Source organism: Bactrocera dorsalis, chromosome 3 (genome assembly GCF_023373825.1).
Source record: "Bactrocera dorsalis isolate Fly_Bdor chromosome 3, ASM2337382v1, whole genome shotgun sequence".
Classification (NCBI taxonomy): Eukaryota; Metazoa; Arthropoda; class Insecta; order Diptera; family Tephritidae; genus Bactrocera; species Bactrocera dorsalis.
This window is the reverse complement of record NC_064305.1, coordinates 1,236,361-1,515,940: the sequence shown is the minus strand read 5'-3', so window position 1 is coordinate 1,515,940 and position 279,580 is coordinate 1,236,361. Positions and strand designations below refer to the sequence as shown.

The window sequence follows — 279,580 nt, the reverse complement described above, 5'->3', positions numbered from 1 at the left end:
CCGAAAATACAGCCCTTGGTCGGATAAAATCCGGGTCAATTGGGGTAATGAAGAACTGGCTGTTGTGGCACAGTGGAGCCATTAACTCTATCATCGACTGTCTCTCAGTGAATGGCGTACTTGGAGTCAAACCACCACCCATTGCAGAAGAAAATCTCGAGTGCTGCGAGAAATGAGAGTGACCCTTGCACAGCTTCGGTTTGGACACTATAGCAAGTTAAACTCCTACTTATCCAGAATCGACCCTGACATACTATACATAAGCCCAACGTGCAATGAGTCCCCGTATGACACTAAACACCTCTTTGCATGCCCTGCTAAGCCTACACACTCTTCTCCCAATGGTCCTACCCCGACAAAACAGCATATTTTCTGAGCTTACCGTTGGCTGACCTCGATGACAACTTATCTAATCCTTACCATCCTAACGAGGATTAGGTACCCGTTACAACAACAAATTCTTTGTTTACATTGAGCTAAATCAACCCCATACCAAAAGGTCCTGACCCTTTTCTTTACATTTGGCGAAGTCAACAACCCTTTTAAAGGCCAATGAGCTTGTGTCAGGTAAAATAACTATTTTCCCCTTCTTCTTCTGTTTTATTGGCGTAGACACCGCTCAGACGGTTATAGTCGAGTTTAGAACCCTTAGAGTGGATAAAAGCATTAGCATCACTATAGGTGATTGACGATTGCGGCAAATATGCACTTCACCCTCTTTGACTCAAATCAGTCAAATACTGAGAAGATATCATAGCAAAATTTACAAGGTTACCGATTGTTCGAAAAGAGGTCCAATAACCATTAACAGGGTGGAGTTATGAGAAGTGATGTCATATGCGAGCTGCGGCAATAATTTACCCATTTTTTACATTTTCGACAATAGGACACATTATGCTTAAATTGTGCCAACTGCACTTCTTAATGATGACAAAGTATCTGACAGATTGACTTCAGAGATTTTTAGACATGATCCACCATACATCGGAGACACAAATATTCGTTCCGATATCTTCATAAGTATGAGATTATCAATATGTTTTTCTGCTTTTGACCATCAAATCCCCGCTACGCACACACGGTGCAGGCAGTCGTGGTGTCTTTGTACAGCCGTGAACACTTGCACTTTCCAAAGAAACATATCGCAAATGATATAATCAGCAGCAACAACAAATACAAATACAAAGTGGCAACACTAGTTTATTGTCAGTCGCATCGTAAAATCATAATTGAAAAATGTTGCAGCCACAATAAAGTTGCGAATGTGTCAACAGCTTCATAGAGTGCGGCCTGGTCAAGCGGCCAGCAACAGCAGCAGGCAGTGAAAAAACAATAACGGCGACAACTATCACGCGTCGTTACAATTCGACCGAGTTATTCAATGTTTTTATAGGTCTTTGTTATTGCTGTGGACTTTTTATTTTATTTCATTTTTTCTGCTTTAAGCAGCATGTTGCACGCACGCACCGCACGACTTACAGACTCGCCACTCGCGCGCGCATTTTGATAAACATTTATTCGCCGCAGCTCCGGCTGCAGCGCTGAAGCTTCGCGCTGGCCATTCTTCAATTCTTGTCATTCAGATGCAACGACATTTCATGACAGCGCTCAGCGCGCTTGCCACCGCTTGCTATGATTTTGAAATGTCGCACACTTCGTGCTTTTTATCGCCCGAGTTTCCGTTGGCTCAGCGCGCTCTTTGGCGGCTGACGGTTGTGGCACCTGTTGCCAAGCGGCCATCCATTAAATTCGCATACATGTTCGCCTTCGGTTGCCGCTGCTGCTGCTGCTGCCACCGTTTTGCTGCGGCTTTCTGGAACTAGTGCACACTAAATAAGGTGGAAGCTGCACGCACGCCATTTTATGTGGCTGCTCATTGAATTCATGAAATCACTTACTTGTGGCCGGAGTCACGAACGTCAAAAGCCCGGAGGCAAAACGTAGTACCAGCATATTTTATAGCCAAGCACAAATATTGCACAATAATCAGCGCGATGATATGTTGCAGGCCGGCGGCGGCCACATTACACCGCCCGGTGGGGTGGTTAGCAATTTGACAGCAATCGGAGTGAGCTCAACAGGGGAGCCGCTGTAATGGCTTCACCAGCCGTCGGCTATTTTTGGTTCTGCATTTTTTGGGGCGATAGTTGCTCCACAACACCTAAGTCAGCCGCATAATCGTCATTATTTCCTTTCGCGTTTTGCTGATTAAAATAATTGGCCACACTGAATTGAGAAGCGAGTTATGTAAAGTTCTCGAAAATGGCCTGCGGCGAAATCTACATGGAAATTAGTTAATTGCATAGACGCTTTGACACCCGAGTGTGCTTGAGACACTTGTTGGTGCCACAGCAGTGCTTAAATAAATGTAAATTTCGAAATTTGGTGTAATTTAATTATACTTGATCTTGCTGCGATTTGCGGTGGTATTCAGGTCTAGACGCCTAAATTTTGGAAATTTTTCAAACTAAAATAAAAACAAACGAGAAAGCTTCTTACAAAAAGATCGTCGAATTACGGTTAATTAGAACTTGAGATAAAAAAGTTTCGAGAAAAGTTCAGAAATTATCTCAAAAAAGTTAGTTTTGAGAAAAACGTGTTTAAAGTTTACTGGTCCAATTGCCACGACACTACAACGGCCAAAAATTCGGAAATTTTTGGAATCTTGTAAAATCCTTTTAGGGAGATATTTTTGAATTTTATGAAAAAAAAGTATATTTTTTTTTAATTTTTGGAATTGAATACGCCCTTGGTAATACCAAATTCGAAGCTGTAGGACGGAGAGTAATAAAGAGATATAAGAACAAGACCGCTTCTAACCCAACATTTTAGTCCTTTTTTGACACAATTGAAGTGGAGATGGAAATATATGATATTTTGGACGATTTCCGAAGAAATTGCTTCAAAAAAGTTTCATATTCAAATTCTCAGCTGTCATACGACATGAAAAAGCTAGAGATCTATTGAAGATATTCTGCATGTTCCATGGATATTTTCGAATTAAATCTCTTATTGTCAACTAATAGCATTTTGAAATCACTTAGACCTTTTCTTCATCAGCTTCTGGCATATGCTTGTTCTATGTGCTTTACGATTCCTTCTCTACCTAACGTCGCCGTTTTGAAAATTGCTATCATCACTTACGATAACTAATTAAGTTGTCAACGTAGAATTGTCAATTAAAAATAAAATAAAAGTCTATTGCAAATTACATTAACAAAATTTGATGATAATTACTGTTTTACGCTCGTTTTCGGAAAATGTTTGCAATTCGCCATTTCAATGAGCATACTTGTTTATATTAGAGAGGGTCGAAAAACGAATATTTTTTCACTTGGTACTCTGATAAATAGGTTCTTAGATACCTCCAAGAAAGTATTTCCAAGTATAGGCCTCTAGATATAACGGGAAGATACTCCGTATTACATTTTTCTTATTATCAAGAAATTTAAGCCTCTACAAAAAGGTCTCTTAGGATTGAAAAAAAACTCTTTATAAATCGAAAGTTCATAGTTTTGTAAGAAATTTACTGCTCTACAATACTCTACGCATTGATAATTGGCGATGAATATCTCGTAAACCCTTGAGTTTAATTTAAAAAAATATTGAAACCATTTTTGTAGAGCGTGCATCTCCTCCTAAATCTATGAAACGAGACATGAATTGTTCTATCTGATGTAAAAACAAAATATAAAACCGTTAGGTGGAGATCTTTCCTGTTACATTTAAGAGCTTATGCTTGGAGAGACCCTATTTGAGTTGTCTGAAAACCTATTTACAGAGTACCAAGACCCAGCCTAACATTTATGTATGTACTCATGTATATCTATACACTCACAACAACAATATAAAATTATATATATGTAAGTGTATGTCAACGTTCATTTACTTTTTTACTCACATAATTATGCTCTGAAATTAGCCGTCGCCAAGGTGGCAGGCTTAATCATCTCGTCCAAATCGCCATTTCACAGCATCTGGTTTTGAAATTTTCACAATGTTGCAAACATTTTTCAAACGCTTTTGGAAATTTGTAATTGCATTAAGCGCTCGAAATGTTGGATAAAATGCGATGTACAAATTTATGCTTGTGAATTGAATGTGGGAACTGCCAAAACACGATAATTTAGCAGTTTACGTGGGACCACGATTGGCCTGGAAAAAGAGAAAAATTAAAACTATTTTATTTTTTTCTTGTTATTTGTTTTAACAATAGTATTTATCGCTTTTTGGAACACCCTGTAGTATATTATGTGTAATAAAATTTTAGAAAATTTTCGAAGTCACAAAACCCAACCGAAAATCGTAAAATTTCAATAAAGTATCATTTCAGATCAAATGTTGGCTAGTGAAGGAGCAGGTCCCACTTTCAGATCTCCTCACTGAACTTGCTAAGGGAAACAGTTGCATTTCTAAAATAGTCCCTAAATGGATATCAACTTTTCTATTGATACACTCTAAAACGCAGCGTTCCACTTGTTCATATTAACCAAGAGAAAACTTCGTGTGTAGAAGTGCGGGGTTCTGGTTCATTTTAGGCAATCTTTTGTTGGATTCGGTTCTTTGGGAACACTCCTGCAGTCGACTGCTGTCGACTCTCGGGCTCTTACGCGTAAATCCACCATTCGACATACTGACCTGTAAGCATTTCAATGACGTTTTTCGAAGCATCTATCCTATCGCATTTTTGTTAACATTTCTCTCGATCAATTTACATGAACACTTTTTGAGCGATATACATATTGTTTGGAATCGAACGTGCAAAAAATATTTTCTTCAATTAAATGTTCATGAAATATTGAATGTATGCTGGTCCCAAGAATGCCTATCGTCCCAATCTCCTAGTTGTCTCAAACTAACCATAGATCACAATTAATTTTGAACGATCTTCACAAAATTGTTCTTTGAGTGGTCTCTGACCTTCATTGGATTCACCATACCATCGTTAAACAGAGGTCATTGCTGGAGCTTCTTCGCCATAAATTGAATCAAGTTCATAAATGCACTGTTGCTGAGTTAATCCACGTCGAAAGTTGTAAAAAAATAATCGCACGAAAATGTTCGCGATTCGATACCAATTTTTGGCCTAAATGAATATTTAAAGTTACTGTAGACAACACACAGTTTTTATAACTTCAAAAATGTCAAGCTTTACGATAAAATTGTGAGTTGCTAGATTGCAATGCTAGGGTTGCTGAATCACGAAATATAAAAGCAGCTCGCGTATTACCGTTATAATTTGATTTAAATCTAACCAAACGGCCTTGTGTATATCAGAAGCTAATTTGCTCTAAAATTCCGCAACCAATTTGTAAATAAACTAGCGAATCTCAAAATTACAAATTTTCATTTATTATTCACAGGTCTATAAAATTTGTTAAACTAGTTATTTTAGCGATAAGTCCTTAAAAGGCAAAGACATGCTGTAAAAACGAACCATAAATATTTAATAGCTTCTGTGGCCTAGAAAGTGAAAATCTGTGGGCACATACATACATACATACTTATAGATATATGTAGTAGTGTTTATGCGCAAATTATTGTCGGCAAATGAGCGAAGCGAGTTTTTCGCTATTAAAATTTACACTAAAATCGGCTTTGATACAGATTTTATTGTAATGAGTGGATGTGAGAAGTTGTGTGTGGGGACATCGCCGGTGCTTTAGACATATTTTTATCTCAAGTGCTGACGCTTTACATTAGCACTCAATGCACTTATAGCACTAGTTTTAAATTTTATTTATATCTCTATGTACATATACTAGTCACCTAAAATGCAAAATAGCGTAACATTACTTTTCATAAGTTTACAGGCGAAGGAAAAATTATATAATAGAAACCACTGATATTGAAACAAAATTTAAGTTGCGGTTATAAAATGGTTATATACTGGTTAGATATTGATTATATAAAGGTTAAATATTGGTTACATAAAGGTTATATATTGGTTATATCTGCCAGCGAAAGCTAAAAAATTTGTGCACATACATATATGTCATACATATTATTTATTGAATCGTAATCAATGAAAAAATCAATTTCGATCTTTTTGATGATACGTTGTTTTGCATTTTAGGTGAGGATATATACATATACTTCTGTATGTTATCTAAACCGCCATTTATCATTATATCACACGCACAGCATGCGCATGGAAACAAGATACACAATTAACGGTAAATCAACGCATAAATACTTCATTAATTTATTACTTATCTAAGCGGGAGCGATTACCAGCAATTACCATCAACAAAAGTTGCACGCAAAAAAGCCGCGCAACCGCAGTCACACGCAATTGACGATTTTCTGTTTCAAGACATTTTTGGTTTTTGATTTTTTTGTTTGGTCAGATCATGAGTTATGGCTGTAGCAGTGGCTAGGCATGCTGTCATAAACGCACATATATATTTTTAAATACATTAAATTACTTTGGCAACAGTGGCAGTTGAGTTGTCAGACAATTTCATTGAAACTCCTTCAGCCACACCAAAACACAACAACAAAAGGCACGCAAGCAACGGCAATCCACTGGACGTGACGTCGACACGGCTGCCGGGCCACATTATGATAGAAAAAAGGCCTGCGGCATAACTCAGCAGCTACTTGGACATGTATGCCACGCACGGAGTCGAGTCTGGGTGCGCTCAATGAGGCACTTGCTGCTCCCACGGGAGACCATTCTACATATTTTGGTAAATTTTTAAAAATTCATATCTTTTATATATTTTCAAATACCACTAATTCATTGTTGAGCCGAAAATTCTTTTACAAACTAATTCTCATCATGTTGCCGTATTCGTATCTCCATTTCTGTATTAGACATGACATAGGAATTTTTCAAATTTTCGGCGCTGCGCCTTTCGTAACGACTGTTGCGTCTCAATTCAGCTCAATTAAATTCAAGTTAACTAAATTCCACGCAATACGTTTCGAATGCAACTAATTTTGTATTAAATTAATTGTGTAGTTTTTATGCAAACTCCAAAAAGCGTCCACACGCCCATATGCGTTTGCACCCGTCACTGAAATTCTTTCGGTTTTCAGTGCGTGTTGCAATTTTTAACTACTTCGTAAAGCCGAAAATTGTTTGTCCAAACATTCGGTGTATTTTGTTAATTGTGCACTCATAGGCAACTGACTCATTCTATGGCGTTACGCATTTTTTGTACACTGAGAGAAATTGAATTTTGCATGAACAGTATTAATCCAGTAAAGGTAAGAGAGGTAAGAGGTAAGCATTTAATCCTCTGACCACTAATTGAAGAAACGCTTTAAAGTACCTACAAAAGTGCAGTGAAAGACAGAGTTCCCATGTTTACATGGAATCAGAAGTCACTAAGCCCAGCGAAGCAATGACGAAAGTAAGGTAATCTCCTCTTCTTTACTGCGTTGACAGCGATTACGCGATTATAGCCGAATTAACAACAGCGCACTAGACGTTTCTTCTTTTCACAACGTCGCGCCAATTGGAAATTCCATACGAAGCGAGATTCTTCTCTATCTGGTCTTTCCAACGGAGTGGAGGTCTTCCTCTTTCTCTGTTTCCCCCGGCGGGTATTGCGTCGAATACTTTCAGCGCTGGAGTGTTTTCGTCCTTACGAACGACAGGTACGAAAATTAGAAAACTTTCGAAAGTATTTTAAGAAAGCTACAGTTTGGTCATATTAAAAATTGCAACGAATGCAATGCCCAATATTAATGGCGTAAAGTTTTGCTAGTTGTTACCTCGCAGCAGACGATTTGAAGTTATTAGGTTGCCCAGACCGTATTTCTCTGTCAACTCTTACGTTACCTTTAACATCAAGGAAGCGGGAAGCTTCCAGATGATTGAATCAGGTGTAGATGGCAAGACCGTTGGGACATTAGTACTAACGGTCGAGTGATTTATGAGTACATTCGGGTTTCTGCTTACAGGGCATGGGCCTCTGAATGCATTTTTGTATCACAGGCACCTATCTGATAGGTCGAGTAATTTTTGTGGATCGGGGGCAGAGGACTGCGTGCATGTAATTGCAGAATATCCGATATATGCGGACATTAGGAATTTGGATGGTATGTGGATTAGCTGGGCTGATGTACACTTACTTAGACTTAGACAATTGCTTAGACGGCAAAGACCTTTAATTGAGAACCTCTAGCTTCTTGTGTGAATGGTATGTGCGTGTAATGTGCGTATGGGTCCAACTCCTGGTCGCCAGTCCAGAGTAGTGTGGAAGATTAACTGGCACTAATTTCGACTACGAAACATATTTATGATACCAAAGGCTCCAGAATCCCTTGGAGTTTGCTCCAACCTGCTCATGCAGACTGGCCTCTCGAAGAGTATCGTGGTTGGTATCGTGGTTGGTTGTGGTTAAAACCCGAAGTCGGAAAGAAGTGACACTTTATTAGTTGAATGTGGAGTTGAATTACAACCGGGTTCCGACCTAAAACTCTACGTTTCTGAAATACCCCTTGTTTTTCTTGCTACGACTACCTTGATCTCAGAGGCTGAAGAAGGTTTCGTCATTTCATACGATTGAGGTTGTGGGTTTTACGCCGCGTTATATCTTCTCCATAGTAGCGGTTATGCGAGACGTAATACTGTCTAATCTAATACTGTCTGAGATCTTTTCTTTTCTTTCAATATTCTTCCCTCATGTCGAGAATATTCATGGCTTGGAACCTCTACAGATTTGCAATCGGCTCATATACCGAACCTTATAGCTCCTGCCTTTTTTTGTTAACTTTATGAGATATCACAGATGGTCGGTATGAAAGACACCTTAGTTCATCATATCCACAAATTGTAAGATTATGTAAGTATAATGTTCGGCTCTACCCGTATGTAAAACTCCCTTACGTGTAACTTTTTATTTGTTTTTCCCATGAGCAATTTTTAGTTCATTTTTGCGGACATAACTTTTTTACAAATAAGGAAGCGCACTGAATTATTAATTTTCAAGTAAATTATCTTAACAACCGAGAGCTGGCGTGGCTTTAAAAGGAATCTCTAAGAAGCCGTGCATTATTCGCATGCTATTTTGGAAAAAACTGGGTCAGTGCAATTATTTGGAATCTAAAATGAAGAAAACTACGCCCGTTAAGTGCCAGTGACAGGTATTTCAGTTGCCGCAAACATTTTCAGGCTATGGGAGTATTGTTGTGGGAGTAAGGAGAAACAGGGAGAGTTAGGTTAAAAGGTCTAACGTAACAGGAATCTCACTTGGACAGATCAGAAGGGCGGAAGTATTAAAACGCATTAACTATCAACTTTAGGCTTTCACATTTATTGCTGCAGCCGCGCTAGCTCTAGCGCCACCCCAACTTACCCCACAAACTAGTCAAAATAAATTAATTTCGCTTTTGCAAATCAAAAACACGAAAAGTCTCCAAAAACTCATATGTCATTGTAACGAAAATCTTGACTCCATTGATTCGCTCATTTGCCACAAACTTGCCGCTAATGCTTTCTGCGCATTCATAGCCAGCCGAGCTGACGACAGACGGCGAATCATAGGCGATAGCGTGCTGCTACAATTGGCGGTTGCACGCATTGCTAAGTGGTCACAATAGGAACAACAACCACTGGACAATGCAAACATCTCAAGCGGCAGCAATAACGCTGCTTCGTGCAGCATAAGAATCGTCTCCGCCGCCACAGCTTGCCAAAACAAGCCGCTAACCGCTAGCCACCAGCCGGCGCAAGTTCGGGCTTCACGTCTTTCGTGTGTCGCACAAAAGCTTCGAACGCCGCAAAAATCGATTGCAATCTCTTTGCTTTTGGGTGATTGTGCGTTTTTGCTCTCTTATTTTTGTGTTTTTTTGTTTTTGTTTTATTTTCGTATATTCAATTCGTTTCGTACAAGAATGCACATTTTGCTATGTTTTTGCGCTCTTCGATATAATTTTTCTAATTTACGATCGAACACGTTGAACTATAAAAGTAACTGCTTGTCAGCTTAGCAATCACAGTTGACTTCTCCACCAACCGAGCGACTAGCAAGCAAATCGTGTGCGTGCGTTCAATAGACGTGTGAAAGAGTTCGCAAATAAATCACTTTAATCCTCCGCAACACCATCATATCCAGACATGAAATACCTGGTGAGGATAACGCGTGTGTTCTAGTGGAAATTTGTGATCATAAGTGATTGTGTTTATACCGTTACTATGTTCCTAATCACATTTTTTAACGTGTCCTTTCTGTTGCGTCGCACTAGATCGTACTTAGCTTGATCGCAGCCGCCACCGCTGCCCCTGGATTATTGGGTTTGGGCCATGGATCATATGCAGCGCCAGCGCTGAGCTTAGGTCATGGACCAGCTATAAGCTACGCCGCTCCAGCTGTTAGTTACGCAGCGCCATCCATCAGTCTTGCCCCAGCGCCCATTGTCAAGGCTTACTCCGCACCTGCTGTAGTCGCCGCACCGACCATAGTGAAGGCAGCCCCAGCCGCCACCAGCTACTCCACCTTCAGTCAGGTAAGTTGAGGGGGAGAGAGAGTTGGTTCCGAAATCCTTAAACTAAGGCAAAAAAGTATTACAATTTTCAATTCAACGAAAGTAAAAGGTAACCCTGAGCTATACCCTAAGGTTAGGTAACGGTAATTGTGAAGTAAAAATTATTTCATTTCGATTTCAATCATTTTTCTAATAGAATTGATTTAGAATCGCACAAAAAAACTTTTGAGGTTATGTTAGGTTGGGTGAAACTGGTAGGCAATAAGCCACACACAGACCAGTTTTGGTCCTTTGCGATACCAGACGGAATACAGTTCTTAGGTCAAAGAGATGTAGTCATCCTTTAGGATAAACATTTCCTGCAGTCTTCTTGATCGGTCAGCACCATTCTGCGGGCGTCTGCCGCCACTAGACAGTGACCAGTTAGAATTCCGATCATTTTCCTACAGTCTCTTGTATCGAGTGCCAATAGGAATTTTGTGTAATTCCGATCTACCGCAAATAATTATTATATCGAATAAAGAAATTGAGATTAGCTACTATAAATATTTTAAGAACGGACCAGTTTTCTAACAAATTCGATTAAAATTTAGCTTAATTATAATTAAACATTACAATAAAATCTGATTTGACATATAAATTTTGTGCCTCAGGTCATTCAACATGCTGCCCCAGCTGTCGTTAAGGTCGCCGCCCCCGCTCCAGTTGCCGTAGCGGCTCCAGCCATTTCTTACGCTGCACCCGCCCCGGCCATCTCATATGCCGCAGCCGCGCCCGCCATCTCGTACGCCGCACCCGCTCCAGCCATCTCGTACGCTGCACCCGCCATTAAATTAGCCGCACCCGCGATCTCCTATGCTGCAGCTGCCCCAGCCATATCATACGCTGCACCTGCCATTAAATTAGCCGCCCCTTCGATTTCCTATGCTGCCGCTGCCCCATCCATCGTGAAGTACGCTGCTCCAGCCATCAGCTACGGAGGCGGTCTCAGTTTAGGCCACGGCTACCATTAAATGAATGACAACTGCAGCAAAAACGAAAAGGATATACGATTATAGCAAGAACCCGAAGGCGAGACCACACCAGGATCACGTGGTGTGGTGGAAAAGAAGGATTAATGCAAAAAGGATATATGGAATTACGGATTACATGCTTTACGTTATAGCGTCAGACGGCCATTGGGTGGTCAGCGCTTTTAAGTATTTGCTCTTTTGTTTTGATTTTTGGTAGTCACTAAATGGTTTAATAAGATTTTCTCAGATCTAAAGATCTAAATAATATATTTCCCTGCTCTCAATATGGGAATTCACCTTACTTTACAATGCATTTTTTTTGCTATTGTTGTGATGAATTACAAATGTGTCGACAATAAGAACCAATAACAACAAAAGCGATTCATCAGTACAACAATGTTTAATAACAACAACAGCAAGAATAACAAACAACAAGAACGACAGCAAGCAGCCGCACGATATATGTAGATAAGAGGAGAGTGGAGTGTAAGAGCGTATGGCGAGTGGCATAAAAATCGCCGTTGTACGCTCTCAGCAATAATTGTTCTCTTCATCATTTTCATTAATCTCTCTACTTCAAATGTATTCAACTAAATAAATAATTGTTTGAATAAAATATTCATTATGGCAAGCCGAAATTAAGTTCACGATGGCATGGCACACAAAATATACACATGTACAACAGTAACAACAACAACAAATTGCGTCATTGCGTGCTCAAAATGGCGTAACTGAGGAATGTGGTGCAAAATAATACGGAATTTGTCTATCAAAGGGTTTAATGAGGATATTATACATACATACATGTACATACTTATATACATACATGCATAAATATATATTGTATTTATTTCAATGCTTTGTATATACTATTAAGTAAAAAAAAAAGAAATAAAAAATGCTAAGTGAACTTTTTCGTTAAAAAACATAATTTGTGTGATTTTTATTGGAAAATTTGTTCAAATAATGGGTAGTCGAAAAAGTCTTTTCGTATTTTGTCAATAGATGTCGTTGCGAGTCGGATAATTTTCTCGTTTCTTTTTCACATCATATTTTCAGATTCTCATATGCATCATTTGGCCTCTACACAAAAATATTTTGCATTAGCTAATTCTTGCCCGTATTCACACTTTTCTAAAAAATTTATTGTACAGGGTTTGTCCGGAAAGTCATAGGACCGATTTTCTTCCGCCTTCGGAGTGTGCGCGCACCGACGGGATTCGGTAGAGGACAGAGTCAGTTATCACCGAGCACCAGGAGAGTCAGGGCAAACATTTTCGCGCAACGTGTTTCTGTGAGTGTTCTTTTTATTGTCTTTTTTGACATCAAAGGCATCGTTCACCATGAATTTGTTCCTTCTGGACAAACCGTCAACGGCAAGTTTTACGTGGAAGTCCTCAAGGGACTCAAACGAAGGGTTAATCGGGTACGATAAGACATCGGGTCCGATTAGAAGTTGCACCACGAAAACGCCCCGGGTCACAACGTCTTTCTTGTGAACAGCTACCCAACGCTTTAGCAGCCGCCCTACAGCCAAGATGTGGCGCCCCGGATATTTTTTTGTTTTCTTGCCAGAAAAGGCGTATGAAAGGGGATCCAACCAGCATGCCCATCGGCTCTCAAGGCTATTCCGGATAATACCTTCCGTGACGCCTTCAATGCTTGGAAATCGCGCTGGCAGCGCTACATCGACGCAGAAGGAGCCTATTTTGAAAGTTTTTAAAGAATTGTAACGATTGGTTCAATAAATTTTTTTAAATCGACTCAGTCTTATTACTTTCCGGACAAATCCTGTGTTCCTATGCATATTTGAAACCAGGTTCCTTTCTTTCCTCGTTGCCCCTAGTCAACAAACGAGGTCGGACAACAAAAGTTTTTGTCTGTGAACGCACTCTAAGTAAGATACAATACATAATTTTAGAACTGCGGTAAAAAACGAATGTCGCTTGTCACTCATCTTGGCTAACTCGAGCCACGGATGTGTCTGAATAGCCACTTATTGATCGCACAAAATTGACCCAGAAAAGTAAATTATTTTTAGCTTATAAAAATTATAAAATAATATATGAAAGATATTATTAAAAGAATTTAGAAATCTGTATCGGCTAAGCGCATACAAAGGAACAACATCAAAGCCGACACATTTAGCAAAGGCATCAACCAATCCAACGGGTGGATAGAGCTGGAGGCTGTTTAGGGGCTTTATATCTTGTCTGTTTTAAGGGTCCGCATTGCTTGCTTTCTTAACAATCTAGACTAAACTTATTTGTTTGAAATACCTGACTTAGCGCGGTCTCACAGGTTCAATAGTGACATTGTCTTATTCCAGCGTTGGTTCTCAAGTGCGTGGCGAAAATTACTCTACCATAAATCCAATATAAGGCTGCAAATAAGGCGTTCATGTGGTCAGTTCCCTTTCATATTAACGACCAGCTCGCGAAGTCTGCGTTAGGATTGGCCATTTTAAACTATTTTGTCGATATTTTAATAAAGTGTTGTTACAACAACTTAAATTCTTAAAATTTTGCTCCCATGACTGTTTTTCAAATAAGGAAGCCCAATGAATTATTAATTTTCGAGTGAATTATCTAAATAACAGTGAACAAGGCGTGCCTATAAAAGGAATCTGTTAGAAGCCATGCATTGTTCGGATGCTATTTACGAAAAATCTGGGTCAGAGCAATTTAACAGAATATAACAACATCCGTTATGTGCTAGTGACAGCCATTTAAGTTGCCTCAAACAATTTTGAACAGTGGGAACATTGTTGAAAAAGCTATTAATAAGAGTCGAGTCTTCCTGCTTTCAAATTTCCATTTTTTCGCATCAAACTTATCAGCTTAGTGTATAACCCAGTTCACCTCAGAAGCAAATAAACACTGTTTAAAAACGAATTTGCAAATCAAATACAAAAAGTCTCCAAAAACTCATCTGTCATAGCAACGAAAATCTCAAGTCCATTCATTCACTCATTTCCCACATACTTTCCGCCAAACATAGGGTGCATGACGCCAACCGAGCTGGCGGCAGACGGCGAACCATAGGAGATCGCGAGTTGCTACAATTCCGGCTGCAATTGGCGTTTGCACACATTGCTAAGTGCTCAGAATAGAAACAGCAAGCGCTGAGCAATGCAAACATCTCATGCAACAGCAATAGTGCCGTACTGCGCAGCATAAGAATCGATTCCGCCGCCACAGCTTACCAAAACGAGGCTCTAGCCGTTTTTCGTTTGTTGTAAAAAGCTTCGAGCGCCTCAAAATCCGATTGCAGTCGTTCTGCTTTGGGTGGTTGTGCATTTTTGCGCCCTTATTTGTTTGTTATTTATTATACCGTCGCAACATGTTGCTTGGGGTATACTATTTTTGTTGGGCTAACTGTTGTTTGGAACTTGAATTATTGATTTGTAAATGTTGTATGATCAAAATAAATATATGTGTTGAATTCCTTATGTCTGTCTCTCCATTGAACCATATGTAAAAGGAAAAACTTGAGAACTTGCCAACCTGAAGCGGTTAGTATTTCATCTGGCCGAAATCGAATAATTTCCACGCCCACCGGCCCATAATTCCGACACATAACACTCAAATAGTATTCCTTGTTGACAGTTTGGAAAGAATTTGGAGTACACCAATTCTCGATTATCGAAGAAAACTACCAACATAACCTTCAATTTAGATTTGCTGTGACGTGGTTTTTTAGCTCCTGCTCACCTTTTGAACGATATTTAACTGATCCCTCTAAAAGTCCAACGATGCCGGTAAGGCCTCTGACTGTTAATCGTCGATTCTCAAGCACCAATTTCCCGACGTGTTGTCCATCAGTTGAGGTTGATGGTCGTCCTGGACGTGGTTCGTCCAATCAAAACCACTTTGGATACACCTGAACTTGGCTCTTCCTTACTTGCTTTTGTTTCACTTTTACGCTATGCGTTTGCGCTCTTTAATGTAATCTTTCTAATTTACGATCGAACGCGTTGAACTATAAAAGTAACTGCTTGTCAGCTTAGCAATCACAGTTGACTTCTCCACCAACCGAGCGACTAGCAAGCAAATCGTGTGCGTGCGTTCAATAGACGTGTGAAAGAGTTCGAAAATAAATCACTTTAATCCTCCGCAACGCAATCATATCCAGACATGAAATATCTGGTGAGGATAACATTTGTATTCTAGTGGAAATTTGTGATCATAAGTGATTGTGTTTATACCGTTACTATATTCCTAATCACATTTTTTAACGTGTCCTTTCTGTTGTATCGCATTAGATCGTACTTAGTTTGATCGCAGCCGCCACCGCTGCCCCGGGTTTGTTGGGTTTGGGTCATGGATCATATGCAGCGCCAGCGCTGAGCTTAGGGAGCTTAGGTCATGGACCAGCTATAAGTTACGCCGCTCCCGCTGTTAGTATTGCTCAGTCCGCCCCATCCATCAGTTACGCAGCGCCATCCATCAGCCTTGCTGCAGCACCCGTAGTATCTGCACCTGCTGTAGTATCCGCACCTACTGTAGTATCCGCACCTACTGTAGTATCCGCACCTGCTGTAGTCGCCGCACCGACCATCGTGAAAGCAGCCCCAGCCGCCACCAGCTACTCCACCTTCAGTCAGGTGAGTTCCGGAGTGAGAGAGAGAGAGAATCCTGTTATAATCCTGTAAATTCCATACTCCCCTCAGGTTATTCAGCATTCCGCTCCAGCTGTCGTTAAGGTCGCCGCTGCTGCACCAGTTGCCGTAGCGGCTCCAGCACCAATTGCCGTAGCAGCTCCAGCACCAGTTGCCGTAGCGGCTCCAGCACCAGTTGCAGTAGCAGCTCCCGCCATTTCTTATGCTGCACCCGCTCCCACTATTTCATTGGCCGCTGCCGCACCAGCCATCTCGTATGCCGCACCGGCTCCAGCTATTTCGTACGCCGCAGCTGCTCCATCCATTTCATTGGCCGCAGCTGCCCCAGCCATCTCATATGCCGCACCCGCTCCATCCATTTCATTGGCCGCAGCCGCTCCATCCATTTCATATGCTGCAACCGCCCCAGCCATTTCGTACACCGCAGCCGCTCCTTCAATTTCTTATGCTGCAGCCGCTCCTGCCATCTCATACTCTGCACCCGCCATTAAATTAGCCGCCCCTTCGATCTCCTACGCTGCAGCTGCCCCATCCATCGTGAAGTATGCTGCTCCAGCCATCAGCTACGGAGGCGGTCTCAGTTTAGGCCATGGCTACCATTAAATGAATTACAACCGAAGTGCAGCCAAAAAGAAAAGGATATATGATTATAGCAAGAACCCGAAGGCGAGACCAAACCATGATCAGGTGGGATAGTGGAACAGGAGAAAAAATGCAAAACGCATTGATATTTAATAAAAAATTAATCTAACAGCCACATAAGTTGCATGATCGCATGCTCAAAATGGCATAACTGAGGAATGTGGCGCAAATTAACACGGAATTTGTCTATCAAAGGGTTAATGGATATTATATATATATGTACATACAAATACAAATACAAGCATAAATGTTATGTATTTATTACAAGGCTTTGCATACACTTTTAATAAAAAGAAAATGAAATTAAATTTTTCGTTAAAAAATATAATTTTTGTGATTTTTATAAACAAGTACAATCAAACAATTATAATACAGCAAAAAAATTAGTAAAACTCATAGCATCCGTTTGTAAGTGAAACCCAAAGGATTCTAGAACTGCGGTAGAAGCAGAATGTCGACAATTATGAACAAAGTGCTGACGACGATGAAGCAGCAGTTGTTGATCATCTTAGCCAACTCGCGCCACGGATGTGTCTGAATGCTCACATATTGATCGCACTAAATTGACGGAGGAAAATAAATGATTTTAGGTTATAAAAATGTTAGATAAATATAACGTTCGTTAGTACAAGCGAAGACTTGAGTAAAACTAAGTTAAAAACCTACATCGGCCAAGCGCATACAAAGCAACAACCGCAAAGCCGACACATTTAGCAAAGACATCAACCAATCGAACGGTTTCGGCTTGGGTGGATACAGCTCCAGCCAGATCAGAGCCACGTGCAATAGATAGCAGAAGGCAGCGGTGCGCATAACATGCCGATAAGCATATACTGAAATAAACGTAGAAAAGTTAGTACCAAAATTTTTCGCGTGCGAGCCAACTACTCACATATGTTCGGTATATAGGCGGTGGGTGCATGCTTCGTGACGAACATCAAACCCATGGAGATGACGAAGAACACCACCAATATTAGACCACCGCGACGATAGCCGCGCAGCAAGAATGACAAAACCAGCAACGTCTCACAGGCTGCAAAGAAAAATCATAGCGACATTGTGAAACACTTGATTTGCGCCATATCCGACGGCATAGCTACCCAAAATTGGCATCGTGTAAACGTTCCGGTAAAACGCGCCATTCCTTTCGATCATGAAATCCAACGATATGTCGCCGTTCATGGATTGGGCAATAGCTTGTGTATTGTAACGGCTCATATTGCTCGCTGCACTGACAATCTGCGATATACTTATTTGTCTAAAATGCCACTCGCTTAGCATGCTGAACGGTTCCACAGGCAATGGCATGCTGTTGTCGTATTGCAGGGTGATCGGCTCACGTGTGCGCGGTGAAAATGACTCTATGCCCAATATTAGACCACAATTGAGGCGTTCATGCGGCCAGTTTTGTTTCGTATCCACGCACCAAGTGACGAATTCAGCGTTCGTGTTGATCATGGTCACGTTGCCGTTGGCATAAATCATAAAACCGATATCGGGTTCACGTTGGGTGTTGCTGCCGTGGGCGGCGCTGCGGAATCAAAAAGCATATCAAAACTGTTATATTTATAGCGAACCCTGCCAACTTACTTGAGCACTATTAAATCTGGTAGCCAAAGAATTTTAGGTACTTCTTTGTAGCCGAAACTTACGGCGGCAATACCAAACGCATCCGCATCCCAAGCGAGTCTGGGATCTTGCCAATACTAATCAGGAGCGCAAGGTAAAAAAAACAATGGATGAGACGGAGGAAGAGAAAGCATGAGTAAGATCTCATTAGTACACATATTAAGTTACAATTAAACTTTCAGCGCCGGTAAGGCTTCAACTAAACTCTTAGCTCAGAGCTAGAGCTTTAATCGCTAATTTCATAATTTTCTTTATACAGCTATACTTCCCGTTATGGTTTCAATGTCAACGTTACTCACCAGCGATAAATGCAAGCGTGTGTGTAGAATGGACTTTTCATGATTATAAACGACCGATTTCAATTGGAATGCGAAGTTGACCGACTGCAGGTCCATGGGCACCGACTCGTTCGCGAAATTCTTAGTCAAATTCGCCAGCAGGGAGTGAAAAAGGTCGGTCTCATGCGCTTCCTCCTCCATTTCTTCAGCTGCGAAATATAACATTTTTTCGAGATAAAGAAGTCCACTTACACACACACACACAAACACATTGTATAAAAATGCATACGCTTACCGAAGCCATCGAATTGACAGTCGTAGTACCATTTCGCCGGCGTCGAGCCAAAACTACTGAAGCTCAGATAATTGATTTCGAGCGGCGCGGGGTCCGTGTAATTCAAAAGCGGTTCCTGCTTCAAACCCGGAATGTAAACGGAAAGCGTGCCATCTGCGGTAGAAAGAAAACACACACTCGCACATAAGTGAATTTGCGGAAATCTGTTTGTAGGCTGCGCGACATGTGCACACGAGATATTTTAAGCATCGCTTAATACGCTCGGCTTATCAGCTGCTTACTCACACTTTTTTATATACATACATACCGACACTTTTTCATTTTCGTTTTACACATATATATTTATAAAAAATGTTGGCACAGTACCACTCCCACACGTCTAAATATACATACATATTTATACATATTTATATATATATACTTATATATATATATATGACACAATAAAGTCTACATACCCCCCCGAAAATTGCAATTCTGAGTCATCTATGCACAATGGAAAAACAAAATACATACCAAACGAACTCTTATTAAGAGCAATAAGATATTTTGACAAATTTCTTTTAATTTTTATATATTTATTAAAAATATTTCATAGAAATTGTTTTCCAAACACAGAAAAGTCTACATACTCCTAACCAAAACGTATTTTCTACAAAAAAGAGTAATAATAATATTTAATTCAATATTTAGTGGGACCACCTCGACTGTGCAGAATAGCGTTTAATCGGTTTTTCATTGAAGAAACAATTTTTTTTGTATAGTCTGTTGAAATAAGATCCCATTCCTCTAGTAGTTCGTTTTTTAGGCCCTGTTTGTTTTTTATCATTTTTTTTCTAATACGACGATCTAATTCATCCCATAAATGCTCTATGGGGTTCAAATCAGGCGACTGGGGAGGAGAATGAAGTTGATGAGGTACATTATATAGCAGCCATTCTTTAACAATACGTGCAGTATGCTTTGGGTCATTATCTTGCTGGAAGTACCAACCCTCTGCAAGACCAATTTTATCTGCGGATTGCCTCAGATTATCTTTTAATAAGTTCAGATACACCATACGATCCATTGTTGTTTCGATAAACACTAAATTACCCACCCCAGCCGCTGACATGCAACCCCACACCATTACGGAACCGCCTCCGTGTTTGACTGTAGGAAGCAAATTTTTGGATAATAACGCTTCTTTGTTTTTGCGCCAAATTTTTTGTTTCCCATCACAACCAAACAAGTTGAACTTGCTTTCATCGCTAAATAAGACATTGACCCAAAAACATTCATCTGCTTCAATATATTTTGTTGCAAAATCAACACGTTTTTGTTTATTAATTGCACTAATAAACGGCTTTTTCCTGGGTACACGACTATGAAATCCGCTATCTCTTAAGCAATATCCGAGTTTTCCAAGGTTTTCGCAATTTCTATTGCCGAAATTCTGGGATTTTCTTGAACTTCTGCCACAATTTTACGCTTTGCTCGTGATGAAAGCTTAATCGGACGACCACTCCTCGGCTTGCTTTGTACACTTTTCGTTATATTATAATTCCGAATTATTGTTTGAACGGTTGACTTTGGACGTCCTACTAGTTTTCCTATCTGACGTAAAGGTTTTTTGTCTTTATGACAATTTATAACTAGTTGTCGTACTTCAACACTAATTTTTTTACTCATTTTGAAATAATACCACATTGAAAATATTAAAAGTATGGAAATTAGCTTATTTACAAATAACGGTACACTATAAAGACGCTTGAGATAGTTGGTAGCACTGCCGGTATACAGGGTTGCATTTTATCCACATTTTCGTGTTGCCGTATGTAGACTTTTCTGTGTTTGGAAAACAATTTTTATGAAATATTTTTAATAAATATAGAAAAATTAAAAAAAAATTGTCAAAATATCTTATTGCTCTTAATAAGAGTTCGTTTGGTATGTATTTTGTTTTTCCATTGTGCATAGATAACTCAGAATTGCAATTTTCGGGGGGGTATGTAGACTTTATTGTGTGACTGTATATATATATATACTCGTAAATGCATGAACGTACCCTTCGTTTGTATGATTTCGATGGGCGTCGGATCGTACATCGTCAAAATGTTTGGCATCGTACTTGTGGAGATGCGCATCGAGGCCATGCGACTACGTATGGAGGAGAAGGAGTTCTGCCCGGCGCCAATCACTGATAAAATGAAATAAAATGCACAAAGAAATTCCATTCAGCTCTTTTCATTATACATTGCAACCACATGCACACACACACACATACAATGTACGCATGTGCAAGTATTTTGTTCTTCATTACGCACCCACTTCATAGACTCGGTCCCTGGAGAGCGGCCTGTCGTTGGTCGACAACAGGATGTGTGCATCCATCGGTGCGAGCACGTAGAATTTCAAATGCAACCGTTCATTGGCGTTCACTTTGTTGTTGGTCAATTTGTGTATGTGAAAGAATTGTGTGTAGGCATATCCGGTGTTGGCTATGCGGAATTCCTTGCACGTATCCATTTGCGCCAAGGACACGTTGTATTTGTTGGCGGCGCTGAGTTGCAGGAAAAGCAACGTTATAATGCATATTGCCACACTAAAGTTATTACATAAACGATACAAATACATTGCAGCGATTGCAAATGATATGCCGTTAAAAGAAATTTTTTTACTTTTCAAATTATTTCAACGTTTCACAGCGAATGCTCCAGCGCAACTACTTCGGGATATAAAGCTAAGCAGTTAAAGAGCTGCAGCATCGCCACTGAGTTAAGATAAACCTTAAGGTTGAGAGCGAGTATGTAGGAAGTTATCAGCACAGCATTCTTGAGTATGCTGAGGAGCTGAAAAAACACACAGTGTATACTGAATATGTGAAACTTTACCGTGATTTGTATGCCAATTAGAGCCGTTTTACTCATGGCTGCTTAGCAGTCACCAATTAGTTAAGTTCGGATTAAGTTCTGGTTAACTTAACCAAGACTACTTCTTTCGATAAAAAAATCTTTTTTTTAACCAGAACTTAACTAACGTTTTTTCTTTCGGTAAAAAACCATTTTTTTAACCAGAAGTTATGTTAGTTTAACACTTTTTTTAACCAGAAGTTAACAGACATGCCATTTATTGTCGTTTTCTCCATTTCTGGTTGACATTCACCTATCAGTTAAGTTCTGGTTAAGTTGCGGTTAAGTTCTCTCCTTTCGGTAAATAACTTTATTTTTAACCAGAATTTAACTGAACTTAACTAAGAATTATTCTTTCGGTAAAAAACATTTTTTAACCAGAAGTTAAGTTAAATCAGTTAAGTTAGTTTAACCAGATGTTAACTGACAGCTTGGCTGTTAACCAGACATGGAAGACACGGTTTTTAGAACTGCTAATTTGCCAATAATGTTGAAAGAAAGATGAGTGAAATTGTGATTTTAACACTCCAGTGGTCGCGCCCCTTTTTGTGCCGTTAGTAGTCGCGCGTACTACATGTGTAGAACATTTTAGACATAAGGGTTTGAAACGAAATATTTGTAAATAAAAAAATTTGTTTTAATAATAATAAGTAACAGTTTATTATAAAACCAAATCAACCAAAAAATATTCATTTTAAACATGTTAGGAACTTAAAATCAGACTTCTTGCGAATAGTTATTCGTAAAACGTAAAAGTATATACACAAGTGGTCTACTATTGTAGTACGCGCGACTACTGGAGTGTTAAGAAAACAAATCAATAATTTTGAAGAATTGTCTGAACAGAAATCACTAATTTGCTAAGACGTTTAGCTTCTTAAATAATAATAATAGGAAATTTAAAGAATTAACAATAATACACTAATTGTACCATACAATAATAATCAGAGCAACCAAGGAAAGCTATGACCACAGTACCATAGTCTTTCAAACATAACAGTTTCCAATAACATTAATATCTACTCGCAAATGTCTCAATAAAATCCACCAAATAAATACCACGTCCAAATTAAAAAAATACGTTCAGCTAGTGGCAACGCTGTTAGCTGTCAGCTGTCTAAACAGCTGTGTTCACGTTGTGTTTACAGTGGCAAGTCGCGAATTAGTTGAAAATGGAGAAGAGAAAATTGAGTTCAATTTTAGTATTAATGGAGAATTGTTGTATTAATAAATTTACACAAATAAACTAGTGAAATAAAGCGCACATGTTTAACGCAACTAAAGTGAATGCGCCAACAAAAAGTTAATTTTGTTTCTATAATTCGCTGTCGGCGCTCAGTTGTGCTAATCTTGTTTGCTGCTTCAGTTCCTCTGCTTATGAAATCGACAAGCTAACAGAGAGCTGCGCTCAATATTATGTTATTATTGGGAAGATAGCTCCACACAACATGCTTGCTTGCATTTGAAGCGATAGCTATGTGGTTTTTGAAGACGTGCCGGCAGTGTTTGGCGCTTAGTCACATTTAGATTTTCTCCGCGAGCGGTTCTGACGGGAACGCGCTGTTTGTAGTGTTGCTACTATATTAAATGTAGGTATATAACAGGTGCAATTGGAACGAAACGAGCATTGCGCCAAACGTGATAAGTGATTTAGCGTTGGAGGGAAATTAATTGACACAACAATTAAATGAACTGTTATGACTTGACATAAACGTGGTCGTTATGAGCAATTATCATTGAACAATTAATTACAAATACGTACTAGAAGCGTAAAAAGAGTTAAGGGAGAGCTACAAAGCGCTCAACATAAATTCAGCAACAATTAACTTCAAATACTAAAGTATTTTCTATTATACAAGGTAAGCGTTACATTACTACATTTTGTATAAAAAATTAATAACAATTAATCAGTTTTTAACTAAATGACATTTTTTAATTGTACAAATGTACGTCTTCAAAACTATTGGCGTGCACACTTTCACACCTCAGACTAATATATTTAAGTTCATTTTCAAAAGTTTATTAAATAGCTATCCAAAAGAAGTCACCAAAAGCCATATTTGTTGTATAAACATACACACATATGTATGTAAGTGTACGTAAAGGTATATCTTCAAGGTATATAAACGTTGGTGGCTGCTTATACGAACACGCATTTAGGTAGTTGGAAAAAGAAAGTTTTTGGGGCGGCTTCTGCTTTGTTTCTACACAGCCACGCGCATGAATATGTATACTTTTATATATGTATGTACATATGTCTACCGAAATTTTTGTCTGTCTTACGGCATTACTAACCCACTAGTTCGGCTTATCAGCTTAAATGCACGCTCGCACACGCTGCTATTTCGTGACGTGCTGCGCTTTTTAGCGGTTGGCATCTTGCCTTTGGCAGCTGTTTCATAGGTTTATAAGATTATATTCCATATTTTCAGTAAAATTTGTGCTTTGGCACAAAACTTAAAGTAGCACGTTATGTGTGTTTGAAATATAATTGAAATTCAAACAAATTTTTAAAAATTTATGAATAAAACTAACGACTTCCTGCACACAACTAGTAGTAGATATGCTGGTTTGTCATATACAATTTGCATTTTTCACTTGGGCAACATGCTATCAGTTTCTTATTAAATTTCTAAACCTCATGCTGTGTTCTGTGCCCGACCGCTGCCAATGAACTCTAAGCATTTTCTGCGCTACACCTTTTCAAGCTATACTCTGGCTGCAAACTCTTTCTCCTACCTTCAATTTCCATGGCACTTTGCCAATGATAGTCAGCATTAATTTGTTTATTAGCCATATTCGTTTGGCGATTGTTGTCTCATTGTTAGCATATTCACACACACACACCGCCACGTTCACATACGTGTGTTCGACCATATGTCATCGCGAGTCAAATTTGCATTTTCTTTTGAACAACGCTTTTGTACTCAGCAAATTGTACATCTTGTACACACATACATACGTATTTATACTCAGAAATAGTTACTTTGTTTTCCAACAGTTTTGAATTCCTCGTTTTTTGAGTGATATGCTTTGGTTTTAACTTTCTTCTTCGCCTTATTAGTGTTTCTGTATATACTTTCTATGTAAACTTTGTTTTTATTTTAAAGTCTCTCTTCAGTTAATATGTTTGGCTGCATTTCAATCCAAAACACTTATTTACAAAACATCTGGTTTTACAAACGCGTTTGTTTTTAAGGTCATCTAGTATTTTTATGCCCTGAACAGCCTAAATTAGGTTACCAAGAAGGAAGTGTCAGATACCCTATAGAAGACATACATTTATACTTTCTGTAGCATGACGAGCTGCGTCGATTTAGTCACATCCGCCAGTCTGTAAATACGCGAACTAGCCACTCAGTTTGGCGATATCGATCTCTTGGACACTCTTCTAATTCTCTCCTTCGTGCGAAACAACTGCTTCAGAGTGTGGGACCTCACTGCGATGCATGGTTCTGACCCCGTCTTCCTGCACGCTGCCGCAGAGCGGGCTAATTCGTCGGAAAGCTCATTGCCGGCTACCGCTTTATACCCCGGCACACAGATTAGGACATGGACGCCAATGGGTCAATGGCCACAACTAGGAAGAGACCAGCCTTACTGAGTGCAAAGAGCTCACTAGACCCTCCAGAGCAGTTACGACTGTTTCCGACAGGACGTTATTGAAAGCTCAACACTCAACATCAAAGATGGCCTCAACAGCGAATTCTTTAACTATAATGGCTTCCTCAAGCCATGACACGATAGTAGGCACGGCAGTCCCTACCTTTACAATAAGCATATTGCGCTTTGTTAACTGGTCCGTAGGAATGCGCCACCTTATGTACCAGTCCATCAGTCTCTCCAGAATCTGAACTGAAATGACACCCAGAACGCTCCTGAATACAGTCTTAGCTCCAAGCTTAGTTTTACAAAAAAAAACGATGAAAATCGTGTACTTTTTATTTGTGGAGGGTATTATAGTTTGGGTGCATCTAAAGTAAAATTTGTTTTTCAAATTGAGCACGGCAAGCATCTTTTAAGCAGCCAGTTGTATAAAGAGCTTCCTGCGTGTTGAGATTCATTGTCAAGTCGTCACTGACCGTCAGGTCATCGCAGGGAAACTAGTTTCGGTTTAATTGTGCTTGGCATCTGGCACAATAACCTTTCATTATGACCTTCGTGTGGACCAATACATACGTATATACAAATATACATACATACACATATAGTTACAAAAGTTTCAACATTTTATGTTTCGATCTTTCTGTTTGATTGGCCTTATACATATATGTACCATATGTAAAGCGTCAACTTTGTAAGATTTCGTAACACAGCCCTTCCGTACAAGGTGCAATGGAGGGCACGCGTGTGGTCCAAAAATAAAAAACCAGTTTGTAAAGAAAATTATTTAAATTTTTGATATTTCAAATAAATCAAGTTTGATTAACATTTTCCCAGCAAATGAAAGAGTCTATTTTACTGCCCACAAACGAAGACCAAGACTAAAGGGTTCAAACAAAACTCACATTTTACAAGTGTTAGTTTTATGTGCATTCTTATGATATATTTATGAAGTTACTAACATTATTGATGCAAAGAGTCCCCAAGTTCGAAAGTACAAAAGCCAATCTCAGGTGTCACTTTGTTATTTGTTGACTTTTTGGCGGTAGTGAATTACACCTGTTAGTCAGTTAGAGTGCAATTTAAGCAACCGTGAAGTCAACACTTAAAGAAAAACATAAACATAATAAAACAGGAGAAGATTCTATTTGTCAAAGACAACAAAAGGTGTGACAACTGAACAACTTTGTACAACTATTTCTACAACTATCGACATTCCTACAGTTTTATGGCGTTACATTTTATTCGAGTGCTTTGAAATGAATTTATGAAAAAGAGCTCCCTTGTGGAAATTTAAGGCTTGACTTTCAACGCATTTTGTTATGACTGGCATTTAACTGACAATAATAATTTATGCATATTTCCCATCTTCAGAATAGTTGTCATTTCTGTGGAAACACAGTTAAGGCAGGCATGTGCTTGGCGGCGCGAACAGCACCGTTACGGCGTCGTTGACACGCTTACGCGCCTCAATTTCGCTGGCGATGGTGCGAACACTCGCCACAAATGGATGTGTAAACAAATTTAGCCAAGTATCGAGATAAGAAAGCGCTGTAGTTACAGTCTTTGTGAAGAGTACACGCATGCGCTGTTGAATTTTGCGAACAAAAGTGCGAAAATATTTGAAATGCTCTACAGAATGCCACTCGAAGCGAAATATAAGCTTATTAAGGCAATATTAACTTTGAGATCATAATAACACGTGCCACAAAGAATCCAGAAACGCGAAATTTACAAAACAACAACAAGAAAAACAAGTAAGAAAGAGCTGAGCTTGGGTGTAAGTTTTTAACATTTGAAGAGCGGACGGTGTTCTTCTCCCTCTTTTTTGCCAAGGAACACGTGTAGCATGTTTCATTAAAATACCTCAATTTTTACTCAAGTCTTCCGGATTTCAACTGATTTCTTTATCCTGATCGATTATAACGGGGTTTTCAATAAGAGCGCTCCAAAAGCTTTCTTTTAATTTTATTTTCAAGTAAAAGTATATTCGATGCCATTATGTATGGAACTCGATTTCTTTTGCATGGCCACCACGAACACGCTTACAGAAGTCCCGACCCTGAACCCAATTTTCGATGGGTTTCAAGCATTAATCGGCCTATACTGCTGCATTTTCACGTTCGATATTCGTACAAAGTCCATCAATCGGCGCTAGCTTGTTGACATAGACCACAGACTTAACGTAGCCCACAGGAAATAGTCTAACAGCGTCAAATCGTACGACCGAAGCAGCCAATTGACTAGGCCAATTCATGGGATAACACGTTCACCAAACATAGTTTCTTAGTATTCGCTATGTCGTCTAAGGCTATCCCTGTTGAAACCACATATTGTCCAAGTTCATATCACCCAATTCGTCCCAAAAATATTCGGTCGGATCATTGAGCGGTAGTGATTCCCATTCACAAGAACGTGCCGGTTTTGATCACGGAAGAAGTGGCCCAATAACGCCGCCGTCTCACAAACAGCTCCTAACCGTAATTTTTTTGGGATGCAATAGTGACTCATGGAGAACGTGTGGATTACTGCCTGACCAATAACGCATATTTTGTTTATTGACGAAGCCATTCAGCCAGAAATGAGCCTCATCGCAGAAGATGAGTTTTCGATTAAAATCCGGATCATTTTCAAGTTGTTTCTCGGTCCAATTGACGAACATACGAAGATTCTGAAATGAGCGACCCTTGAGAACAACGTGTGAGAGATACTGCTGCAATTTGGGTTTTCCTCAACTGATGCGCTAGCGGCCGCAATATGCAACACTATGGACACTTCTTCGTCTCACTGGCACGGGGACATTTTATATTGTATCTGTGGATTCAAATTTTTCCACCAGACGAGCAATTGTTGATCTGACAGCACGATTATGATGAGCATAAATTGGACATAGCGCTTTTAAAGCCATTGACTCCGAATTTCGGTAGTAAATTTTAATAATTTCGACTAGTTGTTGGATTGTATATCTTTCCATGATGAAATGGCAAATCTTACTTAAGAGAAATGTCAAAAAAGCGGGGAAAATATGGCGTATTATAGAATGCTTCTAAAATGACAATCTTTAATTATTCGAGTGCGTTCCAGATACATATGTATGTATATTCAAAGCTATTTTTCCTTTTCTTTCCAAGAAGATGATCCTTTATCGGGAGCACTATAGCATATACTAACTCAAATCAGATTCGTGTATGCAAACCTCCTCATTTGATAAGATTTCTTTACGAAAAGAATTTGGCATGAATCATTGTCCAAAGCAACGCTACAATTGCAGAACAAATTATTCAGATTGGATCACTAAAGTATGAAGGGTATTATGGCTTCGGCGTAGGCGATGTTAATCTTTTTTTTCTTGTTTTTCAACTCACGTTTAAATGTGACATGTGTATTCGACAGTAGGCTCGTTTTTACGGATAATTAAACTTGCAAAGCTCCCGTTCCTTAAACAGGTCTTTCTATTTTCAGAATATTTTTGTTTTGTTTTTCGTTATGCTAATTTGTTGTTTTCAATTTTTTTGTTAAAACCAGTTTGCACAGAACCAGGAAGTATTCGGCGCTAAAGATGTGCTGTAATCGATTATATACCCGCTTTGAAGAAGGTTGATCTAAATATTAAACTAATTGCCTTTAGTCATTTATAAAGTTAAGAATCCGCGAAAGTACTTCTAATAACTAATATTTGTGAGCAAATACATCGAAGTATGTTTGAAACAAGTTGCGTCATCCGAGCCTCTTTCAAAGTCTGACATATATGTCAATACGAAGGCAGCCGGCCGGCGAGCGGTTTATCATAATTGAACTTTGATCTTCTGTCGTCATGCGGCAGTTATCAATAAAGGCAGTTTGTGTTGCTTATCGCTATTGCGCTATGTTGTACTGGAGCATTAAAATGTCGCAAAAACTGACTTTGTTTTCTATTTTATTTTCCTGCAGCTCCTTCTCCCTTGAAACGAACTGAACAGAACCAACCAAAATGCTGACCTGCTTTATTATTATTTTCGTGATATTATTCTGCGGCTTTTATTTTGCCAAAACCTCCAAGGAGATGCCAAAGAACTGGTATGAGCTGAAAACGGAGCTGCGCTACCAATACATTGGCCTTGTGGGCCTGATACACGATTTCACATATCGATCACGCGATCGCGTTGGTGAGTTCTAATGCTTAACTGCATTTTATGTATTGTACTTAAAGTAATTAAAACCTCGTAAGCGGGGTCTACGTCAGTAAAGAAGAGCAATTAAAGTAATTGTTCGATATAGCATTCCTAAGTGAACTTAAAGCAAGCTTACGCAATATTAAAGTTTGCTTTTATTGTCTAAATATTTATTGAGTGCAAATATTTTGCTTCTACTTTAGCGCTGTATAAACAACCTGGACGTGTAGCGGTAATTACGGGTGGCAACCGCGGGATTGGACTTCGCATTGTGGAGAAACTACTAGCCTGTGATATAACGGTTATAATGGGTAAGTTGGTTTGCTACCGAATAATCAAATATATTCAGTTCATATGGCAAATATATGCTATAGTGACTCCATATGAACAATTTCTTCGAAGATTGCACCATTGCTTTATAAAGGGTTTTTCAATAAGACGCTACAAAAGTAGACTCACAGGGACAGCAAACGACGCCATATTTTTCCGCTCTTTTGACATTTCTCTTCAATAAAGTTTGTCATTTCATCTTGGAAATATATACGATCCAATAACGAATCGAAATTATTAAAATTTACTACCGAAATTCGAAGTCAGTGGCCTCAACTTTGCACTATGTCCAAGTTATGGTCGTCATAATCGTTCTGACACATCAATTGAGGAAGACCCAAATCAGTCTCTCACACGCCGTTCTCAAGCGTTGGGCATCTCTGTGATGTCGTTGTGGCGAATTTTGCGAAAAGATCTTAGCCTACATCCTTACAAAACCAAATTCACGTAAGAACTGAATCCATCTGACCACCAAAATCGTCTTATTTTCGTGACTTAAACTGAGCAACAATTTGAAAATGATCCGGATTTTCATCAAAAAATCATCTTCAGTGATGAGGTTCGAACAGGACGGCCGAAAGAAATCACAGACTTTTGCAGCGCTCTTTTTGAAAAAACCTATACAATAACTGATGCTTAATTTCGTGAAAATATCTCCTCAAATGAAAAAGTTGTCCATACAAGCACTTGATTCCGAGCGTTAATTTTTTTTTTTTGGCAGCTATGTGCTATTATAGTCCCATATCGCTGCCTCATAAAATTGTAAATTTTAGTTTTATTCTTAAATTGAAATTAAAAATTCGAATCCTCGATCTGCGCGCTTTGAGTCCGAAATCAAAATAAGAAATTAAAATATTTTGCTTCGATAAAGAAATCTCTCCAGTATACCTAAAAAGACTACACACCTATATTATATGGGCATTGTAAGTGTACTAAGATTTCATTCGTTCGTGAGTTGAATGTTAAACGTTTGCATGCTTCGCTCGCAGACCCCAAATACACAGCGCATGCGCATTGTAAGCGTCCTTGCCGGCAAAGCTTCTTCGCTGACTTGCAGAACGACAATTCGTTGGCAACAAATACTCATCACTCAATACCAACAGACAGTGTAGAATTTATGGCAGACGTGAACATATTTTCAATTAGCTGAGTCAGGCGAACCAAGCAAATATTGTTAAATTTTAAAGCTTCAATTTGTTGTTCAAGTCTGGGATTTACACAAACGTTGCATTTAATATGTCTATGTAGTCTTAAAAGCTTCAACGAAAGTTAGTCACATTTTTTCTTGATCGGCGAACATTCACTATGCCTAAAAGTATGCTTCAAACTTTCGTGCAATTTGTTTTCAACTCTTCGCATATCATATATTTAGGCGCAATTTTTAGCTTGAAAGCTCGTTTCTTATGCTAACCGTTTGTTTGTGTTTCAGGTGTGCGTGAACCCGCCAGCGCCGAAGCTGCAGTCACTTCCGTTGTCGACCTCACCTCAAGCGGCGGCGAACTGATATGTGAGCCACTTGACATCGGTGATCTCACATCCGTTAAGAAATTCGCTGAAAAGGTGAAGGCGCGCTACAACAAAGTGGACTTGCTAATCAACAATGGTGAGTTTAAAATGCGCTTATTTTCAAAATTATATAAACTAACAATGCTTCATCCATAGCTGGCATTATGTTTGCGCCCTTCAAGCTGACCGCCGATGGATTCGAATCTCACATCGCTACCAATTACTTGGGTCACTTCTTGCTTACACATCTACTGCTGCCCGAGCTAAAAGCAGCCGGTGAAGCAGGCAAAAACGCGCGCATTGTAAACATTTCCTCCTGCGTGAATTTGATTGGACGCATCAATTATAACGACATCAATGGACTGTGAGTATAAACAACTGTAACTTATTTGTTTTTTTTTCGAAATTATTTGACACACTTTTTGTCCGCAGCAAACATTATTACCCCGGCACTGCTTATAGTCAATCGAAATTGGCTCAAATCCTCGCTACACGTCACCTGCAGACTCGCTTGGACGCACAGTCGGCGCATGTGCAGGTGAATGCCGTACATCCGGGCATTGTGGACACCGATCTGTTCGAGCACAGCGCCACCACTTATGTGCCGTTCGTAAAGAAGCTTTTATTCAAAAATCCCGAGCAGGGTTCACGCACCGTCGTCCTTGCCGCCATCGACCCCAAGCTGGAAGGCAAGGGTGGCACCTACTTGAGCAATGGTGGACTCGGCCAAATGCATAGCGATGCCAAGGATCCAGCTAAATGTGAGAAATTATTCAAGTTCTCGTGCGAATTGTTGAAAATCGAAGATTTTGGCAATGGAAAGATTTGATACAAAACATCTGAACAACGTTACACCCTATACGCCATTTTCCTTTTCATAAAACACACATACTATACATTCTTTTCTAATAATTTTAAGCCACTACCAACATACCAGTTAAATCAATTTTGGATTTCGAAAGTTTCGTATTTTATATAGAATTATATAAAGCACACTTTATTTCCATCTGAAAGGCAAAAGCCATACCAATTTCTCTTATTCTTATTTTTATAAAGTAGTACTGATCCAAACCCAAATAACATTTGTATTAATCTGTATTAGCCGTAGTAAAGAGCATTTATATGTGAGTGTATTTATGCTAATAGTTAAACTAAACCACAATTGTGTTTATTTACAACTGTAAATAAATTTATATTTTTATATGAAATATAACCGTATATATTTTTCTATGTAGTTGTCATGGTAATCTAATCCGCTGTCATTGATTTGACAGCGCTTGACTGCTTTCTATGAACTAATAATAAAACTTTCAGGCGAAAATCAACAAGTTCGTGTTTTACCGTTGTGAATTCATTTGATTTTCTTCCTTTGCTGAATATCAAGGTAAAATACCCTTCGCAAATACAATAGATTCCTTACAAAAACTTTGATAGGAGTTTGGACAACAACCCATGCAATTCCCTCGACAGTCGATTCTACGTTATCGGATTTTATCCGGCCAAAGGCTGTTTTTTCGGAGAATTAACGTCGTTTGGATTGGTAAGTTTTAGTTTAAGTTTATCATCACTGGAGCAACACCTCAATTCCGCAAGGTTGTTGTTGTAGCGGCTGAATTCTTCCGAGTTGACTGTCATTGGCCGGATAAAAATTCGGGTCTATTCCGGTAACGTAGACCCGACTGTCGTGGGAATGAAATTCCGCAAGGTGATTACAGCTGCTACCGCTCGCTTCATTCCGACTGGAAAAATCGCAGAACTTCGCCTTAATTTCCCAGCCGGAGGTTTAGCTAATGAGCGCGACACCTTATGCCATGTCAATCCCTGTGATCACAGAATAAGGGATCTAAATTTGGAGATTGAACAAATATTAAATCAACACAAGCGGACGAAATGGATAGAGCACCTGAAGTTTTGCAACTTCTCCATCGGCGTGAGTAAGCTTTAGACTACTGTCCCGTCTTTTTCAAACCCGAAGAACCATGATGACCGAGTTAAAATTCAATTCAATGGCCATGCATCTTCGGACCTGTAGAAGTGCGTGAGATACAATATTTAGCCGGCAACTAAGTATGTTTCCTCACCAAGTTCCTCAACTTGTCGCTGACCTTTCTTCAAATACCCGATGTGTGGAAAAACGGAAAAGTGGTCCCACTACTGAAACCATCGGAACCCGCCAACAAAGAGGAGTCTTATCGTCCGATAACTCTTCTCTCTCCAGTAGTAAAGACACTTGTTATTGGTCCTTGCTATTCCCGACCCTGAGTCTAGAAAAACACCAGCATGTCTTCCTAGACGCCTAAATAGTTCATGGCCTCAACCAAACGCCATCCTGGGGGGGGACGATCCTTGTAGCATTAGACTTGTCAAAAGCTTTTGACACAGTCAAGCGCACAACGCTACTTGAGGACATCGAAAAATCTACGCTGCCTCCAAGGTTGAAGAGGTGGACTATGAAATACCTGAGCGGTCACAATCATCCGTACTGCTTTGAGGTAAAAGCTCTAAATTGAAAAGAAATAAACAGGGGCTTCCCCAGGGTCTTGATCTCTCACCGTTGCTATTTAACCTCTACATCTCGAGACTCCCTCAACCACCAGTGGGAATTTCTATCACGTCGTATGCTAATGATTGCACGATAATGACGTCGGGCAGTGGAATCGATGGTTCAAAAGTATACGGCTATCTCTCCGACCATTCTCGCTCCCTCGCTGGACGGTACCTAACACTCTCTCCCACTAAATCCACAGCGACCATATTCACAAACTGGTCGAAGGATTACAGATTTGACCTTAATATTTCAGTCGATGGCGTTATAATTCCGGCTATCAATAACCTTAAGATTTTAGGTGTGGCACTCAACAGCCTGTACTCCTTTAATCCTCACACGAGCGCGATTATTTTTTTGATGTCTCCTAACTGCACAGTGAGGCCCATATACTCCCAGTTAAAGAGCATAATGAATTGCTCTCAAAGAAATCATCATAATTTTTTAAATTACTTCCAACACTTCATTTCATACTTTCCTCCACCTTCCTCCTCTTACGAACAAGTGCGGCGCAAGTTCATAGAAAGGCATTTAACAGAAAGTAGAGTAAGGTACATGCCATACATGTTATTACAGCTGTGAATACTGCAACATACCTACATATTTTCGAACGCACTCAAAGCACTCGACGGACACATTAAAATGTCATAAATCAACGAAAAACAATAGATCTCAACTATAACGCCACACTATTTTGGCAACGAAGCGGACGGCAAAGAAAATATTTTGTGTATTAATAATGGGGATATTAGGCGAAAATAAACCAGAGCTGTCGTGGTGCGATTTCATCAATCAACAACGCTTTTGTTCAACATATTAACAGTTAAAATGCCCGCGAGCAGCGCGTCACACCATTTGATCATTTTGACAGCGAATGAATCAGCATTGGTCGGCAAAGAGGAGCGGTACTAAAATGTTGTTAATATTAATGATGCTCTTTACTTTATATTAATTAAAATATGCTTATAACACCAGGAAGTGCCATTAGTTGTGCACTAGTAACCTAACCTAACTAATCAACAAAGTAACAACTAATGCCATATTCCATATATACCTCATATAGTATGCATATTACATACAAATAGAGTAAATCTGAGGTAGGTCTTCTGTTTTAAAATACCAACTGTAGCGTCAACAAAGACACAATACGCCACTTGCAGACAGAGCTTCATCAAGCTTATTGAAAAAAACTGCCAAGAAAAAGCTAAAAATAACCCAAAATGAGCGTGAATTGGTAAAATACCGAGAAGTCTTGCGGTAATGAAATAATCATTATAATTTTACTTTTACTTTAATGACGTTCAAAAAGTTGAACGGCATTCATAGGACAAGATTCCTAAAAATTAACAAGTGTCTGCTTTCTTACTAAATGCAAAATTATGGTCTTATATAAATGATGGTCTTGATACTTGTACAAAGTATAATAAATGACATACATATTTGTATGTGATACTATACAGGGTGCCTAATCGTTGTGTGAACTATGTAGCTACAAACTCTAGTTGAAGTTCGAACCAGTTTATATTTATGTTAAGTTAGGTTAATCTGGTAGACTAATCAGCCACGCTTAGACCAGTTTGGTCCTTTTCGATACCAAATGGAGTTTAGTTGCTAGGTCCTTTAGGACCTTGATGCGAATTTTAAAGGACTCTGCGGCCTCACTATCGATACCTCCTCCAGTGTATCATACAGAGATCTCCAGTACGTCATATGGGAACCCCTGCCCTGCTCTAGACATTTCCTGCAGTCTTCTGGTTATTAGGTTTCCATTTGGTTATTCAAAAAGTATTTGGAGTAAAAATAGGTTAGGAATAGGCCACGTCTCATAGTCCCGATTTCTACCCTTAAGATCATCTTAAAACTCCAACAAAATTGATAAAATTTATTCATAAAATGACAGCTACTAAACAAAAGATCGCTTTATTCGTCTGGTGGAGAGCGGTAATTTTGCTAAAAAGAAGATAAATCTTATTAAAAAAGATGAAAGAAGGAGGAAAGGTTGGAGGGGAGTTTACTATAAGGCGCTCTCCATCAATATGAGTAGAGCTTCCAAGCAAAAGTGGCTGCTATCAAAATGGCAATAGATGTACTACTACGAAGTGCAGCCTTTTTCAGAATGGTGGGAAATTACTCCGAATACAGAGCAGAAATCCTAGTGCCGGACTCATTTACTGGGCGCTCAAAGAATCTAGTCAAGAAGAGTCTGTCCTGGTCACAGCGGAGTTGCTAGCCACTGCAAAGCCGTTGGCCTAGCCAGGGGAATATGTTTTGTTCTGTTCATATCGGAATGAGCCCGAGTTGGATCTGGTGTTCTAACACTGGACCAATGGATCTCGTGTGCGCTTAGCAGACGCTATTAGGTGACCAGATCCTGTGTGACAGCGATATACTTTTGGCCTAGAGTAGGGCGCAGAAGATCTACGAAACTACTTCCCTAAGCAAAGTTCATATTAGGGGTCCTTATTGGACATTGTTCAATAGTCATTCATGAGGCAAGACTAAACATCTTGTCGGACGTTAGTTGTCAAAGTTGTAAGGAGGAGATTGAAGTGAAAACATCCAGCCACTTTCTCTTCCATTGTCCTACATTGACAAGTCTTAAGCTGAAACATCTTGGTAGTCTTACTTTCGGCGAACCAGAAGGCATAGCCAAACCATTAACCATCTCTGCAAATTTGTGACATGCTCAAAGCGCTTCGTCGATTTATAAAGGTCTTATGGTAGCAATATATAGGAGTTTTTAGGCACCACGACAGACTAGCATTCTAAGCTGTCTCAGTGAGATCCCTCTCAGTATCGATCTCTTAACCTAACCTAACATAGGTAGAGGATGTCTAAGAGGCTATTTTTCACTGCCAAGTGATCAAAAATATTCCTATTTCGATTGTACGCAACCAATTGTCACGCATGAGCGTGCATCAAGTCATATTCCCGTTGCCAGAAGTGGCACCATTAACCCCAACCACGCAATGTTGCTCTGCTATAGCGATTACGTAACGCACAACAACAACTAAAACAACTGTGTAATCCTTTTTGAATTATGTTGCCACCACAACGCAACACTCAACTACAGTAACTTACTAACTTGTGAAGCCAATTGGATTGTGTGTGCGCAGGCGCATATCATCACCCCCGACACACCGCGCCGAGAGTCAACTCAGGCGATTTCATCATTGCGCGCGCACGACTTTCAGCTCAGCCGCACTGTCGTTAATATTTCCATTATTGCAGCAGTGTTGCACGTTGCGTTTATGGTAGTTGTTGCGTGTTAACAACAAGTGGCGGCCAGCAAAAGTGGTGGACGCAAACAACAACAAAAAATAGAATGCGTGCGACCACCAAACAACCACAAACAGTTGGGCAGATGAACAGATTGTTGCACGTGTACCGGTGCCACAACACTGACACTTGCGCCACTGCCACTCCTGCCAAGGCAGCTGCTAAGAATAAACTCAGCTGCTTATGCTGCCAGCATTTGCCACTTTTGTGTGTTATTTTACTAAGCTATGAGTTGCAATTTAATTTGCGGTAAGCAAGATAGGTCACTTGCCACTTGCGATTGCTGTTGGAAACGTGCAACCATTTATTAAGTTGCCACAACAAGCCGCTATCGCATGCAAATATGCCGCTTAATTCGCAATTTGTAGTCAACAGCATATTGCCACAACGAGCACACGAGTGCCACCAGTCCGTGCAGCAGCTCAGATGCTACTTGCAGGGCTGTGAAAAGTGGGTGGAGTTCTCGCTGGGTCCGGCACTTTATCGCCAGCGTCGCATCTGCTCGAGTAAGCGCAAAGCGGCGTGATGATAGCAATCGCCTGGCTACTGTACCGTACGCTTAACGGCAATCTGCAACATGCCAAGTGCAACATGAAAGCACAATTTGTCTGCTGCTCAACGGGGCGCAATGCTTCCAAATGCAAATTCGCCGCTGTTGCGCTGGCCTGCGGCGCAATAAATCTTTAAGCCACTTCAGCTTATGCTAATAGCAATCTCGCTCAGTGGCTGCCGCACAACCGCCCATACATATGTGCATGTGTTTATACAAGCCAGCCGCACACTTAAGCTGTCCATCCAGTAGGAGACGAACAAATCGTTTACAGAATTGGAGCAGAAATTGTGTGTATGTTGTTGCAGTTTGCTGTTGTCGCTCATCAGATTACTCCAGAGTTGTTGAAAAGCGTGAGGATTGCTGGACAAATTGCAAAATGCAAGATGTAGATAGGCGCGAGGCGCCACAATTGCAAGTCGCATAAACAAGATGCTTAAAAAAGTCCAATAGTTACGTAAACTTGCAACAGATTAATTAAATCTACAGTGACTTGTGGAGTATGATCAACTTTTATGTTAGCATATTTATTCCGTATTATTCTGGACCAGAGTTAAACAAGAAAAAAATCGAAGTCCACATAAGTGAAGAAAGTTCTCTGAGCGCCATTCACTTGGGAGAGGAAACGATTCTTGTACACGCATCTCACGACTTCCGGTCTAAGGCCAAAAATCCTCTGAGAAGTGAGAAAGCGAAACATCCTCTTCCCAGGGCTGTGCGAAGGATTTGAGGGAAATGAATGAAAAGAAGAAAACAGCCTCGGTTAAGAGACCCCCCTGCAAACGTATTTAGAATCACAAATTAAGGTCATGAACCGGTCTGTTAATTGGAAAAGTGCCTCTACCCAGCTTATTGGAATAAAGGCTGACATCACTGCCGTCAAAGAAATGGGATAATATGTACTATATACCTACAAGAGAATTTCCACATTATTTCTGGAAATATATGGTTCGGAGAGGTCACAAAACTTTGAATCTGTCTTTTTCAAAACGATATCCACGATTTATCCACTGGACTGATTTACACTGGAAACATGAACCAAACTCCGCTGTTCCAAGTTATAGTCTCGACAATACCATGCATTTTAGGTTAGGTTATAGGTCGATCCCAAAAGGGTTCTCCCTTGCGAAGCTTAGAACGCTGGTCCGTTGTATTATCTGAAGTTTCTATATAATGTATCATACGACCCTAACAAAATAATTCCTTTTGTATGTCCAGTAAGAACCCCTACTATTGACAAGATGAAATTTGCTAAGGACAAGTAATTCAAAGATCCAATTCGGTCCCATTTCGATGTGAGCAGAACAAGAATACCCTCTCTGGTTATCCTATCGGTTTTGCAGTTCCATTGGTACAGTGCTAGAACACAAGAGGCCAATGGAGATCCAACTCGGTCCTTTTCCGATGTGAGCGAGACAAAGGTGTCCTCTCTGGCTAGCTCACAGGCTTTGCAGTTGCCAGCGATTCTGTTGTAATCACCCACCCTAACGAGTCTGACGACGAAGTAGCTTTATACCATTTCTAGAGAGGACAGGCACTCCTTGATAAGTTTTGAGCGCACAGTTAGTGAGCTCAGCGCTAGTATTGCCGCTCTGCTGTTGGAGTGAATGGACACCTTCCTGAAAGAGAATGCACTTTGTAGCAGTATGTCTTCCACCAACTTGATAGCAGCCACTTTTGCTTGAAAACACTCCTAGAATTGAGTAAGTCTCCTTACAGAGAAGTCTCGCTCCAACCAACCTTTAATCATGAAAACTCATACCATGGTCCGGTAGCCTAAAGTTAAGACTGACGTAGAGCTTTTCTGTAATAACCTTCTCTTCTCCAGCGATTTCTACCCATCCACATAACCCTCGTCGGTATGTGAGCAGAGAAAAAATTTAATTACCAGAGTTTATTTATGGCTTGATCTCTATAAACACCAGCTATGCTGAAATATTTTGATTATGATGTCATGTAGATGCTTTTGACCTTTTCCTATCAAATTTATACTCAATTTAAAAAAAAAAAATTTAAAAAGTTTTTGTAAAAAGGTTAAAAAAAAATGTTATATTTCGGGTACTCCACAATACTACAATCCGATTATATATGAAAATTTCATTAAACATGAAAAGAAAGCTTCATTGGGGCGTGTACTGCATAAAATGTATCACAAGTGCATTTGTAAGTTGCATAATATGGCAGCACCACTGGCCACAATCTCACTCATTACTTATGCATAGAAAATAAAAGTCAATTGTTGGCAAATCGGATCAACAGATAAAAGAAAAATAAGCACTTACCTCAAGCATTTTGTCAATTCATCGTTGGCGATTGACAAGCACTGCCTGGAAATAAACAAAAAAGCGAAAAAATTCATGAAAAAACAAACGCAATTATTGCAAGAAAAGAAGAGTGAGGGTAAACAAAAGACCATCACTTTGCCATTACGCATGTACTTGGGAACCGATCAGATGTGACGAAAGGCGATCGATTGGGATACAAAGAGATTTGATGCGGAGATTGCATTGTGCCACACAAGCCACAGGCACACATACAGTCAAACAAACAAGTAAGCGCATAAATTTTCAATGTCTGATGCAATGGCGGGCTTCTGCTTCTTTAGTAGTATTTTTTTGTTTTTTTTCGAAATTTGTATGTATGTATATATTTTCACATATAGTTGATTCAGCAAAAAACCAAATTTATCGTATTTCGCATTGCTACTGTCATTAACTGAGTAACAACGCTCTAAATATATATATAACATATAGATTTATATATATATGTATGTATAAAAATCGGTAAAAAATCTCAGACGCATCAGCTGACTCTGCCCTCTTTAAGCCGAGCACTTTGAGTGGGAATATGGTTCAAGCAGCCGAATTCAATTGACAACTTCCTTAAACTCAAATCCACAAGTGGCAATAAAGTTCAAAATGGCAAAAAAAGTCAGAAATTAATTACAAATAAAATGTTCAGTTAATTGTGCATAAAAAACGGTCATAAAAGCACGTAACAGTAGTAGCAAAGCCGCAGAAAAAAAGCGAAGACAACGCACTTCATTCACAACCGTGAACGCGCTGTACAAACTCACACACAGAAATGCATATGCATGTGTGTGTGTTGTGGCAAAATAAATTGCTTTTGCTGTGTTTTAGTGAAGCATTTTTTCATTTATTTTAAGTTAACAAACGCTTATCTCAAGCGACTGGCGGGTGTTTGCCTACATGCCACCGGCTGCCTATTGATTTGCGCTGAAGCAGCTCAAAAAATTCCATTCACTTCGACAGTGTGCGGTAATTGCATTGACAACACACACCATAATATATATAACTGTTTTTTGGTTGCGATGCTGTTTGCTCGACTTAAGCCGAGGAATGTATTTGCGCCTGCGTAAAGGTCAAACGGCCACATCGACACATTCATGGCGTACGAGTATATCCGCGTAGAGCATCATCCCCGGTGTGGTGTCAGCTGTGTTGGTGAACGCAATTACCGTGGCTGCTGTCAGCAATTGCAATTATTGCGGCTTAAATTGTTGACATAAAAATTCTTTGCACTCATTTAATGGACTATATGGAGATTTAATGAAAACACTTGAGCGGCAATTGAGGCCTGAGGGCAGATCGACTATGACAGAGCGTTTGCGGATATACAATTACCATATACTCGTACTAATGTTTATAGAACGCAATTATGCCGATTTATATCGCCTATAAAATGGCACGTTTTGTGACATTGGAAATTTGTGGTCATAAAAGTTCCGAAAAAAATGTTACTTCAAGACATTAAAAAACATGGATATATGCATATGTTGGTTTATATATACCAACGACTCTATTTATGCCCTGAACAGGGTATCGAAAGCAAATGCTTGTCCATAGCTTGTCCTAAGGTTCACACCAACCATGGCAGTTAACGCTATCTTGCACGTAGACACCGTCGGAGAGTGTGTGGCCGACTACAGAGAATCTGAGTTCCTAAAAGAACACGGTTATGAACACTCGGAAATCCTCCTTTACCTGGACTTCATACCAAATTACTTGGGTCATGGAGTCGGCTAGCCGAACTATAATGGCTCCTTCTCTACCCATATACCGGCGAGTGAGTTGTGGGTGTGCAGAAACCGTTGGAAGAGAGGAGCACTGAACTTCTTTACGGATGGGTCAAATTTTGTGGGAAGGTTGGTGGAGGGGTTTACTATCCGGAGCTCTCTATCAACTCCAGCTTCAGACTTCCTGACTATTGCAGTGTCCTCCAGGCCGAGTGTGCAACCATTAAGCTAGCAGTAAATTCACTGCTGCGGAGTGCAGCTGTCGCAAATCCTCTATGTGTTCTACTACCAGATAGTTTGGCTTAGCGGAAGTTTGGCCAGCGCTGGGTCACCATCAGTAAATGCGCTGTCACTGAAGCAATTTGGGATTTCGATAGGAAGGGGTCTAGTGATCTTTGCCTTCAATAATACTAGCCTTGATTCGGAGTCATTTCCCTATTGGTATCCATAAGCATGTCAGTTGTTGTAGTGCGCAACACCAAATGTTGAGTCACTCGCAACACCAAAGTGGCTTCAGGCACTTGATCAAAGTACCTCAAGCTTGCAAATGACATTCGTTTTATAATTAAAAGGCATAGATATTGGAATAGTTGATTTTATTATTAATTAATAGAATATTTTAAAGCTTTTCAGACAGCACTAGAATACCGTTAGTAGTTGCCATGAAGTTTTAATTGAGTGCATAAGTTGCTCATTAAATTAATATCTGAACTTAACTGAGATTACTGCAGAACAATGCCATATCAGTAGAGCAATTTGAGGTTATGTAAGCAATTCAAGAGGTTAGCCATAAAGGAAATATACCCAAGAAGTTAATATAAGTGAGGTTATAAACATTTGTTTTATTACTAACAAATAATAATAAATCAATACGTTTAACTGAATCACCCAAAGTGATCATAACTTTAAACAACCCAACATACGTATCCTGCATGAAGCATTACACTAGTTAGGAATTGAAACTGTTTCAATCAAAAATTTTCATGAGTAGTACCAATAGAGTTGACAGAAATACTACATTAAGCTTATCTTTCGAACTATTTTCTAATAAAATTTTTCTTCAAAAACGAACTACAATTTTTTAGTTTTTGAACCATGTACAGCGCCCACCAATAGGCATGACGTGATTTTGACAGCTACTGACGGCCATGTTTGCTTACGGACTTGTGTCAAGTTTTGTCAGTGTGTCCTGTAAGTTTCGCCATTGCATGTTCACATATTTTCCTTTGGTACAATGCTTGGAAATTTTCCAAGATTACACAAATCAAGTTCTCGAAAAAAACGTTTTTCGAAAAATCATCTTCTCAAATGAGACACATTGCCGGCTTAATGGCTTCGTCAACAAACAAAATTGTCGCTACTGAGGTGAGCCAAATCCTCGTGTGTTTCAAAAAATGCAACCCGCAACATCAGGTCTTATTTATTTCGAACTGAGGCAGGAAATGCCATTCCCATCAATAGTGCCCGTTATAACATGATTTTTACCGACTTTTTCCCCGAAATTTGGTAATAACCACCGCGTACGATCTCTATTTCCAACAACATGGTGCGTCAACTCAGGTTTCACATCTAAATATCAGGGCCGGCCCGTCTATATAGGCTGGTTAGGCGATTTCTTAGGGAGCATGAATGTTAGGACGAAATTTTTGGCTAATTTTCTCTACATATTTATACCCTGAACCACACCTTCTATGCCTTTGTCCAGTACTATCTAGAACTCAACACTATGTTGCCAAATTTCCCATATTCTTGTTGGTAGACCCTTTATATTTGTAACCGAAATTTTGCCATTGTAATTTCGTAGAAAATATTAGTTCCTTGTAAAGAAAAAATATTCGTTTGATTAGTGGAGAGAGCCACAAACAATACTTGCTCTAATGTAAGTAGTTTATAACTAGTTGATTTGACTGACGGCTGAACCTAAATACATATATATCATAATTATATATTTATGCATAAAATTAATGTTGCACTATTAAATATTATTACGCTTTTAAATGCATCTAAATAATGTCGTGAGCCATTGAAAAATCATAAAAATTCCAGAAATGATATTCAATTCTTTAATTTAGATATACATATATTATTGTGCCATAAAAATTGCAGAGGACATTGTAGTAGACACAAACTAAGCCATAAAGAAATGAATAAATTGAAATATGCAATCATTACTTTAAGCTAGTCAATAATTGTGGTTCTTTCAGCAACTAAAGCGTGGATACGCTGGAGCATGACTTCAAAGTGACGTCATAGCCGCTACAAAAGATTGCAAATCATATTAGCCACAAATGAAAGAAAGAGCCATTAGAAAGCATACCGACTCTCACATTATTTTTTAAGCGATTGTGTGTACGCAGCACAAAAATTCACAGAAATCGCTTCACCCCATAAACTATTGAACAAAGCCAGACCAAAACGAACCTTGAATTCGTTGCCAATCGGTTTTCGAGCACGCTATCAAATGTATACAAAAACAAAAAAAACAACAAAAGTTTTGACAGCTTTTATGCAATTGTTGTGCCGCATCCAAAAAGGTGTGCACTCCAACGGCGCAGCTGACAAGTACTTGACTTATAAATATCAAATTACAACAACATTGTAGCAATGTGGTGAAAAAATGTCTATTGAAAAAAATAACAGCAAAAAACTTGGCAATAAATACGAACAATAAAAATCAGAAATGAAAAAAATGCTTTTAAGTACTGATGATTACAAAATCGACAAACCGTTACAAATGGCATTTATGTATTAACGAAGTATGCGCCCAGCACTTATTCGCGCCGCTGCTAAGCTGATTTAATTTTTCGCCACTTTCTGTCTTCTTTTTCCGTGGCACAATGGCACAGTTCAGCTGCCAAAAGCTAGCTCTGAAACAGTATTGGTAAAAATGATGGGCCAAAAGCTGCAAAAACTGAAGAAATCTACAAAAAAAGCATTAAACGGCAGGCAAAAAGTGATTATCTGACCACAAAGTTATTTATTTGACCAGCCGACATTCGTTTGAAAAATACGAAAATATCCAATTACTTGCAATTGAAATTCGACTTCGAAACTTACCTAACGGTGTTTTCAATGTCAATTCGTGATTAATTTGACGCGCGCATCGAGGTCTTTTGCCAGCGGCGGCATTTAATTAGTCGACAAAGCGTTAGGTCCTTAAATTAATAGGCCTACCGTTGGCAGGTGGCTGACCGATTGGTAACTAATTACAAGCCTTGTGATCTTGGATAATTATTATATAAAAGATTTGCATTTACTTATTCGAAGTAATATGTCAATAACAAAGTCTCAACATTTGTTTTGTATTGAGTATTGAGTGTCATTAATTTTTGGCACCTGACTTTGTTCGTGGAGAAAACGGACCTTTGATGCCCTTTTCCTGCATTTTTCTAAAAAAATATATTGTCAGGTGTTTACATGGATTATTATTCCAAAAAAAAAAAAAAACAAAAAATAAAAATCAGCGGTACTAAGGGCGGTAGCGGGCTAAATTTGGGATCAATTATTTTTGAAATTCTAGTATAAATAATAATTTCGATATTTGTTGCCGCTATGCAATATTATTCTTGATGACAATCAATTCCATTCATACTATATACATTAATTCAGATTAATTTCCTATGTTGCCAAATTTCCCATATATGTACATATATTTATGTGTACATTTAACTCCAAACATATACATTTTCGGATCAAAATTTCGTTTAAGAATATATATTTATTATAATTGCTCCATTTTTCCAATAGTAAGTTCTTTAAGATCTTAATTTCTTTCACTATATTCGCCGCCCGATTCACTATGTTGCCAAATTTCACATGTTTGTTTGCCTACTATTTTCCAAAGTCCCACTTATATAACAATTTGATTTCGTTGATACACTTAACAGTTATGCTGAAGCAGGATTTGCTGCCAACTTCATTACGACATCTGCGGCGAAAAATCGACTTTCAATTTCATGAGTGATTAATTATATACAGTTATACGTATTATATTATATAATTTTTTCTCTTAGTTGCATTGACTAGCCTCGCGCGGAAATATGAAATATGCATAAATTATGGCAATTGAGTGGGGAAAATTATCGGAAAGAAATGAAGCAGACGTGTTGCCCTTTCTCCTATGCGTTATTGGTTCGGTATTTCTCACACACATATGTATATGAGTATGTGGCAGCTTGAGCGGTGTAAAAGACTACTGAGTAGCGTCGAATTATGAAAATTTCGCCATAAATCACAGCACCGCAAGCGCTTCCTCATCAGCGTAAATTTGAGCAGTTTGTCAGAGGAAGATTTTTTGTTAATTTTCGAAAACTATTTTTTAAAATTTCATTGCGTTTTAAGCTTTTCATTTTGTAGCAGTTTGCGTGCAGCAAGGCGATTAAGCACCTGAGGGGTACGTGGCGCGGCGCGGGCGTCGGTTGTGAAATTGCTACATTTTATTATTTGTTAATGTTTTTTTCTCGGCATTTGGCCCACATGTAGAGGAGTTTGTGTGTGGGAACGCGTTTGCAAGCGTGGCCTCATATTGAGCCACACACACAGCAACCTTAAATGCGTATTGCAACCAAATGTGGCAACGCCAACAAAAAGTTGTTAGTTTTCTGCAAACTGTTGATGGTTAACTCAGCGCTGATCATCTGCTCATCTGCTGCCCGCGCGCCAGCCTAAAATCCTCTAGCCAGCGCTGCATCTGCATGCCACACAGCAATTTGTAGTTGTCGCACCGCCACAGTGCTGCTGCTGCATTGCTATGGAGCCAGCAGAAAAAAAACTTCTCGGTCACGATTTTTGACACATTTTAATAACATAAAAAGAACAACGACAACAATGGCATATGCATGTGCGGCAATGAAGAGGCGCACTTCTGTGGCATACTGACATCAAACTTATGCGGTGCGCGTCGGCAAGCAAAGCAATAAAAAGCGAAGGCATTTGAAAATATACGAAATAACGAAAACTCGGTGAAAAATGGAAAATTGTAGCAGTTTAGTGGCTCCGCATGCAGACCGTCAGTGGTTCAAAGCCACACACATACATAGGTGCATCAGCGCATATGTGTGTGCACTATATAATCGCGCTTGCTACGTGTACATTTGGCACTTTAACCCCGAAGGCGTTTGTTATTTGCCCACTCGCCTGTTGCACCAACGCTTTCGCGCATGCGCAATCGCACCACCGCTCTGATACGTCGCTCTTAGCCATTCGCCTCATTCAATTAATATGAGAGCGCCATAAACGATACATATCGGAGACTTGCTATATCATTGGCAATTTAAGCTGATTTTAACGCTTCTTAAATGTTGCGTCTGCGTGCCTAACTCTCGGCAAATTACCGCACACCAGCTGGCATAAACGTAATAGCAATAGAAACAATAAGCGCAGTGAAAACAATAGCAACAACAGTAGCTGGCAACAAGATTTGGAGGCGCATGTGACCAATTGCCAATTATGTTGGGTATTTCATTAACCGAATACCGTAATATTAGTGGCAATTATAGTTATTTATAGTTTAGTGTTGTTGTTGATATTTTCGGTATGGATCGGTATGCAGTTAGAGATGTACGAATACCTTTGGTATGTAATAGCGGTTTGTCTACTCAGTGGAATAAAAACTCTTTTAATAATAAAAAAAAGTTTTTTGAGGAAATATTAATATTTTAAGGGGTAAAACTTCAAAAGACACAAAATTATGATCGATTCACTCAGAGTTTTCTATCATTTTCATATTAAACTGATTTCAAGTTCAATAAAACAAAAATATTTTCGATTCGAATTACAATTACCTTTCACCCAACCCATTTTATGGAGGCATCAAGGCCATTTACTTTTACTGCCCTCACAACCGCAAAATAAATCAATGTTTCGGTGAATGTATTGTCTACGAAATACGCCCACAGCATTTGTTATTTGACTTCTCATATCTCTATTACCCGCAGCGCTGGCTCCACAAATATTAAGCCATCAAATGTGCAATTGATCTGCATTTTACCGCTATTGTGTTAATCAATCAAGCAGATCATGGGCGGAGACCTTCATTGTATAAGAAATGAGTGAGTGGCTACCAGTTGATGAGTCCTGATATTGAATTTCGGTTTTAGTCATGACAGTATTTTTCAAAAAGGTTAATTTCATTAACACATGAAGACATTGCAATATGTTTCTTAATAGATACAGTCTTTTTGATGACGTCACATTAGCACTTATGCCATGTAAAGACATTTAGTGCTCCAGGAAAGTAACCTATTTAAGCCTTATCCAAAAACTCAGTGCATTTTGCAAAATTATTTTCTATGTGAGCTGCCCATGTCTCTTAGGATAAAGTAATGGAAGCCGCAAACTATCCCCCTTCTTATGAAGGCTGAAGGCTGAGCATTCACATATATAATGTTCCAACGTCTCATCGTCATCTGCGCATGTCCTACATTATTTTTAATTTATTATGTGTAAGTTAAATTTTTTCTTTATTTAATGGCTTTTTAATAGTTATTATCCCCATGTGTAAATGCTTATGCTTTAAACGTTTTCGTGTGCTAATCATTTCCAACACTAAATCGTCAGTAACCGCCTACATTGCAAAAGCAACTGCGCTTCTAAGTACTTCGTAGATCTGTCGGTAAATCGAAGTATTAATAACCGGAGAAGCACACAGCGCCACAAACATATCATCGGGTATTTAGTTTCAAAGTGAATGCCACTAAATGTTGCATTAGCAACTAGCATATGACTAAATACCAAATTCCTTTAGTAGCTGGGAAGCAATCACTTCATTCTCGGCGGTGAATGACAAGCAACTGTTCGATTCGTATTGCTATTAGCAAAATCATATTTGATGGTTTTGTGTTCACTTATTTGAAAGAGAAATCATAAAAGCTAATAAAAATAGTTTGATCAGATTTGACCCGGACTGTTCCATTTACAACATGTTGCTGCAGAGAATAAGAATTTTGTTCACTAACGGTTATTTGTATCACCTCAAAATAATCAAGTTAGATAACATAAATGATCAGGGTGAAGAGACGAGTTGATATCCGACTAACTGTCTATATGTCCGTCTGTCTGTGCAAGCGATAACTTGAGTAAAAATTAAGATATCTTGATGAAACTTGGTACAAGTTTTTTTTTTGCCAAAAAAATTAGGACAAATTCGTATATGGGCGTAATCGGACTACTGGCACGCCTACAAAGCGTCATTAAACGAAAACCTATAAGGTGCCATAACTAAGCACTAAATTGAGATACGGAGCTGTTATTTGGCCCAAAGGATCGCAGTAATACAGGGCAACTGTGCACTTCTTCTGATAGGATCTGAGATCTAAATTTGACAGTGGGCGTGACACCGCCCATTTTGGGTAACATCACTCATTTCGGGACCTGCTCGACCGATTAACCAAATTCGGAAAATGACATCCTTTTAACATTCATACGTCACAGGGTGAAAATGGGCGAAATCGGGCTACAACCACGCCTTCTTTCCGGTTGAATCGGCTCAATATTTCCTTAGTCCTCATATACCTAATATAAGGTTTTTCGGATTTCCTGAATTCCGCCGAATATTCAAAGCATATAACTAGCGCCAACTTTACTATTTCAACACATTACATTGGCATATTGCATGCAACAACTTGCAACAATGCGGCATATACGCTAATCCAAGTCGGCGAAACACATACAAACAATTGACTAAAGCTGAAAAGGAAATTGTTAATTTGCTAAGCAACTACGCTTGCCAAGGAGAGGGCATTGCTTACGTGTTGCTGGTGTTGCCGCGGTGCAAGTGTAACAGAAATCGCCAAATGCTTAGTTAACAATCGAATATCGATTATATAAGTTGTAAAATGTTTTTAATTTTCGTCGTTGTTGTTTTTGTTGACATGCTATTAGTAGTTTCTGCAGCTAAGCTTCTTTGCCTGAAGGAAAAAGATTAATTTAATTTTCTATGTTGCTTGTTTGTTGACGCACGCATTGGTTACTTGTTGCACGCGCGTAATAAGACATCAACCACATAATCATCGCTGCATTGCAATGCAGTTGGAGGCGGTGGGCATACATACATATATAGTATAGCTGCGAGCAACAAATAAATCACTTTTGAAAAACTTATACTTTTGTATAGATGTATGGGTGCTTATTCCACTTTTTGAGGCTGTATTAAGCAACCCTATCGGAAATTTTGGTTAATTAATTAAAAATGATTGTAGTTTCAATGCTGATTCTGATCACAAAAAAACTTCCGAATCCTGCTGAATGGCAGTGAAAGCGTAAGACCAGGAGATAGTGAACACAATTCTCTATTCGATAGCGACGGAGCGGACGTTCCATTGCCCGACCAAGAGAATAAATACCCGTCTGAAGAACAACAAAGCGGCGGGTGTCAATGGATGGCCAGTCGAGCTATTCAAATAAGGCCGCGAAGAACTGATAAGGAGCATGCATCAGTTTCTTTGCAGAATGTGTTCGGACGATGGCATGCCAGAGGATTGGAATTTCAATGTGCTTTGCCAATTCGCAAAATAGGAGACCCCACAACCTGCGCCAACTGTCGTGTGATAAGTTTTCTCAACATCGGGTATAAGGTTCTATCGAGCGTATTATGTGAAAGACTGAGGTCAACCGTCAACAAATTGATTGATTAGGCAAAACTAATAGGGCTGCGTAAGCTGACGTTCAGCAATTCCAAAAGCTCCGTCAGATTTGGAAAGGACCTCTCCGAGCCGTTCGATACCCAACGGGGTTCAGACAAGGCGATTCCCCATGACACGACTTCTTCAATCTATTACTGCGGAAAATACTTCGAGCTGCGGAGATGAATATAGCATGTACAATCTTCTAAAAGAGTGTACAGGTGCTGGCGTACGTCGATGATATTGATATTTTTGGCCTCAAGAACTGCGCTGTTGGGTCCGCTTTCTCCAGACTGGATAAGGAAGCGAAGCAAATGGCTCTGGTAGTGAACGAGGGCAAGACGAAATATCTACTCTCATCAAACAAGCAGTCATCGCTCTCGATTTGGCTCCCACGTCACTGTTGACAGCCCTAACTTCGTAGTCGTAGACAATTTCGGCTATCTTGGAACCGATATTAACACCAACAACAATGTCAGCATCGAAATCCAAATTCTAGGCAACAGAAGAAGTAAAGCCCTCTCTCGACGAACAAAGACCAAACTCAATAAGTCACTCATGATTGACGATGACAACATCTGATGAGACGACGCTACGATTTTTTGAGAGGAAAGTTCTGTGGAAGATCGATGTATTCCTGCTGGGCTGCTTTTCGTTGCAAATGTATGCATTTGTTGGAGGCACATAACTGATAATTTCAGCCCGAATTTAGTACGAAATCAATGCTACGCCGATAATCACTGTCGACTCCTCAGCAAAGCATACTTAATGTAATATATGACGCTATGCGCGCATGTGGCAACATCTTTGTATATGGCACAAATTCGAAAGTAACGCATGTAGCCTGACTGCCTGCCGTGCCATCTTATGTTGCAGGTGCATTTTTGGCAACTAAAAAATGCATTTATTGGAGATTGAAAAACGCGACGAATGCATATTTGAGGGTGTTTCAAAACGTGCTGCCGCCAGCTGCACGTCATATTCAACTGCGTCGCCAATCGCATGCATAAGTGCATGCGGTCCCACATATGAGGCAGCGCACTTACAAGCATTCGTACTGAACTGTGACACTTGCGGCAGGCGCAACAGATTAATTTTGACATCCGCTGATTTGCAAAGCCTGACATGTTGTCTCTATTATCGGCTGCCGCAGCAACAGTCAGCGAAATGAGGTGCAAACGAACTCGCATGTGCATCGAAATGTGTCATACAACAGTCGACTTAAAACAAAGCTATGCACATATACACCACAAATTCTATTAAGTGTGTGTTCTCTGTACGGTTGTACATAGTCCAAAAAATGCCTGTTGGCGTGCTCGTCTTCTTCACGCTCACTCATTGCTCCCCCACTTGACGCCGCCATTGCTGCCAATCACTGCCACGCGTTTGTAATCGATCGGATTTGCACATTCCATAAGCGCTTACAAATGTTCAAAAGTGAATTAACCGCAATTTCAAACATTTTTTGCCATTAACATAGTTTTCTCCGTGATTTCGGTTTCTACTTAACACATATACACACACATACGTATGGGTATGTGTATAGTAATGGTTGAACTGTTGCGCTTCTTCAACTGCTGCGGCTGCTGCCTCGGTTTTTCACGGTTTTTTCGGCTAATTTCCAACTGTTTCTCATTAGTGTATTGCTGATTTTCTTGTGGTTGCAACTGCTAATTATGGCATCCCAAATTTTCGGTTACTTTACTAAAAGAGTATGCGCAATTAAGGCGCTGTATATGTGCCATTATGCACATTTCAGTTCGTATATATGTAGGTCTGTGTTTCATTGAGTCCATTTACTGCTAAATTTCGGCGCTGCTTTTTGTATTTCTTCAATTATCGTTTTCTTTACTTTTTTATTTGCGTCTTCGTTTAATTATTGGCGTTGAAAGCATTGAAAGTGTTGAAAGATGCGATTCAACCCACAAGCCTCTTGCGGCGGTAAACTCATTTTCTGCCCAAAATCGCATACCTTTGATGATTTATGGATCAGCAGCGCGATATTTAAGTTTTCTTCTGAGAACAGGAAATAGTCGTTGTGGGCCAGATCTGGAGAATACAGTGGATGCGGAAGAAATTCGCAGCCCAATTCATAATTGTTTGCCATCGTTTTTACCGACCGAAACAGCATTTTCTTTTTCTTCTTCAAATGCGGCCGTTTTTCGGGGATTTCGTCCTTCAAATGGTAATAGTCGCTGTGTATGATTCTTTCTTTCTCAAGATAGCCAATAAAAATTATTCCAAGCGCGTCCCAAAATACAGACGACACAACCTTGCCATCTGACTGTTGAGTTTTTCAATGCTTTGAAGCGGGTTCATCTTGTGTAGTCTACTCGGATGACTGTTGTTAGACTTCGGAGTGCAATGATGGAGCCATGTTTCATCCATTCTTACATATCGACACAAAATCTCCAAACACTACTCCAAATCATCAACTCGTCGCTGTTTTTGATCAAAAGCAAGCTTTTGCGGCATCCACTTTGAACAAAGCTTTCTCATACCCAAATATTCGTGAATTATATATTGTACTCCTTCAGTTGATATCTTTAGAGTGCTTACTCTCTCTTCACTTTATGGTCATCCAAAATTATGTTGGAGACTTGTTTACGTCAGTAACAACCTCTTTCGGGCGACCACTGCATTCAGCGTCTTCGGTGCTCTTTTCACCACGTCTAAACTTAGCTCACCAATCCTTGTTGATTGATTTTTCCAAGGCTGGGGCTGGAAACTCGTCATCAAGACAAGTTTTTGCTTCAACTCAAGGATAGCTGTCAATTGAAAGATGACCGTAATGGCTTACAGTTTGGGAGTATGGCGTCTTGTGTAAAAGTTTACGCAAGTGAGGAAAGTTCTCTACTTGCCAGTCACTTGCGAGTGGTCAGAAACGATTCTTTTACGTATGGCTCAAGCAGCTCACGACTGCCGACTTGTGTCTGGGTAGCCAAAGAACATCCGATTGAAGGCGAACTAAAGTGAGAAGGCAAAACGTCCCCTCCACAGGGTTGTGCGCTGGGTTTGGGATCCGTCAGGTAAAAAATACCCTCAAAGAAAACGAAACAAGATCGTCAGAAGAGATTGGGAAGTAAAGTCCTCTCTCGACGAATAAAACCAAACTCTATCAGGCACCCATTATGCCTGGCTTACTATATGGTGCAGAGGGAGGGAAGATGACAACATCCGATGTGGACCTGATTATTCGTCATAGTTGTTAAGGGGTTTTTAAAAGATGGCGCACAGTAATATGCTTTAAGAAGGCAAGATCGCTATCTTCGAAGACAAATGGAAATAAATTGAGGCAAGCTCGTGCGAAATTACGAGCTAAAATCACTCTAATACCACAAAAAGAAAATATCCTACTCTATAACCTGTTTCATTGCAAAAATTCACGTAAAGCTTGAGGTTGATCGCAAGAGCGACGAGTGTGGCATAGGAGTTGCCGCCTAAAGTGGAAACGCTGCTTATTGAGTAATAAACGAAATAAAAATTAATCAACTGTAACGACGGCAAATAAGTTGGATACTTAACTGTAATCAAATTATGCAGTCATGCACATTCATTCTCTTCCACTTCCACATTGCCAGCCGTGAAACAGCATGTTGCCATACTCATCATCGCATGCAAACATTTTATCGCATCATTTAAATCAAGCAGTAGTCATATTCAATTACCAATCAAAAGTAACTGGCGAACTTGGCGAGCAAACGAGTTAATAAAATATCCTCATTACAAACACAAACACACACACACTGAAATATTCGCAACGCAACATGCAGCGCGTAGACTGCTTGGGGCGCCACGGCAAATGGCTAAGGTGTACAAATCATGCCAATTAACCTTTTAACATTACAAGCAGCTAAACGGATTGGCTTGTGGGCCAAAAAGCGAAGCGCGGAGGCGTAAAAGGTAATGACCAAGCGGCAAAAGTCCACATAAATCAAAACAAATAGCCCCGACGTCGGACAGACGGGCCGGCCAGGGAAACAAACAAGCTGACAGGCTGCTAAAGAGACAAATGGACAAGCGTGGCTAAAATTTGGCGCGTTAGTTGTGGACAGGCAGACAAATAGAGTCGACACTGGAGCCACCGCGCCACCTCAGCATCGCCGCTGCAGCTGGGCGGCTGAGTAATGCAACGGATATACGCACAATGCAGTTAAAAGCGTGCGCCGTGACTTTCGCACGCACGCGCATCGATGCTATCACACACGAATGCTCAAATCGGCAGCGCGGTGCTGAACTCGGCTAACTGGATGGTTAAATGAAAGGCTTACGCGCCATAATAATGGACTGCGTCACTGAGTGGTCACGCATGCGCAAATTCAGGCTTCATTTATTTTTTATATCCAACTAAATTTTGTGTCAGCTGCGACAACTCTAACTGTTTTGCTACGATTATGATGTAAAAAAAACGTGCGAAGCACATTTGGAGCCGGATGCGTCGCTTCATTCATACTTCTTCACGAAGTTGCGACTACTTTGCTCGCAGCTTGGCAAACGACAACGCCATTAAAACTAATTTTGGCACTCACAAGTTCAGCCGAAGTGACCAAAACTTGGTAGCGTCTCTGCGTCTGCGCAGGCGAATGGTTGCAAGCGCTTGTTGCAATTAATTAATGACAGTTGCAGTGGCATATATGACACTAACAGCTGTTTGTACCGTTGTACGAACAAGTGTATTTCGAGTATAATATTGTCAGCATGTGGTGAGTTTATTTCGAGTTGGCCACTGTGAGTAAATATAAAAAATGTTTCTTTCACAAATTACAAGAAAAAGGAAAAAGCACAAAGACAACCTTGAGGCATTAGAATATGCCTTATTTCAATGCTGGGCTTTAAACTCATACGGCAAGTCTATTTCGTATACAGCCTAACCTCGAAGCAAGTATATTTGGGTTAGGTTAGATTAGGTTAGGTTCAGTGGCTGATCTCACAGCATTATGGAAGGATTGGCAAAAACAGCCAAAATTTGCTTTGGTACTTTATTTCTACTTCCGCTGTGTTACCTGGATGACTAAAAATATGAGATCCGAGGTGTTCCTGCCTTGATCGGGCGAATGGAGAACAATCAAGAAGGAAGTTTTGTCTTCCAAATAGCTGTTGTAGAAGGCATTCGATAAGATATTCAAGCGTACTGCCAGAATCGTGATCAGACAGTATTCAGTCAGAACTCCTACAACCGGTGAAAGATGGAGCTTGCTGAGAACTAAGAGTTCCCTGGGCTTCCTATGATTTATCCTGGGCCAGAACGACCTTATGACTTCGCAGCTACTGGTAGTCCACTAGCGCTTGCTGATTTGTTCTGAGATCCAACAGTGCAGTAATGAACCTCAAGAGAAGCCAACGAAGTTGCTACACATTCCCACTCCGCAGTTATTGAGACTGTAGTACCAGTCCCAGCAAGCTCGTTAAAGTTATAGCAGTACCTGCAGCACCGCTGTTGCCAGGCACCCAAACCTAGCCAATCAAAAAATAACTAGGAGCTAGAGATAAGCAGTATAGAGATGCTTTTACAATTTTTGAGTGGACAGTCAGCGAACTTAAGGCTGATATCGCTGTCCTATTATCGGAGTAAATAGTCACCGCTCTGAAGGAGCCCGCGTTCCAGAGCAGTAGATCTACTGTTACCTTTATGGCAGCCACCTCCGCTTGGAAAACGTTGTAGTGATCGGAAAACCAAAAACTCCACGCAAGCTTTTCTCAATCTGAGGGAAAAGCTCACCGCCCCTCTCCTCCAGCGAGTCCTTCTATCTCATGCCTCCCTCGAAGCTATGTGAGCAAACAAACGACAGCTAGAGCTAAGTTCGGCGACCTGGTAATCCTGGGAATGAAATTAAAAGTGTTAGAGGATTTCAGAGTGTCCAGGTGCGCAGTCATCTAAGTACCCAGATTCTTTGAGTCGGAGGACAGTTCTACCGGCCGTACACTTCGCGGTTATGTCTAGCAAGACACTCACTGCCATAGTTGATGTGGCTCGTGGTGCACCACAAGTACTGATTAGAGCAGCCCGTTGAACAATCGCCAATTTCTTCGCGACTGTGGTCTTTTCCAGCGCTTTCCACGAAGCAAACATTTCGTAGAACAGTATAAACTTGACTATTGCTTCATAGAAACGTGATATATTTACAAAATATTCTTATTTAATATGTCTTAGCTCAAAGTTATGAGTCTTACGAATATGTTTAACTCACATTTTTCACTTTCAGGAAATGCGAACTTAGGTATTACTTCCAAGGTCAACCATTTGCACCCACTAACTTCAGCTACAGCACTTAACATCACTCCGATTCATCATGCTTATGCCCAAGAGACGGAACAAAAAGTTCTTTGTCAGCTGCTTCAAACTAAGTCGAGAAGATGTATGACACAGAGTTCAAAGTTGTAAGCAATTGACTTTGAAAAATAAGCTTAAGCTGAGAATGGTGAAGAAAATATTAACACATAGAGTTCTCGAATTACCACACCCACACAAGCAGAAAAAACATGGGCAGGCGTTGAAATCAAATTAATTTCACTTTCAGCACACTTTGAGCTGCTTATTAGAGGTGTGTTGAAGCAGCAGCTTACATTTTCGCCAAGAAAAAATAAAATCTTAATATATTAAAATAGCAAAGTGAGTCCAATTGTATTTTTCCTTAGGCTGGCATTCAATAGAAGTTTCTGCGCGCAGCCTGTCAAAATACTGTAAACAAGCAAATAGTTGGAAGCAGAAGCTGACGCTGTTAAGTTGACAGCGCGAGCATGATTTGAAAAAATGCCCGCAGGTAATGATTATTTCAAGCCCATGGCCAAGGGGCACAGCATTCATGTACGTAGTATGTATTTATGTACTTGTCGAGATATATTGAAACAACTCAAGAATTTGTGTTTCACGCGCACAAACAACAAGCAATTTTTAAGCAGCAAGAAACTTCCGATTTGCTGACTAGATATTTTTTGTTATTATGATTGAAATGGATTTGATTTGAATTTGGATTTTTGAGCAAAAAAATATTTTTTTTTAATTTTCAAATAACCAAAAACAAAATATTAAAAAAAAAAAATCAAAAAAAATTAAAAAAAAAAACAAATTTTTTCAGAATTAAAATTATTTACGGTGTTTTTTCTTCAATGTCAAGGTTGTTAATCTCGTCTGCAAATTACTTCCTGTGAGTTTTCTTCAAGCCAAGCGAAATATGCAGAGAAAATCATGTTTTAAATCAAACTTTTCTTTAATCTACTGAGCTCCCTAAGTGAATTCTGGACTCTAACGAACTTTTTAACCCCTGTTTGAAAGTAACATAGCAACAACAGCAACAAATATCATTAGCCAATAAATATGGCATTTGTAACCTTACAGGTCTTAAATGCTATTTGATCAGGGCTGATATTATTTCTTACCAGTAAATGAGTAAAGCAATAAAAAGCCAATTTAAGGTATCAGTGATCACTGTATTCCGCAATGCAAACACTTTGAAGATCACTCTTCGGTTACGAGCCGCGTCTCATTGTTCGCTTTCAATGTCAACTAGCTGCCATTGATCGATCGATTGCGTTTTGATATGCGACTGGCTGATGCGGCAATACATTCTCTCGATAATGAAGCATGTAAGGGCAAGCAGAGATTTGTTGCAGTGAGCTTCTTTGTTATCGGCGCTAAGGTGTTTTCAAAAACACAACTGGGCGCAGCAGCGCTAAGCGTAAACATCAATAAGTCACGAATTTCGAAATACGAGCACAGAAACTATTTGGTAAACAGTAAGTTACAGATAACCGTACAGAAGCGCACAGAAGAGGTTAATTTGGAAATACTTCACAATATGTTGCAACAACAAAAATACAAACAGCGCAAATATAATTTTTTAAACAAATGTGCGCTCAAACTAAATGAAAAAAGAAAAAAGTTCAATTATTCAACTTTTGAAATCTTAATTAGTTCTCAAGCCCTTGTAATGCAACATGCAACATACTTTTATAAATACATATGTATATACTATATATCTACATGCTTAGAAGTTGCAAGTTGTCATAAAGACTAAGGTGTTTGCGCGCTTGTTGCTGCCTCATTTCCGTTTAAAATCCTTCAAGCTTATTAGCAATTGCAAATCAGCAAATTATGAAACCGCTAATGGCGAATCCAACGAAAATCCATAAATCAAGTTCGACAATATTTTTTCTCAAGCGGCTGGTGTGCAATTAATTGATTTATTGTACTTGTGTTTTTGTAACCAAAAGTCAATTGAAGCATCTGCTGAAGTTGGCTTCAGCTAAATTAGCAGAAATCTTTGCGATTTTAGCAGTTTATAGACATCCGTTAATAAGTGGAACTAAAGCAAAGTATTTGCGCGGTGGCACACAATTAATGTACAAGCAGAAGCTTCGCGCTGAAGTCTGTACAAATTGATATGATTGACAAGCAAGAAATATTTTTTAAAGTTTTTTTTGCAAAACAAAAAAAAATATTCTTGAGAACAGCTCAATTTAAGGAATATAGTAAGCAAATGCTATACAAATATAAATAAAATAAATATATAAATATATAAAAAAGAAGTGAACGAAATACATTGAATTGTATGAACTTTGTGCGATCCATTTCGAGGTTCCCTACTTTTTTAAAGAAAAAAGCACAGAAACTGCAAATTTAACGGGAAATGCTTATTATTTTATTCTAAAGAACATTCTTTGGCATTTATTTTGAACATTATCGCCTTTAAATGTTGGCCGCGACTAAGTCTCAGAAGGTTTATCCGTTGAGTCCAATTTTCGATGACTCGTTCGACCATTTCGACTGGTAACTGACGAATGACACGGGTAATACTTTGTTTCAAGGCCTGAAATGAAGCGGGATTTTCCGCATAGGCTTTAAGCTTTACATATCCCTACAGAAAAAAGTCTGACGGTGTGATATCACATGATTTTTGTGAGCAAACAAGCGGTCCAAAACTTGAAATTATCTGCTCAACGAGTGTTCTCTCAATAAATCCATGGATTGATGCGGAGTGTGGCAAGCGGCGCCATCTTGTTAAAACCAATTGTCGCCGATATCGCGAGCTTCAGTTTCAGGCATCAAGTTGTCATTTATCATGGCGCGATGACGCTCGTCATTGACGGTTACGTTCTCACTGGCATCCTCTTTGAAGAAACATGAGCCGATTATTCTACCGCCGCACAAATCACACCAAACCGTTGTTTTTTCTTCATGAATTGGCAGCTCTTGAATTTTTTTAGATTGCTCTTCGTCCCAAATGTTCCAATTTAAGTCGTTGCATACGTCTGTCCGAGTTTGCTGCAAATGGCGTCAAATCGACTCTCCACGGTCTTCGTGTACACTCTCGGCTGTTACATTTTCTTCAGTGCATGCTGGATGTGGTCTCTTCGGTCGAATATTATCCAATAATGAATGCTGGATCTCAAGATGAGAGATGGTGTTGCGAAAAGTATGCTCAGTGGGCCGATTATGTTCACCATAAGTTGGGTGAAGCTCGCGAAACACATTCTTTCCATGATGAAATGCCAAGCAATAGCGAGCAAAAATAACATGACAGCTTGACACGACTCACAAGTGATCGGTTAAAAAAGGCGTTTGAAAAAAGTACCTCTACTTGAATCAACAGTATTAGCATCAGGGAGATAGCATAGTCCAACGCCCATCATCATCCAAATTTGATATAAGTATTATTATAGAGGCTTCTCGTACTATCTCGGGTGTAAAATTTTATGTCTTTTTATGACTCAGACCGTTATCAGTAGAACGGGATGGGATCGGTACTCCCTCCTCTTTTTGCGATCTACTGTTAAATAGCTGGGCTTCGCGGAAGTTTGGTCAGCGATGGGACACAATCGGTAAATGCGAAAGTCGCAAACGCGTTTTGGCCCAAGATCGATGTCAAAAGATCAGGTGATCTCTTTGCGCTCTGTAAGGTTAGCCTTTCCCTTGTAGTGGGGCTTTTAACGGACGATTGACCTATTGGCGTTCACGCAGTAAGGGATCCCAACCGGACGCTGCCTGCCGAAGCTATATGGAAGACGATGACGTGGAAACAACTCAACACTTCTTTTCGTTACTGTCCCGCATTTGGGTGGTCAAGACTTAGACACTTAGGAGCGAATTCAGACATCCCACCGCATAGCCTTCTAAGCGTTTTTTAAATTTATAGTTCGCACACAAAAGTTTTCCTTTCTATCTACTTCTACCACCTAACGAGATCAAATTTTTTAGATTTGTGATATTTAAATAATTAAATAAACATGGTTATTCTAAATTACCGTGGCAAATCACTTATTTCTCTTCTAAATGGCTGTGTAATTAAAGCAAACATAAATCAACATTCATTAAATTATTTTCAAGACATTTGGGGCATGCAAAGATGGCGTCATTAGTTACACGAATTCGTGCCAGTTGTAACCGAAGTCCTTCCATGTTGCGCACACATACATACTCATACGAAGCAGGGAGTGTATGCTGTAATGTGAGCATGTGTGTGTGGGGCCTTGCCTTCGCCACTCGAAGATAAATTCAAATTATCTCATTTCAGCTTTGACTTGCTCGTCGTCGCTGCAGACAACAATTAAGTGCATATTATGTAAACAGATTTAGGTGACAAGGTTGCGAATGCCAAATCATTCAAGCGTACAATTTAATTAAAAATTTTCAGCGGCAACAACTGCAACAACAACAACAGCAATGACACTTTAAGCACGTAAATAAAACATAAGCTAATTTTGATTAGATAAAAAGAGACACAAATTGAAAAGTGGTTGGAAAATAAAACGGAATATCACAAAAAACCAAAAACAAAAACGACAGTCACAACAAAATTGATTTTCTTCAAGGTATGCAACAACAACAGCGTAATATTTAAAATGCTTTTGGGATCATTAGGCGCAAATGACGATTCATGGAGTACAAATTTACACACACACAAATGTACATCGCTATGTACGCAAGCATGCATGTATGTATGTATGTATGTGCATATGTGTAGACCATTTAAAAAACAACGTTTCCTGCATGAACATGCCGTCGTTTATGCGCGCATTATCAAAAATACTGTAATTATAACTGAAACAACAACAACAACATTAACAGCAATGGATGTAAGCCCCCAAATAAGAGCAGCCATGCCACGGGCAATATGCCAAAGACAACAACAACAACAGCAGCAAATTATTGCACCGCTGCTGTAGCCGTGGCATTATTCGCCCGCAAAGCCAATAACTGCGGCAACAACAACAAACATGTATGCATGACACAAACAAACACACATATGTTGCACATGCGCGCAGTATTGACAACTAAGCGCTGTTATAATTGCACACAACGCCGTCAACAGCACCAGCATTATTAACGCTGTTGTCATCAGCAGCATCGGTGCTGACTGTCGAAGCAATCACAGCACAGCATCTGCGCGACAACGGATCCGTCATCGCACAGCTCATCACCACATCAGCGCTGTCGACAACATCACCTCATTGCTGCGCCACTCAAAGGCATTCGAAGACATTGAGCTATGGCATTCAGGCGTTCCGGCGCGCAGGCGTTCAGACATTCTGGCGCAGCGAATTAATGTCGTCGCTGCACAAATAAACGGAGTAGCCGAACGAAATTGTCGCGCTGTTGCAACCTGCGCAAGGCAACCGCATGCATGTGTGTATGTGTGTGTGCATGTGCGCTGTCTTTGGGGGGTGACCCAATTCCGAAGGTCAAACTCGATGTGCATATGCTACGAAAATCGTCGATAAGTGCCGAACCAAATTGCCAATTGCAAAAGGTAATTTGTTCATCATCGTCAATCATTCGCACAGTTGCACTTCGCGGCATTTCGCTTCGTTCGTTGCCGCGCCGCCATTAAAAACCAGAGTAAAATCGTTTGCTGTCGCGCGAAATAACAGTTAGCAAGCGTTAAAAACATCACGAGCAACAACAACAACAGCAGTGCTGCTCTAAAAACATCAAAACATCGTTTTGTATAATATTTCAGAATAATTCTGTGTGTTATGAGCGTGGCAGGGTAATTAAATGAAGCGTTTAGTCAGCGCACTGTGTGTGTGTGTGGCAAGTTGCAAATATGACTTACCTTCATTCTTAAATTGCGCAGCCACGCGCACAGCTTTGAGCCTCTGACGGCATATGCGACTAAGCTGGCAAGAGGCCTTAGCGGCAGCCCAAATGCGCTTGAGAATTTTTGAAAAATCGAAAGTAATTTTCCATTCACATAATAAAACCGAGTGACCGTTGGAGCGCGTTGCGTTTGCATTTGCCACATTCTCGACTTGATTTGACGGATGGGCGACTGTTTGAGCGCATAAATTGACTAATAGGCAGACGTGCTTGCCGCGCGGCGTAGAATACTGCGGTGTTTGCGTGGTTGTGTTGGCAATGCGCGTGCTTGTGTGTGTGTGTGTGTGGCGATTCTTCTGCCCATTTTGGTCGACTTGCCGCACTTGAGACACATTTTTGTGGAGGCATTGGTGCAAAAATAAACCAACAACATGAAAATTTGCAGCGCATGCGCAGCTGACTTGATATATGAGGCCAAGAGAGCTGCTGCTAACGCAATCACTTCTGAAATGCGCACTTATTTTTAATTTTATTACGAAAGTACAGATGCTGTTAAACTTAAACAGAGGTTTGGTTTAATGGCTGATCAATAAAGATCGCATTTGGACTAATATGTCAAATCAGTCTCGCACATGTCGTTCTCAAGCGTTGGGCATCTCTGTGACGTTGTTGTGGCGAATTTTGCGAAAAGATCTTGGCCTTCATGCATAAAAGAACAAATTGATGCAAGAACTAAAGCCGCTGACTACCAGAATCGTCCTATGTTCGTCAATTGGGCTGTGCAACAACTTGAAAATGAGCCCGATTTGCAGCGAAAAATCATCTTCAGCGATGAGGTTCATTTTCGTCAATAAGGAAAATGTGCGTTATTGCTCAGGCAGCAATCCACATGTACTCCATGAGTCACCATTACCGAATCCCGAATTGGATGATATGGACTTGGACAGTATGTGGTTCCAACAGGATGGCGCCACAACCAACATAGCGAATGCCACAATCGATGTATTGAAAACCAAGTTTGGTGAACGTATTATCTCACGAAATGGCCCAGTCAGTTGGAGGGTCGCTATAATCAGTATATATACCTTGAGAGAAACTATATTGCATAAAAAAAAAAACAATTTTGAGAAAAAAATATATTTTACTATTGTGGAGCGGGTACTTTTCAGTTGATCTCTTTTATAATATATTTTTCGACAACAACTAGAAAACACATTCGAATTTCCCAGAACAAACCCATAAGAAATATTTAAAATTAAATGCCATGCCAAAATGGATGTAAGATGAATAATATGTATGATTTCAAACCAGCACTGACATGAGAGGTGGTCATCAGCGGGGTGAATGCGTGTTCACGCTGTTTCATTAATGATCGGATAAGAATAGTGAATGATCATACATATATATATATGTATATATATATGTGTGTAAGTATATTAGACACTTCGTAGGTGTGAATCATAACAACGCTTCCGTATTCAACTTCAAACTAGATCATGCAACAATTGTTTGTTTACCCAAATGATGTTATGCTCATCATTAGAAGAACTTAAGCAAATTATTCATGCTTACACTACATAAACGTATGTATGTATGTGTAAACAACATTCCAAAATGCTTTGCATAAAATCCGCTTTAGCGCATGCTCAACTTATCCAAATAAGTAATCAACTATTTGCCTAAGACCCGTCAAGTGCCCTTCTGCCAACGCAGTCAGAACCAACCACGCGCTACAATGAAAAACGAGAACAAAAATGCCACTTTGTATGAGAAAAAAAAAACAAAAATGATGAACGAAACAGCTATTCCGCCATCGACACTTGACGCATCACCGACGCTTGTCGGCATTTGACGGCAAAGCGCGCAGTTCGCAGCGTTTTTCTTGGCTGTGACCACATAAGCGGACACATGTGCATGTCTCTTGTATTATAAATGACTACGTCGACGTAAAGATAAATGCGGCAGAGGCGCACAGGAATGTTGTTCTTGCTCATAACTAGATGTTTGGAGGGTTACGGAACAATTGTTCAAAAAAAAAGAAACATTTAAATATATTTAAATAATATTACAAAACTTAAGTTAAAAAGATATTAATATGAAGCTCTAGGCAAAATAGCAATTGCTTTTCAGTATTCAGTCGACATCTATTGACAAAATGCGAAAATACTTTTTCGATTACCCAATATATTGAATTTTATCAAAAAATATTACAAATTTAATTTTATTATGTTAAAAAAATAACAAAAACCATTAATAACTGCTTATAAAACCCATAAAGAAGAAGAAAGCAATTCATTACCCATAGCTAATAGACAGTCGCGGCGCATGCGCAGCTCCTATCACACTTTTGCTCTGCTTAAAACCTATCTAATGGACCATTGCGCATAAAAGCTGTCAAAAAACATATTGCCCAAAAAAATATTAAATAATATAATAAAAATGTGGTGTCAGGTGCCGGCCAATCGAAGCCAAAATAGCCATATCGTGCATCTGTGTTAAAGCGTGAACTTATTACACGCCATTGTATTAATGCCCTAGTTAAAAATAAAGTGAAAATATGTAATACAATTTCTAAAGACGAAAAATAGGAGCATAATTCAAGGTTTGGTGCCGCTGCGCTTGCGCCACACCAAACAATGCGTCCACTGTAGCTGCTTTCATCACACACATACGAAGCGATTATTCATTATTTTGCCGGCCGATACAGTTGTTGCTTTCATTACTACACACACACACAGTTGCATGTGTGTTTTCGCACTCCCCGTCTCACCTGAAGCAACGTGATTTGGCATTAAATAAGAGCAAACTGATTTGCGAATTGCTCAAAGCGTTGTTGATTCAAATGTTGCAGCTTCCACTTGGACAGCATTAACATATTTGGAAACACCTTTTCGAAAACACCTCTTAAACGCCCATTCACCTGCTTGCACATTTGATTAATTATAGAAGCGTTGCAGTGGCGATTGTTTTAGTAATGGCAGCCTAAATGAATTTCCAGTTAGTAGGACTAGCATAAAGCAGCGGCAGTTAAAGAAAACAATTATGAAAAAGTGGAAACTGCAAATATTTTAGTAAAAAGTTAAATATACTTTAAAACTCTTAAAAGTATAACATCCATCGAAATTTCTAGTGCCTAACCAGTACATAGGTTACTCTTGCATCTCAATGTGATGAGATTTACCAGTCATTAGGTGACTTCACGGAGAGCTGATTGCCTATATAAGTAAAACAGGGACCGTGCCTGAACTTTACTTTTACGACTCTCGCGCTTTGGTTTGGAAGTCACAAGGTTAATTCAGGCGAAGATGACTGTCTGCTGACTCGGTGTGTCCTCAAGAATGAGGATTTTTCAAAATTCAAATTATTTCCGGTGATTTAAGTAAGTTGCTGATCTGGCATCCAAACTGGATCGGTACCCACGATTTCTCAGCTTCTACTGGATCGATTTACCTCATTTACCTATTTTTAGAGAGTTTTCTTTATGAACTCGACAAATATTTTCCCGCTAAAATAAATATTTTCTGCAACAGAACTTCGCAAAATAGAATTTTCTGATTTTATTGCACAATATGTCATTTTTGCCAGGCTCTGGAGCAAAAAAACATCTGCCAGAATTACTTGCAAACTATTAGGCAATTCAATTAAATGAGGATTTCAACAATTGCCAGCACAAATTAAACTTTAATTCTACGCCAAATTTAAAATGCAATCGATTGACACGCCGTTCCATGTAAAGCTTTCGAATTTGTTGAATTTAATTTGTTTTTTGCCACATGAGGCAACAAAATTATTGTTGTTTTGCTTTTGAGTTACTATGTAGATGTGAAAAAATATGTGTTTCTGCTTACAGTTACATAGTTGTTATATTTCGCAGCTCTTGGCAGTTTCTAACTATTTTATAAACCAGTTGAGAATTAAAAATTGACACGCGTGGTGAATGAAATATTGACAGCATATGAAATATATCAAGAGAAACTAACGTTTTCATTACTAAATGCGCAAATTACGGTGATAGCTGCAATATTTAGTCTGTAATATTGAACACAACTCGCATTTCTACAACAAAAGCAACAAGAGCTTTAATTTTTTTGCAAGAAAAACGTATCTCTAATAGTTCCTAAAACTTAAAAATTGCAAACCATTCCACTCAGTAAAATGTATGTATGCATAAAATGTACATACATACATAGCTAGACTTACACATGTGCATTAATTATCCACCAGAGTTTCGAGCAGGCCCTAACCCCACTCCACTGGCAGGCAATTCAATATCCGCTTCGTGTCGCTTGGCCCGTGTTGCACGTAAACCAATTTGTCGCAGCCAAAATTGCTGATTTTTTGTGAAAAATTCTAAACAATTTGTCATTAAAAGCACTTGCCTTTGTTTGTGTGCAGATTTATTCTCGATGCCGCGCAGAGTGAGCCGAGGTAAGCTGAGCTGAGCACATGAGGCAAATGAAGAGCATCCGTTTGCAAATTACTTGGTGACAAAACACACACGTACCAATGACAAAATGCGCCGAAATGGAGAAGGGTCGTGACGAATGCGGTTCAATCGCGGCGCATTGCAGCTTTTGAAGGCAAACGAAACAACAACAAGCGCTGAAAAATTACAGCAACACTGAATAAACACAGCAGTGCAACAACTACAGCAAACACAGCAGTTTCAGCGCCGAAGCAGCCATGAGTAATACATAGAATGGCAAAAGTTGTGTAGTTATTTTTTATAGTTTTCCATTTTCGTTTCTTTTTTCTTTAATTTTTACAAATTATTTAACATTTTTCTAAGCAAAGCGACTGTGGGCGCATCACCTGTGGCACCGACTGTCATTACAGTATATCGAGTGCTAAAACCTACAGTAAGAAGTTATGATGTAAGCATGCTCGCCATATGGACGTTATGTGATGCAAGCAAATACAAAAAAGGCAAAGGCAAAGGCAACAACAAAAACAAAGGAAAAACAATCAGCTGGCATCGGTTATTAGGTAACTCATAGGTTGAGTTGCCTAAATGTGTATATGCGTGTGTTTTTCTTTGGGACTGCTTTAATTATTTGCTTAATTAAATTGGCAAAAATGTATAGTTGTTGTTTTTGGAGTCACAAATCGTAAGTTATCTTGTTATCTTTAGTATTTTTATAATAAGTATTCTGTTGTTGTAAGGTGAAGTTCAAGATTAAATTAGTTTCTTAAGCCTAAAACAATCTGATTACAAATGTAATTACAAAGTAATTTAAGATTATCACAAATGAAATACAGTAATTTTAATGTTATTACAGCCATAAAATATAGAGGAAACTTCAATTACTGTGATTTTTTAGTGCCAGTCAGTGTTAGTGATAATTAATATTTTTCTTTTAACAAAATCATTTTTTTTTTCTATAAAAAAAAAAACGAAATAACATAAAATAGCCACTAAACAAAAGCTGAATTTTTAAGAGTTAGGAACGGTATATCTCAAACCGGCGAAACGGCTACATACTTTTTATAAAAATGTGATATTTTGACTTAAGATATTTTGATTAGGGTTTTTTCCGATATTTGAAAAAATATACATTATGTCTGGGACATAAGAAGGTAAGTTTCGACTAATTTTCTTCAAATAATTTTTTTCTAGAAGATAAAAATAAAAAAAAACCCAAACATTTGGTTATGTGAATTTTTCACACAAAATTTGAGGTTATCTGAAAAAAGTGTGTACTCTAAAGTTATAGACCTATTTATTACCTACAACATTGCCGTATAACTTTTTGCTATAAGACTGGTAGTTTTGCCAGAAATCGAGATAAATCATTCCTAACCCTTAAAAATTCAGCCACGCTCCTCACATTTCTTTTCTCAACCTTAGACCGCGTAGATTATTATTCCCTTAAATTATTTATTTTTCCCTTAATGTTTGCTATTTTATATTTCGCTTCCGATGGTTTTCAATCTACCATGATTTTTTTTTATATAATTTTTAATACTTATTGTAGTATAAAGAGAATTTATGCGCTGATATAACAATCATCTTTTTTAGTTTAAAATGAATTCAAAATCTTAGCAATGAAAACCCAACGATTTTTCTGCACGTGTGACCTTGACGCTGCCAAATTTGCATTGCCATAAAACTTGTTCGACTAAAAAGGCCTTAAAATGGCACTAAATTTTTCATTTAAGGGCTCATAATGTGCGAATAGTAATTGAAGTAAGTGCCAAATTACGCAGAGAAAACACATATTACAAATATTTGCACATATACCGACAGTAAATGAGTCTTCGCATTTGCTCGCTGCTCCGGCATTTGTGGTATAGCTTATAAACTAAAGACTTAAGCGACAAGCCTGCACACCATAAGGCATATAACGTTTGCTGCGCCTTGCTTTAAACGCTTAATTAGCGCAATAAAAAATTAGAAAAACTGAATTAAGCTAAGGTAAACTAGCGCGGCAAGCGCTCAGTTTCAAGTTTAATTGCAAGAAGTTAGACGCATGCGCGCAAAATTATGATGCTATAGCTATAGCACCTTTGGTAATTAAAAAAAACGTTTCAGAATGCCATAACTGTATTTTTACTAGTTGGTAAAATATTCTGTAAAGCATGGGAAAGCTTAATTTCTCTTTGAATTTGAATTTTGAAGAAATCCAAGAGACGATGCTGTATCAGTTCGTGTATAGAAATTTCGATGTAAAGATGCACCTCGTTCTAGTCGATCTATCGTTGAAAAAGTCGATGAAGTTATGGAAAAGATTGACCAGGACCATCACATAAGCAGCCATGACATCGCTAAGGAGCTTAACATTCATCATCCAATGGATTTTAATCATTTAAAGAAGGCTGTCTACAAAAAAAAGCTCGATGTTTGGGTACCACATGAATTGTCTGTGAAAAATGTTATGGATCGAATTAACATCAACGATTCTTTGCTGAAACGAAATGAAATCGACCGTAAAAGGAGACAAAAAGTGGATCAAATACAACAATAATGTGCGAACAAGATCATGGTCCAAGCGTGGTGAAGCTCAACAAATGGTCGCAATGTCAGGATTAATGCCTCGAAAGGTTATGCTGAGTGTTTGGTGGGATTGGAAAGGAAACATCTACTTTGAGCTACTGCAGCCTGGTCCAACGATTAATTCTACATTTTACTATAAAAAATTTATCAGATTGATCCAAGCAATCAAAAATAAGTTTCAAGTTGATTTGTAGCGAAGAAATTTTCAAATGTTTCCCCTTAAAATAAAATAAATTAGTTACTTAAAATAAGACTTTATTTATTAAACAATTTTTATTAACATATTAAACTCCATTTTTAGTACAATAACTATTAAAATCTTGCATTACTATCATTCCCACACATAGCTGTTGTAAGAACCCTCCTACCAACGCCTGTTATTCACTCATAATTAAGCAATTTCGGCAATAATGCAGCATTAGAGATCGTGTGAAGATACCCACATTTACCCAACCTGAAAACAAGACTTAATTTGTTTATATTTAAAATATTACCACACCGCAATACAACTAATGTTAATGTGAATGTGTTTATAGCCATGGATAATTAGGAATTCTTACAGTTATTAAGTAATTTTTTATAGCTATTACTTTAACGCAGCTGGGTCAAACAACCGCTCACGATATACATATGTGAACCTGTGCACACTTGCAACTTGGCCTAGGTGCGATGCCAGCGAAATTTCGCAAAGCGGTGGAGGCAATAAAATGTGTTCATAAATTTTTTGTCTAGAACAATAAAACGGTGCAACAGCAAGCAACAGCCTACACACATACAAGACATACAAACGGTGGCGTTGCTCATAAAATCATAACAGAACAGAAACGTAGACACAGAAATAAAAACAAATGCTAAATTCGAGCAAAAGTACGCTGCGCTAAGCGGCCTTTGGCTGTGACTGCCGAGCAACAAAGCGTCCAAAGCGTCTAGCGCATGTTACAGTAACCCGGCGAGCAGCGCATGAACTCATCAGCATGCAAACACTCTTGCGATGCATAAACAATTCCACGCCGCATTGCACAATGCCGCCGCTTTTCGCTTTTTTACATTTATAATTTCAATTTCAAAAACTCGCAAAATGTAGCAAAAAACAAGGCAGCTCAGTTGGCGGCTAAAATCTCATTTGGTTCGCGCGCCTTAAAACAGCCAAACCTTCAGTCGACGTAGCGAAGCGTACCAAGAATGACCGGCAGCGGGTGAGCCACGCGCTAACTGCCAGCAGCCGTCGAGCAGCCGCCGAGCAGTAAGTGCACCGCTGCCGCCGCGCGCCCATCACCAGCAACAGAGTGAAGTGCACAACAACAGCTGCAACAGCCTCCATGATGAGCTGACCGTAGTGTGCATCCAAAAAGGCCGCCAACTCAACGGCACGGCCCGCTCGTCTTCAATCGATGCACTGACAGCGTGTGTCGCCGATCGGTGATTGTGCAGCCCATTGTTGTTCTTGCCAGCCATTCATTAATAGTCTCCGAAAAAAGACGCGCGTACGTGCATTTATTTCTTTCGAATGCCCCAATCTTTTTGCGAATTCATTTTAGGCAGTTGCAAAATTTTCAATTTCGATTCTCAATGCGAGACGCACCGCGCGCAGCCGCCAAAATAATGAATGCTGCCACCATAACTGCCAGCGCCTTCAGCTGCCGTGAGCGCAGTGTGCCGCGTTCGTGTGCGAATTGCGTCAAATTAACGTCTGTTCGTTTTCCACCAATATGTTGCTGTTTGCTTGTTGCTACTATGGCGCACCATAATTGCGTTCTTTGAATGTGCAGTTATTGTTGCTTATTAGTATTGTTTACCAGCAATCATTTTTTCTTGCAAGATTTTGCAATTTCATAAATACGCGCTTCTTATTCGTCGATTTTTGCGGCATATTCTGTTATATTTTTCGTCAATATTTGCCAAGCCGCGCTCAGAAGCGCGTCGAACAGAGTCAAGTTCGTTGCTTGAGTCTTTTGTGCGCCAACTCGCATTACACTTCGCACGCATAACCGCACACCGCACAATGTGCAGCCGGCGCCGATAGTTGGAAGCACAATAAACCGTTATTGTTCGGTCGCGGCTGGCGGCCTCAACACCCTCTACGCTTATTTGCTCAGCACAAATATTTGTACGTTTTTATGACATCCATTGTTATGTTGCAGGCGCGGGCATTGCGTGTCGTTGGCGGCACAAATGAGCATCTTGCGGTTAATAAAAAAATTAAATGTATTTTTAAATGATCTATTTGCACTTATGCATATTTGTGTGGCGCACGCATGCGCTCTGCGCAATTCGTGGCAATAAGTGTGCGGATTTGTGCTTCAATGCACGCGAGTGACATTAAGAAGCGTGTGAATGCGCGGCTGTGGAAATTTAGAATGGTAACATTTCATAATAGCAAATATTTAATTTTTTTTTGAAAAACTACAAGAATGGCGTTCAAGCTTCGTGAAATTTTAATGAGTGGAAATATGAAAATTTGAATATTTTATGAGAAAAAATTATTACTAAAAAATTAATTAATAATAAAGTAGAAATTTAAAAATTTAATTATTTTATAAAAAAAAAATATTACAAAAAAATATAAAAAAAATAGTCTAAAAAAATTTTGCTAAAAAAAATCAAAATTATCCCGAAAATATTTTAAAAATGATTTTTTTCCAAAAAAAAACGAAAATTACGAACAATATAATTATTTTTGAAAGTGAATCTTACAAAAAAATTAAGCAGAAAATATTTTAGAATATAAAAAAATACCAATCCTGATGCTTTAAAAATGTATAGAATTATTGCGTAACAACATTTTCAGAAATTTACAGTGGCATGAATGAAACACGAAATAAAATCGAACATGAGTGAAACAAAATATTAATATTTGTTAAGACTGGTTTATATATGACCGCAGCACCAGAAAATATTGAATATATGTAATATTATGTATATAATTTGAATTAGTGAAGCGTAATCAATAAGACACTCAATTTCGATTTTTTTGATGATACGTTATTTTGCATTTCAGGTGACGATATAAATGTTAAGTTTTTTAACTATGCATTTTTATAAAAAAAAGATTTTTTTAAATAAAAAAAAAATTAATTTTTCTAGGGTTGCTGTTTTTACAATTTTTTTAATAAATACTGACAATCCTATTGCTTTAAAAATTTTTTAAATAAAAATATTGGGAAAATTAATTTATAAATTTTAACCGTATTTATGTATTTTATTAAAGAAATATTTTTTTTAAATTTTTTAAAGTCCAGAAATTGTGGAAAAAAAAATTTATTTTTTTTATATGCGATATCAACCCCCCACCTAAACTACGTTAATTAAACCTGCTGCGAAAGAGCTTACTTGTCATTTTTTGTCACCAAAGGTTGTGAATTTTTTAGTTACAATTTTTTTATAAAAAATGATAATACAGTTGCTTTAAAAAATTTGCTTAAAAAAACATTGGCAAATTATTATATAAATTTTAACAGTTTAAGTATGTATTTCATTAAAAAAATATTGTTTTAACGATTTTTCAAAAAAATATTTTTTTTTCCAAAATTTTTCAAATAAATATTTTTTTTTTGTGAAATCAACCCCCAATCTATATTACGTTTATTTATCCTGCAGGGAAACAGCTTACTTGTCAAAAAAAAAAATTAAAAATTTATTTTCAAAAAAAATTTAAAAAAAATAATAATCCCAAAAACTGGAAAAATTTTTTAATTAAAAAAAAACGTTTAAAAAATTAAAAATTAATTTTTAATTGATTTTTGGGATTATTTTTTATTGTTTTTGAATCCGGTATGCGTGATTAAATTTGTTTATATTTTTATTTTTATTTTTATGTGGTATTAACATTTACTTATTTTATTTTTCGATCCGGTATGCAGGATTAAAAGTTAAATAATTATTTTTTAATACATTATTCGGACCCCTGGTTGCCACTAAACTAGTGAAGTTATAGCACTAACTGAACTAAAAATGCCTTGACAACGTTTACTTCTTGCTCAAAAGACTATTTTCTCAATAACTTGTTGCAATCATCTGACAAATAAGTTCTGCTTAAAAAAAATGTTCTTTAACGAACGAAGAAATCTTGGTTAAATTAACCAAGACTCAACTGACGGAAGACTGCAAACCCCACATTGAGAAAATGGTTCCAAATGTTGAAACATTTTTCTTTTTTTTTTAAATATATAAAAAGGCTAATTTTTCACTATTACTCTACTTTAACCACCGGTTAACTCTAAGAATCTTTTCTTCCAACCAAAACTCCTCAATTTCATAGTTTTCCCAAGCGCCGAAAAACTATCCAAATTCAAAAACTAAATCAAGATGTCTGTAATAGCAGCTCCAAACTGTGTCAGCAACTCGGCAAGACTGATAGCACTGACAGCAGTTAACAACGTTAGTGGCGCACACGGCGTATGAGTGAAATACCGCAGCAATTGTTCGAGCTGCTCAGCGCACACAGCATGCCGAGTATGAAAGAGCGACTGTGCACACAAGCCGAGCGCTAAACAATATTTTCTAACAAACTGAGAGAGAGTACACATGAAATCGCAAACAGTCAGCTGTGCACTAGTTTCGCTCGCGACGAAGTTATGAGAGCGAAAACGCTGCGGCAACACAAGCGAGTCAGCAGCATCAGCAATATGAAGCTAAAACAACAACAACAACATGCAAATGAATATACGAGCACATTAATTACAAATGAATGAAACTTTTAATTTGTTAGCAGGCAAAACAGCTGAAGCAACAACAGGCGCAGCGCATGCTTTACTGTTGGCAACAACAATAGCACAAATGCCGCTAAGTGGAGTTGGACTGATGAATGAGCGTTCTGCTGAGCCACCACCACACACACACACGCACCGTTGTTTGCGTTCGCGAGCGCAGTCCGCAAATTAAAAACGGTGTAAAGCTTATTAACAAATGTGAAGCGCTGCACGTAGTCACATAAACAAGTGCACACATTGTTGCTCTCATATTGCGAATATGATTACTTTTTATTATTTTTCATACGTCGTATCGGCATTTGGCATTTGTGCTTGGCTTTTGTCTCAGCGGACGCGTAAACTAATGCTTTTGCTGCATGCTGACGATGTTATGATTCCTGCGTGCTTATGCTGCCTGTGTGGCAACTAAAGATTATTAGAAAAAGAATCTTTGTTGGCTGTTTTGAGCATTTATTTAGTCCATTCTTTGCTGAAAAGAATTGAAGCACTGAAATATGTTCCATGAAAACCATGTTGAATCACTGAGTTGATAAAAAAAATTAGAAAATTTAACAAATAAACAAAATTTTGAAATTTTTGGGCGCTAACTGCATCCTTTGTTCTTTCTTTGTGTCCTATGGCATCTAGGTAGTGCAATTCATAGTGTTTTCTGAGGAAAAATTGATCTAAGCTTATTAAGATGGAGGTCAATATATAGGGTTTCGTGACGTCAATCCTGGCTTTGCGACCATTTGTTGAGCTTCACCACGCTTGAACAATGATCTTTTTCGCTCATTATTGTCGTATTTGATCCACTTTTAGTTTCCTGTTACCATTTGCTACAGAAATGATTTGATTTCATTTCGTTTCAGCAAAGAATCGTAAATGTTAATTCGGTCCATTAAATTTTTCACAGGCAATTCATGGAGTACCCAAACATCGAGCTTTTTTTTGTAGCCAGGCTTTTTTGAGTCGATCAAAACCGTCTGTTGATGAATGCTAAGTTCCTTAGCGACGTCATGGCTGCTTATGTGACGGTCCTGGTCAATGTTTTCCATAATTTCATCGACTTTTTCAACGATAGGTCGACTAGAGCGAGGTCTACCTTTCACATTGAAATTTCCGGAACGGAAGCGAGCGAACCATTGTTGTGCTACACGAACTGATACAGCATCGTCTCCGTAAACTTCACAAATTTCATTGGTGGCTTGCATGGCATTCTTCCTTTTTTGTACAAAAATTTCAAAAGATAGCGAATTTCTTCATTATTTTCGCTCATTTTCGAACAGCTGTAACTTTCTTTCAATTTCCCCGATTTATTTTTTTTTTTGGTTTATATGAAGCCTAAAGTCTCACCTTTCCAACACTATAAACATGGTATGACACAATTCAATTGGTAGCACTGGAGCTATACAACTGCAACGATATCTATTGACAAAATACGAAGAGACTTTTTCGACTAACCAATTTTTTCCACAAAAAATAATAAAATTTTATTAATTTTTAAAGAAACGCAATAGTTTTAATGAGATCACCGATCACCCTCAACAAAACCACTCCAACTCTAAACAAAAGCATATTTAATTTTATTGCCGTGCGAAGACTTTGAAGGAGTTTTCGTGTTCGCACGCATTCGAAACGCCTTTCGCCGCATCCTCCGTCGCAGGGCGACAAAAACAAAAAGCCACTAAACGCAACGCACGAAAGCAACAATGTTTCCTGCCAAAAACTCAGAAGCAGAAACTCACAAAAATTTGCACCCATTCATGGTGGAAGCACTGTACGCCAAGTGGCGGCCGCGCGTGTGTGTGTGTGTGGTTCACATAAACCTAAAAATGAAACTGAAGCGCAAATGCAAACAACGACAATGGCCAGCAGCGCTCGACTATAATGGTAACTGTTTATTGCTCTGCATCAGCAACATCATTACCAAGCGGCAGCGTGCTTTATATGCCCTTGTTGTTGTTTGTGTTTGCGCCTTCAAGCAGCGCACATTGTGTTGTTGCGCACATTTGCGAATGAGTTTTGGTGTTGTTGCCGCCAACTATTATTCAAGTGTTTATTGTTTTGTACCTTTGACTGTTGTTTTGGCGATGCTAACAACAACAACAACAGCACAAGCAGTGGCAGTGGCAAAAGCAGCAACAACCAACATTAGCTGTGAGCTCAGCAGTTACCATGGTTGCTTCTTCGTACGTCAAAAGTTGTTTTTGTTATTATTTGTTGTTGTTGTTGTTGCTAATGTTCCGCGCGAGCTCGCTGCAGCCGCCAGCGCTCTTCCAACCGCTCAAATCACATTGCTGCCGCTTGCCACTTCGATCTGCACAACCTCAGCGCCGCTGTGCTCTCGCATTTTTGCCGCTTACTTTTCATTTCAAGCTCGTTGTTGTTGCACATTTGTACTTCTACACATCTTGCTCATTTGCTCTCCGGATACAATTAATTTTTGCTTGCTGGCATGTAGCTAAGCACAAGTTTAGTTTCTAAGCTGTCTCGCCGTTGTTGTGTTGCCTGCCTTTTTGTTGTAGTTTTTGAAAAAATTTGGCGCGCAATTTTGCCTTCTTAATGTTATCTGTTGCTCTTCCCTAAGCACGGCCACCGCAGCACCCTTGCACCCCGCCATGTGGCGCACTTGTTCATGCCGCTGCCGCCTCTGCCTTCTGCCACTTTGGGCTAACGCTTTCGGCAGCCTCTTCGCCTGCCGCAGCCAGCTGGCTGCTGCTAGCTGCTAACTGCTAACTGCACTACTATTTGTTTCAAACAATATAAATAGTGGCCTACGAAACTGTTTCAGTATCAAATTCAATTCAACCATCTTCGCAAGAAGAACAAACAGCTAAGTAGCTAAACAACTTTTGTGTGTGATAATTCAAAACCCAAACAAGTGAATATACAAAATGAAGGTACGCCAACACAATAATACAAAAGAACAGTTTTCAAAATAATTTATAAAACAAAAATATTTAAAAAATATATTTTATTTGCGACAAAGCGCAAGTGTCTCACAGTGCTGTCAGCAATTTGTGTGCTGGGAAATTTTTAGAGTTTTCGAAGGACATCATTGACATAAATGTGTAAAAAGGGTTTGCTGGCTTTAGGGAGACATCGCAAAAGTCAATTTGTTTTGAAGTATTGCGTGTAATAAAGCAAAAGGTGTTTTAAAAGAAATAATGACTCGTTACAGCAGGCGAACTCAAAGAGCAAATTGGAAATCGTATTTATATCATTCAGTTTTCATAAAAATTTTAAATTTTTTTATAAAATTTATATTTTATAAAATTTCTAAACAATTTTTTTAATTGCAAATATTTATTAAAAAATTATAGTGTTCTTTCAACTAAAAATAATTTTTTTTTTTTAATTTTTTCAACATTAAAATTTGATTTTTTCTTACATAATTTAGTTTTTATAAAATTTATTAAAAACTTTATAGCGTTCTTACACTCAAAAATTATTATTTTTTTAGCATTACAATTTAAAATTTTTTTATAAAATTTATTTTTTTCTAATTTCTAAAAAATTATTTTTTTCAACATTACAATTTAAAATTTTTTCATAAAATTTATTTTTTCTGAAATTTTATTTTTTTTAATTTCAAAAATTTATTAAAAAATTTACAGTGTTCTAGGACATAAAAATTATTATTTTTTTAATTTTTTTAACATTATAATTTTGCAAATAAATTTAAAGTTTAAAATAAAAAAATATTAAAAAAAAATATTTAAAAAAACTATTTTCAACATAATTTTGTATTCCTATTTAATACTTTCTATCGTAAAGCTCTAAATAAATTTTCAAAAAAAATGACAATACAAAAGACTTAAGCAACAAACCTGTTGAAAACAACAAGTGTAAGACAAGTTACATAATTACAAATTTTTTTAAAATCGTGAAACATAAAGAAAAATAATTTTATTTTTCAAGAATTAGTTTTTGGTAGGAATTTATTAAATATCACGAATTTTTTGAAAAAAAAAAATTATTTTTATAAAGTGTTAAAATATTTTTGCTAATTTTTGTACATCTTTATCCAAATTTTGAAAAAAAAAAATAATTTCAGTTTTTGACAATAACTTGCAACCAATACTTTTTTAAATATTATTTTTTTAAATTAAATATTTTTGTATATTTTTATACAAACTTTGAATAAAAAAATAATTATTTCAGTTTTTGTAAATAATTGGTTAAATACCAAGACATTTTTTTTTGAAAAATATTAGTTTTTTAAATTAAATTATTTTGTTATTTTTTGTAAATTTGTATCCAAATTTTGAAAAAAAAAATTAATTTTTCATGAATAAGGTTTTGTAAATAATTTGTTAAATTTATTTTAATCGAATTTTTTTAAGTTCTAAAATATTATTAATATTTTTTGTAAAATACAATTTTCCATAATTAAATAAAAACATGATTTTTTAATATTTTTTTTCTAAATAATAAACCAAGAAAATATTTTTAAATTATTAAAAAAAAAAAATTAAAAAAAATTAAAAAAAAAAATATTTTTAGTCGATTAAATATTTTATTCTTACAGAAATTTAATTTGAAACTTATAATTATTGCAGCTTTTAGTTTTATTGAAATAAAAATTAGAAAATCTAAAGTTAATTAAGCAAAATCATGCAGCAAACCAAAGTTCAAACATCTCAAAACATATTGATTAGCATTCATATGTTTATTCTAATCTGAACTCTTTTTTAAGAAAAAGCAACAACTTAACTTAAAATTACCCGCTTCCTGCATACACAGCAACTTACAGTTATTGCTTGAAGTAAACTCGGCAGCAGAAGTCATTAAAAGATCTTTAAGTTGCTGCAAGAGCCAATGGCCAAGCAACGCTTATATTCCCCTCCACTCTAACAAACAGTTTTATAGAAACAATTACTTCTTTTAATACTTTTATACACACTTTCGTCTGCACTCAGCTGATATACGAAACATGCATGGCGCTTAATTTGACAAGCCATTCGTCTTGAGGCGTTAAAATGCTTAAACTTTTTTCGCTGCTGATTTTCGCCGACCGCCTTGCAATAAATAGCATGTCACAGTTACTTTTTCCAACGGTTTTTGTTTGTATAATATTTATGTTTGAATTTTTCACGCCGAAATTCAATCAGTTATACACGGCTGGCGTGTGTGGCAGGGCAAACGAAAGACTTAAGCAGCGACTTCGGCGGAGTTGAGTTTCGGTAGCTGCGCATAAGTGGAACACAGCTCCCCTAACAAATGATTTATTGATTTATGAGCACTTTTTACAAAATTTTAAGCGAAATATATGCTGATTGTACTATTTAAGTGCATTTTTCAAAAATCAAAGCTGTTTGCAAAATGTTTCGAAAACACTTTCACATAATGTGATTTGGCGCCATTTTCGATATTTGTTATGGAAGTGTTATAATTTAGGATTTTTATTTCAAATTTGTTTATTATCTATAAAAATCCAATCTTGCTAAACACGAGCCATATAATTATAAATATCGATGATTGTTATAATAAAAGTTGTCAAACTGAGGCGCCACGATTTTTATCTGCTGAAATCAGCCGCCTTATGCAATGAAGACGTTTTTCTCGCACTAACTATACATATTACCGCCGTTAGTGTTAAAATCATTCACTTAAGCAGCAATAAAAATATTTTGCCAACACAATTAACGCTTGCTCGAAACAATTTATCAGTTAATCAACATAAAATAGCGCAGAAATAAAAAGCAAAACTGAAAAAAAAACATGTAAAGAGAACACAAAAAGCGTCATAAAAACAAAAACTATAACTGCCGCTTGTCAGCCAGTGGCAGTCATAAGCAATCACAAATCAACACATCGCTGATGGTCATCAAAATGATTTATATGGCCGCAGGCAAAAAACTACGGCAGCACGTACGCAGCCGAACGCATGGTCAACTTTCAATTAAGAATGACAACTAACGGCGCAGAAGATGTTAGCGCGGTTGCTTGCAACTTCAGACCTTGCCGCACTTATTAGAATGCTACACGTTCACCATTCGCACGAACGTTGCAATAAAAACGCTGCAAATACGCAAAGACTCAGGCTTATGCTGCCGAAAATTGTTTTTGGTAAGCTCCTCATTAAAGCGCATTGCCAGTTGCGGCAACTAATGAAGCACCGCTTTCAAATTTGTAATATTTCGCGTTTGAGTTGCAACCACAAACTGTGGCAGCAGAGCAGCGCTCAATTACAGCTATTGCCACATAACGTTTTTCGCTTTAATTGTATTTCCCAGAACGTGTAGCAGCAGATAACGGCAGTGCAATAAATTAAGATGAACGAAGCAGTTACGGCATATGTTCTCGACTTAGCCGCAGCAAAGTTGTCATATGCGGCGGCGGCTTTAATTAGCCCGCCAGCAGTCACAAGCTGCAACAAATGCAATAACGCAAATATAAAATAATTAGCATTTTTTCTAATATTATTTTCCACTACGATGCGCGTAAGCACAAAATCTGCATACAAACTTCAGCTGGCTTCAGCAACTGCCTGGCGCTTTGCAACATTGCACTTATACAATGGCACCGCCGCCGCCTCAACGCGCTGCATTTCTTGCTTCATACACATTGCTTGGCGACCCAATTGCCAGCATTTACAATTTGTCGCGCCGTTGCTGTGAAATCCAACTTATTTCCTACCCAAATTCTCGGCGACAAGGCAAAAAAAGTTTGAAAATAGTCAAAATTTTGCAATCGCTCATTCAAATGCGCGATGCCGCTGGGACGCTGTCGCAAGCCTACGAAATGCAACAGCGCATTAGCATGCGCAGCAACAGCAACCAATTGCTACGTTTCGATTTAGCGGCGCTTGCAGAGCATCAACAGGTGATTGTCGCTTTTGGCTTGACTGCGGCTGCGCGCTTAGTCCTTTGTGCAGCTTCTCCATTTCGCGCGCACACACCGCGCCGCTGCAGCGCATGGACTGACAACTGTCATCGTCATGCATAAAATGTTAATTTCCTCTAATTACAAGTTGCACAGCGCATGCGAATTGCCGCGAGCGTTCCGGCTCACTCACTGCGCGGCGCAGTTCTAGTTTGCCAGCCGAACGCCGCACTGCCGTCATAGCAGTTGAATGCGGAGACGCTGTGGCGGCGGCGCTGTAGTCGGCCTGGGTGTCTTTGCGGCGTCTTAGGCACGTTATCGCTGCGCATCTGACAGATTTATTAGATTAGATCTGACAACTTAATTGCCATTGTTTGCACTTGTTTGACAGCGTTCACGTGTAGTATTTTGAGTAGTTTGCCTTTTTTTTCGTCTTCTCGTGCAGATTTGCCTCATATTCGCCCAAAGGCAAATGTTAATTAAGTTTATGAATTTTCATGTAATACAATTAGGCAGACAATAACGTCGAGTTTAAGCCACAATGGGTTATAAATGTTAATTGAAAATGCGCCGTGCAAGATTTGTGCAGCAGATAAGCGAGTGGGCGGCGCTTAATTGGCTATTTCGACAATAATGTAGTAACTTTTAAGCACATTAAATGCTTGAGAACACACATTTGCATGCGTAAAGGGTTACTAAATTTTAATTAAGCTATCAAAGCACAAGCTTAACTGCTTAACTGTGCCAGTTGTAACTATTGGAATTTGCTAATTCTTTATTTTTTTACTTGTTTTCATTCACACAGTGCTTCGCAACGATAGCTCTCCTTGCCTGCGTCTCGCTCGCCCGTGCCGAACCACCAGTGCCCCAAAACCAATACTTGCCCCCCAACCAAGGTGGTCAACAACCCTCATCCCAATACTTGCCGCCCACCCAGTCATTCCAGTCGCCCTCCAGCAACTACCTGCCACCACAACGTAGCGGCGGCGCTGCTGGCGCTCCACCCAGCACCAGCTATGGCGCGCCCGCTGCCGGTGCACCTAGCTCACAATACGGTGCTCCAGCTGCGCCCAGCTCGCAATATGGTACCCCTGCTCTGACCGGTGCCATCTTCTCCAAGCAGCAAGGCGGTAATGGCGGCTATGGCAGCGGCAGCGGCAACGGCGGTTATGGTGGCGAGGAACAATACGGTCCAGCTAAATACGAATTCAAATACGACGTGCAAGACTACGAATCCGGCAACGATTTCGGACACATGGAACAACGCGATGGTGATTTGGCTGTTGGCCGTTACTACGTGCTCTTGCCCGATGGCCGCAAACAGATCGTCGACTACGAGGCTGATGGACATGGCTACCGTCCCACCATCCGTTACGAGCAGGTCAACAACGGTTTCAATGGCAATGCTGGCGCCAGTGGACGTGGCGCACAGGGTGGCCAATTCGCTGGCTACCAATAAGGTGCCTAGGCCCGAGGACGCGTGTCGTTAAACAAGTGCAGACGATTTTTGCCAGAAGCTCAAGTGCGGTTTGGCGTTGTGTAGGGAAATAGAAAGGAAGAGCGTGAGAGAGGATGTGCGAGATGAAAATATTATATAGCATTTACCGTGACTTGCGCGGCCTATCGCCAAGTGTTTAAGTTTTTTAATAATTTTTTGGTTATTTTTACATCTTTTACGTTTTCATGGTTTTCTTTGTTAGTTTAAGCCAAACAGTTGAGATTATAAGCTTCATTTAATACGTAGGTGTGTGCGTGCTTTGCAAACGCTTCGAAAGCGCCGCACAAAAGCTTTCACTTTCATCTCATTACACCACCCGCCGTTACAATATCGGCTCGCCTCTTTCGTGTCTCTCTTTCTAACTGCCACAACAACAACACACACACTTGATTCTTCAACGCAGCTCCACAAAGCATACGACAACTAATCAATCAAACGATGCCGTCACTTGCCATTTGCTTCCGCCGTCGTCAAAATAACAACTACAAATCAAAGCAACAGAACTCGAGACACCAGCAGCAGCAATGCCAGCAGTGCTTTGCGGCGGAACACACTTGTTGTAAAATTTGTTATTCGTTAAACGTAGCAGCTATCTCCATCTATCTTAGCCAATAAGCACTCTCATTTTAGTATATTTCAACTGCAGCTTTTGAAAACTCACAACACAAAAGCATACAATTTGTATAAAATACCAGCATACACACACACATACTTTCATCTATCCACACACACATGCATCCCATAAACTTAGGAGGAAGCACACAGTGTGCCCACGAGATTCATTATACTCTTTTTACATAATAATCATCGATTTTTTATATTATAAATGCAAAAACAAAACAAAAATACTTATGTAAAAACGGTCATTGTCGTTGTGAAGCAACAACAATAGATAATAATGTAATAACGTGTAAGCCAGAACAATTGTGCATGTCATAAAAATATCAATAAAGAGCATTTTTGTATAAAACAAAGTTTAAAAAATAATCCTGGATTTCATTTTTCGAAGATAAAACAAAAATATTTTATAATTATGTGGTAATAATTGGTAATTATAAATTTAAAACAAAAAAAAATATTTTCAAATAATTTAAATTCATAATATGTAACGAAAAAATAGTATTTTTTAAAAAACTAAAATAATAGAATTTTTATAAAAATATTTTTTAAAAATCTCTTAAATATTATATGTTCAAAAGAAATCGAAAAAATTGCGTCATCTACTTAAATATTTCGAGATTGGGCAACCCTGGTGTTGCAATGTGGCAACTCCCAACTTTATCGTAAGGTTTGGCATTTTTGATGCTCTTTGTGTTGTTTACAGTGACTTAAAATATTCATCTCAGTCAAAAACATGGAATTAAATCGTGAACATTTTCTTGCAATTATTGTTTACAACTTCCGACGTGGACTAACCGAGCAACAGAACATAGATGAATTAAATCAATTTTTGACGATGAAGTTCCATTAAGAACCCGTGCTCGTATCGACGGTATGATAAATACAATCGAGGTCGTAGATTACGTCAGGACGAATCTTGTGAAGGTTGTCCAAACTCAGTTGTTTATCTTGAAACTAATGCTGATGCGCGCAAACTAATAAAGCAAGGTCGTCATGTGACCTATCGTGAGATATAGACAACTATAGATATTTGTTCACGTTGGATCACACACAATTTGTCCATTCTTCAAAATAAAGGCTTGAAACGATTTGACAAGATAAATGTTAAAAAAATACTGTATCGGTGTAAAACAACCGCATTTTTGAGCACTTAAGACAACAGTTTGATGAGTTATCTACCATAAAGTCCTAACTGGGTGCTGAACGACGTCTTTTTATACTCTTACATAAAAGATCAACTAAGAGGAAAACGTTTTTCGACAACTGAAGAGGCGGTTGATGTGTTCAGAAAGCATAGTTTGGAGACACCTCAATCAGAGTGGCAAATGTGCTTGGAGAATTTGTTGAAACATATGCAAAAGTGTATAGCCCTTAATTGAGAATATTTTTAAAAACAATAAACCGATTTTCGATTAATAATATTTGTTTTTATTTTCAAATCTCATAATATAGAAAGCAACTTATGTAATTGAAGCCAATTTTTGCGTCAATTGTCAAAGTTCGGAATTTTTTGGTATTGAAACACTAAACTTCTGTCAATTAGTTAAATAATATAGGCATAGACGGCAACCTCTCTTTCTCCAGAGCTTTCATAAAAAGAGAGTAAGCGGCTAGAGCTTTTAGAGTGAAAGCTCTTAGAAATACGTAGATAATTTGTTGGCGGACCGGAAACTTATGTTCAAAACCACTAAGCAAAATTTACAATAACAGACATATCACACAATAAAAGGCAAAAAAAATTGTCAAACATAAAATTCTGAAAAAGAAGAAATAAGGGCTAGAGCTTTTAAGGTGAAAAACTCATAAAAGTACGTCGTTTGTAGGCGGACAAGAGGAAAAGAAGTCAAAACAGGTCTGGCCACACTCCAAGCGTCATTAAATGAGAGGCAATAAATTCAAATTTGACAGTTGAATAAAATTTATGAGCAGTTAAATACAAAATAAAAAAGTTGAGCTCTCAAAAACGATGTCAAGAGGCATTTAACTGTATCAGCTTATGTGTCGATATATCAAATATGTATAAATATCTACAAGACAAGGCATGAGCGGAGCCAAGCGGTGGCGTATGCGCAGTCTCAAACTCATTACACAATCGGACAAGTTGAAGTGGCAAACAGTTATAAGCGCTTAATACGTATTTTCCCGCCACACTATCGATGAGTAATTACAAAAGATAAAAAAAAATCACTCATATAAACAGACGTACATATATGTATATATAAACGCTTACATCTGTAGCTGCCTCCTCATACACACAAGAGGATGCGCTTCATAAGCGGCAGTAACAGTTCCTCCAACAATTGATCGAAAACAAAACCAAAATCAAATAGAAAAACTTTTTATTAACGCAAAGGGTAACCCCCTTATTTTCAAAAACCTAAACGTATTTCAGTCCAAAAGTAAAGCTTGCTTACAGAACTGGTAGGTTGCTTTTATTCTGGTAGGCATGCTGTTTATTAGTTTCTGGCAGCCTTCTGTTGTCATTTTGTTCCCGTGTACCGTCAATTGTTGCCAAAGATCGCCAAAATTTCGGTGAAATGAATCAATACCTATAGAGTACCTTTTAAGTCTTCCCCAAGGAAGTTCTATTGGGTTGAGGGTCGGTGACTGCGGTGGCAAGTCGAAAACTTGATTTTTTTTTATCTTGGAACAATATTTTGTAACTCTTGTGGTGTGTTTGTGATCATTGTCCTGTTGAAAAGTTCAGTTTTTAATAGTGAGGCCCCACTGATTCAAGCTTCATTTGTCCGAAGCTGCTACTTATTGATTTCTACAGCTTTATTTTATGAACCTGTCCTGGTTTACCTAATTATTTTGCGCTTCAGAGACAGAGACGGAGACAGAAGAAATTTTGATCTGGCGTGGTTTTTTGTGTATTTTCCATTTTTTACGTATTATGGTGTTCATACTCAGAACGTTTTGGCATAAGAGCGCTATTTGTGTTGTTTACAGTAACTTAAAATATTCATCTCAGCCAAAAAATGGAATTTAATCGTGAACATTTTCACGCGATTAGTTTTTGTCACTAATGAGCTCAGAGAGGCAAGTGCCTTCGATGGCATGCTAGTTACAAAGCATGAAAAAAGTAACGGTACTATGAACAGCACTCTTAGCACAGTACATTTTATTTGTCAACAGCAAAGAAATATTTAAAAAGTAGTGCACACTCGATCAATGAAGTGAGAGACTGTATGTTTGTGGCTTCATGTTGCCACAGGCGTTGTGCTACAATTACTTTGTTGTTGCTGTACAAAATGTCTATTATTTTACTTTCTGTTTCATTGTTGGTGTAGGTTGTGACGTCTGCCGTGTTGAAATTGCCACGATTTTACAAAAAAAAAATTGTTTTCAAGCAAAAATGAATAAAAGCTGATTTCATCTTTCCTCAGACAAGTGTTCAATAAGTGCGGGTTTATCTCGAGAGCAAATAAAACATTCGAATGTGTGTATGTATGAGTGCACTTGCCGTTTAATAGCAGCACTTAAGTAGGAATATTTGTTCGTAAAAAACAAAAACAAAAGCAGTTTGTGTTTGTGGCAAGTAGGCGTAATAATCACATCAGATCTCAAAATCATAGGCAATAAAGCAAACGCGAGCGAATTTCGAAGCGATTTCAATAAAATCAATTTGTGCGCACACAATGATTATTGTACGTATGTATGTACATACATATGTATATATAATGTAACAATACTAAATTAGCGGTTGCAATGTCTTTAGTTAAATAGGCTGTAGGGGCACTCAAAGAGCACGCGGATATTCCAGCCTTGTCTTTTTCGCAAAAGCTTGGATTTGTATGTGAAAAAAATGTCTGGCATTTCAGACATTAAAAGTGTTAAGTTGTTGTATAATTATTATTAAATTTTCAAAATTAAACTAAAATTAATTGCATTAGTCAAAGGTGAAATATAAGTGCTTAAATGTTGTTGCAAATTATTGCAGAAACTTTAAGTGCTTTGAAAAGCAATAAAATTAATTATTATTAATCAAAAGGTGCAATAACACTTTTAAATTGGACAAAAACAATTAAGGGGCAAACAAAATTGTTATAAAAATAATTAATTATTTTATGCATTTATTGGTGGTAAATATTTTGGCAAGAGAAGCAATTAACAATATAACACTACACATTTTCGCACAGCTACTCTTGTCGTGCCGTTTACCGCTTTTACAAAACTATACATTTTCATATGTACATACGTATGTAAGCAGCTGCAACAATAAACCACTACAAAACACCCCAGAACAAGTGTAAATAAGAAACAACTTGCGCACTCATCTTTAATTGACACACTCGACATTGACGGTCAAGTTGAAGTTGAATTTGGAAAAAGACAAGCAAAGGTCAAAGACTGGTGGCGCTACAAGCCAATCGCATTGGATAGACAACTTACGAAACAATCAGCTGGGACAATGTATAGTATAAAGACACATGTTTTCTCACGCATACATACATTTAATATATGCTTACTTATTTACATAAATATTTATATGTACTTGTATATAACTTGTGCCTCCAAAATGCTGTAGCATGACCAGTAGTCGCGCTAACCATATTAATTTAATTGTCCGTCCACTTTACGCAGCTCTAATTGTTGTTGTGTATACTGGTATGTGTGATTGTACAAAAAATATTTATGAATTTTTAAATTTTTGGTTATGTACCGCTAGGTAGAGCAGCTAAGTTGCAGTTGCCACACAAGTAAACACATAGTTAGGTTAGCTTAGGTTAAGGGGTCGATCCTAATCTCACTTGGACAGGATAGTTAGTACGAGAGAGATCCTTACAAATGGACAAAACTCTTTAAGCCTATCACAAATTTGTTGTGATGACTAATGTCAGTTTCGGCATTGTCTTCTAGTTCGCTGAGGGTAAGACTACCAAAATGTTTCAGCCTCAGTCTTAAAAATGCTTGTAGTGGCCTCCTCCTCCATATAAATTTCGGAATTAGTGTCCTACAAGATTTTTAACCTTTCCGCATGAATGCCAGTAAGAACTCCTAGGATTATGGCAAAATGAGCTTTGCTCAAGGCAAGTAGTTCAGTGGATATCCTACATTTTATTCTAGATCAAAAGGACCACACAGTCTCAGAGAAACCGGTTGCCTGTTAAGCACACGCGAAGCTATTGATCCAGAGCACTTCTATGTAAGCAGGACAAGGGTACCCCCTCTGGCTAGCTCATCGGTTTTGCAGTTACCAGCGATTCCGCAATGACCAGACACCCAAACGAGTTTTATGATGAAGCTTGGTTTCTAGTGAGAATAGACATAGCTTGATTAGTTTTGAGCGCACAGTTAGCGAGCTTAGCGCTAGTATTACCAATCTGCTATCCTCCGTGAAAGAGGCGATACTCCGAAGCAGTACATGTATCGCCACCTTGATAGCAGTCACGTCTGCTTAAAAATTACTACAGTAGTACCGGTATCCTAAAACTAATATTGACGGAGAGCTCCTTTTATAAAATCCCCTCTCCCACTTTTGCTCATGAAAAACACTACAGTGGTCAAGTGGCCGAAAGTTAATATTGTCGGAGATCTCCTTACAGAAAAGTCTCCGTCTATCCTTTCTTTATGAAAGACACTACAGCGGTCCCGTAGTCCAAAGCTAATATTGACGGAAAGCTCCCAACGTAAAAGTCCCTTTCCGACTTTTCCTCTTGAGAAATACTACAGTGGTCTGGTAGCCAAAACTAAGATTAACGGAGAGCCCCTTTCATAAATTTCCCCCTCAAAACTTTCCTCTTAGCTTCGATCCGTCCATTAAAAAGTTCAGTGCGCCTCTTCTCCAGTGACTTCACTCCGTCCATATAACCCTCATCGTTATGTGAGCAGAGAAGAAGCCGCCACGCTTAAACAAATTAATGTCTGAGTAATCACATAACAAATTAATCTAAAAAAAATAATTCAAAACAAATAAATAAGTAAAACATAAACGTGACAACCCCGCAAGTACCACAAAAGCATAAGCACACTCAAGTACACGGTGTTAATACGGTAACGAGGAATACACACATGCATACATACGCGAATTTACGATGAAAACTAAAAATTAATATTCATCAGCGTTCACACTGAGGATGTAGCCATTTTCGGTTAAAGTTTTTTTCTTTTAAGTTGTTGTTGTAACAATTATCGCTGCATATTGCATTTGTTTTATTCGCAGGCTTGCATGTTTCTACAATATTTTATTATAATTTGCACATGCGTAAATCCCACCCTTTTATTGTCGGCCGCGTTGACATCAGCAACTCAGCACCGCAGCAACATTGCAGAGAACATTATGCATAGCACCTTAGCACAGTTTAGTGCATTCGATTATGACGTGCCTGAAATTTCAATTATTACAATTTACCACTTGGAAGCTTAATAAATTTTATATTTTGCATTGCACTTTTAATGCATATTCATTAAACTTAGTGAATTTTTGAGTATAAAAATGTGTTTTGTTGCATTGCACGAAACCAGTTGTCGGTAATATTCGTTGTGTTGTGGAGCGAAAAACAGTCGGAAAATGTTGTGCTTTAAGGTTGGTGAAAACAAAACAAATATGTGCAAAATACAGAACTTATATAACATAAATAAAATGTTGAAATATTTTTAAATAGTATTTTTCAAAACAAATTTATTAAAAAGTGAAAAATAAGTAGAATTCCGCTAAACAGTGATGAAATCGATTAACGGTTAGGATTTAATGAACCGAGTTGCAATTATTAATGTGTTAGAACCTTTTTTCACAAAATTTAGCACTTCATAATTGTGATTATTCTTAAGAAAAAGCTAAAACTCTAACCAAACGTTGCTCTCTTCCACAGACCGGTGTTATTTGTTTACTATTTGTTGCCTGTGTTCTAGCTGAAGCGCCATATGCCGCCACAGGTTGGCGTCCACTGCGCCCTTTTAACTTGCCTACCGACTACTTGCCTCCAACACGTGATATTGAAAAACAAAGACAACCACAACAACCCATATTTGATGTAGAACTCAAAAAACAGCGTATTGAATATGTGGGACAAATACAAGAAAATATTTTGAGTGCTCCTAATAGGCGACCGGCCAATGCATACTTGCCACCAAGAAGGCAGAGCACTGATCTTGACTTAAAAGTACAACGTCCACCGTATCAGAAGCCAGGACCCCGATTCGTTTTGCAAACAGCGGGCTACCGGCCACAAGGACAACAGAACACACGCATATTTCAAATATCAAACACCAAACAACAACCAACAGGAGAACAACGTCCTCTGCGTCCACAAAAACCCAAAAACTTCGCTTTCGGAGTGCAGCAACAAACTGCTTTATCTCGACCAGCACAAACTTATGGGCCACCAAGTAACGGAGAAGAGCAAGTGTTTACCATTAACTACCCGGAAGATATAGAACCACGGCAAGCGGATCCTGAATTGGAGGAAGCAACGCGTATTGCCATCGAAGCACTTAATGCAGCCAAAGACGCTTACAATCGTCAACTCGAATCTGAAGCAGCGAGTAGTGATGACGGTGCATCAGAGGCAGATGTTCAGGAAGTTAATGTTGACGGTACAAAGAAAACAAGTGCCGGCTACCCCGCCGTGCGTGCGACTCGTGGTCAATATTATGTTTTGGGAGCTGATAATCGCCTGCAGTTGGTGCGTTTCACAACTACACAAAGTGAGGAGGAAGCCCGTAGGAATGGTGGTTTCACCGCACAATTGCAGTATACGCCTGTAGGTGAAATTAACGATCCGATTTTTAAATCTAACAGCAATGGGCAATTGGTGAGAATTGTTAAAAAATAATAGCGTGGCTTACGTTAGATGCGCCGGATATTACTTTGTATAAATATAACTATCGCTATAACTCAAAGTGAGGTTAAGGTGTATGTATAGATGTAAATATGTATCCAAATGAATAAAAATACATGCGTACCTTTTAGATATATTGATTGGCGTTGGTTTTCTTATTGGACGACATAAATTCTACTAATTTCATAACGAGACTTCAGCATTTCACCTTGCAACACTTAAATTAAAACCACACAACACGCAAATTAGCATAAAAGCTTTTGAAAGCACTGGCGAATGACTTCCGCAAACACCATTTTTTTAAAGAGGGCCACATCACTCACTGAATTGGAAGAACTCACACTTTACACACGTTTTCCTACGCACTAACTTCATATTTACTACCACTTTCATTTCTATTATCTTAATTTTTAGAATAAATAAAATTAAAATCAGTTACCGACGCCACCGGAAAGCGGTAAATTTTCTGCTGAGCTAACTGCCAAAGACAGTAAAAGAGGAAAGAAGGAAAATAAAACGAAATACCCAAGAACTTCGAGGTTACCAATCTATAATAAAAGAATTTATTTGGTTAAATTATTTATATTCAATAATGTGAAAAATTCCAACTGGAACTAATAAAGTTATAAGAGTTTTGGATATTAATTACATTATTATCGTAAATATTTCGATATTAATATCGCTGCTGTAAGAACTTCTCAATATTCAGCAATCGCCCTAAATCCAAAATCCACCACTTTCTGCTGTGCCTGTGCTTATCACAATTATCAGTTTCTGCTTTGTATGACATTCGCAGTATAGCACTGTTTTTCATCGCTTGGTTGCGCATAGCACGATAGTAACATTTATATTTTCTAGTTTTTATTGAAAAAAAGTAGCTTTTATTTTCTGTAAAAATATTAGAAATTGTTTTAAAACAATATCAGACAATTGTGTGTTAAATGGAATTTGAAATAAATAAGTCCAAAGTGATCAGAAGCCAATGAAGTGAAGGCATGGTCAATACATTTTTCAGTGTTTTTTTTTCGTTTTGGTGTATGTTAGTTTGTGTGAATGTACTGCTCGGAGCGGCAAACTATAAAGGAAATAGATAAATAAACAAAAAAGCCAGCCCAAGAAAAAATATAAAAGGTAACAAAACAAGTCAGTGATTGAAGTCTGCCGCTTATATGTTCTACATGTTGTTGTTGTTGCTATATATATAACTTGTATGGTGTGCGAAAACGAAATAAGCATAAATATTTACATTTAATTTCGCGATTTGTGCTTATTTACGAACGCAATAACTTTTGTGCATAGCGTTATGTACATATGTGTGTACATACGTATGCATATAGTTGCTTGCAAACTATATAAGCGAAATTTTTCTACATTCCCAATAATAACATGAACTCAAGCTTCACTTTTTTATACCAATAAGAATTTGGAGCTATTTTATTAACAATATTTTGGCCACATTTTCATTTCATTTTCACAAACAAACAACTAGCATGTACCAGCGGTAAAGAAAACTTACTTGACGAACCAGTTTTGCTTAACAAATCTTTTAATTGGTTTAAAAAATATATACTTCTTCTTTTACAGCGTATCAACCAAATCAAGAATGATAATGGAATTTATTTACAGAACATTTCAGTAGCTGGTTATGTGTGTATTATTACAAACTAAACGCATATAATGCTTAGCAATATGGAGTGGATATTTGTATTGCTTCTACTCTTCAGCTGTGATGCAGTGGTGCTGGATGATTTCGATGGCAGTGACACAGTTACAGCTTCCAATGCAAATACTACTAATCACATTAACAGTAATGTTCCTCTATTTTTAAGTAATACTAGCTTTAATGCATATCATAAAGTAACCACGGAGTTGCCGAAAGTGGCGAAGGACTTTGTCACTGTGAATATCAATGCGTTACCGGTGCCGAAGCCGTCTTCCACCAGTCTGCCGCCACAAAAAGTGTCTTTGAGACCCAATGCAAGCGAGGAATCTAATACTAACGTTGTAAGTGGCAGTATTACCGCACCATCGGCTTCTTCGCCATTCAGCCAAACTTCAGCGAGCGTGTTTTTCACAAACTATATTAATCAGCAAAATGTGCTGGAGCTGGTGCGCAACATTGACGCGCGTTTGCGGATTATACGCAATGTTGAAATGCGTATTGCGACCATACAGGTGAATTTTTAGTTACATTTTATATTAAATAACGTAAACTAAAACGCTTGATTTTGCAGGAGTTGTTTGATTCGATGCATTTTAGTGGCAATAGCGCCGCACTCAACCTGGGCGCACAGAAGAATAGTAGCGACGCACAGTACAGTTCTTTGTCGGCCACTCTAGAACAAGATTTGCAGATCTTCGGCAAGCGACTCGCCAAAAAGCTACAAAAGGCGACGCATGTAGTGCTGGAACTGCGAGATTTCTTTCGCACAAACATTACAAAAGTGCTGCTGCAACAACATCTACAGACAACCGAATACGGTGATGAGAACGACGATGTCGATACTGAAGCAGATGATGTGGATACAGATGAAGATGATGAAGAAAGCGAAGTTGAAAGTGAAGAGGACGAATTTGATGTTGAAATCGATGAATTAGATGGTTTAGTGGACACAGGACATGACGTGCGTAATTTGCGCTTGTATTTGCACACATGCATACAGGCTTTTCAAAGCAATGCCAACAATAGGCAAATAATTGCGGAATCGAATTACAACAAGCAACAAATACAAATCCTGAACTATCTTAAGACTGATTTACCAAGCCATAAATCACAGTACTTACAGCATTTCGAACAGACCAACACTTTTATGGATGAAGGTTCCTTTGAGGCGCGCGCCAATGCGTACATACTCGAAAAACTACAAACTTTGAAGAATGCATTATTGAAAAGTGATTTTTCCATTGAGCTTACTAAATTACCGACAAATGTGCGCAGCACTGCCTCAACAACAACTACAACTAACGCGAAACTGAAATTCCTAGGAAACCACTTTAAACATATATACTTCCTATCGCGCAGCGATCACGCCGACGATCTGCGCACACACTATTACGAAGACAACTACTTCCAGCAATTGTATGTATCGTCCATAAAAAATAAATATGTTTTTCTATTACTAGACGTCGGTTCGGCCATGAATATGGAATTGCTAGAACTAACGAAGGCTTTAGGTAAACTCGTCTAATTCGTTAACTAAAAATAACAATACACATGATTTTTTCATTCAATTTCAGCTGCAAATATCTTGCAACTGCTATCTCCAAGCGACCTAATTTCCATAGTGACCGTGTCCGATGAAGCACATATTATGCAGTTCGATACCTACCCCAACGACGCAGCAAACGGAGTCTTCTATGCGAATCGAGCGCGTAAAGAAGAAATTCTGAACTATATACATTCACTCGCTGTGACAAAAGGCCAAACAAACCATTCGCTCGGCTTCGAATATGCCTTCCAAACACTATATCAGCTTCAGAACATCAGTGTGATAACGGAACAAAATCCAATACAATTTATTTACGTCACGCGTGGTCTACTCACCAATCTCTCCGACACGATGCATGTGCTCCAAGTGATTGCAAACGGCCAGCGTCAATTAATAGATCCAATAGTTATACACGCATGCGCGGTGGTCACCGATGAAAAACGCATAATGTATGAGAAGCAATTTCTTACTGATATCGCCACACAAAACTACACTAAGTACAAAATACCGGTAAACGAATGGTTAGAAAGTGAGGCTGATCTCCAAGAATTGGTCGGGAAATTTTTCGTTCTGACTAAAACGCAAACAGACGAGATGATGCGCCTGTGCGTTGCCTTATTTCAGCATACATTTAGCGAGCGATATTTGAGCCAGAGTCTGGAGGTGCAGCTGCCTGTGGTGGAGCCAAATAGTGGTGGTAAGTAAACCTTATTAAAATAAAAATCAGCAATTATCAGTAATTATATATGTACGCATTACAGACGCTATAGTATCGGTCACGCATGTGGTGCCTCCATTCGGTTTAGTGGGCGTTAATCTTTATCTGACCGATTTGATAGAGGACGTAATCAGCTATGGACAACCAACACAAAACGCCAATAAAAATGAGTTCAGCTACGCATTCCTTATCGATCGTAACGGTATAACCATTGCGCATCCGGCATTTCCCCGCCCCATGACACAGCAACAGACACCATTTCCCGTGGATATAGCCTTCTTGGAGAACTCAACGGATTTTGCATATACGAGGAAACAAATCCTACACGAAGAGCGCGGAAATCTGACGACGAACGTTTACCTCACCAGGGATCGTAAAATCGAGGTTTGGCCATGATAACATAACACAATTTTTACTATATGAAAGCACCTTTTAATATAATATTCTAACCCGCCGAATATTTTTGTTGTAATTTTAGTCTTTTGAGCGAATTTATAAATGGCAGTCCATATTGGGTATCTACATTCTGTGCCTCGTGTCTACATTTAAAGCAGAAACAAGTCCCAGCAACTCTTCCACGCCAACAAATACGGATAACAACATGCGAGCAGCAACTCTACAAGTGCCATCCGGCTTGCCAATAAACTTACAGCATTTCAGCATAAGCAAGGATAACACGGCGCGCTTCCACAACAATAATTATGACTATTTCTCTAGCATGGAATTGCTTTATCACCGCCTGGACCTGGTGCCGCCCCCAAATGGTCAGGCATGCCGTTACTTTCGTCAAGTGGCCACTATGGGTGTGTTAATTGTCTTTACTGAAGTATGTATATTTTATACTGGCATATTGGCATTTTTCAGATACCCCCACGCTTTTCTTGAGCGCCTCCGCTTTCATGTCGCCCTTCACGTTTCTACACAACAATCGTGTGAACTCACCACGCGCCCAGATACGTACGGTGGAGAGTATAATGGCTTACTTGAAAGACACCACAGGTCTCTTAGCAAATCCGGGTCTGCGCCCACAAATACGTCAAGAAGTGAGTGCGCTCTATAACGCTATGCGACATTTGAAGAAACGACATCAGGATGCACGCGGCACACTCAAGAACTACATCATACGCCGCTACATAGCCAGTGTAAATGGCGTGCTTCAAGTCTATCCAGGTTGTTTGCTTAGCACCAATTATGATCCGACACGTCGGCCATGGTTCCGTAAGGCTCTACAACAGCCTGGTAAAATTATCACAACTGAACCGTATTTGGATGCCGGCGGCGCGGGGTACATCGTCACCATTGCGCATACAATTTTCGAGGGCAAATCAAATGCTTTGCACTCTATTGAACGCGATGAACCGGTAGCCATAGTTGCACTCGATCTGCCCTACGCATACTATTACAAAATGATACTTGACTCAACGCCCCTGTGTCAGATGAAGCATATCAAATGTCTGCTCTTCGAAAACGAAGGCTACCTTATAGCGCATCCGAGCATGCTAGAAGCAAGCACACAAACACGCAACCAGCGCCGGCCACACGAGCACCTCACACACAAGGAATCCTACCTAGCCAACGATATACTCAATCATAAATCGCTGGTGCGCAAATTGGCCTGCGCGAACTACCAAAATCGCACGCTGCAACGCTACTACGTGTTCAACACCTCGCTGAGCGATATACTCACGAATGTAGTGCATGGCGAACGCACTAAATACGCCATCGCACTGGTCTATGGCAGCAACATATTTGCTGCCGTGCTCAATTCGACCTGCGATGGCGGTGCTTTTTGTCCTTGCAGCACGATTGATCGCATTTGTTTGAATTGCAATCGTATGGATCAGATGGACTGCGAGTGCCCGTGTGAATGTCCCATGGAAATGGAGGTTTTCAATGGCGCTGTGGGCGCAAAACATGCGGACCCCGCGGAGTCGTCCATAGCACGTTTTCTAAATTACACGCAGCAATTTTCGTATTGCGAACCGCCTAGCGAGCATTTCATTGCCTTGCCGCCGGTCAGCGCAGAATATCAGCTGTTGCATTCGTGCGTCAGCATCAACTGTGATGTGTATGGCACACAGAGTGAGTGTCTTGGTGTGATGGGTTGTGAATGGTGCCAGCAAGACCTAGACGGCAATAGCTTTACGGCAGCCTTTTGTGCCGCGCAGGCATCTTGCTTTAATGGTGAGTGCGCGAATCACAAATATTTTCATTTTTTTGTTTTAATAATCATTCTTACTTTCGCAAATAGGTGTGCTCTCCTCACTTACACCGTATGGTGATTTGGACGATGTGGACATAATCGCCGCACACAGCTACAATCCCGGGCAAAAGCCCAGCTCATACTCGGCCTTTGGTCCAGTGGGTGGCGCTATTATTGTGTTGGCCTTCGTAATGGGTTTCGCCATATACTGCTATCGCCACAATATGGACGCACAATCGCAAGAGCAATTCTATGTGGACTCAATGCAAGAAGAGAATTATGGTCTGCCATTATCGCGCTTCAATTTCGACGATTGCCAAACGCACGACGAACCACCCGGTGGCAATGGCGGTTACGATCATCCGTCCGCGCAGCGCAATCTTATACACCCCGCCGACATTTCGCCCTACCACATGTCCACGGGCAGCAGCTATAGACGACCGCCCAACGGTGAATCGGACCACGGTTACTCCACAATGACGCCGCACGAAGACTCCTCCGATCACCAGTGCTTTGCGCTGGCCGAACCACTGCTGCTGCATGACAAACGCCACAGCAAGTCCGACACCATGTCCATATCAACCTCCATATCAAGTCCAACAAACCGCCACCATCAACCACACTATCAAAACCCATACCTCAACCATCCAGCACCGGCGCCGACGCAAGCGAAAGATATACTGCCGGCGCGCTACCAAATAAACTCACCGAAGAAGTACCAACAGGCGGTGACACCCACACGCCACATAGGCGACGCTGCACCGGTCTATGGCCAGACGACACTGCCGCTAAACGACTCGACCGAGGACTGCATGACGGCGCCGCGCTACATACTGGCGCCGGTAACGGTACATAGACATATGGAACCAACCGAAACGTAGTTCCTACGTTGGCGAAACCGTTTTATGGCAATTTATCGCATATGCTCTTTATAGATTAGCCAATAAGTTGAAAGTATTAACCCAGCAAGTGTTTGCTTAACTTAAATGTGGGCATAAGTTAAATTTAAGCCATGTGTAATGCTTTACCGCAATCCGTACTTCCAAGCGCCTACGTTTTAAGCAAATATTTACATATTTTTATTGTCTAACAGTTTTAGGCCTACACGCTTGTTTGTCAATTTTTGGAAGCATGCATGCATGTAGTTGTGTCCAGCTATCGCTTCCTGTTGCAGCTTTTTACAAAAATTTTATTAGCGTTAAGTTTGCATTTTAAGCTATTGATTAGTGTATATATTTAAGCTATCACACACACATACACACATAAATGTTGCATTTAAAGCTGTGCTGTTACAAGTTACCTACGAACACATCACACACCGTCTCTACCTGCAAAACGTTGCAAATCACTTTATATCGTAATCGCCAATGCGATTTCATGTGAAAGTGAAATTGTCGCGAAATCGCTCTCTTTATAACTGTAATTATTAATATTACCACAATTGCACGTTCACAGCAACAACACGTCAACTGTTTTCCATGCGCGTAACGCTAACTAACGGCATTGTCATGTCATGTCTGTGCTTAAGTTGTTAAGGCAAAGGCTTAATATTTTCTATTAAATAAGTATTACATGCCACCATCCATTAGATATACGATTTTCGCCCATTAAAGTGTTTAAAGAGATTTGTTGTAATGAAATTGAGTGACTTAAACTGTTTCTTGCCGCATATAGTCGTCTATTAACTAGTATATAAATTGCATTTAGTCTGTCGTTAAGGCGCCACCTCGGCAATTGTATGCTTTCTATGTTTTTGATTTCGATTTTATGTTTAAAAAATATAGTAAATATATTTAAAGTGAAGTACTATGTACTTATACAATAACAAAAAAAAAAAGTGCAGTAGTAAATGCATATAAAAAGTACCGTTGTTTACCCAAGTAATTACTTTAAGCTAATAACTAATTGTTTACTCAAATAAAATATTGCTAAATATGAACACTTCATTATTTACACAAACTTATGCTGCCGCTGAGGGCAGAACTACGGTGAAGTTTTTTAAGAATAAAATAATTGTAAGATATTGAAAAGAATATGAAAAACTGTGTTTTTTTTTCGTCGAAATATGGAGATAAAGTAGTAGTAAAGCGGTTTCCGCGCCACAGTTCATTTGCGCAACAAAAGACTTAAGCGCCAAAACAAAAGATTCAAAAAACGAACTTTTCACTTATTTTTCCTCAAAATGCCGCTATTTCTCCAACGAAGACTAGTTGAAATACGAAATAAGCGTTAAACTTCGATAAAATACGATTGTTACTAGTTAAATAACGATGAAAGGATGTTACCCTGCTAGATTCGAAAATTCGCCTGACCAAGACGAAAGACTTAAGCAACGAACTTTTCACTTATTTTCGATTTTTGTTCAAAATGCGGCTATTTCTCGATCAAAACAAGCTAAAATACGAAATAAACGTAAAAAATTTATTTTTTTAAGTAAAAATTCGAAATAAATTAGTTTATTTAAAATTTTTTTGAAAAGAAAAAAATCGAAATTATTTTTTTTTTAATTTTTTTTTAAAGAAAATTCGAAAAAAGTGTCATTATTTTTACTAAAAAAAAAAAATTGTTTAAATCTTGTCAAAAGCGCTTGTAATAATCGATGTTATTGATTTCTATGCGTGTCGTTATAAAAATCTCAAATATATTCCAAAAAAATGTATAATAGTTCGAAAATTTTTTTTTTTAATTATTTATTTTATTTAAATTTAATTTAGAGTTTTCCAAAAAAAACCAAAATTTTTCGAAAAAAAATTCAAAACTATTTCGAAAAAAAATCAAAATTAAAAGAATAAAAAATTTAAAAAAAATTTCCAAACGAAATATTTCAAAATTTTGTTAAAACAAAAATCTTTCCAAAAACGCTTTCAATATTCGGTATTAATAATGTCTACATCTGAATTTAAACAAATTCCGAACATTTTTCAAAAAAAATTTAAAGATTTTTCAAAAAAATTAAAAGTTTTCCAAAAAAATTTCAAATATGTTCGGAAAAAATCTTTATATTAACAATGGTAATATTCGACATTAATAATTTCTACACGTTTCGTTAGAAAAATTTCAAAATTTTTTTCAAGCAAAAGAAAACAATTTTATAATTTTTGGAACAAAAGTCTGAAAGATTTGTTTAAAATAATTCGATATTCGGAAAAAACCTTGAAATTTTAGCGAAAAAAATTCGAAATTTTTAGAAAACAAAATTATTCAAAAATTAAAAAAAAAGTTTTAAAACTTTTTCGAAAAAGAATTACAAAATTTCGTTCGAAAAATAAATATTGCAAAAGTGCAGGTTATATTCGATATTAATAATTTCTATATGTGATGTTAAACAAATTTCAAACGTTTTTCGAAAAAAATATAAAGATCTTTCAAAAAAAAAATAAAGTTTTTCAAAAGAAAAATTTCAAAATATTTTCGATGAAAAAATATTCAAAATTTTGTTCGGAAAAAAATCGTTATAAAAGCAATGGTACTATTCGAAATTAATAATTTCTAATCGTCTCGCTGGAAAAATTTTAAAACTTTGTCAAGCTAAAAGAAAACAATTTTTAAAATTTTTCGAACAATCTATATGTATCGTTAGAAAGGTTTCAAAGAACTTTCGAACAAAAAAGGAAATGATTTAGAAACAAGTGCGAAACTTTTCGAATATAAATTAAAAAAAAAACAAAACTTCAAAATTTGTTCAAGCAAAAAGGAAACGATTTCAAAATTTTTCGAACAATCTATATACATACATGCATACATATGTACATACATATATCGTTAGAAAAGTTTACAAGATTTTTCAAAAAAAGATTCGAAATTTTTCGAACCAAGCTAAACTACAAATAAAAACAAACGTTAAACTTCGAGTGACACCACAGCAACAACCACAAACAACTCGCAAAATGTCAATAAGCTGACGATAACAAATCAACGTGCTGCAAAGTGAGATGTCAATCGAGGACAAACCGCTTGAGCGTGCGCCGCAACGCCCGAACGATGAGCAAATAAATGCGGTAATGTGGAGTGCGACCAAGATTTATACGTAGCTGGTAACGTGTTCGTTAGATGTGCAATTAGACGCACTCAAACACACGCACCAAGGAGCCTGGTCGGAGTGCTGTGGCCGACACTAGCGCAGCCAGTGGTGTGTGTGTCCATCGGCTAGAGCAAGCATGTTCAAAGAACACGTTTCAAACGGTGGCGGCGTTAAAAACGAGAAACACTCTCACCGCCACTTTGATTTCACCGCACGATTAACTGCGAGACGCTCTGTGGCAGTGTGTCAATATTGTACAGATTGTTGTTGTTAGTTGCATGCTCGCATGTAGTCTAACGTCAAGCTAATACCGCTCTAACCACCATATCCGATAATAGCTGCTGTAGGCTGCGCCAGCCTCCGTTGATGACAATATTTAGCCGCGGCCGCAGCCAATCGGCCAAGTGGCTCACTGGCTCAGTAGCTGAGCGCAATCATAACAATGCAAGCTGTGTGCATTTTGTTTTGAGCGTTACCGAGGTGCAGACGCGCGAATTTTCAATTGTCCAGCCAGGCAAACAGACACACAAAAATACATTCGATTTGAAGTCATTTGCATTTTAATCGCAGCCGCCAGAATGGAAAGTGAAAACGCGCAAGCGCGACCTGTATTAAGCGCAAATGCAAGGAATGCACGCTGCGTAAGTAGAACTGTGTCAAATAAACACACCATAAACTGGACTTTGTTTACAAAACGTTGCTTGCTGGCGCTACAGACTTTGTTGCGCTTGGCATGCACTTTATTGGCGCTAAATAGCTGTTGTACGCACACACCAGCTTTGCTGGTGCAAGCTGCGCCCAGTCTCGCTTGGCATAATTCGGATTTACGCATAAATGGCACGCATAGCATTGACCGCGCATGGCCACCGAACCTGCAGCACATCGATATTTGGAGCGCCATCGACCTGTCGAGCTCCGCAGCTGAACTGGGGGCTGAGCAGGAGCCGGAAGTGCAGTCGTGGCATGCTATTGAGGACTTTCAGTATGCTGGTGCTAATTTTTTAGCGCCCCACGAACGAACATCCGGCGGCCTTAACGGTACACAAGTGCAGCAGAAAGTCGGCAATAAGCCAAAGCGTGGTAAGCATGAGTAGAGATGTGTTTTCTGAGCCGAAACTATTCCAATTGTAATCTATTTGCAGTCAGAGATACGATTGAAAAACATTTGGAAAGTAAAGACACACTGGACCCGCCAAACAGTCGGCAAAATCGCGGTAAGTGACCTTGTGTGCATGCAAATTCTGCGTGAAAACTTTCTCCGTGAGCAAAAAGTTCATTTACACCGTTAGCCACAACTGTGCAAACAAAAATATTAAGTTTTAAAAGCAAAACGTTACTCTAACTGCACGAAACGCGATACAGGGTTTGTCCGGAAAGTAATAGGACTGATTTCCTTCGACTGTATTTCGGATCGTGTGGATTCGGTAGAGGGCGTTCCTAGCTAATGAACGAGCGGCTGGTCAGTTGTCTCCGAGCACTTGGAGAGTCAGGACAAACATTTTCGGGTGACGTGTTTCTGTGAGTGGTGCAAGCTGAAAATGCAGCGTTCGTTAGAGCAGAGGTACACGATTAAACTCTGTGTGAAACTCGGTAAAACAGGCTAACCCAGATGTTGCTTTCGCAAGAAGTGTTGTGTTTCGAAGGCACTACGCCTTTTAGGAGGGCCGGGAAGAGACCGGAAAATTTAGCTCATTGTCTTTTTTGAAATCAAAGGCATCATCCACCATGAATTTGTTCCTCCTGGACAAACCGTCAACGCCAAGTCCTCAAGAGTCTCAAACGAAGGATCAAAGGCATCATCCACCATGAATTTGTTCCTCCTGGACAAACCGTCAACGCCAAGTCCTCAAGAGTCTCAAACGAAGGATCAATCGGGTTCGACAAGACATCGCAGCAGATTGGGAGTTGCACCACGACAACGCCCCGGCTCACACCGCCTTTCTTGTGAACAGCTTCCTAACCAAGGCTGGCATCCCAACGCTTCCGCAACTATCGTACCACTCAGATGTGGCTCCTCCGGACTTTTTTTGTTTGCTTGCCTGAAAAGGCCGAAAGTCAAGAGTTTTGAGACGTCAGAGGGAATCCAAACAGCATGCACTTCCGCAGATGCCTTCCGTGACGCCTTCAATGCTTGGAAATCGCGCTGGCAGCGCTGCATCGACACAGAAGAAGCTTATTTTGAAAGTTTTTAAAGTATTGTAATGATTGGTTCATTCAATTTGTTTAAATCGACTGAATCCTATTACTTTCCGGAAGAATCCCGTATTCTTTTAGTACCGTTAGCTTAATTTTCGCGCGAAAGAAAACAATATTATACAAAATTGTTTACAGTTATTTACTGAGTTAACATTTACCTAGTGATACACCTGCTGCCTGTGCCCGTGGACGGCGAGTGTCTCTCGGATGATGGCCGACGCATCGGCAACTGCTTCAACATTTACGAATGCCGGGCCAAAGGCGGGATTGCGAAGGGCGATTGTGCAATGGGCTTTGGCGTCTGTTGCATATGTAAGTATAGACTTTATCGTTATCTTCGTTTGCCTATATAACAACAAATAAAAAAAATGGTTTCATTCATCAATGCAGTCATTGCCAGTTGCAACACCACCATCAGCAACAATATCACATATTTGGTGTCGCCGCAATTCCCCAGCTTTATGCCGAGCAATTATAGCGCGCCCTGTAGCTACAAAATCAAGCTAATGAGCAATGAGGTCAGTCAGCTGCGCATAGACTTCTACCACTTTTCAATGGGGCAGCCGAATCGACGAACTGGCGTCTGCGACGGTGACGTGTTTGCGGTCAATGGCGGTCCAAGTGGCGCGCTGACCTTGTGCGGACAAAACAGCGGGCAGCATAGTGAGTAGTTGAGCCGAGAGAGTGCGATAGTGTTTAATCTTGTTCTGCTTTCAGTTTATTATGAAGTGGGTGGCGCTGCTGCTCCCCGTCAGACACTCTTTGGTAATCTGCGACCACTCACCTTTAGTCAGCTGTATCCGAATAGCAGCGACGGTGCGATGCCGATTATTGAGATCGTCATGAATTTTACGCAACGTTTCCAACCGATACGCCTCTGGGAGATACGCATTGCGCAAATTCCCTTCAGTCAACGTGCGCCGGTCGGTTGTTTGCAGTACCACACGGGCACCGAAGGCATCATACAGGTCTGCATCAATCCGACTGACTTTATTTTAAGAAACTAACTGGTGTTATGCTCTTTTTACTCTCTCTCCCTCTATATTTTAGACTTTCAATTTCGCTGAGAACGGTCGTCATTTGGCTAACCAGAACTATCGCATTTGCATGCGTCAGGAGCAGTACATGTGTTCGATTATGTACCAACCGTGTGATGAACAATCATTTCGCATTGGTCCAGGCAGCGCTGCGGAACCAGGCATGCTTAATATGGGCGCGCCAGCATTAATGATGGATCCTACGTTGGCTGGGGCGATGAGCACCATGATGGGTGGCGGTGGCGGTGGCGGGGCAACAGGCGCTGTATCTAACGACGACTCAACGTTGGATGCCATGCCTACAATGCAGTCTACAGTGCTTGCAGACGACCCCAATATGTTGCAAACGATGGATGCAACAACAATAGCCGCTATGATGTCCAGCGCCGCGTCCTCGGATGCCGCCACAACTACTACCGCCGCGGTAATGGATGCCAGCACAGCAGCAACGGACAGTAGCGCCGCCACTACGCCAACAGGAGCAGCAAGTAGTAGCGCAGCACCTGCCAGCAGCACAGAGGTTACATGTGAGTATTTTCATAACATTTTTATATATATTTGTATGTATATATGGACGGGTTATTACTTTCAAACAGCCGCCGCTCCAGCTGCCTCCGATATGCCTGCTTCTTCAACGGAAGCACCGGCCAGCAGCAGTAGCGCCACCACGTTGGACACGCGTAGCAGCACCACTCCGGCTACGACCTCTTCTACAACAGTCAGTGACGAGATTGCAGATGAAGGTTCCGGCGGCGGTGATACCGATCCAATTGCTGGCGCCCCAACGCGTCGACCTCGACCCGTGCGTGGCGGCTTCGATTTGCTCGGTTTCCTGCGCAGCGCATTCGATTTCCATACCTTTCGACGCAGTAGCCGACAGTTGGTCGAAAAGAGCGCAAACGACAGACGTAGTGAGAGACCGGCGAAGAGCGCGCGTCAGTTGTATTCGCGTTGCACAGATCGTCTGACGATGCCTTGCATTATCGAAGACTTCATAGGCATGAGTCCGCTGGGCTCACCGACATTGCCCGGCTGCGAACCGGTACATTGCGGCACACAATTCTGCTCCAGCGGCACGTGGCCATGTCGCATTGAATCAACCGTGACGCCCTTCTATATAGGCGTGCATTTCGGCAGCGGATCGGGCAAGGGGAGCGCCGAGGATAATATTGGCGCTTGTCTGCGCTATCAGCAGGTGGAATGCATGTGACGAGACCGTTGGAAAAGCGTGCTTTTGTAGATAAATTGTTAGTGTTTAAGACTGTGTGCTTGAGTGTGTTTTATATTGAAATGTATTCTAATATAATAATTTATAAAAAAGAAATTAAATAAAATTAAGGATAAATGTGAGAAAATGTGCGTTTATCCTGTTTATTGTAATTTTTAAGTGCTTAATGGGTCTATGAGTGTAACCGGGCCATCCTCGTAGTAAGAAATAAATTTCGAACTATTTTCCAAAATTAAATCTCAAAACAATTTTTGTTTTCTACAGCTTTTTAAACAAAGCTTTTTCGAGTGCATATTCATTTATTTTTATAAATGTTCTATATTTTTTAATATTCGGCAATTTCACTATTCGGGCGTCAATAGTGGTGATATCTCACTTTCCATACGCTTGCAACACGTTGAACTAGCGTAAAATATGTAGTTTTCTTAAATTTATATCTGTAGATGCTACCAACAACAATTAAGCTCTACATAACTTAAGTAAAACATTAAAAAATATTTGTATGTACATATATCTAAATTCGAAAATTTTCGAAATTTCTTCAAAAATAATTTTTAAAAATTTTTTTCGAAAAAAATTGGAAAAATTTCAGAAATTTTACAACAAAAAATTAAAAAAAAAAGACTTGCAATTTTCGATATTGTCAATTTCTATACATATCGTTAAAAATTTTCAAACATATTACAAAAAAATATAATAGTTCAAAAATAAAAACTTCAATATTTTTCGAAAAAGAATTCAAAACTATTTCGAAAAGAAATAAATTGAAAAAATTTTGAAAAAAAAAATATTCGAAAAAAAATCTTGTGATTTTCGATATTATTAATTTCTATACGCATCCTTAAAAAATCTCAAATATATTTCAAAAATATATAATTCGAAAATAAAAATTTAATTTAATATAATCTTTGCAAAAGCGATTTTAATACTCGATATTAATAATTTCTATATGTGATGTTAAACAAATTCCGAACATTTTTCAAAAAAAAAATATGAAGATTTATCAAAAAAAAATTCAAAAGTTTTTCAAAAAACAATATTTTCGATAAAAAAATTTTTTGTCGGAAAAAATATAAAGATTTATCCAAAAAGTTCAAAAGTTTTGCGAAAAAAATCTTTATAAAAGCAATGGTATTATTCGACATTAATAACTTCTACACGTTTCGTTGAAAAAATTTCAAAATTTTTTTAAACAAAGAGAAAGCAATTTCAAATTTTTTTAAACAATCTATAAATATCGTTAGAAAAGTTTCAAAGATTTTTCGAAATAAATATTCGAAAGATGAATATAAAAAGGAAATATTTGCAAAAGCGCTAGTTATATTCAATAATAATAATTTATATTCGTATATATCTTGAGAAAAATAAAGGAAATTTTTCGGGAAGAAGTTCGAAAAAAAATTAAAACTTTTTTCTGGTTTTAAAATTTTTTTCGAAAAATTTCGAACTTTTTTCCTAAAAATTTTCTTTTTTATTCGTAAATTTCGAATAGTTTTTTCGGAAAATCTTTGAAATATTTTTTCGTTTTTTTTAATTTTTTCAAAAATTTCGATTTTTTTTTCGAAAAATCTTTGAAATTTTTCTAACGATACATATAGAAAATTTCAAAATCTTGTCCGAACAGGAAATTTTGGCAAAAAAGCGTTTGTAATATTCGGCATTTTTCTTAAACTTATTTATGGCTAGCTTTAATTTTAACAGTTGTTGAACACATTTTGCGCGTATTAGTTTGCATACAAGCATTTTTCGTCTATGTATACAAATAATTAGTTATATATAATAATATATAATATGTATAAACATACATATGTGTACTTCTAATAATTTGAGTGATATTTTTGGAATTTCTGTGATAATTTGCAGTTTGTTTGCAGCTTGAATGATATGTTTAAGTTTAACAAAAATAGTAAGCCAAAAAGCAGTTACTTGAGCATTATTTACGACATGGTTTACATATTTTTTAGTATTTTATCGCCAAATGTAAGCAAAATACGCTTACATACATACTTTTAACACACAGCAATAGCCTAACTTAAATAACATTTTTAGTACCACTGTATTGAGTATTTTTCTCACAAGTAATTCGGTTTTTATGAATTTATTTATTTTAGTAAATTGAATACTGATATTTATAGTTATATAGTTTTTTTGTATAAAGTAATATGCTAGCAAAGCGTTGCGTTTGCTCCCTTAAGTTTCGGGCAGTTTCGGATATTTTTTGGGATATGCTTTTAATAACATTTGTGCGTCTTTTTATATATGTATCTATGCTTCGCTTGGCTATATTTTAAATTTTAGATTTTGTAGGAATATTGTTATGTCTATATATATATACTATAAATAAGTTATTATTTTAATGAGGCTGCGTTCAAATTTTTGCTTTGCAGCTGATATTTTCACTAAAAACATGCTGGCAGCACAATTTACTGTCAATTATATTACTCTTTAGACTGTTTCGTTATTAAAATATTTTGAGCTAACACCACTCGAATTTATTTAAATTTTATTTTTCTAATATTATTTACTTAGTTGTTACAAATGTATAAACTATGTTTAGAACGTTTAAATCGGCGGTTATTTAGTATTTGTACGCTTCTTTTTAGTTTGAGTATCTAATTTATTTAATATGTGATTATAATATTCGCGATCGCAGCATTCATATATATTTTTTATAATTATTTTGGACTTTTCCTTATTGAACACACATACATATATGATTGAGCAAGATAATTCGCTACACTAAAAACAAACAGGCATAAAAAACTCCGGCGAAAAAATCGACTGAAAGAGTTCAATAAAAAATAATGGCAAATGATAGCATTAAATTCAAAATATTTGCATAAAAATGGCTTAATTATATAAAGATAAACAATTTTAAGTTATATATTATAAATAGAAATAATTAGAAATTATAAAGAAAAAAATAAATATTAAAAAAAAAAATTATAAAAAATATCAAAAAAAAATTATAAAAAATATTGAAAAAAAAATTATAATAATACAAAATAAAATAAAAAATATAAATTAAATACCAATATTTAAAAATTCATGTTGAGCATATAATTTTTTGTAGATTGTACAATATTGTTTTTATACAGTAACACAGTAACTACACATATTTTAAAATACAAATTATATAAAGAAAACGAAAAATATATATATTTACAAAAAAATTAAGCACAAATTGTGAAAAATGAATGAAAAAATTAGAGTTATATAGTTTCAATATGATAATTCACGGAAAGTCACACTTTTGAGTCGAATTTCGACGTTTTTGTACTCTAAATGTCGGCCAATAAAAGCAAACAACAATTGATATGGTGAGATTAGCGTTTAACATACAGTATTCCAAATGCATACATACTTACATACATAGAACAGCCAAAGCTTTTTTGAAATGAGAAAGCTTACGTAAAAACTTACTTCTAGAGGTTAAAAACAAGCGCAAGAGCTTTAAGCTGCGTAAAAACGGTAAATAGCATAGAAAACTCAACAAGTGTAAAATAATTTAGAGCTTACATAAGCACACTTTTAAAGCGATTACAGCTAAACTAGTAACGATCCGCGAGTTTAAACTGAATTACACTAGATTACACACCCTTTGCGAGAGAGATCTTAGGTGGAGCCGTGATTGCAATTAAAAATCCTGCTGCTGGCCGCGTTGCAGCACATTGTTGATTCGCAAGCGCAGTGGCGAGAAGTCGATTTTCTTGAAACGTGGCAGCGAAGCAAATTTCTTCACACCACTTAAACCGCCTACAGCTGCGTCTGCGCTGCAGCTGTCAACCGCCTCAGCCATGCCACCGTCGCCCATGTTGGCCTCATCGCCTACACCCGCCATGCAGCTCTGATGCATTTCCAATTTGGAGTTTGTCACGCTGGTGCTAGATACCGGTGTGGTGGACACTTTGCTGCCAATGCCAGCAGATAAACGGTTTTCAGCTTGCCGCAACTGTAGATGGTGCTGCAGCAGATTCTCGTAGATGCGCTCCTTATCGGTGGCGTTGGTTGGTTGTCGCCTTCCGGTAGGCGATGGCGTTTTAAGTCCCTCCAACGGATTCGGCTGATCAGCAGCTGTTTTTGCGTCATCAAATTTAAAGTCAATCTTTTGCAACAGTGCGAACTGCAGCAACTCCGTTTGCAGGCGTTCACGCACATCTTCGGCAAAATTCGTCACATCTGCTTCATTGTTGTTGTTGTTGAGATGCTTGTCGGCTGCGCTACTTTTCTGCTTAGCATGCTTAACGGTATAGACATGTTCGGCAATTTTTAAAGCACCCGCCCGTAGAGTTTTATGCACTTTGCTGCTTTTCGGTGCAGTTTTGTTGTCTGCCTCCGTCGCATAATTGCCACATTGTCGCTGCTCTATGATGCTTTGTGGCGATGATATGTAAAGATTCTCTTTGCGCTCACGCTTTATTTTCAAAGTAACTAAGTGACGTAAGCCAACCGATGATGCGGGGTTGTTGGATTTCTGAAATATTACGAAAATGTAAAAAAAACAACGAGGGGTCTCATAAATTAACATGCGAGAGAAATCATGAAACAATTATCGGGAATGTTTTTGACTTAACAAAAAAAATGTCAACAACAACAACAAAATGTCAACAACAACAACAACAAAATGTCAACAACAACAACAACCAATAACGCCAATTAAAACGAGAAACGCCAACAACAAAAACATTTGAAAAAAAAAAACAACAGCAAGAGCAACGAAATAAAAGCAGCAACAATAATAATAATAACAAGAAATGACAACGCTATCACAACAGACAACCTCAAAAGTCCAGCAGCAAACTGACAAAAGCAACAAAACAAAAATACAGAAACAGCAAAAGGACGACTACAACAAAAACTGCTAATAACCAAAAAAATCGAAAAAAAATTAAAAAAAATATCAAAAGAAAAATAGAAAACAATCGAAATAAAATTAAAAAAAAATTGAAAAAATATAAAAATCGAGGAAAAAATAAAGGAATCGAAAAAATAAAACAAAAAAAACGAACAAAAAATGCTAACCAACAACAGAAACGCTAACAACAACGACAACAAAAAACCACTTATCAGTTAATATCGGAGGCGTAACGTACTATTTGCCAATCCATATCGACTCGTATCATGTTTCTGAGAGGAAACAACTATAATACTTATGGAGATACCTAAATATTACCGAATTTGCCAAAAAAAAATTGTTTACTCAACATTGCAAATTATGAATTTCTTCAAATAACGCTCGAACTAAGTTTCCAACAACAAAGACAATCTACAATAAACTCAAACATGCGGAAGAGTTTAACGAACTCCCAAAAACAACTACAACAACAAAACAAAGTAAAATAAACTCAACAAAACGTATTTTAACAAAAATATTTTGTATTTTTTCTTCTTTTTACAGTGTGTGCCTACCTCGGTTGTGCCCGAACCAGATATTGTTGGTGAAGAATTAGCCACTGTCTGTTGAGGACTCGCTGTAGCCAATATGTGGTGGCGGCGAGTTTTGGCTGTATCACAGCTGTTCGGATAGTAAGAAGGAATTTTGTCATCGACACTGATAATTGACTTTCGCGGCGTTTGATAGTAGTTTTCCTCTTCTTCTGCCGACTTTTCAGTTTCCACAGCTGGTTGTGTGTGCGGCGACTCTGTTGGGGTACTTGTGCTTAGGGAGGCAGGTGGTAGTTTATGTTCCAATTCTTGTGATGCTTTAACAGCCAATAAATTCTCGTACAAATTACCGGTAAAATCATCAACGTTGGAGGTGGATGTCAAAGCAGTCGCTGAGCTGAGAGTAGCCGAATCATCGATTTGCTTCATATTACATTTATTTGATGTGGTATCCACTTCGATGCTAGATTTGTGCAAATCCAACATTTGCTCATAAATCGCACTCTCTTCTGCAGTGTCTTTATGAGTTATTTTTGGAGCTGATACTTTCGGTTCTTCTGCAGAGGAAGAACTTGTCGATGGATATGAGTTAGTAGAATAACCGGATGTGGTTGGGTCTGTAGGTACCTTGTCGGTAGCCGTGTCTTCCGTCTTCTTGGGTTGGATAGGTGCCATCACACAATACCCTGTTAAATCGTCTACCAATATTTTATTTCTTTTTTGATTACTTGCAGGTATGGTGGCACCATTATAGCCTATTAAATTTATACTAGACGAATTGATAGCTGAAAAATTAAAATTGTTTGGAATTTTTTCAGACACATTTAGACTATCCGTTGATATCCTTCCATTCGTTATTAAACATGCTTCTTTGGACGGCACGAAACAAGCGTTATGGAGGCTTTCGCCGGTAAAATTTAGATCATCACAGGCTGCAATGGAATCATGCAATGCACCGCCAACGATTTCATTTTCATCAAACGTGTCCAAGTAGTTGATTTTTGATAGGTCTGGCGAGGAAAAACTATTTCGCTTTGATATAGCTGCCACACTTGTTGTCCATGACTTTTTCTGCGCTATCGCAGCTGCATCGTTAGCATATATAGGTGTAGTTCCTTCATCATTTTTAATCGGTTTAGTAGGCGTAATACTATTAATTATATCTTCTGCAGTGCAAGCCTGTGTTTCGCTTACACTTTCAGCACGTTTGGCTCGTCCACTACCAAATATATTGTCCAAAACATTTTTATATTTCTTTTTCTTGGCTAATTCAGACTCGGGATTTGTATTTGAACGCGGTATTTCACCCAAGATTCCTTGACCATCGAAAGTGTTTATACGTTTGCGAGGTGGTGGAAGCGGTGGCAGTGGCGGCGGTGTAGTTCCAGTTGTTGACCCCAGCTGTGATTCAGCGGACTCTTCATGGATGGCGTTAAATGCTTGTGTAGTAGGCTTCATCTCCTCATAAATACCGGAAGCAATTGATGCTCGTGACACACGTCGTGAAAGACGTGGCTGCCCGTCAACGTATTCAAGTATTTCTTCATAAATATCCGAATTTTGCCTAGACCAACCATGATCGTTATGATCATGGCAAATAGGAATTTTTGGCAAAGGTCCAAGTGATGAATAAATAGCCTCAGTCGAACTGCAATTTTATTTTATTAAAAATAATACTGTTTACTCTAAATGATTTGGTTTGAATTTTACTCACTCTTCATTCACATTTTTCGGCATGGGAATCTGGGAATTTTCCTTTTCGAACTGCCTTGTGTTGATGCCAGCCACGCCCATACTTGGACCACGGCTCATTCTATTCTGCTCCAGCATTAATTGCCGATGTAATTCTAAATTTTTTATAGTCTTTTTTATCCATTTCATATGACGCCTGCAACTTATCTCTGTTTCCAAAGCAAAATAGATAAAACACTGCTTTCGATTTTGTGTCCAGAATAGCCCATAGCTGAACTCTTTCGTTCGCGAAGATGCTAAACTTATGCTAACGCCCGGTACTATAATGGAAACACTAATATATCTTTTGGGTTGGAAACGTTGTTCCTCCGTCAGGCATCCATCAGCATCATCATTACATCCCGTGATTGCGATACGTAAGTAGCTAGGTAGGCATTTGATGCCTTCAATTTTTACTTCACATCTGGACCATTGCTTAAATTTCAGTGAATCTGGGCGTTTATTATGTATATCCAGTTTAACATCCATATACATTGTAATCTCATTGTTTTCCATTTTAAACACTATTTTTTTGATAACAAAATTAATATTTTTCGGTATAAAATACAAAACACATAACTCAAAACAAAATTTTCAGAAAAGCTACTGGAGAAAATTCTATTGAATTTGTGTGTACAATAACAAATAAATGAGTGCCCATCAAGACTTTCAAGAAGGATACCGTTCCTTTTCAGTGTTGCCGAAGTTTTGAAAAATCTAAAATCCAACACTAGTATAACATCAGTACTATTTTAGTAAAATTTTAAAGTTGATTTGAAACCATATTGACATTCGAACATATTAGGTGATAAATTTAAATAATCTCTCTTTTACATTTTTAGCGCTAAATCATATTAATCATCATTTTAGCTTCAAAAAGTGAATACAATCTAAAATGCATTACAGTTCTTTCGAAACTGTATGGGATCCAAAAATGATTCATTGGAACATGGCGTTTACTCGTATTGTAAACAAACACAGCTGTTTTCATGTTGGCGCAAAATTCGTAAAATTGGTATTTTATAAAACGTTTGCTAAAAGTTTCTACTGAAAACATGAGTGAGTTGGAAATGGAAGTAGATTTAGAAGAAAATGAAGAAAAACCGTAAGTAATCTTGTCTTAAACCAAACATTTTAATGATTAAATATTTGTTTGTGGCCAAGATCCAAATAATTAAACGAAAGCCATTTGCTGTATCCTTAAAATGTTTTAGATATGTGCGAACGTTGGAAGATGTCCAAAGTATCATTAAACATGCCAAATTGGATGCTAAGAATCTCACACAAGTAACCCAAGCACTTTACTACCCATCTTCTACAATGGACGATGATAATTTAAAACTGCTAGAGTTGGATACACATATGCATCAACAAATACGTCTTGGTCAAAAGCTCTACTTTAAAGGGGGTCATAATGAAAAAATTGTGCTATGTACTGAGGAGAAAACGTATGACGTGAAAGGTGCAGAGATCTCTAATAGTCTGTTATTGGTGCCGGATTTGAAATTCGCCGCTGCCACCAGCACATCACCGTTGAAGAGTCCTCGTGCCGGCACTTCATCGCTTGAGACAAGTTTGAACGATGATGATGATGACGTTTCGGTTGATCGAGCATTGGAGCAGCGTAAAGTGCTTAAAATATTCCACGAGTACTTTGAATGTCGCGAAATAAGACCACGTTACCGAAAGATATACGAACTGTTGCAGTTAACTCGTTATTCCGGACCCGAAAACGAGGAGTATATTGATCGCAAATTGTTATTCACTTATGATCAACTGTTGGACACAGTGCAATGTAGTCGTAAGCAATTCGACGAAGGTTTAATACAATTTCGTGCTATGGAATTCGAAGGACGCATGCGCGTACTCGAATGTGAATATGAAATGCGCATTGTGAATTTTATGCTGGGATTGTTGAGTGAAAATTCATGGGCTTTAGATGAGGTAGAATATGAAGAGACTTTGTCGGCTTTGGAAGGAATCGCGCCAACTGAAATTGTAAAAGGACTTTTCCGCATTTACACAACGCCGACTGATGGCAAAGAAGGGAAATATACCTATAAAGAGAGCCTTGTTTCACGTATCATTGCACAGAATATATTGCAACCAGAGTTAAAGTTTCGTAAAGACGAATTTATGAGTACTTGGCAAGAAGCATTGCCAGAGGGCATGCGCTGTGATGTAAGCAGAATAAATAGTTGCATTTTCATATTTTAATTTTTTTTTATTTTAAATTTAGGAAAAATTTTTACGTGGCCTGGGCATTATTGATAGGGAGGGTATTACTCCTTGCATTCGATCGCTCGTCGAAGAGCTCCTGCCAACAAATATTCACGAAAGAATGCGAATTTTGTTCAAAAACAAAGCGCGTTGGACGAAAGAAGAAATGGAGCCTTATATTGAGTAAGTAAACATTACTGCCACAATCCAGTACACAAACACCCATTACATAAATCTTATTCTTGTAGATGTTTTAGTACACCTACCCTCTCTGTGTCTACTTTATTGGCCAAACACGCACGCTCTCTTACGGAGAATGGTGTGCGCTATTTCGTATCAAAACACTGACTTATATTTATTTAATAATTATTTTTAAAACATCATTTATTAAATAATTGTGTATTTTTATGCTAGTTTTCGTTTCTTATTCCGATTCTTCTTTGCTTCCTTTAAGTCCTCTATCGCCGCCTTCATTACGTTTACAGCGCTCCCTTTATCAGTATCTGTAGCGGAGTTGCCAATGGCCGGCATTTGCAATTGTCCGGTACTAGTTGGATATCTGCGAATTTAAAAATGTTCATTAAATTAGGAAATATGAGTAAAAAAAATAAAATATTTACTTAAAACTGAACCCGCTTGGAAACATTGGTTTTGACAGCAAAGACCTGAGCTGACCACGTATATTTTCTAAATGCATCCGATCGCGTCGTCGTTCGATCACGAAAGCGTCCTCGTCTTGGTCACTGCCACTAAAATGTAGAAAACTTAAATATCATATCCTCAATTATTGGCAATATTTTTACTTACGACTCGTCATTAAATCCATCTATTATCATATCCATCTCCTCCGCGTGCTTCTTCATCCAACCAATTTCACTTTGCGTGCGTCGTTGCTTAAGTTCTAGCTTATCAACCTCCCTGGCCAAATTCACACGTTCCTTCACAGCACGTAGGTACTTCTCGGAAACGGGAAACAATGGCAAGTCTTCCGCTGTAGATATTCAATTTTAATATGAATACACATTAAAAAAAAGAAAAAGATCGACTGTGTACTCACATCTGTCCAGAGTTTTATAAAGCTTTACGTAGTTCTTCACTTCCCCGGGCTCCATAAGCATTACGGTTATGCCATTTTTGTTTGCACGAGCAGTTCGCCCTGAACGGTGAACATAGTTTTCGCTGGTGCGTGGCACTTGGTAGTGTATCACATGTTCCACATTTGGTATGTCTAACCCACGCGCCGCAACATCGGTGGCGATTAAGAATCCATTCGGATTGTCGCGGAATCGCTCCAGGTTTTTGAGACGCTGTTTTTGTACCATATTTGCGTGCAACGGCAAAGGCGCACATTCCAACAAACCGAAGAGTGTTGTCAAGCGTTTTACACAGTCAATGGAGTTGCAGAACACAATAGTGCGACCCGGATGACGCTGTACGAAATAGTATAGATAATAGTCCTTTTGATCGATTGAACATATGAGACGACATTCGGTGAGGTTATGTGCCGTTTCTGCAATGAAATGGGTAACTTATTATATGGAAGTTGTTGTTGTTGTTGTGGTTATCTAATCCCATTAGGGTGGTAAATTTTCGTCGAAGTCATCTAATAGGGGACCCAGGAAACATGGTCTTTCGACGGTGTCGGCTCATAGAAAGAGGTGTGATAAATGAGTGGGATTCAAAGAGGTGGTTAGAGTCATGCAGGGATACTTGGGCTCAGGACATATATAGTGTATGTCCTGGTTATCTCTGGATAGATACGGGTTAACCTGCTACAATATCCAGAACGAAATTTCGCAAGGGTTACTCTAAATTCTCTGTGCAACTCAAGCTCTTAGCCTGTTATGGGTGCTGGTTTGACTCCCAGAACGCCATTCACTTGGAGAGAGTCGGTGAAGGTGTAGGGCACTGAATGTTTATGACGCTAATTGCTGTGGTGGTGTTCAGCTGTTTAAGGAAGCTGATGGTCTCTTAAACTCAAGTGGTGTGGGAATATACGGAAGTAACAAGGTTTCAAGGGTTGGGAAAAAGTTATCGGACGATAAGACTCCCCTATGTTGGGGTCTCCTTGGTTTCAGTAGTGGGACCACTCTTTCAACTTTCCACAAATCGGGTATATGAAGAGCGATCAACGACGGACTTTGGTTAGGTATTTTAATCCATTTGCACCAATCATACGGACACTCATTGCTGGTGGTTTGCTTAAACTTACGTTGACTTCTGGTGATGTCCACTATTTTGGGCTGTGAAATTCCCAGCTCTTCTATAAGACCTTGAATTTTCATGCCGGGTGTTTGTTTTATAAACTTAGGCCGCTTTCCCACATTTCGCCCTGCAAATTAAATATGTTCAAAATATGTATATTAAATAAATTTAGTTTTAAGCAACTTACGTTGCATATGGTCGGGCAGGTCATGCACCAGTGTTAAAGTAGCCGAAAATATGAAATTCTGCCGTGTTTGCTTCTTCTCTTCGTTTGCATTCAGCACTTTCAAAAGGCTCCGGAGTTCTTCGAAGTGGCCTTTTTCTACCATACGATCAGTTTCATCGATTACCAAGAAACTTATATCTTCAATTTTGTTTAAATGTGGATTTTCTTGTTGATAGAGCTCCCATAAGCGTCCCGGAGTCGCAACAACAATTTCGGGGCAACGCTTCAGCAAACGTTCCTGTTTTGCGACAGCTAATCCACCAAAAATCGCTGCAACTTTTATACCTAAGGTACAATGCATTTATTACTATAAGTTGATCAATATAATTGAATTTTCTTACCAGTGTACTTCGCAGCTGCTACTAAATGATCTCGGACCTGTACTGCTAACTCACGGGTCGGTGTGAGCACCACAGCATACAGGGGTCCGTTGTGCTCTTGATCGTCCTCCGAATCACTTGCTTCGTCCTCTGTTGGTAAGGACGGATAGAAATCAAGTTCTTCCGGTGGTGGAGTTAGCTCTCTATCTTCTTCAATTGCTTTGGATTTCACATCCTGAGTTTGTCCCTTAACCTTAGGCGCTTTACGTATCCCACTACGTAGATTTTTTGATTTCAACTCCATGATTCCGGCTAATAACGGTATACCGAACGCTAATGTTTTACCACTGCCAGTTTCCGCCGCCCCAAGTATGTCTTTTTTGCCCAAAATAGCGGCAGGCAGTGTCATGGCCTGTATTTCCGTCGGCGATTTGAAGCCCTTTTCAGCAATAGCTTGAAGAATGACTTGTGGCACACCCAATCCATTCCAGCCCTGTATTTAAATTGTAATGTATTTATGTATCATTTCCCAATATAAGTTATTCTTACCTCAAGGTCATCGACGCTTATCGCTGATGCATTCAGCAACTGAGGAGCCTCGGTTTCATCATCACTAGTTTCAATATTTACATCATTATCTTCAACTGGTGGTCTCAGCAAAGCAAAGCGGTCTGGAGGATATTCCTCTTCATTACTTTGGTCGAGCTGAACATCAGCGTCTGGTTTATTTTCATTCTTCTTCTGTTTACGCTTTTCACGTTTTGCTTTACGTTTTTCAATTAAATTTAATTTCCGCTCTGCCAAACGTTCCTTTCTGTTTTTAGGCGTCGTAGTTTCTGCATCATCATCACTCTCTATGTCCGACTTATCTTCTGTATCCGTTTCCGAATTTGATTGCTTCTCCAATTTACGTTTTTTAGCTTCCAACTTGCTTTCCTTTCTCTTTTCTTTCCTTGAGCGTTTTCCCTGTAATATAAGGTGATGGTTGTAAGCACATAAATATATTGTTTAATATTTTATTTACCTTAGCAGTTTCCACTAATTTAGGGTCATATTCTTCCAACACCTCTAGGCCAATGAGACCTTCAAAACCGCCACCGTCATCAGAGATTATATTGCCTTTGATTTTCACTTTCTCCCAAGCTTTATTTTCCAACGCATCTCCAATAGTTTTTATTTTAATAGATTTCTGTTGGACTTTTATCTTTTTTGTTTTAACTGCAGGCATTTTCCTAGTGCGTGTTTTAATTGAAAACAAAATTTATTTTGACATTTATGCCCGGCACGTGCATTTGTTTATACATGCATTAAGTTTGGGAGGCAATGTACTATCAGTTGTTATGACAGGGTAACCGTCAGTTATTTCATTTTGGCTTCAAAATCAGTGGATCAGTTGGTTTGATTTCGCGTTCCAGACTTTCGAAACCTATGAGACGTTTTTTGAGCGTTTCCTGAGTCTTTACTATAAGTCGATGTGCAAAGATAAATCTCTAACGCAATGCAAATATTGCGATAATCAAGTGTCACTTAAAGCGGTCCGGAAACCGGAAACTGCTGAGCCCTCATTCTAAACTGCACAGTAGTCTATAGACCCAAGGGCAAGGTCCTTCAATGTACATATTTGAATAGGACTGACTGGACTATGTCATATTGTGACAGGGGAGAACGACAAATACACCTTAGGTTGCGGTTTCTATTCAACCATCTAAGGGGAGGGAGGACTGTAGTTTACTACTAGAGTTAGTAATTAAGGGCAGCAATGTTCGTAAGCCCTCTCGAAATTAACTCTTCAATGGGTATTAACAAATAAAGCATTGGTTAATTTAATTCTAATACATTTTATTCCAGCATAATCTTTCGTTTCTTATGATATCGCGAATTTTATAAATTTTTGCCTTTTTATTGGATAGGTAAATTTACATTTAACAATGCCGCTAGTCAATTATCACTAAATATTTAATTATTTCATACGCCACACTAAGCTACACCCAGTTTAGCCTTCAAAGACTCGGGCATTTCTGGTGGAGGTGGTCTGGGCATATGCAGGTACACCTTAACGGCATCATAGATGAACCATTGAGCGGCAGTTAGAGTACCAATCATCACAATCCTAGGCACAAGGCCACCCCAAAGACCTATTAGGGAGAAAGAGAAAGCCATAAAAATATGAAGCGTAATAAATATAAGAAATGCTATAGAAAAGTGTCTACGTACCAGCCCAACCCAGTTGCTTGGCCACATCGAAGGCTGAGGCGCCCTTGGCTTGGTTCAGTTTAGATACAACTGTATCAGCTGGATGGGATACGATGGCGCAGAAGACGCCCGCAATATAACCAGCGGCGAAAGTTACGACCAGTTGTTCACCCTTCGTACAGTCCTGACGGGGCTTGGGTACGACATATCTGTAACGGTACAATTTAATTGATCAGTCTTTGTGAAAAACTGTGCTCTAAATATGGTAAAAGAAACATATTTTATTTTTTGTTGAAAATACTTCACTTACTTATATAGAAGTTCCAGCGTTCTCTCGAAGCAGGCGAATTTCATCATCGTGTATGGAATTTGTCGCATCCACAATGGTACCAAACCCTTATAGAATGCGGCAATGCCTTCCTGTGCCGACATCTTGGGCAAAGCTTCACGTAAAGTGTTTGCAAATCCAGGTGTTGTTTGAATTTTCACTTTGGCCGCCTCCATAGGAGATAAAGCAATATCGGCAAAGAATTCAGCCGATGCGGAAGCCGCGAGGTACAACCAAGTACGATACAGGTAGGAGTTCTCCTCACCAATCGCATCAGAGTAGATCACTTTAAATACTTCATAGAGACCAAATTTACAGAGACCCTGCATAGAATAGCCGAAGAAAGTTGGCGCCCATCCCTTAGAAAGACCTTTCACGCCATCTTCTTTAAGTGTAACGGCGAAGCCATTGAACACACTCTTATATTTAACGGGGTCGACTTGTAGACGACATTTAACCAAATCCAATGGCACCACCATGGTGTGAGTTAGACCGCACGAGATGATACCGCCAAGCCCACAGAGCGCAAAGTAGGTGTTCGAGCCGAACTCGCAGGAATCTTTGTAAAACAAAACAAATTTAGATTTGTGTAAATTCCTTAAAAAAAAATTCATGTCACTTTAAACTTACCACCCTCGGCGGCTGCGGCAGCCATTATCTGGTGGTTTGGCGTCAGTTTTGAGCCATCGCTGCGGCTGCTCGTCTGACAACTGGCTGCCGAAAAAGGGGTTTTAAAGGGAGAATTTTGGGCGGCTTCAAGTAGGGATGTGAAGAGCATTTCGTCAATGTTTACAGTTCAGGCTGCAAGTTATAGAGAACCCAAAAAAATAAAAATAAAACCAAAATTAGCGAAAATAAATGCGATAAAAATGAAAATATATTTTTATAAAAAAATTCAATAAAAATTAATTGTTTAAAAATAAATATTTCAAATTAAATTTAAATTAATGTTTGCGGTCAGTTAATTGACTTTTAGGTTAGCACTGTCGGTTGCCAAAAATGATGTAATACGCTGATTACAGTAAGAGGCCAACTGTCTCTATTCTATCTATGCTTCAACAGAGAAGGTCATTAACACATTCAAGGTCTATGCATTTTTTGGTATAGAAAATTTTACTTGAAATTTTGTATTTTTTAATATAATATTATTCTAATTTCAAAGCCCAGTTTAAGAAAATAATTCAAAAATTAATTTTGCTCCGTACTGTATATTTCTTTTAACGTTTTTTAGCTGTAATGTATATTGTTAATGAAATTGCCTACTCCTCCTTCTGTATCAATATATTTCTTTTTTACCGTTTTTTAGCGTTTGTTTTTAAATTTTTACATAACGCTTTCATATTTAGCATCCACAATATGCAATTTGCTGATTATTGCGTAATAAAAATATTTTTCAAACACTTGTATCCTCAATTATTAAACCCCTGCGCCTTCCACATGCACTTAGAACTTTTTTTTTAATATTTGTACTTGTATTTTTCAACTCACTTGGATTTGAAATAGCGAAAACTAAAATCCACAGCTGAGTGGAAAATTAATTAAATTCAAAAAGGAATATTGCCACGGAGAAACGTTCGTTGCACGCCAAACCACTAACCGAAATGCAGTGTGTGGATTATTTATTTTGTCTTGCAGGCGAAATTCTTTTCCAATATAAAGAACTCTTCGCATTTGCAATATATTTTTGCATTTTCTACACATGCAAAGTGCAACTGCGCCGAGAGCATAATTTCTAGATGTATTGAATGAAAAGCAATTCGAGAAAATTGAAAACGTTTCGGGTTTTCAAAAATTTGCTCGTGCGGCAATCGCTCGGAAATGCAGCTCACAAATACTCATTCGTTTGTATGTATGGTAAAAATTGCTAGATTTGAACTTATGCGGTTTTCACGCACATCAGCATGAACTGATTAGGGAGAATGGCGCTGACCTTGTAACACATTTTTTTAAGAAGCAAAAAAAAAGGTCAGCGCGAGTGCACAAAATGTTATAACCTCAAAAAGAGAAATTCAATGAAAACTTCGTTTCAATTGGTCATTACAACAAAAGGTGTATTTAATTTAAACAGCGCCAGTGAACTTCAATATTTTTAATATTTATTTTAATCGTACAAGTTGCTCAATTACTTGTTTCTAAGTATATGCCAAGATTCATATATGTTTGTATGTGCAATTCATAAAATACATAAAATTAACATTAATAATAATAATAAATATTATTCTTAAAAGACTCGCAGTTGCTTAGAAGTCTTGTACGCAATGTATCATGGTAAAAGAGAATTTCGAATATCTAGTGCTTGCATTTTCTGTACAAAGCTTTATTGATCTTGGCTTAGTTATTGGCTGCTGCGACTGTTCATTATAGGTCTAGACGATTTGTAACATAGTTGGCTTTTCACCGCCGGTCAATCTTCCATTTGTTCGTTCAATTGTGCTAATAATGCGGCGCGTTTCGACTCCAGTTCGGTTTCGCTTAGCGCTTGTTCCTCAGCATTACGCGAACTAGTACCCGAATTTTCAACATCGGACTGATTGCTACCATTTGCACTTATCGGTGTAATGGAACGGTGATGTTTCTTTTCTTTCTTGCTCTTTTTATCGCGTTTTTTCTTTCTGCTAACTGTAATATCATCCAATTGTGAAGTGGTTGGCGAAGCAATTGGCGAGGATATGACGCGTTCAGATTCGCAGGAAGACTGTAAGGAAATATTAACATTATTCAAACATTTTTCATGGTATATTGTAGACTACCTACAGCTCGTGAGGTTTTTTTGCTCTTTCGCTTCTTCTTTTTCTTTGATATGCGTTCACTTTCCATGCTGAGGCTAGAACTAATCGAATGCTGCAAAAAAATAAATGTAAATTGAATGTTAAAAATCCTAGATTTTGATTATGCATATTTACCGAACGTGAATGGGACTTTCGTTTTTTTGATTTTGCCGGCTCAAATTCATCTTGATCATTTTCAATATCCTGTAATTCATATATTTAACATGTGTTAGTGTTTTGAAACTTTTCGATACACTTGTGTTACTTACCGATTTAGAACTGGAGCGCACTCTCTTCTTGTGTTTTTTGTTCTTCTTCGATTTTCGCGAACGGGAATGATGATGACTGCAGGCGTCCTCGCTTTCTTTAATATAGTCCTCCCAGATCTTTTTCACACCGACTTCCTTTTCATAAACAGTGAATGCTTCTAAATGTTCCACCAACTTCTTTGCAGCTTCGTAAGGTTCCTGTACAGAAATATTTGCCTCTTGCCATTCCGCTTTGATTTCGTTTTCCAATTTTCGCAAACGGCGAGTTTCTTCTTTCAGACGCTCCTTTTCGACGGCTTCGGCCTATTTTTTTATTCAAGAATATAAAATGATTACCTTTAGATAGGAGTTTTGTTTATTATGGCAAGTTTATTTACCTTTTCAAGCAGAGCATTATATGTCAATTTGACATTGCCCGCGTCTAAATTTGCAGAGCGTTTGTCTTCACACACAACAGTAGCAAATTCCTCGAAGGAAGTATTTGCTTGCACCAAGTATTGTTTTTCTTTGAGTATCTCGCGTATGATTTTCTTTTCATCGTGGTAGCGCGCCTTTAGGTCTTCCACATAGAATTTGAATAAATCTAAGGGCGTAGAACCCGGCTGACCGAGCATAGCTGAAAAACGCAAATCTGCCGATATTATTGGATACAGCTCTACCCAAAGCGACATTGATGTAAGCTTTCCAGCTTCATGTTGTGCATCTAATAAGGATAAAAATGAATCTCGGTTTTTGCGCTGTTGACGTTTGAGCCGCTTCTTCTCGCGTTCACGTTCCTCCTCTTCTTCTTTTTCTAATGATCGAATATGATCCTCGAAAACTATGAGCGCATCCTCTTTGTCCATCCCAAGTAAATTAACGTCATTCTTAAAGGCGGCATTTTGAAGCAGCATGAGTTGCGCCTGCGCCCATGTAGTTTCGTAAGTGATTGTGGTCATCGACTCGAGTAACTCGCCCAATACTTTCATATTTCGTTTTTTTAGTAAACGCGTTTCCTCCCTTTCCCTCTTAGCCAAGTTGAAAATACAGTCATCGTAAATGTCACGACGATCCTGTTCCGGCACACTGGTCCATATTTTATTGGACGCAAATAACTCTTCGCATTTATAATATTTCATTTGCGAGTTCATTTTATCAGTTGACATAAGGAAACGTTCAAGGTCCTCCTTGGCTTTTTTTGCGCGTAAACGCGATTCTTCTCGTTCATCTTTCAGTTTTTGTGTTTTATATGCGTTAAATGTTTGTTTCTTTTCGTTCAAATTTTTAAAGGAACTATAACGCGGATCTTTGGAAATTATTTTGACGCACTGGTCCCAATTTGCATTTGATGGTACATTTTTCTCCCGCAGTAAATCTTTGAAAGCTTCAATTGCTTCTTTTTTATCTTTAAATACTATTTTGGGTTCTTCCGTAGGTGATTCTTTTTTATCTGTAAAAATCATTCAATAATTATTATCGTGAACAAGTTTGAATGTTATTATTCGATTACTGTTTTCCTTCTCTTCCTTCCCAGTTTGTGGCATTTCAATTGAAGCTAGTGTAGCAGCCATGGCTTGATCAAGGGCGGATGAAGAATTTTCATTACTGCCTGGGGTCATAGGTGAACGTATATCAGGTGTAGCTATATTTACCACGGTGGGTAGAGTTGCCGGAAGTATACTGGCTAAAGCAGCCGGTGGCACCATTCCCGCCAAACTGGAAGATGTCATCGCAGCAACGGCTTTGGCAGCAGCAGCAGCTCTAAAACATTATAAAATTGTGCACTTAGTTTTTTGTTGCAAAAGTTAGAAAATAAAAAAATCTTACTCTTCTGCTTTGACTTTAGCTTGCATTTCTACGAATTCTGGTGGAGGCTCCCAACGTGATTCTTTTGTGTTGACATTGTGATAATACACTTTACCAGCATCAGAACGATACTCCTTCCAAGGACATTGGTGAGTCAACCGTTCAGCTGGTGTCATCAGGGCCTCGGGCTTCTCCCATGAGCTTTGCTTAGTATTGTTATTGTAGTAATATGGTCGCCCATCGGGGGCCTTGTGCTCAGTCCATTCAGTATTAGGCGGTATACCACCGAATGCTGCCGCCAGTTCTGGTGGAGGTGGCCCTCCGAAACCTGGTGGCGGTATGTTAAACATCGGCGGCATGCCCATTGGTGGCGGAACTGCACCACCCGCCGCTCCCGGAGGTACATTCATATCTCTGCTTTGTGCAAGACTAAATTTTTAAATACACTTTACAAGTAAAATGACAAATTTCCGGTCGCAAACTTGTCAACGTATGCCAAACAAAAAACTGCTCTCAACACCAAAGCTGTTCTAACCTCAAACAGCGCCGTTGTACTGAACCCAGTCTGACTGATAAAATTATACTTTTTATTTTAACACTCAGATTATATAGTCACTTAATATTGTTCAATTTGCAAGTACTTGCTTTTAATTTCGTAAATGTTTACATTATCTAAAATATCATGCAAAACTTGCTTAATATTACAATCCCCGGCTCGAGAAAATGCTCTTTTGACATTTGAAAGCGTCGAGCAGAGTTGCACTTTGCGCAGTTACCTGCACAGTGATTACGATTTGTAAAAACTTATCTCGAGTGCAGTTTGAGCTAGGGCAGGCATGTTATCACTGCATAAAATTAGTCGTTCGTGCCATAAATAAATTTTGTATACGATTTTATATGCAAGATAAATTATTTCGAAATTAAGTGAAATAAATATGGTTTTTACAATGACTTGGTACTTTTATTATAAATTCTGTATACATATTCCGGACAATTTTCAAATGATAAGAATCAAAAAAGAAAAAAAAAACGTTTGTAAAATTTATAATCCGTTTTAAGTATAAGAAACTGACACCCTGGTAATTTCAAGGTTGTCAAAAGTACAATAAAATAAATATTAAAGCGATAAGAAAACTTGGGTATTTTTTGCTAAGTGATTGTGTTTAAACTTGTGCGAGGCCGTGATATTTATTATCCATATTAAACGAAGATGTGGACATCCTGAAAGAGCCTGGTTCCTAATTTGGTTTGGTGGACATTGAGCGACTAAATATCGCTTAAATAAAATATGACATAGGAATTACACATTCTCTATTATCTTTGAATCTCAAAACTTAAATGTATTTCTGAAGTAAAAAAATGAAACAAATTATAGCCAAACCCAGATTGAAATGGATACTTCTCTTCCTACTATCGCTTTTTGTAATAAGCTGGTGTCTACTTTATGGTTCAAACATAAATCAAACAGACATACGCTACTGTTTCATGAATAGTTTCAGCGCTTCTCCAACAGTTTCATATGCACAACAAAAATATGCACAAAATAAGTTTAGTGTTGGTCCGCATCTCCTGGACGATATAATGCTTTCGGAACCGAAACCAAATGCGAGTGGGCGTAGCATTATCTTTCACGAAACCAGTTGTCCGAATGAAAAACTACGTAGTCGAATGCAATACTTAGGCAGCGCACCAATTAATATGATGGATCTTACCGCACGGGAAGCATGTGCCATTGAATCGGCTGCATTACACAATCCTGGTTTCAGTGTTTTTGTACTTTTTGCCAGTCCCGCTTACCGTGATTACAATAATACTCCGCCAGTGATAGAAGCGATACTCAGCTACCCAAATGTACATTTACGCAACCTTAATATTTGGACTTATGCCGCTGGAACACCCATGTACCAGTGGTTAAAAGACGGCAAACTTTTTCGTTCCAGGTAACAACAAAATAACTAAGTGATATCTAGTGGATCTAACATTTCAAAATTTCAGTTATGTGCTATCACACCTTTCCGACTTTTTACGCTATTTAACATTATGGCGTTGGGGTGGCACTTATCTCGATATGGATGTCGTAGTGTTGCGTAGTTTAGAAAAATTGCCACCAAATTATACAGGAGCGGAATCAACAACATACCTCGCAGCAGGGGTAATGAACTTCGCTCCCGATGGATTTGGTCATGAAATTGCTGAAAAATGCTTACGAGATTTCTTGTTAAATTTCGATGGCAGTGATTGGGGTAACAACGGACCAGGTGTCATAACGCGTGTCATGAATGATGTCTGCAAGACAGCCAACATTGAGTTAATGATGAATGCTAAACGGTGTATGGGATTTCACATAATGCCAAGAGAAGCATTTTATGCGGTACCCTGGAAAAAGTGGGAATATTTCTTTGAAGCACAGTACCTGACTGAAACCCTCAATTTGCTACGTGATTCGTACATAGCGCATGTATGGAACAAACACTCCAAGCAAAGGCATGTGAAAGTGGGTGCAAACGTAGCTTATGGTATTCTCGCCGAGAAACATTGCCCGAAAGTTTATGCAGCAGCAGGCGAGTATTTTTAAAACACGAACAACAAACAAGAAGAACATTTAATGTTAAAAAAGGGTTAAGGTAAAAAGGAAAAGTATTTTTAGCATTTCGTTTAAACGAAAGTAAGTAATAGTTTTTAGTTTGCTGTGTATGTATGCATCTGTGAAAGTTTAATTCGGAGACAACCCTTAAACTTTAGTTGGATACCCATGGCATAGCGGATTTACTTTATTCGAACCGAAATTTATAATTGTGCCCGAAAATTGTTTTGTTAATTATTTTATATTGTTTTATGTTGTATTTTATGCATATGTATGTATGTCCGACTAAGGCAAAGCATATGTAGAATCTTTTGTGTATTTTTTTTATTAGATTTCTAGCACTAATGAATAATTTTTTTTATATTTTTTACAAATCTTACTCAAATAACATACTTTTTCTCCTTAAATAAACGTGTGAGTCATCCCTACTAATGGCATGCATGCAATTCAGTTGAACAATAATAATTTTCTGTATGTATGTATATTCTCATTAGCTTAAATATATTCCACACATCAAGCACATTCACATTTTGTAAATAAATATACGCGATATGTATTATTTAACGAATCTCAATAACAAAACGCAATACTGTCCCTAAATAGCAAGTAGTAGAAACCAAAGTTTGTACATAAATATTAAAGTTCAAATACGGATCAATTTATAGTAGAAATCTTGTATGTATGTATTTTAGAGCATTGTAGATGATATTATTGAAGTCGAAATGATCATTGAGTTCTTATATACGCGCAGTTAGTTTTTTTTTAACAATATGATAAATTTTTTTATATTTTTTTAGCAAAAAGCTTAATATAAGCTAACCTCGAACACAGTAAATTAATGCTCATACTTGTATGGTGAATAAAGATAAATAATATCCTACCTATTCCTGCCACAAGAAAAATTCTACATTATTTTTATACACACGTTGTTTTCAAAAGCGATCGAAATATCGTTGCAGAAATCCGAATTGCAATAGTTGATAATAAGACAAATATAATATTGGCATACACGTTGAAAATGCTTATGTATACATCTATATAGCGTGCACTACATTGTGCACTTACGACATCACATCGATTACACACATACATATGTATGCCAATTGACGTGGAAACTCCTAATCAAAGTTATACAATGAAATCAAATGTGTAGTATATAGAATTGTTATGTATAAGATATTAAGTGTTGTATGAGAAATATATGCACCCGTACACAAATGAATCAACTTGTTTTAATCAAATACAAAATATACAACTGTACATAAAATACAATTACTTTATTGTTTAAAAATGCTATATACATGAACTCGTTCCCCCAAATTCAGCATACAATTAACGTGTTCACTCTCACGCATATATCAATGGTCTTCTTTGTTGATTAACGAATTCGCGTTCAACCTCCGAGTTCTTTGGTACAACATAAAATAGCAGCGAGCCGCCAGTGACAAAGAAGCTGCATTTTAAAAAAATTTATATTATTATTATATATTATGCATCGATGAGGACACTAGACCAACATACCCTTTTTCGTTTAGAATCTCCTTTATAGTTTTATTTAAATCCACTTTATGCACGCAGCCCACTTTACGATTCTCGTAGTAAATATTTAAATTGCCAGGTCGATAGCTATTCGTTTTGTCACATGGCAGTGGCTCTTTAAACATATCGTTGATACAATCTTCCATGCTGCAAAAAGAAAAAAAAAAATTGCAAAATAATTTATAACTAAAGAACAGTTGCTGTACAATTAAAAAAATATGCATGTGCTTACACCACATCCTCCGACAGCTGTTGCTGAAAATCGCTAAATAAAAATGCTGGATATGAAAACGCTGTTGGCCACACAAGGGTCTCATTGTCACTATCCAAATGAACTGGATGATCTTCTAATGGCAGAAATTTTGGCCGCAAAAGTTCCTCCGTTATGGGTTTATTATTTTTTAGATCGTCGAATTTAATGCCGCGTGTCTTTAGTGCTTCAGTTAGCCGTTGAAAGCTCACAATACGTTTCTTTGCCTCTGCAGCTTCTTTGCGTTGATCTCGTTCAATTTCCAGCTGTAAGTGTAGGTAAATCAAAGTTGACTATTTCAGTTAAACACTTTTCGAGAACACAAAACCTTTTTCGTTTTATTCCTTTTTAACAATTCGCGTGCTTCGTTATTATTTGCATCTCGTTTCAATAGCTCTTCACACAATTGGGTACATAGTTCGAACTTGTCCAAATAAAAGGCACACTGTGCAGCGCGCCAACGTGATTTGGCATATTCTGCGTTATATTCCAATGCCTTTTGCGCGTCAATGAGTGCCGAACTATAATCACAAGAAGTTGTAGTCTGATTATAGCATATGTGGCAGTGCGTCTTACCGGTAATTTTTTAAAAAGAAATGTGCAGCAGAACGATTGTTGTATAGCACAGATTTAACTTCCGGTTTATCACATTTGGCTTTCAAGCCCTCCGAGAAACTATATATGGCAGTACGAAATTTTTTATGCTTCATATAAAAGTTGCCGTCCTCCTTATAATTAAGAGCCAGTTCCTCCGCTGTGTTTTCCTCTGGATCGTATTTCAGCTTTTGCAGACCCTCGAACATGGGATGCACATCGTCGCCTGGCTGTGGTGCTTTTTTCATAAAGAACGGATGCTTGTCCATTTCCTATGCACAAAACATATTTTATTTGTTTATCGTTCTGTAAAATAATATATTGGATAACATAAGTTTACATACTTCTTGCCAACGATCCTCTGGCCAACCTTCCTCATAACGTTTCTTCTCCAAACTATCAATGAATGCATCTAACTCCTCATCCAATTTTGCGGCCAAAGCTAAACGCTCCTCATCAGTCCACGTTTTCTGCAAATCCAATTTCTCATCAGCCATATTTATGTATTTTCAAAGGGAAGACACTTGTTCGAACAAAATATTTTATAAACAAAACTATATAATACACATGTTTATTTCCAAGTGTGTTTAATAAGCACAGCTGTAACGCAGGGTTGCAATTGTTAATATGAGCAGTCTGTGATTGCGCTCAAGTTTTAACGGACTTTTTGTGAATTTGTTTTTAAAATTTTTTATGCTATATGGCATGTGCGTATATATGCATGTACTTGTATTAAATAAAAAAGAAATATTTAAATGCGTAAGAAGACATTATTGTTGTCAATTTATTTTATAAAAAATCGACTTTTATTTCACTTGTTTTGTGGTGAAATTTAATTACTCCGCTGCTTAACAACTTTTCAAATTGCTAACGCTCGTAGTGCAAAATGCATGCATACACGCACACATACACAGACACATATGTAAGTGATGTTAGTTGCACTGCTATTAAGCTGTTATAGGGTGTGCCGCGGAAATTTGCTCTTGTTATCGCTTTGTCTAAACATTGTTAATGGATAACTAACATGTTAACCACGGCGTTAACGCGTTTTGTTTCTTGTTTCCTGACTTTAACACATTTTTAACGGTAAAAAATTGTAAAACTTGTGTGCGGCATCATGTGCCTTCGTAGTATTTGGTAATGTGTTTTTGTTCTTCTTTTATTTTATTTTTTTGTTGCAATCTCGGCAATGAGCAAAGCACCTTCAAGTATAGTGCAAATTTGCTGATGAACGCAGCGCACTTTTCTCAGTAATACATACATATGTACATACATACATACAATGTATGCACATTTGTTAAGTTAGTCAAATACGTTTGAAACCGAAAGTGGTTTGGGCTTTCGCTGCACATGTCAGGCAAATGGCTTATAGGTTATATGTACACATGTATGTCTGTGTGTATGTTTGTGTATACGTATGTGTTACTCCTTTAATGCCATATACTAAATATTGAAGTTGGTTTAGAAATACGAAAATACTTTTTCCACTACCCAATATGTATAATATTTAATATACTTCCTTATGTACATATGTATGTTTAACCTTAAGAAATAAAAAATAAAAGAATGTATTGCTGAAAATTCGTTATAAAACTTGTCAAGCCTTAAATTCTCTGTTCTAAATGGTAACTGTAAAATTTTTGCCATGAAAAAAGAGACTTTAATCCGAAATCGCGCACCCGAGCTTAATGCAGTACCCATTTCCGGTGTTCAAAGTCATTCAAACATTGTGCAATTATACCCTATATACACACACATACATACTTATTTTACATTTACATAAGTATGCGTGCGCATTCACTTGCATTTATAACTATTGGCCGACACCCAAAGGTATCTAAATATTTATCTAAAACAGTTTACTGTAAATTATCATATTTGTAGTTGCATTCATAAGTGCGCATACGGATATCGATACCTTGAATGTTTGCAAATATTGATCACAATCCGGCACTCATTATACGACTGTATGGGCACGAGTATGCCGCCTTTTAGAAGGGATTAATAAAACAATAAAACCAAAACAATTGTAAAAGCATTAAAACTCTATAATACAATATTTGCCAATTTCTTGTGTATGTGTGTTTAACAAATATAACAACAATAACAAACACAAACGCACAATATGTTTGTATGTATGTATGTGGTTGGTTTCATCGGCATTCACACAACATTGGCGGGCGTTGAAACTGATAAAGTCGCAGATTGCTGGCTGCCAGTTGCGATTTACATGGCGAAGGGCGCGTATTCCAGCGAGGCATTTGAATTTGACGCGACAAAGTGTGTTCGAAAAGAACGCGTACATTTTTGTGCTTCATGTATTTTATATACAAACATACATACATTTGTATACACCGAATTCTAAAGTGAATTTTTATAGATTTTTTAGTGCAGCGCTTGCATTGTCTTAAGAAAAGCAGCAGTCGCGGGAACCCTCGTGAGTCAGGCAGTTAATAATTCAAAAATTGAAGTCCCAATTCGAAGGTTACGTCGGCGCTTTGTGACCTCTGAAAAGTGAAATTCTTTCAGTTTGTGTCGGCATTGCTTGTGCATGATTATTAACTGTGTGAAAGCGTCAGCTGTGAGGTCTAACTAATAATAAAGCAAGTGTGATAATTCTAAGGTTTTATTTGATTGAATTTACATGTGTAGTGGTTTAAGTGCATATTTAAAAAGTAAGGCAGCATAAAATAATAATAACAGTGCTACGTGCATAACCTAAAACAAACTTTGACTCAAGGTTGGTTCCTTAATTGAAGGGCTCATTTATGCCGCACTGAATTTTGGAGAATAAAAAAGTTTTTCAAAGTGTTCATAAATTTGAAAATAAAAAGTTTTCATATTTTGTATAAAAAATAAAAGAAAAATCCAATATTAAAAAAATACAGGGTGTCCCAAAATTAACGCAAGGTTTACAATTGTTAAAGTTTCTATATTTTGTATCGAAAATAAAAAAAATCAATATTTTCAAATATTACAATATACAGGGTGTCCCAAATTGAACGCAAGATTTAAATTTACAGCGATTCTTCTTCGCAGTTGAACTGCGTTATTTTTGAAATATTGTTACTAATTTTTTTAGACATGTTTTTTGAAGACACGTTGTTTCATTATGTATCGCTCCATTTTTACTAAGCTTAAACTGTCAGCTGTCGATTTTGTCTTTTTTTTGGTTTGTCAAAATTTTAACATTACATAAATGTTGAGAAATTTAAATCTTACGTTCATTTTGTGACACCCTTTACTTCCACAACAACTACAGCATTTAGTTTAAACAACAATAAAAAACACCAGACATGAAAAAAGTACCCTAAAACTTGCTTTTATCAGTAATAACTTTGGACCGCCGTAAAGTACCCAATTTATCGAAAGAAATTAGGCCAAAGCACAAGATTGAATTATGTGTTAATGCGTTTGAAGACAACACCTGCTCAACTTGTAAGGTTCCCCACACTAACAACACCTTCTTATCTAAACCACACATTGTGATAACAGTGCTCCAATATTGCTTTTTGCGATAGCATGTTTTTAATTTTTCTCTTGAGTCTTTTCTAGCAGAGCGTAAGCGGGTGTAGTTCTCTTCAAATAAGTCCATTTTGTGCGCATATTTTCCGCTGATATTTCGTACATTTTCAACTAGCCGGTAAATGCCAGCTTTTGCACTCATTTTCCACCCCCGCGTGTAAGGAGTGAGCTAATCGCCCGAAACGCTTTGGAGCGTCTTCACTGCGAGAGTGCGTTTAGTCATACAGAAATTGCGCCACTTTCAGAGCCAAGTAGCCGTACGCCTGATTTTTATCAGCAGCGCGCACATGGTGTGTTGTCATTGCTGGGAGGGGGCGCAGTAATATACATTTTTATGTATTAATATAAATGTGGTTGGCAGTGTGTATGGATTTCTTTGAAACAGTATGCGTCATATTTACCCGCCAAGCCAATTACACGTCTAGTGTATACGTAACGATGTACATTAGTGGGGGTCGATTTTTTTGCAATAAGTTTGGGAATGCGGAAAATATGCTACAGATCAATCTGTACGACTTTGCATGAGGGACTATGGGTCTAAAACCGGTTTCGAGCCAGCAATTTTTTAAGATGAAATTTGAAAAATCTGAATAATCGGCGAAAATGACGCTCATTGTCTTTTTTGACATCAAAGGCATCGTCCATCATAAATTTGTTCCTCCTGAACAAACCGTCAACGCCAAGTTTTACGTGAAAGCCCTCAAAAGACTCAAATGAAGGGTCAATCGGGTCCGGCAAGACAAGATCGTAGCCGATTGGCTCACATTGCCTTTCTGATGAACAGCTTCCTAACTAAAGTTGGCATTCCAACGCTTCCGCAGCTGCCCTACAGCCCAAATGTTGTCTCTCCGAACTATTTTTCGTTTCCTTGCCTGAAAAGGCCGATTAAAGGGGATCCAAGCAGCATGTACCTCGACTCTCTCCGGCTATTCCGGAGAATGTGATGGGGTTATACCACCTTATCGATTTCAAAATAATATCAAAATGCGCCTACTTATCAAATTTTATTCGGCTATCACGGAATACTGTAAAAAATAAGCTCTGAAAATCGCTGGCTCGAAAATCATCTTAGACCCATAATCTCTTGTTCTAAATTAAGTTGTTTTGAATGTTTTGTAGAAAATTTCTTCAAAACGCATTTTTTCAATTTTTTGGCTTCCTGTAAATCAACCCGCTCTAATGTGCAGACTCGTCTAAGAAAAATGTAGGCATTTTTTAATTTCGGTATGCTCACACCTTGCACTTAAACTTTATTTGTTTAAGTTTATAATTTTATGACCTGTTGATTTTAACATTATCCGTTTCGCGCATAAAAATTTTTGATGCACGACTTGAAGGCTCATAAAGGTGATATCACACGAAGCCATTATGGCGTGTGTTCAGCAAGCAGGAATAGAATATAGTTTAGTGTCAGTTTAAAGCTCAGGAATAAAATATAGTTTAGTGAATAGTCGCATAATTTTATTATTTTTTTACGCATTCCTAACTGTAATCAAGTTTTTCAATGCGCACATATGAGCATGTAGAAAAAACGTGGCAAAGTGGATCATGAGTTTATCGCAATTACCTTGTTTTATTTTCTTTTTATTTTTTTTTATATATTTTTAATTATCACAATAAGCTAATCGAACGAACACAATTCAATTGAACGCCTTTTAAATGGAAAAGTGATATGCATACTGAACGTCTGGTGGACTTTGAGCCAATGTAGGATTGATAAGTGTATGAAAAAAGGTGGATAGGTGGATATTATGTATGACCTTAATGAAATAAGCAAGGCGTAAACAATTTTTTATAACTTTGTTTTTAATTTTTAACTGCCAACTATGCATTTTTATAATTTTGGACTCGATAAACTCCTTAGATCGCTAACGAAACACTTTTCCATTATCGGCTCTGCCCTTTCCTTTTAATTTTTTAACCAAAGAAATAAGTTGATAAAAAAATAAAAAAAAAAATACAAGCAGCATTTAACCACACACGCCTTGGCTTGGCTTCTGACCTGAAATATATAAACATTTCAATATATATACATACATATATCAGTATTTACATACAACAAGTACTGTGCGATATATTGTGGTGCGAAACTGGGCCACACAGCTGTGCAAAAAAATTAAACAAGAGTAGAATTTCAATTTACATTAGGAACCATTTAGCCATACGCCTTCGCTCTCACGCATTTCAAAGCAGATGACGCTCTACTTGAGCGCTTTTAGGCGTGCTCACTGAGTGCCGGCACTGCTTGGAATCACTCATTATATGACAGGAAAATGCCTCCCTTTGACGCTTTGCCCACGAAAGCGCTGCACACCCCTGAAATGCTACTCACTAGACCTACTAGAGTTTAGTTAGTTGAACGGCAGGCGACAACGTGTGTGCTTAACAGCATAACTGAATGGCTGGCGAACTTAGGGAAAAATACCTTCGAAAACAAAGTGCATAAGTTGAATGAAAATTGCTGAGAAATAAGCGCTTACTAAAGCAAATACAAAACAAATAATTTATTAATAAATAATACAACTGAAAGCAGGGAAAAAACACGTGAAATCCACAGGCTGAAAGCTTATTTGGCGACGGATTGAAAAAAATCGATTTTTGTGCGTGAGCAAGACACGGACAAAGTGCGCGCAAGGCGGCGGAGCTGTTTAAAAATACATACTTCATACACACACGCACACTAGGAGAGAGACGCACGTCAACACAAGTCAATTGCATTTTGTTAGTGAAATTTTCAAAAACTAAACCAAAAACTGCATTATTATTAAGCATGGCAACCGCAAATATACGCTTCAACGCGCTGCCTCAAGCCCCCAGCTGCGGGAGCCACAGTGCCGGCGAATGCAGAAGCAACAACTGCAGCGCCAAACTAGGCGACGCCAAAGAGCCGGTCGCTGCGGCCGCCACTGTGCTGCTGGATAAGCGCTTCTCGCGGCAAGTGCAGGGTGTGTATCCGCTGCGACGGTGAGTACTTAAGAAAGTTTAACGAAAATTTGTATTAAAACACATATCTGTATCGTTTCCGGGTCGGCTGCAGTCAGGACGTGCTGAAGTGGTACGGCTGGGGCTACAAAGACTCACAGTTCTATGTGGACAATGGCATCATCGGCTTCAAGGGTGACAAGTATGTAATGAAGCTCGTCTTCTTGTTTGTTTACGCGCTTGTGTAGACACGTTTATTTCTGTTGCTGGCTCTATTTAGGCTACATAATGACTTTATTGTTTGTATGTATGTAAGCGTGTGTGTTGTTTATGCTGAAACTAGTATTAGCCAGAGTTTTGTGGCTACAATTGTCAGCACAGTCAGTTTGGTGGCGATATTGGATATTTCCTGTGACTTCGCTAAATTAGCGTCTGAATGAATCATTGAACCGGCGTAGAGCACATGAGACGTACTCTAATTCTGCACGCTGACAACAAACTCACATATGTACATACAAACAATAAAACTTTCGTATCAGTGTATGGAAAACTGTAGCTTTTCGTCTTTTCCACAGGTATCCACTTGAAGGCTGCATGTTGCCCTACTTCACCGAATGGGTTTACAGTAAATTCAATTTGCGTATCGAGAAGAATTTACCCTCTCCGAAAATGCCTACCGAGTTTCCGGCACCCACCGTGAATGCGCCCTTTGTGCGCGAACTCGAAGCAACTAAGCTGACGAGCTCGCAGTCTGGCGAGGACCGACTCATACGCTGTCACGGTCAGACGCTGCACGATATCTACTATCTTTGGCGCAATGAATTCAAGCGTATTCCCGACATAGTCGTCTGGCCGCACAGCCACGAGGATGTGGTGCGGCTTGTGGCGCTCGCCAATAGACATAATGTTGTGGTTATACCGTATGGCGGAGGCACCTCTGTGTCTGGCTCAATTACTTGTCCGCAAGCGGAGCAACGTATGATCTGCGTCTTGGATACGTCACAGATGAATCGTATGCTGTGGTTGAATAAAGCCAATTTGACTGTGTGCTTTGAGGCGGGAATTGTGGGACAGGATTTGGAGCGCGAATTGCAAAAACTCGGTTTGACGGTGGGTCATGAACCGGACAGTTATGAGTTCTCCACACTCGGTGGTTGGGTGGCGACACGCGCCTCTGGCATGAAGAAGAACGTCTACGGCAATATTGAGGATTTGGTGGTGCGCGTGCGCATGGTTACCGCGTCTGGAGCGGTGCTAGAACGTGAGTGCATGGCGCCGCGTGTATCGTGCGGTCCGGATTTCAACCATGTGATAATGGGCTCCGAAGGCACTCTAGGCGTTGTGACTGAGGTGGTACTGAAAGTGCGTCCACTGCCCGCCGTGAAACGTTATGGCTCGCTGGTTTTCCCCGATTTCGAGAGCGGTGTACAATTTATGCGGGAAGTTGCGCGCCGCCGCTGCCAACCGGCGTCGGTGCGGTTAGTGGATAACGAACAATTCGTTATGGGACAAACACTGAAGCCAGTGCGAGGCTGGTTGGCTGGTTTGCTGGATTCATTGAAGAAAACCTACATCACGGCTTGGAAGGGTTTGGATTTAACGAAAATGTGTGCGGCAACTTTGCTATTTGAGGGTAATGAGGAAGATGTGCGACGAGAGGAGGCGCTCATTTATCAGATTGCAAAGCAGTTTAAAGGATTTCCGGCAGGTGGTGATAATGGCGAACGTGGCTACATACTAACATTCGTCATAGCGTACATAAGGGTGAGTGTGAGCAACAAAAGAAATCCGACGGTTTTTGTAATAATAAATATTTCTACTTCGCTGCAGGATTTCGCATTGAACCAAGAGATCGTTGCGGAGTCCTTTGAGACTTCTGTGCCATGGGACCGCTGCAGCACGTTGTGTCGGAATGTGAAGCGCCGCGTGGAAGCGGTGAGTTGTTTGTCATTTGTGCAAAAAATTTTAGTTTGGGATTGGTGTGAGGGCAAAAAATGTCGCTTTGTGTACATAATACACAGCGTGGCACTTCCTGTTTTCCTCCACTTTCAAAATGTTGATTCCATTTTCCAAAGCCGTTAATTATCTCTGTATTTCAGGAATGTCAAAAGCGTAGCATTAAGAACTTCATCATTTCCTGTCGCGTAACGCAGACCTACGACGCCGGCGCTTGCGTTTACTTCTATTTCGGCTTTAGGCACACCGGCATTGCCGATCCTGTCGCCACATTTGAGCAGATTGAGACGGGTGCGCGCGACGAGATACTCGCCTCGGGCGGCTCGCTGTCGCATCATCATGGTGTTGGTAAAATACGCAGCCAATGGTACGAGAATACCGTTTCCAAATCCGGCAGTGCACTGTATCTGGCGGCGAAAAGACAACTCGACCCGAACAATATTTTCGCCGCAGGGAATTTGCTTACCGAGGAGCAGTGGCTGGCGGAGAGCAAAAAGAGTAGCGCAGAAGCGTCGTCGCATCAAACCACCGTCGAGTCGAGTTCATTAGTTAAGGCGAAACTATAAAGTTCGAGCATCAACCGAAATAAAACCACAGATAAGAGACATTAGTTTTATGTTGGCTTTAGCGAAATGTAGTGGAATTAACTCAAAAAGTTTGTAATTTTTTTTATTTTTGTATTAGCGCTAGTTTAACATGAGTGTTCTTGTACATAAACTTAATTTGCTTACTTAATTATTTAATGTTTTGTTTAAGGACTTCAATTCTGTCTTATTGTATGGAATATACTGTTATAATGGGTGATTTTCTAATTCAAACGTACGGTTCATATTTATTACACTAGTTTACACTAACTAATTTTTATTATTCCTCTATACTGGCATATGGAACCTCGGTATATGCACGATTAGAAAAGGTGTTTGAAGTTTTCTAGTACAGAAAAAAATAAAATAAGACCAGCTATAAAAATTAATTCCGTCTTTATATGACTTAGAAATGAAATATTCATATATTTTTGCAGCAGAGAAAAGTTGCCTTGCCTTGACACTGAGCTTCCGGACCCTGCCCTAGGAAAATTAACTATCAAGGATTGGTATGCTAAGTTTAGATCTGATGATATGAGCATCGAATGCGATTAACGCAGAGGACGCTCAAAGGAGATTGTACCGACGAAAATATCAAAAAAGGCCATAAAATAAATTTGGATGATCCTAAACTGAAGTTGTTCGAGCTAGCAGGCACTCTTAAGATATCAACTGAAAGTGTACATCATATAATTCAAGATTATTTGGGTATGAGAAAGCTCTGTGCAAAGAGGGTGTCATGCGAACCCACTTTTGACCAAGAACAACGACGAGTTGAGTAGTGTTTGGAGATGTTCGAGCATAACGAACCCGAGGTTTTGCATTATATGTGACAATGGATGAAACTTAGCTCCATCATTTCACTCCGAAATCCAATCGACGGTCATCCCAGTGGACTGAAGACGTTACAAAGCGTAGAAAAACGCAACAGTTGACGGGCAAGGTTTTGGCCTCTGTATTTAAGGATGCGTATGGAATAATTTTTATTGGCTACCTTGAAATTGAGTTCGACTTGTTTCCGCATCCTCCGTATTCTCTCGATTTGGCCCCCAGCAACCTTTTCCTGTTCTTAGATCTCAAAAGAATGCTCCCTGGAAAGAAATTTTCAACGAATGAAGAGTATGTCGCCGAAACTGAGGCTTATTTTGAAGTAACGGGCAAATTGTACTACAAAAATGGTATCGAGAAGGTGAAGAGTCGCTATCATCAGCGTACGATCCTTGAAGAGAACTGCAGGTAGGTAGAATAAAATATAATAATTTTGCAAAAAAGGGTTTTGCCTTTATAGTTGTAGAACTAAAAATTATTTAAAAAATACAGTCTACAACCAAGTAAGTTCACCACTTAGCTGAAGCCAGACACGTCAAGCCGAAAATCAATTGAAAATACGAGTGAATAACTTCGAAGGCGCTGCGTGACTACATTTTGCAGCTGTAAAGTTCTCAAAACAAATATGCAACCGCAAATTGAATGCGAATGTGCACCGCCCTACCGCCAGGCCGCCAACGCCACCGCAGCAACCAAATGTCACGTCAACCAGCGTTGATCGGCTGCAGGAATTTATTGCTAAGTACTTTTTATCGCTGAAATATTTACGTTTTTGTATTTCTTGACACGTCGATTCGAACATACATATGTCTGCTCTGATTTCTGCAGCAGTGAACCAGTTATTTTAAATTCTTACCCCGAGAGTGGCAACTGCAGCTGCAACATGTCGGACGTGCAGTTTATGGCGGTTGCGCAGCCGGTTGAAGGTGGCGCTGCATGCGAGGCAGCAACAAGGTGAAGAGCTTAAATGAAGCATGCGCGAATATCGCCAACAACTGCATGCTCCGCGTTCATATGTCAAAATGTCAACTTCGTTAGCGCATAACAACGCACTAACGCTTCGCCTTGGCGCACAATCTGAAATGTCGATGCAGGAACTGTGCGGCTAATGGCGACGACGCGCTGGAGCATGCGCTTTCAATAGATACCGACACATACACAAGTAGATACATATGTATGTGGGCACATGGCTGCGAGAGTTGCAGAGGAATAAAAACTGGTGACGGGCATTTGGCGGCGTTGCGCATGATAACAGCTTGAATACGTTGCGCGGCGCTGGAAGCGGCGTTGTTGTGAGTGGCTGCACGCGAGTGTCAATGCGTTGCACATGCAACCAAGAGGTGCATGCGAGTCAGATTGTCGTGTGGATAGGCTAATGAATGAATGTTGTCTTCAATTTAGACGTTGTTGTTGTTGTTGTTGACAATGATGATTTATTTAATAAAATGTTGCAAATGTGTTGATGTATTGACATTTATGCTAACGGAGTGGTAATGAAAACCGCTACTTTGGCGAATTGAAACCGTCACATGAAAAGGAACCGAATGCAGTGAGAGATATTTATTAGTCGAAGTGTCAAATTGTTTCTGGGTAGTGTATAAACTCCAAGGTCTAAAATTCTTTAAGCTGTAAACCTTTTATGTATTATAAAACATTTTCAAATTTTCTGTTCTAAGATATGGAAAAGATTTACGGTCACAAATTCACTTTAGGGGAAGCTGGATGTCTGCTGGCTCTATAAAAGAAAGCAGTGTCTGACCAGTACTTGGGTGACTCTCGGGTCTCGATTGATGTGATTTGGAATACAAAAGGGGAGCTGGCTGACCTTATAAAAGAAAAGCAGTGCCGGGTCTGGCCAGTGCTTAGGTGACTCCTGCGCCGCGATGTGTTAGTATATAGCTATATTTTATAGGGTCTCTGACGTTTCCTTCTGGGTGTTAGAAACTTCGTGGCAAACTTAATATACTCTGTTCAGGGTATAAAAGTGCAAACCAAAACGGCTCGAAGGCAGCTCGTAAGAGTGGTGGGTTCTTCGACTACGCTGTCTTCTGTAAATAATATAAAACTCTTCTGCCAATCTGGCGTGACTGTTAAGCTTAAATATGCATGTAACTAAGTGCCTACTTACAAACATACAAATATTTATACCGTTCTCTTTCATAGCTCCGCTGTGCAACATGTTGCGTTTGTCACCCATTTCACCAGATTAATGTCTGCACAATTGCTCTTTCACCTGAAGACAATCGAGCAGTTAACTTATGGAGGAAGTGAAATGAAGTGTGACAAAGGCCTCAGAATCTGCGCAGTCGCAATGCCTCGCAGAAGAAGCAACACTAAAATCTATCGCGACGGCAAAAAGCCTTCAGCTTCAGTCTTAACAACGCAGCATCGTCTTGTTAACTTGGCTAACGACTTTGGTGAACAATAATCACAACAACAACGCGACATCGACAAGACATCGACGCAACTAATGGCTACTCAGCGACTGTCTGCTGCCACATTTCATTTGTAAGCCGCCGCTGCCGTGCTACTCCATGGCAATTATAATCGCCACAAATATGCTCAAAAAAGATCCGAAATATAAAAATGTGCGCGAAAATAATGGCCACTTGCTGCTGATAATAATAATAAAGAAACGATTCGCATGTCGCGGCCGCACGCTTCTTCTTCATTGTGCCGGCATGTGCCCGCGAGTGTGTGTATTTGCACAGCGAGTGCCGCGTGTCGAGTGGCGGCAACTTGACCTACACTCACGCGGCGGGTTAATTGCCGCTACATTCGGAAACTATCACTGCCTAGCTGCGCGGCAGAATGTGCGAAATTCATTTGGCTTCCTGTTTCTCCAAACAAAAAAGAAACTTAGTAAGGATGGGTTAACTGAGTGTGTTACCGAACATTGTATATTCTTGCCATTTGAGGGGTTTTCAAGTGTAACAAAACTTTATAGTAAATAAGAAAACGTTAACTTCAGCAGCACCGAAGACCTTATACCCTTTACAGGGGCACTTCTTATAACATTAAAGAATATAAAAAAATCTTTACACTTCTGTAGGTGTCCGAACTGAGTATTATGTTCGTAGATTGACTTCTTCATTAACATTATGAGGTCAATGACCCCTTTGTTTACATTTTATGGGTCATTGACATATTTGTTTATATTTAGCCAAGTTCACAACCTTTGTTTACATATGGGGACATTGTGCTTTTATAGTGCCAAGGAACATGTGTACCAATCTTCTTCAAGATATCTTGAGTTTTGCTCATCATCCTGCTTATTTGCATATGTATATATGTATATAACCCTATATCCAACTCGGATACAAACAACCGTTAAGTGAACAAAATTATTATACTCTGTAGCAACATGTTGCTAGAGCATAACAACGCTTGATTCGCGTTGGTGTTTAAATGAAAATGTGCTTTCCGATCTTCGCTCATACATATGTACATATGTACATATCTAAAGACATATATGTATGTACATGAATGTGCGCATGTGTGCTAAGTTTTGGTGCTGCGCGTTTTCACATTTTCTGCAATAAAATTTTAACAAATTGCCAATTCGTGTCGTTGCCAGTGTTGTTGGCGCAACCGTCAGCATCAACACCAGCGCCACCAACAAACTGTTGTGGGCGTAACGGCATGGCTGGCGTTCGAATACTTGTTCCAACAAAGCGATACGCTTGTGTGTGTGACCACTTTGTATGCTTTTGGCTTTCGGCCGCTTTTGCCATTGTTAGAGAGGAGCTTATACTGTTATGTATTTGGCCTCCAGACGCGCTAAGATGGAAAAGTTCTCAGAAAACATCTTTTGAGACACGGTAGAACATTCTTAAATGACTACCAGTGTCTAAAAATATGTATGTATATATGTATGGGCATGAATATTGTATTAATGCATTTTTATGATTTTCAAAATCGTGAGTTCTTAATTTAAAGCAAATCGAACGTGCTTCATCTGTCTGTTCTATGTTTTTTTCTAAGAAGGATCTTCTTATATTCTTAGTATTTCGTAAATATTTGCTCCAACAATTATCAGTTAATCTTAATTTTCCTTACTTTCTCAAATTCGTGCAACTTAATCCTTTCGCTTGCTTTGAAGCGCCTATGTAAGTCTACTTGCCACACTCGTTGCACTAATCTACAACAGTTATTTACCCACATGGACCACCAAAAGAGCATAAGTGGAGCAACTGCTTATGCACAACACTGACAACTCGACTGATTTATGAACTTAAGTAGTTTGCTTGACTTGTCTTGGCGCGCTCCTACACGTCACCTTCAAGCGAACTCAACACAAACACAATAAAAATACACAAACACAACAAAAATACACAAACACAAGAACAAAACAAACAAACCAATCAAGTAAAATGCTGATGCATCCTTATCATCCAGCATTTGTGTGCGCTGCATCCTTTCACTTTGGGCTAAACAAACAAAAACGTGAAACAAGGTAAAATAAATACTCCACAACACACACACACTCCACTGCGATGGGCAGGGAAAATATTTGGAAGCAATTTCAAAGAGCAAAACGTTGGAGGCAGCAACAAGAAAAGTGAGTGGTTTATGTGGTTGTAAATTTAAATTGCTCACAAGAATGGCTGCGCATGCGTCTGGCACCGAAACGCTGGTCAGCACTATAAGAACTTTCAGAGTCGAAATTACAAAAATAATAACAAACAAGTAATGAAATTACAAAAAAAAATCAAAAACAAAACGCCTGCATGCCTTTAATTGAACCCTTTGGTTGAACTCGTTGCTGTTGCGCCTGCTCACCCGCGTGCTCCTCTGGCAGCGTATGGAATTACGCTGCATATTAGCATCGCTACGCACAGCTGCCACGATCGCCGCATATGGCCGGAGCAGATGAAAAAAAGAACCAAAAGTACGCATGAGGGCGCACACTGCGGTCATTTAAGTGGGCACGTACTGCACCTTGTGCCCCGCAACGAGCTCGATGGCGTCCAATGCTGCGCGCCAGACACCACTTTCCGATTTCGTAGTCACTTTTCAACTGTCTCGTACTTTTGATATCTTTGCTGAATGGCTTGGCCGGTCTGTTGATGGACGACGTCTGCGCGCCACCGCTGATGACCTTCTCACCGCGGGCGTACGTCGCCCTGTGGCGTAATTTGAAATGAAAACCCGTGGTGTGTACCTGTGTCTTGAGCTACTATGTGCCAACACCAATGCCGGTTCCGAAGATGATTGTTTGAACTCCGTTGTTTTCCACGATTTTTTGTTGTGTGTTAATTAGTTGCGCTAGGGGATGCGTGAATGAATTTAAGGTTGGCACTTGCATTTAAAAAGTTAAACAGGTAAGATTTTATTACGAGGAAATGCGTTTTAAAATACTTCTATTAACTGTTATCGTGTGTTTTGCTGGCTTAAACAGTCAAAAGGCAACATTCAACATTTAAATGTTGCTGGCAACATTGTGTGTAGCAACATGTACCAATTGGTCAAAAGAGAGCGAGGGAGAGTGTTTTTATTAGTTGGCGGTGGTTGTGTAGGCGCATAAAAGTTGATACTAGTAGTAAAGCAACAATAAAAATAAAGTCAAGAACAAATACGCACGTACTAATATGCCTTAACCCATTAAAGGCGACTGTGTATTTAAATACCTGAGAAGAAACTGCAAATATATAGAGTTTTCTTTAGATATTCACATGTCTCTTATTCCATATATTTATTAATTGTATATACAATAGACTACTAAACTTTTGCCACTAAATCAAGTCGTATATCATGAATGACACGTTCAATATTGACTTCTAAAGCTTGAAGAGAGTCTGGTTTACTACCAGATCAATGACTTCTAATAACCTCGTTAGAAGTAGCCTTATGATGTTAAGTCACAACTTCTTGGAAGTCATTCAATGTCACAATTTCTTGAAATAATCCAATCTACGAACTTTTCTCACAATAATTGAGTTGTCGCACTTCCTGTCCTTCACGTAACCTCGTCTTGTTGGAACCAGATTTTCTCATTATCAACTTCTTCCAATTGCGGCTAGAAAAAGTTGGTTATCATCGAACTATACCGATTTTCGTTGACAGTAATGCTTTCATCAGCTTCATTTCGAAAAAGTACGAACCGATGATTCTACAAGACTAAAAATCACACCAAACTTTTAATTTAGGGGCAGGTAATAGTTGTTCGTGAATGATTTGTTGATTTTCTTCGCACTAGAATCGGCACTTTTGTTTATTTACCACACCACTCACATGAAAGTGAGCCTCATCGGAGAAGATGATTTTCTTGAAAAAATCGTGATCGTTTTCAAGTTGTTCCAAGACAAAAGGTTTAGCGGTACTGCAACACACATAATAATCATACTGCTCAAATGTTAAAAATTGTCTTTGTCAGTCAGCTGAGGGTTAAGCAGTCACCTTCACCACTACTAGCAGCACCTTATGCAAAAGGCAAATCGTCTTAGCTATTGTGAGCCTAAACACACACATATATAGTACTTATGTATGTTCATTCATGTGTCTGAACGAGTGTGCAAAAATACAAGCGAGCAGCCGAGACTTTTGTTTACCTTAGCGAGGGGGCACGTTCGTTGCTTCAGTCATTGATGAGCCGTCAACGAATGTTGCACGTCTCTCGCAGTGAAGATAAAGTAACGTCGGAGTTGCAATAAGTGATTTAATATAACCGTACTGCATACATACATATATATACAAATGTATGCGTAAAGTGTTTATAGACGGTGCATATTGTGAAGACTTTGTTGTTGTTTTGCTGCAATGCTGTGAGGTGGGTGCATGTGTACTTTGCGACGCGAGTAGTCAAAAAGGTGCACAATTTTATTAAAATCGTTTTATGGTTTAGTGTTGTTATTGTTGGCGCTTAGTTAATAAACAAAACGCAAAAACACACACACACACAAGTGTGGTGGATGCAAAGGTCGAGAATTTGTGGTGCTTTGCTTCTACCAAATTTCGCATAGTTCTAATTATGCGCCGCTTCGTTCGATTATGCTCTATTGCTATTGTTTTTGTTGTCAATTGCGTGCTGGCGTTGCATCTAAACATCCTATTTATCGCTCTCCGACTGTGACAGCTGCTTTGCTTAGGCGCGCTGCTGCTGTTATTGTGTATCTTGGCATTGCATCTCAGCTGCCGTTGCCGCTGTCACTAACAATAACAACAAGAACAGCAACTGGTTAGAGTTGAAGGTGGCAGCTGTTGCATTCGCCGGTGTTTTGTGCTGCCGAAAACAGTCTGCCTGCAGTCGTTGCGCTAGCAACAGCGTCGTGAACGGTAAATGTGACGAATAAGAAGTGGAAGAAGTGTAAAAATCTAATGAAAATTTGTAAATAAAAATTGCGTGTGTCTAAAATTTTATTATCAGAAAGGTGAAATATATTTTTGGGTTTTTTAATTGTTAGTGCGAGTGAGTTGCCTATAAAAAAAGGTTAATTATTTTCTGAAAGCATAAAATGTGCTTTTTAAGAGTGAAATATTATTTTCGAGATCAAAGAGATTTAATTATGTGCATAAATATATGCACACAAAATTTGATAATTTAGTATTCGATTTTTCGTGGCTTTCGAAATATTTTTATGTGCAATAATAATTTTCTAGTGTTAAAGAATAGCAAATCCTAAAAAACTTTTCTTTGCAAAAGTTAAGAAGATTAAACAAATTTAATAATAATGTATGTTTTGTCATTCCGGGTCAAATTTGATCCTGCCAAAAAATATATTTTTATGTAAAAATTATAAAAATTAAAATAAAAATGAAAATTTTCTATAAAATTTTTAGACACATAAAAACTCCGATCCGTAACTAAATATCATTTAGAAATGTTATTATTCAATATTAAAAAATGCCAAGCAGAATATAAATAGCTGAATATATTTTTATTAATTATACTATACTACGTTGCTGTTGTATATTCGGCCTTCACAGTATTAATTGAATAAAATTACCTCGGAATTATGATTTTCTGCAGTTTTTAGAAACAAAATCAAAACTCCAAGCCGTGAAAAAGTATAGCAATAAAATGCATTTTAATGTGTATTTTTTGTTTTTGTATAACGCACGCATTTTGGGCTGTGGGAAAATATTTGTCGAGACATTTCGGCGCAGTTTTTATTTATTTTAACGTTTTTTTTTTGACAAACCCATTTTGAGTCAGGTGCTTTAACTAATGATGTCCGTGGACGCATGTATGCATGTGTTGCTGTACGCATACATACATACCTACACATGTTTTTAGTTTGTGGGGTAAACGGTTTTTCTCGTCACATAGTATATTTTCCAAGCAGCCAAATACTTGTACTGCTGTTGTCGTTGTTGTTGTGACACTTAAAATGCATTTTAATGGCAGCCCGCTCAGACTAATGAAAATGTTTAGTTGAAATAGAAGCAAAATGTTGCTAACATAAAAAATCAAAAGTGCTGTTATTATTGCAGCAGTTTTTATGCTCTAGACAGGACACATGTATGCATAGGCGAACTCAGTTTATGAGATATCGATGTGAAAATAATCACCTGCGCTTTTCTTCCCAAGAAGCTGCTCATTTATCGGAATGGTCGATATCGGACCGCTATAGCATATAGCTGTCATACAAACAGGAAGATCGGAATCAAGTGCTTGTATGGAGAACTCTTCCATTTGACGAGATTTCTGCATGAAATTTTGTACGGATTATTTGCTAAGACAATGGTGTAAGATCCAAAGGATTTGTTCAGATCGGACCACTATAGCATATAGCTGGCATACAAACTGAACGATCGTAATAAAATGTTTACATGAAAAATTTTTTCATTTCACGAGTTCTTTGCACGAAATTTGGCATTGTTTACTTTCTGTACCAATAATGCAATTTACGAAGAAATTATTTAGATCGGACAACTATAGCATATAGCTGCTATACAAAGAGACCAAGCAAAATCAAGTTCTTTTAAGGAAACTTTTGTATTTGTGAAGGGTGTAAAGCTTCATCGCATTCGAAATACATATTCGAAATACAATATTTTGCTTATTATTTTTTCTAATTGAAATGCGCTTTGCATCCACCGAATTGGCAATTCTTTATTTACGCAGTTGTTGCTCTTAATGTTAGCGGATAGTTTGTTTTTGGTTAATACCGTAATATTCAACATTTATGTCATTAATTGACTTTACATTTATAATTTCTGCGGTTGCCTATTTGTATTTGCATTTGTTGTCTATTTGTTGTGTTTTTGGTTGCTATTGATTCAATTGAATCGGTTTACTTTTGCCAATTTTTTCGCTAATTAGTTTCTGTGGTTTCAGCTGCTAAGCTCGTTTGTATCTGTAGACAATAATGCTTGATTTGTTATTGTTGCTTTTAATTAGATAAAAATACGCAAACTATGTTATGTAAACATATACTCTATGTCTACTTATATACAAGTGATTGTGGCTGTGTACAGAAAATCGCTTTGCGTTGTAGATAAAAGACACTTTACGCGCCCAGCTACAAACCTTGGTAGGAAGTATGCAAAAAGAGCAAGCGACAAAGACCGTCAAGGTCACTTGAATTTTTTTCAGTTTTTAATTATGAATGTCCATATGTTTAACTGTTAATCATAAAATATGACAAGCTCATATTTACGCGCTTATTTACCCGCTTATCTGTGCATAGAACTATCGCAGAAGAGCCGTATGATTGATGAACTTTTTTAATAGAAACTTTTTTAAGATTAGAACTATTTTATTATATCACAGCAGATATAAAAAAACTTCTATTATTTTTTCAAAGCATGTGCAAATGCGTGAATGAACAAATTCTCACGTCGCTGCTATATTTCACAGCGTTTGCTTAAATGAAAGCTTGAGCTCGTCCCGAAAATTAGCACTTAAATGCAAGTGTTATAAAAAACAGGCTCCGGTATTACGTGGATGCTCTCTTTTCGCGTCGATTTTCATTAAAATCAGAAAACAATATTTGGAACCATATTAAGACAGCTTTCAAGTTGCAAACTTTTCCCTCTAATTTGGTGAGTAGTGTCATCCGTGTTACGGTATACCTATGCATCATCAACATTTTACCATTCATAAAAATATTAAACAATTTTGGTAAATAACTCTTCCTCAATAAGGAAATTTCCACTTGCTTTTGGTAATGTCCAAGTACCAAATTGGAGCGGTTTTCTAATTTATTGCTTTATTTTTGGGTATATCGATTAAGAAGATTTCGGCATGCAAACTCGTTATGATTTTAATTCAAAACAAAAAAAAAATAACTGCAAAAATTATAATTAAAATATTATTCATAAATTAATAGATTCCAAATATGTACATAAGTGCAGAAAGCTGGTAAACAAGAAAAGTGCTCCGAAGCTTGAAAACCTTTGACACGTTATTTGATATAAAGTAATAGTTTTTATAGTGATCCGAACGGATAACGGAAAACTTATTTGAAGATTGTTTGTGAAGATATCTTGTTAAATAATACAGTTCTCCATTCAAGGACTTGATTACAATCGATACACTGATTATAGCGACCCTTCAACTTTTCGATCCCATTTCTATAGTACGATTTGCTCTTTGCTGTTTCGGCGATTACCTCTTCAGTCGATGAAGCAAGCATTCTTTTGAGATCTAAGAACCGGAAGTAGTAGCTGGAGCCCAGATCTATATGCGGAAGCAATTCGAAGACCAATTAGATTTTAACCATCGCTTTAGCTTTCTTTTTCTTCAAATGATACCGTTTTTCGACAATTTCGTTCATCAACAGTTCAATGTCGCTGTTGCTGATACTTCCTTTTTCAACTCAGTAACTAAAAATTATTCCATTCCAAAATACAGACGACTTAACCTTGCCAGCTACCTGATACGTTTTTCCACGCTTTGGAGCGGGTTCATCGTATGCGGTCTACTCAGATGTCTGTCGATTGGACTTCGGAGTAAAATGATGGAGCCATTTTTCAGTCATTGTCACATATCGACGTAAAAACTCGGTTTCATTACGCTTGAACATCTTCAAACACTGCTCATCAACTCGTCATTGTTTTTGGTGAAAAGTGAACTCCCGCGGCACTCACTTTGCGCGGAGCTTTCTCATACCCATATATTCGTGAATGATATGATGTACTCGTTTAGTTGATCTCCTAAGAGTACCAACTTCACTTTATGGTCGGTTTTGGTCGGTAAAAACTTTTTTCGGGCTTCCAATGCGTTCATCGTTTTCGGTGCTCATTTTCCCACATCTTACCAATTCTCCATGGTTTGATTGGGGTAGCATCCGAAAACTCGTCAGCAAGCCAAGTTTTTGCATCAAATGTATTTTTTCCAACAAAAAACAATATTTATCCATTTTTTTCTCAACAAAAAAAGTTGCTTCACTCACAATGATATAATTCTCAAACTAATGATCGAAGTCAAATTTTTTTAAAGGTTAGTGCTAACTAAAAGTTACTCTAGTAAAGCCATTCATGTAACCTGTTATACCCTGAAAGTGTTGGACTCAGCTCCGTTGGTTACGGTTCTCGTAAGCATTCGGTTTCGTTTCGGAATGCAAAATTTCTAACACAAACAAAACTCAAAACACTTTCGTTTGAAGGCTTAATTGTTATGCTTTCCAGGCGTTGTTGCCAGCAACATGAATATATTATCGTGCTAGAGCGATCATGTAAACAATTGAACACTTTGCTGCAACATAACACAGCGACAACGACAACAACAACCAAACACTAAACAAAACATTGAAATTGAATTGCAAATCTTGAAGGCGACCTTTATGTCGAGCTGGGGGCCTATTCTGTAACTCGATTCGAAAATGTATTCTATTCGAAATTCGGATCTGATTTATAATTATGCGAAAGTTGTACCACCCAGTGCCAGAATAAATACGTACAATTTTCGTTTTTGCTTTCTACAACTCAAAAGCTATCGAATATTTTATCCGAAAATTGGCTTGAAAATCCGAAAATCGAGTTACAGAATATACAAAATCCGAATTCGAGTAAATTTTTTTTCGAATCGAGTTACAGAATAGGCCCCGAGTAAACAAAAAACACTTTGATTTCTATTTACAGCACAACAACAACACTAAAAACATTAACAAGCGCAGCAGCAGTGAGACAACACGACAACAACGCGGCAACAGCAACAAAGTATTGCCAACAGCCGACTAATTAACATGCAACGAGTGTGAGCAACGTGCGCGAATACTAAAAAACAAAAGAGAGAAGCGAAGACAACGCAATACAACAACACAAACAAAAAACGGCAAGTGTACAGTGGAGATCGTTAACAGCCGCTGGCGGAAAAGTTGCAGTGAGTCAACGCGAGCGCAATAAATGTAAAAAAGTCTTGGCAACAACAACAAAAACATTGACAACAACATAGGGAAGACTGCAATTTTTGTTGTGAACCAACGCTTGGTGGCGGGCAACAGCATGCGCCACGATAAAACGTGAATGCACAATGAACTGAGCTGTGAGCGAGCAACGTGCAACGTGCGGCAAGCGATAAAGGATTGGCGAACAAAGTATCTGCTACAAAATCGGCGGCGGCAACAAGGAAACATTGTATATATACAACGAAATTCATTAGCGGTCTGCGCAGAGTGACAACATTAACACCAGCGCTTGCAACAAGGCAACAAGCAAAAAGACACACAAACAACAAAAAATAGGAAAAAATTATTTTATTGGATATCGCCACTGTGACTGCACCCTTTTAAAGTTTCCAGCCGAATTGACAGGCGCTGATAGTCGCCGTTTAGCTGCCAACAACAACAACAGTACACCACAATTGCCAACCCAATCCGCAGCACAACGCCGTTATCCCAGCGTTTTTGGACTCCCGACTGTGCTAATCGCGAAATTTGCGTCGTTGCCACAAAATATACACATTTATTTATATTTATTGTGCATTGTAGTTTTCGCGCGTGTTGTTGTTGTTTTAATTTGCGGCAGTGTTTGCCTGCAACGGTCGTCGTCGGTTTGGCGGTTGTCGGCGCGGCCGGGTCGCCATCCATCCATCGCTCCGTTGGTGCTAATTAAGCTGCAGCGAATTTTTGTTTATGTGGCTGGTGATATTTCTTGCAGATGATGCTGATTGCTGGCAATTAAAGCGGCGGAAAATTGAAATAACAAGCTAATTGAAAATGAAGTAAAAAATCAAGAAAAAGAAAAATAAAAATAAAATTGAAAAAAAAAAAATCAAGTGATCCAACAAAGTGGCTGGGAGAATCTAGAAAATTTTCTGTGAAAAGTGTGTGTTATAAGTAACAGTGGTGGCGAAAGTGTTATAAATGCGAGCAAAAATACAAAAACGAGCGAAAAAATAATAAAAGAATTACAACAAATAAAAAACAGGCGAATTAATGAAGTAATTGTTGACTCCGCCGCTGCAGTGCAAATAATAAATAGTAGAAGCATCACGCGGTCAGGCGGCACAAAAGAGCAGCTGGTATCGCTGATAACAATTGAACAAAAGCAACAACAAATTCCAGCAGAAATAAGTTAATTTTGTAACTGCGTCGGGTCCACGGCAACAACAGCAGCAATAAAAGTCTTCAATGCACACAGTAACAAGAAGCAACAACAACAACAACAACATAAAAAATAACATCAACATTGAAAAACAGCACCAACAAAATTAAATACAACAAAATTAACAACAACATCCAAAATAACAAGTACAACAACATTAACAGCAGCAGAAGCAACAACAACAACACCATTGAATACAACAACATTAACAGCATCACCAACAACATTAACAACAGCAACATCAACAGCAACAAAGGTTTCAGCAACATTGTCTGCATTGAATTTCGGCCACTGCTGCAACAATATCAAACACAAACGACACCAAGCATGTGAGTACCACATAATTTTGCAAAACTGTCGATTCAAGCGTCAAATATTTATTTCTACGCAGCAATATTTATGTATCTATTAATACTTCAAGCATTTCGTTTTGTAAGCAAGCGACGTAAAAACCCACAGCAACATTTGTTTTCCTAAATTGTTATCGCTATTGTTGTCTCTAAGATATCTGCTAACTGTAAGTGCACACAGCAGTCGTTTATGCCTCTCTTTTGCCCCGCCGCCGCTTAGTGTTTTTGATCGGCAACATTTCTTTGCGCTTTCTGCTTTCTCAACAACTTGCCAATTTCGTACATTGTCCGTAGAAATGCGGTATTACATTGTTGCTGCTGCTATGTGTGTTCATTGTTGTTGCTTTGTTGGCTATTACAACCCGCACAACTATCCATCTAATGCCGCAAATGTGAAATGTCGTCTTTTGGTAATTTGCGATCGGTAAGTGGTCGTCCTTCTTGCTTTCTCGCTTCTGCACAGCGGCTTTTCATTTCATTTTCTACTCTGGCAACGCGGCTGCAGGCCAGGTCCAATGCGGTGCGCGCCATGTTTGCAGCCTTGCAGCCTGGTATTTAGGTCATTCGTGCAATGTGACAATGTGTGGACTGTGCAGTGATCCAGAGATTTTGAACTCCGGCGTTGTTGGAAGAGTTCAGCCATTGTTAAGCGTTAGATAACAGTCATTTGCTGTGATTTTCTTTTTAGATAATATGGATTTTTATCAAGACATTCTATGAATATGCCAAATATGTTAGAAATAAATAATTTAAGAAGCACTAGCTGACTTCCGGTGCAAAGTCTCGACGTTTTAGCAAATTCCATATTAAATGCAGTTTGGTTTTTGTTTTACTATCCCACAATCACCTCACAACTCAGTTATAAATTATATGAAATTATTGGAAAATCACTACCCTGAGCTGCCGAGTCCGCCCACTTACCACATACACACATCTATTTTCACAGGCGTACGGTCCAACGGGGTATTTGGGGGTTATAATGATAAATTCGACAATCCAAATAGTATATAATTTATCTACTAACTTTCGATTTTTTCCATAAAAGCTTGCCTTTTTCAATATATTGCCGATAAAAAATTTGTTTCCAAAGATTCGTGTTTCACAGGAACGTGGCTCTTTAGAGATCGTATCACTTTTAAATCTTAAATTTTTTGCAGCAGCAAAGAATTTTAGACAGTAGATCCGAAGATCAGCGACTGTTCTTCTCTTCTTTGGCACTACTGTCTTGATCCGGGCCGAGACTACATAACTTCGATAGTCTGCCCCTATCGTTTGTGGGGTCACGCCAGTTGTGCATTCCAAAAGCACACTGGTCGCTGTGCACTTGGTCCTTCCACTGGATGCGTGGCCGTCCTTGCTTCCGTTGTTCACCCATGCGTGTCGAGTATTTCGCTGGAGCATCATCTTCCATGCGAACGACATGACCGAATCAGCGCATTTGTTGGACTTTTATGCACTTAATTATATCTAAGCCGCCGAAGAGCTCATACAGATCGCGGTCTCAACTTCTTCGATATACATTGCCCATGCAGACAGCTCCAATGATCTTGTGGAAAACAGTTCTTTCGAATGCTCCAATTGCTTTCTCATCTCGGATCATCTTAGCCCATGTTTCTGCGCCGTATAATAGGATGGGAATACTGAAAGACTTATAGAATGTAATTTTTCTCCGTCGAGAAAGGGATTATTGGGAAAGAGGGACTACTGATCCTAATGCTGGTGGAATTTAGTTTATTGGTGGAATTTATGCTGATTCTGACTTAGACAAAGCGCTATTGTATCCCTGGTGTCTTGCTTCGCGATCCATTCGGCGGACGTGTGTTCTCCCGTAGTATGAAATCTTAAATTTTTAACGCAAAACCCCCGACAAAATTTTTCTGTGTGCACACCTGATATATTTACTTAACCGATACGGGTGATTAAACTAAATATTATGCGCGGCATGTGCCAAATAAACGCCTCTCAAGACTGAGTTCAACAGTTCTACATTTTCGACTTAATTAAAGGTTGTCAGTGAGGAAGAGAAACAATGTGCGGCGAGTAGGCGAGAATATAATGTCGGTGAAGGAGTTGAAATGTATGAACGTGGAAATATATTTGCATACTTATTACATAAACTTTTATAAAAAGCCGAGCTTTAGTGCTGCGCTACCTACGACGAGATTCAATCACTGAATTTGAGTCTCTATCAAATAATTATAGCACAAGCTGTTTAGTAATTATAGTTTTTAGGTAAATCGATAATGCTGCATAGACTTCTTTACAACCCTACATACATACATACATACGTTTTTAAGTATTTTTTTTACGACCAACGGCATTATCTTGCATGTTTAGGTCAAATTATTCGGCCGCTTTGATGTGCAGTTCTTCGGCTGGTCGCACGCAGCACAACTGCAGAGAGGAAGTGAAACGCGCCAGCACACAAACTTAGCGCATCCTTCGGCTTCGACTCTGCTACCACTAGCGTACAGCAGCGTTGCACACGATCGGCAGTTGGCAGCGGTCGTCTCACACTTCGCCTACCGCCCAATTGTGTGTGTCGGCAGCCGCCACCGACTGGGACTGTCAGCGCCTCGTTATTGTCGTTGTTTTTGCTGTTTTTGTCATGTACTGCTTTTGGCAGTTGTTGGCAATTGTTGTTGTCGATTAACATCACAGCCGGCAATTACGCGTATTAGCTGGAATTTCAATTTTGCCTTGTTTCGTCGACGGCTGTGGCACTTAACGTTGCCGTTTGCTGTCTCTAATGACGCTTGATTATTCGCTTGTCGGCTGTTGTGTGCAATTTGTCGGCGCTGTCGTTGTTGTTGTTGTTGTTGTCTTTAGTGCTACTACTATTAAGTATATACATAGTTGAGAAATGTGAAATCTAAAGGCTAAACTTTTCAACCCACATAGCTGTCATTTTGGTAGTTCGAAGTGGCAGCCGACCGATTTTGGTAAAAATATGCGCTGAAGAATATGCCGAATTTTTACAAACATAAAAAAATAAATATAATACTAAACAATCGTTAGATCTGGTCAATTTAATAAACAATTCTCAATAAATTTCTATTAAAAGTAGCAAAACAAAACCTCTATGGTGTGTGCAGTGTCTGCGGAAACCATTCGAATTTGCGGCGACTTTCCCAGTCATCCAGTTCCTTGAAGCCAAACCACACGAGTAATTGGAAAATCATCGCGTTTGAGGTATAAAAGACAAATTTAATGAGGTAGTCACCGGTTGGCAGCGGCAGCATCAAATTGTTGTGAAACGGTCTGAAGCGCTCGACTATGAATTCTCCCTGAAAGAAAAGTGAAAACATACAAACAATTGTAAGCGAGAGCTTTAAGTCCAAAGCCACTGTATTTATTTATTACTACCGACATCATAAGGACACGTGTGATTGGCGTTCGTGTAATTCGCCAGCAGTTTGAATAGTATGTCGAAATAAACAGCATTTTTCCGTGTCCTCAAAAACTCGCACGCATCAAACGTTTTGTTGATAAAGAAGGGCTGATATGTGGTATACTTGCGCAGCAGTTCCACATGCAACTGAAAGCATAAATGCCTAAAGTATTCTTGATGGTATGGTAAATTATTTTTCGTATTGACTTACATCGCAATTGTCAACTGGTCTTTGTAAGTGCACGCGAATGGTCGCCTCGGTAACGTCTCGTTTTACCGCCTTCAGGCGACACACATTCAGCCGAAGTAAGGTTTTATCGATATTCTTACATTCCATTTTGGTCATTTTGAAGAAAGCTGCATGCTTTATAAATTGTTGTTGTTGAGCAGTAATTAAAATGTTAAAACTTTCAATATTATCCAAAAAATATTTTCACTTACACTGTGGTAGAAAAATACCTGCATAACTAAAATTATTAGAAGTTTGCTAGTCATGCTCGTCATGGTTGTCCCTTCTCTACAGAAAAATCGTGAATAATACGGTATGCGCGAGCAAACAAAACAGCATGAATTTAACGACCTTTTAATAGTATCGCAATTTTTTGAAAAGTAATTTGAAATATTGAATTATTGATAATAAGTAAATACCCCCAGTCAATTAATTAATTATAAATGCGAAAATATAATAATGAAGTACAGTGTTCCACGTCAATGGTCTGGGAATAGGTCGCGTATACTGCGACACACTCGCGACTTGGCTCCCACGTCTCAAAATCCAATGCGAAATAGCTCTTGCCAACAGGTGCTACTTCGGACTGAGTAGGCAATTGAAAAGAAAAGTGCTCTCTTGATATACAAAAGACCAAATTCTTTAAGTCCCTCATTTATCCCGCCTTGCTATATGATGCAGAGGAAAGGACGATGACAACATCAGGTAAGTCGGCGTTACGTGTTTTCGATAGAAAGGTTCTGTGGAGGATTTATGGTATTTTGCGCATTGGAAACGGCGAATATCGCCTTCAATGGCACGATGAGCTGTAGGAGTTATCTATTATTGATCTCAGTAGCAGTTCCACTCACATTCGGCACCGAAAAATGGCTCTATTCTTGGTTAGCATTACAAGATTAACAGATTCACCGCAATGGTATTCGAACTTTGCCAGAAAGATGGGAAAAGTTCCAATAATTTCTTCTTCTTCGATTAATTCATTTGTAAGCATTTGCTTACAATAAAATTGTAATTTCATTACAAAAAAAAAAAAACGCGAGAACTTTGTTACCCACCTAATGATGCTCATATTAAGAATTATTTATTTGATTTTATACCAATTTTAATTTCAATTCAATTTTCATTTCTCAAACCAATTAAACAAGAAAATTTGTTTTCAAACTTTTGGGGGAGACACCTTTTTTGTCAACTTCCCATCTTTCCAATTCTTTGAATCCAAACCATACATATAAATGGGCCATCAAAACATTCGAGGTATAAAACCCAAACTTAATGAGGTAGTCACCGCTGGGAATGGGTAAAATCAAATTATTATGTGACGGCCTGAAGCGCTCGAGGATGAATTCTCCCTGCAAAGAGAAGAGCAATTAGAAACATAAAAACACATGGTGAGAACCCTTCAAATATCACCTCATATGGACACGAGTGATTCATATTCGAATACTTCTCGATCAATTTGACGAGTATGTCTAAGTACACAGCATTTTTACGGTTACGCATAAATTCGCAGACATCAAAGGTGCGATTGATGAAAAATGGCTGGTAGGTATTGTACTTACGCAGAAGTTCAATGTGCATCTTTAAAGATAAAAAAATATAAGCCATGTTCATTTTAAGAAAAGAAATTGACCATATACATTGCAATTGTCCACAGTTTTTAGAATTTGAAAGCGAATGGTGGCCTCAACCGTATCGCGTTTAACTGCTTTCAAGCGGCAAACCTTCTCGCGCAAGTACTCATTATTCATGTCCCTGCACTCCATATTCGACATTTTGAAAAAAGCGCCATGCTACAGCAAAAGAAAGCGTATGAGTATATCACTGTGAAATCATTAACTTAAGCCAGATGAAACACAACACTGGGTCACGAAAATTATGCCTGAAGATTAATTGTCTTTGATGTTTACGTACATAAATATATTTACATTTTTCTTAAGAAACCCTTGCAAAATTAAAAACCAGAAAAATATACGGTTAACGTTAACCATGATTTCGGTGCTTGATTGGGTAGGTCTCACTGAATGAACTCAAAGTTAGGAAAGCGAAATTTTCAAAATGTAAATCTCAGCTCAATCTCTTCCACGCAATGCCATTGACAATATTTACTATCATGATACACAACAACAAATATTGAGAATTACAAATATAAATTAGTTAATGAATTTTTAATGGATTTAATCTTGGACCCTTGTTTTTTATAGTAATTTTAATAAAATTAACTGTAATCGAAGTCTGATTAGAAATAGAGCTAGTTCAGTGCTAATAAACTTGTGAAAAATCTATTTTTAAAAACAAAAGTTCGGTCATTAAATAGCCATTAGTTACACTGCATTCGATCTACTTGAGCTAAAAAATATTAATAAATAACAGTATTGGAAAACTGTCACTTGATGTTCTCGCCTAAAAGAGACATGATCCATTGGCACTCATGTACTTCCCTATCAATTTATGCAAGATCCTTAAGGCTCATTCACATACAACTCTCCTTCCATTGCATGACAGTTCATACTGAAACAATGAACCGCAGAAAAGTATGGTTATGTCACAATGAACGTTTTGCTTTCAATCTCTTTCTCTAATAAAAATTGCGACTATGTCTCGCATACAGTTGAATAATGTTACCATGACTCCTATCGTCACAAGGCAACGGATAATCCTCGGCTTATAAGACACTTGCCTGAGCTGTGGAACTGCTGTGGTAGCTGACAGTCGAGACAATAAATCAGCATCTTTATTTCGGTGTTGAAATTTTTTGTGTGTAAATGCATACACATGGTTGCATGTGTGTTTTACACCTGACCACTGTCCGGTGCTGACGCTGTGGAATGCCTTAAGGCGTGCATGATTTATTTATTCGACTTTGTGCTCACTATTCTTTTTGAAAGCTTTTGTGTGTGCGATTTTGACCTGATTAATTGTTGTGATGTTTTTAATACCTCTTGACAAGTTCAACCATATTAAGTTTGGCACGAAGTTTGTAATATCCAGACGGAATTGCTTTACTTATATAGAGCCAGGTTCACGGGAGCTCACCTTATGACTTCCAAATCAAGTGACATCATGGCGGGAAAGTCACCAAAGCACTGGCTGGCACCGACCAGGGACGGTGCCTGCTTTGCTTATATAGAGCCAGCTAACAGCCAGCTTCCCGCGAGATTGCATTATGACTGTTAAATCACATCACATCACGACGGGAAAGTCACCGAATCACTGGCCAGGCACGCTGACTGCTTTGCTTATATAGGCGAGCTGGCAGCCAGCTACCCGTGAGCTCACCTTATGACTTCCAAATCACAACAACAGGAAAAGATATTTTCACAAAATTAATATCATTTAAGTCTTTTAGTTAAAGGAAATAAACCTGTTAAGGGCTTTATAGCTTCGTTGCAGTTGGAGCTAACTTTTTTCGTATTTTCTTTTCATATGGACTTGGAAATGCACTTCCGATAATACACATTTAGCCACTGGAAGCTAACTTTTTAATGGGCGGAGGCAGTTAGAAAATTTATGAAGTGGATTTAAGCGGTGTAGCAGCGTTGAAGCTGGTGAAAGTTGTTTAATTTACGACGAAAAAATCAGTTAAATTTAGCATTGTGACACTCGAAATAAATTGCGTGGCCAATGATTATGTTAAAAAGAGGTTTAACAGCGCTGTTAAGTGTAATGTTAGCAAAATTTACTATTTAGTGAGTTAAAAAAATATTAAAAATTGCATATATTATATATTTAGTAACAAACGCGTTAATTTTTTGCGCCTTATTTAAATTGAAACGAATCTGGTTGTCAACAACAGCGAAAACGTATAAAAAGCGCAAAACTAAACGCGCAAAAAATAGTAAAAATTCTAGCCGCTCGCTTATGCAAATGCGCACATAAAAAATTATAAATATTGATATTAGCGAATGGCAATATTTCAAAGTCATTGAATAGTTTCGCGCTGAAATGGTGTATGCCACACCAAAAGTGACCCAACCAGCCGACTCGTCAGACCGCATATACGAACGAGGCGAGCTTTGAGAAATGACAAGTCGCGTCGTGGGATGATGTAACAGATTTGGAATGTTTTTTTTTCTGTTCTTGTATACAGCCAGCTGGACAGGTGCGCAGCTGAAAAAACGCGCAGGCGTTGCAATAAATTAAGCAAATTAAAAGTGCGGCATTTGCTAAATTGTTATTTCTTCTAGCAAAATTGAAGTTTTGTTGCGCTCACTTGTGGCCATAAAATTTTGATTGCTAAAAGTTGTTGACAAAGAATTTAAATGAAATTGTTGCGCTTTGTTTGCTATGAAAAAATGCGAAGAATATTTCAGATTGCGATTTCCTATTGTCTCAATTTCAACAAAGCGCTGCTAAATGGAAGCCACGAATGTCTTGAATGTGTGCCTTAAACCGGGCTTCAAACAAGCCGAACTATTTTGATTAAAGTCCGCCGTACAAGCGTGAAGCTGTCAAGGCTTAGGTAATATTCACGAAAAGCTATGCAAGCGATTTGATTGTACGACGCAGCTGAAAAAGTTACAAAAAAAAAAAGATTACAAATGTGTAAATGGCACAACAACAGCGACAATGCGTCAATGTCGCTTTGGTCAACTGTCAAAGGCATGCGATCAAGCGGCAAGCGCAGTCGCAGCCGCACAAACACAAAAAACTGGTTGGATTTGGGCGCGCGAGGGATTATGCGCCGGCGCTTTATGCTTGGGGTAGGCAGTCCGCTAAGGTTTTTAATAGACACAACGCTCATGTTTGTAAGCCTTTAAAATCTAGAAAAAACTTTGTAAGAAAAATAAAATTTGACAGTTATTGAAGCGCGTCATTTATCATGTAAAAATTGGGCAACTGCTGCAAACATAGTTTCTAATAAGCAATAATTACTATAACGGCATTGGCATGTCATTATGAAGCAACAAAGTAAAAATAAACTTAAGCTTTTCTACCAATTTTAAGGAACGTAACTTCTCACCAATCAATTAGTTGCGCGCAATCAATTAACCACTCGAATGTTCTGCAAAAAGTTTATGGAAGTGGGAACTTAATTGTTTCTTCTGTTTTCTTTTTCAATACAAAAGTAAATGACCGCCAGTCTTTATGGCAGACCCAAGCTATGGGCGCACGAGCAGCATGATTTGTGCCTTACAACTTTTTTCTTTGTAAATTATTTTCTTTTGCGTTAAAAGTCATTAATCTAATGAGAATTATTATCCAAGTAGTGATCGCGAAAAAAAACTCATGCGAGAAAAAAGCTAATACGAGGGTTGCCTTTTATATTTCGAGATTAGATAATAAAAATAAATATTACGCAACGAAAATCGCTTTATTGTTCTTCAAGAAATTCTCTGGCAATATTCTCCATCTATACTTTTGCATGCATTTGAACCAATTGTCGAAGCAGTTTTACCAATCTGATTGAGGGGTTTTTCCAAAACATGCGTTCTGAACGCATCAACCGCCTTATCAGGTTGATCTCTTAGTTTATTTTTTTTTGTAAGGATCCCGGGTCGGGACTATAAGCAGGATGACACATCCAATCGATGTTTTAAGATGTCAAAAATGCAATTCTTTCATCACCTGTCACGATGCCATAGATCCATTGTGCAGCACCGCTATCGTATTTTTTAACATTTCTCTCGACCAATCGATAGGAAACCTTTTTTGAGTTGATTGACGAAGGTCAATATTGAAGGTATACACCTAGTCCTTCCCCAGATCTTTCCTCTGAGCTGGAATGTTTTTTCCATTCGGACGACATGACCTAACCAGCGTAGCCCCTGTCTCTTGATTCGCTGAACTATGTCAATGTCCTCGAATACCTCATACAGCTCATCGTTCCATCAAATGCGGTATTCGCCGTGGCCAATGCGCAAAGAACCATATATCTTCCGCAGAACTTTTCTATCGAAAACTCGTAACGTAGACTCATCAAATGTTGTCATTGTCCGTGCCTCTGCACCATATAGCAGAACGGGAACAATGAGTGACTTATTTTTGTTCGTCGAGAGAGACTTTACTTCTTCTTCCTTTCTTCGTGATCTACGACCTCGATTGTATTCACCATAGCATCGATAAACACTGGTTGTTGTAGCGGCGAAATACTGCCGGGTTGACAGTCCTTTTCCGGATAATAAATCCGGGTCTGATCGGTTATAAAGTTGTGAGTTACCAGATTTCATCCACTGCCAAGTTGCCAAAGCCCGAAATATAAAAGGCAACCTACGTGGAGTTTTGTTGCTCGGAATATTATTAGTGCCAGGTTTTATAAATAGATTTCTCAAATGTATTGAAAGATGGTCAAAGTAGTAAAAAATGGACAACAATTTCAGCGCTAATAAGCCAGAAGATTGCCAAGAAGAAACACAAATTGATGTACGAGCCAACAAATACAATTAAGCGATCAAAAAAAGTTTGACAAATGAGCGGAAATCGGAAATTTTATTGTTTTTTTTGCAATGGATCTACGATAAAGCTTAGCTCATTTTTGTATTTGGCCAAGCATCGGCACAAATATTTGAACTTTTGGGCCTTACCTATTTGGAATTCGTCAAAATTCATTTGTTTGTATGCGCTCAAGCTTAGCTTGGCTACAATTGGCACTATGTAAAGTAATTGCAATTCAAAGCATAGTTATTTGGTTTTGCGTACGTGTCTAAAATGTTTAACATTTGAATGAGTTTCGCATAATAACAATATGAAGTGTGTGCGCATGCGCTCAGGCTGGGTTTTACAAAGCATGCGTTTACACAGACATAAGTTAACTTAAATACACGAAATAACATTTTATTGAAATTAAGCTTGTAAAAATATACTCCTAAAACTGAGCGCGTTTTTGTTTTCTTTGTGGTAATCAAGATTTTCGGCCGCTTTGCGTATATGAAGGCCATGTGATGGTAGAGAAAAACGTTGATTTTCGTGGTAACCTTGGGCATTCAGCGCCAATTCAGCTAGGCACTTCATTTACTTTTCACTGCTCAATTGACAGTTCTGTCGAACAAGAAGCGTCCATCAAATAAACATTAGACATTCTACTTAAGAACTCATCGCCATGGCTCTGCTAATTTATGCAGTATGCTGTTTCCTTTAGTTTTATTTTCGGTAAAATGCAAGTAATGGTCATTACCACGCCACTTAAGTACTCGTTAAAAACCTCTCATCTTATATTTACTGTTAGCACATCACGCGATTTAAGTTCCCTCGACGATCAGTCGTTGCCACAATTGAATGCGTAACGTGTTGCTTGCCGTGTAAAATTCTCGTAAGTATGTACATATGTAAGTGGTGCGTCATGTACCGTTTTGTGGACAAGCGAACACCGAAAGGCGTTTAAATTCACGCAATTGCGCCTTAGCGTAATCGCATTGCGTTTACGAGCGTAGCGTAGCCCAGCGAGATCGCATGCGAGTCACTGCCGCGAAAATGCTATAACCAATGCCATTAAGTGAAATATAGTTATAGTGGAAGAAACTTAATAAGTCACGGCAGCTGCTCAAGCCGTTGGCAATAAAAAGTGTGTTGGAGCAGTAAAATCGGAGATGTCCTACAATTTGCGTGATGGAAGAGATCGTTAACCAGTTGAAGAAACTGTCTAGTTAATGGCATGGTAATCAGCAAATTGCATTAGACCAACATGCAGGGTTGCCTTCGCTGTCAGTGGGTTTTATTACATGGCATTGAAATGCGCTGAAAAGCGGTAAATCTGGATATTGAGCTGAAGCGCAATTAAAAGTATGTTAATGGAAATATTATCTAAAAAGATCTGTGTACAAAAGCGCGTTTCTAGTTTTGCTGAATACAAGTGTATGCAGTTGTAGTTTTGCTGAATAACAATTTATGCTCATTTTCAGCCATTTTAAAATAAATTATTGCATTGCTTAATCGTTTTCTTTTATCATGAATCGAATATCGCTATTTTTAGCGAGATTTCTTCTTTTTCAATTGAGCCAGTCGCCTTGTCTACTATGAGCCACTTTAATTGTTAAGCTCAGCTGCTGAATTGTTGCTTGCTTGCAAACTATGAATGCTTAATTCCCCTTATCACACCATCAGAAATTGTCTAACTACATAGCTATTCCGTCTATCAACTTTGTAAAATGCCAGCAGTAACCCATTAATAGATGCATTTGAACCGATAGCTTTTAAGGCAAATTCAGCGCTGATTTTTACGATCAACTGATTTCTTAATTCGTATGTGAATGAGTTCTAATGATGCTTAATGTGAGGCGTTGCTTATAAATTCACATACTTGGTGTAAAATTTCAGCTTTCTTGGCTAAATTTTATATCGATAGAACATTGTTGCACGATCTCTAATGTCAGCAACAAGCTTGTAATTTATTTCACTTTTTAAGCTAATTCAGCGCAAGAAATATGTAAGCTAGTTGTATTAGATGTTAAGTTAAAACCAATTATAATTGCGCTTACAAAATTCTTGTTAGTTTAAGACAGTTAAAAATATATTATTTAACATCGCTTACAATTTAATTCACTTTTTAAGCTAATTCAGCGCAATAAATGTGTAAGCTTATCTTAACAAAAATAAAAACCAAATATTATTGCGCTTACAAAGTTACTATTAATATAATGCAGTTAAAGAACTATTATTTTTACACATATAGTGAATTCAGCAACGCTTTTTCAATGAATATAAGCGCTTACACTTTTTTCTTATTTAAAGAATGGAGATACAATTTTTATGGGATCATAAAATCAAGTTTGAAGTCACTATAACATTTTCCGATGCAATTCAGCGGTTATTCAGCATCTTTGAAAACTGCATTGAACGCTTACAAATCGGTTAATACGCACCAGCAATTCGTCAAATAACTCAAGTCGTTTTTGCGGTGAACTTCTTTCAAAGCATTGAGTACTGATGACGCCACTTCGGTTGCTGAATACACTCATAAAACAATAAGAAACAATTTAATAACAATGCGGCGGAAATTGCGCATGCGCCCCGCATTTGTAGCACGATTAACACAGCAACCGTGTAGCGCCGCAAGGAATAAATGGGCATCATTTGTATACACCATACATATGTACATCGGTAATTGCACCAAGAGTGTGAACGGCAGATCGGTGAGGGCAAACTATAGCCAGCGCTAAGATGAATTGCGGCTTTGAATAGCATGCCGATTCATGCAATTTACGAACGATTTCGGTGAGCGTCTTGTACAGTAGTTACTCGTATAGCGATCCACGATCGCATTGTTGTAACGGGAATTGGAAAATCAATTGCTCGCGATCCCACTGTTCAGCGCCATGTTCGCCATATTTTTCACACCAATTACTCGCTTTGGCATTTCATTATTTTTGCACTTTAACGTCGTCAGCGCTGTCGACATGCCGCTCCGTTGGCTTCACGTTTGCAGACTTCAAATATCCCGCTGTGTGTGCCACATAAATTCCTTAAGCCAATTGGACAATAAATTTCAAATAATTTACAACAATTTGGCAGAGAAAAAAAACAGCAAAATCAAATATATCAAACATTAAAAAATGCCAGTAATGCCGTAGCCTTGATCGAATGTGTACTCCCGAACATTAGCATATCTGCGTTTTTACTGTTTTTCGCCACAGCGAGCGGCATGCAACAACACATCGCATGTCTTTGCCAGTGTGACAGCCAGCGGCAGCATTTGCCACATTTGTCTTATGAGCAATTTGTAGACATTGTTTTATGCGAAATGCGCGGCAATCATGTTTAGCCATTTAAGCGCAATATGTTGGTCTGAAATTCTCTCGCATGCAATAATATGCTTTCGCATGCGATACCATTAATTCGCATGCTATATTTTTTTGGCTTAAGTAAGTTTTAGTGGCTGGCGAAATTTGACATTATTTATGTGGCGTAAGAGGTTATGTGGCATGAGTTGACATTAGCGTTGGCGTTGATCTATGGGCGAAAGTGTGCAAAGGTGCAGAAGATGCGTTGTTGGTGTTGTTGGCATTTATCGCTGCGATTCGCTGAAGGCCCTGGTGTAAAAAATGTTTAAAGCGGAAAATACCGACATTTTTATAGTCAAGGACATTAATTTCAGAGTTAGAAAAATGTAAAAATAATCTAAATGTGATTTTTATTCAAAAAATGAATGGGTGAATAGTGCTGAATTAAATTTTTTTTACTAAAACGGCTGTAAATTATGTGAGCTGAATTCAGCTGAATATAGATTCTTGTGCGAATAATGCACGGCTGAATAGTGCTGAATTATATTTTTGTTTAGCGAAGAATAGCTATTTACTGTAAAATATGTGAGCTGAATTCAGCTGAATATAGATTCTTGTGCGAATAATGAACGGCTAAATAGTGCTGAATAGTGAATATTTTTGCTTAACTATGAATGACTGTTTGCTCTAAAATAAATGAGCTGAATTCAGTTGAATAAATAGATAGCTGAATAGTGCTGAATTATGTTTTTTTATCAAGAACGGCTGTTATCTGTAAAATTTTTGAGCTAAATTCAGCTGAATAAATGCTGAATGGCTGAATAGTGCTAAATTTTATTTTTGTTTTGTCAAGAATGGCTACTTGCTGTAAAATATGAGAGCTGAATTTAGCTGAATATGGTATTTTTGGATTGATTTTCAAAAGTACTCTATCTTCCAATAAGGAAAAGGCTGTAAAATGTTGCTTAAAAGCGCTTAATACAGACTTCGAATAAAAATTATAATATTTTATGTATTTTTTATATGGTTTTAAAAACAAATTTTCAATAGACAAATTATTTTTTTATATTTATTGTGCTTTTAAATAAATTCTTCAACAAGTTGGCGCCAGCCATTGAGCAATTTGTTATGAAAAGTAGCTACAATTTATTAGCTTACATGCATTTCTACTTAACAAAACCCACAGCGCAACAACAAATATGCCACTTTTTGTATACTGTAGTGTGTTGTAATTGGTTTTGTTTTTGTAGCCCTTGCGCGCATGCTAATTAATAAAATAACACGTAAGCGTTCAGTTACAGCAACAATTCTATTGATTGTGGCAAAATACACTGCGAGAAGCAGCGAAATCAAATGAGAAGGAAACTAAACAACCAAGTATATTCAGATCAAGAGCTGAACAGAAGCTCTGAACTTGCTTCAATTCATGTTTACATTGTTTGCTCAAGTGAAGAAAAATATCTTTGGTTTAATCAGCTGTTTTTCGCGCAGTGTACTTTGTGCAGTTGTGCGCTGTAACCTTACAGCATGACAGCAGAGATTTCGTCACTCGCTCAATTTGCTTTCGAGGTGTTTTCCGCGCGGCGCGCAGCAGACGAGGCAGTTGTTATGAAGCCTTTGAAAACTGTTACGAACTCGACAGCTCCCGCAAAACAGTCAAAATGAAAAACGTACACAATAATCACAATAATTGGTAAATAAAGGGTTAAATAAGTGTTGGAGGGCGTTTTAGAATAAATTGTCAACAGCGTGAGTGTATTGCATACTAATTAAAGATTTGACTAAATCGGCTTACGTGCTAATTAGCTTGGCGTACGGTTATCTTCGTTTTGAATTACTATTTTTTCTAAGCGCTGCTTATTTCCACATATTTTCATAGCGCCTGCTTAAGTTCTAAAAATAATACATTACTTTACGGTTATGTTTTCCTAAGTATTAAATTCGGCTCTTGTAGTTTTTTCTCAGAACTCATTGGTCTTTTTGAAACCGCAAAATTCATGTTCAAGCGCAATAAATTAACGTTTTACATAAATTAAGCTAAAATATTTTGTATATATTATTTTTTAAGCCTCATCTGCTTTAGTTTATTCTTCCATACACTGAGCCCCAATCTCGTTTCTTTGAGGGTATTTTTAGTTGTTTTCCTACTTTGTTATCAAATATCTACATAATACTAGCAAAAACTTGTTTTGTCAAACTTCGAATGAACTGTCGTTAAGTAATCTAAATTAGAATTTATTTTATGTAATATTGAGCGGATTTCAAAATATTTCGTGACCGTGTGAGTAAGAAGCGAGTGAGTTTCCCTAAAAGGTTTTCGCTCATGATTTTGGCAATCCTGCATGTACTTAATACATGCCATCTCGTCCTAATCCGACTGTCAGTCCTTTCGGAAAACTCATTGTACATCGTTCTTAGTGACTTCCGTATTTCCTGTACTTGTTCTGTAGCCAGACGGATGGCACTTTTGGAAATCTCATCAAGTGTTTAGTTTCACGGAACTTCTTTCTTGTCTGAAACCTAGTATAAATGCAGCCGCTACATCTACTGCTTCCCTGCTTCTTAGGGCATTTTCTGACATAATGCAAGGTGAGGTTTTTGTCTTAATTACTGCCTGGCTATCGACGTATATATTAATCCTTTTTACGTTATTTCCTGCATTGTTAGCTATCTCGGCCGCTTTCCCAACAGCAAATACTTCCGCCTGGCAGATACTGCAGTGATCCAGAAGCTTGATGGGTCGCTTTAGATCCAGTTCCGAGCAATATTCCGGCTCCCACCCCATTACCCATTTTGGATCCATCTTCACAGCAGTGGTATGGCCGCTACCAGTAGCAGTCACTTCTCCCACCGACGTTTGAATTGATATCACAGTTCAATCATTAACTGTGTCAACGGTATCTATATTGTTTTTGAAGTGACTATGAATTTCTATTGACAAAAATTAAAATTCCGTATTTATTGCACAGAAAATAACTGATGATAATCTATAATTGATATTCAAGGCTTTAGTAAATAATTCCAAAGATTTATTGCCTAATGCCATATAGCCTGTAAATACCGTAAAATCATCGAAGATTGTACTTGACCTCAGACATTTGTCCGCTATTTTAACTCTTAGTTTACAGCTTATCTCTGAACTATATGACAACCGTTTTATGCTACATTATTACAAGAAATGACAAATGATTATACTCTCTCTGTAAACGGCTCAAGGGGAACTAAATCGAAAACATATTCCAATTAATTTTTAATTTTTCTAATACAACGCTGATTACATTCAACTGATAATACATACTTAAAGCAGAGCAAACTTTGATATGACGCAAGAGAAAAAAGAAAAAGAATTGACGAGCTCGAGGTGTTATAAATAAACTTTAATTTCAGTGCCTTAATAATCAAGTGTGAAAAAGTTTAAAAACTTAAAAAAAAAAATATTGTAAATATGTTGAAATAAATTCACCATTTCCTCCATAGTTTCCGTTCAAAAAAGTCTCTAAAAACCGCTGACAATTGTCAAATTGTCAACCTGTCAAGCGAGAACTGTCAATACGCGTAGCGGCGCGCTAAACGGCCGGCAAGCATAGATCACCTCAACGCTGATTGACAATGCTGACACTTTCGTTGTAAATGTGAGCACTTCTTCAATTCACACCATGTCGCGCTCATTTATATTATTTTGTCTAATTTTTTATTATTTTTTCTAACGCGTTGCAAGTGAGTTGTGCGCTCTGCGTGCTGCTATCTTATCGCTTTGACACATATTTCCTTCAGCTACACTCAACAAGCACATTTATTTTATTTTTATTTCCTTTTAATATTCTGTGGCATTTTTAAAGAGCTGACACCACTGTGCGTGCACAGCTTCAAACGTGCGCCGATTTAAGTGTGACGTGCCGTGTTTGCTGGTATGACAGCGCAGCGGGTGGAGGGAAGTACAAATGTATTTGATATGTATTTATAGACACTTGAGGTTTATGTGCTGCTATTATTATTATTGTTTTTGTTTTGGTGGTTTAACAAGCGCTGAATGAAATCAAAATTATTCTCGGAGGTGTTGTCAAATTCCTTTCGTGTGCTACACTCTCTGATTGTTTGATTGTTGTTGTGTGTTTGTATTGCCTCATTTTGATGTTTTTTTTTTTTTTTGTTTTCGATGATGTTTCTCAAATTGTTGACATAAAAGACAATAAATGTGAGTGTCTGTTTGGGGTTAGAAGTTGACGCTGATGATGACGACATGCTTGATAATGGCACTCGAAGTTGTTGTTCTGAGTTGAAGAGTTTTGAAATGGTTGCTTCACAATGAATTGCGCGACTCAAAAAGCTAAAGTTAGAGGAAAGGTGTTAGAGGTGCTTTAATGCTTCGACATGGATTTATATGGGCCTGTGTGTGTTTGTATATATTTATCGAAGTAGGTATGTGAGACTGTCTTTTATAAATGATCTACTAATGAATTTGTGATTAAGCATTATCTTCGTTGCAAAAATAAGTTGAGATTCTAATCATGAAAATAATATGTTCGAGAAAATACTTAGAGAAGCAGGTCTCCAATTGACTTAAATTTCTTCTTATCAATATTCAATCGTTTTAATTTATTTGCCACACCTGAATGCTGGATTCAGTCATAACCGTGATACTTTTTAATCAGCTAGCGGTATGCATTATAGAGTATATCCTGTAATTTGAGTATAACCTTTTAATTCTGACACATTTGACATTTGAAAAATATACATATATATCGTCACCTAAAATGCAAAAAAATGTATAATAACCAATATATAACCATTTTATAACGAAAACTCTATTATTTTCAAAAGCTTGTATGGTAACCAATATATTGGGTAGTCATTTTTGAACAGCTGTAGCTTTTTCCCAATTTCACCGAATTAAATATTTTTTTAGTCAAATGAAGCTTAAGATCTTGCCTTTCCAATACTATATGGTATGACAAAATGTGATTGGTAGCACTGGTGATATACGACTGCAATGAAATCTATTCACAAAATACGAAGCAAAAAAAAACGAAAATACTTTTTCGACTGCCCAATATTATAGCTTTGAACCTGCTGAAGGTTTGTAATATAGAGTACTTACTGTAATTTGCGTATAACCTTTTAATTCTGACACATTTAACATTTGAAAAAAAAATTCAAGCATACAACTAGGAGACCTACGGCTCCAACCTAAGAAAAAGTTTGAAAATCAGCAATAAAACGCGAGTTTGCTAAAGTAATTGCAGCTGTTATGGTGACAACTAAAACTAAAACAACAACGACCAAAGAGCAGAGTGTAAATAGTATAAAAATCATTTACAAAAAACGACGACTTGCTTGTAGTTACATAGGCACATTGGCGCTTACAAGACCACACTTGTGTATGTGTGTGTGTGTTCTTGTTGACTTTAAGCGCGAGCTTATCGGTTAACTGTCGGGTTGAAATGTATAACAATCCTACAACTAAACTAACAACAAATACGCGCACCAGCATTAAATACTCAGCACTTTGAACGTTTTATAAACACATAAATGTCTGCAACTATATTTTATATGTGTGTACATGCACATGCATGTATGTGTGTTTCAAGAAACTCAGTTTAGTATGCGCTTGGGAGTTGAGGTTGGCGCTGCGGTTGACTTTTGCGACTGTTTTTTCTGCCTATAGTTTTAGCCGAGGTGTACTCTAATAGGCATTAAGTGTTGTGTTTATAATTTTTGTCGACAGCATCGCGCTTTGCGCGAGCGATTGTCGACGTTGTGAAACTGGTTTCTAGTTTGTTTGAAATCCCTGGCGAGAGCGCTGACAGCGTCACTATTGCCTTGGCTGAGCCAATAATTCTCAGCTCAGCTGTTTGGTCTAAGTTTTTGCTTCCTACTTGGCTTGCCTGCTTATAAATCAGAAAGCATTATTAATTAACGTATCATATTTACATTGCTCAACACACCGCTCCACACACACATACGCATATGCATGTACAGCCTTACCAACATAGCTGCTTGGGCATATTTGTTTACCGCTTGGCTTTGTTGCTTGGCGCTCAGCGCTGAACGCTTTTGTTTTCAGGCTTCGCAAACTTTTTTCTGCTGACTCGGCGGTCTGCTGGCTGCTGATTGTTGACTGCTGGTGGGCTTGCGTAGTGCCAAACCGTGCGCGCGCCAGTCAGTTTGGTGGCAGCAGTGACTTCTTACAGTTCAACGCAAACTCATTTTCGAACATCAAAGCGCTTAGGCACACAGTAAAACAAAAGCAGGAAATAAAAATTAGAAGCAAGAAAAATGGCCGGCATGAAAGCTGAGAAATACGCCGTGAAATGACGAACGTCTAGTGCAACAGGCAGCAGTCGGCAGCTTCATCAAGAGCTGCGGCGCCGTTGCCCACGGCGAACTTCTAGGTAGACGCACGCTCCGTCAGTGAAGATGCGTCACTAAGGCATACGTGCAGTGCGTTAGTCAGCCGCATAAGTTGATCTTTTGACGCTTTCTTGTGCTACGCTTGCGGTGAAGTGTGCGGTATATATCGCCGGCGCAGACAATTCAGTCTGATTTGAACGCATTTGGCGTGCGGTTGGTGTATTGGAAGCGGTGATCGATCGTTCGTGCGCACGCATGGCGAAGGCGCGTGTGTGTGCAAGTGACGCTACTCGCAAACTTAAGGCATACATAAGTGAGCACCGTTAAAGTGTTGCTTAAAGTGGTAGGGGTTGTGGAAAAGTAAATAAGTAAATATATAAATGAAACTACATTTTAAGTGAATAAAGTGCAAATTGAGTATGGTGGAAACGTTTTAGCACGTGAAGTTAAAGCAAAGCATGCTATATATTTTTTTGTGGAGCCTATTATATTAGGAAAGTGTTTAAGTCACGCTAAGTGAGTATAAAGTGCGAGAGTGATTTAAATAAAATTTAATATTTGTGATGCAGTGCACAAAAGCGCTAAGACCGAATTTAAAATTTTATGAAAAAATAGTGCAGTTGTGAGGAGTAGTTGAAGAAATTGAAAAAATTTCAGAAAAGTATTCTAAAACTTTTATTTAAAGTTCTATATACTTTCTGCGCTCAAATAACAACAAATAAAAATAATTTTTTGTTTGTTAGTAATGAAAAGTCACAATCTTTTCACACACTCTTATCAGTTTGTTATCAGCAAATTCATTTCCTTTAAAATCCAAATGTTGTCAATGTAATTTATGACTAAAGTACAACAAACATACAAGAATGAGTAAAAAAATCACAACAATGTTTTGCAGAAAACCCTTGGTATAAAGTTTTTTTCGGCGTCAAGTGCTGGCGCTTATTAAAGTTTTGCAACAAAGCAAAAAAAAAATAATAATAAATTACAAAAAAAAAAAAACGAAAAAAAAAATAAAAAAGAAACAAAAATTAAATTTTTTTTAAATATTCAAAAAAAAAAAAAATAAAAAATAAAAAAAAAATTAAAAATAATTTTTTTAAATAAAAATAATATTTTATTTTTAAAAACAACAGATAAAACATAACGGCTCTTACAAGCCAACAAACTGTAGTGATTTTCTGCAAAATTTCATTTGTTAACTTTATCCGTTGGCTGCCACAATGAGCTTCGCCGGCGCGAATCAATTAAATAATATCAGTCGTGTGTCACCGGTGATTTTATCGGCCCCGTCGTGTGACATGAACGCAGCGCTGGCGCCGGCAGCGGCAAACACCGCGCAGTGGGAACAGAATTTCGAGGCGAAAATAAAAGATTTATCGCCCAGCGAGCAGGAGGCCGTACGCCGCTTCTGGAGGTAAATTTTCAACATGAAATTTTAGTAAATAAAAGTTATTGCATGGGTGACAATTAGAAAAAAAAAAATAAATTATAATAAATTTTAATATAATAATGCAAAAGTAAGTAAGTGGTGCTTCAATCGGTTTCTGTTGTAAGCGCTTGCGCTGGCTGGTATCAATAAACTTACAGTTATTTTTTTCGAAGTTATTTCTTCGACCAAGCAGTTCAAGTTCAGCCAGCTTCATGAGGTTTATACTTATTTCTATGGGATTAAGTTGTTGTAGTAGCATATCCGCAAGCGTATCTAATTTAGAAAACATGACTCCGCTGTCAAAACAATCAATCCAATTAACCTTATTTCACTAAGCCGAATTATCTTTAAGATTGTGGATATATTTGAAATCATGTTATCCGCTGCGATTGAAGGCTTGAGTGTTTTGAGATTTGTTTTCGAATAAATGATGAAAATAAAAATATAACATTTATTGCACAAAACTTTTAATATTTAAACAAGAAAATGTTAACTTCGTTTGCATCGAAGCTATTATACCCTTCACAGGTGCTCCTTTGATAGCATAGAAGGTTATAAAAAGATCATTTTCTTGATTTTGTTCGGTCAGTTTGTATGACAGCTATATGCTATAATGATCCGATCTCAATAATTTCTTCGGAAACTGTTCCGAAGTCTTAAGTAATATTCTATGAAAAATTTCAGAAGGATAGCTGGTCAAATAAAAAAGTTTTCCATACAAGCACATGAGTTGAAGCGCTCAGTTTGCATGGCAGCTATATGCTATAGTGGTCCGATTTAAAAAATTTCTTCGACAGATTTTTAGTGGTGCTTTAGGTAATCATTTTTGCCAAATTTTGTAAAAATATTCCGTCAAATTAAAAAATTGTTTATACAAGGACTTGATTTTCATCGAACAGTTTGTATGTCAGCTACATGCTATATTGATCTGATATCGGCGATTCCTCCAATTGAGTAGTTTCTTGAAGAGAAAAGCAAGTGTACAAAATTTCAATGCGATAACTAAAAAACTGAGGAACTAGTTCACGTATAAACAGAAATAATAGAAGAACAAGGATATGTATACGAATATTGCAAATCGACTCAGCTCTTCTCGCTGACCATTTCTATATCGTCACCTAAGATGCAAAATAACGTAATATGACTTTTCATAAGTTTATGGACTAAGGAAAAGCAATATAACAGAAATCACTCATATTTGAAATAAAATTTGATTTTTGGCTATGTTGAATTTCAATAATTTCGCGTACTTCTTTTTGATCGATATCAAAACGTTAAACAATTTGCGAAATCGATTTCTTGAACATGCCATATCGCACCGATTTCATGTTCGAAAAATGTGTATTCGTAATCGCAAAGTGGTATTCAGAACATCGTCTCACGATTTCAGTATCATTTTCATGCGAAAACGATTTCTGGAACATGCCCGTATAAAATGGTTATATATTGGTTATAAAATGGCTATGTATTGGTTATATCTGCAGCGGAAGCTGAAAATGTTGTTTTACATGTATATGTAATATGATGTAGTGAATCGTAAGGAATAAAATATTCAATTTTTTATTCTTTTAATGATACGTTGATTTGCATTTTAGGTGACGATATGTACTTTATAGGGTCCATATATCCTTTTGGGTATTAAAAATTTTGATGCAAACTTATTGAGATCTCTGTTCAGGGCATACAAATATATTTATCACAGCAACTAACAATAAGTATAAATATAGTTTAATTCCGGTTTTAAAATTGTATAGCTTTGGTTGTTATTTCGTATTCTCTTTTGCTTTGTTTTATTTTTATTGGAGACCACCATTTGTAGTTAGCCATCTGCTGAGTATAACACAAATAATTTATTCTTCTAAAAAGCTCCTCATTATTATTTCTCAATTATAGAAATAAATTATTTGTAGTTTTTTTTTTTTAATTTTTTTTTAGCAAATTGTTTCCATATTAAAAGTCTTCTGTTTATTCTCCGTTTTGCTCTAACAAAAAAAAATGTACGAAGCATTAAAAACTAATTATGACGCACACAACTCGAGTCAAAACAAAAGCTATTTGATGCCAAGGAATTACCCTTGCTTAGAAAACTATTTTCCAGACAATCGAAATTAATTATGAAGAACTTTTCAAAAGAAGAAGACTTCAACTTGAAAGGGTGAAATGCCTGAAATGTCTTTTAGAACGAAATGAAAAATGGAAAGAGCTGTAAAATGTCAGACTCCACAATGTAAAAATAAACCAAAGATAAGAGAAAATAAACCAAAATTAAAAATAATGGAAAAGGAAGGAAAATAACGAAAGGGTGTACCCGAACACGCTGACGCACAGCAAACTTATGAGCCACAATAATAGAGAAGCATTGATTTTGTTGATGGCGAAGAGCGAAGAAATGCTCTAAAATACCCACAAAGGGTTCTAAGAGAAGAGCGTAATGAACTTTAGGTTTCAAAGTATTAAAGGATTTATACTACCAAACGAATCCTAGGAGAAGCTGTCCGAAGTGAATTGCAAATAATGGATAGTTCTGTGAGAGATTTTAATAAAAAGTATTTTTCTGACATCGTTTTCAGTTTTAAAGTTTACTATATTTTCTAAAATATATGTATATTTTTTGGCTAAATGAAGCTCAAAATCTCACCTTTCTAACACTATATGGAATGATACAATGTGATGGGTAGCCCTGGTGATATACGACTGCAACGTTTACGAATATTAACGAAATACGAAAAGACTTTTCCGACTACCCAATATATATGAAAAATACCAGATTATGCCAAACATTTTTTACCTAAATAAAAATTTAAATATATTTTCTATGTTCTTGACTAAAAAATAAATTATAAGTTATATGGCAATTTTTATGCCCGCGGCTTCACTTGTTGTTCTTTGCCTCAAGTTTGTAATCCTATTGGTGTATGTACATATATGTTCTGTATAAGTCTCACACTAATTTATCTCCACTGTAATGCAGCCTTCAAGCAGCCTGTGGCAGCATATAAATTTTTTAATAAATATTTTCACTTTTCACGCCAACTTCGACAGCCATAAATCAGCACGTCTATAAATTATGTTATTTTCATAATATTTTCCCAACCAAGTGGCTGCTTAAGGTCCAAAGGCAGCAGCCATAAGCCACTGCCAACGAGCGTGCAGCAGCGTGGTAGCATTCTGGGCGCCTGTTATGCTTAATTTAATGACAGCGAACATTCAACATAATGTGGCACCGCGCACTGTGTGGCTGGGTGGCTGCACACACACAAGCAAACATATAAAGCGCCGCAGAAAGCCCGCTCCATGGCGGCCACAATAATAGCTGCAGCTGCATGTGTGTTTGTGTATGTGTGTCTTTCTGTGTGTTTGTGCTCATTTGGTTGGCGTCGCTGGCATTTCCCATTTCTTTGCCACATCCAATGCAATTAATTATGAAAATCTGTTGCATCTGTTGATGATGCATGTTGCTGCCGTTGAATGATGCGTGAAATGTTGCGCGCCAATTCCAAGTGGTTTAGTCTCATTTCTCCTGGATCATATAGTTCTTCTTGTTACAAGCAAATTTAAATTGTAATATTCACTTTTTTTATATTTTCTTTAAGTCGTGTATTTTATTAATTGGATTTTTGTAAATTTTTTGCTCGTTGCAGGTCGGTGGTGATGCGCAATGCACCGCGTCTCTTTGGGGAAGAAAGTGGTGAGTGAAATGTACTCGTAAAAATAATTAAGTACGCTATTGGTGTTTTAGAGATGTGTTACTTAAATTAAATTAGTGTGGTAAAAAAAAAATAAATGTAATGAATGTAGAAGACTATAAGCTCTGTATATAAAATGATTTATTTATCAATTTTTTTGTATGAAAATACTATAAGAACAAAATAGAAAACCGTTAGGCCTTTTCCTTACAATTGAGAGTTCATACGAGGAGACCCTTTCCTAGAGGTGTCTATCAACCAATTTTGCAGAATATGAAGGCAACAAATGCAATCGTTTATTTTGATCCGCCCTAATATATGGTAAATATTATTCAAGATATTTACGTAAGTAAAAATAATACTGGATTGATATTTTTTTAATTTTTAAGGGTTTTACATGGGTACCTTTAGAATGTTGTCCCAAATTTTCAAGTTAATCCGAGCAATACTTTCAGAGATACAGTTTTGAGAACTTGAGCGCTCGAGGCTAGCTAGGCTAAGCGTGCCGTCTTTAAGCTACATAGTTTTTCTCGAAACTATGTGGTTGAAGTAGGTTGACGAGAACTACTCGTACTTAACCGATCTTCATGAAATTTTACACAGGTCTTTGAGATACCATTCTTAAATACTTGGATGAAAGATGACCGAGTTTAAAATATTTCAGAATTTCTTTTTAAAAAGTGTAGGTTTGTAACAATAAAAAAATTTTAATAAAATATTTTATAATCTATGCCAATGAAAATATCTAGTCAAATACAGAAGTTTTCCATACAAGCATCTGATTTCGATTGTTCAGTTTGTATGAGAGCTATATGCTATAGAGCTTCGATGTCGGTCATTCAAATGAGTAGCATCTTGATCAAAAAAGGACGTATGAAAATTTGAAGATCGATATCTCAAAAACTGAGGGACTTGTTCGCATATATGCTGACAGACGGATAGACGGATATAGCTAAATCGACTCACCTATTCAGGTTACCCATTAATCACTACAGATTCACTTTATTATTATATTTTTTGCCGTAAATTTAACAGTCTTTCCATACCATACTTTAGAGGGTCTCTGACAGTTCCTTCAGTGTGTTGTTAGAAACAATATACTCTATTCAGGGTATAGAACGACTTTAATCATTTATAAAGAAGCTCTTTTGTACACCTTTATAACTGAAGAATTATCTCATAATTTATTTATTTCTCTTCATTACTATGATGAATATAATTGTTTTCATTAAAACTCATTCACTCGAAAGCGTTTACAAAGTAATCATTACACTGGAAAAGTAAATAACAAAAAATACTCATAACGAATGAAAACCAAACAATGTTTGATCTTGAAGCTATCTTGATTGCATTATACTCAGAAATAGCAGCGAGTGAGCTATTTCAATGATTATTCTTTAATTGCTTTGATGTGCAGTTTCGATGAGCTCATGTTGGTTATAAAAAAATTGTGTTAGATGCCTGGGGATCTACATATATAAAGCGCATGCTTTTCAACTGCTGAGTAATTTCTGCGCCGAATTTCCTCCAAAAGCGAGTAAGAAAAGCTTTTTTGAGTTTGGAAATACACATACAAAATGGAAGTTTATGAAAAAAAAAAAATAATTTAACAATAAAATGGAATCTTATGAAAATAAAGCACCTGCCTTTGCTCTAATTGCCCTTGAAGTCTTATTTTCAAGTAATTGATACTTTGAAGCTTAAGTGGCCAACAACAATAGGCACACACCTTTTCACACATTTTGGCGTATATTATTAATATGAATCGATATTTTATCAATCAAGGCCAGACAAAAGATAGCTAAGCAGTAGCGTACAATGTAACTAAAGCTTGATTTTGTAAGAAAAAATGCGTTGGCGTCAAAATTTGGACGCTATGGAGGTATGAATGAGAAATTGATTTTAACTGCCGTTTCTGTGTTCAGATTTATGAATGAAGTCACCATGAGTTAATACAACAAAAATATTGTTATTTTTATTGCATGTTTACGCTACCTGTGACTAAATAAACCCCTTCTTTATCGTAGCGTTGACAAAGCTCTAAGAGTAACTGGTTTTTTGGAAATTCGAAAAAATAGTTAGTCAACAATATTTATATTTATTTTTTCTATTTTTTTTTAATTGAATCAGTGTTTTTTGGCTAATACACCTACTAGTCGTTTTCACATTAGCTATTTTTGGCTGTGATATGTTCGAATGCGTTTTGTAGACGAGTGTAGGTGGACTTGCAGTGAATTGCATTCGATTTGGTGTTGGATACAATTTGGGTGATTCAAATGATAAGCTGGTTTTAAATGGCACAACAGTTATGTCTAGAAAAAACTGGCTGCGAGATTTTAAGCAAAATTTGTTAATCTTGAATGGCACCTCCAGTTTCTGACAAGTGCTGAACTATAACAGAATTTTCCATATTTTTAATATTTAATATTTGTTTATATTTTCATAATAATTACTTAAAAAATCATGAATGCAATATCATATATCTCAAAGCTCAGCAAGCTGCGCAACATTTTCATTCAGAAACTGCCATTTTCCCGCCATTCCCCACTTACATCCGGTCGCATGTCGCCAGCGTCGAGTTTTGCTATTTTTGCTTGTTGCCGTTGCTACTTACAACAACAGTTAATTAAATAATGCTATTAACCTTTTTTAGTTTGTGTGGGCGCTAAAGTAATTACGAATTCAAAATGATTTATTTATTGCATACCCAAAGTGGCAACGCTGTAACTCATCACCGGCTTGGTTTGTAAGATTTTTCCACACAAAATCAAAAAAATGGAAAAAATAATGATTTTTATTGCGTAACTGCACAACTTTGTTGTTGCTAGCGGCTATTAAACGTCTCAATTTACACATTTCACGAGCATAAAAATGGCAACTCGGCTGTGCGCGAGCGCGAGATTTTTTCCACGAGTTTTTCACTTGTGCGCTTGCCAACTGCAGCGCGGCTGCTGCAACGGAAATTGCGGCCATAAATTTTACGTCATCAATTTTTGGTTATATGGCTTTTATTCGTTGATAAATTTTTCCATGTGAGCGCAATATGTTTCAGATTTATTTGCGCGTTTTATACCCTGAACAGGGTATATTAAGTATATGGAAACTTACTTCGTTTTTTGAGATATCGATCTGAAATTTTACACATGATCTTTTCTTGCTCCCGAAGCTGCTTATTTGTCGGAACTGCCGATGCCGGACCACTAGAGCGTATAGCTGTCATACAAACTTAGCGATCGGAATCAAGTGCTTGTATGGAAAAGTCTTTCATTTCACGAGAAATATTCAAGAAATTTGGTAAGAATTATTGCCTAAGACAGTGGTGCAGTCTAATAAGAAATTGTTCTGATCGTATGACTATAGCATATAGCTGCCATATAAACTGAAGTTCGAATTTATGAGTTTGCTTTGAAAGCTGTTTCGTTTGGCGAGATATCTTCACGAAATTGGTTATATGTATATTGTTGTCCAAAGCTAACTGAACCATCAAAATCAAGTTCCCGTTAGGAATATATTGCACTTGTGAAGGGTATTATAGCTTTGATGCAACTGAAGTTAACGTTTTTTTCTTGTTTTGTGTCGATTTTTTGAAAAACTCTTTTTGGCATTTATTTGTTAAGGTCTCTCGCCAGTTTTGCAGTCATTGCTTTGCCATTTTTGGCAGCACATATGCGTTGGTAACCGCTGTATTCGTGCTGCGTGGGTTGCTGTGCTGTTGCAACACTGTTGTAGCTGCTAGAAAAAACCGAAAATGTTAGAAAAAATTCTTATTTTTTGTTCTTATTTTTTCTAACCATTGTTTTGAGCAAGAAAATATAACTTTTTTCAAAGTTTTTTCATTTTTTGATTGCGTTGCTCATTGTTTGTTGCAGCTGCAAGCAAATTTGTATGTAGTCTTTGTTAACATGGCATAAATAAATATTAACATGTATTTGGTTTAAGCTTTCCAAACCTATTTTGGCGCTGCGCCTGAGCAATTTGCCAAACGTTTTGCTGCCATTTATGTCGAGCTCGCGGATTTGAAGCTTGAATATCATAAATTTCTTGCATTTAATGCCAATTACTTGCCATATGCCGCCAGTAGTGATGCCATATTTTGTAACTGTTTCAATTTTTTTATGGCGTCATAGAGATTTGGTGCCATGTGGGTGTTATAGACCATGATTCTAATTGTAAGTTAAATGGATTTGTTTTTGAAAAAAAAAAAAAATTAAAAAAAATTTACTGGTTGAAGTTTTTTAGCTTTACTTGCGTTTTGAATAATTTTGCTTATACTTTTTGGATAATCGGGTTCTAAAATCTCCTCTAAGGTCTTACAGGGTGGTCAATGGCATATAAGTCTAAAGTTGCATTCAACTGTTGCATAATTTCTGATCAAAATATTGGGTAGTCGAAAAGTTTTTTCGAATTTTGTCAATAAATGCTGTTGCATTCGTATATCCATATAATATCAAAAAATAAGTTGATGTTTGATTAGAAATACGAAAAGACTTTTTCGACTACCCAATATTAATGGCTCATTCAAAAGTTCTTATTTATATAAAATTATTGGAAGTACCTAACCACATCTAGCTCAATATTAATCGTTTTGGGTATTAACAAGTGAAAAAATAATAATTCTTGCGGAATACAAAACGCTTAAAAGTCTTACTTCAAAACACAATTAGCCATATACAAGCATATGGTGCAAAGGCTGTGCAGCTAACCCCTTGGGTACGAATGCTACAACTTAATTTATACTTTATAACCAAAAGTCCGTTGATATTGAGAACAAAAAGACAATAATAACAGCAGAAATAAAGCTGAGTCCAAATAAAAACGAACAAAATACGAGCGCGTTACATTAAACCAGAAAAAAAAAATAACAAACAAATAAAAAATAAATAACAAAAAAATAACAGAAAAGCAAATAAAAGCAAACTTGCACGCAACAGCATGCAACTTGCAACGTGCAATGAGCCGACAAGCGACCTCCTCACGTAGCTGCACGCATACCACACCGTAAGCACGAATGTAAACAAACGCCGAAATCAATACGAATTAAAAACAACACCTAGCAAAGCCGCTGTCCACGTCGCAAGCGCGCCACGTTCGCTTGTCCATCGATCATAATTCCATGTGGCTAAAAGCCGCAGAAACCAAGTCAATATCGCCACACGTATGCCGCATGTTGCAATCAACAATTTGCGCTGCGCATGTGTGTGTGTTTGAGTGCGCACGTGTATTTATGTGTGTCAAATTTAATGACTAAATTATTTGTGGAGGTGGCGTGGAACAGAAAATCAAGTAAGGCAACAAAGCGCAGCGAAAGACGCGAGAAAACGAGAAGCCCGCGCTACCAAGCGTGCAACACACATACACATGTACATACATATGTGTTAAAGTGCAATAAGCTGAATGAAACAGTAACAATAAACGGCAATAATTGCTATAAAAAATGCCAAGTGGGCGCATGCGTGACGGCTGGCGAGCATTTAGTCTTAGGGCGCGTCAAAAAGAAGAGGAAGTCACTTAAAAGCTATCAATGCTGCTGCTGCGCGAACGTGACAATGAGGAAAGCTGCTGCATGCATTGAAAATGACATAAATAACAGTAGCACTGACAACAACAAGAAATGCAGCAGCCGAAATTCCGCCTAAAACGCGCATCCAATGGCTGGTGACACGCTGCTTGCGTTGTTTCCGTTGTTGGTAGGCGGTTTTCGGTTTGACCAATGTATGCCAACAACACCAATGCCGGACAATACAAAAAAGGCATAATAACCGCTGACGATTACAAAGCACGTTTTTACGGTAGCCTTTGACAACAACATCAGGCGGCAATGCTGGGCCGGGAAGGTCTGTCGTGTGCGATGAATGAAGTTCGTTGCAGTTGCTGCTGCGCATCGGCCGTAAAGCTACAAAATATTTAATGGTAATGGGCCTCGGCAGCAGCTACTAACGTTTTGACAGCCACTTTCGGACGGACAGGCATCGCTTTCTGTGCTTTAATGAAGTTGAAATTCGCGGATTAAAAATGCAAAGCACGTTGCCACCTTCACTTGCAATTTTGTTTTCCAATTTAAACACACGAGTGTTTTTTGTTGTTTTTCTTTTCACTTCTTTCTGTTGGCTGCAACAACACGCTTTCGGTTTTGCACTTTGCACGCTGCCGGTGGAGACTGACGTGTGGCGGCTGTTCGTGCTGCGGTTGTCGTTCACTTTCTCACTGTTTGTGGAGGCGTTGAATCATTTGTATGCATTAATACCGTTAATTTAACATTATTTACTTTTCTCAATTCGAAAATATATATAGTTTTTTTTTCAAAATTTTGTGGATGGAAAATCATGTTTAAAAATTGCACTAAAAACAAACGAAATTATTTAGTGAAAAATTCAAAGTTTGAAGCAACTGATCTAACTAGCACCCTTACCAATTTTCTGATTTCTAACTCTCTAACTATCATCTTTACTAATTTCCAAAAAAATTAAACCCATCTCTAAGCATTTCATGTACCGATTTCTATTATTATAACCACAACTGTAAGTGTAATACTCAGCATTCACTCTCTTACCTTATCGCCACTTACTACAAGTAAAATAGTTCTCAGTTAAAAACTGATAAGAACTATGCCCATTTAGATAAAAACAAACTTTGCTTATCAGACTTTTGCGCGATCCGCTTTGTGCTTTACGCCGCCTGCCGCTTGCAAGGGGAGCCTTCACTTTTGGACTATTAACTCATTCTATAAACAGAGATTACGCGATATGAAGGCATGCATTTATTTAAAAGGCACACAAAACAGTTGGGAGTCGGTAGAGGGACGACAGCTAGGTAGGGAAACACTGATAAAATTGAATATTTTGACTGAAACGTGCGGTTGGATAGGTATACGACGCGAGTACTATGTCGGTGGAGTGGCAGTAAGGTTCGCATTGTGAGGCAATTAAAGAGTGAAAACTACAATTCTTAGAAATGCGCTGTTCGAATACGAAGAAATGAAAATTTAAGCGAGTCAATGTGTGTTCGAATGTCTTTTAAGTTCACAAATTTTATCGCAGAGCCTGAAAATAGTGTTTGCTAAATCTTTTGTCGTGTGCCAAGCGGGTTACAAAATCGTATTCTGTGCGAAATCTAAGTGTTCGTAATGTTTTTGAGCGCGTTGCTCCTGTTGTGGGTTGGCTTGTGGCATTTTAGCAAACGTGCTACAGTGAATGGCAAGACGAGAAGCGCTTTGGAGCTCAAGCAATTGAAGAGGCTCAGAGAGCTGGCAAGTAAGATCTAGTAAATAGTCTATGTTTCAAATATGTAAATGATTTCTGATTGTCCTTGCTGAATATTGTTTGAGCTTTCGTAAGAAAATGGTTCTACTCTAATACAAATAGTTTGATTTACAGCAAAAATATTTTTATAAAATTTTATTGCTTCATAATAGACTCACTGTGACGTCAGCGCCAGCAGTAACGGCCAAACCACTAATGGCAGGTGTGGCACAACAAAGCATCTCAGCTGCCCTACTGTGCATTGGTTGTGCATTTTTTATTTCAATTTCCTCCAGCGCTTTGTGCCTTCAAGCCAAGCGCAAGATTTACGACCATGAATAAGTGGCCAATTCTTGTGGCTTGTTGCTTAGTTATGCCTGATTGCGCGAATCGACAACGATTTCTTTATTTGTTTGCTGGCTTGTTGCTTGCTTTGTTGCGATCTGCGCTTGAATGTTACTCTGACGTTACTTGCACCAAATCACCTTCAAAGTATTCCAAGAAACGCTTACATTTCATTATAGTCGCTGATGTTGCTGAACTTGAGCAGAGCGCAGAGCGAGAGACGTGTCTCGAATTTCAAACTTGACCTTGAAAATGACATATACAAATGAGAAAATGGCGAGTTTTAATAATAACTCTTTATTGTATCTCCGCTTTATGCTTTTATTGTCTGTTGATCTTGCATTTTTGCACACATCTTCGTCTGACGATCGCCGCTACTTTGTGCGCAGTCGTTCGCCGTGCTTCAAGTGTGGTCGGTTGGCGGTGGCAGCGATTTGCTTTGTGATATTCTCGCATTCTTATGTTATTTCGCTATATTGTTACTTTTTTTTAGAGCTTTTTAATTTTAGTTCACATCCATACTTTCTTTAGGAGTATTTACATTTTTTTCTTATTAGACGGCCAAATAAACGCTGGCTTGAAATCGGTTTTAGACCAATAGTCTTTTAGTCAAAGTTGTTCAGAATAATCCGTAGATCATTTCGCGATTTTTTTTCTTGGCTCCCTATAAGTCAACCCGCTCTAGTGAGTATGTGGGCTGTGCTAAAGTTGGTTGTCTCTCTTTTCATATCGGTAATTTATAGCAAACCCTAGTTCCAAGCCTGATTGCATTCGTATATTACAGTCATACTTCCAATTTCTTTATCTACAGTATCTGTAAATTGTAAATAAGTAATCTCTAACTCTTCTGTGTATTTTAAAAACCAGAGAGCGCAGTGTGAGAGAACCAGTATCACGGTTTAGATATTACTCATATAGCAAATCAAAGTATAAGAATGAGGCTTACCGATCGATAGGTTACCTCGTCTTTCATTTGCTTTCCTGAGATCCTTATATAAATAAGCGTAATAAAAGTACACCCGTATATCTCCCTAAAGACCAGTCAGTAGGGAAATTAAAGCGTTATTACAAATTCGAGTTGTTTTATGGGAATGAGGAGACACATTTTTTCGTTTCATCCAATTTTTTAATTATTTTTATTATTATTCCCCCGCCGGAATTGCTTTTTAGTGCTACCATGAATGTCTCGAGAAATCTACACCGTGTGTGGTTGTTGAAATTGCCACTTAAGCGCGCGCACGCTTACTCTGTTCATTCAAGATGCCGCATCAAACAGCTATTTATACAGCCAAGCGCCCCTACATCCACTCATGCATGCCACCACAAAACTTCCCTTCATCAAAATATTTACCTATTGTGAACGTGCTTTGTGGGAGTTGGTTTTCCAGGCATGCCTTTGAATGTATGCACCAACGCCGCTTTGCTTGCCTCGAGTCTATATTTTTTAAGCTCACAGAGAGTCATAAAATATGTAAAGTCTGCAGTTTTGCCCGCCCAGTCGGCATTTGTGCCGCCTTTTGCTGCAGCGCCTTTCTTACATTTATTAGCAAAGTGTTTCCGCTCGCTTGGCAGCACTTTTTGTTATTATAATTTACTATATCCACCACGACTACCCATAAACAATTTACGTAGTATTTATTTTTATGAGCACATTTTCCATTTGAACACTTATTGCTGGTTTTCCATATTTTCCATTTGAACACTTATTGCTGGTTTTTTTCTAAACGATAACTTCTTTTGCTTATCTCTCTTTGCTGTAGGTCGTCTGCCACAATTGTATGCCGGCAATCCGGCTGTGGCGTCTGCCGCGGCCGCGGCGAATGTGCGCAACTGCAATTGCTGTCCGTATGGTTACCACATCGATTTGGATTTTGTGCGCTACTGTGAATCGCTGGCCAATGCCAAGCCATCGGAGGAGGAGTTGCAGCGGCGCAGTCGGCGGCGCTCGCGCAAATCAATGGAATTCATGCTGGGTCTGGACGCAATGTTCGAGCAATGGGATGCCGCCGCACGGGTGCAGGCCGTGCCAGAGGTGAGTGAGTGCGCGCAGTGTGCCGCAAAAGACGTGTGTGTGTGTCGTTGTTTTTAGTGTTGCATGCCATAAACGATAAGCGCTGCGGCGCGCAAACGTATTGAATAGCGGCGTTTCCAAAGTCAAATTGCCAAGTCGAGGCATTTAATTGAGTTTTGCGCGCTTGTTGGCGCAAACGGCAGTCCCGGCTTGCCGTACAATCTAATGGATTTGTTGGTTTTTTTGTATTTATTTGGCTGCATGCAAAGGTGGAAGAATGTGCTGTGGATATGTAGACGCCGGACTGCCTGCTATGATTAATAGTTTATGTTGGGTTAAAGGCTGACTTTGAAAATTTATTTCAATGCCGGGTTAGAGGGCAATGCTGCGATTTTTCAATAAATAAGCCAGCTTTAATGGCGATGTTATGGATATTGGCAGATTGAGTTGCTGGCTCAGTGTGATATCTGGCAGAGTATGTTTTGCATTTCTAAGTTTTTGGCTTAGAGATGGTACGGACTTGATCAAACGAATAATTGAGCAGATGGAAATATGTATATAGAAATTTGTTTCTAGAATGCAAGTAATATAAAGATCTTTATTATTTCACAAATTATCTGTTTTTTTCATAAGCATTTTATTTGATTTAACAGTGAATAGTATAGTAATTAATAATTTATAAACATGCCGAGAATTGTAAGTAACAGAGCGAAACGAAAGAAAATGTTAACGACAACATTGATATAGGAGTAACTCTGTTGGTCGATCATCTCTCGTTTTTGCGTACTGACAGTAATCATGCTTAAAAGGCTTAATGCTAGCGAGTGAGGCAGAGAGAAAAAGAAAGAAAGATTTCTAAAAAATCTGTTGAAATTATCCGCTTGCTTAAAAAAAAAGATCTAAAATGCAATTAGTTTCCCTGTCGAATGAATGAAAACATTATTTTTCGAGAATGGCTTCCTGTCCTTAATTGAGTCTCTTCCAGATCATTTCTGTAAACATTATGCCATTATGGCAAAGATAATTGCAACGCAAGTGCCACTTAAAACCATAAATATACCATAACTACAGCTGCATGTTTGAGAGGGGGCCTCGTTGGGATTCTCAAGCAGCGAATGACTATTTCACTTGTCTTTGAGTCATAAATGCAGACTTTGATGTTCCAAACAAAATAAAATCCACGCAGCAACGCGATTATATTTACAAATTCACACAGAAGCGCGAAAATCACGGCGAATCGTAAATGTCATATTTTTAGAAGGGGAATAATAATGACGTTGAGCTTCGCGAGTGCCCAGCACGTGAGCGACATCAAAGAGCGTTGCGCAAATTATTCGCAATTCGACGAAATCGAAAGTGAAATTGTAAAGAAGCTATACACTGAAAAGTTGATTGCAAATAACTGAAACGCACACGCACATACTAACCCTTAAACATACTCAAGTGATGTCATAAAATATTTGTATGTAGATCTAAAGAGTAACTTCACACACTTACCACAATAATTTCTTTTACAGGTGCCATACGAAAGTGACTCACCCGATTCACCACGCCTGCTGCCGCCACCCATACCACCTGCGCCCACGTCCGCTTCACACCCCACGTTCTGCACATCTACACCGCGTCCGCGCTCTTCCTCAGTGCCGCGCTACAACTACGACAGCAGCAGCAGTGCGCCCCGCGCTGAATCGCCCTACGGCACAGCGTCGTCAACATGCTCATCCGTGCGCGGCGCCGAGAGTGACGCGCCCTACAGCATACTACGTCAGCGTCACAAGGAGCATCAATCACGTCGTGATGCGCCCGAAACGCGCGCCTTCCTGCGTGAAGCGCTCGACGAGGTGTGCAGCGACTTTGAGCGTACGCTGGAGCGCACGTCGTTGCGGCGCAAGAAGGCGGTTAGCTGTAATGAGCGGGATGGCACTTTAAGTGGTGGGGGTGGTGGCGCGTTGAATGGTCAATTATACGGTTATGGCGTGGCCAGCGATCGCAACAACAATCATCAGCCGACATATGCGATGAAGACGGATTTGCCGCCGACGAAATTGGGCAGTGCGAGTTGGCTGCGCGATAATTTCACGCGGAATGGCTACAACTGTAATGGCAAGCGCATGTGCTCCGCCTGGGAGCGGCCCGTTGAACAATCTTTTGGTGAGTATGAGTTGTTTGGTTTAGCATAGAACGCGGGTCATTCGCGAACTTTATGTCGGTATTTCGGCAATGCGCTCGAAATTTTTGTGACAAATTCTTCTACTTAGCTTCTGGCAAGTATCTGAATGCATTTAAATGCCGTTTATCGTTAAATAGCCTGAAAAATCAGTGGTGACAGACACACCTCGATCATTTTAGAGGCATGCCCCGCGCTTGTCACCACCCGGGGGTCGTGTCTACATTGAATTATTTGCCCTAAGCCATAAAATACCGACTTGTTGCAGAATTTATTCTTTGAGTTTGAAAGTACACTTATGTGCGTGCAAATCTGTCTGAGTTTGTCTTATGCAAATTTTCGCTTTTTGTAAATGAATGCAAATACTCTGCTAAATGTAGGTCGCCTGAGGTTGGACATGATAGACTTCGAGCGCGCATTGTATTTAAATTACATTTCGTTATTTTGCGAAATTTTTTTTGTTTATTTTCCGCGTGACTTTGTCGCTGACTCATTTCGTTAGTTGAATGTAGTCACGTGAGCATTCAAATGCAATAGAAGTTTAAATATATACATAGAATAGTATACCATTTAGACCATTTTTAGCCAAAAACAGAGATGATTTGTCATTCTATAGGCATTGCGCGAAATTCCGAAAAAAGACATTGGAAGAATTGTTTAATGGAAATTAAAGAACTGAAAAATACGGAATGAAAACGTAAACAAAAATAACAGGTAAGGAAGCGCTCAGTTCGAGTATAACCGAATAGCATTTCATCCCCTTTTAACTTAAGAGGATTAAAGCCGGGGTAATACTTTCACTGTACCTTCATTTAGTTATATGGAGTCTATAGCAAGTTTTCACCTGATTTATGCGGTATAAATTCACCCGAATTTTCGAAAATCTTTATATATGGGGGCTAAGAGCAGTATTGACCCATTTTAAACCATTTTCGATAATTAGAGATACTATTATTAGGAAAATGTTCTTTCCAAATGTTAATTAAATATCTCACAAAATGACCGATATCTTCGGTAAAAAGTCAACTATAGACTCTGGGGTCCACATATTCGATATCCTGGGGCTTGAATAGTTTTTGTTGGATTTAAACAATTTTTGCTCATAAGGTGTAAGACTTTAAAGGTATTATACTCGTACCTGCTAAGTTTCAATCTGATATATTAATTGCTTCTCGGTTTGTGCACAGGAAAGTAAAGAATCAAAACGAGTTTTAAATTGTGTTATACAGGAAGTAGACGTGGTTGTTGTCCGATTTTTCTCATTTTCACACTGTATTATAGGAAGCACAATGGAATGTCATATACCGAATTTGTTTGAAATCTGTCCGACGGGTCTCGACATATGTGATTTCACCTAAAAGTCGGCGGGGCTACGGTCATTGTCCAATTTTTACCCTGGCTCTTATAAAGCGCTCTCATGCCATCTCGGTGGTAAAATTTAATGTCTCTGGGGTATAAAGTTTTTGATTTACCGCGTTTTTAGGAGTTTTGAACAGTAGAGTTATATGGGGGTGAGCGGGGTTATAATCCGATTTCATCCATTTCCACACTGTCGGTTCTTAAAGTATTTGCACTAGCGAATTTAGTTGTTGTATCTTTAATGGCTTAGGATATCTGTTCATTAAATCTCTTAGAGGGCGGCGCCACGCCCATTTTTCAAACCTTTCTGCCTACAGGTGTCCTTTGTTCGATCCCTTACATCAAATCACTGTTCTACATCTTAAATTTGTGCTTAGTTATGTTACTTTATACGTTTTCGGTTAATGAAGTTTTGTGGGCAAGGCCAGTGGTCCGATTACGCTCATCTACGAACTCGTCCTTACTTTTTTGTCAAGGAACGCGTATATCATTTCATTATGACATCTGATTTTTTATCGTTTGCACGAGCGAACGGACGGACAGACAGACATACAGTTACTCGGAACTCAACTCGTCTCGTCTATGTGATCATGTATATATCTGGATATCCAACTCTATATCTATCTCGAGTAGTTTTGGGTGCTATAAACAACCGTTAGTTGAACAAAACTATTATACTCTTTAGCAACATGTTGCAAGAGTATAAAAATACAAACAAAAATAAAAATACCTAGTTAATTTGCAGCGCATCTGCCTTGGCGTCAAATGTGCGTCGTCACACAAAGCGGAACCAACAAGCTGCGTCTGTGACGTATCTCTATGGGCATCTCCACAACGCTTGTGTGTGATTCATCAGCACAAGTGCGGAGATCACACGCAGCGGAATTAGACTACATACTTACATACATAGATACATACATACATGTACGGGTACTGTGTCGATAAAACAGAAGTGGGTGTGATTTGCCGAGCATAACAGAAAGCAAGAAAAAATTAAAGCAAAGTGGTTGAGATAAAACATGAAAAAGTAAATAGTTTCCTACGCGAAGTGAACTTGAGGAGTGAGCGTGTGAGAACTCGCAGTCTTTCGGTTATATTAAATTAGAAAAGTATACAGCATGTGGGCTTTAAGTACCAAAAATCAGAAGAATATGAATAACAATGAATCAGAAAGCGACCAAATCGTCTGAAAAGCTAAATCTATAATCGAGTAAGACTAAGATTTGCCAAACCTCTCATCATTCCATTCACTTTCTCATACAAAGCATACTCACAAAATATAAAAGGTAAATAGTTGCTCAAAATGCCGTGTTAATAATGTGTGGTTATGTCCAATGATTTATGAGCTTTCCCGTACCCAGACACACATTGCAGCTCGCTTATGAGAGATAATGGCAGAGCAACGCCCAGCTAAAGCACATACTTGTACATCACAGGCATTGTGTTTTATCAGCAACTTTATCTTGCGTATCAAAATCAATAATCACTTTTTACAACAATTTATGACACTTGTTACATATTTGTAGGCCGCCACTGGCTTCATAATTTGTAGTAACTCTCCACTCTTGTGGCGCTACAGTTGCGCCGAATTCATTCGCGATTTAGCGCTCAACCTGCAATTTCTTCGCTTAGATCGCTTGGCAACCTCAATGAGTAGTCTACCGAAAAGTTCCAAGCTGCGCTCGCAATTTCGCTTCTTCCGCCGATGCTGAGCTATTGAAAGACGCCGCATAATCAGCAGCGAAGAAAGCACAATTAGCCGCCCACCAGTCTATTGTGGGCGCTCGCGCGGCAGCAATCGCAAGCGTATCGCGAGTAGCGTGTAAGAAAAAAGTGAATTCAGCAGCTTTTGTCTATCAAAAATGGGCAGCAAAACGTTTTGTGTCAAAGTTTAAAAGTCAATAGCAATTAAACTAATCAAGGCTAATGGCAATCGAACAAAGCAATTGAAGTAATTGCACTGCTTAACAGTGATTTTCTGCTTTTTTGAGGCATATATGCAAACAATCTCGCGTCGATAAAAGCAATTAGGCCAACAACAAAAGCAATCGATTGTAGAGGATTTGCACGGGAGTTGCGAAATCAAGCGAGTCATGTGAAGAATTGTGCAAAAGTAAAGCAAAGCAGTTTTTATAGTAAAATCCGCTGCGGGTGTGTGTGCGTGTGAGCTCGGCTAGTAAAAGCCGGTAATTAAATTTTCAAATGAAAGCCGCTAAATCGCGCAGACAGCCAATATAGATAATAGAAAGCGAGAACGGCGAGTTTTTAGGCGTGAATGTGGGCGGTCCGCGAAGTAAAAAAGCAAATTGAAAGCGAAAATAATGTAGCAATGCTCAGTTTAATTAAAATTCGATATTATATATTTCAGAATTAAAAAAATAAATTTGAAGTGAATTAAAAAAAAATCGTCACTATATTTTTCGAAATTAAAAAAAAAAAATTGAAGTCACTTTTAAAAATTTATTTTTATATTTTTTGGAATTAAAAAAAAATTAAATAAATTTTTGAAATTAAAAAAAAAAATATTAAAACTACGTTCATTTACTCCTTCTTTACGCCTGCAAGCCAAAGCTTTCAAATAAGCCATATTATGCAGAGTGGTGCATGGTTAAGAGGTTATTGTATAATACCCAAAGTGATCGCCATCTTATTCTGCGCTTTGGCATTCCGATCCCTTTCCTTTTAAAATCCAATAATTGCAATTCACATAATTTTTTTTACCGTGTACGTTCTGAAAGTAATACTTTTTCCGTCATAAAAAGTAACAGCGCATTATCTGCTCTGTAATTACGGCAATTATCAGTGATCGCTTGACGTCAGTTGCAAGTTGTTATTTTTGTCATTTGAACTACGAACTCTCAATTGCAAGCAACTTGTTAGCTTAAGCTTAAGTGCTATGAAATGTGCAGTGAAAAATATTTGTTTTGAAAATGTTCGCCGCTGCTGGAAAAGGAAATCGACGTAAAGACTGCAAGTCTCCGCTGAGTTCTAATGAAAACACTATTGTCAAGCCGAAATCGAGATTGAAGGGCATGAAAAGCTGGTGGAACGACTGTACGTGAATTGAAATATGTTTCATGTTTATCTTTTGTTGAATATTAAATATATGCTGTAGTCTCGAAAATTTGAATAACACTAATGTAAATACAAAAAAAAAATATTAAAAAAGTCAGGGAAATGTATTTTTGTAATGCTTGTATTGTCTAATAATTTTCAACCCGTTTGTTTTCCGACTCGTATGAGAGAAACCAACTTGGCAGTGAAAATAAATAACAGGTCCCCGACCTAGCATATTCAAATATTTTTTAACAAAATTCGTTTATTTTATTCAAATTCATAGTTCCCCTTCAACACTACACACTGATTATCGCGACCCTCCAACTTTTCGATACCATTTTTGTAGTACGTTTTGACTTTCCCTTTACCCCTAATTGGCGGTCACCCCTTCACTTAACGAAAATTTCTTCCCAGCGAGCGTTCTTTTGAGATCTGAGAACAGGAAATAGTCACTGGGGTTTATATCTGAAAAATACAGTGGATTCAAAAGCTATCCGAAGCCTAATTGATGGGGTTTTGTCACCGTTTTCACTGACTTATGTCATGATACATTGTCTTGGTGAAACAGCACTTTCTTTTTCTTCAAGTGCAACCGTTTTTCATCGATTACGTCTTACGAACGGTCAAATAACGCTATGTAATATTCACTGTTGATGGTCTTCCAATTTTTCAGGGTAGTCATCAAAAATTATTCCGTGCGCATTTTAAAAACAGCGGCCATAACCTTGCAACCCGGCTATTCCGATTTTCCACGCTTTATAGAGGGTTCATCGTGCATAATCCACTCGGCTGACTGTCGATTGGACTTCAGAGTGAAATGATGAATGCAAAGTTTCGGATTTCTTACCCTTGAAGATCTCCAAACACTGCTCAGAATCATCAACTGGTCGTTGCTTTTGCTCAAAAGTGAGCTCGCCTGGCATCTACTGTGCACAGAGCTTTCTCATATCGAAATATTCGTGAATGATATGATATACACGTTCAATCGATAACTTTAGAGCGTCTGCTATCTCGAACATCTTCACTTTACGGTCATTCAAAATTATTTTGTGGACTTTCTTGACGTTTTCAACGTAAACATCGTTCATCGACTTCGGTACTTATTTACCACGTCTAAACTTAGCATACCAATCTCCGATAGTTGATTTATCTTGGTCAGTATCCGGAAACTCGTCACCAAGCTATGTTTTTGCTTCAACTATATTTTTTCCTTCAAAAAGCAATGTTTTCAACACATCATTCCTTTCCTTTTTCTAGATTTTTTTCACAATAACAGAAGTTGTTTTACTCAAAATGATATAGTAAACGAACTAAGGATCCAATAGCTTTATACACATGCCTTTTGAAGATTACTGCTACCTAAAAATCATATGGAGTTAATTCTGCTAGCGCCATCTATATGTCAGGCCGGTTTTTTTCAATTGATCTTTTATATAGCCGTAGACTATTTTTCATGCAGCTATTTGGCATTCTGCTGCAAACTAGGAATGCCTCGGCGAGTTCAACGATAAAATCCATTTTATGAGTGTAGTAAACTCGAAGCCTAGTCACAACTTTAACCCTTTTTAGCGGAATGTGTCTGTGTGCCTCCATTTTTTTTGGGTATCGAGCGTATAATTAAAAAACCATATAAGTTTTATGAGGGTAGATAAACGTGTAGATAATAATGAGATAATGTAATTTCTGTTGACATCAGAATGTATACTTTTCACGTTACTCTGACACGATGACTAACTTGTCGCGAATAATTTTGCAAAATGTAGCTTTGGAGAGCTTTCTATAATAATAACGCCAAGTGGCCAGAGGCTTTCAAGCGAATCTAGAACTTCGTTAATTTCAGCCGACTTTCATTTCTTTGGCTGTGAATCTCCCCACTCTTCAAAACCAATCTCTTCCACTTCAAACTGCATGTTTGAACACTCGTCTTGAGGTACCTTCAATCAAATCAATGATTTGAATTACCTGAAACAATAAATTATCGCCTGAACACATGTATGCACGAAATCGTAATAAGAATTTGTGAATAATGGCATTTGACAAATGCCATCCACCTCATTACTGCACCACTCATCTGCCCGCACAGCGCCAGCGTGAGCTCAGCGGCAATGCGACATTTGCGATAACAGCAAATAAATCGAAAACCAAATGACAATGAGAAATAAACTTCAACTCGAACAGGCCAAACTGGCTTTAGGTCTTTGTCGACGCTAACGTTGCCGCTGACGACCTGCTGCTGACTTTGTTTTATTTATAAGTTATTGCATAAGATCGAGATTTAGCTAAACGCAAACCAAACAAAAAGCAATGCCAATAACGAAGGCAATAACAGTTCAGTTGTCGGAAGGCAAATAACAACCAACGGCAAGCTAGTAAATAACTGCAATTTGCCAAAAAAAAAGAAAGAAATATATAACGAAAAACCCCTACTTGATGGGGCTTTGAGCGGCGCTGAACGGCGGTGCGTTCGTCAGTTGTTTGCTGAGCGCGCTAATGGAACGTTTGCGCATCAAAATTATTTTAGTCAAACCGAATGATAAACGAAAATGTGAGCCTTGCAGGAATTTCAGATTCAAACAGGAAATATTTTCGAAGTAATTTTTTTAATGAAATTCACCCCTCGATGTCTTTTCAGATTCCTGTGTAGCTAGCAATAAGTCGCCGCGTACGACGCGCTACCTAGCCAAGGCCGCCGCCGCGTTACCCGTGCATCAGAAGCTTTCACCTGCCGAGCAGCAGTATGAGTCATATGTGCAGGCGACAGTAGCGGCAAATGCCAAGTCGCCGGTGGAACAGCTGGTGCCGCCACCACCACCGCCGCGCCGGCATGTACCACAGCCACGTCAGCTGTTGAGTCCAAGCAATGTTGAAACGGAACTTACAGACACAGATGAGATCGATAGAAAGCCACCGCAGTCAGATAATGTAGCACCGCCGAGTGAACCCGTAGCTGTAGCGCCTATTGTCTTACCCGCTTGCATGAATGGCGCCGATACAAGCGCCGCAGCTGACGCTCAAACACTGTTTAGCATACGCGAGCAGATGGCGCTGAGCTTAAAACGAATGAAAGATTTGGAAGAGCAAGTCAAATCTATACCGGAACTTCAAGTGAGTTGACCTTTGTTTGCTTTTAATTGATTTTCATTTATATTGTTACCTTTACAGAATGAGCTGACGCAGCTGCGTGATGAGAAGCAACGCTTGCAACAGTCACTACAACGGAAAGAAGATGAGTTGCTGCGCGCACGCGAACCGCCGCGACCCTCATCGTCACCAAGTCCGGTCACAAGTGCGAAAAACGGTTCACCCGTGCAGTTTACGCCACAACGCATTAGCCCAGTCTCTTTGGAAAGTTTGGGCTCCCGACTGCGCGCCAACTCAAGCAGCTCGGAGCGCCAATTGCGCACACCGACTACACTTAAGCGCGATGTGGGTACTATGTGCGGACTGCATGCAAAACGAGATGTAGCCGTGGGCAGTCCAGTGCACATGGTGCGCAGCGTAGGTACGAGCCCTGCACAGCAGTTAAACAGCATCACTGAAGCGCTTTACTCGCAATGGGACATGGAAGAGCATACTCAAGTAGCAATCATGCGTTACGAGGAAGAACGCGCACTGCAGCAACTGAAGAAGATGACGCACATCGCCACACAAATACAAGCGCCGCACAGTGTTGATAGGGGTGCGCAAACCGCAGCAGAGCCGAAAGTGCTTAAGAGCTCAGTGAGCGTTATGGCGAGTCCAACAACGCGAGATGCTTATGTCAATTGTCGCCCAGAAATGCGCTCCACAGCTTGCTCAGAGGACAATATACTGGATCCCTTGTGTGAGAAATGTAATATTGTGAAGCGTAGCATTGCCTGCAGCACCGAAGACCCTGGTTTTATTAAAGTAAAATCCGTTTCATTGAAACTACTCGATTCACCTGAGTTTCTACGTAGCAAGACTTTCTCATTAGGCGAACATGATCGACTCGGCCGTATACTTAAGACCACAGGCACGCAATACACGCCAGTCTCCGTGAATAGCGCCGGCTGCCAAACCGCAACCACATACGTACACGCCGTCGGTGTGCAATGCATGCCCGAACAGCGTCATGCCAGCGTACAAAGTGAGGTGGCGTGCGACACGCGTTGTACCGACACACGTGATTTAATACGGCTCTGTACAACGCAAACTAGTACCGAAGCGTACATACCGCCACCCATTGTCATTGAAGAGCCACCTAAAAAGGAAGAAAAACCCGCGCCACCCAAACCAATAACACGCTCAACTGCCAGCAATACGGATAAGCCACGCACCGTAGATTACGGCATAAATACATTACCCCCCGCGCCTATACGTCATACCGCAGCTAACACAGATTCGGTGAGAAAACGGGATATAGGTTGCGGCGATGTAGTCAAGCCACATATTTCCATTGCCTGCGCGGATAATTACTGTGATTCCTGCAAGGATGCGATTAAAAACTTGGCCAAAGACTTCTCAAAAGTGCTGTCGCCTCAATCGCCACCATCGCCACGCTTGCGACCACCAGCACCCGTACGTAGCGCATCCATGGATTCGCGCATACCGCTGCGCAAAAACGTACCACCCAGCCCCAGTCCAGTACGCCGCACTTTTCAGCGGCAGAACACATACACAATAACAACAACGCCGGAAAAACAGTCAACAAAGCCAACACAGAGGTGAGTACCGAAATGTGGTAGGTTTATAGGTGTGCGACTGCGCTAAGCAAATACTTATTCAACACCTAGCAAGTACACACACCTATTGCTTATAAGCTGTGGTGAATTCGTGTTGTATACGCTTTGTTTATATTCTACCACTTCATTACCCTGACCTGCTCCACTAACCTTTTGCTCCACTACGAGTCAAGTAGTGCTATTTGTATGCGATGGCATTTCAGCAGGCAAATATTTATTTTGATATCTGACGCATGCGCCTTGCGGAGGCTGCTCGCAAAGCATCAAACAATTGGAGCTGTACTGTGGAACATGATACACATATGCTGAAAACAATATTTTTATAGAAAATTCAAACGTATATTTGTAAAGTTTCCAACATATTTCTTAATCTAAAGCGAGTTTCCTTAACAAAAAGAGAAATTGGTCGAAAAGGCTTCATAGTCTCCTAGGTAGAAAAGCAAACTTTAGATTTCTGCTATTTTCTACCACTGTACTCTGTTTACGTTCGCTTATGCTGCAATGACCTTCAGCGTAATTTTCTCTCCCAAAAATTTTCCCAGCGCAGCGACTTCAGCCCGATTCACATGAGGGACACGCAGTTTGCGGCAGCACGCTACAACAGCACCACACTGCGGCATACGCGGACGCGGTCACGCGTGCCTAGCTTTTTGCATTATTTTGCTTTTTTAGCAGTATCCTCAGTTATTGCATTTGGTGTGTGTAAATATTTTATTGCTGCGTTTTTGGCACCAGTTTTATTTGGTTTTCATTGTAATCGTGCTTGTCAATTAGAGTTAGTGGAAGAATATTAAAATTGGTTAACGAAATACCGGGAGCAACGCGGCGGCCCATAAATGTTTTCTGGGCTTAGCAGCTTCACTTGCTATCCGTTGATAGTAAGTGGCTGCTCAGCGCTACTGCTAACGTATGTAAAGTGTACAGCGAGGCCAAGACGTGTATTGTTTTAGAAAACTGAATATAATAAAAACTTTTCTCCTCTCTTCTTAGTTCGTTGCACGAGAAACCGCCATCAGTTGCCCACTTTCTGCCACCGGAGTCCACCAGCGAAACGCAGAGTTTCATAACCGAGCCCAAATCTGCAGCACCTAACATCGGTGTCAAGGTTACGCCCCCTAAATCCAACACATCTCTAACTGCCCCTTCCTCAGCCGCAAATTCGCGTCGAGCATCCGATGCCAGTCAAAAGAACGCTGAACCGCTGGACGATAGTAAAGTAGATGAGACCACACCTCTACAACCGAGTCTCGATGGAGTAATTGTACGCGAGGAGAAACGTGTGAGTGTCAGCTGGTCTCGCGATGCATCACCAGCGCCGCTTAAAGATGGCGCGTCGCCATATCGTTCCTTGGAGAGTTCTTTCAATGAGAAGCTCAGGGAGTCCACATTGGAAACAGCAGCGGCAGTGTTGGTTGAGGAGAGTGAAGAAAAGGACCAAACTGGAATAGAAGTTGATATGTCAAAGGGCGCACGTCGCAAGACAACAGCACAGAAATCTAGTCATATCCCAAGAAAGCAAGTGGGTAGCGTTGAGAAGACAGTGAAAACGGCGGATGAGTCGCAGACAGATAAGACCGAAGTGCAGGAACGTCCACCATCGAAGGCGTTGCTGCAAAAACTTGCAATGGTTGAGGCGGAGCCACGACAAAAGTATGTTGTGACTTGATCTATTTGTTTAAATAAACGTTGTATTTGACTGCTTTCTACGATTACAGATTCGTTCCGCCTACCGAGATGCTGAATGCTTTGAAGACCATCAATAATTCGCTGTTGAAGAAAATCGACGCCAAGTCTCTTGCGGCGGCTAGCTTGAAATCAGCCAAATTGGTGATCCAACAGGAATGGTTTCGGATCTCTAGCACCGAGAAGGCGAATCCACACGAAGTCGAGGACTATTTAGACTGTTTTGAGGAAATGTCGGTGTCGCTGTTGGAGTACTGTGTTAATATGGTGGACGCTAATGTGAGTGAACTGCATTTCATTCGTGCTGAGGTCGAAATTCATTGAGTCCTTGATTTTTTTTTTTTTACTTTTCAGGGCAACACTGCAATGCATTATGCGGTCTCGCATGGCAATTTTGACGTCGTATCTATACTACTCGATTCAAAGGTTTGCAATGTAAATCAAATGAATAACGCTGGATACACTTGTGTGATGCTCGTCTCATTGGCAAAGCTGAAAAACGCTGCGCATCGCACAGTCGTACAACGACTGTTCCAGATGGCCGATGTCAATATACGAGCCAAAAAGGTAGGTAATGGCCCAGTTAATATTACACGCTTGGGACCGAAAAACTTATATTTGGTTTTATCTGCATGTTTTCTCCTTACTCATTTGTCTTGACTAAAATAAAACTCGGCCAAAAATATGAAATAAACTACTTACTTCCCCTCAAAAATACTTTCCCACTTTCCTTCCGCATCCACAGCACTGCCAGACCGCATTGATACTGGCTGTTTCCCATGGTAACAAAGAGATGGCGGAGCTGCTGTTGGCCGCCGGCGCAGACATCAACATACAAGACGAGGACGGCAGCACAGCGCTGATGTGTGCCGCCGACAATGGACGCACGGACCTGGTTAAGCATTTGCTGTCACAGCCTGATTGCGATTCGCTTTTAGTGGATGTGGTGCGTGTACTTTGATTTGTCATTGTCTCTCTTTTTACAATAATACCTTATATACTTGTTCCAGGATGGCGCTACGGCTTTCAAAATAGCCTGGCAGGCTGGACATCGGGACCTTGGCTTGTTGCTGTACGTGCACGAGCAAATGCTGCGCAGCAAGCAGCCCAATCGCGGTGATGCCACGCGCGTTTCTCTGGAGTTGCCACGCGGTTCGAAGCCCACTTAATGCGGGTTAAGCAGGCGGCAGAGAAATTCTCTACCCCGGAGAGGGTGTTTGTGGAGTAAATTGATTTAATTAAATCGAGAAAGAAAATTTTTAACTAAATTATTTGAAAAACATTGCAAACGATGCCAGCCAAAAAAAATATTAACGAACAAATTAGACAGTTTTTTCTTAAAATTAGTAGTTTTGCTATTAGAGTGGCATTAAACATATATTACTTAGCCGGTCACGGCAGCGTGCTGGCGCCAAATGAAATTACTTAGTAGTACTTTAAGTTTAGTTTAAAACTCTCGAAGAATTGTGCGAGTTGTATTAGAGATTTTATAAAAGCTTTTGAAAAGACAGCAGCATATCAAACGTTAATGCCAATTTTTGACGAGCACTCACTAACATTCCACTCAAGTTTTTATAGCGAAATTTGTAAAAGAAGAAAATTTTTTAAACTCAAGAAACGAATCTGCGAAAACGAAATTCATGCTATGCTAATATTGGTAGTAAAGATTAATAGAAAATGCTAATATTGGCAAAAAAGGAGAAAAATAATGGAAAACACACAAAATTCACAAAATAATTTATAAACATTTTTTCTTTACTTTAACAAAAGGCACGAATCTAAAAATTAAATAAATTAATAACAATTTTAACAGTTTATTTATTTACGTTTACACAGGGTGTTCCAAAACTAAGGCAAGATTTAAATTTGCCGTCATCGCATCACCGTTTACGAAGTTGAAATACTATTCTGAGCATATTTCTTATGAAATTTTCGAACTTTCATCATTTCTGAAATATTTTTCAATACTGAATGAGTTTTTTATTGCTTACGATTCACTACATCATGTTACATATATGTAGCATAAAATTTTCAGCTTACGCTGTCGGATGTAACCAATAGATAACCAATAAATAAACAATACATAACCATTTTATAACCAATACTTAACTATTTTATAACCAAAAACTCAAATTTTGTTTCAATATGAGTGGTTTCTATTATAACGTTTTTTTCGCCCGACAACTGTTAAGTTATTTTGCATTTTAGGTTACGATATATAAATGACGGCAAATATAAATCTTGCGTTAAGTCCGCGACACCCTTTAATATACGCTATTAAATAAGTTTAAAATGATAAATTTAGTTTCTATAACTGATTTCTTAACGTCTAAGTGAGCCGTGTTAGTTTCTTAAAACTTTAATAAGTTAAAAATATTATGTTCAACAATAATTATATTCGATGGAAAATTACTCAAAACAACTTTTAGGGTAATTTTCGCCTAAGGTTGGTAGGAAACTGCAAATACTTACATAATATAAACATTTTAACTACAATTTGATTGTATAAAAAACTTCGAAATACACAACACTTTTTAACAGAGCACATAACAATCGCTATTTACATATAACGGCACAAGAGTCAATTTTCCACAGCAAAAATAGGGTTCAAATCTAAAAAAAAACACAAAACTAAAAGTAGCAACAACTTTTTCTTAAAAATTGAGCACGCATTTGAATATACACAATTATATAAACATATTTATATATATATATATACATATATAGCACATAAGAAATTAAGTAATTTAATATAATATATACTTACTTGCAGTTTTTAAAATAAAAAATATAAATAAATGGACGCAAATGTTAATTTGTGTCTGAAAAACGATGTTTTTAAAATAAAAAATCAAAACAATTTATTTGGAAAAAATACAAATATAAAATAACATTTTTTTAATAAAACGTTTAATAAAACACGCGTAAGTATAAAAATAACTGTAAAAAATATAATGTCACCTAAAATGCAAAACAACGTATCATAAAAAAATAATTAAAATCGCTAACAGATATAATAACCAATATATAACCAGTTCATATAGGTATGATAACCAATATGTAACCATTTTATATATGTATGATAACAAATATATAACCGAAACTCAAATTTTGTTTCAATTTGAGTGGTTTCTATTATGACGGTTTTTCGCTTCGCTTGTAAATTTATGAAAAGTTATAGTAGGTTATTTCGCATTTTAGGTGACGATAGGCATTAAAGTGTAAGTATACAAATATTATATTGTAAAGTGTAAAGATATATTATATTACATAAGCATTGTATGTATATGGTGCTGGACAAAGCTTTTATTTGGGGAGCACCATTATGTCAGCTAAACAATTCGGCCACATTAAAGCTGGGTACTAACTAAGCAACTAAGCGAGCGCATAGGGCCCGTATCTATACGTCTATATTTAGGTACATAATGTGTTTGGAAAGACATATCCATCAATGAATTCTCTGAGCGCCCCTCATTTCCTTTAAATTTTTCACAACCGACACATATCAAGTCTAAAATAACTATACACCAAGCGTCGTGTTCTCAATGTCTGTTTAGCAGCCAACTGTCAGTTAAGTTCTGGTTACTTAACCAAGATTACTGCCTTCGGTAAAGCACCCTTTTTTTAAAGGCTGTTAAGCAGACTTTGAGAAAACGGCACTGAAAATCATTTCGAACACTTCAAAAAGCAGTCTCAAAGCACTCAAACTAACTGTGACAAAATTTCACACTTTTTCGAACCACAACCATAACTCCGCACACTTCGTGCATTATTTATTTCTCTCGCCATCTGTGTATTCGTACTCACGCCGCTCTCTTATACTTGCGGCAAAGTTTTCCACCTCTACGTTAGCACCCTTCGGTATATGATCTGCAAATTTCTCCTCAACCAAACGCTCACACTTGAGCTCCACTTTACCTTTCGGCGCGCGCAATAAAATTGTTTGGTCGTACACCAACGGTATGGGTGTGGTTGGTGCCACACTAAAACGATATTTACGTAACATGACTGCCAAACCGATGAGCACTTGCATGCGGCCGAAGCGCAAGCCAATACAGTTGCGTGGACCATCGCCGAATGGTAGGAATGTCATCGGGTGTCGCTCCTCCATGGCTTCGGGTGTGAAACGCAATGGATCGAATTTCTCCGGTTCTGGGTAGTAGCGTGGATCGTGTTGTATTGCTTCGGATGGTATGAGCACCGTGGTGTTGGCTTTGATGACAAAGTTGGTGCCAGGTACCTTGTAGTCTTCGTAAGCAACACGCTTCAAGGCAGGCGCAATGGGATGTTTACGCAAGGTTTCTGTGGCGAAAGTGGTGAGGTATAATTATTTTGCTGTATGAACCGTTATGCCGGGGTCATTTAGTAGTTTGAAGCTTCTTGAGCGATTAATGTATTGTAGGGGAGTAATGTAAAGGTCTTCCTTTGGAGAAATATATACGAATGGATAGAGAAGGGGAGAGGAGGTAGAGAGAAGAGAACCCAACCCCCAGTTAAGCTCAATCTGGGAAGAAGAGGAACTGAATTTTTCAGCCAAATGAACAAATATTGCCAAAGACCTTGAGCCAGTAACTTAATAACTTAGTTTGTATCTTAATTGCTAAGGTAAATTTGACTTTCCCGGTTTAATAATGTGCCCTCCATTTGAAAAGTAAATATTTAATTTGACGAGTAGTGTTAACTAATTTATTTGCCTGCGGAAAAATTCTTTGCCTGACTGAGCACTTAGCTAAATTACGCTCAAGGTCTCAGCAAAAGCGAAAGCTGGGCTTCTAATTGCCTTTGTTCGTGCGCTTACGAGTCAAATCGTAAACAGGCTCTAATTTGCGACTCATAACAATAAACATTGCTTGTTGTTATAAGTTTTGCAAGATGCGACTTCATATTATTCTCGAAAGTCATGCAATGTATTCAATATGCTATAAAAGTGATTTAAATTCTAAGTCATAAAAAATACTAATGTCTTTCGGCTGGCCTTTTTATGGCTTTAAAGAAAATAATTGTCATATTTGCAAAAATTATGCACTTTGAGAGACCTCTTTCTACATGTTCACATACATAATTTAGTAATTTTTCACATCTCATCCTCCCTTTGCCGTCTTGCAGTCGACGATTTCTTTCAACTGCTTTTCACTTACCTTTGAGCACCTGATCCAAGTAGGTCATCTGCTTGAGACACTCGTAAGTGAGCACATCATCGTGCTCCTGCATCACCTGCACAACTTCCTCGCGCACTTGCTCTTGTATGTCCTCATTCACCGCCAGTTCCCACAGACAATTTGTCATGGTCGTCGAAGTGGTCTCATAGCCCGCTATGATGAAGACAAACACCTGCGCAGCAATCTCTTCCATTGTGAGTGCTTCGGTTTTAATGAGATCGATCATAATTTGCAAGAAGTCTTGCCGTACAATGCCATGCTCCGCACGGTAGGCTATATTGTCGCGCACAACTTTGATGTAGAAGTCTGTCACCACTTTTGGTGTGTTGGTCCAGTGCAACATTTTGGCAAGCTGCGGTAGGCGTTGGCTAATCAAATCACGTGTTACACTATACTCCTCGAAGAACTTGACGGTGATAAGACGAAAGTCCTCAAGTGGATTGTGTAGACTATCACACTCAATGCCAAGTGTAGAGCTCGCTATCACATCGGTGGTATAGCAGGCTGACAAGTCTTTTACGTCGATTATGTCAGCGTCCGAGAGGCGCCGATCCACAACTCCAGGCAATTGTTCGGCCACTTTTATGAGTGTGGGATACATGAATTTCATTTTGCCCGTGGTAAAGGATGGTGTCAATTTGGCGCGTAGCCGTTTCCAGTAAGGACCGTCGATTGCAGCTAGATTACCCATCAGCGGATCATCGCGTAGATTGTGGTAGAGTCCGCGATAACTGAAGTTGGCAAAGTCTTTAATCAACACATGCTTGATGAGCTCCAAATCGAGTAGTATGATAAGCGGATCGCTCAGCATGAACATGCCCGCTAAGGGTGCACCCGATTCGCGAAAGCGTTGATAGACTTCGTTGGGTATGTCGATAGCATGACAGTCGGTACCAATGCGACCACGCCCGTAGAAGAAGAACAAGAACGGTTTAAGCAGCGGTATGCCTTGCGCTTCCCAGTATTGCTGTTTGCGGTGCAAATGTATGCAAATAAGCGCCAGGATGATGAACGAGAGCAGCAAAACTGTGAGTGGATCCATGTTGGGTGCAGTGCTGTTGTAGCTCTGTACAAATCGACTATTTTGTATGGTTGGTATTTGTTAGTGGAGGCAGCGGTATTGGACCGCTTCGCTGTGAACTGCTCGACTGACTGACTTTGCACTGACTGCGGCCGCTTGACCAACCTGGTTAGCTTGCAGGTTGACTAACGCGTTGTTGCTTAAGCGTTTTTGTCATGTTCAGCGCGGCTGGCAGCGGGCAGTTGACTTGATTTGGTGCTGCGGAAAACCGCAGATGCCGGTGCGGCTTTGTTGTTACTCGAGCGTTAGCAGAAGAAGAAGAATATACGCAGTGACGATGGCGACAATTAACGCAACACACACTTTGCCGCTGATCTGAGAAGAAGTGCAGAAAAAACACCAACGAAAACACCGAAAAAAATATAGAAGCTGCACGAAATGCACGCGCGCTCTTCTGCCTACAAGACGCAAATGCGGCGACGGCTGAGGGCCGCTAAAATATTGCGGCTATTGCGACGCGGCCGGGTATTGGCGTTCACGAGCGTCCCCTGAAAGTGAAAGCGCTGTTGGCGTGGTCGCTAATTATTTCATTGGTGTTGTTGTTGTTGGCCAACGCAACGTTATCGCATCTGAAGCATATTATACCATCCGCACAGATGTATTTGGATTTTTATTGTCTTACCTTTCTTATACATTAAAATATATTGTTCACTTGTTTTGTTTGTACAAGTCTATTTAGCGGCTAGGAATGTGTACATTTGCAAGTTAAATTACGCTGCGCACGATAACTAATCTAAATAGCTGCAGATCGGCACGCCGCGCCTCTTGCTCGCCGCACTTGCGCGCGCTTGGCGCATTGCGTTCGCGCAGTTGCTGGAAAAACGGGTCCGCTGGAGCTGGACCCACGCGCAAACAACTTCGGGGTGTTTTGGAATTCAATTAACAGCTCTAGAAAATGACAAACGTCGTGCCAACGGAATCGTCAGCGCTGTGCGTCGACCGCGGCGTTGTCGACAGCGCAGTCGCGTACGCAAAACAGAATTTGTAAAAAATAATGTTATGAAAATATCTTTGAAATTATTAAACAAGATTACAGAGATAGCGACAAGCAGGTATGTTGACGATAAAGATAGGATATTACGAATAACTAATGAGCTGCTTTACATACATGTATATATAGGTGACCCGAATAAAAGTAGAAAAAACAAAGCGCCAGCGCAATTTATGCGGCATACGTGACTATCACGGGCAGTGGGCTTGAGACTCGCTCGGACAATAAATGACCTTCATCAGAACAAAACCATAAATTTATTGATATTTCAACGGATTTTTTTAAGAGCTCTAAGTTCAATAAATTTTTGGGAAATAAAAAGCTCACTAAGCCTCAAAGGCCAGCTTATTTACTCCGTTCTCACGACAGTCGGATTTAAATAACCGAAATGTACTCTGATTTTTATTCGACCAAGGACTGTTAACTCGACACCATATCTCCAATTACTTCAGGAATATTCTCTGACGCTACAACAACAACATCTTTATTTATTTATTTTCAACTTCTTCAACCACTAATTCAACATATGCTGCCAGTGTTCGAAAAAATAGATACTCAAAATTTACTGCAAGTCACTGTGATTCCATTATATAAGTCTCTATATACATATATTCACACAACAACACTAAGTTTAACAGTTTAAAGTTGTTTCGCGTTGGATTTTAGCACTCTGCTGCTGCGCTGTTGATCTGCTCAATTTGCATATTGGCGTTAAATCAGCAACTCATAACAAAATTTGCATGCCAAACTCGGCAAGACAGAGGTCTCGCTTTACGCCTATCGAAACACTCGAATGCCTTTTAACAAAATTTGTCTTATAATTTATTTATATTGTTCATTTATTCGATATGCGCCTCGCGCTTTCATTGTCTATTTGTCAGCTCACAATTTAATTGCTTGCGGACATCAAAGGGCATTCGACGCAATCTGTCACCCGCATCTACGCACAACGGCCATCACTGAACTTTCACCGAGTCCCGCCCTTCACGCCGTTAATCCGTAAGTTGTGGACGCAGTGCTGTGTTTGAGTGCGTGTGCTCAGTGCGTGTTTTACATGACGTGCCTCAAGCAGAATCAAAAGTGCGTATATCGCATGATCTGAGCGTTCGGAATCAGTGTTGGTGTCGATATGCATATATTTGACCGTTTCACTTGCACTTTTTATGCGTCTTTTTGATGGAAAATATATAAATGTTAGAGTTACCACAATTTTGTAAGAGTTTAGGAGTCACTCATACTTTTGGCAACAATGTTTGAAAATTCTTTGAGTCGCTTGACTTTATGTTCACACGATATTTGCCTAGTTTTTTGGTGTATCAAGAAGTGACCGATCAAAAACTCGATGATAAATCAATTTGGAACGAACCCGTATTCATATCCTGTCAAAGGCTTTCACCGCCACAGCATTAGCACAATAGAATTACTTCCACAGATTTCAATTTTAATTAACATTTTTTGTTAATAAACTAGTTCCCTTTATTATCGACTTTAGTAGGTCAATTAGTTGACGACTAATGGTTACGAACACTTTGAGAATCACAGTAAGACTAAATACCATTATAATGCATCTGTTGCAAAAACGTATTTCTTTGCCGGCGCTTTAGATCTTGTTTAATGTTGTCTCACAGTGTGTAAACATGGAACAAGTTGTGGAAAAGATACAGAAAAAAGTTTGCTCGGGATTAATACTTTCTTACACAGCAGCAACGCCGGAAAGGAAGGAACACATTATCTTCTATTTCATCCAATTGGATGTCAGTTGGTTTTCCGTTATCTGCTTATATTCTGGCATTGAAACTTTGGATCTCCTCTTCTGCTGAGCTTAGTAAATGCTGTCCAACAACCAGAACTGTGATTGTAAGAGCCTTATGGCTCAGAGTATACCATAAGAGATTCTCCGAACTACTGGCCCTTAGCAAAATCAATTTAGTCGCAATGGTAGGTGTTCTGTTTGGATGCTGTCCAATAGGGGTACACGCGGTGCGGCTAAAAATTCAGTCGGACCCTCTTTCTCAAAGTTGTATGTAGGAAGACGAAACCCGCCTTTTGGTAGACCGAGATGGAAATATCTTAGTAGACGAACCTAGAACCTAGTTAAGTGGCTGGGATTAATAATAACCATGAATAAATGTGTAGTATGTTAAAAACGCGTCGTTGATTTATGAGGATCTGGTGATTTTTTTTGCGAAAGATGTATAGATGAAAGCGAGACCCGGCTTTTGCCAGACTGAGGTTGAAATATTTCGGTATACACTCCTTTGGTGAACCTAGCGAAGTGACTAGGATTCATCTAAATTTTTAGTAAGCTCAACATGCTTCCACGATTTAAGAGGATCTGATGATTTACTTTTGAAAGAGTATGGGTAAAACAAAGGACGAATATCTGTCCAAGTGAGTTCAATCAATTTTGGATCAACCCAGCGATCTAATCTAACCTAACTTTTTTTTTTTAAATTTTTTTGGGAGAGATATTGTAATTATATTTTGTCTCGAAATAGTATAGACTATAAAGAATAAGTATTATGGAAAATCTACGCGGTTTTTACGGTTCCAGTCAAAAGGGCCATTGCTTAAGCTCCATCCAAATTTCTTTTGAGAAGAGCAGTCTTAAAAATTCATGAGTCGTTTGTTATCTTGACATATGTATATAGTTATAAACAGAAGGAAGATCTGGATCCAGCATTTAACAGCAGTACAAATGGAACTAATTTATATTTCAACATTGAAGATCAAATTTGACCTGTAATGATCCTTGAAAATCGATGGCTCGAAGCCGGTCACAGGTCCATGGTCCCTCATGCAAAGTTATTCACATAGATCCGTATAATATTTCCAGCAACGCGATTGTACTGAAAAACATTGAGCTGCCCTAATGTGTATATAATGTATATACTTGTTGACCATCTGCAATATTCCCAAAAAATATATTTGTTTCGACCCACTGTACACTGCGTTGCTTGCCGCGGGAAACGTTTCACTGCGTTCATTGGCAGAGTTGCTTGGCTTGTTATGTTACGCTTCGCTGCGGCCGCAGATATCGCTTACCAAGGCTGCATGGGTAGAATTAGTTGGTTGAATGGGAACGAAAGCAGCGCTCCTCAGCAGCTGCAATGCTTCAATGAAGTTACTAAAAGGTGCAATTTGCCAATCAACTTTATTACACGCGCCCGTATTGTTATTGTAAAGCGGTGTATCACCAGTGTAGAGCTTGTTGTAGCACAATGTAGAGGATGTCATAAAACAATGTTCGACATATGTATGTTGGCGCTGAGTGCGCTGCATATCCGAGTACATATGTAAAAGTCCAGCAAATAAATTTGGTAATAAAGCATTTAATTCGGTATTTATACAGTTATGCTGATATAAATTTATATTTTATAGCTGACAATAAAATAATGTCAATAAAGAGTGAAACTAACACAGCAGAGTCTTAGAGCTGTTTGTAGGCTTGCTGTTGCTGCTGCAGGCTGCCGCTGTCTATTTGACTTTTAGCTCGAACGCATCAACAGACTAATTGCGGACAGTTATTATCGGCAACGGAGCGTTTTGGCTTTCTTTCGAGCAAACACAGCAGACCAAGCGAAGGCTCGCCGGTTTGACCCGCTCGTTCGCGTTTGTGGTGCTGCTTAAGCCGCAACTCGGGCACTTATGTTGTTCAGCTGTCAGCTGTAATCCATCAGCTGAGCGAAAGAAAGTTGTTAGTTTGCGGGTTTTGTGGTTTTCATTGTTGTTGTACATATTTATGCGTACGCTATGAATTGCGATTCTTACGCCATTATATTCCAGCAATGTTGTTGTTTTGTTGTGTGGCAGCTCGCAGTTTTAAATACGCCGTGCCGTCCGCGCTTATTTGGAGTTTGTATTTGCAAATGAGTAGGGTCACCTTGACCAGCTGTGAACCCCGCCATCATCACTTAATTGAATGCTCGTAATTTACTTGCAATTTCGGGCTTTGAAAGTGAAATGTGAGACTTAAAAACTAATACTCGCGTGTAGTCTGTGTAATGCTGCGTGGAGAGCAAATTGGGTTTGTTCCCACGATTGCTAACTTAACTGAATAGATTGCTAAGCTACATTGCATAACAGATGATATACATATAACTTATATCTAGGGCTAGACTATGTTTTTGCAATTTGTATTTTTGTTTGTGTATTTTAAGGTTGACTATGGTATATAGCCATTGTATATTAACAGAGCAGGTACAATTTTGATATTGGATATTGAGCAAAGCAAATGGGTATGGTAGTAAACGAGGGCAAGACGAAATATCTCCTGTCATCAAACAAATAGTCGTCGCCCCGCGACTTGGCTCCCTCGTCACTGTTGACAGTCATAACTTCGAAGCCGTAAATAATTTCGTCTATCTTGGAACCAGTATTAACACCAACCACAACGTTAGCCTCGAAATCCAACGCATAATATCTCTTGAAAACAGGTGCTTGTTCTTGCTAAGTAGGCAATTGAGAATTAAAGTCCTCTCTCGACAAACAAAAACAAAAGTCTATTAGTCATACATTATTCCCATCCTGCTATATGATGCAGAGGCATTGACTATGACAACATCTGACAAGTCGACGTTACGAGCTTTCGAGATAAAGGTTCCTATCTAAGGCCTTCAGTCACTGAGTTAAGAGGTGGTCAAGATAACAAACTTCAATAAGTATTGCTTGCTCATGTTGAAAAATCAGCTGTTTGGTTAGTTTAGGTTAGGTAAATGGACTGTCCTCTAATTTCTATACAAGTGCTAGAGCGCAGAACTCTTAAGCATGGTTCAAAAAGTCCGCCGGTTATCTACAAAGCTTCTAGAGCCAGCCATAAGATTATTGAGCTGGTTGATGTATACACCAGGAATTTGGCAAGGTTCGTAGAAAGTACGGCAATGGTAAAAATTGGACAGTGAAGGAGAAAGCGTCAGGATGTTTTCACCTCATTCCTCCTTCCGGCAACTTTGAGCAGGTTCGTCGTCGAAAATCTGTAGCCTCACTACGTTAGAGCCAATTGGACAGTGTTCAGTTAAGACACGTATCATTGCAGCCATGTATACCTTGATAAGAGGTAATAGGTCTATGGACTCATTGCGTTCCACACTACGTCAGAAAGCCTTTGCAACCCTACAACGGCTGGTTGCTGACTGACTCTTGCTTATTCATTCGGGACCTATAGATCCAGCGCCTGAGTGCACGACTAGAGGAGAACACCTGCTCGTTCCCATTCTAATAGGATTTGGGCACGACTAACTATTCTGACGAGCTCATCGACTTTAAAGTTTCCGACGATTCCGTTATGGCCAGGTATCCAGACAAGTTTAATATGGAAGTAGCTTGATGCTGCTGCTAGTAGAGTCGTGGACACATTGACCAGTTTGAGCTTTTGGTTAGCGAACACAGCATCTGTGTAGCTTTATGCTATAGGTCCGCTATCGGTAGGCTTGAAAGACTTTCAGGTGGTCTTTCAAAAAAAAAAGAATCAGCTGCTACATGATAAATATTAATTTCTCTAAACATAGAGACAATGCTCAGGGTATGCGAAAGGGAATTAATAGCTAGAATACTGCTTTTACAAAGATAGTATGTCATTTATTTACATTTCTTATTAACATTGTTGTTGTAACTGATATACAAACTGTCTCTACACTTAAAGCTAAGTCAATACTGCTCGGCAGTGGAATTCTCACCGCCTCTAACTAGACTCTCGGATACTGTTCTTCCAAACAAACAGTTATTTAACCTCCTAATTAAAGCATTTCAAATAAAAAAAATCGAAATTAATAACTATATAACACTGCATCCCTTCCTAAAACTCACAGTAAAGGTGTGTTATTTAAATTTCAAGGCTTAAATCGGCCTAGGCATAAATAAATATTTACAATAATGCTCATTTTCTGCTACTAAGGGACCCTGTAAAAACGTAAAATAACCTAATAATGACATGGCATACGGCTAAATGACCACTTCAGCCTCCCTGCCCTCCGGCTCCTCATTGAGCGGGTCCACACGCAGTCTAATCACATTCTGTGGTTTGACCATCAAACGCGTACGATCCACACTGAAGTGGTAACGCGTGATCAATTGTGCTATCAGTAGGCGCATCATAAGCTGCGCAAAATGCAGGCCAATGCAGCTGCGTGGACCCTCGCCGAAGCCCAACCACATACACATGTCGCGTCGCTTGTTGTCGCCGCGACCGAAGCGTTCCGGTTTGAATATGAACGGCTCGGGATAGTATTCGGCATCGTTGTGTATGGCATGTGTCGGTACGATGATGAACATATTTTTGGGTAGCGTATATTTGTTGTTATTCGGCACGGGGAAGTCGGTGAGTGTGCGTCGTATTAGATAGGGTACGATCGGATGCATGCGTATGGTCTCTGAAATTGAGAGAATAAATGAGTTTTATGCTCTGTTGATGTATACAGTAGGCAACGCACCTGATATGACTTGACCCAGAAACTTGAGCTCACGTATGCAGTCGTACGAGAGCTCATTGTTGTGGCGTTGTAAAGCTTCTTCCACCTCGTCACGCAACTGCTGCTGTATGGGTTCGTTTAAAGCCAACTCATATAAGACATATGTAATAGTGTGTGTGGTGGGACGTAAGCCGGCTTTAAGAAACGTAATCGCATGCGCCGCCAACTCGTCCATCAAGTGTTCCCGAAGCTCCTTCATTGTTTGATCTTGCACTTCGTGCGTACTCAATTCCTGCTGCATTAAGTTGATCAGCATTTGGAGATAGTCTTTCTTTTCGATGCCACTCTTTTCGCGCTCCGTGACCACTTCGTCGATGAGCCCTATGAAATAGTCTTCTACTACCTTTGAGGTGGTGCGCAGCTTGAGTTTCTTACTTAAACGCGGGTAGCGGCGTAAAACAGCATTCGCAAACTCACTATGACGTGATGTCGTATTTTCCAGCTGAGTCATATCATCGAAAACATCGAGCGGATATTTCTGCTGGCGTTGCGCGTTCAAATCGAAAACACATGCTGCCAAACTGGCTAACACATACCGACGCATTTGTGTACGTATTTCAATGTAACCGCTGTGTGCGCGCTCATCTCGCACCAGCTGATCGAAACCGTTCAGCCACTCGGCGGACGAATCGCGCAAACCATCGTACAGGTGGCGCATTTCATCTTTGCCGAAGATCGGCTCTAGTCGCAAACGCATCTCTTTCCACTCGTTACCGCGTCGGCTGTATAAATCGGCAGAGAGCGGATCGTCTTTGCTGTTGTGGTAGATGCCGCGATCGTTGAAATTCGAGAAGTTCTTGATTAGTATCTGCATAATCAATTCGCGGTCGAGTATGAGTGCACGCGGCTGCAGGTGGTGATAAAAACCGCAAAATGGACTTCGGCCCTTGAAAGTGCGATACAGTGAATCATAGTGCTCCAGCTCCTCCCATTCCAGTGTCGGCCGCAATCCGAGCAAGCGCTGCAGGATTTCAAATTCCGGTGCGGGAGCTTCGAAGGGCACCTGATGCCAACGCCAGTAGTTGCGCTTGTAGCAGATGAGTATGAGTGGCGTAATGACGAAAATGACGAACACTGCCAGCACAACACCAACAATTAACCAAACCCACCACATTTTCTGTGTTGTTTTGCTATTTTATTTGTAAATGCGTTGGAGTTCCAGCTGTTCGCTTGCCCTTTTCAAGGCCACATTGGCACGTAGTCACTGGACAGTAAAACGCACGAGCGAATAACGCGCTAATTTATTTAAAATATATGTATTTTCTGCTATCTGGTTACACACATGCGCCTCACCCCGACACCGCCGGCACCTGTTATTCTCGCTTAACACTGAAGTGCTAAACACTTGACTGTCGGTAAGTATTTTTCGCTGCCGCTCAACGTGCCTTTCAACCGCTTACTAAGCGTTTCGATTACCTCAGTACTTTAGTTACTCGTACTCCGCGTTGCTCTCGCGCTACGCTTTTCCGACGGAGTCAATTGTGGAGCTTTTTCCGTTCGCCCATGCTCGCCATATACGCTTTATAACATTTTTATTATCGCCACTATAGGTGAGCGATTTTTTAATTGCTTTCTTTACGGGTTGCGGCGGGTGTTAGAAGGGGTTCTGTTGGGAGTTCGCATCAGCAGTGGAGGCAGCAATTATTCAAACATTTCGTTACATCACACAGTGCGGTGTTGCTGTTTAGGCGAACATGGGAAGACAAAGCGAAACTGCCGCGCTAGCTCACGGTGTATTTAGACTGCTCAATACCAAGTGAGTTTCCGCTTTTGGGCTTAACGAAAACGCAGTTTACCGTAAGCGTTACAGTGCCGCCGTACTACCGGCCAACAGCGGAACGATGTTTGCACTTCCTCCAATATTTGAGTACACGAGTAAGTGTCTGTTTGCGCTAGCAACTTAGCATTCTACTAGCTTGTCGCAACGCAATAAATTCTCATAGCGCGCAGCATCCGCGCCAATGCCAGTGGTCAAGCTGGCAACATTGTGTGCACTAAAACTGGCAATAACTCTCGCGCCACCGAACGCTTTAAATGCGCTTTGTTTTATTGACATTTTTCTAACAAATGATATTTATCTGTATAACTATTTCGAGTACGTTTGCTTGCATCATTCAAGCTGCTCGGCGATAATTTTATTTATTGCCCGCGCTTTGGCGCAGTTCAGAGCGTGTGACTAAGCGGTCGTGGGTGCAGATAGACCGGTATATTGTATGCCAGTCAGCGCCGATATATATATGTAGTTGTTTCGACTTGTTTGGCGCTCGACGGTTTGTGTGTGTCTGTGTGTGTGTAATTAGCGGCGTTAACTAGCATGTAATATACTTATATTACACATTTATTACTAAAACAAGTATTCTTTACTGGGTACTGCTCAGATAATGCCTAGAACAGAGTGGTGTTTGGTAAGTGGAGGTATAAAATCAACAGTGGAGCGTATAATAAGCACTATCTTATCAAAGTTTGAAGCGATAAAAATGAAAGTAAATCAGCGCACAATTTTGCGATAAAAACCGAAGAGATTAGATTTGTGTTACTTCAGTCTCAGCAGTACTTTGGGTCTACATAGTTTACTAATAAAAGCGTTGTTTTGCTTTTCTAATCATATAAATTTTATTTGCACCCCCCAACTCGAATCATTCAGGGGAACTAGCAGGAATAGAAATACGTAGAGTAGCTCTCTCTCGCATGAGTTCCAACTCACAAATAACAATAAAAAATTTTCTGACTTTGCAAAGCACTTTCATTTGCTCATGCTTTTCATTTAGCTTAGTGTGATTCTCAACGCTTTAATTAGAGTTAGAAACTTAAGTAACTTCTAGCCTTTTCGCACTGCCCAATTAATTTAGTACATACGGATTATATTTGAGTAACTAGTTTTTGGCTTTCGCACAGCCGGCTACTCGATCAACGATAGGTTCGATTAAGTATCAGCTGTTAAGCTGCCTTCTTCATTTTATATATTTTTTTTTAAATTAAAATTCTTCAGCTGAGTGTTATTTTATCAAAGCATACAAACAGATTTACATCCAAGACAACAACCAATAGAGTTTAACAGGGCCAAACTTACAGCATGGACAACAACCTGAGGAGTTGTATTCCAGTTTCAACTCAATTTGAATTCAATACTTAATCTCATTGATTAATGTAGGAAAATACGATTTTTATTTTGTATAGTAAAATGATCTAAATTAGTACTTTAATTGAGCAAAGGCCGGTTAATTGATGAACTAACTTCTGGGCGAAAAGGCTGTTAACCGTATTAATGGGATATCGGCACACTCTCTTGCACGAACTCAAGTCGATAACTCTCTTGTTGCTTCAAGATGCAATTTTCCTGACAAGAGATTAGAAGCGAGCAGAGAAATGGCGAATCGAAAACAACTATTATATCATATGAATATTTAATGAATCCCGAAACGTTCCGAACGCTATCGGGTTTGCGTTTCTATGCATACAGAAGAACACTTATAAAAGAATTTGTAATCAGTGCTTATCATTTCGCGTTCGATACAAATCGCTTCTAAGCAGGCTTATAGGTATGCACTATACGAGTATTGTACATTTTCATTTGTCGATAATTTTGAAGTGGGATGGAAGAAGTTGTCTAAAGAATGGTGATTGTGATAAAAGTTTCATATACGAAGCATAAGCAATTGCCGATGACTTGCCATATTTAATAACAATAACAAAAAATTAAGCATTTGTCATCGTTAGGCAAATAAAGAATAAATTTGAAGTTATTTGCACTTTAGATTATCTTGATTTTTAACAATTCGTTGGAAATTTTGATCCATGATTAAGTGATATTCTTTGCAAAGCAGCACGAATGTCTAGTGTTGCGTAAAACGAAATTCAAATGCATACCCAGCAGACATTGAACAGCTCAATTTCTTGAAGTTAGATACAACAACGGAAGATATTTGAGAGCAAAGGCGAAAATTCCCGGCAAAATTGTCTGGGTATTTCAATGTCGTAGTAAGCTGAGCAGAAAGAAGCGGCCTAACTGTCAATCCAAATAAAACTGAACTGGTTTAATTTATCAGAAGGTCTAAATTTCCGATGTATCAACTTCCTGATTGGGGCGCTCTCAGCTTTACCCTGTTGAAAGGGTACAGGACTTTAGTTTCATGCTTGATAGAGAGCTATCATCGAAGCCCAATGTTGAGGATTAAGGAGGGATAAGGGACTAGTTGCTTTATATTGCTGCAAAAGAGCTATTGGGAAACGGCGGAGACTCTCACCAAGAGTAGTGCTTTGACTTTACGAAACCGTAGTTAAGCCAATACCGTTCTTTGTTGTATTTGTCTAGTGGAGAGCAATCGGTAAAGACACACTCCTTAAACAGCTGGAACGACCTCTGCTACGAACAACACCAACGATGGCTCTTAATGCCGTCAAAAGCATTGCTGCAAAGCCGCCTTGGACTGACTGACGGTATCTACGAAAGATTCTCCTTTTGAAAAAACAAAAGAACCCTCATTGACTAGTAGTCTTCGCAGGCATTGGGCTTTTAATTTAATGTAGAGAAGTATATCAAAGGGTGCGTGTCAAGTAGTTAATTATGATTGATTCTAATTGATCGTTCTGAGTGTAGTTAATTGAGATATCGTTTTGTGATTTACATTTACAGCGAATACAAAAGAGTATTATTATTTACTGCTGCATACAACACTTAACAGCGCTGCGATTCTCTAGAAATTTATAATCAATTATGCCACACATATATCCATATATATTTACTTATACATAAATTCTTCGTACACTCGCCCGTTCAGTGATAAGGCATACGCTTCAGTGCGTGAAAAGTCAAACAAAGCAAAGCGACCGGTTTTTGTAGTGCTCTACGGACATACATACATACATACGCGTCAATATGCATACATACAAAATTTCATGGAAACATAGCATATATGTGTATATATATAAATTATATATGTATATATATTTTTTTCTTGTATTTCGAAACGAACTTGGCTGATATCCGCCCAATAACCAGGAGAGCCATGGTGAATGTGGGAACCATGCGAGTATTTGTTTAGTGAATAAGAGAAATAAAAAGAACAAATTTGTAAATTTTTTATCAAATAAAGACCCTAAAGTGAATGATATCAATGTAAATAATATAATTATATTATGGCAAACTGAACGCAGGCAGCATTTTTAAATGAGGGATATGCCAGCAAAATTAACAGGGGCCTTTTGTACCATATTGATTAAAACAAGGGCCCAATAACGGTAAATAATGAGAGTGGCAGAACGAGGTTATGCGCTCAAGCATAAATATAAGAAAACAGAGTTTAAATGAGACTACGGAACAGAGCAAGCTTACAAATCTCTGTTTCAAATACTAGACTTCGCTTGAACTTGTGTTCAATTCCCGCTAAAGATAATATACTTGTATGACAATTCAGAGCACAAAACTACACTCAATCTACTCGCCATGCGTAATGTTTTTGCTGGGTTATTGCGAATTCTTTTGCAAATACTCGGACTTGCCATTGCACAATGGCCTTATCTACAGTACGATATAATTTTCTGTTTGCCGACAGCCTATTTATGTTTATAAATAACTTAACCGATTTTCCATTGTCAGTTGTAAAGAGTATAAAGACCGCATCGCATCGACGTTATCAATTCGCAATTTATGGTTAGCGTTTCGCAGAATTTCCAATTCTGTCGTGCTGTGCGCTTGCACTTAGCTCTCTTAGTTATTGTTCTTACTAAATATATTTTCACTCGTAAAACGCTTTGCTATTGATCAGTTGCTCGTTAGCCGGTGAACTAAAAGAATGTCGGCGTTTGCATTTTTAATAGCCGTGCTGTTGGCGTTGCTCTCTTTTATTTACTATTTGCTGCAACGGCGCATGAATTATTGGCGCTACCGAGGCATACCGCACGATGCGCCACACTTTTTCGCCGGCAACTTGAAGGGTTTGATGAAAACGCGCAGTTTCGCCGAAATTTTGCGTGAAATATACACACATCATCGCGGTTCGGGTCCTTTCTGCGGCTATTATTTGTTTCAACGCCCCGCCGTTTTGGTGTTGGATCGAGCGCTCATTAAAAGCATACTCATCAAGGATTTCAGTAATTTTGCCGATCGCGGCATTTTCCACAACGAAAAGGATGACCCGCTCACCGGCCATCTCTTTCGCTTGGATGGTAAACAATGGCGCGGATTGCGTAATAAGCTGACACCAACCTTCACTTCGGGCAAAATGAAATTCATGTTTCCCACGATATTGAAGGTGGCCGATCAGCTGATGGTCGCCGTTGAGAAACGCTTGGCCAGCGACGAGCATGTGTGGGACTGGAAGGAGATGATGGCATGTTTCACCACCGATGTGATTGGCAACTGCGCTTTTGGCATCGAATGCAACAGCCTGCAAGACCCCAATGCGGAGTTTCGTGTTATGGGACGCAAGCTAATTGGGTCGCGTCGGCACGGGCCACTTATTAACGCCTTCATTAATAGTTTTCCGAATATGGCGCGTCGTCTACGTATGGCCATAATGCCGCAGGAGATTACAGACTTCTTTTTGCGCATCGTGCGTGAGAATATCGAATATCGTGAGCGTAATGGGGTGCACGGCAATGACTTTATGAGTATTTTGATGGAACTCAATAAGGGTAAACACTTGAAGAGCGAAAACGATCAGTTGCGCGCGTTGAGTGTGAGCGAGATGACAGCACAGGCATTTGTGTTTTTCGTTGCCGGTTTTGAGACCTCGTCCACAACATTGGCATTTGCGCTGTACGAATTGGCATTACAAACCGATTTACAAGAGCGTCTGCGTAAAGAGATCGAGGAGACTATACAGCGGCATAACGATGAGTTCACCTATGAGTGCATGGAAGACATGCAATATATGAAACAGGTGCTCTCTGGTGAGTAAGCAATGCGTACTTCTGTGTTTGTTTTTGTGTATAAATTTACATTGTATCTCTCCGCCATAAAAGAGACTCAGCGGAAATATCCGATTGCACCGAATTTGATGCGTCAAGCGGCTGCTGATTACGTGGTGCCCGGCCATCCCAAATATGTGATCAGGAAGGGCATGATGGTCACCATACCCACAATTGGCATACACTACGACCCGGAAATTTATCCGGATCCCGAGAAATTCGATCCGGAACGTTTCTCCGTGGAGGCGGTGAAATTACGCGACTCTGTCGATTGGCTGCCCTTCGGCGACGGTCCGCGAAATTGTATTGGCATGCGCTTCGGCCAAATGCAAATGCGCGTCGGCTTAACTTATTTGCTGCGTCGGTATAAATTTACACCTTGCGCACAGACGCAAATTCCAATGGAGTTCCAGAAGACTTTCCCCTTGTTTCCGCAAGGCGGCATTCATCTGAAGGTTGAGCCAATAGAAACACGCACGTAATGCACTGACATACATACATACTTATTTATATTTAAGTCCACATGCGTACTTAAGCCATTATACATACATATGTACATGCATATATACACATATTTTTATATACATACATACATACATATATTTACATTTATACTCGTAAAATTGTTATACCAGCGCTTATTCGTTTATGGTTGTTAAGTAACGGTAATAATTCCAACTTTGTCAATTAAATTCTCATTTCGACTAGTCAAAATGTCAGCTGATCTAAAAGTATAGAATAAAAGGTTGTTTGAAATAAATTAATTACATGGTTTTCGATTTTTCGAAAAATCAAGGTGAAAGAAAAATTAACGCCGGTTTATTGACTTGGCGCTCGGGGAACACGCTAGTGTTTGCTAACCGCTACATGCCATATTAATTGTATGCTAATTGATGTTTTCGTGCAATAGTTTTTGTTTGTGTGTTATAAACAATGAAATTGCGTTCTATGCCTTTTTCGTCGCTGCTCGAACGAGGTGGGTCCATCTGGCTTGTTTGTAATTTGAAAGTCTAATTTGCGTTTGTATAGTATATACAGGGTGAGTAAATGTTGTGTAGAAACTTTTGATGTGTGTTTTTATTTCTTCTTCTTTACTGGCGTAGACACCGCTTACGCTGTTATAGCACAGCGAGTGGAGATCTTTCTCTTCCTCTGCTTCCCCCGGCGGTTACTGCGTCGAATACTTTCATAGCTGGATTGTTTTCGTCCATTCGGACAACATGACCTAGCCAGCATAGCCGCTGCCTTTCAATTCGCTGAACTAAGTATGTCAATATTGTCGTATATCTCGTACAGCTTAGCTTTCCATCGAATGCGATATTCGTCGTGGCCAACACACAAAGAACCATAAATCTTCCGCAGAACTTTTCTCTCGAAAACTCGTAACGTCGACTCATCAGTTGTTGTCATCGTCCATGCCTCTGCACCATATAGCAGGACGGGAATAATAAGTGACTTATAGAGTTTTGTTTTAGTTCGGCGAGAGAGAAATTTACTTCTCAATTGCCTGATTCATAGGATGTGGCCATCGTCTACCAAGCTGTAGTTATTTTAAGATTTATATTTTTCTTTGTCTGAAGAGAACATTACTTTCAGTTATGTACTGAGTTTAAAATATTGTCAATCGAAATGAACTACTTGAGAACAACGGCTCCAAAAATCTCTAATTTCGTTGCCTAATTAGATAATGGTTAGAAAAGAGTCGTCGGTTATTAAACTACAGATTCTTCTACTCAAAGCTAGTTCAAATTTCTTATTATTTTTCCTAAACGCAAGTTCAACTGTACTTAAAACGTTTAGAGCGTTCGTAAAATATACATATACACATACATATATGCTATATATGTATGAATTATCGCTTGTTTACTTATATATGCGCATACTCATTTATAAAACAAACCGACTATCTCAGACATTTGTTTAAACGCGAGGCGCGTTCAAAACACCCGCCGCTGGTGCCACCGCGCTGTTGATCAAGCTGCTGTATTAAACAAGTTTTGAGTCCGCAATTTCATCATGGAGCATTGATTAGCCGTCAGATCACAAAACAGTAAGTACGTCGTTATATTTAAATAGTTTGTTCTATATCACAAATGACATATTTGTTATTGTACAAATAAGCTCACTTGCATTGAGTCGATTATAAATAAGTATGTCAACAATCAGAGGCAAGCTTTGAGGTTGTGGGCCGAACTGGAAGTTTAGGTTGTCTGACATTTTTTATATGAGTCGGCTGCAATCGATATTAGCCGATACATAAGGGTCTTTTGAACGATACTAAGTTGTTTTTGGTATCATAAAACAATAGAGTATCAAGTCCAAATGAGATTCCTGTAATCTTCGCAGAGGGGGTCCCCCGAAAACCAAATCCGACCTAGTTAGAAACTCACTATAATCCTCCAAAAGTTAAAAAAATGTGAGATCAAAGGTGAACTTTTCTGTTTATTTTCAATAGCTTTACCTATTGCTCGACATTGCCCCAAACGCCACCGTTCCATCTATTCGCCTACTTCAATATACTCAGATTACCACCCCCCGCGCTTTATTCATAATAATAATAGTGAAAATGTTTACCTATAGGCTTTTAATATATCTTAGGCCAAGTTTTTTCATCAAGTTATAACTCCCTACGCTAACCATTAAGTAACCGATCGATGGTACTAAGTCCCGAGATCGTCTGTGAGCAAATATTCAGTGGTAAAATGTATGTACACTACATTTTTATTTCTTATAGTGCATCGGGCTGCGAACCCTCATCAATCGACAGTTAGTAACGCACAAACTCACTTGCATTCGGCGGCTGCCGTTATCTATTTAAGAACCTAATCAAAATGCTAGACAGCTGTCGCACACTAGCCACGAGCGGGCTCGTGTTTGTTTACTTCGGCGCACGCCTACTTCTTGACCCTATATAAGCATGCTGCGCGACTCGATGCGCAGTTAGTGCTCCAGCTCAGCTTATAATGTATACAGCTAATTTAAGTTTCATACTCACTTGGAAGATGGTTATATTCACTTTGTTCGTTTTGAATTTCACAATAACTCTGACGCTTGTGCTTTTTGCCAGCGTTGTGGCTTTGCTTACCGCGATGACCTATTTTTTCTGGCGTCGCATGAATTACTGGCAGGAACATGGCATACCACACGACAAGCCCAGCTATTTGTATGGCAGTTTTCGTGGTTTGACCAAGCTATACGGCTTTTCGGATATCTTACGTTCAATGTACCAGCGTTACAAGCACACTGGTCCATTCTGTGGCTATTATTTTTTTCAACGTCCCGCCGTGATGATATTGGATACAGAGCTTGTGAAAAATATACTGATTAAGGACTTTTCAAACTTCAGTGATCGTGGTCTATTCCATAATGAGAAAGACGATCCTTTAACGGGTCATTTGTTCTTCGTCGATGGTAAAAAATGGCATGTGTTGCATGGTAAACTCTCATCGACGTTCAGCGAGTGCAAAGTGCGTGGCATGTTTCCGTGTGTGCGCGATATCGCACAGCAAATGATCAGTACGCTTGATCAGCTGTTGGAGCGCAACGCCAATGTGGAAGTCAAAGAACTGATGGGTCGCTACACGACCGATGTGATTGGCAAGTGTGCTTTGGGCATTGAATGCAATAGTTTGGCGAATCCAAATGCTGAGTGTCGTGCAATTGGGCGACGCATTTTCACCGATCGTCGTCATGGTCTCTTAGTGTCTGGGCTTATACAAGGGTTCCCGCAATTGGCACAAAAGCTGCATATGGCTACAATACATCCGGACATAGAGAAGTTCTTCATGCGTTTGGTGCGCGAGAATGTGGAATATCGTGAAAAGTACAATGTGCATGGTAATGACTTCATGGAATTACTGATGGAGCTGAATAAGGGTGCAAAATTAAGGTATGATAAAAATGATGAATTTAAGGGTCTGACTGTGGAGGAGATGACAGCGCAAGCGTTTTTCTTCTTTGCTGCAGGTTCCGAAAAGTCATCATCGACGCTCTCATTTGCTCTGTATGAGCTGGCTATGCAACCCGAGCTGCAGGACCGCCTACGTTGCGAAATCAATGAGACGTTGTGTCAACACGACAACAAACTGTGCTTTGAGTCACTGAACGAGATGGCATATATGAAGCAAGTGATAGCAGGTACGTATTTGCGAATAGGATTTGTTAATAAATATGTGATTGTGTACATTTCACAGAAACCTTACGTAAGTACCCGATATTACCACATCTGGCACGTCAAGCTCTGCATGATTATGTCGTGCCCGGCCATCCAAAGTACGTTATACCGGCTGGCACATTAGTTACGATACCCGTGGTGGGCATACATTATGATCCCGAGATATATCCTGATCCAGAAAGATTCGATCCAGAGCGCTTCACACCGGAGCTGGTAAAGGCTCGTAACAAGGTTGAGTGGTTACCCTTTGGGGATGGGCCGCGCAAGTGTATTGGCTTTCGCTTCGGTCATATGGAAATTCGCGTCGCTCTGACATTCTTGCTGCAAAAGTATCGTTTCTCACTGAGCGCACAAACCGTTGAGCCGGTAGAGGTTAGCAAATCTTTTTCCGTTATTCCCAGAAACGGCATCTTCTTGAAAGTGGAACGCATTTAGTGCGTAATGTTAGTTTGAGTACTATTTGCAGTTGTTAGCATTTAAGTTTACCAAAAACGTCTTTGGAAAAGTAGTTTTATATTTTTCTTAAAAAACGTTTTTTGACCAAAATAAGTTTATTTATCATGAACTTAATGGCATCTTCCTAATACCTGTACGAGGTAATTATATTTGTGTATTATATACACTTTTGCAAATTTACAGTCTGTGTACGAAAACATAAGTACAAAATATTAACGGTAAATGTGATACTATTGCTTACAAAATGTTGAAAACATTGAATAATTTATTTAATTTAACTTTTTTAGACTTTTTCTGACTTTTATTAAATCCACGACTGCCAGTGTATTTGTGGGTTCTTAAGGCTTTGAAGTTTTCTTCAATCTCTTAGCCACAAATTCGTATTTGGATTTGGATTTTAGTGAAGTTTGTTGTTAAATATAAACTTTTTGGTTGATCAACATAATATTTTATTCATAAGATATTTTATTTTTTATTGCTATTTTGTATGAAAAAAATAAAAAAGTACTTGAGATTTTAGCAAAAAATATATAAGGTTGTCAAATATCTACCTTCCGCTTTTTTGCTCTTTATGCATTATATGGTTTATGAAAAGTGTTACAGTGATCGAATTTAGCCCAAATATGCGCCGTTTCGATCGATAACCTGTTTCCATCTAGACGACAACTTCATAATACCCCCCTCGTAGAAGCCCCCCTCATTATTTGCGAAGTACTCGGACAGCCACTTTTCATAAGTCTCCTTTGAGTTCAACTTTACACCAACACGGGCATTCGCTATTTACTGGAAGAGGTAGTAGTCACTTGGCGCTATTTCCGGGCTATATGGTGGATGCGATAAAACCTCCCATCCGAGCACCCGTATCTTCTGACGAGTCATCAACGTAGTGAGTGGTCTGGCGTTGTCCTGGTGGAACACTACAATTCTGGACGCTTCTGGTCGATCGCCTGCTTCAAGCGGTCCAGTTGTTCGCAGTAAATGGTAGAATTAAGCGTCTGGCCATATGGGAGCAGCTCATAGTGGATGACTTGGCCACTGTTTGGGTCGATTCACTGGCCCTCGATCAGGACGGTTTCCGCTTGATATTGACGTACTTGTATTTGATCCATTTTTCGTCGCCAGTCACCATCCGCTTCAAAAATGGATCGAGTTCGTTCCGTTTCAGCAGCAAATCGTAGGCGTTGATTCGGTCCAGAAGGTTTTTTTCGCGTTAAATCATGCGACTCCCAAACATCAAGCTTTTTTGTGTATCCAGCCTTCTGCTGATAGTTTAAAATGGTTTGTTGACTAAATCCCATCTTCTGGGACATGTCACGAGATGCCAATTGCCGGTCTAACTCGATGTTTTACATGATTTGATCGGTATTCGTCGTCACAGGTATTCCGCCGGGTGGCTTATCCATGGTGCCGTTTTCACCCGCTCTGAATTGTCGAAACCATTCCTAAGCAGTTCGAAGTGATGGAGTACCATCCCCCGAAACACCATTAGTCTCAGGGAACGTTTCTCTAGCGGATTTGCCTTTAAGGAAGGAAAACTTTAAAATAGCGCGAATTTCGGCATTAGTGAACTCCATATTTACACGTCTATAACTGTTGAACGCAATATACAAACTAATCATGCATAGCGTCGTTTTGTAGGTTATGTCCAAACCTTTCAGGGATGTATAGTATTGCCAGATACGACCTCTATAGCGCTTTATACATAGCCTCGAAATTCAAAAGACAAAAAGGCGGAAGAGAGGTATTTGACAACCTAATAAAAATATGGTATTTTCTTGAAAATATTTAGGCATCGTTGTTGTTATGGCGGGTACTTAGTCCCCGTTAGGATGGTAAGGATTAGCTAACTTGTCGTCACCCAACGTAAAGCCCAAGAAACGTGCTGTTTCGACGGGGTCGGATAAGTGGGTTGGTAGGGCATGCAAAGGGGTGGCCAGTGTCATGCGGAGACTCATTGCATGCATTACATATATTGGATATGTCGGGGTCTGTTCTGGATACGTAGGAGTTTAACCTGCTACAAAGGACAAGAAACGTTGTTGGCAACTAGGCGCCTATATTGGTGCGGCGTAGTTAAGGATCTGCCGGGCAATTGCTTTTTTTGGGTGCTAGTAATGACCTGAGAAGGAAATCTCTAATAATTTTTATACCTGTCAATAAGCTCTGTGCTTAAACTGTAATCCAGTTGAGATATTTTTAGTAGGTGTTGTTTTCATCGGGTTTCGCAGATACAACTGACCTAATATGTAATGAAAAGCCACCAACCAAGTCGATCATGTTGTGATAGACGAAAGACACGTCTGCAGAGTTTTTTTTGGACGTGTGTACGCTCCGAGGTCCTAACATCGTCTTGGACCACTATCTTGTTGCAACCAATGTACGCACCCGCCTCTGGGAAGTTCCAATCACAACAGACAGCTGAACGGTTTTTTATTCGACTTGCACTCCTGTTCTCTGAAAGCACTCATCAGCAACTCGGTATAAGGGAACTGCAGAATGGCATTTCAAGCTCCTTAGGTGCAGCTCCAAACGAAAGCATTGGTTTTCGGAAAAGGTAAAAGAATAGCTAGTACAACGAGGAGTGTCATGTCGCAGCGGAGAGAAAACAGACTGCTTACATTGCAACGTTACGATCGATTAACACCCGCGGGATGGGGTAGCTGTAGAGGGAAGCGAGATGCATTTGCAGACAAAAAAAGAGAGAGGCTGAAATACGTGAGTTGACTAGCTGGCTGACGGGGGTTAAGCTCGAAATTTCTACGAAGAGATGCGGCGACTAACAGAAGGTTTCAAGACCGGAGCATACTCTTGTAAAACTGCCAAAGGTGATCTAGTAACCGATGGCCAGTGCATACTAATATAATGGAGGGAACACTTCTGCTGTCTGCTAATTGGCAGTGAAGGCATAACAACAGCAGATGGAAAACCTGATTCCCCAGTCATCAAGAAGAAGTCGGAATACCAATTACCCTTTTGACCCGGCCGAGCTATTCAAACACGGCGGCGAAGAACTGACAAGGAGAATGCTTCAGCTTCTTTGTATAGTAGAAAGCATGTCTTACGATTGGAATTTAAGTGTACTGTCATTATTCCCGTCCTGCTATCTGGTGCAGTTTTATTGTTGCAACTATGATTTCCTGCAAGAGTTGTACGAAATTGCATCACCGTTAAGGCTCTCAGATTGTTTCATTTTTAACCCTTATGAGATGCAGAAAAGTATACTAAAAATATGTTTATCTAACTGTATAGATAATCGACTGCAAATGACTTGCAAAATTTGTTTACGCTATGCTATACTTGTATGTTAGTGAGAAATATAAAATACTCAAATTAAATGAAAGTCATGTTAGAATGAGTTGCATCCGTAATAATCTTATCGCGCTCCGTTAGTACGTACGCACTATTTCTTGTAAAGCTGTTGTGGAACATATGTCTTACGGGATACAACTTGTACAAATAAAAAGATAGCTAGGTGTGTTTGTATTAGTCGCCTTCTTTACTATAAATATTAAACTTACGGGTAACTGCCATCAGTTGGCGCTAAATGCTGAGCTCGTATAGTCAAATTTACATATCGAAGAGTGAGATAGTCTACGACGAAAGTGTGGAACGAAAAAATGGCAGTTACAGAAATTTTGTTGAGCATTATTTTGGCCGCCGTTGCGGCGTTCATTTATATAGCGCATCGTAACCTAACATATTGGCAACGGAAAGGCATCCCGCATGATTCGCCTCATTGGATTCATGGCAACCTAAATGGTGTTACAAAGACCATGAGTTTTGCCGAAGCTTTTACTAAAGTATATAGACGGCATTTGGGGTCGGGCCCCTTTTGCGGTCTTTACTTTCTCCAAAAGCCGACTGTCCTTGTGCTCACACCGGAGTTGACCAAGCAGGTGTTAATTAAAGACTTCAACAACTTCAGCGAACGTGGCCTGTATGTGAACGAGAAAGATGATCCCATCACTGGGCATTTGTTTTTGTTACAAAGTCAGAAATGGCGCGTAATGCGCAATAAATTAACACCCACCTTTACCTCTGGGCAAATGAAGTTCATGTTTCCTACTGTGGTTTCGGTGGCTGAGCAATTCGTTGAAACCTTAAATGGCGACATCAAGAAGAGTAACGTAATTGAGATCAAGGACCTGTTAGCACGTTTCACCACTGATGTGATTGGATCTTGTGCTTTTGGTATAGAATGTAACAGTCTCAAGAACCCTGATGCTATTTTCCGTCAAATGGGACGCCGTGTTTTTACTGATCGTCGTCATTCAAACTTCGTTAACAGCATGATATCGGCCGCTCCGAATGTGGCAAGAAAACTTCATGTTCGTATGACACCGGACGCGATAAGTGATTTCTTCTTGAGAATTGTACGTGAAGCAGTTGATTATAGAGGGAAGAAGAATGTGCAGCGTAATGATTTTTTGAACATTCTGATTGAATTAAACAAAGGAAAATTAAAGTTCGACGATAAAAACGAGGAGAAAGGGCTAACGTTGGAGGAGATGACGGCGCAAGCGTTTGTGTTTTTTGTAGCTGGCTTTGAGACATCATCTTCGACTCTTACATTTTTACTCTATGAGTTGGCCCTAAATCCAGACATTCAAAAGCGCCTACGCGAAGAAATTCAAGAGGCGGTTGAAAATCATGGCGGTAAGGTGACCTATGAATGTGTAAATTCGATGTCTTATATGAAGCAGGTCGTATCAGGTAAATAATACAAAAGTGAACTCCAATTCAATACAATTATACCAAAAATACTTCCTTCTATTGTTTTAGAAACACTTCGTAAATATCCAATAGTACCACATTTGCAGCGTAAGGCTTTGGCCGATTATGTTGTGCCTGGACATCCAAACTATGTGATTGAAAAAGATACAACTGTATTCATACCAGTAATGGCAATGCATCATGATCCCGAGATTTACCCGGATCCCGAAAAATTCGACCCTGAACGTTTTGCACCAGAGGAAATGAAATCACGAGACCCCATCTATTGGCTGCCGTTCGGTGATGGCCCACGTAATTGTATTGGGTTGCGTTTTGGTCAAATGCAGATACGCGTCGCCCTGACATACTTATTACGTAACTTTGAATTTAGTCCTTGTCCGGAGACTGAGATTCCTTTGGTATTCGATCCCAAACAGTTTTTAACCGCAACTAAAAGTGGCATCCATCTGAAAGTACAGTCGATTTAAGGCGATGCATTTCACTTTAGTTTATATTATTAAAGGACACCCCTAATTAAACCTTTAAATATTTGGTCAAACTTATTTCTCGATGAACATGTGATTTCATATGAATTGTATTTATATTGTGATATCTTTTTATGATGATATATATGTGTATTAAAAGAAAATTTACGCATTTTCTCTTCTGTGCCCAATCAGTACTTCTCAAGCTATCTATGTAGTGTTTTGCTCTCTTTGTATTGCATTAACGAACTGTGAGAGACAGAGAGTGCAAGTGAGAACCAGCTCAACATGCATGTCAACCGCTTGACTGCTCAATGAATTTTTGTGGCATTAGTTCATCATTTGCTTTGGACGGAGGAGCACTCGTGTATTAAACATTCGTTCGTTAAAATGGCAATAACGCAAATTCTATTACTCCTAGTCTTGGGGCTTGTGAGTTACTTTGCGTATTGGTTTCGGAAGCGCATGAATACTTGGCAGGATCTTGGAATCGCATGCGATAAGCCTAACTATTTGCTGGGCAATTTGGTAGGAATGCGCAAAACACGTTCATTCGCGGATATAGGACGTTCAACATATAGTAAATTCAAAGGTACGGGACCGTTTTGTGGTTTTTACTGGTTTCATCGTCCTGCAGTTTTCGTACTGGAAACCAGCCTTGCTAAAGCTGTACTCATCAAGGAATTCAATAAGTTCACGGATCGCGGTTTCTACACGAATCCAGATGATGATCCACTCTCAGGGCATCTCTTTGCTTTGGACGGTCATAAATGGCGTGCCATGCGCAATAAGCTCTCACCAACATTCACTTCTGGCAAAATGAAGCAAATGTTTCCGACAGTTACTAGAGTGGCCGCAGAGCTCGTGAATGTATATAATGAGGCCGTGAACGGTGAACGGCGTTCTACATTAGAAGTGCGCGATTCTCTTGGGCGCTACACCACTGACGTGATTGGTTCATGCGCTTTTGGTATCGACTGCAACAGCTTGAAAAATCCCAATGATCCATTCCGTCAGATGGGTAGGCGTGTGTTCACAGATCAGCGTCATGGTCCATTAGCGCTGGCATTAATTATCCTATTTCCCAAATTGTCTCGACGTTTACATATTAAAATAACACCCGATCACATTACGGACTTCTACATGCGCATTGTTCGTGAAAATATTGCATATCGTGAGGCGAATAACATTAAACGTCATGACTTTTTCGATATGCTGATGGATCTGAAAAATAATAAAATGATGAAATCGGAGGACGGTCAGGCTATGATGAATATAACAGTTGAAGAGCTGGCGGCGCAAGCATTTGTATTTATGGTAGCCGGGTTTGAGACCTCGTCGACAACCATGGGCTTTGCGCTTTACGAGTTGGCACAGCGTGAGGACTTACAGCAGCGTGCGCGACAGGAAGTTGTTGAAGTACTGCAGAAACATAATGGTGAATTCACTTATGAGTGTATGAACGAAATGGTTTACTTGAACCAAGTGATATCAGGTAAGTGCACACTAATTCACTTTAATGCAATTGGCTTAAGAATTCAACAACAATTCATGTCTCGATAAGAAACACTACGTAAGCATACAATATTGCCACTGTTGGTTCGAGAATGTTTGGAGGACTATCAAGTGCCCGACCAACCCAAATATGAAATTAAGAAGGGCACATTGGTGATAATTCCGGCTGTAGGTATACACTACGACGAGGACTATTATCCCAATCCAGAAGAGTTTAATCCCGACCACTTTACACCCGAAAAGGTGGCGCTGCGCGATTCCATTGAGTGGCTGCCCTTCGGCGATGGTCCACGCAATTGCGTTGGGCTGCGTTTCGGTCTTATGCAGACACGAGTTGGCTTGGCTTACTTGTTAAAGAACTTCAAGTTTAGTGTTAGCGAAAAAACACAGATCCCCATCAAATACAGCAAGGAATCTTTTGTGTCGATGGCTGAGGGTGATATTTACCTGAGTGTTGAAAAGTTGGCTGCTTGAGCTGATCGAGTTGGTGATCTTTGGAAGCATAATTAAGTTTAGTTGAAGATTGATTACATTTGTTGTATGTAAATGCTGTTAATTTCAGCGCAAACGTTTAATAAATAGATGTTATTTTAATTGCCTCAAGGAAATGCGACGCTATTGTTCCCATATTATTAGCTATGTATATTACTTTGTAAAACAAGTTTGTGGTTGCTCCATGCCATCTACTATTTATAATTTGACTGTAATATTTCAAAAGCTTTGAGAACTGTTTGCTGTTGTTTGCATTGTATGTAAGTTTGTATGTTGCTGAGCTTTGAGTGTTTAGTAACAGTGTTCTCTCCTCATTCATTAATAATAATATTTTCATTGAAGCAAATTTCACTCTTTCAAGTTTTTTACTTCTCTAGCTTTACAGTATTTGTGAGAAGAGTCCGCTAGTTTGTTGAGAGAAAGAATGCATACGACTAAACTCAATAGCCTTTGTGTAGAATTTAGAAAATATATATAAACAGTTAATTGTTGATTTGTTCTCAAGGGTATGACGCTCTCGGTGATGGCTTAACGGGTGCTTTAATCGTTTGGTTCATCAACGCATTATTTTACTTTGCAAAGCGAATATCTGTTAGCAAAAAGTTAACGAATTGAAACATTTCACTAGTCCATAACATAAAAATGTTGTAGTGTCCAAGCTAGTGCATACTGGGTAACGCCAAATGCCCTTGGGGTCTCCTGACAACTGTAGCTGTGAAACCGGATTATGAGTAGGATTAACTTCCTGGGATTTTGGCAGAACCCAGGGCTGGTGGTTGCGGCATTCTGCCACCTGAGTATGATGGAGTGATACTCATTAGAAATGGCTGACGGGCTTATGTCGCAACAGTCCCGTTAAAACCCTGGCAACCCTGCGTTCCCCCCGTCGTCGTTAAGTTGAAGTGGTAGGTGTAAGTTGAGACGATTTCTTCTGCGCTGGTTGGCTCTGAACGTAGAGCCTCATAAGGGTGTACGTCGACCCTCACTTGGCCTCTTCACTGAGATAACCTTGGGATTATTAAAGGCGACTGGTTTTTCGGTGGACGAATAGCGATACTGAGTGGAGACCCATTTGCACGGACACTAACAAGAATAAGACAAACGTTGACTGAAAGTTGACACAGGGAGGGGAAGGAATGTCGAAACCGATGCCCAGATCTGTCCCGGATGGGAGTGCTGCTCCTGGGGCGACAGAACCGGCTGGCGAAATGCAGCAATACCAATACCCCAATAAGAATCTCTACGAGAGCAATAGCTCGGAAGCTGAAGACTGACCGCCGCATGGCGGCAAAAATCGTGGTCATGCTGGTCAGGTGTCAGAACAGTAAGCTTATGCACTCCACTGAGCCAAGAAGGGGCTGAGCCAAAGCGAAGACATTAGAGCAAGAACGGACGTAACTGAAACCTAACCAGCGATCAAGCGATAAAGGTTGCATGAAGGAGAAGCCTCCCTTGGAAAAGGAATGCGTAAGGGAGCTGCGCCAACTTTAACGAAATTTTTAAAATCTCTGGCTTAACGTAGCTAGGCGTGTTCGACTGCAGTATTCCTGCGAGGAATGGAAGAAAGTAGCGGCCGCTATTTCCTCAGTCTTCCTGAAGGTAGCCAGAGAAAACCCTGGATCACCCCGAAAAAGTGAGAGTGGTCACTGGATGCGCCGATGAACGATCGGCTGTTCTATATAAGGAGGCATTCTCGGGTGGGGTATGGAAGCTAGTCAGGCTGAAGGCTGTGGACAAAGCTTCGACATAGATCTCGCGACTGGTTGCCAGCTGAACTTTCCTCAACGAGTGTAATTGAAGAAATCTTCAGATACTGCAAACCGTCGCTGTCAACACATTAGTGGAGGGTAATAAGGCTGGAGGGAACAGAGGAACAATATCGGCAAGCGCTAATTCTGCTAAATGCGGAGTCCGGCGGTCCTTCTTCAAATTTATATTTTTAAAATTTAAAATTTTTATAGTCTCGCGATACGTTGCTGTTGTGTATAATATTTTTGTTTACCTAACGCTTGTTTGTAACACCTAAAACTAATCGAAATAAGACGAAACGAATTCCGAGTAACATAAATATGGTAATTAAACTTGGAAGAGTTCGTTGGTACCCAACGCCACGCAGTATCATGTTTTACGGCTCCCAAGGGTCTCCCGAAATTTCCGTTTCAACTATTCTTAGGTGTGGTCAGTACGGTAGAAACATGATTATCGTAATGACTTGCAAAAATATGGTTTCGCTATTCTATACTCCAACAGAAGTTTAACTTGCTCAATTTGAAAATAAATTGCGTTAGATTTTCACCCGCAATAATCTTATCGTACTCACTTATAGATACGAACTACGAGTATAAATATTGAACTCACGAATAACTACCATCAGTTGGTGCTCAATGCTGAGCTTGTGTAGTCAAACTTGTATATCAAACAGTGAGATAATCTACGACGAAAGTGAGAAACGAAAACATGACAGTGACAGAAATTTTGTTGAGCATTATTTTGGCTGCCGTTGCCGCGGTCATTTATATAGCGCATCGCAACCTAACATATTGGCAAAGGAAAGGCATTCCGCATGATTCGCCTCATTGGATTCATGGCAATCTAAATGGTGTTGCAAAGACTCTGACTGTTGGCGAAGCTTTCACTAAAGTATACAGACGGCATTTGGGGTCGGGCCCCTTTTGCGGTCTTTACTTTCTTCAAAAGCCGTCGGTCCTTGTGCTCACACCGGAGTTGACCAAGCAGGTGTTAATTAAAGACTTCAACAACTTCAGCGAACGTGGCCTGTATGTCAACGAGGAGGATGATCCCATCACTGGGCATTTGTTTTTGTTACAAAGTCAGAAATGGCGTGTAATGCGCAATAAATTAACACCTACCTTTACCTCTGGGCAAATGAAGTTCATGTTTCCCACTGTGGTTTCGGTGGCTGAGCAACTTGTTGAAACCTTAAATGGCGACATCAAGAAGAGTAACGTAATCGAGATCAAGGAAATTTTAGCACGTTTCACCACCGATGTGATTGGATCTTGTGCTTTTGGCATAGAGTGTAACAGTCTCAAGAACCCTGATGCTATTTTCCGTCAAATGGGTCGTCGTCTTTTTACCGATCGTCGTCATTCTAATTTCGTTAATAGTATGATAATGGCCGCTCCGAATGTGGCAAGAAAACTTCATGTTCGTATGGTACCGGACGCGATAAATGATTTCTTCTTCAACATTGTACGTGAAGCAGTTGATTATAGAGAGAAGAAGAATGTGCAGCGTAATGATTTTTTGAACATTCTGATTGAATTAAACAAAGGAAAATTAAAGTTCGACGATAAAAACGAAGAAAAAGGGCTTACGTTGGAGGAGATGACGGCGCAAGTGTTTGTGTTCTTTATAGCCGGCTTTGAGACATCATCTTCGACTCTTACATTTTTACTCTATGAGTTGGCCTTAAATCCAGACATTCAGAAGCGCCTACGCGAAGAAATTCTAGAGGCGGTTGAAAATCATGGCGGTAAGGTGACTTATGAATGTGTAAATTCGATGTCTTATATGAAGCAGGTTGTATCAGGTAAGTAATGCAAAAGTGAATTCCAATTCAACACAATAACCAAACATAATTTCTTTTATTGCCCTAGAAACACTTCGTAAATATCCAATAGTACCACATTTGCAGCGTAAGGCTTTGGCCGATTATGTTGTGCCTGGACATCCAAACTATGTGATAGAAAAAGATACAACTGTATTCATACCAGTAATGGCAATGCATCATGATCCCGAGATTTACCCGGAACCCGAAAAATTCGACCCTGAACGTTTTGCACCGGAGGAAATGAAATCACGAGACCCTATCTATTGGCTGCCGTTCGGTGATGGTCCACGTAATTGTATTGGGTTGCGTTTTGGTCAAATGCAGATACGCGTCGCCCTGACATACTTATTAAGTAACTTTGAATTTAGTCCTTGTCCGGAGACTGAAATTCCTTTGGTGTTCGATACCAAACAGTTTTTAACCTCTACCAAAGGCGGCATCCATCTGAAAGTACAGTCGATTTAAGCCGATGTATTTCACTTTAGTTTATATTATTAAAAGACACCCATAATTAAACCTTTAATTAAATATTTGGTCAAACTTATTTCTCGATGAACATGTGATTTCATATGAATTGTATTTATATTGTGATATCTTTTTATGATGATATATATGTATGTGTATTAATAGAAAATTTCCGCATCTCTTCTGATAAAAATATCAGGAAGTGACCAATCAGTACTTCTCAAGCTATCTGTGTAGTGTTTTGCTTTCTTTATATTGCATTAACGAACTGTGAGAGACAGAGAGTGCAAGTGAGAACCAGCTCAACATGCATGTCAACCGCTTGACTGCTCAATGAATTTTTGTGGCATTAGTTCATCATTTGCTTTGGACGGAGGAGCACTCGTGTATTAAACATTCGTTCGTTAAAATGGCAATAACGCAAATTCTATTATTCCTAGTCTTGGGGCTTGTGAGTTACTTTGCGTATTGGTTTCGGAAGCGCATGAATACTTGGCAGGATCTTGGAATCGCATGCGATAAGCCTAACTATTTGCTGGGCAATTTGGTAGGAATGCGCAAAACACGTTCATTCGCGGATATAGGACGTTCAACATATAGTAAATTCAAAGGTACGGGACCGTTTTGTGGTTTTTACTGGTTTCATCGTCCTGCAGTTTTCGTACTGGAAACCAGCCTTGCTAAAGCTGTACTCATCAAGGAATTCAATAAGTTCACGGATCGCGGTTTCTACACGAATCCAGATGATGATCCACTCTCAGGGCATCTCTTTTCTTTGGACGGTCATAAATGGCGTGCCATGCGCAATAAGCTCTCACCAACATTCACTTCTGGCAACATTAAGCAAATGTTTCCGACAGTTACTAGAGTGGCCGCAGAACTCGTGAATGTATATACTGAGGCCGTGAACGGTGAACGGCGTTCTACATTAGAAGTGCGCGATTCTCTTGGGCGCTACACCACTGACGTGATTGGTTCATGCGCTTTTGACATCGACTCGACGTTTACATATTAAAATAACACCCGATCACATTACGGACTTCCACATGCGCATTGTTCGTGAAAATATTGCATATCGTGAGGCGAATAACATTAAACGTCATGACTTTTTCGATATGCTGATGGATCTGAAAAATAATAAAATGATGAAATCGGAGGACCGTCAGGCTATGATGAATATATAATTCAACAACAATTCATGTCTCGATAAGAAACACTACGTAAGCATACAATATTGCCGATGATAGTGCGAGAATGTTTGGAGGACTATCAAGTGCCCGACCAACCCAAATATGAAATTAAGAAGGGCACATTTGTGATAATTCCGGCTGTAGGTATACACAACGACGAGGACTATTATCCCAATCCGAAAGAGTTTAGTCCTGCAGACACGATTTGGCTTACTTGCTGAAGTACTTCAAGTTTAGTGTTAGAAAAAAAAAACAGATGTGGAGTCCGGAGTTCCTTCTTCGAATTTATATTTTTAAAATTCAAATCTGTTCTCTTCCACTTATAAAAATAGGGAAGCTAGCGCGAGCTTTACGAGGTGTGTTCAAAAAGTATAGCGAATCGTAACTGACAGTTTTCTTCGAATGCAGGGGCGTGGTGCATCATGAGTTCTTGTCACAGGGAAGAACGGTCAATAAGGAATATTACTTGCAAATTACGAGCAATTTGCGCGAAGCAATCCGCCAGAAACGCCCGGATTTGTGGAAGAACAAAAATTGGCTTTTGCACCACGATAACGCCCCTGCTCACACACATCGTTGCTTGTACGCGACTTTTTGGCCAAAAACAACACACTATTGATGCCGCAGCCACCGTGTTCCCCAGATCTGGCCCCATGTGACTTTTTCTTGTTCCCTAAACTGAAGAGGCCCATGAAAGGACGACCTTACGCTTCTCTTGACGAGATAAAGACGGCATCGAAGGAGGAGCTGAAGAAGATAAAAAAATGATTTTTTGAAGTGCTTCGAAGATTGAAAAACCGTTGGCACAAGTGTATAATATTTCATGGGGATTACTTTGAAGGGGACAAAATAGATATTCATGAATAAATAAATAATTTTTGAAAAAACACAAAATTCGCGATACTTTTTGAACACACCTCGTATTTCGATAGTGTGCCTCAGCAATAAATCATTTTTATACTCTCGCAATATGTTGTTGTAGTGTATAATCGGTTTGTGTGTCTAACGCTTGTTTGTGACACATAAATCTAATCAAAATAGATTTATAGTTTACATATATAAATAAGACGAGTAGAATTCCGAGTGACTGAAATATCGTAATTAAAATTGGAGCTGTTCGTTGGCCCCTGATCAGTACGGTAACAATATGATTATCTACAAAGTTAACTGCAAATGACTTGCATAAATATGTTTATATGCAAATAAAGAAGCTACCGCGAGCTCTAATTCGATAGTGTGTGTGAGTAATTACTCATTTTTGTACTACCGCAATATGTTGCTGTTTTCTTTACCTAACGCTTGTTTGTAACACCTAAAACTAAGCGAAATAAGACAAGTAGAATTCTAAAATATCGCAATTACACTTGGAAGAGTTCGTTGCACCCAACGCCATGTACATGCATGAGATGCTTTCAATCTAAAGGTCTCCCGAGATTTCCCTTTCAACTATTTTTAGGTGTGGTCAGTACGGTAAAAATACAATTATCATAGTGAATTGCAAAAATGTGATTTTACTATTCTATACTCCAACAGAAGTTTAACTTGCTCAATTTGAAAATAAATTGCGTTAGATTTTCACCCGCAATAATCTTATCGTACTCATTTATAGATACGCACTACGAGTATAAATGTTGAACTCACGAATAACTACCATCAGTTGGTGCTCAATGCTGAGCTTATGTAGTCAAACTTGTATATCAAACAGTGAGATAATCTCGACGAAAGTGAGAAACGAAAACATGACAGTGACAGAAATTTTGTTGAGCATTATTTTGGCGGCCGTTGCGGCGTTCATTTATATAGCGCATCGTAACCTAACATATTGGCAAAGGAAAGGCATCCCGCATGATTCGCCTCATTGGATTCATGGCAATCTAAATGGTGTTGCAAAGACTCTGACTGTTGGCGAAGCTTTTACTAAAGTATATAGACGGCATTTGGGGTCGGGCCCCTTTTGCGGTCTTTACTTTCTCCAAAAGCCGACTGTCCTTGTGCTCACACCGGAGTTGACCAAGCAGGTGTTAATTAAAGACTTTAACAACTTCAGCGAACGTGGCCTTTATGTCAATGAGGAGGATGATCCCCTCACTGGGCATTTGTTTTTGTTACAAAGTCAGAAATGGCGCATAATGCGCAATAAATTAACACCCACCTTTACCTCTGGGCAAATGAAGTTCATGTTTCCCACTGTGGTTTCGGTGGCTGAGCAACTTGTTGAAACCTTAAATGGCGACATCAAGAAGAGTAACGTAATCGAGATCAAGGAAATTTTAGCACGTTTCACCACTGATGTGATTGGATCTTGTGCTTTTGGCATAGAGTGTAACAGTCTCAAGAACCCTGATGCTATTTTCCGTCAAATGGGTCGTCGTCTTTTTACCGATCGTCGTCATTCTAATTTCGTTGACAGTATGATAGCGGCCGCTCCGAATGTGGCACGAAAACTTCATGTACGTCTGGTACCGGACGCGATAAGTGATTTCTTCTTGAACATTGTACGTGAAGCAGTAGATTATAGAGAGAAGGAGAATGTGCAGCGTAATGATTTTTTGAACATTCTGATTGAATTAAACAAAGGAAAATTAAAGTTCGACGATAAAGTCGAGGAAAAAGGGCTTACGTTGGAGGAGATGGCGGCGCAGGTGTTAATCTTCTTTATAGCTGGCTTTGAGACATCATCTTCGACTCTTACATTTTTACTCTATGAGTTGGCCCTAAATCCAGACATTCAGAAGCGCCTACGCGAAGAAATATTTGAGGCGGTTGAAAATCATGGCGGTAAGGTGACCTATGAATGCGTAAATTCGATGTCTTATATGAAGCAGGTTGTATCAGGTGAGCAGTACAAAAGTGAATTCCAATTCAACACAATAACCAAACATAATTTCTTTTATTGCCCTAGAAACCCTTCGTAAATATCCAGTATTACCACATTTGCAGCGTAAGACTATGGCCGATTATGTTGTGCCTGGACATCCAAACTATGTGATAGAAAAAGATACAACTGTATTCATACCAGTAATGGCAATGCATCATGATCCCGAGATTTACCCGGATCCCGAAAAATTCGACCCTGAACGTTTTGCACCGGATGAAATGAAATCACGAGACCCTATCTATTGGCTGCCGTTCGGTGATGGTCCACGTAATTGTATTGGGTTGCGTTTTGGTCAAATGCAGATACGCGTCGCCCTGACATACTTATTAAGTAACTTTGAATTTAGTCCTTGTCCGAAGACTGAGATTCCTTTGGTATTCGATCCCAAAGAGTTTTTAACCTCTACCAAAGGCGGCATCCATCTGAAAGTACAGTCGATTTAAGGCGACGTATTTCTCTTCAGTTTATTTTTAGTTCAGTTTAAAGGAAACCCCTAATTAAACCTTTAAATTAAATATTTCGTCAGACTTTTTTTCGATGAACATCTGTTTTCATATGAGTTATATTAGTATGGTGATATATGTATGTATTCATATTTATTTTGTTATATGTGCATTAAAGGAAATTTAGGCATCACTTATGATATAAATATCTGCTTAGTTCCATTCGCGGATATAGTACGTTCCACATAAATATAGTAGATTTACAGGTACGGGACCGTTTTGTGGTTTTTACTGGTTTCATCGTTCCGTTGGACGGTCATAAATGGCATGCCATGCGCAATAAGCTCTCACTAACATTCACATTTACTAGGCCGCATAGCTCGTGAATGTATATAATGAGGCCGTGAACGGTAAACGGAGGTCTACACCAGAAGTGCGCGATTCTCTTGGGCGCTACACCACTGACAAGATTGTGATAGATACAGCAATGTGTTTCACAGAATGTGGTAAATTCACTTAGAGTGTATGAAGGAAATGGGTTTCTTGAACCAAGTGATATCAGGTAAGTGGTTTAAGAATTCAACAGCAAATTCCGGTCTCGATAAGAAACACTACGCAACCAAATAATATTGCCACTGTTGGTTCGAGAATGTTTGGAGGACTATCAAGTGCCCGACCAACCCAAATATGAAATTAAGAAGGCACATTTGTGATAATTCCGGCTGTAGGTATACACTATGACGAGGACTATTATCCCAATCCGGAAGAGTTTAATCCCGACCACTTTACACCCGAAAAGGTGGCGCTGCGCGATTCCATTGAGTGGCTGCCCTTCGGCGATGGTCCGCGCAATTGCATTGGGCTCCGTTTTGGTCTTATGCAGACACGAGTGGGCCTGGCTTACTTGTTGGAGAACTTCAAGTTTAGTGTTAGCCGAAAACACAGATTCCCATCAAAAATAAGAAAGAAAACAAAATCTTTTGTGGAGATGGCTGAAGGTGATACAAATTTACATGAGCGTTGAAAAGTTGGCTGCTTGAGCTTAACCAGGTGGTGATCTTTGGAAGTAGAATTAATTATAGTTGAAGATTGATTACATTTGTTGTATGTAAATGCTGTTAATTTAAGCGCAAACTTTTAATAAATAGATATTATTTTAATTGCTTCAAGAAAATGCGACGCTATTGTTCTCATATTATTAGTTATATTATATTCTAAAACAAGTTTGTTGTTGACATTGCGCTCCATGCCATCTAATATTTGCAAAAGCTTTGAGAATTGTTTGCTGTTGTTTACATTTGAAGTATGTTTGTATGTTGCTGAGCTTTGAGTGTTTAGTAACAGTGTTCACTCCTCATTCATTAATAATAATATTTTTACATGGACAAATTGTATGCTTTTTGAACCTCCATAACCATGAGGGGAAGTCTCATGTATAGTTTTTCGTGTGAGGCTCTATATTTATCAGCAATGATTGCTAAACAATGATAAATTAGTAATAATGGTTAATATCTAACGAGAAATGATATCAAGTTCCTTACACTTTAGCTTTACGTTATTTGGAGAGCAGGCAGCTAGATCGTTGAGTGCATTCAAGCAAATATTCGAGAGAATTCATTCGTCTAAATTCTATAGACTTTGTTTAACGCTGCAGTTAGGTGATCAAGAATTTGCTTTGAAGTTCAACACGCAAACTATTTGGCAAAATTGATTTGAGTTGACAGCCGTGACATAAGCAGCAAGCAACTTGATAAGCAATGATAGTTTCAAATTGCCGTCGTAATAGATAGATCTATGTATATTTGGATATCAGCCAAGGAATATAACGAAATATTATATGATCAGCTGTTTTAGCTTGATCGTCAAGCTATCCCAGGACATGAGTGGAAAAAGTGGAGTGAAGACGTCGTTCAAGACGTTATGAAAGGGCTTATTCGAAAGTGAACCTCTCTGAAGATATATTTCTGATATATCCATTTAATAGAGCTTTCACTATATTTTTTATTTATGAATGGTTTTTACTGTCCTATCTTCTAAGTTGGTTCAAACGGGACAAAATGCGCTAAATTTTACTAAAATCGGTTCAGTAGTTTAGGCGTTCATCGCGGATAAACAACATGATACGTAATTTTTATATATAAAGATATATTATACAATCTTTAAACCAACACCTTTGTTGTGTTATCAGGTTTTTACGATTTGTTTTATAAACTTTGAACCACTTGGAAGCCCAAGATAATTTGATAAGAATTAATATAAATTCCAAAAACAAACATAACAACGCGATTTAAGTGATCAATTACTAAACTTTTGGGAGCGTAATAATAGATAAACACACCGGAGAATCTCTACTACGGCTGTCAAATGGTTTGTATTTACTTCTGTCTCCAGCGTTAGAGAACAAGTGTACTCCGAGAATTCGCACGTCATTCGGTTTGCTAAAAGCTCGTGCAATCGTACTCAAAGTAATTTTATTTAATGCAAAAATAATTGCTCACGCTGACTACGCAACTTTGGCAGTGACAAGAGTTTCGCTATTACATGTAGTTTAGTACGCAGAACGCTGTTATAGCACACGCTCGAACTGACCGATTGCTGAAAATAATTTTTTTGTGCGTCGCTTCTATTAATTTTCCAAAAATGTCCATCACCCAAATACTGCTGGCCACGCTGCTGGGACTACTGGGGTATGCGGTCTACAGGCTGCGTCAACATTTCATGTATTGGGAGGTGCGCGGCATTGCTTGTGAGAAGCCAAATTATTTACTCGGCAATTTAAATGGCATACGCTCGTCACGTTCATTTGTGGAGATATGGCTGAACACTTACAAAAAATTTAAGGGAACTGGCCCATTTTGTGGTTTCTTTTGGTTTCAACGCCCTTCGGCTTTCATTCTGGATACAAAATTGGCCAAAGCCATACTTATTAAGGATTTTAATAATTTTGTTGATCGCGGCTTCTACACAAATGTGGAGGATGATCCGCTCACCGGACAACTATTTCTCTTGGAGGGACACAGATGGCGTGTAATGCGTAATAAGCTATCGCCCACCTTCACATCCGGTAAAATGAAGTATATGTTTCCGACTGTCTGCCGCGTAGGTGAGGAGTTTGTGCACGTTGTGGCGGAGGCTATAGAGAAGGAGCCGATTTTGGAGGTACCTGATTATATGGCGCGTTTCACCACCGACGTTATCGGCACTTGTGCATTCGGTATTGAAGTGAATAGTTTGAAGAATCCCAACGATGAATTCCGACGCATGGGCAAACGTGTCTTCACTGATTTGCGTCACGGAAAAATCGGTTTGGCGTTGCTGAATAGTTTCCCGAAATTGTGTCGAAGACTACATATTAAAAATACACCCGATCATATCACTGATTTTTACATGGGTCTTGTGCGCGAAAATATCGCCTACCGTGAGAAGAATAATATTCGTTGCAACGATTTCTTTGACATGCTGCTGGAATTGAAAAATAATAAGTTGTTGAAATCCGAAGACGGTCAAGACATGAGCATTTCTGTTGAAGAATTAGCTGCCCAGGCGTTTGTATTTCTCGTTGCTGGCTTCGAGACATCTTCGACCACCATGAGCTTCGCATTGTACGAACTGGCACAGCATGAAGATATACAACAGCGTGTGCGTGACGAAGTCATTGAAGTTCTGGAGAAACACAAGGGCGAATTCACTTATGAATGCATGAAAGAAATGGTCTATTTGGACCAAGTCATTTCCGGTAAGATCAAACTACAATAGCTATACGAAATATTATTAAATTAGATTCTATTATTGTACATAGAAATACTTCGGCTCTATACTGTGCTTCCCGTGTTAAATCGTGAGTGTATGGAGGAGTATCCAGTGCCGGGTAACCCGAAATTTGTCATCGCCAAGGGTATGCAAGTTCTTATACCGAGCGCTGCTTACCATCGTGATGCTGATATTTATCCCAATCCCGACACTTTCGACCCCGATAACTTTACACCTGAGAAGGTGGCTCAGCGTGATGGTGTCGAATGGCTGCCCTTCGGCGATGGACCACGCAATTGTATTGGCATGCGCTTTGGTCAAATGCAAGCTCGTATTGGCTTAGCTCTGCTCTTGAAGAACTTCAAGTTTTCCGTGTGTGAGAAAACTCCGATTCCGATGACATATGACAAGAAAAACTTTTTGGTGCATTCTGAGCATCCCATTTGTCTGTACGTTGAGAAAATATGAGCAGAATGTTACAGTCTCAAAACGAATTTACAAATAGTATTGCTGATTAATATTTTTGTGGTATCGTTTCTTAAATAATAAAGTGTTTAAATATTTGCACTGGGAAGTAGGCTTGGAAATTTTTTGAACTGTATTCTAGTGATGTAATAATAATTCTAAGATAAGGTTACGCAATCTGACGAAAAGTGGCTGGAACTACAGTCAATATCGAACTAGTGAACTGAGAAGTGATTGTAAGAAGATTCACTCGTTCTCCAGAAATGTATTCCTTATATCTGGGGAGCAAAATTAGTATACTCCATGCATATTAAAGTCATCCTCAGTAATTTAGAAAACTTGCATACTTTTAGGAATGCGCAAATTAGATCCTACATTTTATACTGTTATCTGTTGTGTTATCAGTATAAGCAGATTATAATTTCAGTACTTTACCCTATCTCAAACAATTGTTTTCTCCGATAAGAAAAGTAGTTAAAACCGAAGAGTCAAAAAGCTTAATCACACAGCATATTCGCCCGAACACCGTGAAGCTTCAGCACTCTTTTAACCCTAGCCATCCAAACATTTCATCGTTGAAATTACTCTCATTCTGAAATTGAAAAGACAGTGACTTTTTGTATTTTAGCATTCATGCGTTGATGCTATTGAACAAAATGCTTGGAGATAGTGACGAAGCTGTAGGTGCTAAGTTCGAATCCGCAGAAGATTTTGTTCCCCATTTTTATGAAAGAGGGAATTCTTCGAATGAATATAGCTTTGAAGAGGAAGACAATAGAGAAGTCACCGAACTAATGGGACAAAATTATACAGCGCATTCAAAAGATTAGACTCCACGGAACCTCCCCGATCCCATGGAAGAGTAAAGTCTGAGAATGTACTATCCGGCAAGGTTGATATTTTATAACCCGTTGTTCTACGAACCATATATCATTCATACGTAATGATTTTGAAGTTTCATCCACTCGGCCAATATTGAAAAATAAAATTAAAAAAAAAGGTTGAAGGTTCCAAAGTTCCCCGAGACGATTGAAAAGCTATAAACTACGTTTCGACTGAAGTTTGGTATTTCGAATCGGTTTTTACAAATCACACGGCGCATCTTTTGGCTGTAAGCAACTGTTAGCTTTTCGTGGAAAGACTGTTAAAGAAGTATATTCCATCTTAGCCCGCGAAGTGTAGGATGAAGATGTGGGCGCTCTGTGACAGCACAACCAATTTTGCGTGGAAGTTTAAGTTTATTCAGGCAAATTTCAAAATAGTTCAGGGCTTGATTCTTTAGACCTGTTTGTTTTCAATTATACCATCAAAAGTTAAACCAACCGTTGACCCTCTGCTCTGATATATCCTTCGGCAGTTATCAAGAAACATGCTGCTGGATTTGACAAAGAATAAGTTGATGACGTCTGAAGATGGTCAGAATATGAGCATTACTCGGCTTCGAAACTTCATAGACTATGGTTTGCACTTTACGATTTGGCACAACAAGAGGATATACACGAACGTGTATGTCTGGAAATTTTAGAGGTGCTCGAGCGCCTTGATGGAGAGTTCACCTATGAAGGTATGAGCGAAATAGTTCACCAGGGGGCCTATTCTGTAACTCGATTCGAAAAAAAATTTACACGAATTCGGATTTTGTACATTCTGTAACTCGATTTTCGGATTTTCAAGCCAATTTTCGGATAAAATATTTGATAGCTTTTGAGTTGTAGAAAGCAAAAACGAAAACTGTACGTATTTATTCTGGCATAGGGTGGTACAACTTTCGCATAATTATAAATTAGATCCGAATTTCGAATAGAATACATTTTCGAATCGAGTTACAGAATAGGGCCCCTGAACTATTTAAATCATATCGGGTTAGTTTGAATACAATACTATGTGATCATTGCTTGCATGGAGTGCATGGAGGACTATCCGATGGCGGACCATCCGATATACTTATGTTATTAAGGAAAGCTTGAGAATACTGATAACTGGAGGTGCCATGCACTGCAATTCCGTAATGGGTTGTGCCTTAACGACCTATATACTTTCTAACACAGAGACGGGGGTTTTGCGATATTTAAAAACGATTATAACGACTGATAAGTCATTTGATTATGTTATCTAGTTTTGGCTAAAATATGTGTCATCCACCTGGGAAAGCTAGAAATTGTCCTTTCACCATTCAGAAAAAATTGGGTAGAGTCAAGGTTTGCTTTTTGTTTACAAACTATAAATAATACCGTAGGGGAATTACATATAGTACAACCATAACAGTATTATCACACAAATAATACGAGACAACATATGAACATATAAACGAATTTTGACTGAGTTGCTTTGATATAAAATGCGCTAATTGAGATAAAAGTTGATAAGAGCGCGTACTTGTAGACAAAAAGTAACTAATAAAACAGTAAGAACGGTTAGAAATATTTCGAATCATGATATATACTATAGAAATTACAAGTCATCACCGCTATTACCAATATCTATTTGCCATATTGATAAAAAAAATCTACTTCGGCGATAAGGAGAAACATATGTATATACTGACATCAAATGAAGCCAAAATGCTTATCTTTCACTAAAAATGTGAAACTCATGCAACCTTAACCCTCGGCTACGATCATCTGACGTTCACCTTACCCAACATATATGCAACACAAATAAATTTTGGAAAATTTCTGTATAACAGGTGAGATTATGATTAATAATTGATATGTGTCGTTAACTTTGAGAACACCACTTAGAACATATATAATTTTTCGGTTTTCGGTAGATATCGGCCCAATGGTAATATGAAATATAGCTATGAAATGGCATACCCTGTACGCGCTCATGCTAGTGACTCAATAGACCATGACTGATATTAGATCTATAGAGAGGTTGCTGATAGTAAAAGTACTAATATGATTAAGTACTTCGTGGTATGTGGGATAAAGTATAACGGAAACGAAAGACAAAATAACAAACATAATGCGAAGAATAATTTATGAACTATCTGTACTTTACCGTTTTTTAAAGCCGAAACAAAATAACAATTATTTTCTCCGATAACAGTATTTGTTATATACGAAGAGTCAAAAGGCTTACTCACACAGAATATTTACCCGAACACCGTACAGCTTCAGCGACTCTTTTAAATAGCAGCGAACTGCCGACACTATTCAGAAGTTAGTTTAAATTGCTCATTACCACTTTGTTTCCGCTTTAGCAAGAATAAAATCGAAATTATATAACTTTCGTACTTCTGATTGAAATTACGCAGCATAACGAAAATGATTATATTCCCAATACTGTTGGCCGTTGTGCTGGGACTTGTGGGTTACGTAATGTATAGTCTGCGCCAATCTGTAACTTATTGGCAGGAACGTGGCATACCATGCGAAGAGCCGGATCCCCAATTTGGAAATACAGTTGGTTTGTTCAGTACACGTAGCTTTGCTGATATTTGGATGCACACCTATAAAAAATTCAAAGGCAGCGGACCTTTTTGTGGATTTTATTGGGGCCGTGCTGCTCATGCGTTTGTGTTAACACCAGAGCTGGCCAAGCTGGTGCTCATAAAGGATTTTAATAAATTCGCTGATCGCGGATTTTACAGCAATCCAAAGCACGATCCGCTATCCGGACAACTTTTCATGATGGATGGTCACAAATGGCGTAGCATGCGTTCTAAGATTTCGCCAACATTCACCTCCGGTAAGATGAAGATCATGTATCCGGTGGTTGTGCGTGTTGGGGAGGAGCTTACAAATGTATTTGCGAAAATGCAACAGGAGGATCCTGTGATTGAGGTGAAAGACGTCTTGGCCCGTTTCACTACCGATGTGATTGGTACCTGTGCTTTCGGTATTGAATGCAATAGCTTGAAGAATCCAAATTCGGAATTTCTCGTGATGGGCCGCAGAGCTTTAACCGATATTCGGTTGAATCCGATAGCTGGGTTTTTATTGACCTCATTCCCCAACATAGCCAGATTCCTAGGTGTGAAATTGACGCCAGATGACCTCATCGAATTCTATATGCGTATTGTGCGCGAGAATATCGAATATCGTGAAAAGAATAATATCAGGTGTAACGACTTCTTTGGTATGTTGCTGGATTTGAAGAACAACAAGTTGTTGAAATCCGAAGATGGCCAGAATATTAGCATCACTGTAGAGGAATTGGCAGCGCAGGCTTTTGTGTTTCTGAGAGCCGGTTACGAGACTTCATCAACTACACTATCGTTTGCACTCTACGAATTGGCACAACATCAAGATATACAGGAACGTGCGCGGCAGGAAGTTTTAGAGGTGCTCGAGCGCCACAATGGCGAACTCACCTATGAATGCATGAGCGAAATGGTTTACTTAAACCAAGTCATATCGGGTAAGTTTAAATACATATACGTGATTATTTCTTGCAAAAATAACAAATATTATGTTGTCTAAATGCAGAGACCTTGCGTATGTATACGGTGCTGCCAGTATTGAATCGCAAGTGCTTGGAGGACTATCCGGTGCCGGGCCATCCCAAATATGTGATTAAGAAAGACATAAGAGTACTGATACCTGTGGGTGCCATGCATCGCGATCCCGATCTATACCCCAACCCAGATGTTTTCAATCCCGATAACTTTGCACCAGAAAAAGAGGCCACACGCGACAGCATTGAGTTCTTAGCTTTCGGAGAAGGTCCACGTAACTGCATTGGCATGCGCTTTGGGAAGATGCAAGTGCGCATTGGTTTGGCGTGTTTACTGAAGAATTTCAGGTTTAACGTATGTGACAAAACACCCATACCAATGATATACGATACGAGAAGCTTCACGGTTAGTTCCAAATCTGGCATACATCTGCGTGTGGACAAAGTTTGATTGTTTTAGACTTAAGAATTGCCTTGAATACCTCAATTGACACCTCTTTGATGAATATGTATGTGATTTTATAATAAAACTATTATAATAATGATTGAAAACAATAGAACAAGTGAATTTAGTGGAGACAAATCCGATTTTTATTTTAGCACTTTGTTAAGTGGGCTGTAACAAGAGTAAATTTCGCAAAAGGGTAGATATAGAAGAGAGTTGAAGCATCAATTGTCGGTAAAATGACATAAGTTTTTCGGATTTACTATCTCAAGAGTGAAACTATGGGTTGTGACTTGATGATCTACATACTTTCTCAAACAGACTTGTGGGTTTTACCATAAATGTCTATAAGTTTCAATACTTATAATTACGAGTGATGAGTTACATTTTGTTTTGTTTGATTATGTTATTTAATGAACGACATTGCTGCAGTAATCGCAGCAGGGGATACAGAAGAAGCGCGAAGAAAGCTGAAACAATTCATGATACGAACGCAAGCATGGCTCGGCTCACACAGCCTCCAATTCGCTATGGAGAAAACAGAGCTATTACTGCTAGCAAACAAGCACATACCCCTCGTATTCTTAGAATACAAAATGCAAGTAAACTACCTCGGCGTAAGACTGGATCCCAGATTAACCTTCTGGGTACAAATCCAGCATGCCGCAGGAAAAGTAGCGAAGATCACCTCTCAACTGAGCCGACTATTGGCCAACATAGAAGATCCTAGCCAAGAAAAGAGAAAGCTCCTAATGTCGACAACAATCAGCGTCTTATTATACGGAGCGGAGATATGAGTTGCATCAGCCTGCCGATGATGCCCCAATTGACCTTCTAGCATACGAAAGGAAAAAGCTGTGGGAGCTAAAGAAGACATCCGATAATAACAAGAGCGCAATAGAACAAATAAAGAAAGAAACAATACCAACATGGCAACAAAGGTGGGAGACTGAAAGTCGCGGCAAATGAACGGCCAGGCTTATAAAAGATCTAGACTCACGGACAAGCCGTAAAGTCGGAGAAGTAGATTTTTACACAACCCAGCTGTTATCCGGTCACGGGTACTTCAAAAAGTACCTCCAAGTTGGTTGGTTTTTAATTCAGTTAAAAATGATTTATCTCGATTTCCGGCAAAACTACGAGTCCTTAAAAAAATTGTATGGCAATCTAGTAGGTTCAGAGCTTTTAGAGCTAAATACATATATCATCAACAACAGGCACATTTGTGTGCCTAGTCACAGCGGAGTCACTGGCGATTGTAAAGCTGATGAGGTAGAAAGATTCATTCGTGCACCAGATCATTTTGATTGCAATACCTAACTTCCTGGGAGGACAATTTGTAAACTCTATACTTATTAAAGTGAACCATAGGAATTCACAAAACTTGCTTACTTAAATAAGGTCCTCCAATTTTTACTGTTATCTATTGCGTTATCGGCATAATCAAAAGTTCAGTACTTTACCGTTTTTAAAATCACAACAAAATAACAATTATTTTCTCTGATAACAGTATTTGTTATATACGAACAGTCAAAAAGCTTACTCACACAGAATATTTACCCGAACACCGTAAAGCTTCAGCGACTCTTTTAAATAGCAGCGAATTGCTGGCACTATTCAGAAGTTAGTTTAAATTGCTCATTGCCACTTCGTTTTCGCATCAACAAGAATAAAATCGAAATTATATAACTTTCATACTTCTGATTGAAATTACGCAGCGGAACGAAAATGATTATATTCCCGATACTGTTGGCCATTGTGCTGGGTCTTGTGGGCTACGTAATGTATAGTCTGCGCCAATCTGTAACTTATTGGCAGGAACGTGGCATACCATGCGAGGAGCCGGATCCCCAAGTTGGAAATACAGTTGGTTTGTTCAGAACACGCAGCTTTGCTGACATTTGGATGCACACCTATAAAAAATTCAAAGGCAGCGGACCCTTTTGTGGATTTTATTGGGGTCGTGCTGCTCATGCGTTTGTGTTAACACCAGAGTTGGCCAAGCTGGTGCTCATAAAGGATTTTAATAAATTCGCTGATCGTGGATTTTACAGCAATCCGAAGCACGATCCGCTATCCGGGCACCTTTTCTTGATGGATGGTCACAAATGGCGTAGCATGCGTTCTAAGCTTTCGCCAACATTCACCTCGGGTAAGATGAAGATCATGTATCCGGTCATTGTGCGTGTTGGGGAGGAGCTTACAAATTTATTTGCGAAAATGCAACAGGAGGATCCAGTGATTGAGGTGAAAGATGTCATGGCGCGTTTCACCACCGATGTGATTGGTACCTGCGCTTTCGGCATTGATTGCAACAGCTTGAAGAATCCAAATTCGGAGTTTCGCGTAATGGGCCGCAAAGCTATAACCAATGCGTCGTTGAAACCGGTATCTCGGTTTTTAATGACCTCATTCCCCAACCTAGCCAGATTCGTAGGTGTGAAATTGACGCCAGATGAGCTCACCGAATTCTATATGCGTATTGTGCGCGAGAATATCGAATACCGTGAAAAGAATAATATCAGGCGTAATGACTTCTTTGATATGTTGCTGGATTTGAAGAACAACAAGTTGTTGAAATCCGAAGATGGCCAGAGTATGAGCATCACCGTAGAGGAATTGGCAGCGCAGGCTTATGTGTTCCTGAGAGCCGGTTTCGAGACTTCATCGACTACACTATCGTTCGCACTCTACGAATTGGCACAGCATCAAGATATACAGGAACGTGTGCGTCAGGAAGTTTTAGAGGTGCTCGAACGCCACGATGGCAAATTCACCTATGAATGCATGAGCGAAATGGTTTACTTGAACCAAGTCATATTGGGTAAGTTTAAATACATATATGTGATTAGTGTTTGGTAAAAATAATAAACATTATCTTGTCTTAATGCAGAGACCTTGCGTATGTATACTGTGCTGCCAGTATTGAATCGCATATGCTTGGAGGACTATCCGGTGCCGGGCCATCCGAAATATGTGATTGAGAAAGGCGTAAAAGTACTGATACCTGTGGGTGCCATGCATCGCGATCCCGATCTATATCCCAACCCAGATGTTTTCAATCCCGATAACTTTGCACCAGAAAAAGAGGCCACACGCGATTGCATTGAGTTCTTAGCTTTCGGAGAGGGGCCACGTAACTGTATTGGCATGCGCTTTGGGAAGATGCAAGTACGTGTTGGTCTGGCGTTCCTACTGAAGAATTTCAAGTTTAGCGTATGCGACAAAACACCCATACCAATGATATACGATATGATAAGCTTCACCGTTAGTTCCAAATCTGGCATACACCTGCGTGTGGACAAAGCTTGATTGTTTTAGACTTAAGATTTGCCTTGAATACCTCAATTGACACCTCTTTGATGAATATGTATGTGATTTTATAATAAAACTATTATAATAATGATTGAAAACAATAGAACAAGTGAATTTAGTGGATACAAATCTGATTTTTATTTTTGAACTTCGCTAAATGGGCAATAGCCAGCGTAAATTTCGCTAAAGGGAAGTTATAGAAATGAGTTGAAAAATAAGATGATGTTGAAATAACATAAGTTTGTCGGATTTATTATCTCAAGAGAGACACTAATGGGTAGTGATCTAACGATCTATATACTTTCTCAAACAGAGAGGGGGAGAGAGGAGGTGTTTTTACGATTAATGTCTATAAGTTTCAATATTACAATGAGTGATGAGTTACATCTTGTGTTGTTTGATTATGTTATTTATATTCGGCCAGAATATGAGTCATTCAACTGGGGAAGTCCGAAATTGCCCTTTCACTATTCAAAGAGGCCTGATTCTCTCCCTGAAAAAATATGATTATTATACTCTTCAGCGTACAGTTTCCATTCTACTTTGAGTGCTGTGTGCTTAGTAGATATCAGGCCAATAGCAATAGAAGTTCCAGCTATGAAATAGCACACCCTGTACGAGCTCATGCTAGTTGATATTAGATCAACAGCAAGATCGTTGATAGTATAAGTACTTTTGTGGTTAAGTACTTGATATATAAGTACATATTTCATTCGTATTTTGTTCAGGAAATACCGGCGAGAACATGATTAGATTCATAGTAAATACTTTACATAAAGTTTTTTCTAACTTCATATTATCTTAAGGTGATTGAAACCGTTTCGGAACACTCCTAAAACAATAATGTTATTAAAAAAGTTAAGCAATTTCAAAACAATGAAGTTTAAACGAAAAATTATGTAGTGTCAGTCTCTACCCCCAAAAAGCTTACGTAAATTCAGATCATCTCATAAAAATCGTAATAGCCAGAGAATATCGTGTTGATTCTCTTTATCAGATCATTATTATAGCCGTTAATGTATACAAAAGGCATTACTTGTTTGAAGAGCATTATCAACAACACAAGCTCTCTGGAAGTCTCTCTGCAATGTGCGTATATTTGTATGTATGTATATCTTTGTATTTGTTTATGGAAGAGAGCAGAAGTATTTTTGGCACTAAAATTTGGCGAATTATAGGTATGTATTGTATGCATTGCTAAAAATTTTGGAACAAATTGGGGGAGAGTGCAGGAGAGCAGATGTTGATACAGTGGTCGGTGCGTATCTAAGGCAGAACGGTATTTTTTTATTTGGAATGCATGAAATAACGGGTTTTTCAATAGGGACGGTACAAAAGTACACCGATAGGGAGAAAAAACCAATTTTTCCAACTCTTTTGACATTTCTGCTTAGAAAAGTTTGCCATTTCATCGTGCAGATAAACGATCCAACAACGAGTCGAAATTATTAAAACTTAATACCGAAATTCGGAGTCAGTGGTCTCAACTTTACGAGCGTTAAGTCCAATTTATGTTCGGTTTAATCGTCCTGTCAAATCAACAATAGAGCGTCTAGTGGAAAATTTTAATCCATAGGTACAGTACAAAATGCCTCCATGCCAGTGAGACAAAGAAGTGCCCGTAGTGTCAAGAGTATTATTGCTGCTAGTGCATCAATTGAGGAAGACACCAATCAGTCTCGCACACGTCGCGTTTCAAGCGTTAGGCACCTCTGTGATATCGTTGTGGCGCATTTTGCGAAAAATTCTTGGTCTGCATCCTTACAAGATCAAATTGACGTAGGAACTGAAGCCGTTCAACCACCAGAATCGTCGTATGTTTGTGAATTGGACCAAGCAACAGCTTGAAAATGATCCGGGTTTTCATCGAAAATCATCTTCACCGATGAGGCTCATTTCTGGCTGAATGGCTTCGTCAATAAGCAAAATATGCGTTATTGGTCAGGCAGCAATCGACACGTACTCCATGAGTCACCATTGCATCCCGAAAAAATTTCGGTTTGGTGTGGTTTACGGGCCGGCGGCGTCATTGGGCCGTACTTCTTCCGTTGTGATCAAGACCGGCAAGCTACTGTGAATGGGTAACAAATACCACTCAATGATAACCGAATATTTTTGGCGCAAATTGTATGATATGAACTTGGACAATATGACCAAATGTATTTCAATACTAAATTTTCGATACATTGCATTGCTCGTGATTTTTAGTTCTTTCGTAACTAATTTTGCACCATTTACATAAAAAGTAAAATTTTGAAATTAAAGCTCATTAAAGCGATATAAACCGTTTTGACATGAGCTAACGAAAAGAAGTTTGGTGAGCAAAGGGAATTTTACCTAACTCCTACCGAAATGTCCCGAGCTTATATCAAGCTTGAAATAAATTTATTGTTAATTGCGTTGCTCTGTTTACCGCATATAAAAACAAGACTGATAACAAGGCCATCTCGAAATTCATACACATTCGTACATGTGTGTTTGTGTATAGAATGGGACAAGACAGTAAAAGAAGTAGGAGTTATTAACCCGGTGGGAAAGCCAACGCATTTGTGAACTGGAGTTAAAGAAGTAAGCCTTAATTAAGCCTAGTAACTGAAAGAGATTTGCTTCGATATAATACAGCGAAAGGATGGGGTAATGAAACAGTATCCTTCTAACGATATGCAGAAAAAATTCACAAGCTATTTGCATATTTTCCTAGCGGACTCGATAAACAATATGCAGAATTATCAAAATAAACATATTTTCTTTTAGTCAATTTATATTTGTATACAAAAATACTGGATTATCGTTACACCGTCTGTTGCTTAAGGAAGTTTATAAAAGCGCTTGCCCGAGCATGCACCGTTCAGTTGCAACCGAGAAGCGCTGATTGTCGGGTCAAGATGCACTAACAAAACGAAAGAACAACGCAAAATATTGAGTAAACAAAATACACGCAAGTGACGCATACCAAACACGAAAAATCGTCATTCACGATGTCAATGACCGCAATTTTGTTGACACTCATACTCGCCCTGTTTGTTGCGCTGTGTATTTTTATGCACCGTCGCTTGAACTACTGGCGCAAACTCGGCGTAGCACACGACAAGCCCAACTGGCTGCTGGGCAATTTGGCCGGCATTCATCACACAGTGAGTTATGCCGATATCAGTCGAAATATCTACTTGAAGTACAAAGGCACGGGTCCCTTCTGCGGCTTCTACTTCTTTCTGCGTCCAGCGGTAGTGCTCCTAGATGTAGATCTGATCAAAAATGTGCTCATAACGGATTTTGCCAATTTCGCCGATCGCGGTATGTTTAATAATGAACGTGACGATCCGCTGACGGGGCATCTCTTCCTCTTGGATGGACAAAAATGGCGTAGCTTACGTGGTAAACTCTCGCCCACGTTCTCGTCCGGCAAAATGAAATTCATGTTCCCCACCATCGTAGAGGTTACACACAATTTGGTTGACGTGTTGGGTGAACAGCTGCGAGAGGAAAAGGTCGTCGAGTTAAAGGAGATTTTGGCACGTTACACCACGGACATAATTGGTAAGGTTGCTTTTGGTATCGCTTGTAATTCGCTGCGTGACCCAGATGCGGAATTTCGTGTTATGGGACGACGTTCTTTTAGCGAGGAACGCCATGGACCTTTGGTAAGTGGTTTTCTGCACAGCTTTCCGAACTTAGCGCGCCGACTGCGTATGCGTTCGATAAATGATGACATTAGCGACTTCTTTATGCGCATCGTGCGTGAAACTGTGGAGTACCGTGAGAAGAACAACATCAAATGCAATGATTTCATGAGTATTTTAATTGATTTGAGAAACGATAAGAAACTGCGCGGTGAGAATGGCGAGGAGAAATGCCTCAGCATGGCGGAGATGGCAGCACAGACCTTTGTCTTTTTCATCGCCGCCTTCGAGACCTCCTCAACAACAATGTCTTTCGCATTGTATGAGTTGGCGCTACAGCCAGAGTTGCAGGAGCGCTTGCGGCGTGAGGTGCAAGTTACATTTGCGAAGCACAACAATGAATTCACATATGAGTGTTTGCAGGCGATGCGGTACATGGATCAGGTGGTAGCCGGTAAGTGCATTATTTTCATTAGTTTACTTAGTTGTGAATCTTATTTTTTCATTTACCAAACCTAAAGAAACACTGCGAAAATACACCGTTGTACCACATCTAAATAGACAGGCTTTGAGTGATTACCAAGTGCCGGGCCATCCGAATTATGTTATCAAAAAGGGCATGTCGATTATCGTGCCTTCTGTGGGCATACACTACGACCCCGACATCTATCCTAACCCTGACCATTGGGATCCAGAGCGCTTTACGCCGGAAAAGCGCCAGCAGCGTGAAACGGTAGAGTGGCTGCCTTTTGGTGAGGGCCCACGGAATTGCATTGGGCAGCGATTCGGTCACATGCAGATTCGTATCGGCTTGGCGCATTTATTGCAGAAATATCGATTCAGCATATGCGACAAAACGGAGATACCTTTAAAGATGAATGTGAAGTCATTTTTAGTTAACACACTTAACGGTATATACTTGAGAGTGGAGGAATTGGAGGCAATGAACTGATCCAGAAGCCAACACGCTGCTCTGGCATTGTGTGAGTTATCGACCAGCTTGTATAAGTTTTATAGAAATAAAATATTAATAAATATAGTATTTAATTTGAATTTAATTTTTAAATAAACAAGCGTCATGAAAATACTATTTCTTACACGAATTCTTTGTAATTAATATAATAAGAGACTTCTTGCTACGTACATAACCGGAACATTTGACTTTTTAACTGAACATTCGAGAACATTTTCTACAAAGTCCTTTTCCACAAGTCGTCGGTAAAAGCTGTGCTTTCGCCAGAACACGCCATCTTTCAACTAACTGAGTCTCGCTGCATGTAAATACAATCCATTTTGCGGCTTTAAGAGTAGACTGGTGTCAGCGTATACCAACGGAATAGGAGTGCGCGGGCAAGATGAAAATTTAAACTGACTCAGTAGTGATATGAGCCCAATTCGGATTAGTAACTGACCCAAACGCATGCCAATGCAGTTGCGTGGCCCTTCGCCAAAGGGCAACCAAGCCATCGGATGGCGACGACCCATTTTTTCAGTTTCGAAACGTTCTGGTTTGAATTTCTCGGGTTCAGGGTAGAACTCCGGATCATTGTGTATGGCTTCAACAGGTATGAGCACTTTAGTGCCACCGTATATGACATAACCTGCCACTGCGGTTTCGTAGTCCTCATTCGCAACGCGTTCGATATAGGGATTTATGGGATGTTTGCGCAAAGTTTCTGCGAAAGAAAATCACGTTCGTTAGAAAAATGGAGTAATATTATTTCAAAGTTTTACCTGCAATAACCATATCTAGATAGCTCATCTCACTCAGTGATTCTAAGGTAAGTTTATCGCCATGCTTTTCCAGCGTCTCCGTAATTTCTTTTCGCAATTTGGTTTGCGACTTTTGATTAAGTGCCAATTCATAGAGCGCAAAAGTCAAAGTTGCTGATGAAGTTTCATAGCCAGCGCTGAAGAACAAAGCGGAGTTTGCAATGATTTCGTCGGTAGTTAACTTTTGTCCAGCTTCTTGAGTGTTTTTTAAGTCCAGCAGTGCGCTCATTGGATCATTGCCTTTAATGTTATTCTCCTCCCGTTGTAAGATGGCATCGCCGACTAAGCGGTAATAGAAATCTCGTACTTCTCTTAGTGTCCGGGTCAAGTGACAGCGTTGTGCCAGCTTTGGCAAACACTGCATCAAGGCAACTGCCCAGCTGTTGCGTTGCTTTGAGGCGAAACTTTGTGTTACCGTGCGAAATTCGGTATCCGGGCTTTCAAGGCTATTGCATTCCAAACCGAGTACGCTGTTGGCAATAACATCTGTGGTGTAACGTTCAAGCAGGTCTTGCACCTCCACTTCAGCATCGGTGCTTTGTTGCTTCGCTAATGTTTGCTTTAATTGCTCCCCTACTTTGGTGACGAGCGGTATGAGGGATTGTGTTTTACCTGTTGTGAAAATCGGCGTCAGTTTTCTGCGCAATGTGCGCCATGTGTCACCTTCTAAACTCCACAGGTTCTCCGAAAATGCATCATCCCGTTTATTGTGGTACAAACCACGACCGTCAAACTTTTGAAAGTCTCGTACGAGTATATTGCGTGCCAAATCTAAATCTGTCACTAGCGCTACTGGATTGAGCAGCAAATAGAAGCCACAAAACGGACCATCACCATGCTTATATTTATCGTAAGTTTCACGTAATACCACGCCGAGTTGGCGCGTGATGGCAAGACTTCGCAGATTGCCCAATATAAAAGCCGGCTGGTCGTGTGCTACACCGCGACGTTGCCAATAGAGCATACGCGAACGTATCATACCAACAAACATTGTGAATAGCCCTAAGAGCGCGTAGAGCGCTATTACGAAACTATAGCCCAACATTGAGGTGCAGTATATTTGAGCAGAGCGAAGCGTGCCGGCGGGCGCACAAAGTATTACGGCGCGGTGTGAACGTACAAAGGGTCGCGTTAGAACTAAACACGGGCGGAGCGAGACATGAGTGCGATTTCATATCATTACTCCAGTGGTGAGAGCATTGCCGTTGCTTGCGGTGAGAGTAAGTTTATGATAAATGAGAGAGTGTTCACACTGTGAACTTCACAGTGACTTCTAGCGTGTGGAGAGAAGTATATTTTTTATCAAATTTTTTACACATGTAGCTACAGTCATAGGCATGTTAACAGAGATTTGATTAGATTAGCACCTGTGACTTCTGAACAAAAGACAGCGCTGCTATACAGTATGTTACTCGATTATTGGGGACCGAATAAGTCTTTGGAATTGTAATGAAATTTGTCATGCGGTAGAAAATACCAAACTCTTGAGTTCATTCTCAATTCACAAAATGTTAGAATGCAACCGGATAGGTTAGACTGATATTAGTTCAAAACAGTTTATTACATTTAGAAGGTAAAATATTATACTATATCTTATATATCCCTTATAAGTCCGATTATAAAAATGTTGACTTTTTCAGTCAAAGTTTCACAAATTTTCCCATTCACGTATAATAGGCTTGGCGCCCTCCACTCTGTCCACTCTGAGCCGGATGCCATTCTCTGGTGAAACCAAACACGATGCTTTTATTAATGGGCATGGTATCTCGGTTTCAGCGGCGACACTAAACTGAAAATTACGTAACAAATAAATTAGGCCGATGCTGGTCTGCATTCTGCCGAAGCGCATGCCGATACAGTTGCGTGGACCCTCGCCGAAAGGCAGCCAAGTACAAGCGGGTCGGCGTTGAATTTCTTCGGGTGTGAAGCGCGCGGGTTCGAAGCGCTCGGGATCCGGGTAATACTGTGGGTCATAATGTATGGCTATAGTGGGTATAATGACCAAGGTGCCTTTCTCAATGTAATACTTTGGGTCGCCAGTATCGTAATATGACTGTGCCTTGCGCATCAGATTCGGCACAATCGGATACATACGAAGCGTCTCTGTAAGTAAACATAAACTAAGCTGAGTACCATACTCAAAAAGGACATATTTATGTATGTGAACTTACCACATATTACTTGTTGCAGGTAGCTCATCTGCTTGATACACTCATATGTGAGCTGGTCATTGTTGGCAGCGAGCACCTCGTTAATATCTCGCCTCAGTCGTTCCTGAATGTCGGGGTGCTGCGCCAGTAAATAAAGTGCAAAGCTCATTGTTGTTGCTGAGGTCTCAAATCCCGCCAGAAACATCAAAAAAGTCTGTGCGGCTATTTCGTTCACGCTCAGACCCTCGATACGTTTGCCATCAGCGTCCTCACGTTCCATCATATCGATGAGTAGGTCAAGAAAATCATTACGTCGCAATTTTGTGTCTTTCCGGTAATCGAGCGTGTCTTCCACGAGCTTTATGTAAAAATCGTGCACATGCTGTGACACAATGCGCATACCCAGAAAGCGTGCAATACGCGGGAAACTGAAGATTAAGCCCTCGACAAGTTTGTTATGACGCCGGCGATTGATGAAGCTATTCGTGACCAATACGAAATCTGGTGTCTCCGCATCTAGGCTATTGCACTCGAGCCCGAAGGCGCAAGTGCCGATCGTATCGGTGGTATAGCGTCCACTAAGGTCTGATACAAGCAGCACTTTGCCGTGACCCTCAGCATCGCCACCACCGATTCGGGTGTGAACTGTTGCCGCAAAACGCTCGCCAACCGCCGTAACCATATGAAACATGTTCTTCATTTTGCCGGAGGTGAAGGTCGGCGTCAGTTTTGCACGTAAACGCTTCCAACCCTCCACTTCGGCGAAGAACATATTACCCGAAAGTGGATCATTGTGCGCATTAGTGTACAGACCACGATCCGAGAAGTAATTGAAATCTTTGACTAGAATCTTCTTAACCAACTCCAAGTCCACTATAAGCGCTGTATTGGTGGCTAGCAAAAAGAATCCACAAAAGGGCCCCGTGCCTTTGAACTGCTGATATGACTCGCGTAAAATCTGCACTACATGCTTCGTTCCCATGGACATCAAAAGCATGGGCTTGCTGTGCGGTATGCCCCGCCGACGCCAGTAACTCTGCTGACGTAGTAAACAAAACGCAATTAGCAAGGCGATGCCAATAAGCAGGCCGAAAAGCACTGAGACGTCCATCGCCGGTTCTTGTAATGATCACAGTGAAAACAGTTATGAAAGTGCAACCAGCCTTAAATACCATTGTAGCGAATTAAGCGCGCGCCGAAGAAGCCAAAAAATTACAAAATTTTAAATATAACATTTTTGTGACATAAACGTGCCGGCAGAAAAAGTCCTACACACAGAGGCACACACAGTTACACTTTGGACACCCTGAAAATTGAAAAATAGAAGAAGCAAAGTGTGGAGTTACTTGAAGTGATTTTAAGTGCAGCTGCACGCAAAGTGCCCACATTCGGATGGTTGTTCTCATTTCGGTGAGAGTTTTGATGCGAGAAAAATTAATGAAATCAAATATCACATGCGTGTTTTTGATACTTAAGTTCTTGGACAAAGTTGTAAACGAAAAGTAGCATGCGATATTTTTTTCATTTAGGTCAAAACTGGTTCTCATAATATTTCTGGGTATGTCAGGGTGTTACTATTTATGTGCAACCGATGTTCAAGTTCAATGACAGCTTAGAAGTCTTACAAGTCTGGGCATTTTAGATAGCGACAAAATCTAGTTTATAATGAAAATTAACTATGAGGAAGAAGCTGATAAAGGGTGATCCATTTCCAGCTTCCTTACTTTTTTAAAGAAAAAGCGCAGAAACTTCAAGTTTAATGGGGAATGTTTATTATCATTTGAAGGAGCATTCTTTGGCATTTATTTTTTGAAGACTATCTCTTTCAAATATTGGCCGCGGTAACGTCTCGAATGGTCCACTCTTTGAGTTAAAATTTCGATGATTCGTTCGAGCATTTCCACTGGTAACTGGCGAATGATATGCGTGATGTCTTCCTCCAAGACCTGAGTCGAAACGGAATAGTCCGCATAGACTTTATACTTTACATATCCCCACAGGAAAAAGTCTGACGGTGTGACATCCCATGGTCTTCGTGGCCAATCGACCGGCCCAAAACGTGAAATTTTCTGCTCACCGAAGTTTCCTTTCAATAAATCCATTGATTAATGCAAAATGTGGAAAGTGGAGCCATCTTGTTGAAACCAAATGTCACCGAAATCACGAGCTTCATTTTCAAACATCAAAGTGTCAGTTATCATGGCGCCATAACGGTTGTTGTTCTTGTTGAACGATTTGTAAACGCTGTTCAGGCTTGAGTTTTTTCATGACGGAATACTGATCAAAAATAACATGACAGCTTGAGACGACTCACGCTTGATTTGTCAAAAAAAGACGATTGAAAAAAGTGCCTCTACTTGGACCAATATATGATATGTACCTTAAATCCATTCCTTTCTGTTGTTTGGATTCTCATTGTAGTGGTAATTCTTATCTATGATTCTTCACTGATATTACGCAAACCAGTGATTGTCTCGCAAAGTTATTTCATTTATAATGCAATATTATTCATTCACAATAGATTTTTTTAAAAGCATCTGCTTGGCATCTGGACTTTTTTACTATAGGAACTGCGTAATCCTTCGTTTTCATGGCGACACAAATATTTTTGGAGACAATTACCTAAAGATTGATCTCATTAACTTCAAAATTCTATAAATTAATTCTATAAAATAATTTAGACCTCATACCTTTATCATTTCAGTCGCAATAACTAGAATAGAATCAGTCTCGTAGGATGGAGCTTCAGCTCCAACTTTAGCAATTTTGTAATGATTTAAAGTTTTCTAAATAAGACCCCTATATCGAAGATCCGAACCATAACCTTACCTAATCTAATCCAGCCAAACACCAGCCGGTTGGCGTTCAATGTGCTTAAATAGAAAAGTGATACTCAGCTGAATTGATAAGGTGGCTAAATAAAGATTGCTTTCTTGCAAGTTCACATTTATTTGAGTTGAGATAGACTGGTCTCTCTTTTAAATTGCCGGTTCGCTCAAACGCTCTGACAATAAATTATAAATACTTTGTTGTAGGGCTCCAACAATAAGACTTTGTCTAACACAAACACTTAACATTTCTGCTGAGTCATTATATTTAGGGGCTATCTGAGCTTTATTTATAATTGAAAACACGCAAAAACATGTTTACGGGTACATGGCGCTAAAAAACGCAAAGTCATTGCAAAATCTTTAATTTTTATCAACTGGTTTATAATTTTTATCACGCAATAAGCAAATATACATAATCAACAGTGGCTGATAACAACTTTGTGCTGAACCAGGTGTCACACAGAATATTAATTTCCTACAGATTAGGCTGAATCTAGTGTGGTCTTTGTTTACGCAACAATTAGCGGGTATTTTAAATAAAATGATAGTCTGGCATACCCCGTTTTATATAAATCGAAGTAAGTGCGTGGCACTTATAGGTATTTAATCAGAGATTATTGCTAGTCTGCTTGTTGAGTACTCTAAGAACTACTAATTATCTACATAATAATTTTATGACACGCAGATTTAGAAAAAAGTATTTATTCACATTTTTTTATTCTAACATTGCTTATTTACATATGTACATAAGATGAAGACAACCCGCTCGTTACTCCACGACTGCCTAGCACACTCATACAATTACTCTTTCAACGCCTCCACCCGCAAGTGTATGCCATGTTCCGCTGATAGCAGTATCGTCTCTTTTTTGTAAGTCAATTCAGCTTGTGTCTGTGGTGCGAAGGAGAATCTGAAATGCTTGATCAGCAAAGCGAGACCGATCAGCGCCTGCATTTTGCCGAAACGCAAGCCGATGCAATTGCGTGGTCCATCGCCGAATGGTAACCATGTACAGGCGGGTCGTTTCTGAATTTCCTCATCAGTGAAACGTTCCGGATCGAATTTCTCTGGTTCGGGATAGTATTCGGGATCGTAATGTATGCCATAGCTGAATATGAATATACGCGAGTTCTTCTCGATGAGATAGCGTGGATCGCCGGTGTCATACTCTGCCTTTGCATAACGTTCCAAAAATGGCAGTATGGGGTACTTTCGTAAAGTTTCTAAAGTTAAAAAAATGCATTACTTTTAATTAGTATAAGAAAGATTTTTAAAATGCAGCAACTAAAAATTTACCCGATAAAACTTGTTCTAAATATTTCATCTTATGTATGTTCTCATAGGTGAATTCGTTGCTGTGCTCTTTCAATGTCGCATTGATCTCCAGTCGCAACCTATCTTGTATTTCCTGATTTTTAGCCAATTCATACAATGCGAAGCCCATGGTGGTTGAAGAGGTTTCGAAGCCTGCTATGAGGAATACAAAAGCCTGCGCTGCTATCTCCTCCACTGACAGTCCATCAGTTGCGCCTTCTTTGTTTTTTAATTCCAACAAAATATTCATGAAATCATTACGTTTTACCTCATTCTTCTCTCTATATTCGAGTGTATTACGAACTATGCCGACATAGAAGTCTTCCACTTCTTTTGTAAGCGAGCACAAATTCAATTTACGCGCCAAGCTTGGATAACTCTCAATGAATGTGTCGACAAGTTTGCCATGTCTGCGTTCGATCAGCGCCTTGCGACCCATGGTCACGAACTCAGCATCGGGATTGTGCAAGCTGTTACACTCGAGACCAAAAGCGCATGAGCCAATTACATCGGCAGTATAGCGCGATTGTAGATCGGTGATCTCCAAAACATTGTCGGGTGCGTTTTTAGTTTTCTTACGCATAACTTCAATTAACTCGTGAGCCACTTTCATGACAGTGGGAAACATTAATTTCATTTTGCCCGAGGTGAATGTGGGCGACAGCTTTTTACGCAACACTTGCCACTGTGGTCCATCCAACTGAAAGAGATTGCCAGTGAGCGGATCTGCAGTTTCATTGTGAAAAACGCCACGATCTTGAAAATTCTGAAAGTCTTTAATAAGTATCTTTTTAGTTAATTCCAGGTCCAGCACGAAAACGGCTGGTTTTAGGAGAAAGTAGACACCGCAGAATGGACCAGTGCCCTTAAATTGCTTGTAGATGGGTTGGAATATTTCGCACATAGACTTCGTACGACGCCACTCCTTGAGTGTGCCCAACGGTAGGCTGGGTGGATCATGCGGCACGCCACGCCTTTCCCAATACGATTGCTGGTATTTCAACAAGTAAAAGACCAGCGTGAAGGTGATCGCCAATAATGCGATAATTATGCTCATCTTGATTTTTTATAAAGTATTTGAAGCACAACACGACACTGACTTCTGTTTGATGCTTATTTCGTGTGTTCACGCAGCGATGTCTGTTGGTTAACTAAATTTTAAATATTTTAAAGTCAATTTTGGCGTGCTGTTTTTTATGCTCTTTTTGGTGTTATGTGTGGTGCGTACATCCGAAGCTTTGAGCTTTTGGGGAATTTATTGATGCATATTTCGTGTTAACTAAATTTTAAATATCGCAAAGTCATCTTTGGTGCGCTGTTCTTTTATATTATTTTTGGTGTAATGACTGGCGTGTTTATAGCAAGCTTTGTGCTTTTTGGGAGTTAATTTACGTGCTACAGTTGTATGTTTTCTTGCAGTGCTTTTCGAGTGAACGCCACTGAGGTTTCTGCTTTATAAAGCTTTACGTTTTTACTGTTATATTTCCGTATTTTGTATTTAGTTTGAAGTTGAAAGTAGCGGCATATGTATAAGAAAGGTTTGCAAAAGTTTGTCATTATTGTGGCATTAATTTTGTTTTAAGGGGTTAGAGGTAGTCAGAGGCACAAAAAATGAGAATTTTCAGTAGTTTTTTTTACTATTAAATCGTCTGATTTTACAACAGTACTAATATGGCATTATTATATAATGTGTTGTTATAAGTTGTTTAGTTGTTCATCTAAAATCAATCGGACAAAAAGAATTAGTTTTATAAATAGATGAACTCGGGCCTGATCGAAAGATTTGTGTTTTTTTTTTTCAAAATGCAAAAAAAAAATTATTTTTAGAAACTTTTAACTACCCCTAACCCCTTAACTTATTGAAGTTTTTGAGCAAAGAAAGCATTTATCGATTACAAAAAATTAGACTACCAACACACTTACGACGAAGGCCGTGACCACTTTCTTTTTAGCGGGATATCACAAAATTATGCTTCAAAACTTTGCCTTATCACCAATTTTTGTTTCCCCGAGGGGTCAGTATGCATGAGCAGATTGGAGTGAACTCTAAGGGCTCTTGCTGCTCTCCGTGGTACCAGAATTAAGACTCTGGTCAGACTTCGTAGCAAAAACTACTAGACAGTTGAGCTTCTATACTTCTCTGGACTGGTGATCCCATACTCTCATCCCACGCATCCACAAATCACACCTTACCTAACCTTAAGTTTCAGTCAATTGTCTTCCCCACCTAAATAACTTACGCGCATGTCTTTTAAACTTCTCTAACAGTTCGGCATTCCAATTAGTGTAAATCACAGCGCTGTCATCAAGCCGTCCATTTGTATAGCTAGTCTCCATTACCCCAAGGTCCCTGATATCCGAGTACATTGGACACACATTCAGATGTTTTCGATAGATTTCTCCTATGCAAGAATGCATTCAAAGTTCCATGGCCAGTAAGTAGGAAATCCGAGCTCAGACAGAATTTGAAGTCGGGGTTTCCTTCCAAAAACTTGACATCCTGAATGTACGCGTAAGTCACTCGACCGTTATGACTATTATCCCAACGGTTTTACCACTTATACCTAACTCTTTATTCTAGAAGCCTCCTACTTCCTAGATATCCCTCCCTCTTCACATCATCGTCAAAAATCCAATCATTCTGCAGCAATGACACACTAAAGTCCTCCTTAACCTAAATGCAACAACGCGCTTTATGATAATCAGATCTAGAGGTGGTGCTCCTAACATTACCTGAATACCATCTGTTGAGACAGAGCGACATACAGGCAAGCATAATAAAACGCTGTATGGAGAGGATCTTTTGACGCCCCAAGACTGTCGTGGCTGCTTCCCACCATACAGCGGCTCTTAAGTGGCAGAGTCCACAAACAAGCCACGATGTACAGTGCGAACAGGACAACGTCATAGAACCCAATCACTCTTCAAAATGCGTCGTATTTCGCCTTGCCTACAGTCGCTCCTTCACTTTTGCCAAGTGTGGAGTGAAACTCATTCTCTCACTCATGATCGTCAGTGTTGACAGTCATAACGTCGAAGTTGTAATACTGTCATCTATCTTGGAATTAGCATCAACAGCAACAACAATGTCAGCCTCGAAATTCAACGCAGAATAACTCTTGCCAAATGGTGCCGCTTTGGACTGAGTAGGCAATTGAGAAAAAAAATTCTCTCTTGACGAAGAAGAAAGACCAGAACAAGTCACTTATCATCACCATCCTGCTATACATATAGTTTAGAGGTACGGATAATGACAATATATCTGATGGGCCGACGTCATGAGTTTTCGAGAGAAAGGTTTTGCAGAAAATTTATAGTCTTTGCGCATTGGCAACGGCGAATATCGCATTCGATGGAACGATTCGAGGTATACGACGACATTTAGATAGTTCATGGATGAGAACACTTTAGCTCTGAGAGTATTCGACGCAGAGCCTGCAGGTGGAAACAAGGGAAGAGGGAGACCTCCATTCCGTTGCAGGAGAAGTACCAGCCTGCATTTTCTCGAATTGGCGCCAAAATGAATGAAAAATATTCACGAAATTTAACGAAACAGAGTTCTCGCTGGGTGTTTCTAATTTCGTGCAGTACCTCTCCAGCCCACCACTGTTCTATCTGGATAGAAAAACATTTATGTTCTCAATCGGCGCTATTTTATTCATATATAAATACAAACATATATACATACATACATATATATATATCGCCGTATCGAATAGAGCGCTTTGTTTACGAAGAGCGCGCAGATCGAGATAAGAAGGTTTGTAAGCGAACAAGTTCAACACACCCACTGTCACATACACTTGTGGTACTTGAACTTGTACATACATGTGTATGTAAATATTTAGGAATACTTATGTAATTCATGTAATTTCCATGTTTGCGCATTCACTTGTGTTTTGTATTATAAATACCATTAATTGGAAGTGTTGTGCTTTTATTGTCTATAAATATTTATAATTAACACATTGAATGTCAGATACAAAACATACACACAATGAAATAAAACAGTCTATTACAAAGCGGCTTTATTGTGAGCACTTAGACGATAGATAATTACATGTTTTGAAGTTTAATAAATTGAAGTGCGTATTAGAAAGATTGGGGCACATATAAAAATGTATTTCAATATAAGAATACATTACAAAGGCTAATAAATATGCACATGCGCATATGTTTATAGCACACAATTATAGCAACAAGTAGGCACTATTTTGCATGACTAATTTTCAAAAGCAATTTTATGCTCTTTAGAACATAGCGGCGCTTCTAGATGGTTTTCTCCAGCTTCTAGTTTCTTTTCTCCAGATTCTCCACCGTCAAATGTATGCCACCGTCAGCGGCTATGAGGAAATTCTTCTTCAAATAAACCATCGGTGAGAGTGTGCGCGGTGAAGGTTTGAAGCGAAAGTGACGCAGCAGTTGTATGATGCCAATGGCGGTCTGCAATTCGCCGAAACGCATGCCAATGCAATTGCGCGGGCCGTCGCCGAAAGGCAAATAGGCAAAAGGGTGGCGCTGTGCAATGGCTTCCGGTGTAAAGCGTTCGGGGTCGAATTTTTCAGGATCCGGATAGATTTCGGGGTCGTGGTGAATAGCGTCGACGGGTATGAAGATGCGCATGCCGCGCTCCAGCAACCAGTTGGTCTTCGGTACCTTGTAATCGGCGACGGTCAAGCGCGTTAGATGCGGTATGACTGGATGCTTTCGCAGCGTTTCTAAGAAAACAAATTATATTTAAGAAGTAGAAGAAAAGTATTATAATATATTTTCCTAGGCAACTTTGCACTCACCTGATATCACTTTTTTCAAATAAGTCATTTCTTTGATAGAGTCGTATGTTACTTGATCCTCTGATTTCTGCAGCACACTAAATATTTCTTCACGCAATTTCTCTTGCACTTCTGGATTCAAGGCCAACTCATACAAACAGAAAGACATGACGGTGGATGAGGTTTCAAAGCCAGCCAAGTAGAAGACCAGCGCTTGCGCTGCAACCTGCTCGATATTCAAACCATTCGTCAAATCATCCTCTTTGATGTCACCGTCTTTGAGGCGATCGCGTTGCGCCTTCATTTCCAACATCATATCCATGAAATCGTTACGTTTCACGCCATTCTTTTCTCTGTATGCCACGGTTTCACGCACTACACCCATGAAGAATTCGGTGACGTCATCGGTAAAGTTCTTCAAACGCAACTGTCGTGCGCGCTGTGGATCTGTGAACATGAAGGCCTGCACGAGTAGCGAGTGACGTGGCTTTTCGACAATATTCCTGCCCATGCGCCGGAATATCGCTTGCGGATCTTTCAAGCTATTGCACTCAATGCCGAACGCAACCTCGCCAATAACATCGGTGGTGTAGCGCGCACAGAGCTCCTTCATCTCCACGGTGCCGCCTATATTCATAATGCGCTGACATGCGCCAACAACGCGCTCACCCACCGTCACCATGGTGGGGAACATGAAACGTATCTTGCCGGTGGTGAAAGCGGGCGATAACTTATGGCGCAACACACGCCACGGCTCGCCGTCCAAGAGCAGTAAGTTGCCGGTGAGCGGATCATCGCGCACATTGTGAAAGAGGCCACGATCGGTGAAATAATTGAAATCTTTCACTAAAATTTGCTTGATTAGATCGAAATCTACGATGTAGGCGACACGCTTGAGGAAAGTGTAGGCGCCGAATATTGGCGTTTGACCTCTGAAGCGGTTATAGAAGCGTATATTGATGTCTTTCCAGTGATACTTGCTGCCGAGGCCACTCATATTACCGAGAAAGTATTGTGGTGTCTCGTGTGGTACGCCGCGGCGTGCCCAATAGTTGTAATGGTGCCGTAGTTTCCAATATAAGGCGCCCACAACAACGACGACAAGCGCATAGAGTATTGCAATGCCCATTTTGATGTTTATTTAAATTTTTCTTTTCAAAATATATTATTTTAGTTCTTTGTATTTCGTTCTCATTTACAGAAATATTTGGTTAGCCTTTCCACAATAAAGCGAGGAATTTCTGCTTTCAACTGCGCTGAGCGACAGACCGCTTGCAACTGACTTTGCAAATGCATTTTGTGTAATAAAAACTCTTGTTTCCACTTTGCGGTCGCATTCTTTACATCCAAAAGCTTATCGCAAGTGTGAAAATACCCAAGCTTTCTCGCCGCCAAAATTTTTGCGGTTTTCTTATCAAACGGATTTTTAGTTTATTGTGCAAGAATTCATACTTTTGGATATACGAAAGTTCTTAATATTTTCCAGAATATTGAAATCTCAAGTGCGTGCGGTTTGACAGCATATTTTCGTCGATTATTCTCTTGCCGTTTTCGGCAGTTTGTATTTGGGTGTTTTATTTGTTTAAAAGACGTTGAGAATTCATTTTTAGAAAATTTTCGTAAGTTTTCATAGTCGCGCACCAAATCATTTGTATATAAAATCAGTTATCTGGTATTATACTAGGTTAGGTTAAGTTAAAAAGCCAATCCGAACAGAGATCTCGCTTGGACTGCATAGAAAGCTGCTCCGTTGTGCTACCTGAAGTTCTTATATGACAGACCATTGACAAGGCGCTTCGAACCTAACAAAAATTTGTTGCGACGGCAAATGTCAGTTTCGGCAATGCCTCCAGGTTTGCCGAAGGTAAGACTGCCGAGAAGTTTCATCCCCAGTCTTGCAAATGATGGGCAATGGCTCCTCTAAAGTTGCTGCATAATTTCACGTCACTCTCCAGATGCTAATGGAGATCCAGAACGGTCCTATTTTAATGTGAGCGAGGCTTAGGTGCCCCCTCTGTCTAGCGTTTCGGCTTCAGTAATGCAGTGATTCCAGGCACCCAAACCAGTCTGATGATGTGGCTTGATTTCTAGTGAGGCCATGCAATAGCTTTGAGCTCAGTGTTAGCGAGCTCAGCGCTAGTATTGTCGCTCTGCCGTCGAGTTGAATGCACAGTTCCCTGAATGAGATTGCACTCTGGCTTCTTAATAACTGCCACTTCCACCTGAAAATCACAACATTGAAGATAAGATTGACGAAGAGTTCTTATAGAAAAGTTCCTCTCTAACCTTCCCTCCTTTTGGTCAAAAATGGAAAAGTGAGAAAATAAATTACACTATTTCTTGTTAAGGCAAACATCTCTAGTACAAGATTAAATTTATTTCTTAAATTCTACAATTCATTGGCTCACCCCGTCCACAGGCTCTACGCTCAAGTATATGCCACTGGCTGGGGTGATTTGGAATATGCGTTCGATGAATTGCAGTGGCACTTGTGTGTTCGCGGATCTTCTAAATTTGAAGTGTTTTAGTAAATTAATGAGTCCAATTTTAGCTTGCATTTTGCCGAAACGCAATCCAATACACGCGCGTGGACCTATACCGAAAGGCATATAAGCGGCAGCGTGGCGTTCACGACATAGTTCTGGTTTGAAGCGGTTCGGATTGAATTTATCAGGCTCGGGGTAAAGTTCTTCATCATGTTGAATGGCGTGCGCGGGTAATACCACCAGGCATCCCTTCTCAATGACTTCGTTCGTATTGGGCACCAAGTAGTCTGCTTTGGCTTTGCGCACGAGATATGGTACGACAGGGTATTTGCGTAATGTTTCTTGAATTGGCAGGGAATTAGTAAAATTTTGCTTACTGTTAATAATACTACTCACCATCTACTGCTTGGTCGAGGTATTGCATTTCGTTCAACGCTTCGTAAGTAAGTTGGTTGTTGTACTCTTTTAGTACGCGCACGATTTCAGCACGCACCTGTTCCTGTTTGGTCATGTTTAACGCGAGTTCATAGAGGCATAACGACATGGTTGTTGAAGATGTATCGAAGCCCGCTACAAAGAAGACAAATGCCTGCGACACCATTTGGTGCAAGGTCAAGCCTTGCGATAGGTCAATACCATCGCTGTTCAAAGCCAAGCGCTCATCCTCCGCCTTCAAGCCGATCAACAAGTCCATGAAATCATTGCGTTTGATATGCTCACGCTGTCGTAGCTCCACTGTCTGACGCACCACATCTATATAGAACTGTATGATGTGATCCGGAAAGAATTTCAGCCGCAAACGACGTGCCCAATCGGGATTCATCAACATGAATGTCTGCACCAGTTGCGAGTGTCGTGGTTCGGTAAAAACGGCATGACCACGACGCCTAAACTCAGGTTGTGGATCAAGTAGACTATTGCACTCAATGCCGAAGGCACAAGTGCCGATAACATCAGTGGTGTAGCGCGCGCAAAGCTCCTTCAACTCGAGCTCGCACTGTTGACGGCTGTCCCCGATTGCCTGATGGCAAGCGCGTACCAATTCGTTACCCACCTTCACCACGGTGGGGAACATGAATTTCATATTGCCCGAAGAGAATACGGGTGTGAGTTTATTGCGCATGGCGCGCCACTGTGCTCCCTCTAAACGAAATAGATGGCCAGTCAAGGGATCATCGCGCGGATTCGAGAAAACGCCACGATCTTGGAAATTCGAAAACTTGCTTATACATATGTCCTTAATCACATCCAAATCGAGTATGAGCGCGGCGCGTGTAAAGAAGATGTACATGCCGACAAAGGGACGTCCCTTCTTAAACGTTTCATAAAGCCGCTGGTTAAAATGTCGCAGCTGCACTTGACCACCGGCAGCGCGCTCTATATTGCCCACCACATAACGAGGACGCACCTGCGGCACCCCACGACGCTGCCAATAGGTGTAGTGGCGGTGTAGGGCGATCACAATCAGTCCGAATGCTGCGACGAGGAGCGCCAAAAAGACAAACATGCTGAGTATATACGTTTCTTTGTTGTATTTTGTACTGGATCCACAAATTATTTACTATTAAATTAGATATAAAATGAATGTTCAAGCTGGCGCTGCATACTCATCGCACTGACTAGAAATGCTGAAACGGCGCGCATTAAATATTTCTTAGCCGGCAACAAAAACTAATCTAACGTAAACAAATAGAAGTGTGATATAACGGGTGATTTTTTTGAGGTTAGGATTTTCATGCATTAGTATTTGACAGATCACGTGGGATTTCAGACATGGTGTCAAAGAGAAAGATGCTCAGTATGCTTTGACATTTCATCATGAATAGACTTACTAACGAGCAACGCTTGCAAATCATTGAATTTTATTACCAAAATCAGTGTTCGGTTCGAAATGTGTTTATCGACAAATTTTGTTCAGCGATGAGGCTCATTTCTGGTTGAATGGCTACGTAAATAAGCAAAATTGCCGCATTTGGGGTGAAGAGCAACCAGAAGCCGTTCAAGAACTGCCCATGCATCCCGAAAAATGCACTGTTTGGTGTGGTTTGTACGCTTGTGGAATCATTGGACCGTATTTTTTCAAAGATGCTGTTGGACGCAACGTTACGGTGAATGGCGATCGCTATCGTTCGATGCTAACAAACTTTTTGTTGCCAAAAATGGAAGAACTGAACTTGGTTGACATGTGGTTTCAACAAGATGGCGCTACATGCCACACAGCTCGCGATTCTATGGCCATTTTGAGGGAAAACTTCGGACAACAATTCATCTCAAGAAATGGACCCGTAAGTTGGCCACCAAGATCATGCGATTTAACGCCTTTAGACTATTTTTTGTGGGGCTACGTCAAGTCTAAAGTCTACAGAAATAAGCCAGCAACTATTCCAGCTTTGGAAGACAACATTTCCGAAGAAATTCGGGCTATTCCGGCCGAAATGCTCGAAAAAGTTGCCCAAAATTGGACTTTCCGAATGGACCACCTAAGACGCAGCCGCGGTCAACATTTAAATTAAATTATCTTCAAAAAGTAAATGTCATGAACCAATCTAATGTTTCAAATAAAGAACCGATGAGATTTTGCAAATTTTATGCGTTTTTTTTTTAAAAAAAGTTATCAAGCTCTTAAAAAATCACCCTTTATAATTCAGAAAGCAGAAGAATAACAAAAGCTCGCACATGTGCACGGACTCAGTGATCTTATCTATTAAATTTCATTTCTTATAACTACTTGAGCAAAGAAATGAATCAACTAGTCTTTCGCTTTTTTGATATGCTGTGGCTAGTGTGCTGTTTTTTACTATGGAACCTGCTTTTCTTCAAACTAAATTTATGTCAAAATAAAAATCGGATTTGGTTTAATATTTAAGTAGTGTTCTCCTTAAAAAACCGATCTAAAGACTATTATTTATATAAATCTTAACATTTGAACATAACACCTTTTATATGTTAATGGTCACATGTTCTATATTTAAATTCGGCAGCGCTGTTTGTGAGCGCAAGTTATTTGGGTGAGCTTTCGCCATGTGGTGAAATACAACGCTCTCTTCAACACTTGCTCTCAGAGCGCTCTAATGACAACACAGTAGTATAGGGTGAGACAGTAGGCGTTTTATAACAGAGAACTGTTTATATTCTCACTGCTATGTATAGTTTATTTATTTTGTTTTTTAAAGAGTTAGTTATTGGTAAACGGTTGAAAAGAGTCAGCTTAGAGTTGCGTTTTAATGCACTTACAATTTGTTTAGAGCTTGTTATTGTATTTAGTGTTTCAAGAAAGAGTTGTTTCAACATATGAGACTGATGCTGCTGTGCGCTTAGGTAATCAGTCGCCATTATCTATATCTTCTACAGCGAATAGGTAAATGAATGATTGATAAAGTGTTCTTCATTAACCTTTTGTTGAAAAATACGTTAATAGTTAGGGGTAGGTAGGTAGGAGTGTAGCTCTGTTGTATTTTGAGCTCATTTTGGTGCACTAGTCGTAGATCTTTTTGTGGTTACTATCACGTTTCACCTTCTCTTTCAAACCATTTTGTGGTTTCGATGAAGCTACTAATGTACAATATGCTTTTTGTAGGCATCCATTAAAGATTTGGTGCTTAATGGATGCCAAGTGTTCTGTGTTGGATCTACGATAGGGCTGGACACTCACAGAGAAAGTAGAAAATTGTTTCCTTATTCCCTACTAGTACGCAGCCTCGGCAGATATTTGTTTTAGGGCATACCAATGCCCTGTTATAGCGGCAGTTAGTCTGTAGAAATTTTTCCTGGACCTATTTAACAAGTCGTTAATTCTTTGCTTGTCACATATTGGCCATATCTATTTAGTTATATGGCAGTTTGTTATATTATTCCATCTGTTATTTGCTAATTGTTGAAATTATATATTGAGCTCTCTCCTGATCGATCCTAGCGAGCTTGGTATCAACTTCGTCTCGGATTCGTGTAGGAAAACTTCTGCCTTTGCCAACTCGTCTGCTTTTTCGTTGCCGAAAATGTACCCTTGGTCGGGAACCCAGCTCAAGTCTAGGTGCTCATTGCTTTCTTGCTGTTAAGGACTATGCTGGAATTGGTCATGGGCGACGACAAGGCCTGGAAAGCCAAATGGTATCCGTGTATATTGCTGCTTTATGTATCTTCTCGTAGTTATCCAATAGAGCTTCGTAGGCCTTCTCTATGCCCAGTACTTCCTCGTAGAAGATGTTAATAGGTATAAGATAACATATTTATAATTTGTTGGAATTAAATTCAATTTGTTTCATGACAGATGCCACCAAATGGTGGTCAGTACAATAGACATTTCGGTTTTCTGTTTTTCTTCACGTCTTATGCATGTGAGAGATGACTCTCTATTCGTGAAAGAAAGAGAAAATGCAAAAAAAAAATGGAAAGAGTGAAGTTGTTGTGGTGAAAAGTGAATTCCCAGTTCACTGTTACTTTTTTATTGTAGAGTAAAATCAATGATCACAATTATTAAATTTAGTCTTACATCAGCAAAGAATTAAACTTTATTATCATAATCACTTTTACTATAAAAACCGCCGGTACTACGACACGTGCTCTCCAAACCGATTAGCAGAGCCCTGACGCCCACTTTTACAAACGCTCCACGCGTAGTTTAATGCCATTGATCGGCTGTAGTATTATTTTCTCGACCTGAAAGTTCAAGTGATCCTCTGTTTCTTCGCAAACGGAAAACTTGAAATGTTTCAGCAAATATGTGAGTCCAATGCACACCTGCATTTTGCCGAAACGTAGGCCGATGCAATTGCGTGGACCATCGCCAAAGGGCAGATAAGTGCAGGCGGGGCGTGATTTTATTTCCGCTTCCGAAAAGCGTTCGGGATCGAATTTTTCCGGATTTGGAAAGTAATGGGGGTCATGTTGCAGCTCATAGACGGGTATAATAACCATTGTGCCTTTTTCGATGGTGAAGCGCGGATCTGCGGTCTTATAATCTATATCAGCTTCACGCACCAAATGACCTACAATTGGATATCTTCGCAGTGTCTCTGAAAATCAAAGCATGAATTAGATTTATACGAATAGTTGATCGACAGGATAACCCACCTGATAGTACTTGCTCCATGTAGCGCATATCTTGCATTGCCTCGTAGGTGAATTGATTTTTGTGCCGCTCTAGCACTACATTTATTTCAGCGCGCAGTCGATTCTGTATGTCCTGCCATTTGGCCAGCTCATAAAGTACATAACCCATTGTGGTTGAGGAGGTCTCAAAACCAGCTATAAGGAAGACGAAAGCTTGTGCAGCAATCTCATTAACTGTGAGTCCGCCATCATTGCCGTCCTTCGTTTTTAATTCCAGTAAGGTATCCATTAGGTCGTTGCGTTTCACACCAGTCCTTTCCCGATACTCGATGGTTTCACGCACGATGCCCATATAGAAGTCGTTCACCTCTTGTGTTGTTTGTCGCATACGCAAAGTACGTGCCAACTTCGGCGCCGCTTCCATAAAGGTATCCAGAAGGAAGCCATGACGTCGATCGATATTCGCTTTCCTACCCATCACCACGAAGTCCGCCTGCGGATTGCGCAAACTGTTGCACTCGATACCAAAAGCGCATACGCCGATGATATCGGCCGTGAAGCGCGAGAGCAAGTCGGTGATCTCAATGACACCACCAACAGCGGACGCTTGCTTTTCTTCCAAAACTTTTTTAAATTCCTCAGCCACTTTGACCACGACGGGATGCATGTGTTTCATTTTGCCGGAACTAAACGCCGCAGAGAGCTTCTGGCGTAATTCACGCCATTTGGTACCTTCCAAGGCGAAGAGATGGCCCGTGAGTGGATCGTCCCTAACGTTGGAGAACACACCGCGTTCACGAAAATGATTAAAGTCTTTGATGAGTATGCTCTTCACCAGGTCCGGGTCCAAAATGAGTGCGACTGGCCTAAAGGCCATGAACATACCAGCGAATGGTGCACTGTCTTTGAATTTCTTATAGATCGGTGCTAGTATTTCAAAGAAACATTTTGTGGCGCGCCATTCTTTAAAATCACCCAGTGGAAAGTGGGGTGCTTCGTGTGGTACACCGCGGCGCTTCCAGTAGCCATGTCTATACTTAAGGAAGACTAACAGCAGTACAATACTAAGCGCCAACAAGTTCAAGAACATGCTAATAGCGAGTGTGTGTAGAAACCTTTTTAATAGACACTAACTGAATTGAAACTGAAGATATTGTGAGGTACTCGAGCGTTATTTATACTTTGTGTCGAGTATGTATTCATTTTCCGTTGCAAATGTTATCTACAAGTGTTCTTATCACTTACCGAGATAGTGTGAGGAGTATAATGAATTATTTAATTTAGTTTTGCATCACTTCAGCGTCTGTCACAAATATTTGTAAAAACTGCAAGCCTTTTGACTTTATTATTGAATGAGACAAACGCAC

The 279,580-nt window shown here is 39.1% G+C and overlaps 34 protein-coding genes, 1 long non-coding RNA gene and 1 pseudogene across 57 annotated transcripts; 20 read left to right on the top strand and 16 right to left on the bottom strand.

Annotated features, from left to right (window-relative positions):
* Positions 1–9,904: 9,904 nt before the first annotated feature.
* On the top strand, positions 9,905–12,365 carry LOC109579823 (cuticle protein 16.5). The gene is made up of 3 exons (XM_019991718.2): positions 9,905–10,084; positions 10,201–10,461; positions 11,094–12,365. The coding sequence occupies exons 1-3, from the start codon at positions 10,073–10,075 to the stop codon at positions 11,451–11,453; spliced, it is 633 nt and encodes a 210-aa protein (XP_019847277.1). The 5' UTR covers positions 9,905–10,072; the 3' UTR covers positions 11,454–12,365.
* Positions 12,366–15,589: 3,224 nt separating this feature from the next.
* Positions 15,590–16,894, top strand: LOC105230210 (cuticle protein 16.5). The gene is made up of 3 exons (XM_049451030.1): positions 15,590–15,601; positions 15,718–16,059; positions 16,126–16,894. Exons 1-3 carry the CDS (start codon positions 15,590–15,592, stop codon positions 16,675–16,677), a joined length of 906 nt encoding a protein of 301 aa, XP_049306987.1. The 3' UTR covers positions 16,678–16,894.
* A 127-nt stretch (positions 16,895–17,021) lies between these two features.
* LOC105230182 (uncharacterized) lies at positions 17,022–21,640 on the bottom strand. The gene is made up of 9 exons (XM_011210807.4): positions 21,225–21,640; positions 20,966–21,097; positions 18,919–19,071; positions 18,645–18,832; positions 18,307–18,422; positions 17,817–18,247; positions 17,609–17,749; positions 17,383–17,549; positions 17,022–17,274 (listed from the first exon to the last, which is right to left on the bottom strand). The coding sequence occupies exons 1-9, from the start codon at positions 21,532–21,534 to the stop codon at positions 17,146–17,148; spliced, it is 1,767 nt and encodes a 588-aa protein (XP_011209109.2). The 5' UTR covers positions 21,535–21,640; the 3' UTR covers positions 17,022–17,145.
* A 1,338-nt stretch (positions 21,641–22,978) lies between these two features.
* LOC105230183 (dehydrogenase/reductase SDR family member on chromosome X) lies at positions 22,979–32,617 on the top strand. The gene is made up of 6 exons (XM_011210808.4): positions 22,979–23,668; positions 29,343–29,557; positions 29,767–29,874; positions 31,323–31,496; positions 31,556–31,763; positions 31,832–32,617. Exons 2-6 carry the CDS (start codon positions 29,383–29,385, stop codon positions 32,226–32,228), a joined length of 1,062 nt encoding a protein of 353 aa, XP_011209110.2. The 5' UTR covers positions 22,979–23,668; positions 29,343–29,382; the 3' UTR covers positions 32,229–32,617.
* A 44,308-nt stretch (positions 32,618–76,925) lies between these two features.
* Positions 76,926–83,465, top strand: LOC105230184 (pro-resilin). Its single transcript, XM_011210809.3, has 2 exons — positions 76,926–77,052; positions 81,786–83,465. Exons 1-2 carry the CDS (start codon positions 77,047–77,049, stop codon positions 82,437–82,439), a joined length of 660 nt encoding a protein of 219 aa, XP_011209111.2. The 5' UTR covers positions 76,926–77,046; the 3' UTR covers positions 82,440–83,465.
* A 6,048-nt stretch (positions 83,466–89,513) lies between these two features.
* On the top strand, positions 89,514–91,016 carry LOC105230211 (uncharacterized). Its single transcript, XM_049451534.1, has 2 exons — positions 89,514–89,628; positions 89,915–91,016. Exons 1-2 carry the CDS (start codon positions 89,614–89,616, stop codon positions 90,875–90,877), a joined length of 978 nt encoding a protein of 325 aa, XP_049307491.1. The 5' UTR covers positions 89,514–89,613; the 3' UTR covers positions 90,878–91,016.
* Positions 91,017–91,676: 660 nt separating this feature from the next.
* On the top strand, positions 91,677–99,065 carry LOC105230185 (VWFA and cache domain-containing protein CG16868). Of its 3 annotated transcripts, none has more exons than XM_049451532.1 (8): positions 91,677–92,014; positions 92,468–93,058; positions 93,118–94,057; positions 94,121–94,789; positions 94,854–95,194; positions 95,289–95,613; positions 95,675–96,994; positions 97,062–99,065. In XM_049451532.1, exons 2-8 carry the CDS (start codon positions 92,561–92,563, stop codon positions 97,892–97,894), a joined length of 4,926 nt encoding a protein of 1,641 aa, XP_049307489.1. In that variant the 5' UTR covers positions 91,677–92,014; positions 92,468–92,560; the 3' UTR covers positions 97,895–99,065. The 3 variants fall into 3 exon arrangements, with proteins under 3 accessions (XP_049307489.1, XP_019847280.2, XP_049307490.1); XM_019991721.3 differs by having other exon boundaries at positions 91,700–92,014; positions 92,510–93,058; XM_049451533.1 differs by lacking the exon at positions 91,677–92,014 and adding an exon at positions 92,132–92,384.
* Positions 99,066–100,725: 1,660 nt separating this feature from the next.
* On the top strand, positions 100,726–106,044 carry LOC105230186 (uncharacterized). 2 transcript variants are annotated; one of them, XM_011210812.3, is made up of 8 exons: positions 100,726–101,675; positions 101,751–102,114; positions 102,177–102,248; positions 103,393–103,542; positions 103,621–103,893; positions 103,948–104,198; positions 104,281–104,794; positions 104,864–106,044. In XM_011210812.3, the coding sequence occupies exons 1-8, from the start codon at positions 101,613–101,615 to the stop codon at positions 105,475–105,477; spliced, it is 2,301 nt and encodes a 766-aa protein (XP_011209114.2). In that variant the 5' UTR covers positions 100,726–101,612; the 3' UTR covers positions 105,478–106,044. The 2 variants fall into 2 exon arrangements, with proteins under 2 accessions (XP_011209114.2, XP_011209113.2); XM_011210811.3 differs by having other exon boundaries at positions 100,727–102,114.
* Positions 106,045–108,532: 2,488 nt separating this feature from the next.
* Positions 108,533–113,353, bottom strand: LOC105230187 (uncharacterized). Of its 4 annotated transcripts, XR_003846017.2 has the most exons (5): positions 112,595–113,353; positions 110,905–112,528; positions 109,015–109,969; positions 108,864–108,953; positions 108,565–108,776 (listed from the first exon to the last, which is right to left on the bottom strand). XR_003846017.2 is itself a non-coding variant. In XM_029551914.2 (3 exons), the coding sequence occupies exons 1-3, from the start codon at positions 113,125–113,127 to the stop codon at positions 109,133–109,135; spliced, it is 2,994 nt and encodes a 997-aa protein (XP_029407774.2). In that variant the 5' UTR covers positions 113,128–113,353; the 3' UTR covers positions 108,533–109,132. The 4 variants fall into 4 exon arrangements, 1 of the variants encoding a protein (XP_029407774.2); XR_003846016.2 differs by having other exon boundaries at positions 108,864–109,969; XR_852746.4 differs by having other exon boundaries at positions 108,565–108,953.
* Positions 113,354–113,472: 119 nt separating this feature from the next.
* LOC105230190 (sister chromatid cohesion protein DCC1) lies at positions 113,473–115,244 on the top strand. Its single transcript, XM_029551915.2, has 4 exons — positions 113,473–113,716; positions 113,826–114,792; positions 114,851–115,014; positions 115,080–115,244. Exons 1-4 carry the CDS (start codon positions 113,667–113,669, stop codon positions 115,177–115,179), a joined length of 1,281 nt encoding a protein of 426 aa, XP_029407775.2. The 5' UTR covers positions 113,473–113,666; the 3' UTR covers positions 115,180–115,244.
* On the bottom strand, positions 115,186–118,881 carry LOC105230189 (ATP-dependent RNA helicase DDX24). Its single transcript, XM_011210815.4, has 9 exons — positions 118,607–118,881; positions 118,132–118,548; positions 117,604–118,075; positions 117,224–117,547; positions 117,044–117,163; positions 115,889–116,341; positions 115,639–115,822; positions 115,452–115,580; positions 115,186–115,390 (listed from the first exon to the last, which is right to left on the bottom strand). The coding sequence occupies exons 1-9, from the start codon at positions 118,808–118,810 to the stop codon at positions 115,237–115,239; spliced, it is 2,457 nt and encodes an 818-aa protein (XP_011209117.2). The 5' UTR covers positions 118,811–118,881; the 3' UTR covers positions 115,186–115,236.
* A 519-nt stretch (positions 118,882–119,400) lies between these two features.
* LOC105230191 (phosphate carrier protein, mitochondrial) lies at positions 119,401–121,752 on the bottom strand. 2 transcript variants are annotated; one of them, XM_011210818.3, is made up of 5 exons: positions 121,592–121,752; positions 120,734–120,904; positions 120,086–120,662; positions 119,797–119,984; positions 119,401–119,717 (listed from the first exon to the last, which is right to left on the bottom strand). In XM_011210818.3, exons 2-5 carry the CDS (start codon positions 120,879–120,881, stop codon positions 119,560–119,562), a joined length of 1,071 nt encoding a protein of 356 aa, XP_011209120.1. In that variant the 5' UTR covers positions 120,882–120,904; positions 121,592–121,752; the 3' UTR covers positions 119,401–119,559. The 2 variants fall into 2 exon arrangements, with proteins under 2 accessions (XP_011209120.1, XP_029407776.1); XM_029551916.2 differs by lacking the exon at positions 121,592–121,752 and adding an exon at positions 121,400–121,419.
* A 425-nt stretch (positions 121,753–122,177) lies between these two features.
* On the bottom strand, positions 122,178–125,703 carry LOC105230192 (pre-mRNA-processing factor 40 homolog A). Its single transcript, XM_011210819.4, has 7 exons — positions 124,947–125,703; positions 124,630–124,880; positions 123,518–124,569; positions 123,141–123,443; positions 123,007–123,075; positions 122,858–122,944; positions 122,178–122,798 (listed from the first exon to the last, which is right to left on the bottom strand). Exons 1-7 carry the CDS (start codon positions 125,333–125,335, stop codon positions 122,508–122,510), a joined length of 2,442 nt encoding a protein of 813 aa, XP_011209121.1. The 5' UTR covers positions 125,336–125,703; the 3' UTR covers positions 122,178–122,507.
* A 315-nt stretch (positions 125,704–126,018) lies between these two features.
* LOC105230193 (lactosylceramide 4-alpha-galactosyltransferase) lies at positions 126,019–128,731 on the top strand. Of its 2 annotated transcripts, XM_011210820.4 has the most exons (3): positions 126,019–126,865; positions 126,921–127,486; positions 128,307–128,731. In XM_011210820.4, the coding sequence occupies exons 1-3, from the start codon at positions 126,285–126,287 to the stop codon at positions 128,321–128,323; spliced, it is 1,164 nt and encodes a 387-aa protein (XP_011209122.2). In that variant the 5' UTR covers positions 126,019–126,284; the 3' UTR covers positions 128,324–128,731. The 2 variants fall into 2 exon arrangements, with proteins under 2 accessions (XP_011209122.2, XP_019847279.2); XM_019991720.3 differs by having other exon boundaries at positions 126,020–126,865; positions 126,921–128,731.
* Positions 128,732–128,759: 28 nt separating this feature from the next.
* Positions 128,760–130,546, bottom strand: LOC105230194 (DNA polymerase interacting tetratricopeptide repeat-containing, protein of 47 kDa). The gene is made up of 6 exons (XM_011210821.4): positions 130,237–130,546; positions 129,875–130,164; positions 129,627–129,819; positions 129,281–129,564; positions 129,031–129,195; positions 128,760–128,962 (listed from the first exon to the last, which is right to left on the bottom strand). The coding sequence occupies exons 1-6, from the start codon at positions 130,387–130,389 to the stop codon at positions 128,857–128,859; spliced, it is 1,191 nt and encodes a 396-aa protein (XP_011209123.2). The 5' UTR covers positions 130,390–130,546; the 3' UTR covers positions 128,760–128,856.
* A 1,542-nt stretch (positions 130,547–132,088) lies between these two features.
* LOC105230195 (alkyldihydroxyacetonephosphate synthase) lies at positions 132,089–139,268 on the top strand. Of its 2 annotated transcripts, XM_049453491.1 has the most exons (6): positions 132,089–132,831; positions 135,951–136,381; positions 136,455–136,541; positions 136,915–138,103; positions 138,170–138,274; positions 138,439–139,268. In XM_049453491.1, exons 2-6 carry the CDS (start codon positions 136,188–136,190, stop codon positions 138,859–138,861), a joined length of 1,998 nt encoding a protein of 665 aa, XP_049309448.1. In that variant the 5' UTR covers positions 132,089–132,831; positions 135,951–136,187; the 3' UTR covers positions 138,862–139,268. The 2 variants fall into 2 exon arrangements, with proteins under 2 accessions (XP_049309448.1, XP_029407770.2); XM_029551910.2 differs by lacking the exon at positions 132,089–132,831 and having other exon boundaries at positions 135,548–136,381.
* Positions 139,269–156,700: 17,432 nt separating this feature from the next.
* LOC115066446 (uncharacterized) lies at positions 156,701–157,624 on the bottom strand. Its single transcript, XM_049451508.1, has 4 exons — positions 157,381–157,624; positions 157,151–157,303; positions 156,915–157,086; positions 156,701–156,835 (listed from the first exon to the last, which is right to left on the bottom strand). The coding sequence occupies exons 1-4, from the start codon at positions 157,441–157,443 to the stop codon at positions 156,768–156,770; spliced, it is 456 nt and encodes a 151-aa protein (XP_049307465.1). The 5' UTR covers positions 157,444–157,624; the 3' UTR covers positions 156,701–156,767.
* Positions 157,625–158,304: 680 nt separating this feature from the next.
* Positions 158,305–173,027, bottom strand: LOC115066445 (uncharacterized). The gene is made up of 4 exons (XM_049451028.1): positions 171,920–173,027; positions 158,806–158,958; positions 158,579–158,746; positions 158,305–158,517 (listed from the first exon to the last, which is right to left on the bottom strand). The coding sequence occupies exons 1-4, from the start codon at positions 171,980–171,982 to the stop codon at positions 158,305–158,307; spliced, it is 597 nt and encodes a 198-aa protein (XP_049306985.1). The 5' UTR covers positions 171,983–173,027.
* A 1,278-nt stretch (positions 173,028–174,305) lies between these two features.
* Positions 174,306–203,724, top strand: LOC105230196 (KN motif and ankyrin repeat domain-containing protein 1). 3 transcript variants are annotated; one of them, XM_011210831.4, is made up of 11 exons: positions 174,306–174,586; positions 178,243–178,289; positions 187,631–187,902; positions 189,399–190,032; positions 197,097–197,569; positions 197,627–199,149; positions 200,158–200,817; positions 200,883–201,129; positions 201,205–201,417; positions 201,596–201,796; positions 201,861–203,724. In XM_011210831.4, exons 1-11 carry the CDS (start codon positions 174,393–174,395, stop codon positions 202,017–202,019), a joined length of 4,623 nt encoding a protein of 1,540 aa, XP_011209133.2. In that variant the 5' UTR covers positions 174,306–174,392; the 3' UTR covers positions 202,020–203,724. The 3 variants fall into 3 exon arrangements, with proteins under 3 accessions (XP_011209133.2, XP_049307446.1, XP_049307447.1); XM_049451489.1 differs by lacking the exons at positions 174,306–174,586; positions 178,243–178,289; positions 187,631–187,902; positions 189,399–190,032 and adding an exon at positions 194,015–194,461; XM_049451490.1 differs by lacking the exons at positions 174,306–174,586; positions 178,243–178,289; positions 187,631–187,902; ... (1 more) ...; positions 197,097–197,569; positions 197,627–199,149 and adding an exon at positions 199,737–200,074.
* Positions 203,686–208,212, bottom strand: LOC105230198 (probable cytochrome P450 6a13). Its single transcript, XM_011210834.4, has 2 exons — positions 205,989–208,212; positions 203,686–205,152 (listed from the first exon to the last, which is right to left on the bottom strand). The coding sequence occupies exons 1-2, from the start codon at positions 207,049–207,051 to the stop codon at positions 204,620–204,622; spliced, it is 1,596 nt and encodes a 531-aa protein (XP_011209136.2). The 5' UTR covers positions 207,052–208,212; the 3' UTR covers positions 203,686–204,619.
* A 5,420-nt stretch (positions 208,213–213,632) lies between these two features.
* Positions 213,633–216,782, bottom strand: LOC105230199 (probable cytochrome P450 317a1). The gene is made up of 2 exons (XM_011210836.4): positions 214,510–216,782; positions 213,633–214,449 (listed from the first exon to the last, which is right to left on the bottom strand). The coding sequence occupies exons 1-2, from the start codon at positions 215,660–215,662 to the stop codon at positions 214,022–214,024; spliced, it is 1,581 nt and encodes a 526-aa protein (XP_011209138.2). The 5' UTR covers positions 215,663–216,782; the 3' UTR covers positions 213,633–214,021.
* Positions 216,783–219,550: 2,768 nt separating this feature from the next.
* LOC105230200 (cytochrome P450 6a9) lies at positions 219,551–222,221 on the top strand. The gene is made up of 2 exons (XM_011210837.4): positions 219,551–221,439; positions 221,512–222,221. The coding sequence occupies exons 1-2, from the start codon at positions 220,341–220,343 to the stop codon at positions 221,937–221,939; spliced, it is 1,527 nt and encodes a 508-aa protein (XP_011209139.2). The 5' UTR covers positions 219,551–220,340; the 3' UTR covers positions 221,940–222,221.
* A 2,031-nt stretch (positions 222,222–224,252) lies between these two features.
* LOC105230212 (cytochrome P450 6a2) lies at positions 224,253–226,637 on the top strand. Its single transcript, XM_011210851.4, has 2 exons — positions 224,253–225,594; positions 225,651–226,637. The coding sequence occupies exons 1-2, from the start codon at positions 224,421–224,423 to the stop codon at positions 226,064–226,066; spliced, it is 1,590 nt and encodes a 529-aa protein (XP_011209153.2). The 5' UTR covers positions 224,253–224,420; the 3' UTR covers positions 226,067–226,637.
* A 2,764-nt stretch (positions 226,638–229,401) lies between these two features.
* Positions 229,402–241,937, top strand: LOC105230201 (cytochrome P450 6a8-like). Of its 9 annotated transcripts, none has more exons than XM_049451498.1 (3): positions 229,402–230,790; positions 241,347–241,356; positions 241,424–241,937. In XM_049451498.1, exons 1-3 carry the CDS (start codon positions 229,705–229,707, stop codon positions 241,840–241,842), a joined length of 1,515 nt encoding a protein of 504 aa, XP_049307455.1. In that variant the 5' UTR covers positions 229,402–229,704; the 3' UTR covers positions 241,843–241,937. The 9 variants fall into 9 exon arrangements, with proteins under 9 accessions (XP_049307455.1, XP_049307456.1, XP_049307448.1 ...); XM_049451492.1 differs by lacking the exons at positions 241,347–241,356; positions 241,424–241,937 and adding exons at positions 236,836–236,845; positions 236,913–237,410 and having other exon boundaries at positions 229,470–230,790; XM_049451497.1 differs by lacking the exon at positions 229,402–230,790 and adding an exon at positions 233,836–236,028 and having other exon boundaries at positions 240,540–241,356.
* LOC105230202 (probable cytochrome P450 6a21) lies at positions 231,606–242,952 on the top strand. Of its 4 annotated transcripts, none has more exons than XM_049451504.1 (3): positions 231,606–232,780; positions 238,543–238,665; positions 242,571–242,952. In XM_049451504.1, the coding sequence occupies exons 1-3, from the start codon at positions 231,676–231,678 to the stop codon at positions 242,864–242,866; spliced, it is 1,524 nt and encodes a 507-aa protein (XP_049307461.1). In that variant the 5' UTR covers positions 231,606–231,675; the 3' UTR covers positions 242,867–242,952. The 4 variants fall into 4 exon arrangements, with proteins under 4 accessions (XP_049307461.1, XP_049307460.1, XP_049307459.1 ...); XM_049451503.1 differs by lacking the exon at positions 238,543–238,665 and adding an exon at positions 232,850–232,972 and having other exon boundaries at positions 231,607–232,780; positions 242,571–242,922; XM_049451502.1 differs by lacking the exon at positions 238,543–238,665 and adding an exon at positions 232,850–233,043 and having other exon boundaries at positions 231,607–232,780; positions 242,642–242,916.
* On the bottom strand, positions 235,958–240,883 carry LOC125777242 (uncharacterized). The gene is made up of 2 exons (XR_007422198.1): positions 240,670–240,883; positions 235,958–236,158 (listed from the first exon to the last, which is right to left on the bottom strand). It is a non-coding gene; the product is annotated as an uncharacterized LOC125777242 (long non-coding RNA).
* LOC125777241 (probable cytochrome P450 6a21) lies at positions 237,689–238,536 on the top strand (annotated as a pseudogene).
* A 1,268-nt stretch (positions 242,953–244,220) lies between the features above and the next one.
* On the top strand, positions 244,221–246,166 carry LOC105230203 (cytochrome P450 6a9). Its single transcript, XM_011210840.4, has 2 exons — positions 244,221–245,578; positions 245,642–246,166. Exons 1-2 carry the CDS (start codon positions 244,483–244,485, stop codon positions 246,058–246,060), a joined length of 1,515 nt encoding a protein of 504 aa, XP_011209142.2. The 5' UTR covers positions 244,221–244,482; the 3' UTR covers positions 246,061–246,166.
* A 2,823-nt stretch (positions 246,167–248,989) lies between these two features.
* LOC105228198 (cytochrome P450 6a9-like) lies at positions 248,990–251,041 on the top strand. The gene is made up of 2 exons (XM_011207915.3): positions 248,990–250,422; positions 250,491–251,041. Exons 1-2 carry the CDS (start codon positions 249,327–249,329, stop codon positions 250,907–250,909), a joined length of 1,515 nt encoding a protein of 504 aa, XP_011206217.2. The 5' UTR covers positions 248,990–249,326; the 3' UTR covers positions 250,910–251,041.
* Positions 251,042–252,513: 1,472 nt separating this feature from the next.
* On the top strand, positions 252,514–254,347 carry LOC105228199 (cytochrome P450 6a9). Its single transcript, XM_029551028.2, has 2 exons — positions 252,514–253,727; positions 253,797–254,347. The coding sequence occupies exons 1-2, from the start codon at positions 252,632–252,634 to the stop codon at positions 254,213–254,215; spliced, it is 1,515 nt and encodes a 504-aa protein (XP_029406888.2). The 5' UTR covers positions 252,514–252,631; the 3' UTR covers positions 254,216–254,347.
* Positions 254,348–256,606: 2,259 nt separating this feature from the next.
* On the top strand, positions 256,607–258,825 carry LOC125777239 (cytochrome P450 6a9-like). Its single transcript, XM_049451505.1, has 2 exons — positions 256,607–258,292; positions 258,360–258,825. Exons 1-2 carry the CDS (start codon positions 257,197–257,199, stop codon positions 258,788–258,790), a joined length of 1,527 nt encoding a protein of 508 aa, XP_049307462.1. The 5' UTR covers positions 256,607–257,196; the 3' UTR covers positions 258,791–258,825.
* Positions 258,826–258,875: 50 nt separating this feature from the next.
* LOC105228201 (uncharacterized) lies at positions 258,876–271,955 on the bottom strand. Its single transcript, XM_049451027.1, has 8 exons — positions 270,700–271,955; positions 270,203–270,624; positions 265,889–266,897; positions 265,415–265,815; positions 261,783–262,797; positions 261,412–261,714; positions 259,573–260,760; positions 258,876–259,514 (listed from the first exon to the last, which is right to left on the bottom strand). The coding sequence occupies exons 1-8, from the start codon at positions 271,805–271,807 to the stop codon at positions 259,096–259,098; spliced, it is 5,865 nt and encodes a 1,954-aa protein (XP_049306984.1). The 5' UTR covers positions 271,808–271,955; the 3' UTR covers positions 258,876–259,095.
* LOC105228200 (probable cytochrome P450 6a23) lies at positions 260,758–263,825 on the bottom strand. The gene is made up of 2 exons (XM_049451500.1): positions 261,783–263,825; positions 260,758–261,714 (listed from the first exon to the last, which is right to left on the bottom strand). The coding sequence occupies exons 1-2, from the start codon at positions 262,870–262,872 to the stop codon at positions 261,260–261,262; spliced, it is 1,545 nt and encodes a 514-aa protein (XP_049307457.1). The 5' UTR covers positions 262,873–263,825; the 3' UTR covers positions 260,758–261,259.
* On the bottom strand, positions 265,279–267,079 carry LOC105228037 (probable cytochrome P450 6a23). The gene is made up of 2 exons (XM_011207642.3): positions 265,889–267,079; positions 265,279–265,815 (listed from the first exon to the last, which is right to left on the bottom strand). The coding sequence occupies exons 1-2, from the start codon at positions 266,961–266,963 to the stop codon at positions 265,394–265,396; spliced, it is 1,497 nt and encodes a 498-aa protein (XP_011205944.3). The 5' UTR covers positions 266,964–267,079; the 3' UTR covers positions 265,279–265,393.
* A 292-nt stretch (positions 271,956–272,247) lies between the features above and the next one.
* On the bottom strand, positions 272,248–274,855 carry LOC105228038 (probable cytochrome P450 6a14). The gene is made up of 3 exons (XM_011207643.3): positions 273,561–274,855; positions 273,087–273,505; positions 272,248–272,900 (listed from the first exon to the last, which is right to left on the bottom strand). Exons 1-3 carry the CDS (start codon positions 274,669–274,671, stop codon positions 272,766–272,768), a joined length of 1,665 nt encoding a protein of 554 aa, XP_011205945.2. The 5' UTR covers positions 274,672–274,855; the 3' UTR covers positions 272,248–272,765.
* A 2,708-nt stretch (positions 274,856–277,563) lies between these two features.
* Positions 277,564–279,371, bottom strand: LOC125777240 (probable cytochrome P450 6a23). The gene is made up of 2 exons (XM_049451507.1): positions 278,235–279,371; positions 277,564–278,176 (listed from the first exon to the last, which is right to left on the bottom strand). Exons 1-2 carry the CDS (start codon positions 279,301–279,303, stop codon positions 277,761–277,763), a joined length of 1,485 nt encoding a protein of 494 aa, XP_049307464.1. The 5' UTR covers positions 279,304–279,371; the 3' UTR covers positions 277,564–277,760.
* Between the last annotated feature and the right edge of the window lie 209 nt (positions 279,372–279,580).

What these genes read in the sequence shown, in the direction of transcription:
- LOC115066446 (XM_049451508.1), bottom strand. Translation starts at nt 157,443, where the DNA reads ATGACGAGCATGACTAGCAAACTTCTAATAATTTTAGTTATGCAGGTA. An exon ending in AGGTATTTTTCTACCACAGT is followed by an intron (nt 157,304 to 157,380) that starts GTAAGTGAAAAT and finishes CAATTTATAAAG; the next exon opens with CATGCAGCTTTCTTCAAAAT. An exon ending in GACCAGTTGACAATTGCGAT is followed by an intron (nt 157,087 to 157,150) that starts GTAAGTCAATAC and finishes TTATGCTTTCAG; the next exon opens with TTGCATGTGGAACTGCTGCG.
- LOC105230201 (XM_011210838.3), top strand. Translation starts at nt 240,150, where the DNA reads ATGTTGAACTCACGAATAACTACCATCAGTTGGTGCTCAATGCTGAGC. An exon ending in TATGAAGCAGGTTGTATCAG is followed by an intron (nt 241,357 to 241,423) that starts GTGAGCAGTACA and finishes TTATTGCCCTAG; the next exon opens with AAACCCTTCGTAAATATCCA.
- LOC105230190 (XM_029551915.2), top strand. Translation starts at nt 113,667, where the DNA reads ATGAGTGAGTTGGAAATGGAAGTAGATTTAGAAGAAAATGAAGAAAAA. An exon ending in GAAGAAAATGAAGAAAAACC is followed by an intron (nt 113,717 to 113,825) that starts GTAAGTAATCTT and finishes AAAATGTTTTAG; the next exon opens with ATATGTGCGAACGTTGGAAG. An exon ending in CAGAGGGCATGCGCTGTGAT is followed by an intron (nt 114,793 to 114,850) that starts GTAAGCAGAATA and finishes TTTTAAATTTAG; the next exon opens with GAAAAATTTTTACGTGGCCT.
- LOC105230203 (XM_011210840.4), top strand. Translation starts at nt 244,483, where the DNA reads ATGTCCATCACCCAAATACTGCTGGCCACGCTGCTGGGACTACTGGGG. An exon ending in TTTGGACCAAGTCATTTCCG is followed by an intron (nt 245,579 to 245,641) that starts GTAAGATCAAAC and finishes TATTGTACATAG; the next exon opens with AAATACTTCGGCTCTATACT.
- LOC105230183 (XM_011210808.4), top strand. Translation starts at nt 29,383, where the DNA reads ATGCTGACCTGCTTTATTATTATTTTCGTGATATTATTCTGCGGCTTT. An exon ending in TGATATAACGGTTATAATGG is followed by an intron (nt 29,875 to 31,322) that starts GTAAGTTGGTTT and finishes TTTGTGTTTCAG; the next exon opens with GTGTGCGTGAACCCGCCAGC. An exon ending in GGACTTGCTAATCAACAATG is followed by an intron (nt 31,497 to 31,555) that starts GTGAGTTTAAAA and finishes CTTCATCCATAG; the next exon opens with CTGGCATTATGTTTGCGCCC.
- LOC105228201 (XM_049451027.1), bottom strand. Translation starts at nt 271,807, where the DNA reads ATGGGCATTGCAATACTCTATGCGCTTGTCGTCGTTGTTGTGGGCGCC. An exon ending in TTTAGAACAAGTTTTATCGG is followed by an intron (nt 265,816 to 265,888) that starts GTAAATTTTTAG and finishes TTTTAACTTTAG; the next exon opens with AAACTTTACGAAAGTACCCC. An exon ending in TCTAGATATGGTTATTGCAG is followed by an intron (nt 259,515 to 259,572) that starts GTAAAACTTTGA and finishes TTTCTTTCGCAG; the next exon opens with AAACTTTGCGCAAACATCCC.
- LOC105230202 (XM_011210839.3), top strand. Translation starts at nt 231,676, where the DNA reads ATGGCAATAACGCAAATTCTATTACTCCTAGTCTTGGGGCTTGTGAGT. An exon ending in CTTGAACCAAGTGATATCAG is followed by an intron (nt 232,781 to 232,849) that starts GTAAGTGCACAC and finishes TGTCTCGATAAG; the next exon opens with AAACACTACGTAAGCATACA.
- LOC105230182 (XM_011210807.4), bottom strand. Translation starts at nt 21,534, where the DNA reads ATGTATTTGTATCGTTTATGTAATAACTTTAGTGTGGCAATATGCATT. An exon ending in CGAAATCATACAAACGAAGG is followed by an intron (nt 19,072 to 20,965) that starts GTACGTTCATGC and finishes TTTCTACCGCAG; the next exon opens with ATGGCACGCTTTCCGTTTAC. An exon ending in CCAGATTTAATAGTGCTCAA is followed by an intron (nt 18,248 to 18,306) that starts GTAAGTTGGCAG and finishes TTGATTCCGCAG; the next exon opens with CGCCGCCCACGGCAGCAACA.
- LOC105230192 (XM_011210819.4), bottom strand. Translation starts at nt 125,335, where the DNA reads ATGAATGTACCTCCGGGAGCGGCGGGTGGTGCAGTTCCGCCACCAATG. An exon ending in ATAATGCTCTGCTTGAAAAG is followed by an intron (nt 123,444 to 123,517) that starts GTAAATAAACTT and finishes ATAAAAAAATAG; the next exon opens with GCCGAAGCCGTCGAAAAGGA. An exon ending in GAAAGTCCCATTCACGTTCG is followed by an intron (nt 122,945 to 123,006) that starts GTAAATATGCAT and finishes ATTTTTTTGCAG; the next exon opens with CATTCGATTAGTTCTAGCCT.
- LOC109579823 (XM_019991718.2), top strand. An exon ending in GCTACTCCACCTTCAGTCAG is followed by an intron (nt 10,462 to 11,093) that starts GTAAGTTGAGGG and finishes TTTGTGCCTCAG; the next exon opens with GTCATTCAACATGCTGCCCC.
- LOC105228199 (XM_029551028.2), top strand. Translation starts at nt 252,632, where the DNA reads ATGATTATATTCCCGATACTGTTGGCCATTGTGCTGGGTCTTGTGGGC. An exon ending in CTTGAACCAAGTCATATTGG is followed by an intron (nt 253,728 to 253,796) that starts GTAAGTTTAAAT and finishes GTCTTAATGCAG; the next exon opens with AGACCTTGCGTATGTATACT.
- LOC105230199 (XM_011210836.4), bottom strand. Translation starts at nt 215,662, where the DNA reads ATGTGGTGGGTTTGGTTAATTGTTGGTGTTGTGCTGGCAGTGTTCGTC. An exon ending in TCTGGGTCAAGTCATATCAG is followed by an intron (nt 214,450 to 214,509) that starts GTGCGTTGCCTA and finishes TCTCAATTTCAG; the next exon opens with AGACCATACGCATGCATCCG.
- LOC105230198 (XM_011210834.4), bottom strand. Translation starts at nt 207,051, where the DNA reads ATGGATCCACTCACAGTTTTGCTGCTCTCGTTCATCATCCTGGCGCTT. An exon ending in CTTGGATCAGGTGCTCAAAG is followed by an intron (nt 205,153 to 205,988) that starts GTAAGTGAAAAG and finishes CTTTCGCCACAG; the next exon opens with AAACCTTGCGTAAACATCCC.
- LOC125777239 (XM_049451505.1), top strand. Translation starts at nt 257,197, where the DNA reads ATGTCAATGACCGCAATTTTGTTGACACTCATACTCGCCCTGTTTGTT. An exon ending in CATGGATCAGGTGGTAGCCG is followed by an intron (nt 258,293 to 258,359) that starts GTAAGTGCATTA and finishes CCAAACCTAAAG; the next exon opens with AAACACTGCGAAAATACACC.
- LOC105230186 (XM_011210811.3), top strand. Translation starts at nt 101,613, where the DNA reads ATGGAAAGTGAAAACGCGCAAGCGCGACCTGTATTAAGCGCAAATGCA. An exon ending in CTTTGGCGTCTGTTGCATAT is followed by an intron (nt 103,543 to 103,620) that starts GTAAGTATAGAC and finishes TCATCAATGCAG; the next exon opens with TCATTGCCAGTTGCAACACC. An exon ending in CAGCAGCACAGAGGTTACAT is followed by an intron (nt 104,795 to 104,863) that starts GTGAGTATTTTC and finishes ACTTTCAAACAG; the next exon opens with CCGCCGCTCCAGCTGCCTCC.
- LOC115066445 (XM_049451028.1), bottom strand. Translation starts at nt 171,982, where the DNA reads ATGCTTGAATTTTTTTTTCAAATGTTAAATGTGTCAGAATTAAAAGGT. An exon ending in AAGGTTATACGCAAATTACA is followed by an intron (nt 158,959 to 171,919) that starts GTAAGTACTCTA and finishes CTTTTGCTGTAG; the next exon opens with CATGGCGCTTTTTTCAAAAT. An exon ending in AAACTGTGGACAATTGCAAT is followed by an intron (nt 158,747 to 158,805) that starts GTATATGGTCAA and finishes TTATCTTTAAAG; the next exon opens with ATGCACATTGAACTTCTGCG.
- LOC105230210 (XM_049451030.1), top strand. An exon ending in GCTACTCCACCTTCAGTCAG is followed by an intron (nt 16,060 to 16,125) that starts GTGAGTTCCGGA and finishes TACTCCCCTCAG; the next exon opens with GTTATTCAGCATTCCGCTCC.
- LOC105230187 (XM_029551914.2), bottom strand. Translation starts at nt 113,127, where the DNA reads ATGGAAAACAATGAGATTACAATGTATATGGATGTTAAACTGGATATA. An exon ending in CCGAAAAATGTGAATGAAGA is followed by an intron (nt 112,529 to 112,594) that starts GTGAGTAAAATT and finishes ATAAAATTGCAG; the next exon opens with TTCGACTGAGGCTATTTATT. An exon ending in CTGGTTCGGGCACAACCGAG is followed by an intron (nt 109,970 to 110,904) that starts GTAGGCACACAC and finishes GTAATATTTCAG; the next exon opens with AAATCCAACAACCCCGCATC.
- LOC105230191 (XM_011210818.3), bottom strand. Translation starts at nt 120,881, where the DNA reads ATGCTCTTCACATCCCTACTTGAAGCCGCCCAAAATTCTCCCTTTAAA. An exon ending in TGCCGCAGCCGCCGAGGGTG is followed by an intron (nt 120,663 to 120,733) that starts GTAAGTTTAAAG and finishes TGTTTTACAAAG; the next exon opens with ATTCCTGCGAGTTCGGCTCG. An exon ending in ACGCTGGAACTTCTATATAA is followed by an intron (nt 119,985 to 120,085) that starts GTAAGTGAAGTA and finishes GTACCGTTACAG; the next exon opens with ATATGTCGTACCCAAGCCCC.
- LOC105228037 (XM_011207642.3), bottom strand. Translation starts at nt 266,963, where the DNA reads ATGAGCATAATTATCGCATTATTGGCGATCACCTTCACGCTGGTCTTT. An exon ending in TTTAGAACAAGTTTTATCGG is followed by an intron (nt 265,816 to 265,888) that starts GTAAATTTTTAG and finishes TTTTAACTTTAG; the next exon opens with AAACTTTACGAAAGTACCCC.
- LOC105228198 (XM_011207915.3), top strand. Translation starts at nt 249,327, where the DNA reads ATGATTATATTCCCAATACTGTTGGCCGTTGTGCTGGGACTTGTGGGT. An exon ending in CTTAAACCAAGTCATATCGG is followed by an intron (nt 250,423 to 250,490) that starts GTAAGTTTAAAT and finishes GTCTAAATGCAG; the next exon opens with AGACCTTGCGTATGTATACG.
- LOC105230185 (XM_049451532.1), top strand. Translation starts at nt 92,561, where the DNA reads ATGCTTAGCAATATGGAGTGGATATTTGTATTGCTTCTACTCTTCAGC. An exon ending in AGAACTAACGAAGGCTTTAG is followed by an intron (nt 94,058 to 94,120) that starts GTAAACTCGTCT and finishes ATTCAATTTCAG; the next exon opens with CTGCAAATATCTTGCAACTG. An exon ending in GGTGGAGCCAAATAGTGGTG is followed by an intron (nt 94,790 to 94,853) that starts GTAAGTAAACCT and finishes TACGCATTACAG; the next exon opens with ACGCTATAGTATCGGTCACG.
- LOC105230189 (XM_011210815.4), bottom strand. Translation starts at nt 118,810, where the DNA reads ATGCCTGCAGTTAAAACAAAAAAGATAAAAGTCCAACAGAAATCTATT. An exon ending in GGACATCACCAGAAGTCAAC is followed by an intron (nt 116,342 to 117,043) that starts GTAAGTTTAAGC and finishes ATTTCATTGCAG; the next exon opens with AAACGGCACATAACCTCACC. An exon ending in CCAAGCGGGTTCAGTTTTAA is followed by an intron (nt 115,391 to 115,451) that starts GTAAATATTTTA and finishes TTAAATTCGCAG; the next exon opens with ATATCCAACTAGTACCGGAC.
- LOC105230200 (XM_011210837.4), top strand. Translation starts at nt 220,341, where the DNA reads ATGTCGGCGTTTGCATTTTTAATAGCCGTGCTGTTGGCGTTGCTCTCT. An exon ending in TATGAAACAGGTGCTCTCTG is followed by an intron (nt 221,440 to 221,511) that starts GTGAGTAAGCAA and finishes CCGCCATAAAAG; the next exon opens with AGACTCAGCGGAAATATCCG.
- LOC105230194 (XM_011210821.4), bottom strand. Translation starts at nt 130,389, where the DNA reads ATGGCTGATGAGAAATTGGATTTGCAGAAAACGTGGACTGATGAGGAG. An exon ending in TTCTTTTTAAAAAATTACCG is followed by an intron (nt 129,820 to 129,874) that starts GTAAGACGCACT and finishes TTGTGATTATAG; the next exon opens with TTCGGCACTCATTGACGCGC. An exon ending in AAAGGAATAAAACGAAAAAG is followed by an intron (nt 129,565 to 129,626) that starts GTTTTGTGTTCT and finishes CTACACTTACAG; the next exon opens with CTGGAAATTGAACGAGATCA.
- LOC105230195 (XM_049453491.1), top strand. Translation starts at nt 136,188, where the DNA reads ATGGCAACCGCAAATATACGCTTCAACGCGCTGCCTCAAGCCCCCAGC. An exon ending in ATCGGCTTCAAGGGTGACAA is followed by an intron (nt 136,542 to 136,914) that starts GTATGTAATGAA and finishes TCTTTTCCACAG; the next exon opens with GTATCCACTTGAAGGCTGCA. An exon ending in TGAAGCGCCGCGTGGAAGCG is followed by an intron (nt 138,275 to 138,438) that starts GTGAGTTGTTTG and finishes TCTGTATTTCAG; the next exon opens with GAATGTCAAAAGCGTAGCAT.
- LOC105230196 (XM_011210831.4), top strand. Translation starts at nt 174,393, where the DNA reads ATGAGCTTCGCCGGCGCGAATCAATTAAATAATATCAGTCGTGTGTCA. An exon ending in GGGTGCAGGCCGTGCCAGAG is followed by an intron (nt 187,903 to 189,398) that starts GTGAGTGAGTGC and finishes TTTCTTTTACAG; the next exon opens with GTGCCATACGAAAGTGACTC. An exon ending in GAGGCGGAGCCACGACAAAA is followed by an intron (nt 200,818 to 200,882) that starts GTATGTTGTGAC and finishes CTACGATTACAG; the next exon opens with ATTCGTTCCGCCTACCGAGA.
- LOC105230212 (XM_011210851.4), top strand. Translation starts at nt 224,421, where the DNA reads ATGTATACAGCTAATTTAAGTTTCATACTCACTTGGAAGATGGTTATA. An exon ending in TATGAAGCAAGTGATAGCAG is followed by an intron (nt 225,595 to 225,650) that starts GTACGTATTTGC and finishes TACATTTCACAG; the next exon opens with AAACCTTACGTAAGTACCCG.
- LOC125777240 (XM_049451507.1), bottom strand. Translation starts at nt 279,303, where the DNA reads ATGTTCTTGAACTTGTTGGCGCTTAGTATTGTACTGCTGTTAGTCTTC. An exon ending in CATGGAGCAAGTACTATCAG is followed by an intron (nt 278,177 to 278,234) that starts GTGGGTTATCCT and finishes TTTGATTTTCAG; the next exon opens with AGACACTGCGAAGATATCCA.
- LOC105228200 (XM_049451500.1), bottom strand. Translation starts at nt 262,872, where the DNA reads ATGGACGTCTCAGTGCTTTTCGGCCTGCTTATTGGCATCGCCTTGCTA. An exon ending in CCTGCAACAAGTAATATGTG is followed by an intron (nt 261,715 to 261,782) that starts GTAAGTTCACAT and finishes GTTTACTTACAG; the next exon opens with AGACGCTTCGTATGTATCCG.
- LOC105228038 (XM_011207643.3), bottom strand. Translation starts at nt 274,671, where the DNA reads ATGTTTGTCTTTTTGGCGCTCCTCGTCGCAGCATTCGGACTGATTGTG. An exon ending in CCTCGACCAAGCAGTAGATG is followed by an intron (nt 273,506 to 273,560) that starts GTGAGTAGTATT and finishes TGCCAATTCAAG; the next exon opens with AAACATTACGCAAATACCCT. An exon ending in GCGTAGAGCCTGTGGACGGG is followed by an intron (nt 272,901 to 273,086) that starts GTGAGCCAATGA and finishes TGTGATTTTCAG; the next exon opens with GTGGAAGTGGCAGTTATTAA.
- LOC105230193 (XM_011210820.4), top strand. Translation starts at nt 126,285, where the DNA reads ATGAAACAAATTATAGCCAAACCCAGATTGAAATGGATACTTCTCTTC. An exon ending in GGCAAACTTTTTCGTTCCAG is followed by an intron (nt 126,866 to 126,920) that starts GTAACAACAAAA and finishes TCAAAATTTCAG; the next exon opens with TTATGTGCTATCACACCTTT.